The sequence below is a fragment of the Dysidea avara genome, chromosome 9 (assembly GCF_963678975.1).
Source record: "Dysidea avara chromosome 9, odDysAvar1.4, whole genome shotgun sequence".
Taxonomy (NCBI): domain Eukaryota; kingdom Metazoa; phylum Porifera; class Demospongiae; order Dictyoceratida; family Dysideidae; genus Dysidea; species Dysidea avara.
In genome coordinates this window covers 17,163,451-17,378,006 of record NC_089280.1, presented here as the reverse complement: position 1 = coordinate 17,378,006, position 214,556 = coordinate 17,163,451, and the positions used below count along the sequence as shown (strand labels likewise).

General features: G+C 37.5%; 10 protein-coding genes and 4 long non-coding RNA genes across 40 annotated transcripts; 6 read left to right on the top strand and 8 right to left on the bottom strand.

The window, feature by feature from the left end:
• Positions 1–1,887: 1,887 nt before the first annotated feature.
• Positions 1,888–13,095, bottom strand: LOC136266944 (uncharacterized). 2 transcript variants are annotated; one of them, XR_010706385.1, is made up of 3 exons: positions 12,862–13,095; positions 2,482–2,666; positions 1,888–2,358 (listed from the first exon to the last, which is right to left on the bottom strand). It is a non-coding gene; the product is annotated as an uncharacterized lncRNA (long non-coding RNA). The 2 variants fall into 2 exon arrangements; XR_010706384.1 differs by having other exon boundaries at positions 1,888–2,666.
• A 67-nt stretch (positions 13,096–13,162) lies between these two features.
• Positions 13,163–22,401, top strand: LOC136266983 (uncharacterized). Of its 4 annotated transcripts, none has more exons than XM_066062035.1 (6): positions 13,163–13,423; positions 15,848–16,084; positions 16,134–16,245; positions 18,587–18,678; positions 18,899–19,086; positions 21,803–22,401. In XM_066062035.1, the coding sequence occupies exons 2-6, from the start codon at positions 15,882–15,884 to the stop codon at positions 22,195–22,197; spliced, it is 990 nt and encodes a 329-aa protein (XP_065918107.1). In that variant the 5' UTR covers positions 13,163–13,423; positions 15,848–15,881; the 3' UTR covers positions 22,198–22,401. The 4 variants fall into 4 exon arrangements, with proteins under 4 accessions (XP_065918107.1, XP_065918110.1, XP_065918108.1 ...); XM_066062038.1 differs by having other exon boundaries at positions 21,232–22,401; XM_066062036.1 differs by lacking the exon at positions 13,163–13,423 and adding an exon at positions 15,445–15,668.
• Positions 22,402–26,258: 3,857 nt separating this feature from the next.
• LOC136266982 (uncharacterized) lies at positions 26,259–54,196 on the bottom strand. The gene is made up of 6 exons (XM_066062034.1): positions 53,897–54,196; positions 50,653–50,914; positions 49,749–49,860; positions 42,118–42,215; positions 32,057–32,277; positions 26,259–26,758 (listed from the first exon to the last, which is right to left on the bottom strand). Exons 1-6 carry the CDS (start codon positions 54,009–54,011, stop codon positions 26,343–26,345), a joined length of 1,224 nt encoding a protein of 407 aa, XP_065918106.1. The 5' UTR covers positions 54,012–54,196; the 3' UTR covers positions 26,259–26,342.
• A 3,203-nt stretch (positions 54,197–57,399) lies between these two features.
• On the bottom strand, positions 57,400–74,646 carry LOC136266981 (uncharacterized). Its single transcript, XR_010706429.1, has 3 exons — positions 74,453–74,646; positions 57,989–58,164; positions 57,400–57,927 (listed from the first exon to the last, which is right to left on the bottom strand). It is a non-coding gene; the product is annotated as an uncharacterized lncRNA (long non-coding RNA).
• Positions 64,328–130,002, top strand: LOC136266977 (uncharacterized). 14 transcript variants are annotated; one of them, XR_010706418.1, is made up of 9 exons: positions 64,339–66,148; positions 66,201–66,360; positions 66,474–66,898; positions 66,959–66,987; positions 128,947–129,011; positions 129,072–129,100; positions 129,151–129,282; positions 129,701–129,765; positions 129,825–130,002. XR_010706418.1 is itself a non-coding variant. In XM_066062031.1 (8 exons), the coding sequence occupies exons 3-8, from the start codon at positions 66,568–66,570 to the stop codon at positions 129,893–129,895; spliced, it is 306 nt and encodes a 101-aa protein (XP_065918103.1). In that variant the 5' UTR covers positions 64,329–66,148; positions 66,201–66,360; positions 66,438–66,567; the 3' UTR covers positions 129,896–130,002. The 14 variants fall into 14 exon arrangements, 2 of the variants coding, with proteins under 2 accessions (XP_065918104.1, XP_065918103.1); XM_066062031.1 differs by lacking the exons at positions 129,072–129,100; positions 129,151–129,282 and having other exon boundaries at positions 64,329–66,148; positions 66,438–66,578; positions 66,834–66,898; XR_010706425.1 differs by lacking the exons at positions 128,947–129,011; positions 129,072–129,100; positions 129,151–129,282; positions 129,701–129,765; positions 129,825–130,002 and adding exons at positions 67,078–67,169; positions 67,588–67,652; positions 67,712–67,889 and having other exon boundaries at positions 64,337–66,148; positions 66,474–66,578; positions 66,834–66,898.
• LOC136266976 (uncharacterized) lies at positions 74,777–84,243 on the top strand. 4 transcript variants are annotated; one of them, XM_066062030.1, is made up of 7 exons: positions 74,777–75,024; positions 77,617–77,853; positions 77,903–78,014; positions 80,349–80,440; positions 80,661–80,848; positions 82,995–83,139; positions 83,566–83,705. In XM_066062030.1, exons 2-6 carry the CDS (start codon positions 77,651–77,653, stop codon positions 83,093–83,095), a joined length of 696 nt encoding a protein of 231 aa, XP_065918102.1. In that variant the 5' UTR covers positions 74,777–75,024; positions 77,617–77,650; the 3' UTR covers positions 83,096–83,139; positions 83,566–83,705. The 4 variants fall into 4 exon arrangements, with proteins under 4 accessions (XP_065918102.1, XP_065918098.1, XP_065918101.1 ...); XM_066062026.1 differs by lacking the exon at positions 82,995–83,139 and having other exon boundaries at positions 83,566–84,243; XM_066062029.1 differs by lacking the exons at positions 74,777–75,024; positions 82,995–83,139 and adding an exon at positions 75,185–75,232 and having other exon boundaries at positions 83,566–84,243.
• On the bottom strand, positions 88,025–111,723 carry LOC136266979 (uncharacterized). Its single transcript, XM_066062033.1, has 4 exons — positions 111,605–111,723; positions 110,643–110,740; positions 93,814–94,034; positions 88,025–88,524 (listed from the first exon to the last, which is right to left on the bottom strand). The coding sequence occupies exons 3-4, from the start codon at positions 93,842–93,844 to the stop codon at positions 88,109–88,111; spliced, it is 447 nt and encodes a 148-aa protein (XP_065918105.1). The 5' UTR covers positions 93,845–94,034; positions 110,643–110,740; positions 111,605–111,723; the 3' UTR covers positions 88,025–88,108.
• On the bottom strand, positions 119,808–136,786 carry LOC136266980 (uncharacterized). The gene is made up of 3 exons (XR_010706428.1): positions 136,561–136,786; positions 120,101–120,276; positions 119,808–120,039 (listed from the first exon to the last, which is right to left on the bottom strand). It is a non-coding gene; the product is annotated as an uncharacterized lncRNA (long non-coding RNA).
• Positions 136,787–136,882: 96 nt separating this feature from the next.
• On the top strand, positions 136,883–146,635 carry LOC136266975 (uncharacterized). Of its 6 annotated transcripts, none has more exons than XR_010706413.1 (7): positions 136,883–137,130; positions 139,717–139,953; positions 140,003–140,114; positions 142,449–142,540; positions 142,761–142,948; positions 145,407–145,550; positions 145,977–146,114. XR_010706413.1 is itself a non-coding variant. In XM_066062023.1 (7 exons), the coding sequence occupies exons 3-7, from the start codon at positions 139,751–139,753 to the stop codon at positions 146,387–146,389; spliced, it is 1,008 nt and encodes a 335-aa protein (XP_065918095.1). In that variant the 5' UTR covers positions 137,184–137,220; positions 137,270–137,338; positions 139,717–139,750; the 3' UTR covers positions 146,390–146,635. The 6 variants fall into 6 exon arrangements, 5 of the variants coding, with proteins under 5 accessions (XP_065918093.1, XP_065918095.1, XP_065918094.1 ...); XM_066062023.1 differs by lacking the exons at positions 136,883–137,130; positions 145,407–145,550 and adding exons at positions 137,184–137,220; positions 137,270–137,338 and having other exon boundaries at positions 145,977–146,635; XM_066062021.1 differs by lacking the exon at positions 145,407–145,550 and having other exon boundaries at positions 145,977–146,635.
• A 2,445-nt stretch (positions 146,636–149,080) lies between these two features.
• LOC136266974 (uncharacterized) lies at positions 149,081–164,959 on the bottom strand. Its single transcript, XM_066062020.1, has 7 exons — positions 164,802–164,959; positions 164,622–164,752; positions 161,649–161,925; positions 161,483–161,594; positions 157,243–157,340; positions 152,651–152,871; positions 149,081–149,580 (listed from the first exon to the last, which is right to left on the bottom strand). Exons 2-7 carry the CDS (start codon positions 164,707–164,709, stop codon positions 149,165–149,167), a joined length of 1,212 nt encoding a protein of 403 aa, XP_065918092.1. The 5' UTR covers positions 164,710–164,752; positions 164,802–164,959; the 3' UTR covers positions 149,081–149,164.
• A 2,455-nt stretch (positions 164,960–167,414) lies between these two features.
• LOC136266971 (uncharacterized) lies at positions 167,415–180,326 on the bottom strand. The gene is made up of 7 exons (XM_066062019.1): positions 180,200–180,326; positions 180,036–180,145; positions 173,403–173,682; positions 173,234–173,345; positions 171,471–171,568; positions 169,995–170,188; positions 167,415–167,977 (listed from the first exon to the last, which is right to left on the bottom strand). The coding sequence occupies exons 1-7, from the start codon at positions 180,202–180,204 to the stop codon at positions 167,595–167,597; spliced, it is 1,182 nt and encodes a 393-aa protein (XP_065918091.1). The 5' UTR covers positions 180,205–180,326; the 3' UTR covers positions 167,415–167,594.
• Positions 180,269–184,106, top strand: LOC136266972 (uncharacterized). The gene is made up of 2 exons (XR_010706411.1): positions 180,269–180,569; positions 184,013–184,106. It is a non-coding gene; the product is annotated as an uncharacterized lncRNA (long non-coding RNA).
• Positions 184,107–185,000: 894 nt separating this feature from the next.
• Positions 185,001–212,465, bottom strand: LOC136266970 (uncharacterized). Of its 2 annotated transcripts, XM_066062017.1 has the most exons (10): positions 212,257–212,465; positions 208,496–208,588; positions 208,327–208,424; positions 208,196–208,255; positions 206,895–207,160; positions 206,729–206,840; positions 200,569–200,666; positions 196,465–196,489; positions 192,122–192,324; positions 185,001–185,541 (listed from the first exon to the last, which is right to left on the bottom strand). In XM_066062017.1, exons 5-9 carry the CDS (start codon positions 206,921–206,923, stop codon positions 192,184–192,186), a joined length of 405 nt encoding a protein of 134 aa, XP_065918089.1. In that variant the 5' UTR covers positions 206,924–207,160; positions 208,196–208,255; positions 208,327–208,424; positions 208,496–208,588; positions 212,257–212,465; the 3' UTR covers positions 185,001–185,541; positions 192,122–192,183. The 2 variants fall into 2 exon arrangements, with proteins under 2 accessions (XP_065918089.1, XP_065918090.1); XM_066062018.1 differs by lacking the exons at positions 192,122–192,324; positions 196,465–196,489.
• LOC136266464 (zinc finger MYM-type protein 1-like) lies at positions 192,699–195,494 on the top strand. The gene has a single exon (XM_066061479.1). It carries the CDS (start codon positions 192,699–192,701, stop codon positions 195,492–195,494), a length of 2,796 nt encoding a protein of 931 aa, XP_065917551.1.
• Positions 212,466–214,556: the final 2,091 nt, after the last annotated feature.

Below are 214,556 nucleotides of genomic sequence, written 5' to 3'. Positions count from 1 at the left end.
ACTACTACTACTACTACTACTAACAAATGGACAATGTTCACAAAACTAAAAAATTCTCTGTTCTTCAAGCTGTGTGCTTGTTAATTATTATTTTATATAAACAGTTTTTCCACTAGTAGTATGTCAATGGTGGGCTGTTGTCTATGTGTGTAGATCACATTAAGTATAACCAGATAACATCTGAGTCGCCATGGATGTGAACATGCCACCCTGGAATTTGTTAATTGAGTTGGTTACATCCCGTTAATAATGAACTGGTGGGTGACAAGTAATCACTAATACAAATACAAAGTGGGCGACTGAATATAACCCACTTACTATGCAGGATACAGAGCTGTGATTATTACACAATGTGAGAATATACTAGTGCCAAGAGGTGCCTAAGGGGGTGTTATGAAAAAGACCCAGCCAGCTTTTCAGAAGCAGAAGGACTCAGAGCATGTTTAGTATCATACTGTACTTTATAGTTAGTACAAAATAGTTATTAGCTTTTATAAGTTTATAAGAGAAATGTTAGAACAGCAATAACATGATAGAAATACAGGTATGTATATGTGCGTGTGTGTGTGTGTGTGTGTGTGTGTGTGTGTGTGTGTGTGTGTGTGTGTGTGTGTGTGTGTGTGTGTGTGTGTGTGTGTGTGTGTGTGTGTGTGTGTGTGTGTGTGTGTGTGTGTGTGTGTGTGTGTGTGTGTGTGTGTGTGTGTGTGTGTGTGTGTGTGTGTGTGTGTGTGTGTGTGTGTGACTACACTACTAAAACATGACACAAACAACATGTGACTTGTTTGGACATCTGTATTACCCCGAAACACTAGACTTCAAATCCATATTAATAATGATCACTGTTTACGAAAAAGTTGGAGGAAATAGTCACATAACATGTACAAATATGGTGGTGAGCACATCTAGTCTATAACTGACCACAATTCCTCATATCAATTACACCACTCTAATGAATATTGTAGCGACTCTGTTGGGGAAATGACCTGCTTCTTGTGGTACTCAACATTCTACTCCCATATCTACCAAGGCCAATGGAACTAGTAGATACATGGTAATTATAAGCTAATCTAGATCATGGAGTAAACATAATACAAACTGACAAGCACAACAGCCCACATGTATGCAACAGTTCTGACAACTATAAATAATTTGAAGAAAATGTGTTAACTACACTATACAGGCTTTTGGTAGCCTTCTTTGTAGGCCACCTATTGATGTGTTACCCCCTCGGACGTAAGTGGGGCTTTACAGGGAGAATTGATACGAAACTGTTTCCCCACTATGAGGCATTTGACGATTGTTCATTAAGTGCCCGAGTATTTTTGTTTGTTTGTTGTAACTTTCTATGCTATGCCAAATCTCAAATCCCTGTGTTTCAACTGGTGGGGATTTGACAAAATAGGTATGCCCTACTATGGGGCATTTGCCATTCGGCTGTGTCAAATCCCCACTATAGCCCCATATATGCCTGAGGGGTGGTGGTGGGGCAATGCATTGATAGGCCCCTAAGGAATCAATAAAACTATCACTAAGTTAATAATCTACCCGTTAGGGTATATAATCAAAATTGGCAAAGCAACTCAATGTCAGGAAGATGTGAAACAGATACTAACAAACTACGTCCAGGATATTGAGTTCAAAATAGTATTTATCCCTTAGCAACTTACTCTGAGACGATAGTATAATCTTAAGTAGCACTGTGTCTTTCATGTAGCTATATTTGACACAATTTCATGAAAGTTTACCTAGGCTGAAATTTTAATACATGCTTCCATTTCAGAAATCCTCATTTTAATGGGATACTTGATTTATTTTGCCATTGTGGGGTCCTTCATATCACTACTCATAGTCTTATTTCTTATGATGCTGTAGCCATTACCTGCTGCATAAAGTAATCAATAATATACTCATCTAGTAAAAAGCAATTGGTAATCAAAATAATATATATAAAGTGTTCTACATAAATATAAACCTTTACAAGATTATCAAAAAGTTGCCTTTGACTTGGGTAATACACAGGATTGTTTCCTCTTGTCAACATTTCCTGTAGTTTTCACAACACTACATTTAACAGCTGAACAGTAACTTTCTGACCCAACTTCTTTCCTTACATGTCCATTGACTCCATTCAATAACTGTAAGTGTTGTTTTTCATATAAACTATTAGTTCCATTCACTTGATTTCCAGTAACAGTGGAATATAAACTGTTTAGATTGGGCCAGACAAATGGTGGCAGCCATATAGGATGTATAAATGTTTGTAGCAGAGCCAGTTGAATGGACTGAGCTTGTAATGCAGCCAATTGTGTACAGCAGAGATGAGAAGTTAATAATGGATTTGCAGAAAGCGACGGCTGACTACCATCAGTGGTAACAAGGAGACATATTAACAATAACATAAGGTACTGAATGGTACAACTTGTATGACATTGCAAAAAGCATGTCAACTAACATTGAGAATACTAGTACATAAATTTTTACCTGTGTTACTTGTGCTGGTCATATTATTCTTATCCTCATATTATTCTTGTTCAACATATTGCTCACTAGAATCATCTTCTGTAACATCTATCACAGAGCCACACTCCATTGATTGTTGTAGAGAAGTTTCATCATCTTCATAGCTATTATCACTGTTGCCTTTTTCTTTGTCTTCAGGAAAATCCCTACATTGGCATGTCATAACCATTATTTTGTCAATGCCAAAGTATGTTGTAACTAGTGCAATAAAAATTATTAATTTAAAAATGAAGTAGGATTCCAGTGACAAAAAGTAGTGAAACAAGAGATGATGGTAGCTATGAGGAAAGATGCCTAGCTACTTGGCATTGTAGCAATGTGGGAAAATCCCTACTTGGCATTACTAGTTTGTTAACTTTTGTTTGAGCATCAAAATGAAATACACGTGTGGCTGTGACTGCTGTATTAGAGTATCTCAATCTCACCACTCAGTTATGCAGTAGATCAAGCTAATGGGCGTGGCACAATGCCTTGTTCCTATGGAGCTAAATCATTGTCTGGCACATTCTGATCGTTGATGGGGATGTGGCAATTATTTAAAAGTGCAGCTTAACTGCTACAGTCCATTAAGCGCCTCAAATAGTTTTGTGGCATCTAAATATGTTCATTTATGGAAAGTGTTGATAGGGAAAATTAACGCCTTGGCATGGTTTCCATGAAGAAGAAAACAACCATTTAATTGAAGATAAAATGAATAGCAAAGTGTAGAAGGCAGACATTCGACTATATTTTTATCAATCAAAACTTTTGCTCCCGGTCACAGATGGTTCTACTAGACTATATATTGGTAGTGACTACCCATTGATAGCTTGGAAAAACAGCTGATTGTAGACTGATGATACAATGCCTTGTGTAGTACTTAATCCTTATACTTTCACTCTTGCAATGCCCAAACTGGTTTCATCTTTTGAGCCAGTCTTTGTGTTTGCATGTGATCATGACCAAGGCTCTCACATATCAAGACACATAGTAGTGTGTCGTGCGGCCAAGAAAGCCGGTGCATCACACCGTGTTAAGACACACAATAGTATGTCGTGCAACCAAGAAAGCCGGCGCACCACACTGTGAGTATATTGATAGGAAGAAAGAAAACAGTTTTTTCATGCATGCATATATAGCTCCATGGCCCCATCTCCAAAGCACACTATGTTTGCAGTATAGCTGTTCCCCAGGTAGGGTAGGCCACACAGCAAGTTTGATTAAATTTGCAACAGCCATTTGTGAGTTATGGACATTCAAAGTTTCATTTTAATTTCTTCATTTTCTTCTTATGCCGTACGGGGGCTACGGGGGTTTCAATTTATTTTTGCAGTTTGCAAAAATTGCTATAAAACACAAACGTGTAACTTGGTTGCCTTGATCTTTGGCACAAACGAAGAGTGTGTAATGGTGGATTCACGTACCAAGTTTGCTGTGAATCTGAGCAATATCCAAGGAGTTATGAGCATTTATTCACGTAAAAAAATCAAACTTCTGTCATGGCTATGGGGTAACCCCAAGTATAGGAATAACTTTAAAATTGGTGTGTAGATAGGCTGATCATTGTAGCAGTGCCTTTTGATAGTTTGAATAGCAATAGAGTTACAGTGACAAAGTGATAAAGCAAAAACCAAACAAATGTAAAATCGCAGGGTTGAGATACTCTAATAGAGCAGTCACCACGGAGTAAAAAAAGGCATACAAAAATGTCGAAAAAACTTACCAGAGTTCAAACCAGGAATCTTTATACCTAACACTTGCATCCTTAACCACTGAACCACTGCTAGATCTACCAATAGAAGTACTAGATTGTTCTAGAACATTCTATGTATGTTCTATTAGAAGTCCTCAAAAAAAATGTGCACTCTATTAGAGTATTATAATAATATTATCAAATATTGAATTAAATCATGCAATGAAAAAAGTCTGTCTTCAATAATCATCATCGTGTCTGCATAGAAATGTGAGTAAAAACAAACCTCAAAGTCAGCCATAGGCTGGCCTTCGGGCCTTATAAAATACAAAAAGAAGTGAAATCCACACAAAAACAGCCAAGCTGTGAAAAAATGGTGCGGCCTTACAAAGCCTGGGCGAAAAAAGTTGTGAAATCAAAGGTGGTGGCTAAAAAATGGCTGCAATGATGTTAATGCTAAAAATTTTTAATAATGGCTGTGTGCATTGTTAAAATTTCAAAAGGGAATAGGGATTGCTGACATAAGCCATGAAACAAAACAAAAATATGCATTGCATGGTTGTAGCTACAATAAAGACCATTATAGAAAACGTACTACATTGTGCAGTTTTGATAGATTTATAAAGTCAGTCTCAACTCTCCTGGCCATCTCTTGAGACAAGTCATAAAATATCCAAACAACAAATTTTATCATTGAAACCATGATCAATAATGAGAAGACGTTACACTATAAGTATACCACACAAAATCAGCCAAGCTATGAAAAAATGGTGCGGCCTTGAAAAGCCTGGTGAAAAAGTTGCAAAATCAAAGGTGGTGGCCAAGAAATGGCTGCAATGATGTTAATGCTGATAAATTTTAAATTCCACCATTTAGTCAATGTGTATCATGTTGTCACCTCGTTAAATGTGTAATTATGGAGCATGTTATTTGATAGTTTCCTTGAAATTCTAATCAAGTGGGTGTAGTTACATACTAACCAAATGGCATGTCTTACTTGTTTGTGGTGTTTGTTAGAAAGTTTACTAATTGTACAGTTGCCCACTTTGTGATTGCATTACTGATTACTTGTCACCCACTAGTCCATTACTGTATATTTTGAGGGGCAAATTTTTTGAGGTTGAGCAATGTTGTCTAATTTAAATTTTTCGTGTATTTGCAAACAATCCCAAAATGTAAGGAGGTTTAAATATTTCAAGGGTAAGGTGGTAACCTCCAAAACTGTGAATTCAGCGAAAAATTTCCCCCTCGAAATATTTAGGCATACAGTATTAACGGGATGTGACCAACTTAATTAGTAAACTCCATTGTGGCATACAAAAGTCCCAGAGACCACTAGTGGCTTGATCTCACAGCACCATAAAGTTTAGGCATGTGCTGCCATATGAGCCTAAAAGGCACAAACCTGTACAAGTTACTTCCCGAAAGGTAAGGAAAAATATACCCTAGTCGAGGTCAAGGTCTAGCTCAACACCCCAGGTACTAGCCAAGCACCACACTCACTGGTGAAACCCACAAATGCTAGTCAGCTATACAGATGCAGAGACCTTGGAAGTAGATCCTAGAAGATACTGGTCTCATCATCAAGTAGATGAGACCTTGGAAGTACATTTTTATCTGTGACATAAGCCAGTACCCTGCTATGGCACCACCTTCTGTCAACATAAACTAGGTTATTCATTTTTATTATTGCCACAAATTATTTTACCAAGAATATGACTGGGATAGACAGTAGTGGGCTAAACAACTACCAGGAAGTACCATGACATCTAATGGACACAAATGACCTGATACCAAGAATTCTAAAAGATGAATACAACATCAACTTTTTAATGCATACCATGTCCTGACTTTCAACATGCTAACTTGTGGGAAACACATTATATTCATTGCAATCTGCCATGTTGTAGAATTATCTATATAGTAGGAGCCCAGTAGCCCATAAGGAGCCCAGTAGCCCATATGTTGTGCCTTGTAGCACTTGCTATATTGTAAAGGAAGTTATTATTAACCATTTTCACTTTAGAAGCCTTTTTGTTTTGTATTGTTATCATGGGATATGATGTACTGTATAATGGGCTTCACCTTAATCTCATACAGTGTTCAGTGTACATGTGTTCTAACTCCGGCATATATACAATCCTGGACATAACCCAAAGACAAGGGCTTTTACAAAGCAGTCTGTATGAACTACAATTTAGCATAACTTTGTATGGTGTTGCACCATCATCAAGTGTAAAAATTGAGCTGATCTATGTAGATATTGATGTGGTGTGACTGTCTCTGAGAAAGACCTTTGCCACACCAATACAATACCCATTGGTTATTACAGCTAACCTTCACTAATTTGCAATACCAAAGAGCTATATACACTGCAACACCTGATGCAATTCAGGTTTTATGAGATGAGGTCCACATTGCAAAGAATACAACAGTGAAGAACATGTAAAGTTTAATTGCATCATGATATTCTCAATGGTATTCATTTGTGTTACCACAAATTGCTACCAAGAATATAGACTAAATTAACCATAGCAAGAATTATGCTTAGTTGACACCAATAACTTAATACCAAGAATTTTAGGTTACAGGCTAGGTTATCAAATGAATACTATTATTATATTTCAGCTCATTGAGATTTTTTCAGTATAAAAATTGTCATGTCTATGGACTGGTGTCCAATGATAATACATCAAGACTTTTACTGCAAGTAACTTACTTATAAAGCATATTCTACTCTTTAATTCAATACACTGGACAATCTTAGCATCATGTACTGTTAGTTTATCAACTTGAGTAGTATAATGCAATGAGATACTGCAACTACTCTAATAAAGCGTACATTAAAATACAGCTCTGGTTTTCTGGTAGAAAATCAAATATGTTGATTGCCCAGAGTTGCAGATGTAGATGCTAATGTTGCTAAACTATAAGAACATTGAATTATTGATGAATGTATTGTGGGAAGTCCAATTTTCTACCAATACATGCTTCTACTTTCAAATCATCCTATTTTTGGTTTAAGAGTAAATGATTGCAAGTATGTTCCAAAAACTGACCAACTGCAGTCAGTTAAATTTCTATTATTTTCTTCATGTGAATATCACGTATTAGTTGAGATGGAAGCTTTTGTGTTATTATATTATTGGAATTGTATCCACACATTCCATCATTAGATATGTGGCTACACGTCATGTATGTGTGTAGGGAATATATGATAGACACTACTGACCATTTTTGCCTACCAGTTAGCTTTAGTCACTCCCAAGATATACACAGTCAAAATTTCGTTCATAGGTTCACTTTTCACACACTTTGCAAAAATTGCTATAATGAAAAAACCCTTTACTCAATTACCTTGAAATTTGGAACACTTGGCACCCAAACCTTTAGTTACTGAGCCAAAGCCATCAGTTGTTCACTTCCTTAATTTCAACCTTATATGTCAAAGTTTTAGTTTAAATCTACAGTATTACTCAAATGTAACATCATCTCGTGAGAGTGCAAACGATAAAACAACTCACCGATTAAAGGATATGATACTTGTTTTGCTTGCGAGTATTTCATTTGGGATGAATACTCATGAGTGAATCGGGTGCCATGCCCTTTAATTAGTGAGTTTTTACTTGCTCACACTCTCGCAAGATGACGTTACATTTGAGCATTACCATACCTACTACGTTACACAATTAAAAGTTATTAACCAAATAGTTATACCAAGAGTTAGGTTATACCAATGGAAATTTTGGAGCCCATGTGTACTGGAATTCCAAAAAAAATCCTATGCTCTATTAAAGGGTAAGAAAATCACTTTAAAATGGTGTAATGCAATATATCTAGTAACTTTTTATTAATATTATTGCTCAAAGGACAAGTCTCATAAAAACCAATCTTGTAATAATCACAGAGGTAGTTACATAAATTATCTAATTTGTTTCCATATCAGGTATACGTAATAATTGCTATTAAATAAAGAACAGTTAAAGTTACCCCCCCATGATGTTATATTGTGACTAAAATGTGAATAAATACAAGTCCTAAAGCCGATGTATGGCCAGCTTTGTAGTATAAAAGAAGTAAAAAAATATATCCAAGCTGTGAAAAAGGTGCGGCCTTCAAAACCAAACCTTTGGTGTGAAATCAAAGGTGAAGAAAACATGGGTTGATGCTAATTGCAGCCATGCACCTTTGATTTTGCAATATTTAATCCAGGGTTTTTGAAGGCTGGTTTTCACAGCTTGATGAGAAAATGTGAATCTAGTTCACACGCATTGTAATAATTTTAAATTATAGGGTACCATCATTGTTGATGTAAGCCTACATGGGTGAGTGATGCAATGAAGAATTTATGAACACTAATACCAATGTTTAGCTAGAACACCTCCATGATAGTTTCAGTAACAAGTCATGTGGCCACAGTGCTATATACGCAAACCACAGTGCTAAGAACCATGGAGCTAAATACCTCATGACCACCCATAAAACACAATGCAAAGTTAAGGGAGTTATAATGTGGGCTCACAATGTAACATTATTTTAAGCAAGAGTATATGATAAGAGAGAGTGTCTAACTTCACAAGTCTTTCTAGTAAATTCATGCTTTTGATTAAGTGCTGATTGAGTGAGTTAACACTTCAGGAGGTGGCGACTTTGAGTAGCCCTTTGAAAGTTAGTCTATGCAAGCCAAAGCATATTAACACCCTTCCTGTAAATTCAAGGGAAGCCTGTGGACCTGTGGCTCTCATTTTTGATGAACCATATATATATAGACACTCTCTTTTATTATTTACTCTTGCTTTAAGGTCATATACTTATATACTGTGCATGATCTAGCTTATATTGTTGCTTGCATATTGTTTAAATCTAAAATTTTACATGTACGTAGCTGCTTCTTTATACAATATGTATGTTCTTGTTCCTTTTTGTTATCCATAGAATCATGGAAATTGAATATACCACATTTTGATATAAATCTGTCAGCAGCTGCCCCCAAAGACCCAAGATTTACTGCTATAATTTGAAACTCCTTTTGAAAAATCCTTGCAATGCAATACATTGAATTAATGCTAAAGAAAGTCTGAAAAGCAGTTGTGAACATACAAGACACATAACTTTTGTACCATACTGTGGTGCATTGTGTGATTAGTTAAAGCGCAATAACCATGAACACCCTTAAACTAATTGTGATCTTTCATTTATAAATTAGATAGAAAAAGAAGTTCCTTTTTTGTTGGAAGGATGATAGCAAATTATTCAGTAACTACACACACACACGTGCGCATGCGCACACACACACACACGTCCTTATTTGATTATGTTTCCGTTCATGGTTACTCATTGTTCAATCAAAGTGGCATGTACAGGTCGTAATGCAGACCAGTGCAGCACTTTTTATTAATCGGCAGATGTTTTGAAGGATATGGAGCCCAGACAAGTGTATCATATGGAGCAAGGTTGGTGCATGTCAACAGTAGTATATTATTACACAATTCTTTTGGATGGTTGAAATAACATTAATAGTTGGAAATGATAGCCAGCTACTATAACATGAAAGTGTAACTCACAGGCTATGCATAGAGAATGTGGTGTTTTCAAATTGATGGTCAGCCCTCTTACAACAGTAAATACATAAACACATAATGCTTAATGTGCTAATAAGTTCAACAAATGATGATTTACAATGATCAACCACAACAAAGGATGTAGTGCATATGGAAAGGTCATTCAGAGTACAGTAAATCAATGAATTTATAATGATTCTCAGTATTAAGTTTGTCTAGATCTCATTAACCATATTTTTGGTTATAAATAACAACATATCTTAGAACTGTAATTACAGAATGGGGGATTTTTGCAAAACAAGACAACCCACACTGATAACAGACCTGCTTTGCTATTGACTAAGCTGCAGCCTAACACAACGGGACATTCATGGTTTTCAACTGTTTAGCACTTTCAAGCTGTCATATGGCTGCAGTGCTGCGCCTTGAGTTAGGTGCTATGTGTATTAATTGTATTTAATACACATCTGAGGTTTCAACACAAGTCAATGTGCAGTTTCACAATAAGACTATCATGGTGAAGTTGTGGACAGCACATCATGTCCTAAAGAAGAGTGCACACACACAGATGTTCTATCATATGTTTCATGGTTTGTGGCCATTTACTTAAAGCTGTGCCAACCAGAGAAAATGAAACACACAAAACCATTAGCCACAATTTAATTGCCACAAACAAACTTCTCAACTGAGACGGTTTTAAATTAGTCATTAAGTCATTAATGTGAAGATACTTTTGTTGATGTTGGATGAAAAGTACAGGCTTACTAAAACAGCTAACACTTGTTACTAATCACACTAGTCCACTACTGATGGAATATGACCAATAAATTCCAGTATGAAGCATGCAGTGGTGACCATCAGGCCACTATACTAGTAACATTAACTGTGACAAAGCATTGCACATATTGTATATGAGTTATGATCAGTTGATAAGTTCTGCAAATCAGGAGTAATCTGTTAAATAAATGTCACTGTGTGGACTCTCCCACCGCACCACATCAGTATAGTATAAGCATTTATATGGACAGTTTACTTAAAACAAATTGCTTCTGCTATGATTGAGAACTTGTGACTGGCTTGCAATTATTTGCATGAGGCAGCGTTTATTTGCCTCTCTGTTCCTTAAAAAATATTTCAATACCATGTCTTCTTTATGCATGTAGCTAGAGTAACTCACCTAATATTGGACGGGCTCCAAAGTTGGATGCGATTACTTGAACTACAACAGGAATTTTCGAACAACTTATATGTCTTTAGATAGTTCAAGGCTGTGGGACTTTGGACACCAATTTCTCTTGGCTTTTTTGTCTGGTGGTAGCAGCCCTACAAAATCATTTCCGATTAATACGTATAATCAGAGAAAAAAGTCGATTCATGGATACCCATCGTCTACAAATCACACTTACATCCAATCAGCAGTTTTATATCTCTTTAAGTTGTAGAGTAACTCATCTACTTTCTAAATATCCCTAGTTTATTTAATCAAATCCTTTTAATCATGAATTACAAATCAAATAAAATGAGATGTACACTGGAGTAATAATCGCACCATAAATTTAAGTATATGGAAACTTGATTAAGTATACGTAGTTTGAGATATGTTTATGGGAAATGTGTACTGTATACTTTTACAAACACCGTATACTAGATTACTATACTGGATTACTATACTGGATTACTATACTGGATTATGCAAGTGTTGTATGGAATTCCCATACTCAGAAAAACATTTCTTCACTGGAGAAAATACAAAATCGTGGTGCCCGCTGGGTTTGTGGAAGCAGATTTTGCTCACGTACTTACCAATGGTCTAAATCCTCTGAAGAATGTTGTGGAGAGCTGTCCTGGCCATTGCTATCTACCCAACGAAAATACTTGACACTGACGACAGTATATGATATGTTCCATCAACATATCTCCATACCTTTTAGTGATCACTTTACCTTCTCCACTGCTCCAACAAGATCACACTCTCTATCTCTCTTGTGTAAGCAATCTTCCATAAACTAATATAGGTATTCCTTTTTTTGTAAATTGTATCTTTATGTGGAACTCCAACATTTTGTCCATCTCCCACCGTGCCACTTTTAAATGGCTTTGTATAATTTTCTTTGTTCTACTAACTATTCTTTGTATGTAGAGTAGATTACTAACTTATGTATTCAATTTGTTTTTGTATTGTTTAGCTATTGTGTTTCCTTATTTTTGCATTGTTGTTTTTGTAGGTGGCACCCTTATAGGCTTTGTTGCCTCCTGCACCCACCTTACCTTGTGGTTAAACCAATAAAAATAAACAAATAAATAAAGTATACTTCATACACTTAAATTCATAGTGCAATTATTACTCCAGTGATGTCTCATTATTTGATTTGTAATTTATGATTAAAAGAATTTTATTAAATGGGAATATTTTGAGTTGTTCTACAATGTGAAGATATAAAACTGTTGATTGGATTTAAGTGTGATTTGTGATGGTGGGTGTCCGTGAATCGATTTTTTCCAATTATACATATTAATCAGAAATGACTGTGCAGGGTTGCTGCCACCAGACAAAGAAGCCGAGAAAGCTGATACTTGGTGTGCAAAGTACCCTATCTAAAGACATAATATAAGTTAATTTTTCAAAATTCCTGTTGTAGCTCGAGTAATCGTGTCTGATTTTGGAGCCCGTCCAATATACTCTATATTAGACCTGTGCTTAGCACACAGACAGGTACAACACATATTGTATGTCCACAGCTACATATAAGTGATGTATGCTAGACAAGACCTTTTACTTTTGGCCTCTATGGAAAATTCACAGGAAGTGTGTGCATACATTAACATCCGTGCTAGTTATCATAGCTATATGTATACTGATGCAGTTGACATCAGAAATTCATTTGCTATAAAATGCAATTACCCTCTGACAATCGGAAACTAGCTACCGTTCTACCTTGCCAGAGCAACATACAATACACACAAATACACATAGCTAGCTAACATACAAAACTTAACACATGGATACAAAATAAATACATTCCGCGGGACACAAATATATATACACATACTGTAGCTACATGTAGTTACGTAGCTCTATGCATTTAACATAAGTACATTCATACTCACTTGTTATGTACGTAGCAGAGCCAGTCACTGAATGCAACTGACAGTCCCACGTAGCTATACACCACTGACCGCAAAGAGAGTAGAGTCTAGCTAAACAATGGCGGAATTTAAGGATCAAGTCCAACAAAGCGTAGCTATCTCCTGATTCTCCGATCTGAACAAATCAATCGTTGCATCCCATAGGTAGCTAACTAGACTATATACACATACAAAAAAAAGAAAGGAAAAAAAAAAAAAGACGGATGCTATTATTAGTGGGTAACGTGACGTAGCTGGGACGTAGCTAATTAGCTGATAACTTTTTTTTTTAAATTGTGCTACCGACCGCACGGGAGTATATGCCTAAAGAAAGCAGTGATAGTTAGCCACGTGGGGTGCTTCCATAAATTATCTCTATCAGGTCAGACACACGTTTAGGAGCTGAAAAGGTGGACAGTAGAGCCTAGTTTTAGCTATACCTCTACTAATATTGTTGAAACTGCAAACCTTTGGAGCAAGTTGACCGTTAACTCTGAAAAGGATGGACCTGATAAGCTAGCTATATTACTTCATTAGCTATAAGGTAAACTGCATGTACAGTCTAGCTAGCATTATATATTATTCATATACATCCGTACATGTATGTGAAATCGTCGTGGAAATGAACTAGTATGTACGTAGCCATCCGTAGCTACTTCCCGCATTGCATGATCCTATATGCACTTATCACAGTCGTAGCTATATACACGTGATGGCTAGCGGTATACTGATGTATCTGCGTATTGAACCTATCACATGCAGGTATAGAATAATACACGAAATTCTACAATATGTTTAGTTGCTCTGTAAATTAATGCCAAATTGAACAAACTATAACAGCAATAATCTAGCATAATCCTACAGCCAAATTCTGTTCAATTCAGCAATAATTCTACAGAGCCAAAAAACCTATTGTAGAATTTTTATGTATAAAAATTTTCATTGTGCCTTTTCCTGTGTATTATATGTTATGTCTGGCCAAATTAGTTTCAGGAGATGACTGCTTTGTTATAACTGAGCCACTGTCCATGTAGTTCAGGCAAACACATGTTTGTTAATATACATGACAACTTTCACACCTAGTAGCTAGCTAAACACTGTAGCTATGTAGCTATCCTCTTTCACATTGTGGGTGAGGGAAGATAAGATTTGATGTGTGTTTGCGTGTGCGTGTGCGTGTGCGTGTGCGTGCCTGTGTACGTGTGCATTTGTGTGTGTTAGGGGTGAAATGAATATCAAATTTTAAGAATCCGAATATTCTTCAAATTAATGAACGAATTAACAAATTATTCTTTAAACATTTTCTGTATAACTAGGTGCTCTAAAGGAACAAAATCACTTTGATTACTACTATAACTTATTATGAAAAGTCCTTTACATGTATGTGTTTGTCTTTAAAAGATGATGAATTACACTTTAACAATTACAGTTTAAAAACAACAGCTTTCAGTTTTTAGAAACTTTCAAGATTAAACGAATAATGAATATTTCTTAACGAATACGAAAACAAACGGATAATGAATATTTGTCCTATTCTTTTTAACCTTAGTGTGCGCGTGTGTGCGTGTGTGTGTGTGTGTGTGTATTTGGTGTTAACCATGGAAGCAAATGCCATGTCTCACAAAATGGGTGAAGGTACAGGTGGGACTTCGAGTGCCCACACACTTGTGGCACATGGTACAGACTCCTGTGGGTTACTGTAGTCCTGCAGGCTGCCCCCAGGAGGATTTACCTGCACTGACTCATAACACCTGAGTAATGCACAGGTGCCCCAGTGCTGGTTCACTGGGTAGGTGTGACCATGCTAGTATGGTAGCTGAAGGCTTTGCTTTTGGTGGTGTATATGCAAGTCTGCAGTGGAGCCTGGGGGTAATCATTGGTCTCACAAAGACTATTGGTTGTGGAGGTATTTGTTTTCTTTGGAATAACTTGAAGTTTATCATGCATGACAAAAATCTGTGATCTTATAACTCTTGTTACTGTGTAGTAATCCTATAACTCTTGTAGTAAACGTGAGCTTTCACCTGAGTAAGCTGGCTTTTGTACATCAGTAGCAGTGTATGTGATATTGCTGTACATATCTTGGGTTGGAGAATGGTGACTGCAGTTCTCAGTGCCATTTTATTACAAATTGAACTGATAGACATCTAGATACATTGGCCTGTTAGTATACACTATTAGTGTAGTATTGTTGAGTTCCTGTGGAAATTATATACTGAAACTTAAAATTACCAAGTTTGGCCATCTACATAGCTGAATATATTATTTAATCTTTCCATTGCTGCTGCTGATCTGAAGATATGGGACACAGAAATGGTTTGTAGTTGATAAGTGTAATAATGCTGGACTGTGACAACTTCTTATATCCAAACTATGTAGGTACATGTGGGAGATTGAGTATATGCTTATACATCCATGAATGCATATTTACAGCATTTTAACCTTTCTTTATAAACACTATTAAAAATTTGACACATGTCATGCATAAAAATAGCATGGTCAGTTTGGCATAAAATTTTTTATGTTTTAGCTTAAATAAATAAATTATTGCGATTGTATTTAGTTATTGTGGTCAATAAATCTTGTCCAGTTTATTTTTATTTTGTCACTGCTGCCGAAACTGAAACTCCTCCATGCCATCTGGTTGAAACGTCACTGCTATTATAAATTACTTTAAACATGATAACTACTTACTAATCACTGGTCAATGGCAAGTTGCGTTGTGGTCTCAGATCGGTGATTGGTGAAATTAACTAGTTCACACTGGAGGCAATGTCAATGGTTTCCAGGTATTGTCTAGTACTGTGCACTTCTCCATGATGATCTTCTCCAGTTAGCTATATAGATAAACATCTAGATAACTGGGCTACCAAAGCATAATTGTTTAGTGTTGTACTGGCTTCAAACTGTATGTGTATTAGAGAGCATATATGGGGATACATACATGTAACTGTTGTATTTTTAACAGGCAATAATACTAATGAAACTGAAGTATTTATAATATGGAAAAGGCCACAGCTCCCACTACTGTAGAATCATTGGACTGTGATGCTTACGTTGTAGATATTCAGAGTGAAGAAAACCCATTCGCTAAAATTGATGAAAATCCCAATGATGATAATGGTGTCTGTTATCACCAGTCTAGATGTAAGTATCGAGGTACTAAATCTAGAAGGATGAGGCGTACTGCCAATGAAAAGATAAGGTAGATATAACTTGTGTCAAAACTGTATGCTAAATTGTTGTGCTGTTAGACGAAGCAGTTTAAAACAAGCACAGCTGACACTTCACCAGGAGCTCCAACCCTACACACACAAAAAGCCAGTTCTAAGAACTATCCTGTGTACTGCAACAGAGGAGATAAAGGTTAGACCACAACATAGAGTAGAAGTGGGTGACACAATGTTAGTGGCTGCATGTTATTGACCACACTAATTCTAATGTGGTAGCCCACAATCATTCCTCTGTAACTTTGTGGAACATTAAGTATAATTATGATGTGTCAATGAACACTGAATTGTGGTAGAAATTTTGTTGACTACACAGTTAACTATTGAGTAGCGGATAGAAATATTCAAGGCTTCCAGTGTATGTAGTGCTTAAACCATCTGGTACTATTTCACATCAATTGTATTGGTTTACGTAGCTATATGGTGACCAGAATGATGTACATTGTAACTTTTGACTGGAATGGTACAACTTTTTCTGTGTGTTAAGCCATACTAGTATCAAGAGTTCATAATATATATATATATATATATATATATATATCAAGAGTTCATAATATATATATATATATATATATATATATATATTATGAACTCTTGCTAGTATGCACTATACAAATGAGTTTCCAAGTAAAGACGTGACCTCCATATGTAGTGTAGCATTCTAGACATTATTCCAATATTATACAGGTAAATTATAAGGCCATATGACCTGATGAATAGGTGTAAGAAAATTAACTACATAAGAACAAATTGTTTACCTCACAATACTCTTAAAATCATCAAGTTGACCCGTTGCATTAATTAATTCTTTGGGTAAGTTGTTACATGGCTTAACAACTCTTCTATATGGTGATAATATGTGACCAAATTTGTGCATGGGAACCTTTTTGTGCGCAAAATAAATCACCTTCTACACTACTGATTTCCACTGACATAAATCTGCTGCCACACTGCTGTATCTGCATGCTATGTTTTTGAAAGATAACGATCACATGAGCCGATTGTCTAAGCATGCACATTGTTATGATTCTTCAATAGATATGAATGATGCAACAATCACACCTTGGCTTTGCCTTGTTGTATCACTCCTTAATACAATCACACTGCATGTCTTGCTATCATTTGCCCTATCAAGAAATGCTGGTTTTGAATATTCAGGATGCTTTTAAGAACCTACTAGTGATTAAGACTAATGTTACAACAATTTATTGCCTTCAAATGTAGTCAACAGCTAAGTTTCCTTCCTGTACAGATAGCTGCATTTTATGAGGTTAGAAATTCTATATATCAGAGATGCTCATGTGCATGTTGCGCGCGCGTGTGTGTGTGTGTGTGTGTGTGTGTGTGTGTGTGTGTGTGTGTGTGTGTGCGTGTGTGTGTGTGTGTGAGAGAGAGAGAGAGAGAGAGAGAGAGAGGCAGCATAGCCAAATGGCTAGAGCATTGGCCTAGAAATCAAAAGCGATGCCCAGTTATGCCATGTTGTTGTTGCTTCCTTGAGCAAGAAACTTTACTCATGCTGTTTAGCCTACCCAGCTGCATAATGCATAATGGGGAGCTGGTGGCTTGGTATCAACTGGAAAAGCAGCCCACCCAAATGGGTGCCTGATTTTAACTGGGGAAGCAAATGCCCAACTGCCCTCATCTCACTTAGTGGTGTTGGGATTGTTGTGGAACTTTAGGTTCCAAGGCCCCTCTCCATAAGAGCTAAACAGTTCTCCTAAGGGTTACTAGTCCTGACCCAGGAGTGGTGCATAGGCATCCAGTGTTGGTTTGCTGGGCAGCAATAGCTGTGCTTGCATGGCTGCCGGAGAGTTTGCTTTTAACTTTGTGTGTGTGTGTGTGTGTATGTGTGCGTGCATGTGTGTGTGCATGTGTACATGTGTGTGTGATGTATGTGCATGTGTTATGAGGCAGCACGGCAGAGTTATTAGGAGCCTGGAATTGCAAGGCTTGATGCTCGGTCACTGTTGTTTGCTTGAGCAAGAACTCCACTCAGTTGGAACTGGAAGAGTAAATGTCACATAATAGACAAGATTCAGGTGGGATTTATGGTACCCTCACCCCCGCCTGTGAGTTTGATTAATCATCCTGCAGGGTACTAGTATTGTATATTTTGCAATTGCCTGTACCAAATCAAATGTAGCAACTGACTAGTGCAAAGATGGCCCAGCAGTGTCATGGTGGCCAAATGCATTGCTTTGTGGGATTGTGGGATGGGATGTTCTTATGAAAAATAGCAGTATTTAACAATATTGAAGGAAACTAAAGGCTTTGAATGAAAAAAAATTATGGTACAGTGTTTTACTACGTATCAAAGCAGAACATACATTAGTCAAAGGCCACTTGTGTGATTTGCCACAAGGTCTGAAAAAGAACCTTTAAAAACAGAATTGAAAATTAATTTTCTGTTTGTGTGCATGGTCAGTATGTGCTTATGATGAAAGATATATAGTTGTTGTTGACTTTTAATACTTTAGAAATTGAAACATATTGCTGAAGAAAATGAAAATTGCTTATCTACATTGAAAAAAGAAAAAGATTGCCTTACAGAAAAGCTTCAAAACTTATTGTAAGCAACTTAATTGATTAGAGTTGTGTATTGAGGACATATGTAGCTTGGAAATTTGTTAGTATGATGTGTTAACGTACAGTGTTCTCGTGTTTTGTATAGACATGCTATATAAGTTTGAATAAGTTAACCATCAGCTTTTGATACATATATCAGCTTTGTGTTTTGTATACACTATTTTCAAGAGTCCATAATAGACTCTTGCTATTATTCACTGCAGAAAGTTTTCGGGAGGTGCAGAGAAATGCAGCAGTGATGGTGATTATGAAAATGAAGGTGGTGGACAGGGTACAACATGCGAATCTTCTTTAGATGATCCACAGAGTCATATTAGTGAACAGCATGTTGAACAAAACCAAATAGAAGATTGTGAACGAATGGTGGTTGAAGATAATCAAGACAATGAAAGTAAATTCTATATAGGATATAACATAAGCATTTATGTTATTGGATAGTTCAATATTACACAGGATATATTTCTAATACATCACAGTGAAATAACTCCCAAATCCAAAACCTCCAAATATGCCTTCTTCTTTTCATTCAACTTTCCTGCCACATCAAGGTCACATGAATGAGCATACATGATGGCTATGGCTATAGGCTATAACTCTAGAGACCCGCCGATTATGCTGGCACAATTGTGAACATAATAGGTGCCTGAAAGCATTGAGCATAATGCTAGTATAATAGGCAGAACACTTGTGCAATACTATAAATTCTTGCTTCTCAAAATACACATCACAGAAAAATATTGATATACTCTAATAGAACAGTCAGTAACTTTAGAAAAATCAGGTAGCTGACTGTTCTATTAGAGTATATCGATCTTTTCTGTGACATACATTTTGACAAACAAGGCTGTGCTTCAGTCACTTGTTATTATTTACCCATAAAGTGCAAATTTATTAGCAAAACATGAGAACCAAGGCATAAATATTGAGCATAATAGGTAAAAATTTGAGCAGATAAAAGGCAGTGGATATTGAACTGAAAGTTGGTTCAATAAGCTGTACTGGCTATTAAACTGACAGTAAAAAAACCTGACAAAACTCAGCTGGGGCTCGAACCCTGGACTAATGGAGCATTGGGCAAGTGGGGTAACCACTGTGCTACCACTGCTAGCTACCCACCTCCCCTACTTTTCTATCTTATAAATGTTACTCAAGTAGTAGTCTCAGTATATAGTAAGAAGAACGTAACCTAAAGGTGAAGAAGAAACCAAAGCTGAACCCGACCCTACCCTAACACTAATGCTACTTGTCATGTGCCCTGAAGTTGAATACTCGGGGCAACTATTAAATGCGTGCCCTAAAGTTGAATACTCAGGGCAACTATTAAACACATGCCCTAAAGTTGAATACTAGGGGTATATACCAACCCTAACATACAACTAGTTACTTGATACTCATGTAGATGGATGACTGTTGGTTATTTTGTGTCATCCGTGAAAATAGAAACCATTCGGTTCAGTAATCACTTCCAAAATAAAAAAAGACATAATTGACGGGTCCCTATATAACTTTGTCTGGTACATGTCACAACATTAGCTATGGTTAAACTTGCATACAAAGTGATCTCTTTTGCAAACTGAAAGTGACCAGATTAGATAAGTTTCACTTGTGGCTGCTAGTTTGTGGTCTGATATATTCCCTCAGCTTTTGGCTATAAAAGAAACGTACCTAGTGGCCAAAAATGTTGATGTTTGGAGTGGCCAAGAATGATAATACAACTGATCATACATTGTAAAGTATGATTTTAACAATTTGCTTAAAACAAAGTACGGTGAACCTATATACACCTGTTGACAAAATACTCTAATAGAACAGCCACTTAGGGTTTAGTTAATTGAGATTCAGGTATTATAATCAAGGACCTCCTGTACTTTTTGCAACTAAAAAGTAACACAAGGTTTTCATGCCATCAGAGTAAATTATGCAATAGTCAAAAGTTAAGTTGGCTGAAATAAATTGTGTAATTGTGTTGCAGAGTTATGGCAATTTGTCTGCTTTGTACAAATGTCCACAACATTTCAAATTTCTCAAAATGAAAATTTGTTATTTTAAATTAAATGGATAATGGCTATCAGGTGGTATGTAACTTTGAAGTCTTATATGTAAACTGTGGTCACTGAATGCAGGAACAACTTATACATGAGAATAAACCATGAGTACGGATGGTAAAGAACACATCCTGAGAGCTCCTTTTTGAATTTTGTAGTAAATGGAGATTTTCAGCTTATCACAGTTGAATTGAATCAAGTCAAGCCTCAATAAAGTAGTAGGGTTGGGTGATATTGAATTTGTGACATGCAATTATTGCATGAGTCATTTAATGCGATTATTGCAATATTGCATGTGAAAATTGAAACACAACAACACAGTTTGAAAAGTCCATATGACTGCTTGTTTTCACTGAGAATTAGGTTACAAACATAACTTCTTTGCTAACAAGTTAACTAAGTACTTACATCAAACTGTACACAATTCTCACACTAAAGAGCGTAATAATTTAAATGGTACATTTAAAATTTACATGTTTAATTTTGTTTAGTGCATAGAATAGATATATGGAAGTTACTGATGTTCTTATGTGTACACTTCCACATGAAATTGATCTGTGTGAGCATTAAGCAATGGAAAGTCATAGGCTGATAAGACTGTGTACATGATGAAAGGATTCAACAAAAAATATGAACATCAGTGCTTAACCTAAGATTCCTTGTGTTTCATCAATTCTACACTTCCATCTTAACATTTTTTGATGGATCAAGTTCACTATCATTTAAACTCATATATTTATGCATTATTCAGCAAAGTTTTGACCAATGGTCTGTATATATAGCTACCAACTTAAAGAACCTGCTTCCGGTCACTAGGTTTCTAATCTGACCATGTTTGGGAACAGTGATTAAATTCAACATCATTCCCAGTCTAGCTGGTAGGCTGGACCTTAAGTCAGTGGTGTACTGTAATATGATCAATGCTAACAATTTGAAAGTTTTCAAAGTTTTATCTACTTATCATTAATGTTCATGGGTTACAAGTTAAGGTCATTTTTGAAAACACTAAATTTGCACTCACAGTGTATTTACTATATAAGCATAATATCTCTTTTCCAACAGAACATCTTGCTACTAATTCTAACCAGTTACTGACTTCTACAAATCTATTAAACACTTCTCCACTCTGTTTCACAATGGTAGAACATTTGGCAGCATTGCAGGCTCAGTCCATTCAACTGGCTCAGCTACAAACATTTACAAACCCCATATGGCTGCCACCATTTGTCTGGCCCAATCTAAACAGTTTATATTCCACTGTTACTGGAAATCAAGTGAATGGAGCTAATAGTTTATATGAAAAACAACACTTACAGGTAGTCAATGGACATGAAGTAGGGTCAGGAAGTTACTCTACAGCAGTTAAATGTAGTGTTATTAAAACAATAGGAAATGTTGACAACAAGAAGAGAATCCAGTCTTGCACATCACCCAACAGCAACTATTACTATGAATAGGAATGCGTAGATTGTTGATATGGCAATATGGCTACAGTGTCTTTTGTTATACATATAGACCTATAGTTATAGTTTTATTTGAACATGTATGTATAAACAACCTATTTTATTGTCACATGTTTTCTTTTTATTTTCATAGTATGTTTGTATTTACTTGGTCATGTGATTCACTGACATAAAGTACAGTAACTACTCATGAAAGCATTTATTGAGCAATACGTGCATGTGGTTTGTATTGAATATTTACTCTGTGCAATGTAGTAGTGTACAGTATGTCCACTCCTTGAAATGTTACTGTGCCATGTGTTTACAAGCCCCAATGCTTGGTTAAAACATGATAATTGTTGGTATCAGACCGAAGCACTGACGAACATACCTTTTTGGAATTGATATATAGCTAGACTATGTTTTGACAGGCAGTAATTGCTCTTGCTTGAATCCAATAGTATGTAATACTTGTATAATTATATGCTTCTTCAATTCTCTTACTTGCTGTAGGACCGGGTCTTACAGACTTTCATCACTTGTGTGCTGTAAAATCTTAATAAATATAATAAAATTGGTAGTCTGTAAGCAAATAACTTGAGTCACAGTATATGTATGGATACAGACTATGATACTACTCTGGAATTTGCTAATTCTCATCCCATCAATAATGGACTGATTATGGGTGACAAATATATGGTGAATATTGTAAATTCACAACTTGGCTGTACAAGAGAGTGGAATAAACTGATCATAAATTACAATCATAAGTGATTAAGTTTTACGGAGTTAGCTGTGCACCTGAAGACAAGAAAAGACAACCTGGATGTTAAAAGTTACTCCAAGGCTGATGTGTTTCATAGATGATCCTGTGTTATATTTATTAGCAGCATGCATGTACACCCAATACATTATGCTGGTGAAGTTATTAGAGTTGGAGTAGTGTTCTTCACTAGAAGAGCAAGCCATCATGCTGAAAGACAAGCATATACCGAAGCATCTCAATATCCACCCACCCATACATTTGGTAACCCAGGACTATATTATGCAGTACTGTGAAAGCTGTTTGACCACTATGTTCACTACATAACAATTTATAGCAATAAGATACACGTAAATGTTAACACAGAATTCTGTGCACTAACTCAGAATTCCATGTACCAACCAGGGGTAGCTTAAGGGGGGTTTCTGGGGTTTCCAGAAGCCCCTTTGGGGCTGGGCTTGCTTCAGAACAGCTGTCCAGCCCTTAGGTAACTATAGTATTACACTGATTCTTCCTTAACTACAACTATAAACCCATAGGACATAACACACGAATCATACTCACAAATGCTCATCTGCTAAATGATACTTTCACTATTCTTGCAGTAAAACTCAAGGCTCACAAGTATTTTTGAGAGCACAAGATCGAGATACTCTAATAGAACAGTCATATACTCTAATAGAACATTCAGTTGAAACATTAAACAATATGCTAGTTCCACAATTAGTTTTTTTAGGATGCAATTTATCCAAACCTATCTGCTATTATAGATGTATCTATGTGTGTAGTTCAAAGGCCTTTCATCTACTTGTACAGTATTTATATGACAGTCATTGAGGAATACTGTATTCATGTACGCATGCACCACTGAAATTGTTCTCAAATTCAATCTGAACCTTCAAAATTTTCCAGTGAGGCATATATGCCCTAATATTGTGATTTGCGCACTAAAGTGCAGTTAATGATTCTTAGATACTTCCTGAATGTTAACCACCTTGTATGACTTTGCCCCCCCCCCCCCCCCCCCCCCAACTTAGCTAGAGTACTGTTCTCCATGGCCACTCCTGTTATTGACAGCAGTGAACCTTCCAAGACTACAGTGCAAACAAGAGGATATATACAGTAGAAGGTGATGGTAATATTGATAATGAAGCAGAAATGCCAAGTACCTATGAAGAAGCAAAGAGTTGATCATGACCAGTTATAAAGCTAGCTAAATACTTAAAGCTAATCACAAAGATTCAGTAGACCAATCTATCATAGCTAACTACATAACTAATGGTGAAAACATGACATATTAAATGCTAGTGAGCATCGGTAGATCAGAAACTCTCAGAAGTAGGTTTTAAACAGTAACTTACATTAAATTTCAAGCATTGTAAAATTAAAACCATGTCATCTGAGTCCTACTACGACTGGAAACCCACTTCTAAAATCCTGGATCCGCCTCTTAATTGTATATACTCAGTTATCAGTAAAGCATTCCATGGTCTGATCGTATAAAATAAGAATTAACAAACATCTTGTTAGTGGAAATCTTGTGACATAGTTTAGACAATCTAGCTACAGTGTAAAACTGTCTAGTTAGAAAAGGACCACAGTAACTTACTATAAAGGAATAATTAGAGATGAAATGAGGACCTTGACTCACATGACAGTAGAGTGCAACAAAATGAACTAAGTTGGTGGAAACAAAGCCAACTTATATATCACTTTACAATCTGTGTATAGAGATTGACCGAGTCAACAGAGTAGTTTAACTGCAGTAGCATCTGGTGTTACAGGATACTGTCCTTAGTCCTAGGTACAGAAGCTGCCAGGTGAAATATGTAAGCATTGCAATAAACTTTGTTCTAAGAAAGGTATAAACATCATTCCAATGTGAAGTTTGTTACAGTTGGGTACATGCATCATGTGAAGGGGTATCAAATGATACTTACAAACTGTTCAATAAATTGTCTGCCTCAATGCCAAACATAGTTTACTGCTACAATTCAAACCAATGTTATGACCGTCTAAGCCAGTTAACCTCAGTGGCAAATAATCCTCCAACTGAAAATGTTGACCACCACAACTTCCAAACCTTCATTGATAATCACAATGTCCTAGAGAACTCCGTCTCCAAACTTGGTACTCAAAATGAAGCTCTTTCCCAGGCCAACTTAGCCTTGGAGAACCATTTCAGTGATCTATTAAGCACTCAATCTGAAACTCAGAAAATTATAAAACCACCAGAAGTTTCAACAGCAGCAACTGCCTCATCTATTGCAGATGAGCTTTCTGAACGTGAATGCAAAAAAAAACAACATTATAGTTTATAATCTCCCAGAAGCACCCGAACAATCTTCAGAAGAACAGAATTTTGCTGACCTGTGCAAATGTATTGTTAAAGTTGACCTCAATATCCAGAAAATCTTCCGTATTGGCTGCAAAGACAGCACTAGAGTGAGACCTCTGCTGGTACGCTTCACTTCAGAAGATTCCAAATTGACAGTTCTATCTGATGCTCCCTGCCTTCGCTTCCATGACAATTACAAGAAAGTATTTATCGCCCCTGACATAACAAAGTTTGAAAGAGCCAAGCACAAAAAACTAGTAGATGAATTAAAGCAGCGTAGACAACAAGGTGAAACAAACTTGATCATAAAGAATGGCTCAATTGTACGAAGACAACTAAGAAGATCCAACACAAGTGATGTGAACACAAGTACACCAAATCTTGCCCAAACTTCCCCACTTGCTCAAACCTCCTCATGAGCTATGTCAATCGATGCGGGTAATCAGATTTCCTGATACCACTGAGTTTAACCAAAGTATCAATGAACCTAACTCACGTTTAGTAAAACCAGACCCAATTCCAGTGTACTTGTGGAATTCTAGAAGTCTTGTCAACAAGTTGAAGAACTTTAATAGTTTTACACTTACTTCAAATTACAAAATCTACGGAATAACGGAAACCTGGCTTTCTGACCATATCTATAATAATGAAATTTTCCCTCCTAATTGCACTATCTATCGTAAAGATCGCTCGTCTCGTGGTTGCCTCTCTGCTATTTTTTTGTTTTAAATGAAACCTCAAAACAAAACTTTATGCTGATGATGTGTAACTTGTATTATTGAATTGACGACAGTATTGAATTCTAAGTCTTTGCTCAATAGATCTGCCTAATAGCATACAAGACAATGTACAAAATAATTTACTATCTCTAGTTTACTCCACAGTCTATTAAGACTGATGGCACTGTTAACCCTACTAGTTGATAGGATGGTGTTTCAAATTTTCCCTTAATGAAGGTTAATTTGTCATCAAAGATTTATTTCACATGTATTGCTCTAGATGACATTTAACAAAGTAAAAATGTACATATACACTGCACGTATTAAAAAATTATATAGTCTATACAAGATTGTCTACAGTAAATGTTGCCACTTTTGACTTGGGTAATACACAGGATTGATCAACATTTCCTGTAGTTTTCACAACACTACATTTAACAGCTGAACAGTAACTTTCTGACCCAACTTCTTTCCTTACATGTCCATTGACTCCATTCAATAACTGCAAGTGTTGTTTTTCATATAAACTATTAGTTCCATTCACTTGATTTCCAGTAACAGTGGAATATAAACTGTTTAGATTGGGCCAGACAAATGGTGGCAGCCATATGGGGTTTGTAAATGTTTGTAGTTGAGCCAGTTGAATGGACTGAGCCTGCAATGCAGCCAATTGTGCCGCAGCTGTACGGTAGAGTGGAGAAGTGAATAATGAATTCTCAAAAATTGGTAACTGGTTACAATTGGTAGCAGGATGTTCTGCAGGATAAAGAAAAAGGTGTTAAAATTTATTTAATACAATATTGATATTCAGAAGTTTATTAGGCTTACACATATGTAGCTATAGAAATTGTATTACAGTACAGAGTCCCCATCAGTCAAGTTACATGTAAGTATAATTCCCTCTCTCTGGATTACCATTCCGTTAACTTTAAGGGAGAGAGGTACAACTGAGGGATGGTCCACCCTTCGACACCAATTTCAAAGACATTTCACTGACATTTAATTATTTTTTTGTACTCAGCCATCATAATTATGTTATGTGCATTGTATTTGTTACAGTAAAAAAAAAAGTATGTTTGAGAACCAAAATCTTTACCAATTTATGATTGTTCAATTAAGATGGTGATGTGTGTTCTATTAAAGGTAACAAGTATAAGACAATAATCAAGGGGGATTATCAACTAAAGTGTAAACCTTTAGCCATATGGTACAGATTTTGTATTTCAGGTGATGATCTCCCATTTATCAGCTGTAAAACAAGATGTAGCCTTCAAAAAAGTTGTGAAACCAAAGGTTGCAGCTAAGAAATGGCTGCAATGATGCCAATGTCAGTCAGTTTTAATTGTGATCAGGGGCATAGGCAGAGGGGGTTCAGATGGTTCGGGTAAACCCCCCTTTTCAGTGGTAAAAAAAATTCTAAATTAAGAATCGCATTAAACGTTCAGCCTTGGAACTCTCCAGTAGATATACGTATGCTGTCACGGCTTCCTGAGAATCAAATTGTACTAAAGGTGAATCATTAACGATGAAGCGAAGCGATTCTATACCGGTAGAGTGTATCACATGAGCAATTGTGCACATGATACTTGGTGGAAACGGCAGAGATCTGATTGTGAAAATGGTGGAGAAGAGTTGAAGGGCAGCAGCTGCAGTAATCGTGATATACATGTGTTAGGTTAGTACAAAGTATTGGATATGATATATTTACACTGTGAATGTCTGTTTAGTGCCATGAGGCAAGCATGTGATATTTCAAATGTATTGGAGTACAAGCCAATTTAGTGGTGAGTTGAGAGAAGAGCCAAAAATGATGTTAAAGTTTGTACTTGGAATAACGCTTTGTCAGCAAAAGCTCAGGAGTGGATCCCAGAGAAGGGTGGTGTGCTAAAAGATTAAAGTTGGGAATCAGTATGCTATCCATAAGCAAAGATTAGCTAGTTTTATTAATAATACAATAGGATTATAGTGTTCATAAGCTGCATAAACAGCAGTGTAGGTTTCAGCTAGATAGATGCACATACTCAGCTAATATAATATTACTGCCTAAGGACAGATTTTGTGTATGCATAATTTTCGTCTAGAAACTCGCTGTAGGGGGAATTTCCCAGATATTTCATATCCAAATTCGAACTCCCTTCCAAAATTTCCTGGCTACACCCCTGGTGATGTGGTGGATGTGCTGTCATTATTAAAACTTATTGACATTTATATCGTTGCAGCCATTTCTTGGCTGCCAACTTTGATTTCACAACTTCATCATCCTGGAATTTTTGGGGCCCCACCCTATTTTCACAGCTTGGCTGTTATGGTATAGATATCACCTTTTTTTGTAATTGCAATTTGCAAGCTTCAAAGCCAGCTTTATTTTATTAATAATTTGCTATTTTTACTTGTCTTTTCCTTTACTACAGCAATAAGAGATAAGCTAAATATTTTTCTATTTGAATTATTTTGTTGCTTATAATTAAATATATTAATTTTGCATTATCGTACAGTGCAGTATACATAAATGCTCAGTCTTATAGGGTGACTTGTTAGTTCTTTACAGGTTGAGCTACAGGCTACATGTGTACAGGGTGCTAGCTGAACATTCTTAGGCTTGAGCCAATAAAATTATGCTTGAGCAGTGCTCAAAAATCAAGCCTATTTAATCAAAATTATGCAGTATTTTATTTGAGCATTTCCTGACTGCTGTATTATAGTGACTGCTCTATTAGAGTATCTTGATCTTACTATTGCAAAGTGTGAACAATCAGCCAAGAAACAATAAAATTAATAACATTACATGTTTTCTTGATATGAAATGTAGCAATAATGTGTAGTGTGTTCATACTTTTGCTGTTGTTTTGGTACATGCGTAATCTTGAAAATTGTCGTATTACGCTGGCATGATGCTTTTGCTAACTTAATATGCTTGAAATTATGTTAGAATAATTGGCACAAGCCTAAACATTCTACAGGGTGACTTGTTTAGCAACTGAATGTTCTACAGAATGATTATTATGTAGTTAAATGTCCTACACAGTAACTTGTTACTGAATGCTTTAATAGGGTGAGTTATTACATTGATGAGTGCTCTAATAGGATGAATGCATTACTTGGAGTATCTGGGTCACACATTGTTGATTTTCACATTATAACTGATATGTGACCCAGTCTGGGAAAACCAGTCTTATCGCCTATTTAAAAGTATCGAGAAATGTCAGTTTTAAGTATTTAGTGTGTTGTAGCTCGCCAATGGTTGAAGTTACATGTACCAAATTTTCACACGTTTTACACCAATTCCTTACCTCCCAAAGTATCCACTGTGCAAGTAGCCAACAACTAAGTTTCCCATCATTTTAGATAGTTTTAAAATCAAGGTTGATTGTATCAGGCAAGCTGCAAAAGGGGTAGGAGGTGGGGGGGAGGGGGGGGGGGGGGGGGCGCCTGGAAGGCAGGCAAGATGGTGTTCAAAAATTGAAAAGGAAGGTGTAGGGATGAATTAGGCCAAGTTTTGGGCCATTCAGGTCTCAAAATTGGCTAAAATGGAAGAAAATGCATAGCAGAGGTACTTATTCAACACCATAGAGCTGTACAGCCACATATAGTCATCCCCAGGCTGACCAGAGCTCCATTAAGGTCCCACACCGCATGTACGGATCGCCACTGGGCTTGGGAAAAGCAGCCAGCAAAACCAGACCACTGAAGTCTAACTGATTTTGATTGTGGAATTAGATAGTTTATTCATGTAGCTTTGTGTCCTGGGTGAAAAATCGAATCTGCATACATAGGCGATAAGACTGGTTTTCTCATACCGGGTCACATACAGTTTTTAATCCAATTCTTCTGAACTACTGAAAAGCCTTTTTATGATGATAATTTATCTACATACCAAGTTTCAGCTCAATCTCTTAACTGATTTGCTTGGTAGGCATAATATTTTTATTTTACTGTTTTTACTAACAAAACTTGTTATTACATACATTTGGTTTCACGTTATATCTCCATGGCATTTACATTGAAGGTGAAGGGTGGGAAACAACATAAACAGAGGCAATGATTGAAGTCTAGACACAAAGTTACAAGGCTCCTTTGTGGCTGTTATGTTGCAGAATTATCATAGAAAATATTCGGCCAACTGAATCTTATCAAACTAGGTCCTTAGCAAGGCCAGGAATTGCCATTCAAGCTTGCCACACTGTCAAAAGATAGCTCTTAAACCCAGCTTCGAGTGTTTGTAGGCATGCATAAATTATGCCAGAATAATTTCAGGAATAATCAGTGGTAAAAAGAATTAGGAATAATAGGATGACTTTCAGTTAGAATTAACATACTTTTCTTGCAGTAACACAGAAAATTACAAAAAAGAACATGCTTAAACATTGCTAGCATAAAATCGGTACAAAAGATTGAGATACTCTAATAGAGCCAGTCATTCACCCTAATATTATGTGACTGCTCTATTAGAGTATCTTGATCTATTAAGGGCTGTTTTATGATTGCTAGTAATTATATTTTCAGCTCCATAAGAAAATGCATATAACTTACTCGGTTTCATGAATCACTCTAGGAGACATTTGGGAATAAAAAGAATTGCCAGAAAGAATAATGAGTCATTCAAAAAGCATAATGTACCCACTCAAGCCTATTTGAGTAATATTGAGGCTTAAAACCAATAGTCTGGTATCCACTGGTGGTGTTAGTTGATTTGCCTGATGTACAATTTGGATTGGTTTTGTAAAATTTGGCCACATCTGTTAATACTTTTGTAACACTCTAATAGAGTGCACATTTTTTTGAGAATTTCTAATCCAACACACATAAAATGTTATACAACAATGTTCTAGCCTTTCTATTAATCTTTTATTCTTTGAGTAGAACTTAGTTAAGCTGAACAGTTGACAATAGTGATTAACTTGTGAAGAGTTTGGGAATTAGACGCAGAGGTCCCTGGTTTGAACCTTAGGTAAATTTTCAATGTTTTTCGTGCACTTTTTAAACTTCTTGGTGACTGTCCTATAAGAGTTTTGATGCTGTGATTTTACATCAGGTTGTAACTCTATAGCAGTCACCGCGATTTCTTTTAACAACAAAAGGTTTGAGTTATATTGTTAACCTATATACAGACTGATTTTTCAAGTTATTTCCATAAGTAGTTTACCCTAAAAATTAAATAATTGTCCATAATTATGTGAATATTTATCAGATTTTCACCAGACCTAGTACATGAAGCTTAAATGTGACCCGCTGACCGAAAACCTGACTTGTTTGCATAATTCTGTTTTTGAGATAAATGCCATTGAAATACATTGGGTAAAAAACGTGTGTTACAAAAAAGTTTGGGATGTTTTAATCACTCCAGTAAACCGTGAAGGAAGACACAAATTGAGGTCTCTAATACACTACTGGATTCGCCTCTTCATGGAAAGTAAGAATATTGTTGTTTCATTTCTCTACCATGAAGCAAATGTGAGTTTTGTGTGTTTGTTTAACATGACTTTATCGCACTTCCTTCTTAATGGCATGGTTGTATTTAGGCCAAAAACTATACCTTCATGAATGCCCCAGTTCATGGAGAATGGAATGACACAAGTTCCAACTCTGTAGCCTGTTTCACTCAAGACTTATGATCAATTAAACAAGTGCCTGTAATTTTCTCTCGTATATGCACTGTACAAATTGATTGTTTTGTTTTTCTTGTTGTCTATTGCTATAACTCAAAGCACTTATCAGATAAAGCTGAAACTTTAACAGCCCATTGGTTTTTCCTTCTAGACAACAAAAATGTCATATTAATGCAGTTCAAGGAAAATGCTGGGTTTTCACTCAGCGGATCACATATTATATTCAAGGCCCCAAACAAAGAGAAAAAAACACAAAATTAAGCTGAACTTTGAAGGTGGAGGGCATTTGCAGGATAAAAATTATTCCATTTGGAAAACGGAACACAGAAAGCACTATGTATGCATGAAAATTGTGTTATTTCTTCCTATCAATATACCTACGGTGTGGCAAGCCAGCTTTTTGGCTGCATGACACACTACCATGTGTCTTGACATTATAAACATTTACTTTCACTTCCTTGATTATCTTCTACCACCATATCTTCATAGCCTTTAGCTTGGTTTTCTTCAACATGTTTCTCACTAGAACTGCTCTGGGTATCATCACTTTCTTCATCATCTAATAAACAGTCACACTTCACTGATTGTTGTCCAGTACTATCATCACATTTGTGACTATCATTGTTATCATCATTACTGTACTCTTCTTTGTCCTTTGGAAAGTTGTCTCTGTGGTGAAGTGTGTTATATATGATGCAAAATAGTGATTATTTTTAACCAGGTGTGTACCCATAGTTGGCCTTCTGCTGGCCAGAGGCGTAGCCAAGGGGGGGCAAGGGGAGGCATTTGCCCCCCCATCACCGTAGTGGTTTTTTCTCATTTTTTTTTAAAAAAACCTCCGTCACAAGCTTACCAGTAATAAACTGACACGCAAATGACTATAAATTATGTGCGCTACTCAGCGGTATCACCAGGGGGTTGCTAGTGAACGCGCACACACAACATTCAACTCGCTCGTGAATTCACCAAATGAAAATATTAGAGACACACTTCTATATTTAGCCTAGATTACTCACGTGATAGATGTTTCAGTATCAATCAATTAATTGCAATCCCATGCGCATGCGTACAAATGCATGATATTACAAGTGCATATTTGTAATACAGATATAATCAATCTCCTAACATCTCCCTTACAATATAAAAAACAAAAGGAAAAAAAAAACAAAAAAAAAACTCACTACCACTATTGTAATACATTGTGTGCTGCTTGTGTTACAGGTGACCATGATTACAAGCATTAAAAAAATTAACAGTAATTAGAATTTACCCCATGTGTATGCAGTGCATGGCCCCTCAGGCAATGAATTAAGACCATGCCTGTGTATGCAGTGTATGTGTGTATGCAATGCATGTACGATTAAGTTAGTGTCTCACATAATCCTTCAGCCTGTCAGGTGACTTAACTACTCTTCCCTTTGAGGTCACCGTTGGCACCTTAGGAGGTGTTTGTGAAACAGATGCACTGCCAGCTGGCTCTTGTGGCTCTGCCTTGCTTGACATAAGAGTGTCATCTTCCGGGACCTCGATTGTCACATTGCCTGGGGTACTGCGTGCCTCTTGAGGTGATGGTAAGCTTGGGGACTGGTGTGCTACTGGCCTAATGAATTTTCTGTTTCGTCTATATGTTTGTCCATCATCTGTTTGGACAACGTATGATCTATTTCCCAATATATCAACAGTGGTTGCCTTTCTCCATGAGCCATCTTGTGATAGTGGTTGCATCCTGACAGGCTGGCCAATTTGCAAATCTGGAAGGGTCTTAGCATTCCTATCATAGTAAAGCTTTGCTCTTTGCCGTCGCAATTCAATAGTTTCCTGCACATTTCTTGTGACTTCTGGTAAGAGCAGTGGCACTGCTGTGGGTAACAACGTTCATGTGCACTTAGAGTGTAACTTTTGAACTGGGCTTGCCGTGCTGCTTTCTGTAGGTGTGTTGTGCCAATCCAGAATTGCCAACTGGAAATCGCTATAGTCCTTCTTAGCTTTTGTGAGTAATCTCTTTGCAATTTTAACGGCTGACTCAGCTTTCCCATTGCTTTGAGCATGGTAGGGGGAACTTGTCGTATGCTCAAATTTCCATTTGGCAGCAAATGACTCATATTCTTGTGAGCGGAATTGAGGCCCATTGTCACTAATCACTCTGTTGGGTATTCCATATCGGGCAAAGTGTTTCTTTGTGCAGTTTATTACAGTGATACTGGTCATGTCCGGAAGCTCATCTAGCTCCCAGTAATCGCTGTAATAGTCCACTGTTATCAGGTAGTCTTTCTTATTCCATGTGAAGAGATCTTGTGCTACCATTTCCCATGGCCTTGAAGGAATTTTGTATGTCATCAGGGGCTCTTTCTGCTGCTGTGCTTGGCTCTCACTACAAACTGAGCATAGACTAACTTGTTCTTTAATTTCTGCTGTCATACCAGGCCAAAATATTACCTCTCGAGCCCTCCGGATACTTGCTTCAACACCTTGGTGGCTGGCGTGAGCTCTTACCAACATCTCTGCCTGCAGTGACTTTGGCACAATAACTCTTGGGCCTTTAAATAGGACATCATTTTGTGCTGTCACTTCATCCCGGTATCCCCAATATGTGCGAATGCACAATGGCACTTCCTCTTTTTTATCTGGCCATCCTCTTAACACTGTTCGTAGTAGTGTTAAAAGAGTCTCATCGGTTTGAGTGTGTTTCTGCACTTCTCGGTGTGTAGCATCACTGATTCGAACATATTCTATTTGGTTTATGGACTCGATGTCCCTAAAAGGCTGGTCTTCTGCTTGCAATTGAAATATGTGGTACTCAGCCGCCTTTTGTTTTCCAGTTTCACTAAGGTAGGCTCGGCTTAACATATCAGCAATGTGCATTTTGTTTCCTGGGCAGTACTTCACTAGTAGTCGATATTTTTGAAGCCTTAGTAACATACGCTGTAGGCGTTTTGGTGCTCCAAATATGGACTTACTAAATATAGGCATTAATGGCTTGTGGTCAGTTATGACTGACACCAGGTCGCGACCATGCACGTATTGATCAAATCTCTCACAGGCGAACAGAATTGACATACACTCTTTTTCGATTTGAGCATACGTTTGCTCTGTGTTGTTTAGTGCTCTAGATGCGAATGCAACATGTTGGCCATTTTGCATAAGGGTTGCTCCCAATCCCTTCTCTGATGCGTCACATTGAATGCTAACTTCTTCCAGCACATTGTAAAATTTTAGCACTGGTGTTGTGGTAACTAGGGTCTTGACCTCTTCAAATGCCTGCTCTTGTTGTGTCTGCCAGAAGAAAGGTGTTGCTTTCTCGGTCAATTGTCTAAGTGGTGCAACCACTTCTGCCAGTCTTGGAAGATAACGAGAGAGATAGTTCACAAACCCCAGTATTTGTTCAACAGCCTTCTTATTCGTGGGTTTTGGCATATCTCGTACTGCCTTCACTTTCATGGGGTCAGGGCGCAGGCCTTCGCGGGTGAGTAGGTGACCCATGTATGCCACCTCTCGTAGGTGCAACTTCAGCTTCTTTTTATTAAGTTTGAGATTCTGCTCCCTTGCCCTTTGCAGTAACTTGCGAAGATTCTCATCATGGTCTCTCATGTACTCATTTTCTGACTCTCCACACCCATAAACCAAGATATCATCGGCAATGACTTCCACACCAGGTAGGTCCTGTACTATCAGGTGCATCCGTCGTTGGAATTCTTCCGGTGCAGATGAGATTCCGCAGGGCATTCGTTTGTAACGATATCGTCCAAAGGGAGTCCAAAATGTGGTCAGATAAGAGCTTGCCTCATCCAGCCTGACTTGATGGAATCCATCTTTGGCATCTAGTACTGAGAAGACTCGTGCATTTGCTAGTTGAGGCAAAATTTCATCTAAGGTAGGGATTGGATATGTAGGCCTTTGGATGGCTTTATTGAGGTCCCTAGGGTCTATGCACACTCGTATCTTTCCAGGTTTGAGCACAGTGAATAAGCTACTAATCCATTCAGTGGGTTCATCAACTCTGGTTATAATCTGTCTGTTTTCAAGGTCACGCAATTTGTCTCGAAGCTTAGCTTTAAGGGCTACTGGTGCTCGTCGCGGGGCATGTTGTACTGGAGGTACGTTTGGGTCAATGGCAATATGGTAGTCATCAGGCAAACATCCCAGCCCATCAAATACATCCTTATACTCTTGTAAAAGAGCGTCCTCATTGCTTGCATGGGAGGAAACCTGATACACCTCATTGATTGTGATCAATCCCAAATTGCTACAGGCTTCCCCTGACAACAGTGGCTTCTGGGACCCTGAGATAACTTTGAAATTGAGTTCATGATGTGTGCCCTTAAATTCACAACGAAAATTGCATTCCCCCAGGACAGGCATTACCATGCCATCATACAATTTAAGTTTCGCTGTAGATGGCAATAAGCAGGGGTCCCCATGTTGCTTGATATATACCACACACATCATTGTAAGACATTACGTTACACGTTGCCCCTGTATCTAGCTGACACTGAATTAATGCAGTACCAGCTGCATCAACAATATGTAACGGTGCAAAAAATTTCTTACCCTTATTGTGGTGTAATGCATCTACCTGTTCTATGTAAAAGGCTGAGTCATCTTGAGAATCTGTAACTAGATGTAGTCTCTGTCCACTTTGTGGGTATTGTCTGCTTGATGCTTCCCACCACAGTATAAGCGCACGACAGTCTTTCTGTGTTGGTGTGAAGATTCTTTAGCTGGGACCTTTGGAGACTTGCTTAGTTGTTTCTTGTTAGTGTTCTGTACAGCATTGATAACCTCCTCTTCTGTTGTGTTGAGGCTTTTCAGTTGCTCTTGAGTTGACTCACTGATGCGTAGTGCTTCGATAGATCGCTGCAGGGTGCACTCCTTCTCCCGGAATAATCTGGCTCTAGCTGCCTTATCTCTGCACCCTAGGACTAAGCGGTCACGTAGCATTTCATGGTCACGTAGCATTTCATCATGGAATGCACCAAACTTGCAAGATTCAGCAAGGTGTCTTAAACATAAAACGTATTGATCAACAGTCTCACTCTGCTGCTGCTCCGTGCTGTGGAACAGATACCGCTCATACAGAACGTTTCGCTCTGGCGAAAAATGTTTTTGTAAACTGCTCAGTATGGTGTCTGTTTTCTTGAGTTGCCCAGCCGCGAGGTCTAAACGGTGTAGCACTTGCTTGCACTCTTTGCCCATCAGTGTTTTGAGCGTTGCAACTTGGATGGTGTCATCTTTGGCTGTGAGTTCCGTGGCTATGGCGTAGTCCATAAACGCTTCATGAAAAATTCTCCAGTTCTCCGTCATATTTCCGCTACATTCCATTGGTTCAGGGGGAGGAATCAGGTAGGATGCCATTGTATACTCGAAGTAGTTCTTAAGACAAGGATTCAATGCTCCTTAAAGGGATACGCGGGAGACCACTTCTGACACCATGTTTCAGTATCAATCAATTAATTGCAATCCCATGCGCATGCGTACAAATGCATGATATTACACAACTAGCTACGTAACTATTTCAGTACTGATTGCTTATCACTTATCAATGGAGGTATATTCGTCGAACATCGTCGCACGTGCCACAACTGTACTCCAACAAATTCATCCACAGTCCGGTAGAACTATATTGTTAATATTTTAGTGCTAATACAAGTTACTTTGTTAGCCACAGCTTGTACTGCAGTCCTAGCACACTGCCGACAGGATGACATGTTCACTCACTACACTCCGCGAAATTCAAATGCCACGTATTGCATGAAATCCCACCTGTCTCTCTTGCTAGCAGAACTTGTAAGTTTGTGACTGATCTGCCTGACTGACTGATAAAGTAAAAAAATAGACTGCACTGCCGTAAAAAGATCTAGTGTGATCGACTCGAGAAAATAAACTTGGTACATTTAACACTTTATCACCTCGTAGCGAGCAGTAGGTTCGTAGCATCACTCGGTCTCCTTCGTCACTTGTGAGTTACGACTCCTGCCGCGGCGAGGATCTTTAGAGCGGGTCACTCTTTAGATTCGAAAATGCTCTATTGTTAGGAGATTGATTATATCTGTATTACAAATATGCACTTGTAATAAGCTGTAATAATACAACACCGTATGTTGGCTAGCCCACCATTGGGTCATTAGCCCTTTTTGCAATCGTAAGTGATTTTGTGGGGGCATGCCTGCCCCTCCATCACCCTCTGGCTAGCTACGCCCCTGCTGCTGGCTGTGGGCATACACCTGGTTTATTGAAATTGTTTTCATAAAAAAGTAATGTGTACACCTACCTATCTATGTTTGTCCATACCCACCACGTAAGCAAACTTGTTAAATGGTAAAAGCAGCTAGCATGTAAGAATTGAAAGCTAAATAAAGTCTGTATCTTCTGCACAGGTAGACTTTGCTCTGAGGTGGTTTCTTCTTGGTAGTCTGAAATATGGATGTGGCAACTGTCTACACTTTGTGTTTGAATTCCAATTGGGTTTTACAGATGTACAACTGAAAAGCAATAGTGCATGCCTTGTAGGCTAGATAGTTTACCCCTTCGAGTTGAAGGGGGGGCATACCCCGTACTTATGTGAATGAAAATGAAGGACAGCTTCGAGGCTAAGAATTTACATGAGATTAACATGATAGACAAACCATAAAACAGTTGAGAAGACACTTCTGTATGCAATTTGAAAGGTTTGTTTGAGTTACAGTTCCTTAGCAGTGCATAGCAACATAATCAATTACAAAATAATTTGTGAATTATGAAATACATTCATTTACAATATTAAATAGCAAATCTGCAGATAACTAGCAGTGGTGGATCCAAGGGGGGCATGGGCAGGGGCATGTGCATTTTTGCCTCCCTCCCAAAAAACATACAAGATCGAGATACTCTAATAGAGCAGTCAGTCAAATACTCTAATAGAACAATCACCACACATAACACCATTGAGAATCCTCCATAGTTGCTGACAATAAAAAACTAAAATCTGCAGCACTATATCCACACTTTTCCTGCTAAGAATATTTTGTAAATGCATAAAATGTACATGGACTTGTATATGTAGTAGTTGTAACATGGGCACGAGTGATTTGCCTAAAATATATGCACGAACACGCAGCCTGAGTGCATATATTTCAGGCTAATCACAAGTTCCCATGTTACAACTAATATATTCCACTTGGGTGAATCACCTGCAAGTGTGGGAAAACTGCAGGAATGCTTTGCAAGTGTATTTTTATGGGACCATGTGAATTTCAATTGTGGACAACGTAGTAAGAGCAACAACAAGGTGCTGCTGAGAGGCCGAACGTTAGTGTATTGACATGAGCATGCAGATCACTTCGATTGTGGGTACGCAATTAAACACAGGAAGCCCAAATATGAGCTGAACAGCTCATAATGAAGCTTAAGTGCACTATAAAGTACTTACTTTACTAGCCATGAATAAACTAAAGTAGTGAATATATGTTGACACTAATGGCCAAATCAATTAAGTGCTACGCCCAGTGTCTGGACATCGCCACGTGACTAGAATGCAATCAAAACAGCAATATAAACCCTTCTTCATTCAGTAAAACAATGAACAATCTTCTTTCCCAAGTCCACGATCTATGCTTTGGCTCACTTTATAAAACTAAAACCCACTATCGATCCTGTGAAGTGTCACTATATTAAAGCAGAGAAGATCACACAGTTTCATCAAAGAAATTGGATGATTTCTGAGAATGCTTGGGATGCATTAATAAGAATAGGAGGTAGTATATACAAGTTATATTCCGCCTAGGAGGGATATAACTTGTATATACTACCTCCATTTCTCGTTAATGCATTCCTGAGCACTGATAGCAGTGCTGTTATACCACTTATACACCTTCTCTTCCCTTTGAAGTGAGGTGTGAAAGTGGTATATGCCTTCTTTATAGGCTGATAATGTAGCTAGCTGAATTACTCATGACTATCACTTATCCCTATACAACTCATGGTCAACTTACAGTAGAAAGTATACATTTGTACATAAAGCCACTCTACATCAACATTTTCAGTCTGAAATATATGAAATAGCTTTAGCTTCTGGGGGGCACACCCTACTCTATTTACCTACTGCCCTAGTGCATCCCCCCCACCGTTATAAACCCTGGATCTGCCCTTGGCTAGCTATTATTACATAATTAGTTAAGTACATGGTATCACGTTTAGTGGGAAAAGTTGTGAACTGTCATTCAAATAGAAAAGGACCAATTTATTCTATACACCTACAGACTTGAAGGAATGAGGTCTGCAAGTAGATTAACAATAGTTAGAGTGCATTTGGTGGCTGAAAAGAAATTGGAATAGAGTTATAAAGTTACAAAACCAAGCATGCATAACATACATGATTAAAACTAATCATGTTACCTTTGCCTAAATTTGAACTATGGACCTCTTAGTTTACTTTTTAAATAAAGGTATTTATAATAGATCTAGAAATGGAGGTTCTCAAATTTTAGAACATTATAATTATCTGTGTTGTGTTAGAAGTCTAAAAAGTGTTCTATTAAAGTGTTGATTATATCATTATGATAAACTGTAACTTCAGGTGTAATATTCTTTCCTTAATAAATGTTGTTGTGTCTATAGAGATATAAAACAAGCTCCATAGCCAAGTATACACATCAAAAGAGCTAATTTATGATAAAGTTCGGAAATCAATAGCAGCTGAGAAATGGCTGCAATTATGTTAACGTTAACATAATTGCAGCCATTACTTGATGACCACTACCACTTTTTTTAAATCATGAAGGATGCACTTTTATCACAGATTGGCTGTTTTGGCAAGGATTACATACCATAGAGTCTGGTTGTTAGGCACATATGTCTAATAAATTTCATGAAAAAATATTGTGATTACAATATAGTTGTTAAGTGCATGCGCCTAATAAATAAACCTCATTGTGATTATTATGGATTTACTCCCTTGGGGTTGTGTGAATTGTAGTTAATACATGTACTAATATTTTGAGTCTAGTTTTTGTGCACTGAATCCTTCATGTGGAGCATACTACAGAAGACCTTGCTTGGTAAGTATAGTATAGACACGTATTTTGGCTTTTTACTTCATGAAATTTCGTGCTAAACACTATTAGCAAACCTCTAGCATTTCTTCTCTTGTATAGCTTTGTCTCATGTTGGAGCTTCGTGTTTGTCCACATGCACTTGTCAACCATGATTAAGTACGAGAAACGGGTATGTGCTTAACAGGTAATATGGGCTTAATATATACGTGTGTTTAACAACCAGACTCTTCGGTATGTTGTATCAAACAAGCACAAGGAAAATTTGAGTTCGATTAGGGATCATAGAAATAAAATGTAGTGAAACAAGGGGGTCGGCTACACCTGCGGATATACCAGTGGACATTTAATTCCTACTTCAGTCTATAGCCATTAGGGATTAAGTGTCCACTAGTATATCTGCAGGTGTAGACAACCTCCTTTGTTTCATGACTTTTCATTTCTATGAACTTAACATTCTTAATTTTTTCTTGTTTCTTTTTGCAACATAACCATGACTGATGAGAATGCATGCTTACCGCATTTAAAAAAGAATGGCACTAGACATGTCATAAATTAATTATGTGTCTGAACATGTGTCCCAACCATCAATTACTGAGAAGCAAAGTGGCCAATACAGTGGAACCTCAGTTATCCAAACCCCTTGGGACCAGGGGTGGTCCATAAGTCTGAAAAGTCCACATCTCTAAAATAAATAACCTTAAATAGCATAAAGAACATTTTTAAAAATATCAGTATTATCAAATACCCTAATAGAACAGTCACTACTCTGTAGAGCAGTTAGTTTGGTTAACCGAGAATCTGGATAAGTGGGGTCCGGATAACTGAGGTTCCACTGTATGCTTTATATTCACCTATGTTCAGCCTATTACACAGCACAGTACGAAAAGTGTATCTGCAGTCAGTATGGAAAATACGGACGATAAACATGATGGCTAGTCAGCACAGCCACAGGGAAGTCATGAAGTGCTACTGTGAATTGACGCCTTGAGCTGTCAGCAAAAAGAAATGGGACACAAGGGAGGACAAAGCTAAGTCCATGATGTGTGCTTTGTATGTACTGTGGTATGCCAAAAGGCACCTGTTGGGTTGAAGCAATGTCTAACATTGAAAAACAAGCCAATAGCCCTTGCTGTTATTGAGTTATGCTTGTCAGAAGTTGATTATAGGTAGTCAGTCAGGCAGTAGAAAATTCCACTAAAACAACAAAAAAAAATTGTAGCAGCTTATTGGAAAATATTTTTGGTCACACTGAAGGAAATTTTGAGCTTGGTTATACCTCACCAATACTGTCAAGTCACCATTAAGGTATTATCAAGAGTAAATAACTCTTGGTATTATGAGGCTGGTTTATGGTCAATATTTTTTGTGAGAATGTGCAAACCTTTGTGATCCCTAATATACAATACTACCATACCATATGATTCTAACATTTTAATTACACGCTACATATGTAATTAATATTAACCATGCAATGACTCACAGTGATTTAAGGAATTTCAATTTCTCTGCTAGGAGATTTCTTTCGTCTTTCAATGCTGATAAACAATTTTCATTTTCTTCAGCAATACGTTTTAATTTCTGTAATTATTAAAAGCTTATATAGCAACAATAAAATTGTACTAGGAACTTTTAACTATTATATATGTTTTATAATGCTTAGATAATGGTATGCATAATATGCTTTGATCTTTGAAAGATAATGAGGTTTTTAAAATCCACTAAGAGACCTGTTAGCAGGTCCTTAAACCTGCTAGTAGGTGTTACAAGACCTGCCAGCAAAAAGACCTCAGCATCGCAAATTTCAGTTCAGTTTTGATCACTGACTTCCCATGCTCTTCCAAGCATTTTACAGGCTAATAGTCTGACAGCCAACACCAGTTCAACCACTCCATTATTTTATAAGCATGCTTAAAATAATCAATTATGGTAAGTAGAGTATAATGTTGTAGCTATATGTTTGTTATGATGAATGGACAAGTCCAGAGATATCATGGAAAATTCTGTTCAACGCCCATTTGTGTTTTTAAACTTTTTTGACTTCTATTAAACTATAGACAGACTTTACCAAATACCTAAATGGGCAAGCTTCATTTTGCATCATCTGAAATGTGGGTGTGGTCTGCATTCAAAACTGTTCCTGGTCTTAATGTTGCTGTGGCACCATAAGTCAGCAATAACTTGTGACAACTCATTGCCATCGTAATCCACTTCAGTCGACATTTTTTATCACTATCACTGATCTCCCATTGTGAGCAGTGACAAGATTCGAGCTTCGATTTCTTCAGATTTTCAACAAAGTGTTAGAGATTTTCTCACATAGCTATGTTGTAATAGCTACCCTTCACTACTTTTTTATCACTGGAATCTGGTTTGTTAACATTTTTGTTGTTTAAGGCGTAGTCAAAATGTAATTGTTTTATAAGTGCAGTTCCTCTTACAGTAGTGTGAGCACTTCAAATAGTTTTGTAGCATCTAAATACGTTCCTCTAAGGAAAGTGTTGATACAGAAAATGAACGTCTGGTATAGTTTCTTTGCATGAAGAAGAAGACAACTAGCACAACTGAAGATAAAAAAGGAAAGACAAGGTGTAGAGACCAGATATTCATTGGAATACCTCTAGCCTTGTGAATGTGGTTAGTGAGTGAGCAAGTAAGAAATTGAAACCAGGTCGGGCCATCCGGGTCACATTTTCTCTGGGTCATCTGGGTCTGACCCGGTTTACAGATTATCCGGGTCTGACCCGGATTGGATCACGTGAGAAACAAAATTGTTAGTTTGACGACATGGAAATTTATTAACGCTAGTCACGCAGCTATTTCGTGAGCCATGCCCACTTATCACGCTACAAACGTATGCTCAGCCATGCCCATTTATTAGTAAGTGCAGTCTGTAGCACAAAACCGTGTCCGTTGCTGTTTGCACGAGTGTCTGCAAGGAGCCATGCCCACTAATCGATTATCGTACAAGTTATACATAGTCTAGTCTTGCAGCAGGATAAGTACTTTTGTGAGCTACACCCACTTTAATATATCAGGAAATTGTAATACTAGGTATGTACGAAGCCACACCAAATTGCTGTCTGTAAACTCACAGTAGCTACGTTGAACCAAACCCACTGACTGATTAATTTACCGGCTTAGTTATCACACAACTACTTGTTTACTCAACACGAATCAAACACTTAAACGTTCGCTCGAGACTACCCAAAACATAGCTCTTATCACACGCCTCGGCTTTAATTAATCCTGGTCAATCCGGGTCACATCTGGGTCAAATCCGGGTCTGACCCGGATTGCTATCCAGGTCAGTGGGTCATCCGGGTCAGCAGTAGTGACTCGGTTTCAATGCTGATAAGATAACAAAAGAATGCTGGTGGAAACAGGAAGCCCTGTCCTTGAAGCCATGCAATAATCACACAACAATCTTTCTTGTGGCTGCATTGCAACATTGAAGTCATCCATTATAGTTAAACCCAAAAGTATATTTTTATTTCTGGCACATGATATCTATTGTTCAAATATTCTAACTGGAGTCCATGCTGTGAGAAGTTGAAACGGTACAAGAATGACACTACATGATGGAAAAAAAATGTTAGCTTCAAAGGTGGCATGGTGGTCTCATTGTAGTGTGTGAGTGTATGCAACTTGCTGACTACCAACGATTAGACCAATTGTATTAACCTGTTGGTCAAGTTAATTTATCCAGCCAATAGAGGTAGACACTATACATGTAGGGATTCTGAAAAAGTCCTGTTTTAATGCCCCTCAGCCAAGAAAGTTTTTCAAAGCTTAAGGTGCTGCTCTCGTGAGTGAACTTTTACCAGACACCATATTGAAACATCTCTCTAGCCACTATCAATCAAAAACAATCAGAAGGTTCAAGAGGAACTAACTCGAGAAGGAATCAGTGACCGAGTTCATAGCTGAACTGCAAATTTTAGTGAAGACATGTAATTTTGGCACCAACCTAGAGAGTGCCATTCATAACCAATTTGTGTGCCAGCAGAACTTGCTGTGTGAGGCTGAGCTGACAGCAGATTAGGAATCCCACCACTTGCAGCTGCATGAATACAATGTTGATTATTGGTGTTAAGTGCTTACCAGTACCAAATCCAGTACACCTCAGGCAAACAATCACTTAGCAGACTGCTATCTTACTAAAATCTTACTATACTAAAATTATGGACCTTTTTGCTAAAATTGTGGACCTGTTTTCCAAGAGGGCGGTTCTTCAGAACCCCCCGAACCCCCGGCCTGTAGGAGCCTGCTAAGGAACAGAGAATCAGAACATTTTTAGAAGAAGTCATGCAGACCATTCTTATATATTACCACATGAGGTCAAGAGCTTTTCAGTCTTAAAACTCCTGTAAAGCACATAGTCAAGCCTCTATTCAATGTTTTCAGTGATAGAGCATAAGCAATCATGACAAAAATTAGTTCATATAAGGAAACTAACTTACAGGTGCCTAAAACAGTTTGTATCATACAGTACGGTGCTAGTTTTTTTGGTTAAACATAACCAAGCCCAAAAATGACTTCAGAACAACCTCAAATCCTCCCAACAAGTTTCTATGGAATTTAATAATGTTCTATTAAACTGATTTTTCTACTAACTGACTAACTGATTCCTTCAGCCAAGCACAACTCAAATGTAATAAGGCTATGGGCTTTATTTTTTTCTGCTTAATCCTGAGACATGCCTTTTCATGTACATATAATACACACATCATAGACTTACCCTTTGTGTCTCAGTTCTTTTTGCTGACAATGCAAAGTGTCAATTTGCGGTAGCATGATATGGCTTCCCCGTGGCTGTGGTGGTAGCTATAAGCTTATCACCCACATTTTCTGTAGTAATTGCAGAAACACTTTTTGTACTGTTCTTCATTTTGTATCACTGTGTAATGGGTGGAACATAGCTGAAGACGAAGTGCAATAGCTACTGCACTTTTCAGTATTGGGGCACATAATTATTCAGATGCAAAATTGTTTTATGGCATGCCTGGCACCATTCTTTCTTTTAATACGGTAAGTGTGTGTTCATAAGTCATGACTATATTATAATAGTGCAGCAGAAAAAAAAAAGAAATATAAAGTTGGATTATGGATCAAAGAATCAAAAAGTAGTGAAACAAGGGAGTAGCAAAAATGTAGCAGATGAAGAGAGGTTGCCTATACCTGCAGATATACTAATAGACATTGACTGAAGCATCATACTGTATGATAGTACTGTATAGTAGGGACATTGAAGGTGTGGGCATGGCCAGTGATATAATATCACCCAAAAACCTGCCTCAATTTAAGGGAGTAGCAAAAATGTAGCAGATTAAGGGAGGTTGCCTATACCTGCAGATATACTAATAGACATTGGCTGAAGCATCATACACAGTGGTGTAGCCAAGGGGGGAGGGGCAAAACTGAGTGGTGTTTTTTTAAACTTCCGTCACAAGCTTACCAGTAACTGACACACAATCCAAATTATGGTTTGTGCGCTACTACGCGAGTGCACACAACATTCAACTTGTTTGTGAATCATACGATGATTTCTTGCACTTCACAAGCAATGAATAAAATGATGCACGAAAAATGGGGCAAGCCCGAATCCCTAGGGGTTTCCCCCATATAGACACTATTCCTTCACTGAATGAAATATTAGACACACAATTCTATATTTAGCCTACACTACTCATGTGATAGTGCATTTTTCGAACCTAAAAGTAAAAAGACAAGTGACCCGCTCAAAGTGAGTTTGCAAAAGTCACAACTCAGAAATGACAAGTGATATACGATGACGCTACAAACCTACTGCCTATGAGGTGATGAAGTGTTAAATGGACTAACTTTATTTTCCCAAGTTAATCATACTGGATCTTCGTAGTTACAGTGCAGTGGTATGCCAGTTTACTTTGTCAGTCAGTCAGACAATCCGTCACAAGCTTACAAATTCTGCTAACAGGAGAGGTGTAGAGCTGGGATTTCGTGCCAATACATGGCATTTGAATTTCTCCAGCTAACATGAGTGAGCTTGTCATACTGTGCCAGTGTGCTAGGACTGCAGCACGGACTGTGGTTGACGTAAGTAATTGTGACACATTGTATTTGTACTAAAATATTCACAATATAGTTTGACTGGAATGTGGGCAAATTTGCTGGAGTACAGTTGTGGCACGTGCAATGATGTTTGACAAAAATACTTCCATTGATAAGTGATAACTGGTAGTAATCAGTAATGAAGTAATTATGTAGCTAGTTACATAAGCTGTAATAATACAACACCATATGTTGGCTAGCCCATCATTGGGTCATTAGCCTTTTGTGCAATTATGAACAATGTTGAGTGCTTTGTGGGGGATACCTGCCCCCCACCACCTTCTGGCCTGATCATACAGTAAAATAGTACTACATAGTAGGGAGATCAAAGGTGTGGGCGTAGCCAGTGATATAATATAACCCAACAACCTGCCTCAATTTTTCCTCACAACAACATGACAGTGTTGATTGGGTAAAATCAAGCCCAAAAGTGTCTTCAGATCAACCCGAAACATTTCCGTCAAGTTGCTACAGAATTTGCAAAAGAATTTACTTATCAGAATTCCTACTGCCTACCTACCTGTCTGACACCTTCAGTCAAGCGTTGCGGAAAACTGGCTACAGCTACAGCTCTAATTCTTTTGCAGAAATGTTTCTAGTTCACTTAAGAAAAAATCTTTGGTATATTGATAAGCATACAATGCTTGCGCTAATGTCTTACCTTTTATCCTTCTTTACCATGGCCATCAGTTAAAGTTCTACCGCTGAGTGTTAATATAGACTAAAGTAGGGCTTCCATCTACTGGTGTATATTGCATCAAATTTTCGAATACACGTGGTCTGTTGCATCAAACTATTTGAACACACCTGGCTCGCTGGTTTTCAAAGTGGGTAGTTGATATCGATCAGTGAGAGTAACTCGTGGCAAACTAGCAATGTGTAAGTCAATAAATATAGTTTAGTAACAATGTTAAAACCGAGTTGGGTCATCCAGGTCCTGCTTTACAGGTTATCCGGGTCTGACCCCACATGCTAAATTAATTAGTGTAATGATGTGGACATGTAGTAACATGTCATAGCGTAGTCCTGATTCTTTCATGAGCCACGCCCACTTATGTAAATTACTGACTGTAGCCATATGGTAGCCATGCCCATTCATCAGTCAGTAGGTATCCATAAATCCATGTCCATTATTGTCTGCAGGTTTATGTACAGCCATGCCCACTGATCAGTTGTTATTGTATAAGTCATAATCTAGTATAATAGTGCTCTACATAATATTGTGACTGGTTTTGTGAAAAGCAGGCTATTTAGTGGTCATGAGCTTGCAAAAAACTTCACAAACAAGTATAAGAAAAATTAGGAATTTTAAATTAGAGTAGGGACAGTGTATAGTGCTGCAATAAAAAGTATTGAAACAAACTGGATCGGACCGGAGTAGTATGTAATGTCCAAATACTGTAAAACAATAAGAAGTGAATATCCCTACTGTGCTACACTCAATGCACAGTAGGGATATTCATTTCTTATTGTTTTACAGCATTTGGACATTATGTACTACTCTGATCCAGCTTGTTTCAGTACTTTTTATTGCAGCACTATACACTGTCCCTACTCTAATTTAAAATTCCTAATTTTTTCTTACATCTGTAGGGATTAAATGTCTATCTGCAGGTATAGGCAACCTACCTTGATCCGCTACATTTTTTTGCTACTCCCTTAATTATTTCACTACTTTTTCTAATCCAACTGACTTAAATTTCTAATTTTTCCTTCTGCCTGTATATAGAATGAAATATTCTCTCAGCTTGCTCACACAGTACATGGGGCATGTGTGCATTAGCGTCACATGGCACATTGTCACCAAAATTTGGATTTTAAATTATTGATTAGCTATACACATTAGCATAGCAAACAAAATTTAACACGACATTTAAAAAAATTTTATATTCCAGTGGAAGCTTTGGCAACTGCCTGGTTAATAAGAATCTAATTCTAAGGTACATGCAGTCTACATTACATTACATTGCATTGCATTGCATTGCATTGCATTGCATTGCATTGCATTGCATTGCATTCTACATTCTAACATTTTATTTACACATTTAGTGACTTACAATGATTTAAGGAATTTCAATTTCTCTTCTAGGAAATTTCTTTCACCTTTCAGTGCTGATAAACAATTTTCATTTTCTTCAGCAATATGTTTTAGTTTCTAAAAGTGTTAATAAACAACAGTAAATTGTACCAGGAGATCTTAACAATAATTTGTGTGCCATGTCAAGGTAGTTATAAACATGACTGTGACAATTGAAGGGGTCAGTGGGAAAAGGGTGTAACCCACTTTTGGAAACTAAAATGGGTGCATAGTGGGCATTAATTAGATTTTTGATATCCTTGAATTGCCGTAGACTAATGTAAATCTCAATTTGGTTGTGACTTGAACTTTTAAGTCCTGTTGTTAAATTTTGTGGAAACATTATCAACATGCCTAACCAAATAATTTTGTTTTTTACAAAATGGCAAATCTCAAAATGTGGGTTAGCTACCTCCTATTTCCACCGATCCCTTCGAAAACTTTCACAAAGTAAAAGACATGTACAACAAAGTTGGCTCTTCAGAGAATGGACTCCCATTTGGGTATATGATACAGTTGTATGTGAATTATGGTAAAGATAAGTAGGTGGGGAGGGAAGAATGAGAGAGAGGTGAAGCCCCTTTGGTTTGATGAGAGGTATGCTCTTGGTAAAGAAATCATATTTCTAGAAGTGGGGATGAATGTTCAAATACTCTAATAGAGCAGTCAAAGAGTTTACATTATGGTTAGATGATGAGTAGGTAACATAATTATGGTGATGGTGTGCTTCATTAGTAGCTGCGATGAAGCTGCCAACAGCAAAGAAGTGCACAGATATTATAGTAGTCAACATAGTATGTAGACTTGAGGTATGTACTTGGCAGTCAACAAATGGCTCAAAAGGTCATTAACATGTGCACAAACATTTGTTTTAAAGTATTATACCCTAAATTATTGCCATATAAAATATTATGGTCAATATACCACTAACAGTACAGTCTAACCTTTATCTCCTCTATTGCAGTACACAGGATAGTTCTTAGAATTGGCTTTTGGTGTGAGTAGGGTTGGAGCTCCTGGTGAAGTGCCAGCTGTGCTTGTTTTAAACTTCTTCGTCTAAATAATAGTTAGACGTCAAGAACCAGGGTTCTACGGAATTTAGAAAACTCGAAGGCCCTGTAGTCTCGCGCGGTCAGACCGCTTTTTTTCCGTGTATTGGGTAGAAACTTTTTTCCCCAGCCAATATACGGAAAAAAGCGGTCTTGCCACGCGAGACTAAAGGCCCTGGGCTGTAGCGCCCTCGCTTCGCTCGGGCGCTACTAAGGGCCTGAGGGTTTTCTAAATCCCGTAGAACCTGACGTCTAACTTATTTAGACTACAACTCGTTATTGTACCTTGAGTTGACAGCTGCTTGTAAATTGTAAATGGGAAATGTATGGCTAATTACTAGAAACAAGCCCTCTACACCTCCCTACATGGCGGGACCTCAGCAGGGCTGTTGCTACCCGTTTAAACGCCCATGCGTTGTCAATGTTACAGGCGCGTGCTATGTATCGAAGTACTGGACTCAGCGACTGGACTACAACTCATTGTTGCTGTTGTTGTGCCCCGACAGCTGCTTGTAAGCAAGTAATGTGGTGTTGATTAGTACAAACAAGCCCATTACACCTCCCTCTAATTCAGTACGGCTGTTACTAGCCATTTAAACGCCCATGTGTTGCCAATGTTACAGGCACGTAATTATCGTGTTTCGTATCGCCTCAGAGCGTGGTCTCTATTGGACATGACCGTGGCTCTACGAGATTTAGAGACCACGTTTTCAGCCAATCAAATTTCAGTATCAAACTTGTAGTCTAATAGTATTAAAAACTTAATCACAATTAGTGTATAACCAAAAATTACATCTACCTTTTCTTTTCTTTGGCATTATGTACCATCTTAGCATGGGAAATAGATTTGGTACTAAGTTCAGGAATATGACAAAAGACATCATCAATATCATCATCTGAATCTTCATCATCCTTAGCAAATGGATTTTCTACTCTCTTAATATTCACAGCATAAACATCCACTTCCAATGACTCTACAGTAGTGGGAGCTTGGGCTTTATGTAATTTTCTTTTCCTGTTTCTTGAGCCAACACAGATACAATCATTCGATGGGTTATTACCTACAAAGAAAGACCAAACCACATGTAATGCTATATGTATCACTACTTCCCCTTTTAACACGTTTTCTTCTAATAAAAATACTCAAGCCAATATATCAGAACTAACTACTAATCGGCAGGCCATATAGTTTAGTTCCAGCTTAAGGGAAAATTTCCTGGCAAATGAGAAACTTGTAGTAGTGTAATTATGCAACGGACAGTATAACCAAACACCTGGAAAACATAATCACAGGTAGCCAGTAAGCATCAGGGAATTCAGCAAGTCACAAACAGTTTGCTATACTACACAACACCCTCAATTTTCCTTGCCCTCCATCAGAGTGCTTTGATTTATGAAGCTGCCATATTATTGTCACCAAAACTGTGTTGTAGCAATCAATAATTTTTCAAAGCTGTTCAGTTGCCATCACAAAGTTTATGGCCTAGCTACCATTTAGCAATCAAAAGCGTCCAAGCACTTATGATATCTCAGTAGGTATCATGGTAAAATAATAAAGATGAGGTCTCAATAAATGGGGGAGTCAGTATTATACCTCATACAAGTGTTAACAATCAATTAACGTCACTATTTTATTTAAGAAAATAATCTCAGATACCATGAAAACAATACAAGTAGAGGGTTCTTGGGAGAAAAATAATGGTGATCCCACTCAGTTACCATTTCTGAAAATAATATATATTTGTACAACCACCTAATCGTCCCACCACCATAAAAGAACGAGTAACCCAACAGCATAAAACACTCACACGTGCAATGTTGTGCATGAGCCAAGGGTGCTGAGGTGGAAGGCAAACTCACCCACAGACGCTGATGACTTGTATGACTCAAAATCATTGGAAATTACATTCTTGTAAACAATTAATAATGCTGACAGTGATCACATACATAGTACAGTATTTGTAAATTATTACAATACCATTTACATTTGAAATCAAGCATGCTTTCTTTTTTTCTTTTTTTCTAGCATTTAATTCAGGTTTTCTAAAGTATTTCATTTTTTCTAGTGTTTTTCTAAAGTACTTCATTTTTCTAGTGTTTGCTTCAGTAATTACTTTAGTGATTTCCAAATCATCAGTTCTGTTCTGAAGCAGATACTTTTTCAGTTACAAAGTACTCCTTTAACTCAGTTTACATTTAAAAAAAGATCTCTGTACTGTTGCAGCAGTAACAGAAATCACATTAATATGCTACTAGTGGTACTGTAGTCACCTTCTCCTTCTTCATCGCAATAAACTGGAAAGGAAATCCAAACTCTAATCCAACTGCCTTCTGCGCAAGTCTTCTAATCTAACTACCCTCTGCACAAGTCTGGAAATATCCATACTTTTGCACAAAGAGGAGGAGTGGGAACTATCGGACTAACTTTGCATGTGGGGAGACATGTGGCATCACCTTGGATTCTATGAATTCCTATGAATCACTGACAATAATGGCATTACTTTTTCATTAGTGCTAGACATATTTGACAATCTAGCAGGATACAACAATGAGTTCACTGAGTTTAACATATCTTGATCTGTTCACATGATCTGGGTTAATGAATTACATGCATGCAGGTAAATTTTGTGGGGGTGCTCCGGTACCCTACTTATTTTACGCAAAATTTTTAATTCCCTGTAAAGAATTTCTACTACGTATCTCTCTATACTATACTATGACTTCTCTACTGATGATTCCATCCATTGGCATTAATGAAGTTTCATTTACATTGCATGGTTATTATTGTGAAATAGTGGCCACTCGCTTATAGTTACTACAGAATATGGTGATAGTAATTCCCTTTATACCGCATTTAGTTCCAAAATTATCCTTTATGACATGACCTCTCAGAGGTGTATGCATAGTGAATTGTGATTTCACAACAGCTGCAACCTCTTTTATTAAAAGATTCCTTTGTGTCTGTACAAGATACCAATCACAATCTCACTTTAATACAAACTTTAATTGATAGTGATGTTTACATGACACACCAGTTGATTGCCTGTGGCTGTTTCAGTTTCAACCACAACCATAACACTTTACTGCCCCACCCATCTAGTCTGCTAAATCTTTAATTTTAGGCCTGTGTTTATAAACAATTACTATACATGAGGTTATTCAGTTTAATTATATTTCCAACTGTCCTTGCATTAAGTACTAGCTTTAGTATCTGTAGCTATGTACATGTCATGGCATGTCTATAGCTAGTTTTACACTACAGACCTATACTGAAAACAGGGAAAATTTTCACTGGGAAATAAATCATGAAGATTTCCTTGAAATAATTTTACTATGTGCTATTTGCAATTTTCAGTATTACTGTGAAAGTTTTACAATGACTTTTGCTCAGCAAAACTAGTCCATAAATTTCAGTTGCAACATGTCCACAAATAGTTATATTAAACAATAGAGGTACATAAATAGCTAGCAGTACTAGTGTATTGTAGGCAACAATGTTTACTAATTGTAGGTACTGTAAAATGATGCATAGACAGTTCTTTGGCTACAATGACTGTATGGCAATAATAATCATAGCTATGGCTGTCCATACTGAATTGTTTTAGTGCTGGTATATGTGTATGTCAGCGCACTTGTTAAGAAATTGTAACACTTGCCATGATATTTAAAATCTCCTGCAATACAGCGGCAAAAGATATACTACAATTGCTACATGGGGTTTAATATAATCTGTCTGGCATCCAAGGAATTCACATTTCTGATTTCTTGGAACAGACTTGGAAGGCCACACCACTCAATTAGTAAACAGTGGCTAGTGTGAAACGCCTTCACCCATCTGATGGCAAGCATAAGTTCTGTAGTTCTAGGACATGAAAAAGCGAGTGAAAAGTACTGATATAGCTAAGTCACTTCACTGAGTAACGTTAATATTTGTGTTGCGGTTTACTGTGTTTCTATATAGCTATATAGCTACGTTGCGGTGTCAGATTACCAATTAAAGTGTCACAAGCTCTTCAGTATTAACAGCTTCAAAGTTATCTTACCAGATACATTGGAGCTTCTCCTTCCTTCCAAGATGTTTGCAGCTTCAACAATAAGTAACAAATTGCCTTCATCTCTAGATCTACTGCCTCGACCGAGGCCTCGACTATTGTTCATGTCTAGTTTATCAGTTCACTTCGGCTAATAGCTAATTATTAAAATTCCGTTGATAGTGCAACTTCTGATAGAATTATCGAAGTGATTGAGACGACGATCCTAATGTAGACTCACCACAGCCTCGAGCCACAGCCTACAGATACACAGCTGCTGCTGTAGCATTGGCATGTGGACGTGACCTCATAATTTCGGGCGTGGGCAACGAAACCATGCCACAGTTCAGGGGCGATTTTTTGAAAACCAGTCAGCTAATTTTGTAGTTCATAATATTTGGGAGCGAGTACCAAGTGGAGTTCTTCTTGTAGCCCGATTTGGCTGCCTGCAAAAATAAACTAGTTTTACTATTATTTTGGTGGTGCCTGCAAGAGTTCTTAAGTAGCTATTAATAAGTGTCTAACTGTATGATACATTCATGCTAGCTAACACCTGCTGTTCTGGAAAGGATAAAGGCTCATCAACACTGGTCAGCACTAATCAACAGCCCTCTATAACCAGTAGAGTTAATTTGATCAAAACTGAGGTAACGTGACATTCTGGACAAGGAAACAACAGTGGCAGTGAGTCCCATCCTGGGCAGTAGCTTCATGCACTTGTTCTTCAGATTTCCTGACCCAATTTCAAATGCAAATGAAAGGAAATTAGCTAGCTTTAATCCTGGGCCGGCATCGAACCTGGAAACTTTTGATTACCAGGAAGGTTAAGACTTCCCTACCACTTTGTCATCAAGCTAGCACCCACAGTGTCCCTAGTTTTAGTAAGTCATATATACTTCATCAATACAGTGAGAAACAAACTATGCCTGCTGGGTGGGGTTTCATGAGGCCAAACGCCTGATAATTTGTGACTGTGTGTGACCATATGCACATTAATGACTCTGTGTATGTGTGTGTGTGTGTGTGTGTGTGCGTGTGTATGTGTGTGTGTGTCCAAGAGGTGTAGTGTACCCTATAATGCAGCTGGTCGTGTGTATATATATATACCATAAATGGTGAAAGTTTGGCAAATCAGCATGCGAAGCAGGTTGGCGGACAAAAGTTTGGCGAATTCACGCACAGCTAATATGGAACTATGTACTGAATAGCTGATTGGCAAATAAAGTTTGACGAATTTCCTCGATTTGCCAAATTTGCCAAACTTTAGTCACTCCAAACTTTCGTCATTTACGGGTATAGAACTGGTGGGGTCACATCCAAATTGCTGTAGTGGCTGTATACCACAGTGTGTCACATTGCTAGAATCATGTATATAACTTTTTTTTCATTTGTATAGTAGTCACTGCCTGTACACAAAGCTACTCTTGATGGTATCATATGTATAGCTATGGGAGCCATGTATATGTATATGATATGTAACTTTGCTAGAATTGTAGCAAGAACATTAATGTACCCAAAGAGGAAAACTCAGTGTCAGAGTCACACACCATGGTCATGCGGGGGTACAATTTCAGCCCTTACATACAGTACCTCCAATATGTATAAGCCACTGGCAACTCACTGTAGTTAGTAGCTAGAGGTCTCCAAAACAACTAGTTGGCTTGTCACTACTACTACTACTACTACTACTACTAACAAATGGACAATGTTCACAAAACTAAAAAATTCTCTGTTATTCAAGCTGTGTGCTTGTTAATTATTATTTTATATAAACAGTTTTTCCACTAGTAGTATGTCAATGGTGGGCTGTTGTCTATGTGTCTATGTGTGTAGATCACATTAAGTATAACCAGATAACATCTGAGTCACCATGGATGTGAACATGCCACCCTGGAATTTGTTAATTGAGTTGGTTACATCCCGTTCATAATGAACTGGTGGGTGACAAGTAATCACTAATACAAATACAAAGAGGGCGACTAACCCACTTACTATGCAGGATACAGAGCTGTGATTATTACTCAATGTGAGAATATACTAGTGTCAAGAGGTGCCTAAGGGGGTGTTATGGAAAAGACCCAGCCAGCTTTTCAGAAGCGGAAGGACTCAGAGCATGTTTAGTTTAGTATCATACTGTACTTTATAGTTAGTACAAAATAGTTATTAGCTTTTATAAGTTTTAAGAGAAATGTTAGAACAGCAATAACATGATAGAAATACAGGTATGTGTGTGTGTGTGTGTGTGTGTGTGTGTGTGTGTGTGTGTGTGTGTGTGTGTGTGTGTGTGTGTGTGTGTGTGTGTGTGTGTGTGTGTGTGTGTGTGTGTGTGTGTGTGTGTGTGTGTGTGTGTGTGTGTGTGTGTGTGTGTGTGTGACTACACTACTAAAACATGACACAAACAACATGTGACTTGTTTGGACGTCTGTATTACCCCGAAACACTAGACTTCAAATCACTGTTTACGAAAAAGTTGGAGGAAATAGTCACATAACATGTACAAATATGGTGGTGAGCACATCTAGTCTATAACTGACCACAATTCCTCATATCAATTACACCACTCTAATGAATATTGTAGTGGCTCTGTTGGGGAAATGACCTGCTTCTTGTGGTACTCAACATTCTACTTCCATATCTACCAAGGCCAATGGAACTAGTAGATACATGGTAATTATAAGCTAATCTAGATCATGGAGTAAACATAATACAAACTGACAAGCACAACAGCCCACATGTATGCAACAGTTCTGACAACTATAAATAATTTGAAGAAAATGTGTTAACTACACTATACAGGCTTTTGGTAGCCTTCTTTGTAGGCCACCTATTGATGTGTTACCCCCTCAGACGTAAGGGCTTTACAGGGAGAATTGATACAAAACTGTTTCCCCACTATGAGGCATTTGACGATTGTTCATTAAGTGCCCGAGTATTTTTGTTTGTTTGTTGTAACTTTCTATGCTATGTCAAATCTCAAATCCCTGTGTTTCAACTGGTGGGGATTTGACAAAATAGGTATGCCCTACTATGGGGCATTTGCCATTCGGCTGTGTCAAATCCCCACTATAGCCCCATATATGCCTGAGGGGTGGTGGTGGGGCAATACATTGATAGGCCCCTAAGGAATCAATAAAACTATCACTAAGTTAATCATCTACCCGTTAGGGTATATAATCAAAATTGGCAAAGCAACTCAATGTCAGGAAGATGTGAAACAGATACTAACAAACTACGTCCAGGATATTGAGTTCAAAATAGTATTTATCCCTTAGCAACTTACTCTGAGACGATAGTATAATCTTAAGTAGCACTGTGTCTTTCATGTAGCTATATTTGACACAATTTCATGAAAGTTTACCTAGGCTGAAATTTTAATACACGCTTCCATTTCAGAAATCCTCATTTTAATGGGATACTTGATTTATTTTGCCATTGTGGGGTCCTTCAGATCACTACTCATAGTCTTATTTCTTATGATGCTGTAGCCATTACCTGCTGCATAAAGTAACCAATAATATACTCATCTAGTAAAAAGCAATTGGTAATCAAAATAATATATATAAAGTGTTCTACATAAATATAAACCTTTACAAGATTATCAAAAAGTTGCCTTTGACTTGGGTAATACACAGGATTGTTTCCTCTTGTCAACATTTCCTGTAGTTTTCACAACACTACATTTAACAGCTGAACAGTAACTTTCTGACCCAACTTCTTTCCTTACATGTCCATTGACTCCATTCAATACCTGCAAGTGTTGTTTTTCATATAAACTATTAGTTCCATTCACTTGATTTCCAGTATCAGTGGAATATAAACTGTTTAGATTGGGCCAGACAAATGGTGGCAGCCATATGGGGTTTGTAAGTGTTTGTAGTTGAGCCAGTTGAATGGACTGAGCTTGCAATGTGGCCAATTGTGTACAGCAGAGATGAGAAGTTAATAATGGATTTGCAGAAAGCGACGGCTGACTACCATCAGTGGTAACATATTTTAAACAAGGAGACATATTAACAATAACATAAGGTACTGAATGGTACAACCTGTATGACATTGCAAAAAACATGTCAACTAACATTGAGAATACTAGTACATAATTTTTACCTGTGCTGGTCATATTATTCTTATCCTCATATTCTTCTTGTTCAACATATTGCCCACTAGAATCATCTTCTGTAACATCTATCACAGAGTCACACTCCATTGATTGTTGTAGAGAAGTTTCATCATCTTCATAACTATTATCACTGTTGCCTTTTTCTTTGTCTTCAGGAAAATCCCTACATTGGCATGTCATAACCATTATTTTGTCAATGCCAAAGTATGTTGTAACTAGTGCAATAAAAATTATTAATTTAAAAATGAAGTAGGATTCCAGTGACAAAAAGTAGTGAAACAAGAGATGATGGTAGCTACGAGGGAAGATGCCTAGCTACTTGGCATTGTAGCAATGTGGGAAAATCCCTACTTGGCATTACTAGTTTGTTAACTTTTGTTTGAGCATCAAAATGAAATACAGGTATGGCTGTGACTGCTGTATTAGAGTATCTCAATCTCACCACTCAGTTATGCAGTAGATCAAGCTAATGGGCGTGGCACAATGCCTTGTTCCTATGGAGCTAAATCATTGTCTGGCACATTCTGATCGTTGATGGGGATGTGGCAATTGTTTTAAAAGTGCAGCTTAACTGCTACAGTCCATTAAGCACCTCAAATAGTTTTGTGGCATCTAAATATGTTCCTTTAAGGAAAGTGTTGATAGGGAAAATTAACGCCTTGGTATGGTTTCCATGAAGAAGAAAACAACCATTTAATTTAAGATAAAATGAATAGCAAAGTGTAGAAGGCAGACATTCAACTATATTTTTATCAATCAAAAATTTTGCTCCCGGTCACAGATGGTTCTACTAGACTATATAATGGTAGTGACTACCCATTGATAGCTTGGAAAAACAGCTGATTGTAGACTGATGATACAATGCCTTGTGTAGTACTTAATCCTTATACTTTCACTCTTGCAATGCCCAAACTGGTTTCATCTTTTGAGCCAGTCTTTGTGCTTGCATGTGATCATGACCAAGGCTCTCACATATCAAGACACATAGTAGTGTGTCGTGTGGCCAAGAAAGCCAGTGTATCACACCGTGTTAAGACACACAATAGTATGTCGTGCAACCAAGAAAGCCGGCGCACCACACCGTGAGTATATTGATAGGAAGAAAGAAAACAGTTTTTTCACGCATGCATATATAGCTCCATGGCCCCATCTCCAAAGCACACCATTTTTGCATTATAGCTGTCCCCCAGGTAGGGTAAGCCACACAGCAAGTTTGATTAAATTTGCAACAGCCATTTGTGAGTTATGGACATTCAAAGTTTCATTTTAATTTAAAACGGGGGGGGGGGGGCTACGGGGGCTTCAATTTATTTTTGCAGTTTGCAAAAATTGCTATAAACACAAACATGTACCTTGATTGCCTTGATCTTTGGCACAAACGAAGAGTGTGTAATGGTGGATTCACGTACCAAGTTTGCTGTCAATCTGAGCAATATCCAAGGAGTTATGAGCATTTATTCACGTAAAAAAATCAAACTTCTGTCATGGCTACAGGGTAACCCCAAGTATAGGGATAACTTTAAAATTGGTGTGTAGATAGGCTGATCATTGTAGCAGTGCCTTTTGATAGTTTGAATAGCAATAGTTACAGTGACAAAGTTATAAAGCAAAAACCAAACAAATGTAAAATCGCAGGGTTGAGATACTCTAATAGAGCAGTCACCACGGAGTAAAAAAAGGCATACAAAAATGTTGAAAAAACTTACCAGAGTTCAAACCAGGAATCTTTATACCTAAAACTTGCATCCTTAACCACTGAACCACTGCTAGATCTACCAATAGAAGTACTAGATTGTTCTAGAACATTCTATGTATGTTCTATTAGAAGTCCTCAAAAAAAATGTGCACTCTATTAGAGTATTACAATAATATTATCAAATATTGAATTAAATCATGCAATGAAAAAAGTCTGTCTTCAATAATCATCATTGTTTCTGAATAGAAATGTGAGTAAAAACAAACCTCAAAGTCAGCCATAGGCTGGTTTTGGGGCCTTATAAAGTACAGAAAGAAGTGAAATCCACACAAAAACAGCAAAGCTGTGAAAAAATGGTGCGGCCTTAAAAATCCTGGGTGAAAAAAGTTGTGAAATCAAAGGTGGTGGCCAAGAAATGGCTGCAATAATGTTAATGCTAAAATTTTTTAATAATGGCTGTGTGCATTGTTAAAACTTCAAAAGGGAATAGGGATTGCTGACATAAGCCATGAAATAAAACAAAAATATGCATTGCATGGTTGTAGCTACAATAAAGACCATCATAGAAAACGTACTACATTGTGCAGTTTTGATAGATTTATAAAGTCAGTCTCAACTCTCCTGGCCATCTCTTGAGACAAGTCATAAAATATCCAAACAACAAATTTTATCATTGAAACCATGATCAATAATGAGAAGACGTTACACTATAGGTATACCACAAAATCAGCCAAGCTATGAAAAAATGGTGCGGCCTTGATAAGCCTGGTGAAAAAGTTGCAAAATCAAAGGTGGCGGCCAAGAAATGGCTGCAATGATGTTAATGCTGATAAATTTTAAATTCCACCATTTAGTCAATGTGTATCATGTTGTCACCTCGTTAACTGTGTAATTATGGAGCATGTTATTTGATAGTTTCCTTGAAATTCTAATCAAGTGGGTGTAGTTACATACTAACCAAATGACATGTCTTACTTGTTTGTGGTGTTTGTTAGAAAGTTTACTAATTGTACAGTTGCCCACTTTGTGATTGCATTACTGATTACTTGTCACCCACTAGTCCATTACTGTATATTTTGAGGGGCAAATTTTTTGAGGTTGAGCAATGTTGTCTAATTTAAATTTTTCGTGTATTTGCAAACAATCCCAAAATGTATTAGACTATATGGAGGTTTAAATATTTCAAGGGTAAAATTATTGGTGGTAACCTCCAAAACTGTGAATTCAGCAAAAAATTTCCCCCTCGAAATATTTAGGCATACAGTATTAACGGGATGTGACCAACTTAATTAGTAAATTCCATTGTGGCATACAAAAGTCCCAGAGACCACTAGTGGCTTGATCTCACAGCACCATAAAGTTTAGGCATGTGCTGCCATATGAGCCTAAAAGGCACAAACCTGTACAAGTTACTTCCCGAAAGGTAAGGAAAAATATACCCTAGTCGAGGTCAAGGTCTAGCTCAACACCCCAGGTACTAGCCAAGCACCACACTCACTGGTGAAACCCACAAATGCTAGTCAGCTATACAGATGCAGAGACCTTGGAAGTAGATCCTAGAAGATACTGGTCTCATCATCAAGTAGATGAGACCTTGGAAGTACATTTTTATCTGTGACATAAGCCAGTACCCTGCTATGGCACCACCTTCTGTTAACATAAACTAGGTTATTCATTTTTATTATTGCCACAAATTATTTTACCAAGAATATGACTGGGATAGACAGTAGTGGGCTAAACAACTACCAGGAAGTACCATGACATCTAATGGACACAAATGACCTGATACCAAGAATTCTAAAAGATGAATACAACATCAACTTTTTAATGCATACCATGTCCTGACTTTCAACATGCTAACTTGTGGGAAACACATTATATTCATTGCAATCTTCCATGTTATAGAACTATCTATATAGTAGGAGCCCAGTAGCCCATAAGAAGCCCAGTAGCCCATAAGAAGCCCAGTAGCCCATATGTTGTGCCTTGTAGCACTTATGGGTTCCTGCTATATTGTAAAGGAAGTTATTATTAACCATTTTCACTTTAGAAGCCTTTGCTAGAGATTTTTTGTTTTGTATTGTTATCATGGGATATGTATAATGGGCTTCACCTTAATCTCGTACAGTGTTCAGTGTACATGTGTTCTAGCTCCTGCATGTATACAATCCTGGACATAACCCAAAGACAAGGGCTTTTACAAAGCAGTCTGTATGAACTACAATTTAGCATAACTTTGTATGGTGTTGCACCATCATCAAGTGTAAAAATTGAGCTGATCTATGTAGCAGACATGATATTGATGTGGTGTGACTGTCTCTGAGAAAGACCTTTACCACACCAATACAATACCCATTGGTTATTACAGCTAACCTTCACTAATTTGCAATACCAAAGAGCTATATACACTGCAACACCTGATGCAATTCAGGATTTATGAGATGAGGTCCACATTGCAAAGAATACAACAGTGAAGAACATGTAAAATACAGTAAAGTTTAATTGCATCATGATATTCTCAATGGTATTCATTTGTGTTACCACAAATTGCTACCAAGAATATAGACTAAATTAACCATAGCAAGAATTATACTTAGTTGACACCAATAACTTAATACCAAGAATTTTAGGTTACAGGCTAGGTTATCAAATGAATACTATAATTATATTTCAGCTCATTGAGATTTTTTCAGTATAAAAATTTGTCATGTCTATGGACTGGTGTCCAATGATAATACATCAAGACTTTTACTGCAAGTAACTTACTTATAAAGCATATTCTACTCTTTAATTCAATACACTGGACAATCTTAGCATCATGTACTGTTAGTTTATCAACTTGAGTAGTATAATGCAATGAGATACTGCAACTACTCTAATAAAGCGTACATTAAAATACAGCTCTGGTTTTCTGGTAGAAAATCAAATATGTTGATTGCCCAGAGTTGCAGATGTAGATGCTAATGTTGCTAAACTATAAGAACATTGAATTATTGATGAATGTATTGTGGGAAGTCCAATTTTCTACCAATACATGCTTCTGCTTTCAAATCATCCTATTTTTGGTTTAAGAGTAAATGATTGCAAGTATGTTCCAAAAACTGACCAACTGCAGTCAGTTAAATTTCTATTATTTTCTTCATGTGAATATCACGTATTAGTTGAGATGGAAGCTTTTGTGTTATTATATTATTGGAATTGTATCCACACATTCCATCATTAGATATGTGGCTACACGTCATGTATGTGTGTAGGGAATCCACCCCAAAAACACCTTCGCTGTAAAAAAGGCGCGCCCAAGAAACTACAAGTACCTGGAACCCAATGTAAAAAAACAAAAAGAAAAAACAGCTCAGCTGAAGTGAAAAGTAACTGGTAACTTAAAAAGCTGATATCTGAAGCGGCCAAGAATACAATTACTACAGTTTAATCCATGCAAGAACACCTTGGCTATAATATAGGTGTGTACATGAAAGTAACTGGCGACTGAAATGGCTGATATCTGAAGCGGCCAAGAATGAATGGTCATATACAACTAATTCAAAAATTTAACACTGAACCTTTATAATTTGGCTGTGTTCTATATTCACTCTTGCTGCATCGTAAAGTAATTTCTTTTAACTCTAAATGGCTGGTAATTTGGCTGCCTTTTTTTGCTCTATTATACTGACTATTAAAAAAGGCGGCCAAATTACCAGCCAATTAGAGTTAAAAGAAATTACTTTAAGATGCAGCAAGAGTGAATATAGAACACAGCTGAATTATAAAGGTTCAGTGTTAAATTTTTGAATTAGCTGTATATGACCATTCATTCTTGGCCGCTTCAGATATCAGCCATTTCAGTCGCCAGTTACTTTCATGTACACACCTGTATTATAGCCAAGGTGTTCTTGCATGGATTAAACTTTAGTAATTGTATTCTTGGCCGCTTCAGATATCAGCTTTTTAAGTTACCAGTTACTTTTCACTTCAGCTGAGCTGTTTTTTCTTTTTGTTTTTTTACATTGGGTTCCAGGTACTTGTAGTTTCTTGGGCACGCCTTTTTTACAGCGAAGGTGTTTTTGGGGTGGATATCACTCATTTTTGTCAGTGATAGAGTCTACATTTGGTTTAAAAAGTAATTTTTTTTGGAAATGAGCAATTAACATTAATGCAGAATATGTGACCGGATTTCATATAACAGGCTTCCACACACACAAAATCAAACTTACGATTTTACCAGAAATGGATTGCTGGTCTAATACACTATCATATTTCACACTGTACTTCCTTCAGCACTGGCAAGTCTGGTTTCTGTAGCAGCTTTCTTCCGACCCTGTCAAAGCCACGAGTGTGAGATTGGCACCATTAAATGGTCATGGTTTTGTGATAATGGTGTGTAGTGAGCTGGGACTTCACAGAGAGCTCGCCAATAGTGTTCTCAGTCAATTTGGAGTAATTTGAGGGCCATGGAGGGCCATGGAGAGCCCAAACTTGGCCTCTGGATTCCAATCGTCTTCTTACTTCATTTTATACCCGTATATTAAGACCACCGTCCACCCCCACCCTCCCACCCTCTTACTACCACCTGTGATATTATTACCCACTCGAAAAAAGCTGCTCAAAACAGGGCAAATTTTGGGTATCAGAAATGTATACACCCACTCAGTGATAGCTAGTGAACAGATGAATAATTGGTGCAAATTTTGTTCGCACAGCTGTAGGCACTGGGAAGTTATTACACAATGATTCCTTAAAATCGCCATATCTCCTAACAAAGCTTTGTGCGTCGAAGCCTTGTTTTATCAAATTCAGTCACATATTATCTTGGAGAGTCAGTAAAATCCAAACATAATAATGATTGTTTCATAACACCGTAAATTCGGAAGTATGAATTTACGGTGTAGTATGACTGTTCTATTAGAGTAAATCTATCTTTACTGCCTGCATGTGATGAATATATCTCATATCTGTGCATGTTAAATGCTTCAGACACCTAATTAAACTTGCAAGTGCCTAACTAGTTCACAGTTGCTACACAGCTTTGTAATTGTTATCATCATAATCATTTATCATGTTATAACCATTTTTTAATATTTTGGTCACAACTTCAGGATTAGAGCAGCAGAGAAAGGAATAGAGGACTCAACCATCAAGACTTGTATATGGGAGATGGAACAGTATTGCGATGGACAATGCCAGTACTAACCCCTCAAGGGTGTTGCAGTACAGTATAGATGCAAGACCAGAACCTCGATCGTCACCTTTGACTGTGGTCACAACTTCAGGATTGGAGCAGCAGAGAAAGGAATGGAGGACTCAATCATCAAGACTCGGGGAGATGGAATAGTATTGCCATGGACAATGCCAGCACTAACCCCTCAAGGATGTCACAGTGCAGTATCGATACAACCACTCCAACCAGTGCATAAGACCAGAGCCTTGATCATCACCTTTTGACTGAAATTTTTATACTTGAAGCAATTAAAACAAAAAAGTTGTAGTACTTATACTTTCCTGAGGGAGCATGCCCCCAGAGTCCCAGACTCCCTTGTCTGTTCAGCAGAATAATAGGATTGAGCCTTACTACCACTTTCACCTTTATTCTTGGCCCGGATGTACATATCAGCAACATAATACAGTAGTTGTAGATAATGCTAGTTAATGCCCCTAGCTATTGGTAGAGCTATAGGGGTGGAATTTTTCCCTACTATCACATTATCACAGTAGTTCTTCTCGCAGTTCTTTGCCTGGCCATCATCAACTGCTGTAAAAACATTAGTCTCATCCCCCAGACCCTTCCTCAAGCATGCTTATCACACAAAAATAACTTAGTTTAGCAGTGCACAAACAATTATTGACAGCTTATACTATAGTAAAGTACACTTACCGCATTGTTGAACCATGTATACCACCAGAATCCACCGGATTGACAACTAACACGTGATCTATTTAGGGGAAATCTCGTGGAAAGTCCCTAATTACCTTAAGCGGACACTCGTGATACGTGGTTTTAAATTGAATGGTTTAGGAATGTAACTGGATGGTGAGGCGTACTTTAATCGGCTCGACTTTAATGAGAAACTCGAGCCCCTCGTGAGAAACTACATCGCTAGAGCAACGCTTGAAGAAGTAAGAGTCAAGAATACTGAGGTACTCTGACATATGCCGGTCTTGAATGCTAACGAAACGAGGAGTGAAGTTTGTGCAACGTGTCATATCGCCACACACTGATTCACCGTGTTTGTGCGATAGGATTTTTGACCTGTCCACAAGATGTTGAAAGGAAATTCATTCCACCACATGTTGAAAGGAAATTCATTCCAACTTATGAAGTTATTGATATGCTCATCGAGACTAATTGTTGGGGTCCATGGGGACATCGATGATCATTTACCAGTCAGCTGTAAGTAATGTCACAACAGAAGGAAAGGAACCATTTCCATACCCCTATGGCATACTGATTTTCCAGGTCAGTTTAGCTATGTACACTCAACCACAGAAATGTAGAACTTTGGTTGCAGGTGGAAAATAAACACCTTTTTACTCAGTTACAAGAGATTCACCCAGTTGGGATAAAATGTTGAAGTGAATGTCATTAGTACCAACTTGTTCATCAGGTATTGAACAATTCCAAGTGTCCAGATTATGCAGTTGTCCTCATGTTCAAGTTTACATGTTTAGGCAAGTTCCACAACGTCCTATAATCTATTACTATATTAGTGTGGAATAATGCTTATATGATATTTTTCATATTCCAGGCTTTAGGTGTAACACCTGCTTGTTGGTTTTTGCAGGCCATCTGGTCATACTGGTTTATCCACTAGCAGTTGAATGTGATCATGGTACATATGTAAGTTGAGACCATGCAAGAACAAAGATACAGGTGTCATGAATTTCAGGTCAGTTACCGTTCAGAGGAATTGTATTATTGCAATTGTTCTTTTTGTAGTTATCAATTATCACTGACCAGTTTGTGATAGCGTACTTTTGTTTGACTAATGACCTAATGTTCTGGCTTACATGCTTACCCAACAGTTATGTTACTCACTTAACCTGCATATGGGATATATATATTTTTAGTTCATTTTGATTATCCATCCTTTATTGGTACAGCCTGGCATATTGATTTTTTGCACATTCTCTTTTTAATTCAGTGCCTGCTGGATTGTTTCGTCAGATATCGAAACAGGTGTCTTTGGTGTTGCGACCGATGTTCCAGGTCAGTTTGCATGTGTGTTTAATTTAAGGTTGACTTCAGTGCCTGCTTATTCTTTTACAGGTCTCGGTATCGAGTGTCATGAATTTCAGGTCAGTTGACGTACAGAAGAATTGTATTATTGCAATTGTTGTTTTTGTAGTTAACAATTATCACTGCATACTAGTGATGTGAATTTGCAGGTCAGTCTACTCAGATGTATTGGGCATAGTGTTGATGGGTTCAAACAAATATCCGTGTAGACTGTAGTGGCATCAAGTGTGTTAATTTCCAGGTCAGTTTACATGTTGTGATGTTAGTGATTTTTTCCTAGTACCCAGATATTAAGTGTATTATATTTAATGCCCACCTGTTATGTTTTTAAATTATGGTATATCAGTGTAGACAGTGCAACAGTAAGCCTTCTGTGTTGTAGTAACTATTTGTTTCATAATTATGCTGTTGTCCCGGAATGGCACAATTTTTGGGCAACCAGTGTGAAGTCCAGTGGTACAAACATTGTATTATGACCAAGTTGTGATAGCGTACTTTTGTTTGACTAATGTCCTAATGTTCAGGTTTGACATGCTTACCCAACAGTTATGTTATTCATTCACTTAGCCTGGGATATAATTTTTGTTCATTTTGATTATACAAGCTATTATTAATACAGCCCGGCATATTGATTTTTTGTACATTCTCTTTTAATTCAGTGCCTGCTGGATTGTGTCATCAGATATCGAAACAAGTGTTTTTGGTGTTGCGACCGATGTTCCAGGTCAGTTGCATGAGTGTTTAATTTAAGGTTAACTTCAGTACCTGCTTATTCTTTTACAGGTCTCAGTATCGTCATGCTGACATACAAGAAATCATCGCTATTGTTGGAACTATTTTTAGTCAAGTCTTGATGTGATGTTGATTAACGTTGTTACATGTTGTTGTATGTTTACCATATGGCAAGAAATTTTCATGACCATCATGAAATTTGAATATTGTGTAAGTTGTGTGGAACAACCCCAACTCATACATGGTTACTGGCAAACCACGTACCACATCTGAGCAATCCATTACAAAATTTTGTTGCACCATTTGTGTGTGCATAATACTTAATGAAAGCCACAACACAAGCTACATGGTACACACTACATAGAGGTGGTAACCTCTAAAGCCTTGTTACCTTTTGTATTCACCTTACCGGCCTTTGTGGTTAATCTATTAAAAATTACATGTAAATAGAGAATTGAAGAGTATGCTTAAAGCACCTTCGCTAGTGATTTTGTTCTTCACACCATAAGACAACTGGCGATTTATAAACGCTCGCATGGGGTGTGGCACTAAATCGAATTTAAAAGATTTCTGCTTAAAACGCCATCCCTAGGGAACTTACGGTTCAGCACGCTGTCACAACTTGTTTATCAGGCATTAGAGTTTGTGTCCACGTCGTGTCTTTAAAAGTTATTGTAGGGAATAGAGGTTTGATTGAAGAAAATACACGTATAGGCAAACCAGGATTGGATAATGTCAGTGCTAGATGGACTATACAAACACGGCTATGTTGACTGGTATAACGTGACAGTAGTTGTAACATAAAGTAGAGAAATAAAGTGAAATACGCCTATTTTTTATTTTGCGATGGTTACTTTTTTATTTTAGCGAGGTCGCAAGAAAACTATGATGATGACTCCTAAAGATTTTTTTATCACGTAACGCAATACAAATCTATTGAGAGATATTGCATAATCTAGGACTAATATTGTGAAACCGGCCTTACACGTAAATAACTCACAGTAGTAGCCGCGCGTCTTTTAATTGGACGTGTGCTTTGTAGTTTCTTGGCCGCGCGACTCACTACCGTGAGTCTTGATATATGATAGACACTACTGACCATTTTTGCCTGCCAGTTAGCTTTAGTCACTCCCAAGATATACACAGTCAAAATTTCGTTCATAGGTTCACTTTTCACACACTTTGCAAAAATTGCTATAATGAAAAAACCCTTTACTCAATTACCTTGAAATTTGGAACACTTAACGAGCATGTAAAGGTGAACTCACATACCCAATAAATAGTGTTATCAGGTAAAAAGTCAACAACCAGTATTGTCATGGCTACAGGATAAACTGCTTATGAGAATGGTCTACTATGCTAGTTTGGTTGGCTTTTGCTTGTTACTCCAATTCCTTTCAAACTACCAAAAGCCATTCCTATGATGGGTAATCTATGCAAAATTATGGGGTTACCTATGGATACACTAATACTGAATTCATCATATAAAGTATTGACACTCCTTACCATGTCCACATACAGGTGTTTCGGTTTATGGTCGCATGTGACTGATAATTATTACATCTATATTTTCTCGATGTTTCTATGAAGCAAAGCCATCAGACGACACAATAAAAAGAAATGGGAAAGTTGTCCAGGGTTCAAACCAGGCACCCAAACCTTTAGCTACTGAGCCAAAGCCATCAGTTGTTCACTTCCTTAATTTCAACCTTATATGTCAAAGTTTTAGTTTAAATCTACAGTATCGCTCAAATGTAATATCATCTCGTGAGAGTGCAAACGATAAAACAACTCACCGATTAAAGGATATGATACTTGTTTTGCTTGCGAGTATTTCATTTTGGATGAATACTCATGAGTGAATCGGGTGCCATGCCCTTTAATTAGTGAGTTTTTAATTGCTCACACTCTTGCAAGATGACGTTACATTTGAGCATTACCATACCTACTACGTTACACAATTAAAAGTTATTAACCAAATAGTTATACCAAGAGTTAGGTTATACCAATGGAAATTTTGGAGCCCATGTGTACTGGAATTCCAAAAAAAAAATCCTATGCTCTATTAAAGGGTAAGAAAATCACTTTAAAATGGTGTAATGCAATATATCTAGTAACTTTTTATTAATATTTATTACTCAAAGGAAAAGTCTTATAAAAACCAATCTTGTAATAATCACAGAGGTAGTTACATAAATTATCTAATTTGTTTCCATATCAGGTATACGTAATAATTGCTATTAAATAAAGAACAGTTAAAGTTACCCCATGATGTTATATTGTGACTAAAATGTGAATAAATACAAGTCCTAAAGCCGATGTATGGCCAGCTTTGTAGTATAAAAGAAGTAAAAAAATATATCCAAGCTGTGAAAAAGGTGTGGCCTTCAAAACCAAACCTTTGGTGTGAAATCAAAGGTGAAGAAAACATGGGTTGATGCTAATTGCAGCCATGCACCTTTGATTTTGCAATATTTAATCCAGGGTTTTTGAAGGCTGGTTTTCACAGCTTGATGAGAAAATGTGAATCTAGTTCACACGCATTGTAATAATTTTAAATTATAGGGTACCATCATTGTTGATGTAAGCCTACATGGGTGAGTGATGCAATGAAGAATTTATGAACACTAATACCAATGTTTAGCTAGAACACCTCCGCGATAGTTTCAGTAATAAGTCATGTGACCACAGTGCTATATACGCAAACCACAGTGCTATATTGGTGACCGCAGTGCTGAGAACCATGGAGCTAAATACCTCATGACCACCCATAAAACACAATGCAAGGTTAAGGGAGTTATAATGTGGGCTCACAATGTAACATTATTTTAAGCAAGAGTATATGATAAGAGAGAGTGTCTAACTTCACAAGTCTTTCTAGTAAATTCATGCTTATGATTAAGTGCTGATTGAGTGAGTTAATACTTCAGGAGGTGGTGACTTTGAGTAGCCCTTTGAAAGTTAGTCTATGCAAGCCAAAGCATATTAACACCCTTCCTGTAAATTCAAGGGAAGCCTGTTGACCTGTGGCTCTCATTTTTGATGAACCATATATACTGGAGTTAGACACTCTCTTTTATTATTTACTCTTGCTTTAAGGTCATATACTTATATACTGTGAATGATCTAGCTTATATTGTTGCTTGCATATTGTTTAAATCTAAAATTTTACATGTACGTAGCTGCTTCTTTATACAATATGTATGTTCTTGTTCCTTTTTGTTATCCATAGAATCATGGAAATTGAATATACCACATTTTGATATAAATCTGTCAGCAGCTACCCCCAAAGACCCAAGATTTACTGCTATAATTTGAAACTCCTTTTGAAAAATCCTTGCAATGCAATACATTGAATTAATGCTAAAGAAAGTCTGAAAAGCAGTTGTGAACATACAAGACACATAACTTTTGCACCATACTGTGGTACATTGTGTGATTAGTTAAAGCGCGATAACCATGAACACCCTGAAACCAATTGTGATTCTTCATTTATAAATTAGATAGAAAAAGAAGTTCCTTTTTTGTTGGAAGGATAATAGCAAATTATTCAGTAACTACACACACACATGCGTGCATGCGCACGCACACACACGCACACACGCGCATGCACACACATCCTTATTTGATTATGTTTCCGTTCATGGTTACTCATTGTTCAATCAAAGTGGCATGTACAGGTCGTAACGCAGACCAGTGCAGCATTTTTTATTAATCAGCAGATGTTTTGAAGGATATGCAGCCCAGACAAGTGTATCATACGGAGCAAGGTTGGTGCACGTCAACAGTGGTATATTATTACACAATTCTGTTGGATGGTTGAAATAACATTAATAGTTGGAAATGATAGCCAGCTACTATAACATGAAAGTGTAACTCACAGGCTATGCATAGAGAATGTGGTGTTTTCAAATTGATGGTCAGCCCTCTTACAACAGTAAATACATAAACACATAATGCTTAATGTGCTAATAAGTTCAACAAATGATGATTTACAATGATCAACCACAACAAAGGATGTAGTGCATATGGAAAGGTCAGTCAGAGTACAGTAAATCAATGAATTTATAATGATTCTCAGTATTAAGTTTGTCTAGATCTCATTAACCATATTTTTGGTTATAAATAACAACATATCTTAGAACTGTAATTACAGAATGGGGGATTTTTGCAAAACAAGACAACCCACACTGATAACAGACCTGCTTTGCTATTGACTAAGCTGCAGCCTAACACGACGGAACATTCATGGTTTTCAACTGTTTAGCACTTTCAAGCTGTCATATGGCTGCAGTGCTGCCTTGAGTTAGGTGCTATGTGTATTAATTGTATTTAATACACATCTGAGGTTTCAACACAAGTGAATGTGCAGTTTCACAATAAGACTATCATGGTGAAGTTGTGGACAGCACATCATGTCCTAAAGAAGAGTGCACACACACAGATGTTCTATCATATGTTTCATGGTTTGTGGCCATTTACTTAAAGCTGTGCCAACCAGAGAAAATGAAACACACAAAACCATTAGCCACAATTTAATTGCCACAAACAAACTTCTCAACTGAGACGGTTTTAAATTAGTCATTAAGTCATTAATGTGAAGATACTTTTGTTGATGTTGGATGAAAAGTACAGGCTTACTAAAACAGCTAACACTTGTTACTAATCACACTAGTCCACTACTGATGGAATATGACCAATAAATTCCAGTATGAAGCATGCAGTGGTGACCATCAGGCCACTATACTAGTAACATTAACTGTGACAAAGCATTGCACATATTGTATATGAGTTATGATCAGTTGATAAGTTCTGCAAATCAGGAGTAATCTGTTAAATAAATGTCACTGTGTGGACTCTCCCACCGCACCACATCAGTATAGTATAAGCATTTATATGGACAGTTTACTTAAAACAAATTGCTTCTGCTATGATTGAGAACTTGTGACTGGCTTGCAATTATTTGCATGAGGCAGCGTTTATTTGCCTCTCTGTTCCTTAAAAAATATTTCAATACCATGTCTTCTTTATGCATGTAGCTAGAGTAACTCACCTAATATTGGACGGGCTCCAAAGTTGGACGCGATTACTTGAACTACAACAGGAATTTTCGAACAACTTATATGTCTTTAGATAGTTCAAGGCTGTGGGACTTTGGACACCAATCTCTCTTGGCTTTTTTGTCTGGTGGTAGCAGCCCTACAAAATCATTTCCGATTAATACGTATAATCAGAGAAAAAAGTCGATTCATGGATACCCATCGTCTACAAATCACACTTACATCCAATCAGCAGTTTTATATCTCTTTAAGTTGTAGAGTAACTCATCTACTTTCTAAATATCCCTAGTTTATTTAATCAAATCCTTTTAATCATGAATTACAAATCAAATAAAATGAGATGTACACTGGAGTAATAATCGCACCATAATTTTAAGTATACAGAAACTTGATTAAGTATACGTAGTTTGAGATATGTTTACGGGAAATGTGTACTGTATACTTTTACAAACACCGCATACTGGATTACTATACTGGATTACTATACTGGATTACTATACTGGATTACTATACTGGATTACTATACTGGATTACTATACTGGATTACTATATTGGATTATGCAAGTGTTGTACGGAATTTCTTCACTGAAGAAAATACAAAATTGTGGTGCCCACTGGGTTTGTGGAAGCAGATTTGTTCACATACCTACCAATGGTCTAAATTCTCTGAAGAATGTTGTGGAGAGCTGTCCTGGCCATTGCTATCTACCCAACGAAAATACTTGACACTGATGACAGTATATGATATGTTCCATCAACATATCTCCATACCTTTTAGTGATCACTTTACCTTCTCCACTGCTCCAACAAGATCACACTCTCTATCTCTCTTGTGTAAGCAATCTTCCATAAACTAATATAGGTATTCCTTTTTTTGTAAATTGTATCTTTATGTGGAACTCCAACATTTTGTCCATCTCCCACCGTGCGGCCACTTTTAAATGGCTTTGTATAATTTTCTTTGTTCTACTAACTATTCCTTGTATGTAGAGTAGATTACTAACTTATGTATTCAATTTGTTTTTGTATTGTTTAGCTATTGTGTTTCCTTATTTTTGCATTGTTGTTTTTGTAGGTGGCACCCTTATAGGCTTTGTTGCCTCCTGCACCCACCTTACCTTGTGGTTAAACCAATAAAAATAAACAAATAAATAAAGTATACTTCATACACTTAAATTCATGGTGCAATTATTACTCCAGTGATGTCTCATAATTTGATTTGTAATTTATGATTAAAAGAATTTTATTAAATGGAGATATTTAGAAAGTAGATGAGTTGTTCTAGAGAGTTACTCTATAATAGACCTGTGCTTAGCACACAGACAGGTGCAACACATATTGTATGTCCACAGCTACATATAAGTGATGTATGCTAGACAAGACCTTTTACTTTTGGCCTCTATTGAAAATTCACAGGAAGTGTGTGCATACATTAACATCCGTGCTAGTTATCATAGCTATATGTATACTGATGCAGTTGACATCAGAAATTCATTTGCTATAAAATGCAATTACCCTCTGACAATCGGAAACTAGCTACCGTTCTACCTTGCCAGAGCAGCATACAATACACACAAATACACATAGCTAGCTAACATACAAAACTTAACACATGGATACAAAATAAATACATTCCGCGGGACACAAATATATATACACATACTGTAGCTACATGTAGTTACGTAGCTCTATGCATTTTAATAGTCAAATTTGTAAGTACATTCATACTCACTTGTTATGTACGTAGCAGAGCCAGTCACTGAATGCAACTGACAGTCCCACGTAGCTATACACCACTGACCGCAAAGAGAGTAGCTAAACAATGGAGGAATTTAAGGATCAAGTCCAACAAAGTGTAGCTATCTCCTGATTCTCCGATCTGAACAAATCAATCGTTGTATCCCTTAGGTAGCTAACTAGACTATATACACATGCAAAAAAAGAAAGAAAGGGGAAAATAAAAAAAAGACGGATGCTATTTATTAGTGGGTAACGTGACGTAGATGGGACGTAGCTGGGACGTAGCTAATTAGCTAATTAGCTGATAACTTTTTTTTTTTTAAATTGTGCTACCGACCGCACGGGAGTATATGCCTAAAGAAAGCAGTGATAGTTAGCCACGTGGGGTGCTTCCATAAATTATCTCTATCAGGTCAGACACACGTTTAGGAGCTGAAAAGGTGGACAGTAGGACCTAGTTTTAGCTATACCTCTACTAATATTGTTGAAACTGCAAACCTTTGGAGCAAGTTGACCGTTAACTCGGACCTGATAAGCTAGCTATATTACTTCATTAGCTATAAGGTAAACTGCATGTACAGTCTAGCTAGCATTATATATTATTCATATATATCCGTACATGTATGTGAAATCGTCGTGGAAATGAACTAGCACGTACGTAGCCATCCGTAGCTACTTCCTGCACTATATGCACTTATCACAGTCGTAGCTATATACACGTGATGGCTAGCGGTATACTGATGTATCTACGTATTGAACCTATCACATGCAGGTATAGAATAATACACGAAATTCTACAACATGTTTAGTTGCTCTGTAAAATTAATGCCAAATTGAACAAACTATAACAGCAATAATCTAGCATAATCCTACAGCCAAATTCTGTTCAATTCAGCAATAATTCTACAGAGCAAAAAACCTATTGTAGAATTTTTATGTATAATTTCATTGTGCCTTTTCCTGTGTATTACTAGACTACTTCTACTGATATGCATTTATTTATGTTATGTCTGACCAAATTAGTTTCAGGAGATGACTGCTTTGTTATAACTGAGCCACTGTCCATGCAGTTCAGGCAAACACATGTTTGTTAATATACATGACAACTTTCACACCTAGTAGCTAGCTAAACACTGTAGCTATGTAGCTATCCTCTTTCACCTTGTGGATGAGGGAAGATAAGATTTGATGTGTGTGTGTGTGTGTGTGTGTGTGTGTGTGTGTGTGTGTGTGTGTGTGTGTGTGTGTGTGTGTGTGTGTGTGTGCATGTGTGTGTGCGTGCCTGTGTACGTGTGCATTTGTGTGTGTTAGGGGTGAAACGAATATCAAATTTTAAGAATCCGAATATTCTTCAAATTAACGAACAAATTAACAAATTATTTTTTAAGAATTTTCTGTATAACTAGGTGCTCGAAAGGGACAAAATCACTTTGATTACTACTATCAAGAGTTCATAATATAATCTTGCTACTATAACTTACATGAAAAGTCCTTTACATGTATGCGTTTGCCTTTAAAAGATGATGAATTACAGTTTAACAATTACAGTTTAAAAACAACAGCTTTCAGTTTTTAGAAACTTTCAAGATTAAACGAATAATGACTATTTCTTAACAAATACGAAAACAAACGGATAATGAATATTTGTCCTATTCTTTTTAACCTTAGTGTGCATGTGTGTGCGTGCATGCGTGCGTGTGCATGTATGTGTGTGTGTGTGTGTGTGCGCACACATGTGTGTGTGTTAACCATGGAAGCAAATGCCATGTCTCACAAAATGGGTGAAGGTACAGGTGGGACTTCGAGTGCCCACACACTTGTGGCACATTGTACAGACTTCTGTGGGTTACTGTAGTCCTGCAGGCTGCCCCAGGAGGATTTACCTGCACTGACTCATAGCACCTGAGTAATGCGCAGGTGCCCCAGTGTTGGTTCACTGGGTAGGTGTGACCATGCTAGTATGGTAGCTGAAGGCTTTGCTTTTGGTGGTGTATATGCAGATCTGCAGTGGAGTCTGGGGGTAATCATTGGTCTCACAAAGACTATTGGTTGTGGAGGTATTTGTTTTCTTTGGAATGACTTGAAGTTTATCATGCATGACAAAAATCTGCGATCTTATAACTCTTGTTACTGTGTAGTAATCCTATAACTCTTGTAGTAAACGTGAGCTTTCACCTGAGTAAGCTGGCTTTTGTGCATCAGTAACAGTGTATGTGATATTGCTGTACATATCTTGGGTCGGAGATTTCCTTCCTCTGGTGAAATAATCAGGGTAGTAAGTGAATGTGCAAAGAATGGTGACTGCAGTTCTCAGTGCCATTTTATTACAAACTGAACTGATAGACATCTAGATACATTGGCCTGCTATTATACACTATTAGTGTAGTTCCTGTGGAAATTATATACTAAAACTTAAATTACCAAGTTTGGCCATCTACATAGCTGAATATATTATGTAATCTTTCCATTGCTGCTGCTGATCTGAAGATATGGGACACAGAAATGGTTTGTAGTTGATAAGTGTAATAATGCTGGACTGTGACAACTTCTTATATCCAAACTATGTAGGTACATGTGGGAGATTGAGTATATGCTTATATATCCATGAATGCATATTTACAGCATTAACCTTTCTGTATAAACACTATTAAAAATTTGACACATGTCATGCATAAAAATAGCATGATCAGTTTGGCATAAAAAATTTTATGTTTTAGCTTAAATAAATAAAAATTAATGCGATTGTATTTAGTTATTGTGGTCAATAAACCTTGTCCAGTTTATTATTATTTTATTACTGCTGCCGAAACTCCGTGCCATCTGGTTGAAATGTCACTGTTATTATTTTATCTTTCTTCAATTATAAAATTACTTTAACATGATAACTACGTACTGATCACTGGTCAATGGCAAGTTGCGTTGTGGTCTCAGATCAGTGATTGGTGAAATTAACTAGTTCACACTGGAGGCAATGTTGATGGTTTCAGGTATCGTCTACTGTGCATATCTCCATGATGATTTTCTCCAGTTAGCTACATAGATAAACATCTAGATAACTAGGCTACCAAAGCATAATTGTTTAGTGTTGTACTGGCTTCAAACTGTATGTGTATTAGAGAGATACATACATACATGTAACTGTTGTATTTTTAACAGGCAAGAATTCTAATGAAACTGAAGTATTTACAACATGGAAAAGGCCAAAGCTCCCACTACTGTAGAATCAATGGACTGCGATGCTTACGCTGTAGATATTCAGAGTGAAGAAAACCCATTTGCTAAAATTGATGAAAATTCTGATGATGACAGTAATGTCTGTTATCACCAGTCTAAACATAAGTATCGAGGTACTAAATCTAGAAGGATGAGGCGTACTGCCAATGAAAAGATAAGGTAAATATAACTTGTGTGAAAACTGTATGTTAAATTGTTTTGCTATTAGACGAAGTAGTTTAAAACGAGCACAGCTGGCACTTCACCAGGAGCTCCAACCCTACACACACAAAAAGCCAATTCTAAGAACTATCCTGTGTACTGCAACAGAGGAGATCAAGGTTAGACCACAACACAGACTAGAAGTGGGTGACACAATGTTAATGGCTACATGTTATTGACCACACTAATTCTAATGTGGTAGCCCACAATCATTCCTCTGTAACTTTGTGGAACATTAAGTATAATTATGATGTGTCAATGAACACTGAATTATGGTAAATTTTTTTTTTTAAATACAGAGTTAACTATTGAGTAGCGGGTAGAAATATTCAAGGCTTCCAGTATATGTAGTACTTAAACCATCTGGTACTATTTCACACCAATTGTATTGGTATACATAGCTATATGGTGACAGGAATGATGTACATGTAACTTTTGACTAGAATGGTGCAACTTTTTCTGTGTGTTAAGCCATACTAGTATCAAGAGTTCATAATATATATATATATATATATATATATATATATATATATATTATGAACTCTTGCTAGTATGCACTATACAAATGAGTTTCCAAGTAAAGACGTGACCTCCATATGTAGTGTAGCATTCTAGACGTTATTCCAATATTATACAGGTAAATTATAAGGCCATATGACCTGATGAACAGGTGTAAGAAAATTAACTACATAAGAACAAATTGTTTACCTCACAATACTCTTAAAATCATCAAGTTGACCCGTTGCATTAATTAATTCTTTGGGTAAGTTGTTACATGGCTTAACAACTCTTCTATATAGTGATAATATGTGACCAAATTGTGCATGGGAACCTTTTTGTGCGCAAAATAAATCACCTTCTACACTACTGATTTCCACTGATATAAATCTGCTGCCACACTGCTGTATCTGCATGCTATGTTTTTGAAAGATAACGATCACATGAGCCGTTTGTCTAAGCATGCTGATTCTTCAATAGATATGAATAATGCAACAATCACACCTTGGCTTTGCCTTGTTGTATCACTCCTTAATACAATCACACTGCATGTCTTGCTATCATTTGCCCTATCAAGAAATGCTGGTTTTGAATATTCAGGATGCTTTTAAGAACCTACTAGTGATTAAGACTAATGTTACAACAATTTATTGCCTTCAAATGTAGTCAACAGCTAAGTTTCCTGCCTGTACAGATAGCTGCATTTTATGAGGTTAGAAATTCTATATATCAGAGATGCTCATGTGCGTGTGTGTGTGTGTGTGTGTGTGTGTGTGTGTGTGTGTGTGTGTGTGTGTGTGTGTGTGTGTGTGTGTGTGTGTGTGTGTGTGTGTGTGTGTGTGTGTGTGTGTGTGTGTGTGTGAGAGAGAGAGAGAGAGAGAGAGAGAGGCAGCATAGCCAAATGGCTAGAGCATTGGCCTAGAAATCAAAAGCGATGCCCAGTTATGCCAAGTGGCTGTTGTTGTTGTTGCTTCCTTGAGCAAGAAACTTTACTCATGTTGTTTAGTCTACCCAGCTGCATAATGCATAATGGGGAGCTGGTGGCTTGGTATCAACTGGAAAAGCAGCCCACCCAAATGGGTACCTGATTTTAACTGGGGAAGCAAATGCCCAACTGCCCTCATCTCACTTAGTGGTGTTGGGATTGTTGTGGAACTTCAGGTTCCAAGGCCCCTCTCCATAAGAGCTAAACAGTTCTCCTAAGGGTTACTAGTCCTGACCCAGGAGTGGTGCATAGGCATCCAGTGTTGGTTTGCTGGGCAGCAATAGCTGTGCTTGCATGGCTGCCGGAGAGTTTGCTTTTAACTTTGTGTGTATGTGTGCGTGCGTGCGTGTGTGCGTGCGTGCATGTGTACATGTGTGTGTGATGTATGTGCATGTGTTATGAGGCAGCATGGCAGAGTTATTAGGAGCCTGGAATTGCAAGGCTTGATGCTCGGTCACTGTTGTTTGCTTGAGCAAGAACTCCACTCAGTTGGAACTGGAAGAGTAAATGTCACATAATAGACAAGATTCAGGTGGGATTTATGGTACCCTCACCCCCGCCTGTGAGTTTGATTAATCATCCTGCAGGGTACTAGTATTGTATATTTTGCAATTGCCTGTACCAAATCAAATGTAGCAACTGACTAGTGCAAAGATGGCCCAGCAGTGTCATGGTGGCCAAGTGCATTGCTTTGTGGGATTGTGGGATGGGATGTTCTTATGAAAAATAGCAGTATTTAACAATATTGAAGGAAACTAAAGGCTTTGAATGAAAAAAAATTATGGTACAGTGTTTTACTACGTATCAAAGCAGAACATACATTAGTCAAAGGCCACTTGTGTGATTTGCCACAAGGTCTGAAAAAGAACTTTTAAAAACAGAATTGAAAATTAATTTTCTGTTTGTGTGCATGGTCAGTATGTGCTTATGATGAAAGATATATAGCTGTTGTTGACTTTTAATACTTTAGAAATTGAAACATATTGCTGAAGAAAATGAAAATTGCTTATCTACATTGAAAAAAGAAAAAGATTGCCTTACAGAAAAGCTTCAAAAGTTATTGTAAGCAAATTAATTGATTAGAGTCGTGTATTGAGGACATACGTAGCTTGGAAATTTGTTAGTATGATGTGTTAACGTACAGTGTTCTCGTGTTTTGTATAGACATGCTATATAAGTTTGAATAAGTTAACCATCAGCTTTTGATACATATATCAGCTTTGTGTTTTGTATACACTATTTTCAAGAGTCCATAATAGACTCTTGTTATTATTCACTGTAGAAAGTTTTCGGGAGGCGCAGAGAAATGCAGCAGTGATGGTGATTATGAAAATGAAGGTGGTGGACAGGGTACAACATGCGAATCTTCTTTAGATGATCCACAGAGTCATATTAGTGAACAGCATGTTGAACAAAACCAAATAGAAGATTGTGAACGAATGGTGGTTGAAGATAATCAAGACAATGAAAGTAAATTCTATATAGGATATAACATAAGCATTTATGTTATTCGATAGTTCAATATTACACAGGATATATTTCTAATACATCACAGTGAAATAACTCCCAAATCCAAAACCTCCAAATATGCCTTCTTCTTTTCATTCAACTTTCCTGCCACATCAAGGTCATATGAATGAGCATACATGATGGCTATGGCTATAGGCTATAACTCTAGAGACCCGCCGATTATGCTGGCACAATTGTGAACATAATAGGTGCCTGAAAGCATTGAGCATAATGCTAGTATAATAGGCAGAACACTTGTGCAATACTATAAATTCTTGCTTCTCAAAATACACATCACAGAAAAATATTGATATACTCTAATAGAACAGTCAGTAACTTTAGAAAAATCAGGTAGCTGACTGTTCTATTAGAGTATATCGATCTTTTCTGTGACATACATTTTGACAAACAAGGCTGTGCTTCAGTCACTTGTTATTATTTACCCATAAAGTGCAAATTTATTAGCAAAACATGAGAACCAAGGCATAAATATTGAGCATAATAGGTAAAAATTTGAGCAGATAAAAGGCAGTGGATATTGAACTGAAAGTTGGTTCAATAAGCTGTACTGGCTATTAGACTGACAGTAAAAAACCTGACAAAACTCAGCTGGGGCTCGAACCCTGGACTAATGGAGCATTGGGCAAGTGGGGTAACCACTGTGCTACCACTGCTAGCTACCCACCTCCCCTACTTTTCTATCTTATAAATGTTACTCAAGTAGTAGTCTCAGTATATAGTAAGAAGAACGTAACCTAAAGGTGAAGAAGAAACCAAAGCTGAACCCGACCCTACCCTAACACTAATGCTACTTGTCATGTGCCCTGAAGTTGAATACTCGGGGCAACTATTAAATACGTGCCCTAAAGTTGAATACTCAGGGCAACTATTAAACACATGCCCTAAAGTTGAATACTAGGGGTATATACCAACCCTAACATACAACTAGTTACTTGATACTCATGTAGATGGATGACTGTTGGTTATTTTGTGTCATCCGTGAAAATAGAAACCATTCGGATCAGTAATCACTTCCAAAATAAAAAAAGACATAATTGACGGGTCCCTATATAACTTTGTCTGGTACATGTCACAACATTAGCTATGGTTAAACTTGCATACAAAGTGATCTCTTTTGCAAACTGAAAGTGACCAGATTAGATAAGTTTCACTTGTGGCTGCTAGTTTGTGGTCTGATATATTCCCTCAGCTTTTGGCTATAAAAGAAACGTACCTAGTGGCCAAAAATGTTGATGTTTGGAGTGGCCAAGAATGATAATACAGCTGATCATACATTGTAAAGTATGATTTTAACAATTTGCTTAAAACAAAGTACGGTGAACCTATATACACACCTGTTGACAAAATACTCTAATAGAACAGCCACTTAGGGTTTAGTTAATTGAGATTCAGGTATTATAATCAAGGACCTCCTGTACTTTTTGCAACTAAAAAGTAACACAAGGTTTTCATGCCATCAGAGTAAATTATGCAATAGTCAAAAGTTAAGTTGGCTGAAATAAATTGTGTAATTGTGTTGCAGAGTTATGGCAATTTGTCTGCTTTGTACAAATGTCCACAACATTTCAAATTTCTCAAAATGAAAATTTGTTATTTTAAATTAAATGGATAATGGCTATCAGGTGGTATGTAACTTTGAAGTCTTATATGTAAACTGTGGTCACTGAATGCAGGAACAACTTATACATGAGAATAAACCATGAGTACGGATGGTAAAGAACACATCCTGAGAGCTCCTTTTTGAATTTTGTAGTAAATGGAGATTTTCAGCTTATCACAGTTGAATTGAATCAAGTCAAGCCTCAATAAAGTAGTAGGGTTGGGTGATATTGAATTTGTGACATGCAATTATTGCATGAGTCATTTAATGCGATCATTGCAATATTGCATGTGAAAATTGAAACGCAACAACACAGTTTGAAAAGTCCATATGACTGCTTGTTTTCACTGAGAATTAGGTTACAAACATAACTTCTTTGCTAACAAGTTAACTAAGTACTTACATCAAACTGTACACAATTCTCACACTAAAGAGCGTAATAATTTAAATGGTACATTTAAAATTTACATGTTTAATTTTGTTTAGTGCATAGAATAGATGTATGGAAGTTACTGATGTTCTTATGTGTACACTTCCACATGAAATTGATCTGTGTGAGCATTAAGCAATGGAAAGTCATAGGCTGATAAGACTGTGTACATGATGAAAGGATTCAACAAAAAATATGAACGTCAGTGCTTAACCTAAGATTCCTTGTGTTTCATCAATTCTACACTTCCATCTTAACATTTTTTGATGGATCAAGTTCACTATCATTTAAACTCATATATTTATGCATTATTCAGCAAAGTTTTGACCAATGGTCTGTATATATAGCTACCAACTTAAAGAACCTGCTTCCGGTCACTAGGTTTCTAATCTGACCATGTTTGGGAACAGTGATTAAATTCAACATCATTCCCAGTCTAGCTGGTAGGCTGGACCTTAAGTCAGTGGTGTACTGTAATATGATCAATGCTAACAATTTGAAAGTTTTCAAAGTTTTATCTACTTATCATTAATGTTCATGGGTTACAAGTTAAGGTCATTTTTGAAAACACTAAATTTGCACTCACAGTGTATTTACTATATAAGCATAATATCTCTTTTCCAACAGAACATCTTGCTACTAATTCTAACCAGTTACTGACTTCTACAAATCTATTAAACACTTCTCCACTCTGTTTCACAATGGTAGAACATTTGGCAGCATTGCAGGCTCAGTCCATTCAACTGGCTCAGCTACAAACATTTACAAACCCCATATGGCTGCCACCATTTGTCTGGCCCAATCTAAACAGTTTATATTCCACTGTTACTGGAAATCAAGTGAATGGAGCTAATAGTTTATATGAAAAACAACACTTACAGGTAGTCAATGGACATGAAGTAGGGTCAGGAAGTTACTCTACAGCAGTTAAATGTAGTGTTATTAAAACAATAGGAAATGTTGACAACAAGAAGAGAATCCAGTCTTGCACATCACCCAACAGCAACTATTACTATGAATAGGAATGCGTAGATTGTTGATATGGCAATATGGCTACAGTGTCTTTTGTTATACATATAGACCTATAGTTATAGTTTTATTAGAACATTTATGTATAAACAACCTATTTTATTGTCACATGTTTTCTTTTTATTTTCATAGTATGTTTGTATTTACTTGGTCATGTGATTCACTGACATAAAGTACAGTAACTACTCATGAAAGCATTTATTGAGCAATACGTGCATGTGGTTTGTATTGAATATTTACTCTGTGCAATGTAGTAGTGTACAGTATGTCCACTCCTTGAAATGTTACTGTGCCATGTGTTTACAAGCCCCAATGCTTGGTTAAAACATGATAATTGTTGGTATCAGACCGAAGCACTGACGAACATACCTTTTTGGAATTGATATATAGCTAGACTATGTTTTGACAGGCAGTAATTGCTCTTGCTTGAATCCAATAGTATGTAATACTTGTATAATTATATGCTTCTTCAATTCTCTTACTTGCTGTAGGACCGGGTCGTACAGACTTTCATCACTTGTGTGCTGTAAAATCTTAATAAATATAATAAAATTGGTAGTCTGTAAGCAAATAACTTGAGTCACAGTATATGTATGGATACAGACTATGATACTACTCTGGAATTTGCTAATTCTCATCCCATCAATAATGGACTGATTATGGGTGACAAATATATGGTGAATATTGTAAATTCACAGCTTGGCTGTACAAGAGAGTGGAATAAACTGATCATAAATTACAATCATAAGTGATTAAGTTTTACGGAGTTAGCTGTGCACCTGAAGACAAGAAAAGACAACCTGGATGTTAAAAGTTACTCCAAGGCTGATGTGTTTCATAGATGATCCTGTGTTATATTTATTAGCAGCATGCATGTACACCCAATACATTATGCTGGTGAAGTTATTAGAGTTGGAGTAGTGTTCTTCACTAGAAGAGCAAGCCATCATGCTGAAAGACAAGCATATACCGAAGCATCTCAATATCCACCCACCCATACATTTGGTAACCCAGGACTATATTATGCAGTACTGTGAAAGCTGTTTGACCACTATGTTCACTACATAACAATTTATAGCAATAAGATACACGTAAATGTTAACACAGAATTCTGTGCACTAACTCAGAATTCCATGTACCAACCAGGGGTAGCTTAAGGGGGGTTTCTGGGGTTTCCAGAAGCCCCTTTGGGGCTGGGCTTGCTTCAGAACAGCTGTCCAGCCCTTAGGTAACTATAGTATTACACTGATTCTTCCTTAACTACAACTATAAACCCATAGGACATAACACACGAATCATACTCACAAATGCTCATCTGCTAAATGATACTTTCACTATTCTTGCAGTAAAACTCAAGGCTCACAAGTATTTTTGAGAGCACAAGATCGAGATACTCTAATAGAACAGTCATATACTCTAATAGAACATTCAGTTGAAACATTAAACAATATGCTAGTTCCACAATTAGTTTTTTTAGGATGCAATTTATCCAAACCTATCTGCTATTATAGATGTATCTATGTGTGTAGTTCAAAGGCCTTTCATCTACTTGTACAGTATTTATATGACAGTCATTGAGGAATACTGTATTCATGTACGCATGCACCACTGAAATTGTTCTCAAATTCAATCTGAACCTTCAAAATTTTCCAGTGAGGCATATATGCCCTAATATTGTGATTTGCGCACTAAAGTGCAGTTAATGATTCTTAGATACTTCCTGAATGTTAACCACCTTGTATGACTTTGCCCCCCCCCCCCCCCCCCCCCCAACTTAGCTAGAGTACTGTTCTCCATGGCCACTCCTGTTATTGACAGCAGTGAACCTTCCAAGACTACAGTGCAAACAAGAGGATATATACAGTAGAAGGTGATGGTAATATTGATAATGAAGCAGAAATGCCAAGTACCTATGAAGAAGCAAAGAGTTGATCATGACCAGTTATAAAGCTAGCTAAATACTTAAAGCTAATCACAAAGATTCAGTAGACCAATCTATCATAGCTAACTACATAACTAATGGTGAAAACATGACATATTAAATGCTAGTGAGCATCGGTAGATCAGAAACTCTCAGAAGTAGGTTTTAAACAGTAACTTACATTAAATTTCAAGCATTGTAAAATTAAAACCATGTCATCTGAGTCCTACTACGACTGGAAACCCACTTCTAAAATCCTGGATCCGCCTCTTAATTGTATATACTCAGTTATCAGTAAAGCATTCCATGGTCTGATTGTATAAAATAAGAATTAACAAACATCTTGTTAGTGGAAATCTTGTGACATAGTTTAGACAATCTAGCTACAGTGTAAAACTGTCTAGTTAGAAAAGGACCACAGTAACTTACTATAAAGGAATAATTAGAGATGAAATGAGGACCTTGACTCACATGACAGTAGAGTGCAACAAAATGAACTAAGTTGGTGGAAACAAAGCCAACTTATATATCACTTTACAATCTGTGTATAGAGATTGACCGAGTCAACAGAGTAGTTTAACTGCAGTAGCATCTGGTGTTACAGGATACTGTCCTTAGTCCTAGGTACAGAAGCTGCCAGGTGAAATATGTAAGCATTGCAATAAACTTTGTTCTAAGAAAGGTATAAACATCATTCCAATGTGAAGTTTGTTACAGTTGGGTACATGCATCATGTGAAGGGGTATCAAATGATACTTACAAACTGTTCAATAAATTGTCTGCCTCAATGCCAAACATAGTTTACTGCTACAATTCAAACCAATGTTATGCCCGTCTAAGCCAGTTAACCTCAGTGGCAAATAATCCTCCAACTGAAAATGTTGACCACCACAACTTCCAAACCTTCATTGATAATCACAATGTCCTAGAGAACTCCGTCTCCAAACTTGGTACTCAAAATGAAGCTCTTTCCCAGGCCAACTTAGCCTTGGAGAACCATTTCAGTGATCTATTAAGCACTCAATCTGAAACTCAGAAAATTATAAAACCACCAGAAGTTTCAACAGCAGCAACTGCCTCATCTATTGCAGATGAGCTTTCTGAACGTGAATGCAAAAAAAACAAAACATTATAGTTTATAATCTCCCAGAAGCACCCGAACAATCTTCAGAAGAACAGAATTTTGCTGACCTGTGCAAATGTATTGTTAAAGTTGACCTCAATATCCAGAAAATCTTCCGTATTGGCTGCAAAGACAGCACTAGAGTGAGACCTCTGCTGGTACGCTTCACTTCAGAAGATTCCAAATTGACAGTTCTATCTGATGCTCCCTGCCTTCGCTTCCATGACAATTACAAGAAAGTATTTATCGCCCCTGACATAACAAAGTTTGAAAGAGCCAAGCACAAGAAACTAGTAGATGAATTAAAGCAGTGTAGACAACAAGGTGAAACAAACTTGATCATAAAGAATGGCTCAATTGTATGAAGACAACTAAGAAGATCCAACACAAGTGATGTGAACACAAGTACACCAAATCTTGCCCAAACTTCCCCACTTACTCAAACCTCCTCATGAGCTATGTCAATCGATGCGGGTAATCAGACTTCCTGATACCACTGAGTTTAACCAAAGTATCAATGAACCTAACTCACGTTTAGTAAAACCAGACCCAATTCCAGTGTACTTGTGGAATTCTAGAAGTCTTGTCAACAAGTTGAAGAACTTTAATAGTTTTACACTTACTTCAAATTACAAAATCTACGGAATAACGGAAACCTGGCTTTCTGACCATATCTATAATAATGAATTTTTTCCTCCTAATTGCACTATCTATCGTAAAGATCGCTCGTCTCGTGGTTGCCTCTCTGCTATTTTTTTTTGTTTTAAATGAAACCTCAAAACAAAACTTTATGCTGATGATGTGTAACTTGTATTATTGAATTGACGACAGTATTGAATTCTAAGTCTTTACTCAATAGATCTGCCTAATAGCATACAAGACAATGTACAAAATAATTTACTATCTCTAGTTTACTCCACAGTCTATTAAGACTGATGGCACTGTTAACCCTACTAGTCGATAGGATGGTGTTTCAAATTTTCCCTTAATGAAGGTTAATTTGTCATCAAAGATTTATTTCACATGTATTGCTCTAGATGACATTTAACAAAGTAAAAATGTACATATACACTGCACGTATTAAAAAATTATATAGTCTATACAAGATTGTCTACAGTAAATGTTGCCACTTTTGACTTGGGTAATACACAGGATTGATCAACATTTCCTGTAGTTTTCACAACACTACATTTAACAGCTGAACAGTAACTTTCTGACCCAACTTCTTTCCTTACATGTCCATTGACTCCATTCAATAACTGCAAGTGTTGTTTTTCATATAAACTATTAGTTCCATTCACTTGATTTCCAGTAACAGTGGAATATAAACTGTTTAGATTGGGCCAGACAAATGGTGGCAGCCATATAGGGTTTGTAAATGTTTGTAGTTGAGCCAGTTGAATGGACTGAGCCTGCAATGCAGCCAATTGTGCCGCAGCTGTACGGTAGAGTGGAGAAGTGAATAATGAATTCTCAAAAATTGGTAACTTGTTACAACTGGTAGCAGGATGTTCTGCAGGATAAAGAAAAAGGTGTTAAAATTTATTTAATACAATATTGATATTCAGAAGTTTATTAGGCTTACACATATGTAGCTATAGAAATTGTATTACAGTACAGAGTCCCCATCAGTCAAGTTACATGTAAGTATAATTCCCTCTCTCTGGATTACCATTCCGTTAACTTTAAGGGAGAGAGGTACAACTGAGGGATGGTCCGCCGTTCGACACCAATTTCAAAGACATTTCACTGACATTTAATTATTTTTTTGTACTCAGCCATCATAATTATGTTATGTGCATTGTATTTGTTACAGTAAAAAAAAAAGTATGTTTGAGAACCAAAATCTTTACCAATTTATGCTTGTTCAATTAAGATGGTGATGTGTGTTCTATTAAAGGTGACAAGTATAAGACAATAATCAAGGAGGATTATCAACTAAAGTGTAAATCTTTAGCCATATGGTACAGATTTTGTATTTCAGGTGATGATCTCCCATTTATCAGCTGTAAAACAAGATGTAGCCTTCAAAAAAGTTGTGAAACCAAAGGTTGCAGCTAAGAAATGGCTGCAATGATGCTAACGTCAGTCAGTTTTAATTGTGATCAGGGGCATAGGCAGAGGGGGTTCAGATGGTTCGGGTAAACCCCCCTTTTCAGTGGTAAAAAAAATTCTAAATTAAGAATCGCATTAAACGTTCAGCCTTGGAACTCTCCAGTAGATATACGTATGCTGTCACGGCTTCCTGAGAATCAAATTGTACTAAAGGTGAATCATTAACGATGAAGCGAAGCGATTCTATACCGGTAGAGTGTATCACATGAGCAATTGTGCACATGATACTTGGTGGAAACGGCAGAGATCTGATTGTGAAAATGGTGGAGAAGAGTTGAAGGGCAGCAGCTGCAGTAATCGTGATATACATGTGTTAGGTTAGTACAAAGTATTGGATATGATATATTTACACTGTGAATGTCTGTTTAGTGCCATGAGGCGAGCATGTGATATTTCAAATGTATTGGAGTACAAGCCAATTTAGTGGTGAGTTGAGAGAAGAGCCAAAAATGATGTTAAAGTTTGTACTTGGAATAACGCTTTGTCAGCAAAAGCTCAGGAGTGGATCCCAGAGAAGGGTGGTGTGCTAAAAGATTAAAGTTGGGAATCAGTATGCTATCCAGAAGCAAAGATTAGCTAGTTTTATTAATAATACAATAGGATTATAGTGTTCATAAGCTGCATAAACAGCAGTGTAGGTTTCAGCTAGATAGATGCACATACTCAGCTAATATAATATTACTGCCTAAGGACAGATTTTGTGTATGCATAATTTTCGTCTAGAAACTCGCTGTAGGGGGAATTTCCCAGATATTCCATATCCAAATTCAAACTCCCTTCCAAAATTTCCTGGCTACACCCCTGGTGATGTGGTGGATGTGCTGTCATTATTAAAACTTATTGACATTTATATCGTTGCAGCCATTTCTTGGCTGCCAACTTTGATTTCACAACTTCATCATCCTGGAATTTTTGGGGCCCCACCCTATTTTCACAGCTTGGCTGTTATGGTATAGATATCACCTTTTTTTGTAATTGCAATTTGCAAGCTTCAAAGCCAGCTTTATTTTATTAATAATTTGCTATTTTTACTTGTCTTTTCCTTTACTACAGCAATAAGAGATAAGCTAAATATTTTTCTAATTGAATTATTTTGTTGCTTATAATTAAATATATTAATTTTGCATTATCATACAGTGCAGTATACATAAATGCTCAGTCTTATAGGGTGACTTGTTAGTTCTTTACTGGTTGAGCTACAGGCTACATGTGTACAGGGTGCTAGCTGAACATTCTTAGGCTTGAGCCAATAAAATTATGCTTGAGCAGTGCTCAAAAATCAAGCCTATTTAATCAAAATTATGCAGTATTTTATTTGAGCATTTCCTGACTGCTGTATTATAGTGACTGCTCTATTAGAGTATCTTGATCTTACTATTGCAAAGTGTGAACAATCAGCCAAGAAACAATAAAATTAATAACATTACATGTTTTCTTGATATGAAATGTAGCAATAATGTGTAGTGTGTTCATACTTTTGCTGTTGTTTTGGTACATGCGTAATCTTGAAAATTGTCGTATTACGCTGGCATGATGCTTTTGCTAACTTAATATGCTTGAAATTATGTTGGAATAATTGGCACAAGCCTAAACATTCTACAGGGTGACTTGTTTAGCAACTGAATGTTCTACAGAATGATTATTATGTAGTTAAATGTCCTACACAGTAACTTGTTACTGAATGCTTTAATAGGGTGAGTTATTACATTGATGAGTGCTCTAATAGGATGAATGCATTACTTGGAGTATCTGGGTCACACATTGTTGATTTTCACATTATAACTGATATGTGACCCAGTCTGGGAAAACCAGTCTTATCGCCTATTTAAAAGTATCGAGAAATGTCAGTTTTAAGTATTTAGTGTGTTGTAGCTCGCCAATGGTTGAAGTTACATGTACCAAATTTTCACACGTTTTACACCAATTCCTTACCTCCCAAAGTATCCACTGTGCAAGTAGCCAACAACTAAGTTTCCCATCATTTTAGATAGTTTTAAAATCAAGGTTGATTGTATCAGGCAAGCTGCAAAAGGGGTAGGAGGTGGGGGGGGGGGGGGGGGGCCTGGAAGGCAGGCAAGATGGTGTTCAAAAATTGAAAAGGAAGGTGTAGGGATGAATTAGGCCAAGTTTTGGGCCATTCAGGTCTCAAAATTGGCTAAAATGGAAGAAAATGCATAGCAGAGGTACTTATTCAACACCATAGAGCTGTACAGCCACATATAGTCATCCCCAGGCTGACCAGAGCTCCATTAAGGTCCCACACCGCATGTACGGATCGCCACTGGGCTTGGGAAAAGCAGCCAGCAAAACCAGACCACTGAAGTCTAGCTGATTTTGATTGTGGAATTAGATAGTTTATTCATGTAGCTTTGTGTCCTGGGTGAAAAATTGAATCTGCATACATAGGCGATAAGACTGGTTTTCTCATACCGGGTCACATACAGTTTTTAATCCAATTCTTCTGAACTACTGAAAAGCCTTTTTATGATGATAATTTATCTACACACCAAGTTTCAGCTAAATCTCTTAACTGATTTGCTTGGTAGGCATAATATTTTTATTTTACTGTTTTTACTAACAAAACTTGTTATTACATACATTTGGTTTCACGTTATATCTCCATGGCATTTACATTGAAGGTGAAGGGTGGGAAACAACATAAACAGAGGTAATGATTGAAGTCTAGACACAAAGTTACAAGGCTCCTTTGTGGCTGTTATGTTGCAGAATTATCATAGAAAATATTCGGCCAACTGAATCTTATCAAACTAGGTCCTTAGCAAGGCCAGGAATTGCCATTCAAGCTTGCCACACTGTCAAAAGATAGCTCTTAAACCCAGCTTCGAGTGTTTGTAGGCATGCATAAATTATGCCAGAATAATTTCAGGAATAATCAGTGGTAAAAAGAATTAGGAATAATAGGATGACTTTCAGTTAGAATTAACATACTTTTCTTGCAGTAACACAGAAAATTACAAAAAAGAACATGCTTAAACATTGCTAGCATAAAATCGGTACAAAAGATTGAGATACTCTAATAGAGCCAGTCATTCACCCTAATATTATGTGACTGCTCTATTAGAGTATCTTGATCTATTAAGGGCTGTTTTATGATTGCTAGTAATTATATTTTCAGCTCCATAAGAAAATGCATATAACTTACTTGGTTTCATGAATCACTCTAGGAGACATTTGGGAATAAAAAGAATTGCCAGAAAGAATAATGAGTCATTCAAAAAGCATAATGTACCCACTCAAGCCTATTTGAGTAATATTGAGGCTTAAAACCAATAGTCTGGTATCCACTGGTGGTGTTAGTTGATTTGCCTGATGTACAATTTGGATTGGTTTTATAAAATTTGGCCACATCTGTTAATACTTTTGTAACACTCTAATAGAGTGCACATTTTTTTGAGAATTTCTAATCCAACACACATAAAATGTTATACAACAATGTTCTAGCCTTTCTATTAATCTTTTATTCTTTGAGTAGAACTTAGTTAAGCTGAACAGTTGACAATAGTGATTAACTTGTGAAGAGTTTGGGAATTAGACGCAGAGGTCCCTGGTTTGAACCTTAGGTAAATTTTCAATGTTTTTCGTGCACTTTTTAAACTTCTTGGTGACTGTCCTATAAGAGTTTTGATGCTGTGATTTTACATCAGGTTGTAACTCTATAGCAGTCACCGCGATTTCTTTTAACAACAAAAGGTTTGAGTTATATTGTTAACCTATATACAGACTAATTTTTCAAGTTATTTCCATAAGCAGTTTACCCTAAAAATTAAATAATTGTCCATAATTATGTGAATATTTATCAGATTTTCACCAGACCTAGTACATGAAGCTTAAATGTGACCCGCTGACCGAAAACCTGACTTGTTTGCATAATTCTGTTTTTGAGATAAATGCCATTGAAATACATTGAGTAAAAAACGTGTGTTACAAAAAAGTTTGGCATGTTTTAATCACTCCAGTAAACCGTGAAGGAAGACACAAATTGAGGTCTCTAATACACTACTGGATTCGCCTCTTCATGGAAAGTAAGAATATTGTTGTTTCATTTCTCTACCATGAAGCAAATGTGAGTTTTGTGTGTTTGTTTAACATGACTTTATCGCACTTCCTTCTTAATGGCATGGTTGTATTTAGGCCAAAAACTATACCTTCATGAATGCCCCAGTTCATGGAGAATGGAATGACACAAGTTCCAACTCTGTAGCCTGTTTCACTCGAGACTTATGATCAATTAAACAAGTGCCTGTAATTTTCTCTCATATATGCACTGTACAAATTGATTGTTTTGTTTTTCTTGTTGTCTATTGCTATAACTCAAAGCACTTATCAGATAAAGCTGAAACTTTAACAGCCCATTGGTTTTTCCTTCTAGACAACAAAAATGTCATATTAATGAAGTTCAAGGAAAATGCTGGGTTTTCACTCAGCGGATCACATATATATTCAAGGCCCCAAACAAAGAGAAAAAAAACACAAAATTAAGCTGAACTTTGAAGGTGGAGGGCATTTGCAGGATAAAAATTATTCCATTTGGAAAACGGAACACAGAAAGCACTATGTATGCATGAAAATTGTGTTATTTCTTCCTATCAATATACCTACGGTGTGGCAAGCCAGCTTTTTGGCTGCATGACACACTACCATGTGTCTTGACATTATAAACATTTACTTTCACTTCCTTGATTATCTTCTACCACCATATCTTCATAGCCTTTAGCTTGGTTTTCTTCAACATGTTTCTCACTAGAACTGCTCTGGGTATCATCACTTTCTTCATCATCTAATAAACAGTCACACTTCACTGATTGTTGTCCAGTACTATCATCACATTTGTGACTATCATTGTTATCATCATTACTGTACTCTTCTTTGTCCTTTGGAAAGTTGTCTCTGTGGTGAAGTGTGTTATATATGATGCAAAATAGTGATTATTTTTAACCAGGTATGTACCCATAGTTGGCCTTCTGCTGGCCAGAGGCGTAGCCAAGGGGGGGCAAGGGGAGGCATTTGCCCCCCCATCACCGTAGTGGTTTTTTCTCATTTTTTTTTAAAAACCTCCGTCACAAGCTTACCAGTAATAAACTGACACGCAAATGACTATAAATTATGTGCGCTACTCAGCGGTATCACCAGGGCATTGCTAGTGAACGCACACACACAACATTCAACTCGCTCGTGAATTCACCGAATGAAAATATTAGAGACACACTTCTATATTTAGCCTAGATTACTCACGTGATAGATGTTTCAGTATCAATCAATTAATTGCAATCCCATGCGCATGCGTACAAATGCATGATATTACAAGTGCATATTTGTAATACAGATATAATCAATCTCCTAACATCTCCCTTACAATATAAAAAACAAAAGGAAAAAAAAAACAAAAAAAAAACTCACTACCACTATTGTAATACATTGCGTGCTGCTTGTGTTACAGGTGACCATGATTACAAGCATTAAAAAAATTAACAGTAATTAGAATTTACCCCATGTGTATGCAGTGCATGGCCCCTCAGGCAATGAATTAAGACCATGCCTGTGTATGCAGTGTATGTGTGTATGCAATGCATGTACGATTAAGTTAGTGTCTCACATAATCCTTCAGCCTGTCAGGTGACTTAACTACTCTTCCCTTTGAGGTCACCGTTGGCACCTTAGGAGGTGTTTGTGAAACAGATGCACTGCCAGCTGGCTCTTGTGGCTCTGCCTTGCTTGACATAAGAGTGTCATCTTCCGGGACCTCGATTGTCACATTGCCTGGGGTACTGCGTGCCTCTTGAGGTGATGGTAAGCTTGGGGACTGGTGTGCTACTGGCCTAATGAATTTTCTGTTTCGTCTATATGTTTGTCCATCATCTGTTTGGACAACGTATGATCTATTTCCCAATATATCAACAGTGGTTGCCTTTCTCCATGAGCCATCTTGTGATAGTGGTTGCATCCTGACAGGCTGGCCAATTTGCAAATCTGGAAGGGTCTTAGCATTCCTATCATAGTAAAGCTTTGCTCTTTGCCGTCGCAATTCAATAGTTTCCTGCACATTTCTTGTGACTTCTGGTAAGAGCAGTGGCACTGCTGTGGGTAACAACGTTCATGTGCACCTAGAGTGTAACTTTTGAACTGGGCTTGCCGTGCTGCTTTCTGTAGGTGTGTTGTGCCAATCCAGAATTGCCAACTGGAAATCGCTATAGTCCTTCTTAGCTTTTGTGAGTAATCTCTTTGCAATTTTAACGGCTGACTCAGCTTTCCCATTGCTTTGAGCATGGTAGGGGGAACTTGTCGTATGCTCAAATTTCCATTTGGCAGCAAATGACTCATATTCTTGTGAGCGGAATTGAGGCCCATTGTCACTAATCACTCTGTTGGGTATTCCATATCGGGCAAAGTGTTTCTTTGTGCAGTTTATTACAGTGATACTGGTCATGTCCGGAAGCTCATCTAGCTCCCAGTAATCGCTGTAATAGTCCACTGTTATCAGGTAGTCTTTCTTATTCCATGTGAAGAGATCTTGTGCTACCATTTCCCATGGCCTTGAAGGAATTTTGTATGTCATCAGGGGCTCTTTCTGCTGCTTTGCTTGGCTCTCACTACAAACTGAGCATAGACTAACTTGTTCTTTAATTTCTGCTGTCATACCAGGCCAAAATATTACCTCTCGAGCCCTCCGGATACTTGCTTCAACACCTTGGTGGCTGGCGTGAGCTCTTACCAACATCTCTGCCTGCAGTGACTTTGGCACAATAACTCTTGGGCCTTTAAATAGGACATCATTTTGTGCTGTCACTTCATCCCGGTATCCCCAATATGTGCGAATGCACAATGGCACTTCCTCTTTTTTATCTGGCCATCCTCTTAACACTGTTCGTAGTAGTGTTAAAAGAGTCTCATCGGTTTGAGTGTGTTTCTGCACTTCTCGGTGTGTAGCATCACTGATTCGAACATATTCTATTTGGTTTATGGACTCGATGTCCCTAAAAGGCTGGTCTTCTGCTTGCAATTGAAATATGTGGTACTCAGCCGCCTTTTGTTTTCCAGTTTCACTAAGGTAGGCTCGGCTTAACATATCAGCAATGTGCATTTTGTTTCCTGGGCAGTACTTCACTAGTAGTCGATATTTTTGAAGCCTTAGTAACATACGCTGTAGGCGTTTTGGTGCTCCAAATATGGACTTACTAAATATAGGCATTAATGGCTTGTGGTCAGTTATGACTGACACCAGGTCGCGACCATGCACGTATTGATCAAATCTCTCACAGGCGAACAGAATTGACATACACTTTTTTTCGATTTGAGCATACGTTTGCTCCGTGTTGTTTAGTGCTCTAGATGCGAATGCAACATGTTGGCCATTTTGCATAAGGGTTGCTTCCAATCCCTTCTCTGATGCGTCACATTGAATGCTAACTTCTTCCAGCACATTGTAAAATTTTAGCACTGGTGTTGTGGTAACTAGGGTCTTGACCTCTTCAAATGCCTGCTCTTGTTGTGTCTGCCAGAAGAAAGGTGTTGCTTTCTCGGTCAATTGTCTAAGTGGTGCAACCACTTCTGCCAGTCTTGGAAGATAACGAGAGAGATAGTTCACAAACCCCAGTATTTGTTCAACAGCCTTCTTATTCGTGGGTTTTGGCATATCTCGTACTGCCTTCACTTTCATGGGGTCAGGGCGCAGGCCTTCGCGGGTGAGTAGGTGACCCATGTATGCCACCTCTCGTGGGTGCAACTTCAGCTTCTTTTTATTAAGTTTGAGATTCTGCTCCCTTGCCCTTTGCAGTAACTTGCGAAGATTCTCATCATGGTCTCTCATGTTCTCATTTTCTGACTCTCCACACCCATAAACCAAGATATCATCAGCAATGACTTCCACACCAGGTAGGTCCTGTACTATCAGGTGCATCCGTCGTTGGAATTCTTCCGGTGCAGATGAGATTCCGCAGGGCATTCGTTTGTAACGATATCGTCCAAAGGGAGTCCAAAATGTGGTCAGATAAGAGCTTGCCTCATCCAGCCTGACTTGATGGAATCCATCTTTGGCATCTAGTACTGAGAAGACTCGTGCATTTGCTAGTTGAGGCAAAATTTCATCTAAGGTAGGGATTGGATATGTAGGCCTTTGGATGGCTTTATTGAGGTCCCTAGGGTCTATGCACACTCGTATCTTTCCAGGTTTGAGCACAGTGAATAAGCTACTAATCCATTCAGTGGGTTCATCAACTCTGGTTATAATCTGTCTGTTTTCAAGGTCACGCAATTTGTCTCGAAGCTTAGCTTTAAGGGCTACTGGTGCTCGTCGCGGGGCATGTTGTACTGGAGGTACGTTTGGGTCAATGGCAATATGGTAGTCATCAGGCAAACATCCCAGTCCATCAAATACATCCTTATACTCTTGTAAAAGAGCGTCCTCATTGCTTGCATGGGAGGAAACCTGATACACCTCATTGATTGTGATCAATCCCAAATTGCTACAGGCTTCCCCTGACAACAGTGGCTTCTGGGACCCTGAGATAACTTTGAAATTGAGTTCATGATGTGTGCCCTTAAATTCACAACGAAAATTGCATTCCCCCAGGACAGGCATTACCATGCCATCATACAATTTAAGTTTCGCTGTAGATGGCAATAAGCAGGGGTCCCCATGTTGCTTGATATATACCACACACATCATTGTAAGACATTACGTTACACGTTGCCCCTGTATCTAGCTGACACTGAATTAATGCAGTACCAGCTGCATCAACAATATGTAACGGTGCAAAAAATTTCTTACCCTTATTGTGGTGTAATGCATCTACCTGTTCTATGTAAAAGGCTGAGTCATCTTGAGAATCTGTAACTAGATGTAGTCTCTGTCCACTTTGTGGGTATTGTCTGCTTGATGCTTCCCACCACAGTATAAGCGCACGACAGTCTTTCTGTGTTGGTGTGAAGATTCTTTAGCTGGGACCTTTGGAGACTTGCTTAGTTGTTTCTTGTTAGTGTTCTGTACAGCATTGATAACCTCCTCTTCTGTTGTGTTGAGGCTTTTTATTTATTTTATTATTTATTAATGCTTTACAGCACAAGTGCTGAAGGTCTGTATTCAGTTGCTCTTGAGTTGCCTCACTGATGCGTAGTGCTTCGATAGATCGCTGCAGGGTGCACTCCTTCTCCCGGAATAATCTGGCTCTAGCTGCCTTATCTCTGCACCCTAGGACTAAGCGGTCACGTAGCATTTCATGGTCACGTAGCATTTCATCATGGAGTGCACCAAACTTGCAAGATTCAGCAAGGTGTCTTAAACATAAAACGTATTGATCAACAGTCTCACTCTGCTGCTGCTCCGCGCTGTGGAACAGATACCGCTCATACAGAACGTTTCGCTCTGGCGAAAAATGTTTTTGTAAACTGCTCAGTATGGTGTCTGTTTTCTTGAGTTGCCCAGCCGCGAGGTCTAAACGGTGTAGCACTTGCTTGCACTCTTTGCCCATCAGTGTTTTGAGCGTTGCAACTTGGATGGTGTCATCTTTGGCTGTGAGTTCCGTGGCTATGGCGTAGTCCATAAACGCTTCATGAAAAATTCTCCAGTTCTCCGTCATATTTCCGCTACATTCCATTGGTTCAGGGGGAGGAATCAGGTAGGATGCCATTGTATACTCGAAGTAGTTCTTAAGACAAGGATTCAATGCTCCTTAAAGGGATACGTGGGAGACCACTTCTGACACCATGTTTCAGTATCAATCAATTAATTGCAATCCCATGCGCATGCGTACAAATGCATGATATTACACAACTAGCTACGTAACTATTTCAGTACTGATTGCTTATCACTTATCAATGGAGGTATATTCGTCGAACATCGTCGCACGTGCCACAACTGTACTCCAACAAATTCATCCACAGTCCGGTAGAACTATATTGTTAATATTTTAGTGCTAATACAAGTTACTTTGTTAGCCACAGCTTGTACTGCAGTCCTAGCACACTGCTGACAGGATGACATGTTCACTCACTACACTCCGCGAAATTCAAATGCCACGTATTGCATGAAATCCCACCTGTCTCTCTTGCTAGCAGAACTTGTAAGTTTGTGACTGATCTGCCTGACTGACTGATAAAGTAAAAAAATAGACTGCACTGCCGTAAAAAGATCTAGTGTGATCGACTCGAGAAAATAAACTTGGTACATTTAACACTTTATCACCTCGTAGCGAGCAGTAGGTTCATAGCATCACTCGGTCTCCTTCGTCACTTGTGAGTTGCGACTCCTGCCGCGGCGAGGATCTTTAGAGCGGGTCACTCTTTAGATTCGAAAATGCTCTATTGTTAGGAGATTGATTATATCTGTATTACAAATATGCACTTGTAATAAGCTGTAATAATACAACACCGTATGTTGGCTAGCCCACCATTGGGTCATTAGCCCTTTTTGCAATCGTAAGTGATTTCGTGGGGGCATGCCTGCCCCTTCATCACCCTCTGGCTAGCTACGCCCCTACTGCTGGCTGTGGGCATACACCTGGTTTATTGAAATTGTTTTCATAAAAAAGTAATGTGTGCACCTACCTACCTACCTATCTATGTTTGTCCATACCCACCACGTGAGCAAACTTGTTAAATGGTAAAAGCAGCTAGCATGTAAGAATTGAAAGCTAAATAAAGTCTGTATTAAACTTCTGCACAGGTAAACTTTGCTTTCAAGTGGTTTCTTCTTGGCAGTCTGAAATATGGATATGGCAACTGTCTACACTTTGCGTTTGAATTCCAATTGGGTTTTACAGATGTACAACTGAAAAGCAATATTGCATGCCTTGTAGGCTAGATAGCCTACCCCTTCAAGTTGAAGGAGGGCATACCCCGTACTTATGCGAATGAAAATGAAGGACAGCTTCAAGGCTAAGAATTTACATGAGATTAACATGATAGACAAACCATAAAACAGTTGAGAAGACACTTCTGTATGTAATTTGAAAGGTTTGTTCAAGTTACACTTCCTTAGCAGTGCATAGCAACATATAATTAATTACAAAATAATTTGTGATTTATAAAATACATTCAATTACAATAACTAAATATTAAATAGCAAATCTGAAGGTAACTAGCAGTGGTGGATCCAAGGGGGGCATGTGCATTTCCCCCCCCCCCAAAAAAAACAACATACAAGATCGAGATACTCTAATAGAGCAGTCAGTCAAATAATCTAATAGAACAGTCACCACACATAACACTATTGAGAATCCTCCATAGTTGCTGACAATAAAAAACTAAAATCTGCAGCACTATATCCACACTTTTCCTGCTAAGATTATTTTGTAAATGCATAAAATGTACATGGACTTGTATATGTAGTAGTTGTAACATGGGCACGAGTGATTTGCCTAAAATATATGCACGAACACGCAGCCTGAGTGCATATATTTCAGGCAAATCACAAGTGCCCATGTTACAACTAATATATTCCACTTGGGTGAATCACCTGCAAATGTGGGAAAACTGCAGGAATGCTTCGCGGTGTATTTATATAGGACCATTTGAATTTCGATTGTGGATAACGTCATAAGAGTAACGACAAGGTGTTGCTGAGAGGACAAACGTAAGTGTATCAACATGAGCGTGCAGATCGCTTCGATTGTGGGTACGCAATTAAACACAGGAAGCCCAAATGCAAGCTGAACAGCTCATAATGAAGCTTAAGTGTACTATAAAGTACTTACTATACTAGCCATGAATAAACTAAAGCAGTGAATATGTTTACAACGCTATAATGGCCTAGCCAATTAAGCGCCACGCCCAGTCACTACGCGTGTGTGACATCATGCCAGGCAATATAAAGACGATTCAAGTGCACTAAAGTATTTACTTTACTAGCCATGAATAAACTAAAGTAGTGAATATATGTTAACACTAATGGCCAAATCAATTAAGTGCTACGCCCAGTGTCTGGACATCGCCACGTGACTAGAATGCAATCAAAACAGCAATATAAACCCTTCTTCATTCAGTAAAACAATGAACAATCTTCTTTCCCAAGTCCACGATCTATGCTTTGGCTCACTTTACAAACCTAAAACCCACTATCGATCCTGTGAAGTGTCACTATATTAAAGCAGAGAAGATCACACAGTTTCATCAAAGAAATTGGATGATTTCTGAGAATGCTTGGGATGCATTAATAAGAATAGGAGGTAGTATATACAAGTTATATTCCGCCTAGGAGGGATATAACTTGTATATACTACCTCCATTTCTCGTTAATGCATTCCTGAGCACTGATAGCAGTGCTGTTATACCACTTATACACCTTCTCTTCCCTTTGAAGTGAGGTGTGAAAGTGGTATATGCCTTCTTTATAGGCTGATAATGTAGCTAGCTGAATTACTCATGACTATCACTTATCCCTATACAACTCATGGTCAACTTACAGTAGAAAGTATACATTTGTACATAAAGCCATTCTACATCAACATTTTCAGTCTGAAATATATGAAATAGCTTTAGCTTCTGGGGGGCACACCCTACTCTATTTACCTACTGCCCTAGTGCATCCCCCCCCCCCCCCCCCCCCACCATTATAAACCCTGGATCCGCCCTTGGCTAGTTATTATTACATAATTAGTTAAGTACATCGTATCACGTTTAGTGGGAAAAGTTGTGAACTGTCATTCAAATAGAAAAGGACCAATTTATTCTACACACCTACAGACTTGAAGGAATGAGGTCTGCAAGTAGATTAACAATAGTTAGAGTGCATTTGGTGGCTGAAAAGAAATTGGAATAGAGTTATAAAGTTACAAAACCAAGCATGCATAACATACATGATTAAAACTAATCATGTTACCTTTGCCTAAATTTGAACTATGGACCTCTTAGTTTACTTTTTAAATAAAGGTATTTATAATAGATCTAGAAATGGAGGTTCTCAGATTTTAGAACACTATAATTATCTGTGTTGTGTTAGAAGTCTAAAAAGTGTTCTATTAAAGTGTTGATTATATCATTATGATAAACTGTAACTTCAGGTGTAATATTCTTTCCTTAATAAATGTTGTTGTGTCTATAGAGATATAAAACAAGCTCCATAGCCAAGTATACACATCAAAAGAGCTAATTTATGATAAAGTTCGGAAATCAATAGCAGCTGAGAAATGGCTGCAATTATGTTAACGTTAACATAATTGCAGCCATTACTTGATGACCACTACCACTTTTTTTAAATCATGAAGGATGCACTTTTATCACAGATTGGCTGTTTTGGCAAGGATTACATACCATAGAGTCTGGTTGTTAGGCACATATGTCTAATAAATTTCATGAAAAAATATTGTGATTACAATATAGTTGTTAAGTGCATGCGCCTAATAAATAAACCTCATTGTGATTATTATGGATTTACTCCCTTGGGGTTGTGTGAATTGTAGTTAATACATGTACTAATATTTTGAGTCTAGTTTTTGTGTACTGAATCCTTCATGTGGAGCATACTACAGAAGACCTTGCTTGGTAAGTATAGTATAGACACATATTTTGGCTTTTTACTTCATGAAATTTCGTGCTAAACACTATTAGCAAACCTCTAGCATTTCTTCTCTTGTATAGCTTTGTCTCATGTTGGAGCTTCGTGTTTGTCCACATGCACTTGTCAACCATGATTAAGTACGAGAAACGGGTATGTGCTTAACAGGTAATATGGGCTTAATATATACGTGTGTTTAACAACCAGACTCTTCGGTATGTTGTATCAAACAAGCACAAGGAAAATTTGAGTTTGATTAGGGATCATAGAAATAAAATGTAGTGAAACAAGGGGGTCGGCTACACCTGCGGATATACCAGTGGACATTTAATTCCTACTTCAGTCTATAGCCATTAGGGATTAAGTGTCCACTAGTATATCTGCAGGTGTAGACAACCTCCTTTGTTTCATGACTTTTCATTTCTATGAACTTAACATTCTTAATTTTTTCTTGTTTCTTTTTGCAACATAACCATGACTGATGAGAATGCATGCTTACCGCATTTAAAAAAGAATGGCACTAGACATGTCATAAATTAATTATGTGTCTGAACATGTGTCCCAACCATCAATTACTGAGAAGCAAAGTGGCCAATACAGTGGAACCTCAGTTATCCAAACCCCTTGGGACCAGGGGTGGTCCATAAGTCTGAAAAGTCCATATCTCTAAAATAAATAACCTTAAATAGCATAAAGAACATTTTTAAAAATATCAGTATTATCAAATACCCTAATAGAACAGTCACTACTCTGTAGAGCAGTTAGTTTGGTTAACCGAGAATCTGGATAAGTGGGGTCCGGATAACTGAGGTTCCACTGTATGCTTTATATTCACCTATGTTCAGCCTATTACACAGCACAGTACGAAAAGTGTATCTGCAGTCAGTATGGAAAATACGGACGATAAACATGATGGCTAGTCAGCACAGCCACAGGGAAGTCATGACGTGCTACTGTGAATTGACGCCTTGAGCTGTCAGCAAAAAGAAATAGGACACAAGGGAGGACAAAGCTAAGTCCATGATGTGTGCTTTGTATGTACTGTGGTATGCCAAAAGGCACCTGTTGGGTTGAAGCAATGTCTAACAGTGAAAAACAAGCCAATAGCCCTTGCTGTTATTGAGTTATGCTTGTCAGAAGTTGATTATAGGTAGTCAGTCAGGCAGTAGAAAATTCCACTAAAACAACAAAAAAAATTGTAGCAGCTTATTGGAAAATATTTTTGGTCACACTGAAGGAAATTTTGAGCTTGGTTATACCTCACCAATACTGTCAAGTCACCATTAAGGTATTATCAAGAGTAAATAACTCTTGGTATTATGAGGCTGGTTTCTGGTCAATATTTTTTGTGAGAATGTGCAAACCTTTGTGATCCCTAATATACAATACTACCATACCATATGATTCTAACATTTTAATTACACGCTACATATGTAATTAATATTAACCATGCAATGACTCACAGTGATTTAAGGAATTTCAATTTCTCTGCTAGGAGATTTCTTTCGTCTTTCAATGCTGATAAACAATTTTCATTTTCTTCAGCAATACGTTTTAATTTCTGTAATTATTAAAAGCTTATATAACAACAATAAAATTGTACTAGGAACTTTTAACTATTATATATGTTTTATAATGCTTAGATAATGGTATGCATAATATGCTTTGATCTTTGAAAGATAATGAGGTTTTTAAAATCCACTAAGAGACCTGTTAGCAGGTCCTTAAACCTGCTAGTAGGTGTTACAAGACCTGCCAGCAAAAAGACCTCAGCATTGCAAATTTCAGTTCAGTTTTGATCACTGACTTCCCATGCTCTTCCAAGCATTTTACAGGCTAATAGTCTGACAGCCAACACCAGTTCAACCACTCCATTATTTTATAAGCATGCTTAAAATAATCAATTATGGTAAGTAGAGTATAATGTTGTAGCTATATGTTTGTTATGATGAATGGACAAGTCCAGAGATATCATGGAAAATTCTGTTCAACGCCCATTTGTGTTTTTAAACTTTTTTGACTTCTATTAAACTATAGACAGACTTTACCAAATACCTAAATGGGCAAGCTTCATTTTGCATCATCTGAAATGTGGGTGTGGTCTGCATTCAAAACTGTTCCTGGTCTTAATGCTGCTGTGGCACCATAAGTCAGCAATAACTTGTGACAACTCATTACCATCGTAATCCACTTGAGTCGACATTTTTTATCACTATCACTGATCTCCCATTGTGAGCAGTGACAAGATTCGAGCTTCGATTTCTTCAGATTTTCAACAAAGTGTTAGAGATTTTCTCACATAGCTATGTTGTAATAGCTACCCTTCACTACTTTTTATCACTGGAATCTGGTTTGTTAACATTTTTGTTGTTTAAGGCGTAGTCAAAATGTAATTGTTTTATAAGTGCAGTTCCTCTTACAGTAGTGTGAGCACTTCAAATAGTTTTGTAGCATCTAAATACGTTCCTCTAAGGAAAGTGTTGATACAGAAAATGAACGTCTGGTATAGTTTCTTTGCATGAAGAAGAAGACAACTAGCACAACTGAAGATAAAAAAGGAAAGACAAGGTGTAGAGACCAGATATTCATTGGAATACCTCTAGCCTTGTGAATGTGGTTAGTGAGTGAGCAAGTAAGAAATTGAAACCAGGTCGGGCCATCCGGGTCACATTTTCTCTGGGTCATCTGGGTCTGACCCGGTTTACAGATTATCCGGGTCTGACCTGGATTGGATCACGTGAGAAACAAAATTGTTAGTTTGACGACATGGAAATTTATTAACGCTAGTCATGCAGCTATTTCGTGAGCCATGCCCACTTATCACGCTACAAACGTATGCTCAGCCATGCCCATTTATTAGTAAGTGCAGTCTGTAGCACAAAACCGTGTCCATTGCTGTTTGCACGAGTGCCTGCAAGGAGCCATGCCCACTAATCGATTATCGTACAAGTTATACATAGTCTAGTCTTGCAGCAGGATAAGTACTTTTGTGAGCTACACCCACTTTAATATATCAGGAAATTGTAATACTAGGTATGTACGAAGCCACACCAAATTGCTGTCTGTAAACTCACAGTAGCTACGTTGAACCAAACCCACTGACTGATTAATTTACCGGCTTAGTTATCACACAACTACTTGTTTACTCAACACGAATCAAACACTTAAACGTTCGCTCGAGACTACCCAAAACATAGCTCTTATCACACGCCTCGGCTTTAATTAATCCTGGTCAATCCGGGTCACATCTGGGTCAAATCCGGGTCTGACCCAGATTGCTATCCAGGTCAGTGGGTCATCCGGGTCAGCAGTAGTGACTCGGTTTCAACGCTGATAAGATAACAAAAGAATGCTGGTGGAAACAGGAAGCCCTGTCCTTGAAGCCATGCAATAATCACACAACAATCTTTCTTGTGGCTGCATTGCAACATTGAAGTCATCCATTATAGTTAAACCCAAAAGTATATTTTTATTTCTGGCACATGATATCTATTGTTCAAATATTCTAACTGGAGTCCATGCTGTGAGAAGTTGAAACGGTACAAGAATGACACTACATGATGGAAAAAAAATGTTAGCTTCAAAGGTGGCATGGTGGTCTCATTGTAGTGTGTGAGTGTATGCAACTTGCTGACTACCAACGATTAGACCAATTGTATTAACCCGTTGGTCAAGTTAATTTATCCAGCCAATAGAGGTAGACACTATACATGTAGGGATTCTGAAAAAGTCCTGTTTTAATGCCCCTCAGCCAAGAAAGTTTTAAGATGCTGCTCTCGTGAGTGAACTTTTACCAGACACCATATTGAAACATCTCTCTAGCCACTATCAATCAAAAACAATCAGAAGGTTCAAGAGGAACTAACTCGAGAAGGAATCAGTGACCGAGTTCATAGCTGAACTGCAAATTTTAGTGAAGACATGTAATTTTGGCACCAACCTAGAGAGTGCCATTCATAACCAATTTGTGTGTGGCCTTTGAGATTCTAAATGCCAGCAGAACTTGCTGTGTGAGGCTGAGCTGACAGCAGATTAGGAATCCCACCACTTGCAGCTGCATGAATACAATGTTGATTATTGGTGTTGAGTGCTTACCAGTACCAAATCCAGTACACCTCAGGCAAACAATCACTTAGCAGACTGCTATCTTACTAAAATCTTACTATACTAAAATTGTGGACCTTTTTGCTAAAATTGTGGACCTGTTTTCCAAGAGGGCGGTTCTTCAGAACCCCCCGAACCCCCGGCCTGTAGGAGCCTGCTAAGGAACAGAGAATCAGAACATTTTTAGAAGAAGTCATGCAGACCATTCTTATATATTACCACATGAGGTCAAGAGCTTTTCAGTCTTAAAACTCCTGTAAAGCACATAGTCAAGCCTCTATTCAATGTTTTCAGTGATAGAGCATAAGCAATCATGACAAAAATTAGTTTATATAAGGAAACTAACTTACAGGTGCCTAAAACAGTTTGTATCATACAGTACGGTGCTAGTTTTTTTGGTTAAACATAACCAAGCCCAAAAATGACTTCAGAACAACCCCAAATCCTCCCAACAAGTTTCTATGGAATTTAATAATGTTCTATTAAACTGATTTTTCTACTAACTGACTAACTGATTCCTTCAGCCAAGCACAACACAAATGTAATAAGGCTATGGGCTTTATTTTTTTCTGCTTAATCCTGAGACATGCCTTTTCATGTACATATAATACACACATCATAGACTTACCCTTTGTGTCTCAGTTCTTTTTGCTGACAATGCAAAGTGTCAATTTGCAGTAGCATGATATGGCTTCCCTGTGGCTGTGGTGGTAGCTATAAAGCTTATCACCCACATTTTCTGTAGTAATTGCAGAAACACTTCTCATATATACTGTTCTTCATTTGCATCACTGTGTAATGGGTGAAACATAGCTGAAGACGAAGTGTAATAGCTACCGTACTTTTCAGTAATTGAATGTTGGGGCACATAATTATTCAGATGCAAAATTGTTTTATGACATGCCTGGCACCATTCTTTCTTTTAATACGGTAAGTGTGTGTTCATAAGTCATGACTATATTATAATAGTGCAGCAGAAAAAATATATATATAAAGTTGGATTATGGATCAAAGAAGCAAAAAATAGTGAAACAAGGGAGTAGCAAAAATGTAGCAGATTAAGAGAGGTTGCCTATACCTGCAGATATACTAATAGACATTGACTGAAGCATCATACTGTATGATAGTACTGTATAGTAGGGACATTGAAGGTGTGGGCGTGGCCAGTGATATAATATCACCCAAAAAAACCTGCCTCAATTTAAGGGAGTAGCAAAAAATGTAGCAGATTAAGGGAGGTTGCCTATACCTGCAGATATACTAATAGACATTGGCTGAAGCATCATACACAGTGGTGTAGCCAAGGGGGGGAGGGGCAAAACTGAGTGGTGTTTTTTTAAACTTCCGTCACAAGCTTACCAGTAACTGACACACAATCCAAATTATGGTTTGTGCGCTACTACGCGAGTGCACACAACATTCAACTTGTTTGTGAATTATACGATGATTTCTTGCACTTTACAAGCAATGAATAAAATGATGCACGAAAAATAGGGCAAGCCCGAATCCCTAGGGGTTTTCCCCATATAGACACTATTCCTTCACTGAATGAAATATTAGACACACAATTCTATATTTAGCCTACACTACTCATGTGATAGTGCATTTTTCGAACCTAAAAGTAAAAAGACAAGTGACCCGCTCAAAGTGAGTTTGCAAGAGTCACAACTCAGAAATGACAAGTGATATACGATGACGCTACAAACCTACTGCCTATGAGGTGATGAAGTGTTAAATGGACTAACTTTATTTTCCCAAGTTAATCATACTGGATCTTCGTAATTACAGTGCAGTGGTATGCCAGTTTACTTTGTCAGTCAGTCAGACAATCCGTCACAAGCTTACAAATTCTGCTAACAGGAGAGGTGTAGAGCTGGGATTTCGTGCCAATACATGGCATTTGAATTTCTCCAGCTAACATGAGTGAGCTCGTCATACTGTGCCAGTGTACTAGGACTGCAGCACGGACTGTGGTTGACGTAAGTAATTGTGACACATTGTATTTGTACTAAAATATTCACAATATAGTTTGACTGGATTGTGGGCAAATTTGTTGGAGTACAGTTGTGGCACGTGCAATGATGTTTGACAAAAATACTTCCATTGATAAGTGATAACTGGTAGTAATCAGTAATGAAGTAATTATGTAGCTAGTTACATAAGCTGTAATAATACAACACCATATGTTGGCTAGCCCATCATTGGGTCATTAGCCTTTTGTGCAATTATGAACAATGTTGAGTGCTTTGTGGGGGATACCTGCCCCCCACCACCTTCTGGCCTGATCATACAGTAAAATAGTACTATATAGTAGGGAGATCAAAGGTGTGGGCGTAGCCAGTGATATAATATAACCCAACAACCTGCCTCAATTTTTCCTCACAACAACATGACAGTGTTGATTGGGTAAAATCAAGCCCAAAAGTGTCTTCAGATCAACCCGAAACATTTCCGTCAAGTTGCTACAGAATTTGCAAAAGAATTTACTCATCAGAATTCCTACTGCCTACCTACCTGTCTGACACCTTCAGTCAAGCGTAGCGGAAAACTGGCTACAGCTACAGCTCTAATTCTTTTGCAGAAATGTTTCTAGTTCACTTAAGAAAAAATCTTTGGTATATTGATAAGCATACAATGCTTGCGCTAATGTCTTACCTTTTATCCTTCTTTACCATGGCCATCAGTTAAAGTTCTACCGCTGAGTGTTAATATAGACTAAAGTAGGGCTTCCATCTACTGGTATATATTGCATCAAACTATTCGAATACACGTGGTCTGTTGCATCAAACTATTTGAACACACCTGGCTCGCTGGTTTTCAAAGTGGGTAGTTGATATCGATCAATGAGAGCAACTCGCGGCAAACTAGCAATGTGTAAGTCAATAAATATAGTTTAGTAACAAGTCATAGCGTAGTCCTGATTCTTTCATGAGCCACGCCCACTTATGTAAATTACTGATTGTAGCCATATGGTAGCCATGCCCATTCATCAGTCTGTAGGTATCCACAAATCCATGTCCATTATTGTCTGCAGGCTTATGTAGAGCCATGCCCACTGATCAGTTGTCATTGTATAAGTCATAATCTAGTATAATAGTGCTCTACATAATATTGTGACTGGTTTTGTGAAAAGCAGGCTATTTAGTGGTCATGAGCTTGCAAAAAACTTCACAAACAAGTATAAGAAAAATTAGGAATTTTAAATTAGAGTAGGGACAGTGTGTAGTGCTGCAATAAAAAGTATTGAAACAAACTGGATCGGACCGGAGTAGTATGTAATGTCCAAATACTGTAAAACAATAAGAAGTGAATATCCCTACTGTGCTACACTCAATGCACAGTAGGGATATTCATTTCTTATTGTTTTACAGCATTTGGACATTATGTACTACTCTGATCCAGCTTGTTTCAGTACTTTTTATTGCAGCACTATACACTGTCCCTACTCTAATTTAAAATTCCTAATTTTTTCTTACATCTGTAGGGATTAAATGTCTATCTGCAGGTATAGGCAACCTACCTTGATCCGCTACATTTTTTTGCTACTCCCTTAATTATTTCACTACTTTTTCTAATCCAACTGACTTAAATTTCTAATTTTTCCTTCTGCCTGTATATAGAATGAAATATTCTCTCAGCTTGCTCACACAGTACATGGGGCATGTGTGCATTAGCGTCACATGGCACATTGTCACCAAAATTTGGATTTTAAATTATTGATTAGCTATACACATTAGCATAGCAAACAAAAAATTTAACACGACATTTAAAAATTTTTTATATTCCAGTGGAAGCTTTGGCAACTGCCTGGTTAATAAGAATCTAATTCTAAGGTACACGCAGTCTACATTACATTGCATTGCATTCTACATTCTAACATTTTATTTACACATTTAGTGACTTACAATGATTTAAGGAATTTCAATTTCTCTTCTAGGAAATTTCTTTCACCTTTCAGTGCTGATAAACAATTTTCATTTTCTTCAGCAATATGCTTTAGTTTCTAAAAGTGTTAATAAACAACAGTAAATTGTACCAGGAGATCTTAACAATAATTTGTGTGCCATGTCAAGGTAGTTATAAACATGACTGTGACAATTGAAGGGGTCAGTGGAAAAAGGGTGTAACCCACTTTTGGAAACTAAAATGGGTGCATAGTGGGCATTAATTAGATTTTTGATATCCTTGAATTGCCGTAGACTAATGTAAATCTCAATTTGGTTGTGACTTGAACTTTTAAGTCCTGTTGTTAAATTTTGTGGAAACATTATCAACATGCCTAACCAAATAATTTTGTTTTTTACAAAATGGCAAATCTCAAAATGTGGGTTAGCTACCTCCTATTTCCACCGATCCCTTCAAAAACTTTCACAAAGTAAAAGACATGTACAACAAAGTTGGCTCTTCAGAGAATGGACTCCCATTTGGGTATATGATACAGTTGTATGTGAATTATGGTAAAGATAAGTAGGTGGGGAGGGAAGAATGAGAGAGAGGTGAAGCCCCTTTGGTTTGATGAGAGGTATGCTCTTGGTAAAGAAATCATATTTCTAGAAGTGGGATGAATGTTCAAATACTCTAATAGAGCAGTCAAAGAGTTTACATTATGGTTAGATGATGAGTAGGTAACATAATTATGGTGATGGTGTGCTTCATTAGTAGCTGCGATGAAGCTGCCAACAGCAAAGAAGTGCACAGATATTATAGTAGTCAACATAGTATGTAGACTTGAGGTATGTACTTGGCAGTCAACAAATGGCTCAAAAGGTCATTAACATGTGCACAAACATTTGTTTTAAAGTATTATACCCTAAATTATTGCCATATAAATATTATGGTCAATATACCACTAACAGTACAGTCTAACCTTTATCTCCTCTATTGCAGTACACAGGATAGTTCTTAGAATTGGCTTTTGGTGTGAGTAGGGTTGGAGCTCCTGGTGAAGTGCCAGCTGTGCTTGTTTTAAACTTCTTCGTCTAAATAATAGTTAGACGTCAAGAACCAGGGTTCTACGGGATTTAGAAAACTCGAAGGCCCTGTAGTCTCGCGTGGCCAGACCGCTTTTTTCCGTGTATTGGGTGGGGAAAAAAGGGTCTGGTGCAACTCCAATAGCTGTTTACTTCTGAGCAGTCCCCAGACACTGGGGACGCTAATTGAATAACATTGGCCGCAAAGGAGGCGCCGATGACGTCAGTAAGTAAACTCGAGATCTGTTTATCCTTTAAACAAATGTTAATTTGCTCCGATGTCTCTTTATAGCGTCTTGAAAGTTCATCTTCATCGTGTAACAAGACTCACAACCGGAGCTGGGGTGTAGGAATACTTCATAGTTTTACTGACGTCATGGCACCTCCTTTGTGACCAATGTTATTCAATTAGCGTCCCCGGAATCTGGGGACGGCTCAGAAGTAAACAGCTATTGGAGTTACACCAGACCTTTTTTTCCCCAGCCAATATACGGAAAAAAGCGGTCTGGCCACGCGAGACTAAAGGCCTTGGGCTGTAGCGCCCGAGCGAAGCGAGGGCGCTACTAAGGGCCTGAGGGTTTTCTAAATCCCGTAGACCTGACGTCTAACTTATTTAGACTACAACTCGTTATTGTACCTTGAGTTGACAGCTGCTTGTAAATGGGAAATGTATGGCTAATTACTAGAAACAAGCCCTCTACACCTCCCTACATGGCGGGACCTCAGCAGGGCTGTTGCTACCCGTTTAAACGCCCATGCGTTGTCAATGTTACAGGCGCGTGCTATGTATCGAAGTACTGGTTGTAAGCAAGTAATGTGGTGTTGATTAGTACAAACAAGCCCATTACACCTCCCTCTAATTCAGTACGGCTGTTACTAGCCATTTAAACGCCCATGCGTTGCCAATGTTACAGGCACGTAATTATCGTGTTTCGTATCGCCTCAGAGCGTGGTCTCTATTGGACATGAGCGTGGCTGTACGAGATTTAGAGACCACGTTTTCAGCCAATCAAATTTCAGTATCAAACTTGTTGTAGTCTAATAGTATAAAAACTTAATCACAATTAGTGTATAACCACAAATTACATCTACCTTTTCTTTTCTTTGGCATTATGTACCATCTTAGCATGGGAAATAGATTTGGTACTAAGTTCAGGAATATGACACAAGACATCATCAATATCATCATCTGAATCTTCATCATCCTTAGCAAATGGATTTTCTACTCTCTTAATATTCACAGCATAAACATCCACTTCCAATGACTCTACAGTAGTGGGAGCTTGGGCTTTATGTAATTTTCTTTTCCTGTTTCTTGAGCCAACACAGATACAATCATTCGATGGGTTATTACCTACAAAGAAAGACCAAACCACATGTAATGCTATATGTATCACTACTTCCCCTTTTAACACGTTTTCTTCTAATAAAAATACTCAAGCCAATATATCAGAACTAACTACTATTCGGCAGGCCATATAGTTTAGTTCCAGCTTAAGGGAAAATTTCCTGGCAAATGAGAAACTTGTAGTAGTGTAATTATGCAACGGACAGTATAACCAAACACCTGGAAACTGATAACATAATCACAGGTAGCCAGTAAACATCAGGGAATTCAGCAAGTCACAAACAGTTTGCTATACTACACAGCACCCTCAATTTTCCTTGCCCTCCATCAGAGTGCTTTGATTTATGAAGCTGCCATATTATTGTCACCAAAACTGTGTTGTAGCAATCAATAATTTTTCAAAGCTGTTCAGTTGCCATCACAAAGTTTATGACCTAGCTACCATTTAGCAATCAAAAGCGTCACAGCACTTATGATATCTCAGTAGGTATCATGGTAAAATAATAAAGATGAGGTCTCAATAAATGGGGGAGTCAGTATTATACCTCATACAAGTGTTAACAATCAATTAACGTCACTATTTTATTTAAGAAAATAATCTCAGATACCATGAAAACAATACAAGTAGAGGGTTCTTGGGAGAAAAATAATGGTGATCCCACTCAGTTACCATTTCTGAAAATAATATATATTTGTACAACCACCTAATTGTCCCACCACCATAAAAGAACGAGTAACCCAACAGCATAAAACACTCACACGTGCAATGTTGTGCATGAGCCAAGGGTGCTGAGGTGGAAGGCAAACTCACCCACAGACGCTGATAACTTGTATGACTCAAAATCATTGGAAATTACATTCTTGTAAACAATTAATAATACTGACAGTGATCACATACATAGTACAGTATTTGTAAATTATTACAATACCATTTACATTTGAAATCAAGCATGTTTTCTTTTTTTTCTTTTTTTCTAGCATTTAATTCAGGTTTTCTAAAGTATTTCATTTTTTCTAGTGTTTTTCTAAAGTACTTCATTTTTCTAGTGTTTGCTTCAGTAATTACTTTAGTGATTTCCAAATCATCAGTTCTGTTCTGAAGCAGATACTTTTTCAGTTACAAAGTACTCCTTTAACTCAGTTTACATTTTAAAAAAGATCTCTGTACTGTTGCAGCAGTAACAGAAATCACATTAATATGCTACTAGTGGTACTGTAGTTACCTTCTCCTTCTTCATCGCAATAAACTGGAAAGGAAATCCAAACTCTAATCCAACTGCCTTCTGCGCAAGTCTTCTAATCTAACTACCCTCTGCACAAGTCTGGAAATATCCATACTTTTGCACAAAGAGGAGGAGTGGGAACTATCGGACTAACTTTGCATGTGGGGAGACATGTGGCATCACCTTGGATTCTATGAATTCCTATGAATCACTGACAATAATGGCATTACTTTTTCATTAGTGCTAGACACATTTGACAATCTAGCAGGATACAACAATGAGTTCACTGAGTTTAACACATCTTGATCTGTTCACATGATCTGGGTTAATGAATTACATGCATGCAGGTAAATTTTGTGGGGGTGCTCCGGTACTTATTTTACGCAAAATTTTAATTCCCTGTAAAGAATTTCTACTACGTATCTCTCTTATACTATACTATGACTTCTCTACTGATGATTCCATCCATTGGCATTAATGAAGTTTCATTTACATTGCATGGTTATTATTGTGAAATAGTGGCCACTTGCTTATAGTTACTACAGAATATGGTGATAGTAATTCCCTTTATACCGCATTTAGTTCCAAAATTATCCTTTATGACATGCCCTCTCAGAGGTGTATGCATAGTGAATTGTGATTTCACAACAGCTGCAACCTCTTTAATTAAAAGATTCCTTTGTGTCTGTACAAGACACCGATCACAATTTTAATACAAACTTTAATTGATAGTGATGTTTACATGACACACCAGTTGATTGCCTGTGGCTGCTTCAGTTTCAACCACAACCATAACACTTTACTACCCCACCCATCTAGTCTGCTAAATCTTTAATTTTAGGCCTGTGTTTATAAACAATTACTATACATGAGGTTATTCAGTTTAATTATATTTCCAACTGTCCTTGCATTAAGTACTAGCTTTAGTATCTGTAGCTATGTACATGTCATGGCATGTCTATAGCTAGTTTTACACTACAGACCTATACTGAAAACAGGGAAAATTTTCACTGGGAAATAAATCATGAAGATTTCCTTGAAATAATTTTACTATGTGCTATTTGCAATTTTCAGTATTACTGTGAAAGTTTTACAATGACTTTTGCTCAGCAAAACTAGTCCACAAATTTCAGTTGCAACATGTCCACAAATAGTTATATTAAACAATAGAGGTACATAAATAGCTAGCAGTACTAGTGCATTGTAGGCAACGATGTTTACTAATTGTAGGTACTGTAAAATGATGCATAGACAGTTCTTTGGCTACAATGACTGTATGGCAATAATAATCATAGCTATGGCTGTCCATACTGAATTGTTTTAGTGCTGGTATATGTGTATGTCAGCGTACTTGTTAAGAAATTGTAACACTTGCCATGATATTTAAAATCTCCTGCAATACAGTGGCAAAAGATAAACTACAATTGATACATGGCGTTTAATATAATCTGGCATCCAAGGAATTCACATTTCTGATTTCTTGGAACAGACTTGGAAGGCCACACCACTCAATTAGTAAACAGTGGCTAGTGTGAAACGCCTTCACCCATCTGATGGCAAGCATAAGTTCTGTAGTTCTAGGACATGAAAAAGCGAGTGAAAAGTACTGATATAACTAAGTCACTTCACTGAGTAACGTTAATATTTGTGCTGCGATTTACTGTGTTTCTATATAGCTATATAGCTACGTTGCTATGTCAGATTACCAATTAAAGTGTCACAAGCTCTTCAGTATTAACAGCTTCAAAGTTATCTTACCAGATACATTGGAGCTTCTCCTTCCTTCCAAGATGTTTGCAGCTTCAACAATAAGTAACAAATTGCCTTCATCTCTAGATCTACTGCCTCGACCGAGGCCTCGACTATTGTTCATGTCTAGTTTATCAGTTCACTTCGGCTAATAGCTAATTATTAAAATTCCGTTGATAGTGCAACTTCTGATAGAATTATCGAAGTGATTGAGACGACGATCCTAATGTAGACTCACCACAGCCTCGAGCCACAGCCTACAGATACACAGCTGCTGCTGTAGCATTGGCATGTGGACGTGACCTCATAATTTCGGGCGTGGGCAACGAAACCATGCCACAGTTCAGTGGCGATTCTTTGAAAAACCAGTCAGCTAATTTTGTAGTTCATAATATTTGGGAGCGAGTACCAAGTGGAGTTCTTCTTGTAGCCCGATTTGGCTGCCTGCAAAAATAAACTAGTTTTACTATTATTTGGGTGGTGCCTGCAAGAGTTCTTAAGTAGCTATTAATAAGTATCTAACTGTATGATACATTCATGCTAGCTAACACCTGCTGTTCTGGAAAGGATAAAGGCTCATCAACACTGGTCAGCACTAATCAACAGCCCTCTATAACCAGTAGAGTTAATTTGATCAAAACTGAGATAACTTGACACTCTGGACAAGGAAACAACAGTGGCAGTGAGTCCCATCCTGCGCAGTAGCTTCATGCACTTGTTCTTCAGATTTCCCGACCCAATTTCAAATGCAAATGAAAGGAAATTAACTAGCTTTAATCCTGGGCCGGCATCGAACCTGGAAACTTTTGATTACCAGGAAGGTTAAGACTTCCCTACCACTTTGTCATCAAGCTAGCACCCACAGTGTCCCTAGTTTTAGTAAGTCATATATACTTCATCAATACAGTGAGAAACAAACTATGCCTGCTGGGTGGGGTTTCATGAGGCCAAACGCCTGATAATTTGTGACTGTGTGTGACCATATGCACATTAATGACTCTGTGTATGTGTGTGTGTGTGTGTGTGTGTGTGTGTGTGTGTGTGTGTGTGTGTGTGTGTGTGTGTGTGTATGTGTGTGTGTGTCCAAGAGGTGTAGTGTACCCTATAATTCAGCTGGTTGTGTGTATATATATATATATATATATACCATAAATGGTGAAAGTTTGGCAAATCAGCATGCGAAGCAGGTTGGCGGACAAAAGTTTGGCAAATTCACGCACAGCTAATATGGAACTATGTACTGAATAGCTGATTGGCAAATAAAGTTTGACGAATTTCCTCGATTTGCCAAATTTGCCAAACTTTAGTCACTCCAAACTTTCGTCGTTTACGGGTATAGAACTGGTGGGGTCACATCCAAATTGCTGTAGTGGCTGTATACCACAGTGTGTCACATTGCTAGAATCATGTATATAACTTTTTTTCATTTGTATAGTAGTCACTGCCTGTACACAAAGCTACTCTTGATGGTATCATATGTATAGCTATGGGAGCCATGTATATGTATATGATATGTAACTTTGCTAGAATTGTAGCAAGAACATTAATGTACCCAAAGAGGAAAACTCAGTGTCAGAGTCACACACCATGGTCATGCGGGGGTACAATTTCAGCCCTTACATACAGTACCTCCAATATGTATAAGCCACTGGAAACTCACTGTAGTTAGTAGCTAGAGGTCTCCAAAACAACCAGTTGGCTTGTCACTACTACTACTACTACTACTACTACTACTAATAATAATAATAATAATAATAATAAATGGACAATGTTCACAAAACTAAAAAATTCTCTGTTCTTCAAGCTGTGTGCTTGTTAATTATTATTTTATATAAACAGTTTTTCCACTAGTAGTATGTCAATGGTGGGCTGTTGTCTATGTGTCTATGTGTGTAGATCACATTAAGTATAACATCTGAGTCACCATGGATGTGAACATGCCACCCTGGAATTTGTTAATTGAGTTGGTTACATCCCGTTAATAATGAACTGGTGGGTGACAAGTAATCAGTAATACAAATACAAAGAGGGCGACTAACCCACTTACTATGCAGGATACAGAGCTGTGATTATTACTCAATGTGAGAATATACTAGTGCCAAGAGGTGCCTAAGGGGGTGTTATGGAAAAGACCCAGCCAGCTTTTCAGAAGTAGAAGGACTCAGAGCATGTTTAGTTTAGTATCATACTGTACTTTATAGTTAGTACAAATAGTTATTAGCTTTTATAAGTTTATAAGAGAAATGTTAGAACAGCAATAACATGATAGAAATACAGGTATGTATATATATGTGTGTGTGTGTGTGTGTGTGCGTGCGTGCGTGCGTGGGTGTGTGTGTGTGACTACACTACTAAAACATGACACAAACAACATGTGACTTGTTTGGACGTCTGTATTACCCCGAAACACTAGACTTCAAATCACTATTTACGAAAAAGTTGGAGGAAATAGTCACATAACATGTACAAATATGGTGGTGAGCACATCTAGTCTATAACTGACCACAATTCCTCATATCAATTACACCACTCTAATGAATATTGTAGTGGCTCTGTTGGGGAAATGACCTGCTTCTTGTGGTACTCAACATTCTACTTCCATATCTACCAAGGCCAATGGAACTAGTAGATACATGGTAATTATAAGCTAATCTAGATCATGGAGTAAACATAATACAAACTGACAAGCACAACAGCCCACATGTATGCAACAGTTCTGACAACTATAAATAATTTGAAGAAAATGTGTTAACTACACTATACAGGCTTTTGGTAGCCTTCTTTGTAGGCCACCTATTGATGTGTTACCCCCTCAGACGTAAGGGCTTTACAGGGAGAATTGATACGAAACTGTTTCCCCACTATGAGGCATTTGACGATTGTTCATTAAGTGCCCGAGTATTTTTGTTTGTTTGTTGTAACTTTCTATGCTATGTCAAATCTCAAATCCCTGTGTTTCAACTGGTGGGGATTTGACAAAATAGGTATGCCCTACTATGGGGCATTTGCCATTCAGCTGTGTCAAATCCCCACTATAGCCCCATATATGCCTGAGGGGTGGTGGTGGGGCAATGCATTGATAGGCCCCTAAGGAATCAATAAAACTATCACTAAGTTAATCATCTACCTGTTAGGGTATATAATCAAAATTGGCAAAGCAACTCAATGTCAGGAAGATGTGAAACAGATACTAACAAACTACGTCCAGGATATTGAGTTCAAAATAGTATTTATCCCTTAGCAACTTACTCTGAGACGATAGTATAATCTTAAGTAGCACTGTGTCTTTCATGTAGCTATATTTGACACAATTTCATGAAAGTTTACCTAGGCTGAAATTTTAATACATGCTTCCATTTCAGAAATCCTCATTTTAATGGGATACTTGATTTATTTTGCCATTGTGGGGTCCTTCAGATCACTACTCATAGTCTTATTTCTTATGATGCTGTAGCCATTACCTGCTGCATAAAGTAACCAATAATATACTCATCTAGTAAAAAGCAATTGGTAATCAAAATAATATATATAAAGTGTTCTACATAAATATAAACCTTTACAAGATTATCAAAAAGTTGCCTTTGACTTGGGTAATACACAGGATTGTTTCCTCTTGTCAACATTTCCTGTAGTTTTCACAACACTACATTTAACAGCTGAACAGTAACTTTCTGACCCAACTTCTTTCCTTACATGTCCATTGACTCCATTCAATAACTGTAAGTGTTGTTTTTCATATAAACTATTAGTTCCATTCACTTGATTTCCAGTAACAGTGGAATATAAACTGTTTAGATTGGGCCAGACAAATGGTGGCAGCCATATGGAGTTTGTAAATGTTTGTAGTTGAGCCAGTTGAATGGACTGAGCTTGCAATGTGGCCAATTGTGTACAGCAGAGATGAGAAGTTAATAATGGATTTGCAGAAAGCGACGGCTGACTACCATCAGTGGTAACATATTTTAAACAAGGAGACATATTAACAATAACATAAGGTACTGAATGGTACAACCTGTATGACATTGCAAAAAGCATGTCAACTAACATTGAGAATACTAGTACATAATTTTTACCTGTGCTGGTCATATTATTCTTATCCTCATATTCTTCTTGTTCAACATATTGCCCACTAGAATCATCTTCTGTAACATCTATCACAGAGTCACACTCCATTGATTGTTGTAGAGAAGTTTCATCATCTTCATAACTATTATCACTGTTGCCTTTTTCTTTGTCTTCAGGAAAATCCCTACATTGGCATGTCATAACCATTATTTTGTCAATGCCAAAGTATGTTGTAACTAGTGCAATAAAAATTATTAATTTAAAAATGAAGTAGGATTCCAGTGACAAAAAGTAGTGAAACAAGAGATGATGGTAGCTACGAGGGAAGATGCCTAGCTACTTGGCATTGTAGCAATGTGGGAAAATCCCTACTTGGCATTACTAGTTTGTTAACTTTTGTTTGAGCATCAAAATGAAATACAGGTATGGCTGTGACTGCTGTATTAGAGTATCTCAATCTCACCACTCAGTTATGCAGTAGATCAAGCTAATGGGCGTGGCACAATGCCTTGTTCCTATGAAGCTAAATCATTGTCTGGCACATTCTGATCGTTGATGGGGATGTGGCAATTGTTTTAAAAGTGCAGCTTAACTGCTACAGTCCATTAAGCACCTCAAATAGTTTTGTGGCATCTAAATATGTTCCTTTAAGGAAAGTGTTGATAGGGAAAATTAACGCCTTGGTATGGTTTCCATGAAGAAGAAAACAACCATTTAATTGAAGATAAAATGAATAGCAAAGTGTAGAAGGCAGACATTCGACTATATTTTTATCAATCAAAAATTTTGCTCCCGGTCACAGATGGTTCTACTAGACTATATATTGGTAGTGACTACCCATTGATAGCTTGGAAAAACAGCTGATTGTAGACTGATGATACAATGCCTTGTGTAGTACTTAATCCTTATACTTTCACTCTTGCAATGCCCAAACTGGTTTCATCTTTTGAGCCAGTCTTTGTGCTTGCATGTGATCATGACCAAGGCTCTCACATATCAAGACACATAGTAGTGTGTCGTGTGGCCAAGAAAGCCGGTGTATCACACCGTGTTAAGACACACAATAGTATGTCGTGCAACCAAGAAAGCCGGCGCACCACACCGTGAGTATATTGATAGGAAGAAAGAAAACAGTTTTTTCACGCATGCATATATAGCTCCATGGCCCCATCTCCAAAGCACACCATTTTTGCATTATAGCTGTCCCCCAGGTAGGGTAAGCCACACAGCAAGTTCGATAAAATTTGCAACAGCCATTTGTGAGTTATGGACATTCAAAGTTTCATTTTAATTTCTTCATTTTCTTCTTATGCCGTACGGGGGCTACGGGGGCTTCAATTTATTTTTGCAGTTTGCAAAAATTGCTATAAAACACAAACATGTACCTTGATTGCCTTGATCTTTGGCACAAACGAAGAGTGTGTAATGGTGGATTCATGTACCAAGTTTGCTGTCAATCTGAGCAATATCCAAGGAGTTATGAGCATTTATTCACGTAAAAAAATCAAACTTCTGTCATGGCTACAGGGTAACCCCAAGTATAGGAATAACTTTAAAATTGGTGTGTAGATAGGCTGATCATTGTAGCAGTGCCTTTTGATAGTTTGAATAGCAATAGTTACAGTGACAAAGTTATAAAGCAAAAACCAAACAAATGTAAAATCGCAGGGTTGAGATACTCTAATAGAGCAGTCACCACGGAGTAAAAAAAGGCGTACAAAAATGTTGAAAAACTTACCAGAGTTCAAACCAGGAATCTTTATACCTAAAACTTGCATCCTTAACCACTGAACCACTGCTAGATCTACCAATAGAAGTACTAGATTGTTCTAGAACATTCTATGTATGTTCTATTAGAAGTCCTCAAAAAAAATGTGCACTCTATTAGAGTATTACAATAATATTATCAAATATTGAATTAAATCATGCAATGAAAAAAGTCTGTCTTCAATAATCATCATTGTTTCTGAATAGAAATGTGAGTAAAAACAAACCTCAAAGTCAGCCATAGGCTGGTTTTGGGGCCTTATAAAGTACAGAAAGAAGTGAAATCCACACAAAAACAGCAAAGCTGTGAAAAAATGGTGCGGCCTTAAAAAGCCTGGGTGAAAAAAGTTGTGAAATCAAAGATGGTGGCCAAGAAATGGCTGCATGATGTTAATGCTAAAAATTTTTAATAATGGCTGTGTGCATTGTTAAAACTTCAAAAGGGAATAGGGATTGCTGACATAAGCCATGAAATAAAACAAAAATATGCATTGCATGGTTGTAGCTACAATAAAGACCATCATAGAAAACGTACTACATTGTGCAGTTTTGATAGATTTATAAAGTCAGTCTCAACTCTCCTGGCCATCTCTTGAGACAAGTCATAAAATATCCAAACAACAAATTTTATCATTGAAACCATGATCAATAATGAGAAGACGTTACACTATAGGTATACCACAAAATCAGCCAAGCTATGAAAAAATGGTGCGGCCTTGAAAAGCCTGGTGAAAAAGTTGCAAAATCAAAGGTGGCGGCCAAGAAATGGCTGCAATGATGTTAATGCTGATAAATTTTAAATTCCACCATTTAGTCAATGTGTATCATGTTGTCACCTCGTTAACTGTGTAATTATGGAGCATGTTATTTGATAGTTTCCTTGAAATTCTAATCAAGTGGGTGTAGTTACATACTAACCAAATGACATGTCTTACTTGTTTGTGGTGTTTGTTAGAAAGTTTACTAATTGTACAGTTGCCCACTTTGTGATTGCATTACTGATTACTTGTCACCCACTAGTCCATTACTGTATATTTTGAGGGGCAAATTTTTTGAGGTTGAGCGATGTTGTCTAATTTAAATTTTTCGTGTATTTGCAAACAATCCCAAAATGTATTAGACTATATGGAGGTTTAAATATTTCAAGGGTAAAATTATTGGTGGTAACCTCCAAAACTGTGAATTCAGCAAACAATTTCCCCCTCGAAATATTTAGGCATACAGTATTAACGGGATGTGACCAACTTAATTAGTAAATTCCATTGTGGCATACAAAAGTCCCAGAGACCACTAGTGGCTTGATCTCACAGCACCATAAAGTTTAGGCATGTGCTGCCATATGAGCCTAAAAGGCACAAACCTGTACAAGTTACTTCCCTAAAGGTAAGGAAAAATATACCCTAGTCGAGGTCAAGGTCTAGCTCAACACCCCAGATACTAGCCAAGCACCACACTCACTGGTGAAACCCACAAATGCTAGTCAGCTATACAGATGCAGAGACCTTGGAAGTAGATCCTAGAAGATACTGGTCTCATCATCAAGTAGATGAGACCTTGGAAGTACATTTTTATCTGTGACATAAGCCAGTACCCTGCTATGGCACCACCTTCTGTTAACATAAACTAGGTTATTCATTTTTATTATTGCCACAAATTATTTTACCAAGAATATGACTGGGATAGACAGTAGTGGGCTAAACAACTACCAGGAAGTACCATGACATCTAATGGACACAAATGACCTGATACCAAGAATTCTAAAAGATGAATACAACATCAACTTTTTAATGCATACCATGTCCTGACTTTCAACATGCTAACTTGTGGGAAACACATTATATTCATTGCAATCTTCCATGTTATAGAACTATCTATATAGTAGGAGCCCAGTAGCCCATAAGAAGCCCAGTAGCCCATAAGAAGCCCAGTAGCCCATATGTTGTGCCTTGTAGCACTTGTGGGTTCCTGCTATATTGTAAAGGAAGTTATTATTAACCATTTTCACTTTAGAAGCCTTTGCTAGAGATTTTTTGTTTTGTATTGTTATAATGGGATATGTATAATGGGCTTCACCTTAATCTCATACAGTGTTCAGTGTACATGTGTTCTAGCTCCTGCATGTATACAATCCTGGACATAACCCAAAGACAAGGGCTTTTACAAAGCAGTCTGTATGAACTACAATTTAGCATAACTTTGTATGGTGTTGCACCATCATCAAGTGTAAAAATTGAGCTGATCTATGTAGCAGACATGATATTGATGTGGTGTGACTGTCTCTGAGAAAGACCTTTACCACACCAATACAATACCCATTGGTTATTACAGCTAACCTTCACTAATTTGCAATACCAAAGAGCTATATACACTGCAACACCTGATGCAATTCAGGTTTTATGAGATGAGGTCCACATTGCAAAGAATACAACAGTGAAGAACATGTAAAATACAGTAAAGTTTAATTGCATCATGATATTCTCAATGGTATTCATTTGTGTTACTACAAATTGCTACCAAGAATATAGACTAAATTAACCATAGCAAGAATTATACTTAGTTGACACCAATAACTTAATACCAAGAATTTTAGGTTACAGGCTAGGTTATCAAATGAATACTATTATTATATTTCAGCTCATTGAGATTTTTTCAGTATAAAAATTTGTCATGTCTATGGACTGGTGTCCAATGATAATACATCAAGACTTTTACTGCAAGTAACTTACTTATAAAGCATATTCTACTCTTTAATTCAATACACTGGACAATCTTAGCATCATGTACTGTTAGTTTATCAACTTGAGTAGTATAATGCAATGAGATACTGCAACTACTCTAATAAAGCGTACATTAAAATACAGCTCTGGTTTTCTGGTAGAAAATCAAATATGTTGATTGCCCAGAGTTGCAGATGTAGATGCTAATGTTGCTAAACTATAAGAACATTGAATTATTGATGAATGTATTGTGGGAAGTCCAATTTTCTACCAATACATGCTTCTGCTTTCAAATCATCCTATTTTTGGTTTAAGAGTAAATGATTGCAAGTATGTTCCAAAAACTGACCAACTGCAGTCAGTTAAATTTCTATTATTTTCTTCATGTGAATATCACGTATTAGTTGAGATGGAAGCTTTTGTGTTATTATATTATTGGAATTGTATCCACACATTCCATCATTAGATATGTGGCTACACGTCATGTATGTGTGTAGGGAATCCACCCCAAAAACACCTTCGCTGTAAAAAAGGTGCGCCCAAGAAACTACAAGTACCTGGAACCCAATGTAAAAAAACAAAAAGAAAAAACAGCTCAGCTGAAGTGAAAAGTAACTGGTAACTTAAAAAGCTGATATCTGAAGCGGCCAAGAATACAATTACTAAAGTTTAATCCATGCAAGAACACCTTGGCTATAATACAGGTGTGTACATGAAAGTAACTGGCGACTGAAATGGCTGATATCTGAAGCGGCCAAGAATGAATGGTCATATACAACTAATTCAAAAATTTAACACTGAACCTTTATAATTTGGCTGTGTTCTATATTCACTCTTGCTGCATCGTAAAGTAATTTCTTTTAACTCTAATTGGCTGGTAATTTGGCTGCCTTTTTTTGCTCTATTATACTGACTATTAAAAAAGGCGGCCAAATTACCAGCCAATTAGAGTTAAAAGAAATTACTTTAAGATGCAGCAAGAGTGAATATAGAACACAGCTGAATTATAAAGGTTCAGTGTTAAATTTTTGAATTAGTTGTATATGACCATTCATTCTTGGCCGCTTCAGATATCAGCCATTTCAGTCGCCAGTTACTTTCATGTACACACCTGTATTATAGCCAAGGTGTTCTTGCATGGATTAAACTTTAGTAATTGTATTCTTGGCCGCTTCAGATATCAGCTTTTTAAGTTACCAGTTACTTTTCACTTCAGCTGAGCTGTTTTTTCTTTTTACATTGGGTTCCAGGTACTTGTAGTTTCTTGGGCGCGCCTTTTTTACAGCGAAGGTGTTTTTGGGGTGGATATCACTCATTTTTGTCAGTGATAGAGTCTACATTTGGTTTAAAAAGTAATTTTTTTTGGAAATGAGCAATTAACATTAATGCAGAATATGTGACCGGATTTCATATAACAGGCTTCCACACACAAAATCAAACTTACGATTTTACCAGAAATGGATTGCTGGTCTAATACACTATCATATTTCACACTGTACTTCCTTCAGCACTGGCAAGTCTGGTTTCTGTAGCAGCTTTCTTCCGACCCTGTCAAAGCCACGAGTGTGAGATTGGCACCATTAAATGGTCATGGTTTTGTGATAATGGTGTGTAGTGAGCTGGGACTTCACAGAGAGCTCGCCAATAGTGTTCTCAGTCAATTTGGAGTAATTTGAGGGCCATGGAGGGCCATGGAGAGCCCAAACTTGGCCTCTGGATTCCAATCGTCTTCTTACTTCATTTTATACCCGTATATTAAGACCACCGTCCACCCCCACCCTCCCACCCTCTTACTACCACCTGTGATATTATTACCCACTCGAAAAAAGCTGCTCAAAACAGGGCAAATTTTGGGCATCAGAAATGTATACACCCACTCAGTGATAGCTAGTGAACAGATGAATAATTGGTGCAAATTTTGTTCGCACAGCTGTAGGCACTGGGAAGTTATTACACAATGATTCCTTAAAATCGCCATATCTCCTAACAAAGCTTTGTGCGTCGAAGCCTTGTTTTATCAAATTCAGTCACATATTATCTTGGAGAGTCAGTAAAATCCAAACATAATAATGATTGTTTCATAACACCGTAAATTCGGAAGTATGAATTTACGGTGTAGTATGACTGTTCTATTAGAGTAAATCTATCTTTACTGCCTGCATGTGACGAATATATCTCATATCTGTGCATGTTAAATGCTTCAGACACCTAATTAAACTTGCAAGTGCCTAACTAGTTCACAGTTGCTACACAGCTTTGTAATTGTTATCATCATAATCATTTATCATGTTATAACCATTTTTTAATATTTTGGTCACAACTTCAGGATTAGAGCAGCAGAGAAAGGAATAGAGGACTCAACCATCAAGACTTGTATATGGGAGATGGAACAGTATTGCGATGGACAATGCCAGTACTAACCCCTCAAGGGTGTTGCAGTACAGTATAGATGCAAGACCAGAACCTCGATCGTCACCTTTGACTGTGGTCACAACTTCAGGATTGGAGCAGCAGAGAAAGGAATGGAGGACTCAATCATCAAGACTCGGGGAGATGGAATAGTATTGCCATGGACAATGCCAGCACTAACCCCTCAAGGATGTCACAGTGCAGTATCGATACAACCACTCCAACCAGTGCATAAGACCAGAGCCTTGATCATCACCTTTTGACTGAAATTTTTATACTTGAAGCAATTAAAACAAAAAAAGTTGTAGTACTTATACTTTCCTGAGGGAGCATGCCCCCAGAGTCCCAGACTCCCTTGTCTGTTCAGCAGAATAATAGGATTGAGCCTTATTACCACTTTCACCTTTATTCTTGGCCCGGATGTACATATCAGCAACATAATACAGTAGTTGTAGATAATGCTAGTTAATGCCCCTAGCTATTGGTAGAGCTATAGGGGTGGAATTTTTCCCTACTATCACATTATCACAGTAGTTCTTCTCGCAGTTCTTTGCCTGGCCATCATCAACTGCTGTAAAAACATTAGTCTCATCCCCCAGACCCTTCCTCAAGCATGCTTATCACACAAAAATAACTTAGTTTAGCAGTGCACAAACAATTATTGACAGCTTATACTATAGTAAAGTACACTTACCGCATTGTTGAACCATGTATACCACCAGAATCCACCGGATTGACAACTAACACGTGATCTATTTAGGGGAAATCTCGTGGAAAGTCCCTAATTACCTTAAGCGGACACTCGTGATACGTGGTTTTAAATTGAATGGTTTAAGAATGTAACTGGATGGTGAGGCGTACTTTAATCGGCTCGACTTTAATGAGAAACTCGAGCCCCTCGTGAGAAACTACATCGCTAGAGCAACGCTTGAAGAAGTAAGAGTCAAGAATACTGAGGTACTCTGACATATGCCGGTCTTGAATGCTAACGAAACGAGGAGTGAAGTTTGTGCAACGTGTCATATCGCCACACACTGATTCACCGTGTTTGTGCGATAGGATTTTTGACCTGTCCACAAGATGTTGAAAGGAAATTCATTCCACCACATGTTGAAAGGAAATTCATTCCAACTTATGAAGTTATTGATATGCTCATCGAGACTAATTGTTGGGGTCCATGGGGACATCGATGATCATTTACCAGTCAGCTGTAAGTAATGTCACAACAGAAGGAAAGGAACCATTTCCATACCCCTATGGCATACTGATTTTCCAGGTCAGTTTAGCTATGTACACTCAACCACAGAAATGTAGAACTTTGGTTGCAGGTGGAAAATAAACACCTTTTTACTCAGTTACAAGAGATTCACCCAGTTGGGATAAAATGTTGAAGTGAATGTCATTAGTACTAACTTGTTCATCAGGTATTGAACAATTCCAAGTGTCCAGATTATGCAGTTGTCCTCATGTTCAAGTTTACATGTTTAGGCAAGTTCCACAACGTCCTATAATCTATTACTATATCAGTGTGGAATAATGCTTATATGATATTTTTCATATTCCAGGCTTTAGGTGTAACACCTGCTTGTTGGTTTTTGCAGGCCATCTGGTCATACTGGTTTATCCACTAGCAGTTGAATGTGATCATGGTACATATGTAAGTTGAGACCATGCAAGAACAAAGATACAGGTGTCATGAATTTCAGGTCAGTTACCGTTCAGAGGAATTGTATTATTGCAATTGTTCTTTTTGTAGTTATCAATTATCACTGACCAGTTTGTGATAGCGTACTTTTGTTTGACTAATGACCTAATGTTCTAGTTTACATGCTTACCCAACAGTTATGTTACTCACTTAACCTGCATATGGGATATATATATTTTTAGTTCATTTTGATTATCCATCCTTTATTGGTACAGCCTGGCATATTGATTTTTTGCACATTCTCTTTTTAATTCAGTGCCTGCTGGATTGTTTCGTCAGATATCGAAACAGGTGTCTTTGGTGTTGCGACCGATGTTCCAGGTCAGTTTGCATGTGTGTTTAATTTAAGGTTGACTTCAGTGCCTGCTTATTCTTTTACAGGTCTCGGTATCGAGTGTCATGAATTTCAGGTCAGTTGACGTACAGAAGAATTGTATTATTGCAATTGTTGTTTTTGTAGTTATCAATTATCACTGCGTACTAGTGATGTGAATTTGCAGGTCAGTCTACTCAGATGTATTGGGCATAGTGTTGATGGGTTCAAACAAATATCCGTGTAGACTGTAGTGGCATCAAGTGTGTTAATTTCCAGGTCAGTTTACATGTTGTGATGTTAGTGATTTTTTCCTAGTACCCAGATATTAAGTGTATTATATTTAATGCCCACCTGTTATGTTTTTAAATTATGGTATATCAGTGTAGACAGTGCAACAGTAAGCCTTCTGTGTTGTAGTAACTATTTGTTTCATAATTATGCTGTTGTCCCGGAATGGCACAATTTTTGGGCAACCAGTGTGAAGTCCAGTGGTACAAACATTGTATTATGACCAAGTTGTGATAGCGTACTTTTGTTTGACTAATGTCCTAATGTTCAGGTTTGACATGCTTACCCAACAGTTATGTTATTCATTCACTTAGCCTGGGATATAATTTTTGTTCATTTTGATTATACAAGCTATTATTAATACAGCCCGGCATATTGATTTTTTGTACATTCTCTTTTAATTCAGTGCCTGCTGGATTGTGTCATCAGATATCGAAACAAGTGTTTTTGGTGTTGCGACCGATGTTCCAGGTCAGTTGCATGAGTGTTTAATTTAAGGTTAACTTCAGTACCTGCTTATTCTTTTACAGGTCTCAGTATCGTCATGCTGACATACAAGAAATCATCGCTATTGTTGGAACTATTTTTAGTCAAGTCTTGATGTGATGTTGATTAACGTTGTTACATGTTGTTGTATGTTTACCATATGGCAAGAAATTTTCATGACCATCATGAAATTTGAATATTGTGTAAGTTGTGTGGAACAACCCCAACTCATACATGGTCACTGGCAAACCACGAACCACATTCGAGCCACAACACCACGTACCACATCCGAGCAATCCATTACAAAATTTTGTTGCACCATTTGTGTGTGCATAATACTTAATGAAAGCCACAACACAAGCTACATGGTACACACTACATAGAGGTGGTAACCTCTAAAGCCTTGTTACCTTTTGTATTCACCTTACCGGCCTTTGTGGTTAATCTATTAAAATTACATGTAAATAGAGAATTGAAGAGTATGCTTAAAGCACCTTCGCTAGTGATTTTGTTCTTCACACCATAAGACAACTGGCGATTTATAAACGCTCGCATGGGGTGTGGCACTAAATCGAATTTAAAAGATTTCTGCTTAAAACGCCATCCCTAGGGAACTTACGGTTCAGCACGCTGTCACAACTTGTTTATCAGGCATTAGAGTTTGTGTCCACGTCGTGTCTTTAAAAGTTATTGTAGGGAATAGAGGTTTGATTGAAGAAAATACACGTATAGGCAAACCAGGATTGGATAATGTCAGTGCTAGATGGACTATACAAACACGGCTATGTTGACTGGTATAACGTGACAGTAGTTGTAACATAAAGTAGAGAAATAAAGTGAAATACGCCTATTTTTTATTTTGCGATGGTTACTTTTTTATTTTAGCGAGGTCGCAAGAAAACTATGATGATGACTCCTAAAGATTTTTTTATCACGTAACGCAATACAAATCTATTGAGAGATATTGCGTAATCTAGGACTAATATTGCAAAACCGGCCTTACACGTAAATAACTCACAGTAGTAGCCGCGCGTCTTTTAATTGGGCGTGCGCTTTGTAGTTTCTTGGCCGCGCGACTCACTACCGTGAGTCTTGATATATGATAGACACTACTGACCATTTTTGCCTGCCAGTTAGCTTTAGTCACTCCCAAGATATACACAGTCAAAATTTCGTTCATAGGTTCACTTTTCACACACTTTGCAAAAATTGCTATAATGAAAAAACCCTTTACTCAATTACCTTGAAATTTGGAACACTTAAAGAGCATGTAAAGGTGAACTCACATACCCAATAAATAGTGTTATCAGGTAAAAAGTCAACAACCAGTATTGTCATGGCTACAGGATAAACTGCTTATGAGAATGGTCTACTATGCTAGTTTGGTTGGCTTTTGCTTGTTACTCCAATTCCTTTCAAACCACCAAAAGCCATTCCTATGATGGGTAATCTATGCAAAATTATGGGGTTACCTATGGATACACTAATACTGAATTCATCATATAAAGTATTGACACTCCTTACCATGTCCACATACATGTGTTTCGGTTTATGGTCGCATGTGACTGATAATTATTACATCTATATTTTCTCGATGTTTCTATGAAGCAAAGCCATCAGACGACACAATAAAAAGAAATGGGAAAGTTGTCCAGGGTTCAAACCAGGCACCCAAACCTTTAGCTACTGAGCCAAAGCCATCAGTTGTTCACTTCCTTAATTTCAACCTTATATGTCAAAGTTTTAGTTTAAATCTACAGTATCGCTCAAATGTAATATCATCTCGTGAGAGTGCAAACGATAAAACAACTCACCGATTAAAGGATATGATACTTGTTTTGCTTGCGAGTATTTCATTTTGGATGAATACTCATGAGTGAATCGGGTGCCATGCCCTTTAATTAGTGAGTTTTTAATTGCTCACACTCTTGCAAGATGACGTTACATTTGAGCATTACCATACCTACTACGTTACACAATTAAAAGTTATTAACCAAATAGTTATACCAAGAGTTAGGTTATACCAATGGAAATTTTGGAGCCCATGTGTACTGGAATTCCAAAAAAAAAATCCTATGCTCTATTAAAGGGTAAGAAAATCACTTTAAAATGGTGTAATGCAATATATCTAGTAACTTTTTATTAATATTTATTACTCAAAGGAAAAGTCTTATAAAAACCAATCTTGTAATAATCACAGAGGTAGTTACATAAATTATCTAATTTGTTTCCATATCAGGTATACGTAATAATTGCTATTAAATAAAGAACAGTTAAAGTTACCCCATGATGTTATATTGTGACTAAAATGTGAATAAATACAAGTCCTAAAGCCGATGTATGGCCAGCTTTGTAGTATAAAAGAAGTAAAAAAATATATCCAAGCTGTGAAAAAGGTGTGGCCTTCAAAACCAAACCTTTGGTGTGAAATCAAAGGTGAAGAAAACATGGGTTGATGCTAATTGCAGCCATGCACCTTTGATTTTGCAATATTTAATCCAGGGTTTTTGAAGGCTGGTTTTCACAGCTTGATGAGAAAATGTGAATCTAGTTCACACGCATTGTAATAATTTTAAATTATAGGGTACCATCATTGTTGATGTAAGCCTACATGGGTGAGTGATGCAATGAAGAATTTATGAACACTAATACCAATGTTTAGCTAGAACACCTCCGCGATAGTTTCAGTAATAAGTCATGTGACCACAGTGCTATATACGCAAACCACAGTGCTATATTGGTGACCGCAGTGCTGAGAACCATGGAGCTAAATACCTCATGACCACCCATAAAACACAATGCAAGGTTAAGGGAGTTATAATGTGGGCTCACAATGTAACATTATTTTAAGCAAGAGTATATGATAAGAGAGAGTGTCTAACTTCACAAGTCTTTCTAGTAAATTCATGCTTATGATTAAGTGCTGATTGAGTGAGTTAATACTTCAGGAGGTGGCGACTTTGAGTAGCCCTTTGAAAGTTAGTCTATGCAAGCCAAAGCATATTAACACCCTTCCTGTAAATTCAAGGGAAGCCTGTGGACCTGTGGCTCTCATTTTTGATGAACCATATATACTGGAGTTAGACACTCTCTTTTATTATTTACTCTTGCTTTAAGGTCATATACTTATATACTGTGAATGATCTAGCTTATATTGTTGCTTGCATATTGTTTAAATCTAAAATTTTACATGTACGTAGCTGCTTCTTTATACAATATGTATGTTCTTGTTCCTTTTTGTTATCCATAGAATCATGGAAATTGAATATACCACATTTTGATATAAATCTGTCAGCAGCTGCCCCCAAAGACCCAAGATTTACTGCTATAATTTGAAACTCCTTTTGAAAAATCCTCGCAATGCAATACATTGAATTAATGCTAAAGAAAGTCTGAAAAGCAGTTGTGAACATACAAGACACATAACTTTTGCACCATACTGTGGTACATTGTGTGATTAGTTAAAGCGCGATAACCATGAACACCCTGAAACCAATTGTGATTCTTCATTTATAAATTAGATAGAAAAAGAAGTTCCTTTTTTGTTGGAAGGATAATAGCAAATTATTCAGTAACTACACACACACATGCGTGCATGCGCACGCACACACACGCACACACGCGCATGCACACACATCCTTATTTGATTATGTTTCCGTTCATGGTTACTCATTGTTCAATCAAAGTGGCATGTACAGGTCGTAACGCAGACCAGTGCAGCATTTTTTATTAATCAGCAGATGTTTTGAAGGATATGCAGCCCAGACAAGTGTATCATATGGAGCAAGGTTGGTGCACGTCAACAGTGGTATATTATTACACAATTCTGTTGGATGGTTGAAATAACATTAATAGTTGGAAATGATAGCCAGCTACTATAACATGATTGTGTAACTCACAGGCTATGCATAGAGAATGTAGTGTTTTCAAATTGATGGTCAGCCCTCTTACAACAGTAAATACATAAACACATAATGCTTAATGTGCTAATAAGTTCAACAAATGATGATTTACAATGATCAACCACAACAAAGGATGTAGTGCATATGGAAAGGTCAGTCAGAGTACAGTAAATCAATGAATTTATAATGATTCTCAGTATTAAGTTTGTCTAGATCTCATTAACCATATTTTTGGTTATAAATAACAACATATCTTAGAACTGTAATTACAGAATGGGGGATTTTTGCAAAACAAGACAACCCACACTGATAACAGACCTGCTTTGCTATTGACTAAGCTGCAGCCTAACACAACGGGACATTCATGATTTTCAACTGTTTAGCACTTTCAAGCTGTCATATGGCTGCAGTGCTGCCTTGAGTTAGGTGCTATGTGTATTAATTGTATTTAATACACATCTGAGGTTTCAACACAAGTGAATGTGCAGTTTCACAATAAGACTATCATGGTGAAGTTGTGGACAGCACATCATGTCCTAAAGAAGAGTGCACACACACAGATGTTCTATCATATGTTTCATGGTTTGTGGCCATTTACTTAAAGCTGTGCCAACCAGAGAAAATGAAACACACAAAACCATTAGCCACAATTTAATTGCCACAAACAAACTTCTCAACTGAGACGGTTTTAAATTAGTCATTAAGTCATTAATGTGAAGATACTTTTGTTGATGTTGGATGAAAAGTACAGGCTTACTAAAACAGCTAACACTTGTTACTAATCACACTAGTCCACTACTGATGGAATATGACCAATAAATTCCAGTATGAAGCATGCAGTGGTGACCATCAGGCCACTATACTAGTAACATTAACTGTGACAAAGCATTGCACATATTGTATATGAGTTATGATCAGTTGATAAGTTCTGCAAATCAGGAGTAATCTGTTAAATAAATGTCACTGTGTGGACTCTCCCACCGCACCACATCAGTATAGTATAAGCATTTATATGGACAGTTTACTTAAAACAAATTGCTTCTGCTATGATTGAGAACTTGTGACTGGCTTGCAATTATTTGCATGAGGCAGCGTTTATTTGCCTCTCTGTTCCTTAAAAAATATTTCAATACCATGTCTTCTTTATGCATGTAGCTAGAGTAACTCACCTAATATTGGACGGGCTCCAAAGTTGGACGCGATTACTTGAACTACAACAGGAATTTTCGAACAACTTATATGTCTTTAGATAGTTCAAGGCTGTGGGACTTTGGACACCAATTTCTCTTGGCTTTTTTGTCTGGTGGTAGCAGCCCTACAAAATCATTTCCGATTATAGAGTAACTCTCTAGAACAACTCATCTACTTTCTAAATATCTCCATTTAATAAAATTCTTTTAATCATAAATTACAAATCAAATTATGAGACATCACTGGAGTAATAATTGCACCATGAATTTAAGTGTATGAAGTATACTTTATTTATTTGTTTATTTTTATTGGTTTAACCACAAGGTAAGGTGGGTGCAGGAGGCAACAAAGCCTATAAGGGTGCCACCTACAAAAACAACAATGCAAAAATAAGGAAACACAATAGCTAAACAATACAAAAACAAATTGAATACATAAGTTAGTAATCTACTCTACATACAAGGAATAGTTAGTAGAACAAAGAAAATTATACAAAGCCATTTAAAAGTGGCACGGTGGGAGATGGACAAAATGTTGGAGTTCCACATAAAGATACAATTTACAAAAAAGGAATACCTATATTAGTTTATGGAGGATTGCTTACACAAGAGAGATAGAGAGTGTGATCTTGTTGGAGCAGTGGAGAAGGTAAAGTGATCACTAAAAGGTATGGAGATATGTTGATGGAACATATCATATACTGTCATCAGTGTCAAGTATTTTCGTTGGGTAGATAGCAATGGCCAGGACAGCTCTCCACAACATTCTTCAGAGAATTTAGACCATTGGTAGGTATGTGAACAAATCTGCTTCCACAAACCCAGTGGGCACCACAATTTTGTATTTTCTTCAGTGAAGAAATTCCGTACAACACTTGCATAATCCAATATAGTAATCCAGTATAGTAATCCAGTATAGTAATCCAGTATAGTAATCCAGTATAGTAATCCAGTATACGGTGTTTGTAAAAGTATACAGTACACATTTCCCGTAAACATATCTCAAACTACGTATACTTAATCAAGTTTCTGTATACTTAAAATTATGGTGCGATTATTACTCCAGTGTACATCTCATTTTATTTGATTTGTAATTCATGATTAAAAGGATTTGATTAAATAAACTAGGGATATTTAGAAAGTAGATGAGTTACTCTACAACTTAAAGAGATATAAAACTGCTGATTGGATGTAAGTGTGATTTGTAGACGATGGGTATCCATGAATCGACTTTTTTCTCTGATTATACGTATTAATAGACCTGTGCTTAGCACACAGACAGGTGCAACACATATTGTATGTCCACAGCTACATATAAGTGATGTATGCTAGACAAGACCTTTTACTTTTGGCCTCTATTGAAAATTCACAGGAAGTGTGTGCATACATTAACATCCGTGCTAGTTATCATAGCTATATGTATACTGATGCAGTTGACATCAGAAATTCATTTGCTATAAAATGCAATTACCCTCTGACAATCGGAAACTAGCTACCGTTCTACCTTGCCAGAGCAGCATACAATACACACAAATACACATAGCTAGCTAACATACAAAACTTAACACATGGATACAAAATAAATACATTCCGCGGGACACAAATATATATACACATACTGTAGCTACATGTAGTTACGTAGCTCTATGCATTTTAATAGTCAAATTTGTAAGTACATTCATACTCACTTGTTATGTACGTAGCAGAGCCAGTCACTGAATGCAACTGACAGTCCCACGTAGCTATACACCACTGACCGCAAAGAGAGTAGCTAAACAATGGAGGAATTTAAGGATCAAGTCCAACAAAGTGTAGCTATCTCCTGATTCTCCGATCTGAACAAATCAATCGTTGTATCCCATAGGTAGCTAACTAGACTATAAACACATACAAAAAAAGAAAGAAAGGGGAAAAAAAAAAAAGACGGATGCTATTTATTAGTGGGTAACGTGACGTAGATGGGACGTAGCTGGGACGTAGCTAATTAGCTAATTAGCTGATAACTTTTTTTTTTTAAATTGTGCTACCGACCGCACGGGAGTATATGCCTAAAGAAAGCAGTGATAGTTAGCCACGTGGGGTGCTTCCATAAATTATCTCTATCAGGTCAGACACACGTTTAGGAGCTGAAAAGGTGGACAGTAGGACCTAGTTTTAGCTATACCTCTACTAATATTGTTGAAACTGCAAACCTTTGGAGCAAGTTGACCGTTAACTCGGACCTGATAAGCTAGCTATATTACTTCATTAGCTATAAGGTAAACTGCATGTACAGTCTAGCTAGCATTATATATTATTCATATATATCCGTACATGTATGTGAAATCGTCGTGGAAATGAACTAGCACGTACGTAGCCATCCGTAGCTACTTCCTGCACTATATGCACTTATCACAGTCGTAGCTATATACACGTGATGGCTAGCGGTATACTGATGTATCTACGTATTGAACCTATCACATGCAGGTATAGAATAATACACGAAATTCTACAACATGTTTAGTTGCTCTGTAAAATTAATGCCAAATTGAACAAACTATAACAGCAATAATCTAGCATAATCCTACAGCCAAATTCTGTTCAATTCAGCAATAATTCTACAGAGCAAAAAACCTATTGTAGAATTTTTATGTATAATTTCATTGTGCCTTTTCCTGTGTATTACTAGACTACTTCTACTGATATGCATTTATTTATGTTATGTCTGACCAAATTAGTTTCAGGAGATGACTGCTTTGTTATAACTGAGCCACTGTCCATGCAGTTCAGGCAAACACATGTTTGTTAATATACATGACAACTTTCACACCTAGTAGCTAGCTAAACACTGTAGCTATGTAGCTATCCTCTTTCACCTTGTGGATGAGGGAAGATAAGATTTGATGTGTGTGTGTGTGTGTGTGTGTGTGTGTGTGTGTGTGTGTGTGTGTGTGTGTGTGTGTGTGTGTGTGTGCATGTGTGTGTGCGTGCCTGTGTACGTGTGCATTTGTGTGTGTTAGGGGTGAAACGAATATCAAATTTTAAGAATCCGAATATTCTTCAAATTAACGAACAAATTAACAAATTATTTTTTAAGAATTTTCTGTATAACTAGGTGCTCGAAAGGGACAAAATCACTTTGATTACTACTATCAAGAGTTCATAATATAATCTTGCTACTATAACTTACATGAAAAGTCCTTTACATGTATGCGTTTGCCTTTAAAAGATGATGAATTACAGTTTAACAATTACAGTTTAAAAACAACAGCTTTCAGTTTTTAGAAACTTTCAAGATTAAACGAATAATGACTATTTCTTAACAAATACGAAAACAAACGGATAATGAATATTTGTCCTATTCTTTTTAACCTTAGTGTGCATGTGTGTGCGTGCATGCGTGCGTGTGCATGTATGTGTGTGTGTGTGTGTGTGCGCACACATGTGTGTGTGTTAACCATGGAAGCAAATGCCATGTCTCACAAAATGGGTGAAGGTACAGGTGGGACTTCGAGTGCCCACACACTTGTGGCACATTGTACAGACTTCTGTGGGTTACTGTAGTCCTGCAGGCTGCCCCAGGAGGATTTACCTGCACTGACTCATAGCACCTGAGTAATGCGCAGGTGCCCCAGTGTTGGTTCACTGGGTAGGTGTGACCATGCTAGTATGGTAGCTGAAGGCTTTGCTTTTGGTGGTGTATATGCAGATCTGCAGTGGAGTCTGGGGGTAATCATTGGTCTCACAAAGACTATTGGTTGTGGAGGTATTTGTTTTCTTTGGAATGACTTGAAGTTTATCATGCATGACAAAAATCTGCGATCTTATAACTCTTGTTACTGTGTAGTAATCCTATAACTCTTGTAGTAAACGTGAGCTTTCACCTGAGTAAGCTGGCTTTTGTGCATCAGTAACAGTGTATGTGATATTGCTGTACATATCTTGGGTCGGAGATTTCCTTCCTCTGGTGAAATAATCAGGGTAGTAAGTGAATGTGCAAAGAATGGTGACTGCAGTTCTCAGTGCCATTTTATTACAAACTGAACTGATAGACATCTAGATACATTGGCCTGCTATTATACACTATTAGTGTAGTTCCTGTGGAAATTATATACTAAAACTTAAATTACCAAGTTTGGCCATCTACATAGCTGAATATATTATGTAATCTTTCCATTGCTGCTGCTGATCTGAAGATATGGGACACAGAAATGGTTTGTAGTTGATAAGTGTAATAATGCTGGACTGTGACAACTTCTTATATCCAAACTATGTAGGTACATGTGGGAGATTGAGTATATGCTTATATATCCATGAATGCATATTTACAGCATTAACCTTTCTGTATAAACACTATTAAAAATTTGACACATGTCATGCATAAAAATAGCATGATCAGTTTGGCATAAAAAATTTTATGTTTTAGCTTAAATAAATAAAAATTAATGCGATTGTATTTAGTTATTGTGGTCAATAAACCTTGTCCAGTTTATTATTATTTTATTACTGCTGCCGAAACTCCGTGCCATCTGGTTGAAATGTCACTGTTATTATTTTATCTTTCTTCAATTATAAAATTACTTTAACATGATAACTACGTACTGATCACTGGTCAATGGCAAGTTGCGTTGTGGTCTCAGATCAGTGATTGGTGAAATTAACTAGTTCACACTGGAGGCAATGTTGATGGTTTCAGGTATCGTCTACTGTGCATATCTCCATGATGATTTTCTCCAGTTAGCTACATAGATAAACATCTAGATAACTAGGCTACCAAAGCATAATTGTTTAGTGTTGTACTGGCTTCAAACTGTATGTGTATTAGAGAGATACATACATACATGTAACTGTTGTATTTTTAACAGGCAAGAATTCTAATGAAACTGAAGTATTTACAACATGGAAAAGGCCAAAGCTCCCACCACTGTAGAATCAATGGACTGCGATGCTTACGCTGTAGATATTCAGAGTGAAGAAAACCCATTTGCTAAAATTGATGAAAATTCTGATGATGACAGTAATGTCTGTTATCACCAGTCTAAACATAAGTATCGAGGTACTAAATCTAGAAGGATGAGGCGTACTGCCAATGAAAAGATAAGGTAAATATAACTTGTGTGAAAACTGTATGTTAAATTGTTTTGCTATTAGACGAAGTAGTTTAAAACGAGCACAGCTGGCACTTCACCAGGAGCTCCAACCCTACACACACAAAAAGCCAATTCTAAGAACTATCCTGTGTACTGCAACAGAGGAGATCAAGGTTAGACCACAACACAGACTAGAAGTGGGTGACACAATGTTAATGGCTACATGTTATTGACCACACTAATTCTAATGTGGTAGCCCACAATCATTCCTCTGTAACTTTGTGGAACATTAAGTATAATTATGATGTGTCAATGAACACTGAATTATGGTAAATTTTTTTTTTTAAATACAGAGTTAACTATTGAGTAGCGGGTAGAAATATTCAAGGCTTCCAGTATATGTAGTACTTAAACCATCTGGTACTATTTCACACCAATTGTATTGGTATACATAGCTATATGGTGACAGGAATGATGTACATGTAACTTTTGACTAGAATGGTGCAACTTTTTCTGTGTGTTAAGCCATACTAGTATCAAGAGTTCATAATATATATATATATATATATATATATTATGAACTCTTGCTAGTATGCACTATACAAATGAGTTTCCAAGTAAAGACGTGACCTCCATATGTAGTGTAGCATTCTAGACGTTATTCCAATATTATACAGGTAAATTATAAGGCCATATGACCTGATGAACAGGTGTAAGAAAATTATCTACATAAGAACAAATTGTTTACCTCACAATACTCTTAAAATCATCAAGTTGACCCGTTGCATTAATTAATTCTTTGGGTAAGTTGTTACATGGCTTAACAACTCTTCTATATAGTGATAATATGTGACCAAATTGTGCATGGGAACCTTTTTGTGCGCAAAATAAATCACCTTCTACACTACTGATTTCCACTGATATAAATCTGCTGCCACACTGCTGTATCTGCATGCTATGTTTTTGAAAGATAACGATCACATGAGCCGTTTGTCTAAGCATGCTGATTCTTCAATAGATATGAATAATGCAACAATCACACCTTGGCTTTGCCTTGTTGTATCACTCCTTAATACAATCACACTGCATGTCTTGCTATCATTTGCCCTATCAAGAAATGCTGGTTTTGAATATTCAGGATGCTTTTAAGAACCTACTAGTGATTAAGACTAATGTTACAACAATTTATTGCCTTCAAATGTAGTCAACAGCTAAGTTTCCTGCCTGTACAGATAGCTGCATTTTATGAGGTTAGAAATTCTATATATCAGAGATGCTCATGTGCGTGTGTGTGTGTGTGTGTGTGTGTGTGTGTGTGTGTGTGTGTGTGTGTGTGTGTGTGTGTGTGTGTGTGTGTGTGTGTGTGTGTGTGTGTGTGTGTGTGTGTGTGTGTGTGTGTGTGTGTGTGTGAGAGAGAGAGAGAGAGAGAGAGAGAGAGAGGCAGCATAGCCAAATGGCTAGAGCATTGGCCTAGAAATCAAAAGCGATGCCCAGTTATGCCAAGTGGCTGTTGTTGTTGTTGCTTCCTTGAGCAAGAAACTTTACTCATGTTGTTTAGTCTACCCAGCTGCATAATGCATAATGGGGAGCTGGTGGCTTGGTATCAACTGGAAAAGCAGCCCACCCAAATGGGTACCTGATTTTAACTGGGGAAGCAAATGCCCAACTGCCCTCATCTCACTTAGTGGTGTTGGGATTGTTGTGGAACTTCAGGTTCCAAGGCCCCTCTCCATAAGAGCTAAACAGTTCTCCTAAGGGTTACTAGTCCTGACCCAGGAGTGGTGCATAGGCATCCAGTGTTGGTTTGCTGGGCAGCAATAGCTGTGCTTGCATGGCTGCCGGAGAGTTTGCTTTTAACTTTGTGTGTATGTGTGCGTGCGTGCGTGTGTGCGTGCGTGCATGTGTACATGTGTGTGTGATGTATGTGCATGTGTTATGAGGCAGCATGGCAGAGTTATTAGGAGCCTGGAATTGCAAGGCTTGATGCTCGGTCACTGTTGTTTGCTTGAGCAAGAACTCCACTCAGTTGGAACTGGAAGAGTAAATGTCACATAATAGACAAGATTCAGGTGGGATTTATGGTACCCTCACCCCCGCCTGTGAGTTTGATTAATCATCCTGCAGGGTACTAGTATTGTATATTTTGCAATTGCCTGTACCAAATCAAATGTAGCAACTGACTAGTGCAAAGATGGCCCAGCAGTGTCATGGTGGCCAAGTGCATTGCTTTGTGGGATTGTGGGATGGGATGTTCTTATGAAAAATAGCAGTATTTAACAATATTGAAGGAAACTAAAGGCTTTGAATGAAAAAAAATTATGGTACAGTGTTTTACTACGTATCAAAGCAGAACATACATTAGTCAAAGGCCACTTGTGTGATTTGCCACAAGGTCTGAAAAAGAACTTTTAAAAACAGAATTGAAAATTAATTTTCTGTTTGTGTGCATGGTCAGTATGTGCTTATGATGAAAGATATATAGCTGTTGTTGACTTTTAATACTTTAGAAATTGAAACATATTGCTGAAGAAAATGAAAATTGCTTATCTACATTGAAAAAAGAAAAAGATTGCCTTACAGAAAAGCTTCAAAAGTTATTGTAAGTAAATTAATTGATTAGAGTCGTGTATTGAGGACATACGTAGCTTGGAAATTTGTTAGTATGATGTGTTAACGTACAGTGTTCTCGTGTTTTGTATAGACATGCTATATAAGTTTGAATAAGTTAACCATCAGCTTTTGATACATATATCAGCTTTGTGTTTTGTATACACTATTTTCAAGAGTCCATAATAGACTCTTGTTATTATTCACTGTAGAAAGTTTTCGGGAGGCGCAGAGAAATGCAGCAGTGATGGTGATTATGAAAATGAAGGTGGTGGACAGGGTACAACATGCGAATCTTCTTTAGATGATCCACAGAGTCATATTAGTGAACAGCATGTTGAACAAAACCAAATAGAAGATTGTGAACGAATGGTGGTTGAAGATAATCAAGACAATGAAAGTAAATTCTATATAGGATATAACATAAGCATTTATGTTATTCGATAGTTCAATATTACACAGGATATATTTCTAATACATCACAGTGAAATAACTCCCAAATCCAAAACCTCCAAATATGCCTTCTTCTTTTCATTCAACTTTCCTGCCACATCAAGGTCACATGAATGACCATACATGATGGCTATGGCTATAGGCTATAACTCTAGAGACCCGCCGATTATGCTGGCACAATTATGAACATAATAGGTGCCTGAAAGCATTGAGCATAATGCTAGTATAATAGGCAGAACACTTGTGCAATACTATAAATTCTTGCTTCTCAAAATACACATCACAGAAAAATATTGATATACTCTAATAGAACAGTCAGTAACTTTAGAAAAATCAGGTAGCTGACTGTTCTATTAGAGTATATCGATCTTTTCTGTGACATACATTTTGACAAACAAGGCTGTGCTTCAGTCACTTGTTATTATTTACCCATAAAGTGCAAATTTATTAGCAAAACATGAGAACCAAGGCATAAATATTGAGCATAATAGGTAAAAATTTGAGCAGATAAAAGGCAGTGGATATTGAACTGAAAGTTGGTTCAATAAGCTGTACTAGCTATTAAACTGACAGTAAAAAAACCTGACAAAACTCAGCTGGGGCTCGAACCCTGGACTAATGGAGCATTGGGCAAGTGTAGTAACCACTGTGCTACCACTGCTAGCTACCCACCTCCCCTACTTTTCTATCTTATAAATGTTACTCAAGTAGTAGTCTCAGTATATAGTAAGAAGAACGTAACCTAAAGGTGAAGAAGAAACCAAAGCTGAACCCGACCCTACCCTAACACTAATGCTACTTGTCATGTGCCCTGAAGTTGAACACTTGGGGCAACTATTAAACGCGTGCCCTAAAGTTGAATACTAGGGGTATATACCAACCCTAACATACAACTAGTTACTTGATACTCATGTAGATGGATGACTGTTGGTTATTTTGTGTCATCCGTGAAAATAGAAACCATTCGGTTCAGTAACCACTTCCAAAATAAAAAAAGACATAATTGATGGGTCCCTATATAACTTTGTCTGGTACATGTCACAACATTAGCTATGGTTAAACTTGCATACAAAGTGATCTCTTTTGCAAACTGAAAGTGACCAGATTAGATAAGTTTCACTTGTGGCTGCTAGTTTGTGGTCTGATATATTCCCTCAGCTTTTGGCTATAAAAGAAACGTACCTAGTGGCCAAAAATGTTGATGTTTGGAGTGGCCAAGAATGATAATACAACTGATCATACATTGTAAAGTATATGATTTTAACAATTTGCTTAAAACAAAGTACGGTGAACCTATATACACCTGTTGACAAAATACTCTAATAGAACAGCCACTTAGGGTTTAGTTAATTGAGATTCAGGTATTATAATCAAGGACCTCCTGTACTTTTTGCAACTAAAAAGTAACACAAGGTTTTCATGCCATCAGAGTAAATTATGCAATAGTCAAAAGTTAAGTTGGCTGAAATAAATTGTGTAATTGTGTTGCAGAGTTATGGCAATTTGTCTGCTTTGTACAAATGTCCACAACATTTCAAATTTCTCAAAATGAAAATTTGTTATTTTAAATTAAATGGATAATGGCTATCAGGTGGTATGTAACTTTGAAGTCTTATATGTAAACTGTGGTCACTGAATGCAGGAACAACTTATACATGAGAATTAACCATGAGTACGGACGGTAAAGAACACATCCTGAGAGCTCCTTTTTGAATTTTGTAGTAAATGGAGATTTTCAGCTTATCACAGTTGAATTGAATCAAGTCAAGCCTCAATAAAGTAGTAGGGTTGGGTGATATTGAATTTGTGACATGCAATTATTGCATGAGTCATTTAATGCGATTATTGCAATATTGCATGTGAAAATTGAAACACAACAACACAGTTTGAAAAGTCCATATGACTACTTGTTTTCACTGAGAATTAGTTTACAAACATAACGTCTTTGCTAACAAATTAACTAATTGACATAGTTAGTAATAATATGCATGAACTGTATCAAATATGAGGCCTAGAAGAGACACAAAATGGATGATCAATGTGATAATTATTACAAAATGCGATAAATATTGCCTATGTGTACATACGATATAATGGTATTGCTAGCACTTGCTTAGGCAATATTGACAATTTATTGAAATATTGCCCAACCCTATAAAGTAGTCATGGGCAACATTAAGTACTCTAATAGTACACTCACTGCATAATACTTAAAGTAAATATCTACAACATCTCTATATTATCCAGAAGGCACTTTAAATAGATATGTATTTGGTAGTGCAATCATCAATGTTGTGTAGCTAGTTTTATGAAGTACTTACATCAATCTGTACACAATTCTCACACTAAAGAGCGTAATAATTTAAATGGTACATTTAAAATTTACATGTTTAATTTTTGTTTAGTGCATAGAATAGATATATGGAAGTTACTGATGTTCTTATGTGTACACTTCCACATGAATTGATCTGTGTGAGCATTAAGCAATGGAAAGTCATAGGCTGATAAGACTGTATACATGATGAAAGGATTCAACAAAAAATATGAACGTCAGTGCTTAAACTAAGATTCCTTGTGTTTCATCAATTCTACACTTCCATCTTAAAATTTTCTGATGGATCAAGTTCACTATCATTTAAACTCATATATTTATGCATTATTCAGCAAAGTTTTGACCAATGGTCTGTATATATAGCTACCAACTTAAAGAACCTGCTTCCGGTCAATAGGTCTCTAATCTGACCATGTTTGGGAACAGTGATTAAATTCAACATCATTCCCAGTCTAGCTGGTAGGCTGGACCTTAAGTCAGTGGTGTACTGTAATATGATCAATGCTAACAATTTGAAAGTTTTCAAAGTTTTATCTACTTATCATTAATGTTCATGGGTTACAAGTTAAGGTCATTTTTGAAAACACTAAATTTGTACTCACAGTGTATTTACTGTATAAGCATACTATCTCTTTTCCAACAGAACATCTTGCTACTAATTCTAACCAGTTACTGACTTCTACAAATCTATTAAACACTTCTCCACTCTGTTTCACAATGGTAGAACATTTGGCGGCATTGCAGGCTCAGTCCATTCAACTGGCTCAGCTACAAACATTTACAAACCCCATATGGCTGCCACCATTTGTGTGGCCCAATCTAAACAGTTTATATTCCACTGTTACTGGAAATCAAGTGAATGGAACTAATAGTTTATATGAAAAACAACACTTACAGGTATTGAATGGAGTCAATGGACATGTAAGGAAAGAAGTTGGGTCAGAAAGTTACTCTACAGCAGTTAAATGTAGTGTTATTAAAACAATAGGAAATGTTGACAACAAGAAGAGAATCCAGTTTTGCACATCACCCAACAGCAACTATTACTATGAATAGGAATGCGTAGATTGTTGATATGGCAATATAGCTACAGTGTCTTTTGTTATACATATAGACCTATAGTTATAGTTTTATTAGAACATTTATGTATAAACAACCTATTGTATTGTCACATGTTTTCTTTTTATTTTCATAGTATGTTTGTATTTACTTGGTCATGTGATTCACTGACATAAAGTACAGTAACTACTCATGAAAGCATTTATTGAGCAATACGTGCATGCGGTTTGTATTGAATATTTACTCTGTACAATGTAGTAGTGTACAGTATGTCCACTCCTTGAAATGTTACTGTGCCATGTGTTTACAAGCCCCAATGCTTGGTTAATAAATGATAATTGTTGGTATCAGACCAAAGCACTGACGAACATACCTTTTTGGAATTGATATATAGCTAGACTATGTTTTGACAGGCAGTAATTGCTCTTGCTTGAATCCAATAGTATGTAATACTTGTATAATTATATGCTTCTTCAATTCTCTTACTTGCTGTAGGACCGGGTCTTACAGACTTTCATCACTTGTGTGCTGTAAAATCTTAATAAATATAATAAAATTGGTAGTCTGTAAGCAAATAACTTGAGTCACAGTATATGTATGGATACAGACTATGATCCTACTCTGGAATTTGCTAATTCTCATCCCATCAATAATGGACTGATTATGGCTGACAAATATATGGTGAATATTGTAAATTCACAGCTTGGCTGTACAAGAGAGTGGAATAAACTGATCATAAATTACAATCATAAGTGATTAAGTTTTACAGAGTTAGCTGTGTACCTGAAGACAAGAAAAGACAACCTGGATGTTAAAAGTTACTCCAAGGCTGATGTGTTTCATAGATGATCCTGTGTTATATTTATTAGCAGCATGCATGTACACCCAATACATTATGCTGGTGAAGTTATTAGAGTTGGAGTAGTGTTCTTCACTAGAAGAGCAAGCCATCATGCTGAAAGACAAGCATATGCTGAAGCATCTCAATATCCACCCACCCATACATTTGGTAACCCAGGACTATATTATGCAGTACTGTGAAAGCTGTTTGACCACTATGTTCACTACATAACAATTTATAGCAATAAGATACACGTAAATGTTAACACAGAATTCTGTGCACTAACTCAGAATTCCATGTACCAACCAGGGGTAGCTTAAGGGGGGTTTCTTGGGTTTCCAGAAGCCCCTTTGGGGCTGGGCTTGCTTCAGAACAGCTGTCCAGCCCTTAGGTAACTATAGTATTACACTGATTCTTCCTTAACTACAACTATAAACCCATAGCCATAGGACATAACACACGAATCATACTCACCAATTCTCATCTGCTAAATGATACTTTCACTATTCTTGCAGTAAAACTCAAGGCTCACAAGTATTTTTGAGAGCACAAGATCGAGATACTCTAATAGAACAGTCATATACTCTAATAGAACATTCAGTTGAAACATAAAACAATATACAGTACTTATATGACAGTCATTGAGGAATACTGTATTCATGTACGCATGCATCACTGAAATTGTTCTCAAGTTCAATCTGAACCTTCAAAATTTTCCAGTGAGGCATATATGCCCTAATATTGTGATTTACACATTAAGGTGTAGTTAATGATTCTTAGATACTTCCTGAATGTTAACCACGTCGTATGACGTTGCCTCCCCCCCCCCCCCAACTTAGCTAGAGTACTGTTCTCCATGGCCACTCCTGTTATTGACAGCAGTGAACCTTCCAAGACTACAGTGCAAACAAGAGGATATATACAGTAGAAGGTGATGGTAATATTGATAATGAAGCAGAAATGCCAAGTACCTATGAAGAAGCAAAGAGTTGATCATGACCAGCTATAAAGCTAGCTAAATACTTGAAGCTAATCACAAAGATTCAGTAGATCAATCTATCATAGCTAACTACATAACTAATGGTGAAAACATGACATATTAAACTCTCAGAAGTAGGTTTTAAACAGTAACTTACATTAAATTTCAAGCATTGCAAAATTAAAACCATGTCATCTCAGTCCTACTACGACTGGAAACCCTCTTCTAAAAATCCTGGATCCGCCTCTTAATTGTATATACTCAGTTATCAGTAAAGCATTCCATGGTCTGATCGTATAAAATAAGAATTAACAAACATCTTGTTAGTGGAAATCTTGTGACATAGTTTAGACAATCTAGCTACAGTGTAAAACTGTCTAGTTAGAAAAGGACCACAGTAACTTACTATAAAGGAATAATTAGAGATGAAATGAGAACCTTGACTCACATGACAGTAGAGTGCAACAAAATGAACTAAGTTGGTGGAAACAAAGTCAACTTATATATCACTTTACAATCTGTGTATAGAGAGTGACTGAGTCAACAGAGTGGTTTAACTGCAGTAGCATCTGGTGTTGCAGGAAGCTGTCCTTAGTCCTTGCTTCCCTGCTATTTTTTTTGTTTTATTAAATGAAACCTCAAAACAAAACTTTACGCTGATGATGTGTAACTTGTATTATTGACAGTATTGGATTCTAAGTCTTTACTCAATAGATCTGCCTAATAGCATACAAGACAACGTACAAAATAATTTACTATCTCTAGTTTACTCCACAGTCTATTAAGACTGATGGCACTGTTAACCCTTTTAGTCGATAGGATGGTGTTTTAAATTTTCCCTCAATGAAGGTTAATTTATCATCAAAGATTTATTTCACATGTATTGCTCTAGATGACATTTAACAAAGTAAAAATGTACATATACACTGCACGTATTAAAAAATTATATAGTCTATACAAGATTGTCTACAGTAAATGTTGCCACTTTTGACTTGGGTAATACACAGGATTGATCAACATTTCCTGTAGTTTTCACAACACTACATTTAACAGCTGAACAGTAACTTTCCGACCCAACTTCTTTCCTTACATGTCCATTGACTTCATTCAATAACTGTAAGTGTTGTTTTTCATATAAATTATTAGTTCCATTCACTTGATTTCCAGTAACAGTGGAATATAAACTGTTTAGATTGGGCCAGACAAATGGTGGCAGCCATATGGGGTTTGTGAATGTTTGTAGTTGAGCCAGTTGAATGGACTGAGCCTGCAATGCAGCCAATTGTGCCGCAGCTGTACGGTAGAGTGGAGAAGTGAATAATGGATTTGCAAAAATTGGTAACTGGTTACAACTGGTAGCAGGATGTTCTGCAGGATAAAGAAAAAGGTGTTAAAATTTATTTAATACAATATTGATATTCAGAAGTTTATTAGGCTTACACATATGTAGCTATAGAAATTGTATTACAGTACGGAGTACCCATCAGTCAAGTTACATGCAAGTATGTTTGAGAACCAAAATCTTTACCAATTTATGATTGTTCAATTAAGATGGTGATGTGTGTTCTATTAAAGGTAACAAGTATAAGACAATAATCAAGGAGGATTATCAACTAAAGTGTAAATCTTTAGCCATATAGTACAGATTTTGTATTTCAGGTGATGATCTCCCACTTATCAGCTGTAAAACAAGATGTAGCCTTCAAAAAAGTTGTGAAACCAAAGGTTGCAGCTAAGAAATGGCTGCAATGATGCTAACGTCAGTCAGTTTTAATTGTGATCAGGGGCATAGACAGAGGGGGTTCAGATGGTTTGGGTAAACCCCTTTTTCAGTGGTGAAAAAAAATTCTAAATTAAGAATCACATTAAGCTTTCAGCCTTGGAACTCTCCAGTAGATATACATATGCTGTCACGGCCTCCTGAGAATCAAATTGTACTAAAGGTGAATCATTAACGATGAAGCGAAGCGATTCTATACCGGTAGAGTGTATCACATGAGCAATTGTGCACATGATACCTGGTGGAAACGGCAGAGATCTGATTGTGAAAATGGTGGAGAAGAGTTGAAGAGCAGCAGCTGCAGTAATCGTGATATACATGTGTTAGGTTAGTACAAAGTATTGGATATGATATATTTACACTGTGAATGTCTGTTTAGTGCCATGAGGTGAGCACGTGATATTTCGAATGTATTGGAGTACAAGCCAATTTAGTGGCGAGTTGAGAGAAGAGCCAAGAATGATGTTAAAGTTTGTACTTGGAATAACGCTTTGTCAGCAAAAGCTCAGGATTGGATCCCAGAGAAGGGCGGTGTGCTAAAAGATTAAAGTTGGGAATCAGTATGCTATCCGTAAGCAAAGATTAGCTAGTTTTATTAATAATACAATAGGATTATAGTGTTCATAAGCTGCATAAACAGCAGCGTAGGTTTCAGCTAGATACAAGGCTCCTTTGTGGCTGTTATGTTGCAGAATTATCATAGAAAATATTCGGTCAACTGAATCTTATCAAACCAGGTCCTTAGCAAGGCCAGGAATTGCCATTCAAGCTTGCCACACTGTCAAAAGATAGCTCTTAAACCCAGCTTCGAGTGTTTGTAGGCATGCATAAATTATGCTAGAATAATTTCAGGAATAACCAGTGGTAAAAAGAATTAGGAATAATAGGATGACTTTCAGTTAGAATCAACATACTTTTCTTGTAGTAACACAGAAAATTACAAAAAAGAACATGCTTAAACATTGCTAGCATAAAATCGGTACAAAAGATTGAGATACTCTAATAGAGCCAGTCATTCACCCTAATGTTATGTGACTGGTCTATTAGAGTATCTTGATCTATTAAGGGCTGTTTTATGATTGCTAGTAATAATATTTTCAGCTCCATAAGAAAATGCATATAACTTACTTGGTTTCATGAATCACTCTAGGAGACATTTGGGAATAAAAAGAATTGCCAGAAAGAATAATGAGTCATTCAAAAAGCATAATGTACCCACTCAAGCCTATTTGAGTAATACTGAGGCTTAAAACCAATAGTCTGGTATCCACTGGTGGTGTTAGTTGATTTGCCTGATGTACAATTTGGATTGGTTTTGTAAAATCTGGCCACATCTGTTAATACTTTTGTAACACTCTAATAGAGTGCACATTTTTTTTTTGAGAATTTCTAATCCAACACACATAGAATGTTATACAACAATGTTTTAGCCTTTCTATTAATCTTTTATTCTTTGAGTAGAACTTAGTTAAGCTGAACAGTTGACAATAGTGATTCACTTGTGAAGAGTTTGGGAATTAGATGCAGAGGTCCCTGGTTTGAACCTTAGGTAAATTTTCAATGTTTTTCGTGCACTTTTTAAACTTCTTGGTGACTGTCCTATAAGAGTTTTGATGCTGTGATTTTACATCAGGTTGTAACTCTATAGCAGTCACTGCGATTTCTTTTAACAACAAAATTTATATTGTTAACCTATATACAGACTGATTTTTCAAGTTATTTCCATAAGCAGTTTACCCTAAAAATTAAATAATTGTCCATAATTATGTGAATATTTATCAGATTTTCACCAGACCTAGTACATGAAGCTTAAATGTGACCAGCTGACCGAAAACCTGACTTGTTTGCATAATTCTGTTTTTGAGATAAATGCCATTGAAATACATTGAGTAAAAAATGTGTGTTACAAAAAAGTTTGGCACGTTTTAATCACTCCAGTAAACCGTGAAGGAAGACACAAATTGAGGTCTCTAATACACTACTGGATTCGCCTCTTCATGGAAAGTAAGAATATTGTTGTTTCATTTCTCTACCATGAAGCAAATGTGAGTTTTGTGTGTTTGTTTACATTGTGGTAAACATGACTTTATCGCACTTCCTTCTTAATGGCATGGTTGTATTTAGGCCAAAAACTATACCTTCATGAATGCCCCAGTTCATGGAGAATGGAATGACACAAGTTCCAACTCTGTAGCCTGTTTCACTCGAGACTTATGATCAATTAAACAAGTGCCTGTAATTTTCTCTCGTATAGGCACTGTACAAATTGATTGTTTTGTTTTTCTTGTTGTCTATTGCTATAACTCAAAGCACTTATCAGATAAAGCTGAAACTTTAACAGCTCATTGGTTTTTCCTTCTAGACAACAAAAATGTCATATTAATGAAGTTCAAGGAAAATGCTGGGTTTTCACTCAGCGGATCACATATATATTCGAGGCCCCAAACAAAGAGAAAAAACCACAAAATTAAGCTGAACTTTGAAGGTGGAGGGCATTTGCAGGATAAAAATTATTCCATTTGGAAAACGGAACACAGAAAGCACTATGTATGCATGAAAATTGTGTTATTTCTTCCTATCAATATACCTACGGTGTGGCATGCCAGCTTTTTGGCTGCATGACACACTACCATGTGTCTTGACATTATAAACATTTACTTTCACTTCCTTGATTATCTTCTACCACCATATCTTCATAGCCTTTAGCTTGGTTTTCTTCAACATGTTTCTCACTAGAACTGCTCTGGGTATCATCACTTTCTTCATCATCTAATAAACAGTCACACTTCACTGATTGTTGTCCAGTACTATCATCACATTTGTGACTATCATTGTTATCATCATTACTGTACTCTTCTTTGTCCTTTGGAAAGTTGTCTCTGTGGTGAAGTGTGTTATATATGATGCAAAATAGTGATTATTTTTAACCAGGTGTGTACCCATAGTTGGCCTTCTGCCGGCTGTGGGCATACACTGTGGTTTATTGAAATTGTTTTCATAAAAAAGTAATGTGTGCACCTACCTATCTATGTTTGTCCATACCCACCACGTGAGCAAACTTGTTAAATGGTAAAAGCAGCTAGCATGTAAGAATTGAAAGCTAAATAAAGACTGTATTAAAATTCTGCACAGGTAAACTTTGCTTTCAGGTGGTTTCTTCTTGGCAGTCTGAAATATGGATATGGCAACTGTCTACACTTTGTGTTTGAATTCCAATTGGGTTTTACAGATGTACAACTGAAAAGCAATAGTGCATGCCTTGTAGGCTAGATAGTTTACTCCTTCGAGTTGAAGGGGGGGCATACCCCGTACTTATGCGAATGAAAATGAAGGACAGCTTCGAGGCTAAAATAATTTGTGATTTATAAATACATTCAATTACAATAACTAAATATTAAATAGCAAATCTGCAGGTAACTAGCAGTGGTGGATCCAAGGGGGGCATGTGCATTCCCCCCCCCCCCCCCCCAAAAAAAAAAACATACGAGATCGAGATACTCTAATAGAGCAGTCAGTCAAATAATCTAATAGAACAGTCACCACACATAACACTATTGAGAATCCTCCATAGTTGCTGACAATAAAAAACTAAAATCTGCAGCACTATATCCACACTTTTAAAATGCACATGGGCTTGTATATGTAGTAGTTGTAACACAGGCACGAGTGATTTGCCTAAAATATATGCACAAACACGCAGCCTGAGTGCATATATTTCAGGCAAATCACAAGTGCCCATGTTACAACTAATATATTCCACTTGGGTGAATCACCTGCAAATGTGGGAAAACTGCAGGAATGCTTCGCGAGTGTATTTATATGGGACCATTTGAATTTCGATTGTGGATAACGTCGTAAGAGCAACGACAAGGTACTGCTGAGAGGACAAACGTAAGTGTATCAACATGAGTGTGCAGATCGCTTCGATTGTGGGTACGCAATTAAACACAGGAAGCCCAAATGCAAGCTGAACAGCTCATAATGAAGCTTAAGTACACTATAAAGTACTTACTATACTAGCCATGAATAAACTAAAGCAGTGAATATGTTTACAGCGCTATAATGGCCTAGCCAATTAAGTGCCACGCCCAGTCACTACGTGTGTGTGACATCATGCCAGGTGTCAAAACAGCAATATAAAGACGATTCAAGTGCACCAAAGTATTTACTTTACTAGCCATGAATAAACTAAAGTAGTGAATACTATTAACACTAATGGCTAAATCAATTAAGTGCTACGCCCAGTGTCTGGACATTGCCACATGACCAGAACAGCAATATAAACTAACCTGTGGCCTTCTTCATTCACTGAGTAAAACAATGAACAATCTTCTTTCCCAAGTCCATGATCTATGCTTTGGCTCACTTTATAAAACTAAAACCCACTATCGATCCTGTGAAGTATCACTATATTAAAGCAGAGAAGATCACACAGTTTCATCAAAGAAATTGGATGATTTCTGAGAATGCTTGGGATGCATTAATAAGAATAGGAGGTAGTATATACAAGTTATAGTATATACTACCTCCATTTCTCGTTAATGCATTCCTGAGCACTGATAGCAGTGCTGTTATACTACTTATACACCTTCTCTTCCATTTGAAGTGAGGTGTGAAAGTGGTATATACCTTCTTTATAGGCTGATAATATAGCTAGCTGAATTACTCATGACTATCACTCATCCCTATACAACTCATGGTCAACTTACAGTAGAAAGTATACATTTGTACATAAAGCCACTCTACATCAACATTTTCAGTCTGAAATATATGAAATAGCTTTAGCTTCTGGGGGGCACACCCTACTCTATTTACCTACTGCCCTAGTGCATCCCCCCCCCCCACCGTTATAAACCCTGGATCCGCCCTTGGCTAGTTATTATTACATAATTAGTTAAGTACATGGTATCACGTTTAGTGGGAAAAGTTGTGAGCTGTCATTCAAATAGAAAAGGACCAATTTATTCTACACACCTACAGACTTGAAGGAATGAGGTCTGCAAGTAGATTAACAATAGTTAGAGTGCATTTGGTGGCTGAAAAGAAATTGGAATAGAGTTATAAAGTTACAAAACCAAGCATGCATAACATACATGATTAAAACTAATCATGTTACCTTTGCCTAAATTTGAACCATGGACCTCTTAGTTTACTTTGTAACTAAAAGTATTTATAATAGATCTAGAAATGGAGGTCCTCAGATTTTACAACACAATTATGTGTGTTGTATTAGTAGTCTAAAAAGTGTTCTATTAAAGTGTTGATTATATCATTATGATAAACTGTAACTTCAGGTGTAATATTCTTTCCTTAATAAATGTTGTTGTGTCTATAGAGATATAAAACAAGCTCCATAGCCAAGTATACACATCAAAAGAGCTAATTTATGATAAAGTTCGGAAATCAATAGTAGCTGAGAAATGGCTGCAATTATGTTAACGTTAACATAATTGCAGCCATTACTTGATGACCACTACCATTTTTTTTAAATCATGAAGGACGCACTTTTATCACAGCTTGGCTGTTTTGGCAAGGATTACATACCGTAGAGTCTGGTTGTTAGGCACATATGTCTAATAAAAGTTCATGAAAAAATATTGTGATTACAATATAGTTGTTAAGTGCATGCGCCTAATAAATACGTAAACCTCATTGTGATTATTATGGATTCACTCCCTTGGGGTTGTGTGAATTGTAGTCAATACATGTACCAATATTTTGAGTCCAGTTTTTGTGCACTGAATCCTTCATGTGGAGCATACTACAGAAGACCTTGCTTGGTAAGTATAGTATAGACACATATTTTGGCTTTTTACTTCATGAAATTTCGTGCTAAACTCTATTAGCAAACCTCTAGCATTTCTAGCTTTGTCTCATGTTGGAGGTTCGTGTTTGTCCACATGCACTTGTCAACCATGATTAAGTACGAGAAACGGGTATGTGCTTAACAGGTAATATGGGCTTAATATATACGTGCGCTTAACAACCAGACTCTTCGGTATGTTGTATCAAACAAGCACAAGGAAAATTTGAGTTTGATTAGGGATTATAGAAATAAAATGTAGTGAAACAAGGGGGTCGGCTACACCTGCGGATATACCAGTGGACATTAAATTCCTACTTCAGTCTATAGCCATTAGGGATTAAGTGTCCACTAGTATATCTGCAGGTGTAGACAACCTCCCTTGTTTCATGACTTTTTAATTCTATGAACTTAACATTCTTAATTGTTCCTTGTTTCTTTTTGCAACATAACCATGACTGATGAGAATGCATGCTTACCGCATTTAAAGAAAGAATGGCACTAGACATGTGATAAAATTAATTATGTGTCTGAACATGTACCCCAACCATCAATTACTGAGAAGCAAAGTGGCCAATACAGTGGAACCTCAGTTATCCAAACCCCTTGGGACCAGGGATGGTCCATAAGTCTGAAAAGTCCATATCTCTGAAATAAATAACCTTAAATAGCATAAAGAACTTTTTTTAAAATATCAGTATTATCAAATACCTAATAGAACAGTCACTACTCTGTGTAGAGCAGTTAGTTTGGTTAACCGAGAATCTGGATAAGTGGGGTCCGGATGACTGAGGTTCCACTGTATACTTTATATTCACCTATGTTCAGCCTATTACACAGCACAGTACGAAAAGTGTATCTGCAGTCAGTATGGAAATTACAGACGATAAACATGATGGCTAGTCAGCACAGCCATAGGGAAGTCATGATGTGCTACTGTGAATCGACGCCTTGAGCTGTCAGCAAAAAAGAATGGGACACAAAGGAGGACAAAGCTAAGTCCATGATGTGTGCTTTGTATGTACTGTGGTATGCCAAAAGGCACCTGTTGGGTTGAAGCAATGTCTAACAGTGAAAAATCAAGCCAATAGCCCTTGCTGTTATCGAGTTATGCTTGTCAGAAGTTGATTATAGGTAGTCAGTCAGGCAGTAGAAAATTCCACTAAAACAACAAAAAAAATTGTAGCAGCTTATTGGAAACAATTTTTGGTCACACTGAAGGAAATTTTGGGCTTGGTTATACCTCACCAATACTGACAAGGCACCATTAAGGTATTATCAAGAGTAAATAACTCTTGGTATTATGAGGCTGGTTTCTGGTCAATATTTTTTGTGAGAATGTGCAAACCTTCGTGATCCCTAATATACAATACTACCATACCATATGATTCTAACATTTTAATTACACGCTACATATGTAATTAATATTAACCATGCAATGACTCACAGTGATTTAAGGAATTTCAATTTCTCTGCTAGGAGATTTCTTTCGTCTTTCAATGCTGATAAACAATTTTCATTTTCTTCAGCAATACGTTTTAATTTCTATAATTATTAAAAGCTTATATAACAACAATAAAATTGTACTAGGAACTTTTAACTATTATATATGTTTTATAATGCTTAGATAATGGTATGCATAATATGCTTTGATCTTTGAAAGATAATGAGGTTTTTAAAATCCACTAAGAGACCTGTTAGCAGGTCCTTAAACCTGCTAGTAGGTGTTACAAGACCTGCTAGAAGACCTCAGCATCGCAAATTTCAGTTCAGTTTTGATCACTGACTTCCCATGCTCTTCCAAGCATTTTACAGGCTAATAGTCTGACAGCCAACACCAGTTCAACCACTCCATTATTTTATAAGCATGCTTAAAATAATCAATTATGGTAAGTAGAGTATAATGTTGTAGCTATATGTTTGTTATGATGAATGGACAAGTCCAGAGATATCATGGAAAATTCTGTTCAACGCCCATTTGTGTTTTAAAACTTTTTTGACTTCTATTAAACTATAGACAAACTTTACCAAATACCTAAATGGGCAAGCTTCATTTTGCATTATCTGAAATGTGGGTGTGGTCTGCATTCAAAACTGTGCCTGGTCTTAATGTTGCTGTGGCACCATAAGTCAGCAATAACTTGTGACAACTCATTGCCATCGTAATCCACTTCAGTCGACATTTTTTATCACTATCACTGATCTCCCATTGTGAGCAGTGACAAGATTCGAGCTTCGATTTCTTCAGATTTTCAACAAAGTGTTAGAGATTTTCTCACATAGCTATGTTGTAATAGCTACCCTTCACTACTTTTTATCACTGGAATCTGGTTTGTTAACATTTTTGTTGCTTAAGGCGTAGTCAAAATGTAATTGTTTTATAAGTGCAGTTCCTCTTACAGTAGTGTGAGCACTTCAAATAGTTTTGTAGCATCTAAATACGTTCCTCTAAGGAAAGTGTTGATACAGAAAATGAACGTCTGGTATAGTTTCTTTGCATGAAGAAGAAGACAACTAGCACAACTGAAGGAAAGACAAGGTGTAGAGACCAGATATTCATTGGAATACCTCTAGCCTTGTGAATGTGGTTAGTGAGTGAGCAAGTAAGAAATTGAAACCGGGTCGGGCCATCCGGGTCACATTTTCTCTGGGTCATACCCGGTTTACAGATTATCCGGGTCTGACCCGGATTGGATCACGTGAGAAACGAAATTGTTAGTTTGACGACATGGAAATTTATTAACGCTAGTCGCGCAGCTATTTCGTGAGTCGTGCCCACCTATCACGTTACAAACATATGCTCAGCCATGCCCATTTATTAGCAAGTGCAGTCTGTAGCACAAAACCGTGTCCGTTGCTGTCTGCACAAGTGTCTGCAAGGAGCCATGCCCACTAATCGATTATCGTACAAGTTATACATAGTCTAGTCTTGCAGCAGGATAAGTACTTTTGTGAGCTACACCCACTTTAATATATCAGGAAATTGTAATACTAGGTATGTACGAAGCCACACCAAATTGCTGCCTGTAAACTCACAGTAGCTACGTTGAACCAAACCCACTGACTGATTAATTTACCGGCTTAGTTATCACACAACTACTTGTTTACTCAACACGAATCAAACACTTAAACATTCGCTCGAGACTACCCAAAACATAGCTCTTATCACACGCCTCGGCTTTAATTAATCTTGGTCAATCCGGGTCACATCTGGGTCAAATCCGGGTCTGACCCGGATTGCTATCCAGGTCAGTGGGTCATCCGGGTCAGCAGTAGTGACTCGGTTTCAACGCTGATAAGATAGCAAAAGAATGCTGGTGGAAACAGGAAGCCCTGTCCTTGAAGCCATGCAATAATCACACAACAATCTTTCTTGTGGCTGCATTGCAACATTGAAGTCATCCATTATAGTTAAACCCAAAAGTATATTTTTATTTCTGGCACATGATATCTATTGTTCAAATATTCTAACTGGAGTCCATGCTGTGAGAAGTTGAAACGGTACAAGAATGACACTACATGATGGAAAAAAAATGTTAGCTTCAAAGGTGGCATGGTGGTCTCATTGTAGTGTGTGAGTGTATGCAACTTGCTGACTACCAACGATTAGACCAATTGTATTAACCCGTTGGTCAAGTTAATTTATCCAGCCAATAGAGGTAGACACTATACATGTAGGGATTCTGAAAAAGTCCTGTTTTAATGCCCCTCAGCCAAGAAAGTTTTCAAAGCTTAAGGTGCTGCTCTCGTGAGTGAACTTTTACCAGACACCATATTGAAACATCTCTCTAGCCACTATCAATCAAAAACAATCAGAAGGTTCAAGAGGAACTAACTTGAGAAGGAATCAGTGACCGAGTTCATAGCTGAACTGCAAATTTTAGTGAAGACATGTAATTTTGGCACCAACCTAGAGAGTGCCATTCATAACCAATTTGTGTGCCAGCAGAACTTGCTGTGTGAGGCTGAGCTGACAGCAGATTAGGAATCCCACCACTTGCAGCTGCATGAATACAATGTTGATTATTGGTGTTGAGTGCTTACCAGTACCAAATCCAGTACACCTCAGGCAAACAATCACTTAGCAGACTGCTATCTTACTACCTAGCCCTCTGAAAACTGACCATGATAGAGTTGAGAAAGTATATGCTATTGTGACAAAGCAACTTCCAGTGGTGACTTCCCAAATTGCAAAATCCACAGAACGTGACAGTGTTTTGTAAAAGGATAAACAGAAGACCTTCACGTAATTATGTAATATAACAATACATGTGCTTAGCACATGCAGTAGGTGTAGAGGTGTGTAGCAAAGTAGGCAGTACTGTTGCTATAGGGTTAAAAGCACAAAGAAAATTTTAGAATTCAGGGACCATGGAAATAAAAAGTAGTAAAACAAAGGAGATCACCTATACCTGAAGACCGATATACTAGTGGACATTTAGACTGACTTAGGAAATGTATCTTCAAGTGTATAGGCAACTACTTTTGTTTGACTACTTTTTATTCCTATGATCCCTAATCAAACTTACATAAAACTCTTAAATTTTCCTTGTACTTGTTTGTAACATTATTATGACTGGTGAATCCGTGCATACCATATCACACAGAAAGAATGGTGCTTTTTCCTCTGAACGCACGCCACAACTATCAATTACATGAAGTGGCCATTATGTTTCATTTTCGGCTATGTTCAGCCTGATACACAATGTCTGTGTTACAAATGAAGAGCAGTATGAGAAATGCCTCTGCAATTAATCCAGTTACTACAGAAAATACAGACATTTTCTGTTACGCTTGTCTGAAGACATCGGTGGTCAGTCAGTCAGTCAGTCAATCAGCAGAAAATTCCAGTGAATAAAAAAAATAATTTCGTAGCAACCATTGGAAGTGTTTAGGGTCATACTGAAAGCACTTTTGGGTTGAAGGTATATTGTGAGGCTGGTTTCTGGTCAAAAGTTTCATGAGAAAGTGCAAACCATGATCCCTAATATACAGTACTACTGTACTATATGATTAGCTAGTGATAATACACTTCACAACACCTTTACATAAACGCATGTATGAACTGAACTACAGGAACCCTATCAATGTGACCCTGCAAATTGTGAGGGGTATAAGGAGTGCGGGGGGCCAAAGCTAGCCATTACCAATCAGCCACAACTAATTTTGAATGTCAATATGCATGCAGACACACAGGTTACTGACTAGTTACCCACCACATGCTTTTATTCTAGATAGTAATTTCATTAAGCCTCCAAACATCAAAGGAAATTATAATCATAAAATTTTTATAAGTTGATTGATGATGTCCGAGATGCATTTGGCAGAAGGTGAGGTTTTGAGCTTATCATTCACTCATTATTTAAGCTTCAAATACTTGGATTATGCGACATATATCAGGGTGAGCAAGTGCCACCAGTTGACAAGCCGCTATCTGTCTCGGGAGGCAGCAAGCTGCCAACCTTTGCTGCCACTTAATGGCTAGTGGACTTGTGATTACCACATTAGCAATAACAAGGTCCTCTGGTGACTATCCTGCACAAGGACGTCACTAATACACACAAACTAAAAAATTATTGCAACAATGACTGTACGTAGGGCTGCAACCACCTTAAATTATTGTGGTCAATACAACACATAACCACTAATATCATTTCTCCCACTACTATTCTGTGTTGTAGTCTAACCTTTATCTCATCTATTGCAGTACACAGGATAGTTCTTAGAATTGGCTTTTGGTGTGAGTAGGGTTGGAGCTCCTGGTGAAGTGCCAGCTGTGCTTGTTTTAAACTTCTTCGTCTATTAGTTTAACAACTTAATTACATTTAGCATATAACCACAAATTACATCTACCTTTTCTTTTCTTTGGAGTTATGTACCATCTTAGCATGGGAAACAGATTTGGTACTGTGAAACTTAAGTTTAGGAAGGTGACCAGAAACATCATCATCTGAATCTTCATCATCTGAATCTCCATCATCTTTAACAAATGGGTTTTCTACTCTCTTAATATCCACAGCATAAGCATCCACTTCCAATGAGTCAACAGTAGTGGGAGCTTGGGCTTTATGTAATTTTCTTTTCTTGTTTCTTAAGCCAACTCGGATACAATCATTCAACGAGTTATTACCTATACAGAGAGCATAACCACATGTGATACTATTACAGGTATCAGCACTTCCCCATGTAGTATGTCTTCTAATACTCATACTCAAGTTGGTAAAACAGAACTAATTACTATTTCGCACTAAATTTGCAGACCATATAGTTTAGTTCTAATTTGGGAAAGTTCTCCAGTGAATGAAAATGAGAAACTTGTAGTAGTGTAATTACACAACAGACAATGCAATAAACACCACTGGAAACTGATACATATCACAGGTATGAAGTAAACAATAGGGAATTTAGCAAGACACAAATGGTTTTGCTATTTGCTGTACAATGCCCTCCACTTTCTTACCCTCCATCAACTTATTTTTGATTTATCATGAAGCTGCCAAATTATTGTCACCAAAATGGTATTGTAGCTATGTATCAATAAATTTCAAAGCTGTTCTGCCACCATCACAAAGTTTACGATTTGCCATTCAACAAACAAAAGCATTCAAGCCCTTATGGTACCTCAGTAGATGTCATGGTAAAATAATAATAAAGATAACGTCTCAACAGTTGGGGGAGTACGTGCATACCACACAAGTGTTAACAACCAATTACTCCATAATGTGGCTATTTTATTTTAAGAAAAGAATCTCATTTACCATGAAACAATATAAGTAGAGGTTATTTCTTATTTCATACAAAATTCATTAATGTATTGTGTGGATGGTCTTTGGAGAAAGAAAGGTAAACCCACACTACCATCCCTGTAAATAATGTATATACATGGTCGAGGGATTCTAAGACAGCCACCACCACACAAGCACTGCCAAACTACCAGCATAAAACACACACGTGCATACAATTACAGCACTCATTTCGTATGAAATTGTACTAACACGTAAAGGCTGTAAATGGACCTTATCTGCAATGACGTTAAAACACAAAATGGCGGCCGATAGTGTGGACACTTTGTACAGAGGCTATTGGGAGAGATGGCGGTTTGCTATGTTAACGTTTACATACAGCAGCAAAGGGCAAAGTGAGGCACACATACTTACAAGACAAATGAGCGTAGTTTTGTGTCGATACCAAAACTTAAGTCTGGTTTTGTCTGGTGGGACTATTTCGCATCACCACATTAGCCTCTTAGCTTTATTATTCAATAGTTCCATGTTGTGAAATCTGCAAACACAGCTCATTTTAGTGACAACATATGAAGTTCCCACACTAGAAACAGCTATTTTGTCAATCATGACATCATTGCAGATAAGGTCCATTTGTTGATAATACAACTATACAGCAGTATAATTGAACTTCATATCAATTACTATTGATGAAAGAGAGGTCATACAACTGTACTACTTGAGTGTCATTACTGACAGGCCCCTCTGTGGGTTGGGATACATTAATAGACAAAAAATATGACACACAATTCACAGTGTATCTCTGGCCACTCTCTTGCATTACTCCTTTAGTTACTACATGGCTATTTAAAGAATGTGGTCATGGTAATCCCTTTGACACTGGAACCATATATAGGGTTTAAACTGGTCAAGGCCGGACACAGACACAAATATGGACACGGAAAAAAATTTACATTTGTATAATAGTATACCACATTGTTTTGTACTATAGTCTCAAATTCCAGACCCAGAAGAAAACAACATGGGTATGAAAGTTAACTGTTATGCACATGTAAAACATATTTGAAAATGTGCATGTCTGCATCCATCAACCATGTCAGCTCTTTCTAACTACATTTGATGTGACCTCTCTAGTCTATGTGTATGCATAATGTAATTAAGTTGTGATGTCATAACAGCTGATAACACATAATAAATTATTTCCTATGAATGTATCTCTGTGCATCTGACTACCATACCATATGCCTAACACTGCTGTGTATACTAAATATAAATTTAATGCTGTTTTTGAGAGATATTACTTTTAAGTGTCTTTACTTATAGTGCATTCTATTAAGTGCATTCTTCGAATATTACACAAGAAATACTAAATACAGTTTGACATTGCTATTCAATATAAATTATGACAAATGCTATACCTAATACAGATCTGTATACCATATACGTCTGATTGTATAAAATTTTGAGTCAAAATATGTACACAGACATATACGCAACCAACAAAATATCTGTGTACAAGTAGTAGCTACACTAAGCCTATGATACCAGGACGCTTGAAAGAAATCCAGTTGTTTATTATTATTAACACTTTACAGTGACCAGCACTGAAGGTCTGACAGCAACATGTGCTGCAGCCTTAGGATTACCTAACCTAATTTCAAGGACTTAGACCTAATGACTTGAATGCAACTATATACTACTACTACTACTACTACTACTACTACTACTACTACTACTACTACTACTACTACTACTACTGTGTAACAAGTCCTGCAGGGACAAATAGTGCTATCTCATGATTACATTTGATCATGGCCAGGGTTTGCAAAGCTGCAATTTTGGCATGCAAACAATCTAATTTCTTGGAACTGACTTGGCCACGCCATCAAGTTATAGGAACACCTACTTACTTAGTTTACTAAACTCGGTCAGCATGACAAGTAGCAGCTATATAGTTCTGGGTGGTAAAACTAATTCTGCAATCACTTCAGCTACTTCATTTGTGCTGCTTATTAGCTATGACAGTTGATTCATGTGTCTACCTTACGTGTTTCAGTAGTAAGCTAATCTGATTCATTCTTACCAGGTTCACTGGGCTTTGTTCTCCTTCCTTCCAAGATATTTGCAGCTTCAACAAAGAGCAACAAATTTCCTTCTTCTCTAATGCTCATTCCAGTTGCGCGTCTCTAATGCTCATTCCAGTTGCGCGCTATACTGCAGGTAACAACAATATATAAACGTCTTACTAAATTACACTTACAACCTGTGATAGAAGGTCACGACGTTAGGCTCACTACACACCATATGCTACACACTCGATACGTGCGAGCTAATTTGCCTCGTAATTTGCCTCGTAATTTGCACACAGTGAATTTGTATGGCTTGAAAGTGCATGCACAAAATATACCCAAATACGTGGGCAAAACGTACTAGTAATTCCTGAAGCCAATTCGTTGAAATCCCATTAGTTAGTTCCATGCCTCAGAGTAGAACCGAATTCCTCGCTGAATTAATTTCACAAGCTCTTCTTGTACTGTAGCTACGTATTGACCGGTCTTCTATCAATCGACTAGTCCGCTTTCGAGCACCGACTTGTCCGGCATACCTATTGAAGCCTGTAGGTACCTAGCTATACACCAAGCTGGACTACTTTTGATCTGATATCCTGGCCGGGCTCTAGTTGCGTAGTTAAGTGAAAATGAATTTTCAGTCGTAGCTATCAGTGATGAATTAAGTAGCTAGCTACTTATTGTGGTAAATTTTTTGTACATGAAATTGTTCTTGCCATGTGACTCTTTTTATATGTGTGCATAAGAGGTTTATGGTTGGTTCACAACTCAGTGGGTGAGCAATGTGCCATGGGGGCTATCATCCAGATTGCTACTGTATGGTTGTGGCATGGTGCATGTAAAGAAACTGCTATAGTTGTAACCATGTACAGTATAGCATAAGTAAACCCGGGCATACCCGGGTGTCAGCAGTCAGTCACTCCTATGAAAGATTTAGCCAAGATAGTGATGAAGCAAGTAGTCAGGGATGCACCATGGAATTGACAAGTGAAGTACAGTGAAGAAAAGTGGGCACTGGTCAGGTCTTGTTACGCTGCTGACTATGTACCAGAAGTCACTTTTATTAAGCTTTTCATTAGCAGAGACTCGACAAATAGGTACAATAACTAACAAGTCAAATGCCTTGCTTACTATTGATTCAGGCATCTCTGAGTAACCGCTCAGTTGCTGGTTCATAATATCAATATGAAGAAAGGCCTTTGAAATACCCAAATAACTTGTAAGGTATTAAATCTGACCACTTAAATATGTTTATACCTGCATGCAGTGTATGTCACTTGTGACTTTACATGCTACACATATAGAGGTCACGAAGACTTGCTAACCAATGAATGATGTTTACTAAACTAAAATCTTTTTTATGTATGCCTCAAGCTTGTTGTGGTTGAAAGTAAAATTCAATTGTGTAGCCCAAATCATATTGGTAAACATACTCCTACTTAATACATTGTTATGGTTCACAAAACTGTGAATGGCAGCCAACAGTAAAGATGTTGTGAATTGTGCATCTGTGGTCATCAAAGTCTATGGTGTCATGTAAAAATGAGCCAGATTTGAATGGGATTGCTCACATATTTAATTGGTTATTTAGTCGAATCCAAAAAACCTTTGGTACAGATGCATAATCCACAATACTAGGTGTACAAGAGAAGCATCAGAGCAGCAACTGAACCAGACAATTAGTAGAATTACACTAACATCTGTGGGAGTTGAATTTGTGGTTACTGTATATGGGATGTCTCTTTGTTCTGAACGTAATTACAAAATGCTATATATGGTTTTATTAAAGCCAACGATCATTGCTTTTGACAACCTTTGTTACATAACATGTACATATTTGGTGGTGAGTACATCTAGTCTATAACAATCACACCACTCTGATGACATGTTGCAGTGACTCTGTTGGGGAAATGAGCTGCTTCTTGTAACAGCACTAATATACATTCTCTCCCACAGCAGTGTCTACCTTGGCCAATAACTCAACTATGTACAATTTGTATAGTTAAATGAGTATGACACAATCTGATAGTGTATCTATAATCCTGATAATTTTGGTCAGCATAAACATTCAGAACCAAAGATGATCCTATTATCTTTACTAGAACTGCTAATGGCATTCTGTTATTACAATTTAAAGTGTCATTTGCTAATGACAAGGCCAGTCAAAATGAGCTAAGCAACTCAATGCCAAGAAGTTATACAATGGACACTGATAAACTACTTCCAAGAACCATCAGTTTAAAATATAATCAAATATAATATTTTATATACCTTGGGCTATGAGTGTACTGACATTTTTTTATCTGTGTTTGAATTGTATGACATCGTGCGGGGAAAGTTTCATTGGGCAAAAGTTTCGTGTTTTTTTGCAGTTTCAAAGCAAACCACAAAAGTTTTCCCACTAAATTGAAATAATTTTACAACATGTTATTTACAATTTTAAGCTTTACCGCGAAAGCTATACTGTGGGTAAGCCTTAACCATGAAACTTTTCCTATTTATGGTACTAGTATTGTGGATAAAAGTGTTAGAGTGACTTAGCCTCCAGTGGTAAAAGATCAAAGTCTTCGTTCACTCCCCACACAGACATTATGTGATTTGAGCACTACTGCCAACGTCGGTATATATCAGCAAATCCCTTGCAGCTGTGTGGGTATAACTGTTATGTATACCTTACTATGACACAGTGGTGCTTAATCTGATGCACTAATTATATAATCATAAACACCCTCTGCTTTCAGAACTACCTCATGATCTCCAATCAAAGCATTGAAGGAAATATTGGTGATGGCGAGAGGAAATAATACTAAAGCAGTGTTATGTCTTTCATCTTTTTTAAAATAGCCACACATATTCGACTTTCATTATGTAATTATGCTATATACACATCTAGTAAAACTATGATGAAAATAAAATGGTCTACATAATATAACTATAGCTACCTCTAATATCTAAGTGGCGACAAAATTATCCACATGAAAAGTTTCCTATGAGTTAAGTGATATTGAGGATTGGTTTCTCCTGTCAACATTTCCTGTAGTTTTCACAACACTACATTTAACAGCTGAACAGTAACTTTCTGACCCAACTTCTTTCCTTACATGTCCATTGACTCCATTCAATAACTGTAAGTGTTGTTTTTCATATAAACTATTAGTTCCATTCACTTGATTTCCAGTAACAGTGGAATATAAATTGTTTAGATTGGGCCAGACAAATGGTGGCAGCCATATGGGGTTTGTAAATGTTTGTAGTTGAGCCAGTTGAATGGACTGAGCCTGCAATGCAGCCAATTGTGCCGCAGCTGTACGGTAGTGTGAAGAAGTGAATAATGGATTTGCAAAATGTGACGAGTGATTACCATCAGATTCTAAACAAGGAGATATATTATCATAACATTAAAGTACAGAACGGTACAACCTGACATTACTAACATTGAGAACCCATTTAAATAAATACATTCTCCCAATAGAACCCAGGCCATGACACAAAATAACAACATGCATCTAACTTGTGATTACTCTGTCATCTGAGCTCCTATAAAGATGACATTTGGAAACCTTAGTTTTATCATGCATGTTACATCTAAGTAAGTTTTGTGATGTTTTGTAATCTTGTAGTGTATGCAGAATACTTGGAAACTTTGAAAAATGTACAGTCAGATGGAAGGTATTCACTAGCTATAGTCCCACAATACCATTACCAGATGCCATTTTTATAGTTTTTGTTTTTGTCAGTATTAACCACTTCAAAGTCAGTAACATAATTGAAACCACAACTCCACCTTAGGTACCATTGCATCATCATGACACCTCCAATTCAGTCGTGTACCTTTACTTACTTGAGATCACTGCCTGCCTATGGGTATGCACCATTGTATTGACAAGTGTATTAGGTGAAACAAACGGTGGCACTAAAGGTCCTACCATGTGCTAATGTCTAAGTGACAATATCTATGCAACGATCGACAATATCCATGTGACAGTAAACGACGACTATGTGATGATAGACCGTAACTATGCGATGGTAGACAATTAGCTATGCGACAATACTGATGTGACGGTTGACAAAAATCATGTAGTTCTCAATTGGAGTTTATTACTGCAGCTTGCTGGTTCTACTGCTGCTACTGCTGCTGCTGCTGCTGCTGCTGCAGCTGCTACCTAACTGGTCAAGTGTTGCAACTTGCAGCACCACCAGCAAGCTACAAACAGCAACAGCAAGCTACAAGGAGAAGAACCAACAGCCGCAGCAATAACAAACTTCAGCTTCAGACCAAGTAACAACATGCAGCCTGCAAGCACCAGTGATCATTGTAGCTAAACTATCAATGATCATGCGACTGTTTCAACATTAGCGTCATGTGATTATTGTCAACTATCGCATCACTATGTCACATAGGTAATCACCTCCTATCATTGAGTAGTTATCGTCTACCGTTGCATGAATATTGTTGATCGTAGCATAGATGTTGTCGCTTAGATATTAGTGCATGGTGTGACCTTCAGGGCCTGGCCCACTGTAGAAACACACTTGCTCACCACAAAGCATACAAAGATTACTGAGATTCTAAAGTTACTCTCAGTACATGTACAAACTTGTAACTTGAAGTAAGTAACAGCAATATCAAGACAGCCCAGGTTACTAGATGGCTTCCTAATTCAATTGTACCTTTTAAAATGTATAGGCAGCTCCGGAAAAGAAAGCACAGCTTCAAAGCACTGTGCATGCCAAAGTGGCCAATTCCAACCTACATATTTCTCAGATCAGCAATCAGCACTCTATTGAGCATATAAAAAATCCATTTTTCAAAATTTAAAAATCAGGCTGGAATGCCTACCGTATAACAGGTTATTTTAGAAGCAGAATATTTTGCAGGGCTGAATTTGGAAGGTTTAAATTTCTAAGAGTGCATATTTTGAAGTCCAGGTGGATTTCAAATAAAAGGAAATTTGTGTCACAAATTATGAAAGATACACATGTTGTTGCCAACAACTGACTTACTGATGGAATTCCTTTGCACTGGAGATGACTGGGGGAGAGTCTTGAGTGGAGAAAATTCTAATCAGCTACCTCCTATACTAGCAAATCCCAACAATGGCAGTTCTGGATAAGCTGTTTACTGGCTATTGATGCAGTAATGATACTGTTTAACCATTACAATGACTAATACTGAGCTAAAACACAAGCAATTATGTATCCATGCCACAATGTTTTATATGTGAAGGCAAGTTACTTTTAAATGTGGGAATTTATTTTCAAAGAACAACAGGTCTTGGGACTTTATTTTTGAAGAGAAAAGCCTCTTCGAAATATCTGAAAATAAAAACCCTTCGAAAATGATCTGCTATATGGTATATATTAGAAATATTAATGTGTACACGTACCTGTGTTACTTGTGATGCTTATATTCTTATCCTCATGTTCTTCTGACTGGTCTTGTTCATCATATTGCTCACTAGAATCATCTTCTGTAACATCTATCACAGAGTCACACTCCATTGATTGTTGTAGTGAAGTTTCATCACTTTCATAACTACTATCACTGCTGCCTCTTTCTTTGTCTCCCGGAAACTTCACTCTGTAATATACCAAAAGATCTGTTGGCAAATTTAACTTATGGTACAAAGTGATGGATATAAGATGAAGTTACTGAACAATTGTCCCTAAAATTTTAGCTGTTAGTATCATACAGTACTGTATAGTAGGGATAATGAAGGTTTGGTGTTTCCTGTCCAAAAATATTACCCAAAAACCAACCTTGAGCTCACTTTTCCTTCACATCAGCCTGGCAGTACTGTTAAGCACAATCAAACCCAAACAATTCCTTCAGAGCAATCCTAAACACTTCCAACAAAATAAATTATTAAAAAATAATAGAATTTTTGCTGATTAACGGACTAATTGATGCCTTCAGCCAAGCATATTTCAACTTGTTAATGGTATGGACTTAATTTCTTCATTTGTTTCGACCCGAGACATACTTTTTTGTAAACTGCAGCAGCTACATTGCATGCTTCATGGATTTACTTTTGTGTATCATTTCATTCTTCACTACCGCATAAATGTTGACACATCATGGCTTCAGTGCTATTAAACTATCACGAGAATTGTCCATAATTTCCGTAGTGACTAGATTGATTGCAGAGGCATTTCTCATACTTTTCTATACTTGTAACACATACTGTATAACAGGTGGAACACACCTGACAATGTAGTGGAATGACTGATCCACTTTTCAGTAATTGATAATATTATGGGTTTGTAATTTCTGTAGTTATTGGATTGTGCTTCTTGTACTGTTCTCATTTACACTGCTGTATAAAAAGTGGAACACACCTGACAATGAAGTAGAATGGGAACGTGTTCAGTCACGCGATTAGTTTTTATGATGTGCCTAGTGCCATTATTTCCTTTGATGTAGTATGTGCTGGTTCACCAGTCATAATACCATAAACGTGAACTAAAAGTGTAAGGGAATATTTGAAATTTTACATTTGAGCAGGGATGATAAGCGATGAAACAATGGAAGTCATCCACACCTGTGACTATACTAGTGGACATCTTCAGTCATGGCTATACTATTGACAGGCTATACTATTGACAGGCTATACTATTGACAGGCTATACTATTGACAGGCTATACTATTGACAGGCTGTATATGACTGAAGTAGAAATGTACACTAGTATAGTCACAGGTGTAGATGACCTCCTTTATTTCATTGCTCTGTCATCTCTAACACTTGTAGTATTAGAAGTGTATCAAGGGTCAGTGTGCTCAGAAAATTACACAATGGAACAAGTTTAACAGTTTAAAAAAATACATAAATTAGTCATGTATTGAATAAGTTAATATACTTACGATGACTTTAAGAAGTCTAATCTTTTTGTAAGCAAGTTTTTCTCTTCTCTTAATGTGGATAAGCAGCTTTCATTTTCTTCAGCAACACTTTTCAGTTTCTACAGTATTATATGCAACTACATCACATTCACATACACAGCACATAGAGAAATATAAACAAGTATAGGAAATATTTACTGTTGTTAATCCAAGGCAGAAGCAAAATCTTTGCTATCAACAACTCGGCTTTGAGTTGATGACAATGATATCCTACCTGCGGTGGAGTTTAACTGTAACAAATACAGAACACTGTGATGGCATCACAGTGTATACAAATCGTTTGGGTCACTTGCACCACTGTTTACCCTAGCAACTGTGACCTGGTTTTGACCCTAGTCAGAAAATAAGTTATATTTTAAATAACAGAAATCTAGGATAATGCTTTATGTAAAGACATAAAGTTGAGGGGTATATTTGATAGTCTGGTGCCACCCACCCCTTTCACAAAAATTAAGGGTCTGGTGAAATACAGGTCGCATATCATTTCAAAGGAATTAAATTAGACAGCATGCATACCTGCTCGTTACGTCAGATGATTGCCCACCAATTCGATCATTGTCAAGGCGATTTGTTTGTGAATGTCATTGGCACATCTGCAATCAATCCAGTCATACTATGGAAAATAAAGCACTGAAGCCATGTCGTGATTTACCACCCATCAACACCTACTGTACGTGGCAATGGAGAAAGATATGGGACACAAAAGAGGACAAATGATGCGTGCATTGTAGCTGCTGTAGTTGGCAAAAGAGCACGTCTCAGATTGAAGCGAAAACAGTGAACATAGCTTTATCCATATGCTTGGCTAGAGGCATCAGTCAGGCAGGCAGGCAGTCAGTTAGCAGAAAATTCAGTTTAATTTTTTTTTAATTTATGAAAATTCGTTGGAAAGGTTTGGGGTTGCTCTAAATTCATTTATGGGCTTGGATATCCATAACCAATCCTGCCAAGCTGTTATGAAGAAAAAGTGAGGCTGGTTTTGGGTGATAGTCTTGGACAAAAAATAACCCCAAACCTTCATGATCCCTACTATACCCCAGCTATCAATTACTGACTCGAAAGTGAAGTAGCCATTACGTGTTGCTTTCAGCTACGTTCATCCCGTTTCACAGTGTTACAAAGGAAGAACAGTAGAAGAAGCACCTTTGCAATCAATCCAGTCACCACGAAAAATATGGATGATTCCCATTTACAAATGTAGGGTAGGGAAGACATTGAGCTACCACGAATCGACACCTTGGGCTGTCAGCAAAAAGAAATGGGACACAAAGAAGGACAAAGGTAAGTCCATGATGCATGCATTGTAATACTGCAGTATGCCAAAAGGCACCTGTCAGGCTGAAGCGATGTCGAGCAATGAAAAAATCAAGCCTGTAGCCTTAGCTGTTATTGAGTTACACTTGTCTGTGAAGGCAGACACACAGGTGGGCAAGTGGGCGGGCAGGCAGACAGTCAGAAAATTTCATTGAATAATAAAATTGTAAAATTTGTAGCAATCAATTAGGGTTGTACTGAAGGCACTTTTGGGCTTGGTTATGCCTAATCAATACTGCCAAGGCGTCAAGATGGTATTGTAAGCTGGCTTTTGGGTGATTTTTTTGGCCAGAAAAACCCAAATCTCCATAGTCCCCTAATATACAGTACTACTGTACTGTATGATATGTACTGTCAATATGTATAAATTAAAAACAACCTCACCTACTTATTCTGTGTTGTGGTCTAACCTTTATCTCCTCTATTGCAGTACACAGGATAGTTCTTAGGACTGGCTTTTGGTGTGAGTAGGGCTGGAGCTCCTGGTAAAGTGCCAGCTGTGCTTGTTTTAAACTTCTTCGTCTAATAATATAACAGCCTAACCACAGTTAGCATGCAATCATAAATTACTTATAGTACCTTTTCTTTTCTTTAGCATTATGTACTATCTTAGCATGGGAAACAGAGTTAGTACTTAGTTTAGGAAGGTGACCAGGAGCATCATTATCATCATCTGAATCTTCATCATCTGAATCTTCATTATCTTTAACAAATGGGTTTTCTACTCTCTTAATATCCACAGCATAAGCATCCACTTCCAATGAGTCAACAGTAGTGGGAACTCGGGCTTTGTGTAATTTTCTTTTCTTATTGCCTTTTAACAGATTCAAGCCACTACAACCATTCAACGAATTAGTACCTACAAAGACCAAACTACATGTAATGCTATAGATATCTGTACTTCCCCATGTGGTGTAGTATTTCTTAATCATATTGAAGCCAATATAACAGAACTAATTATAATTTGACAGGACATATAATTTAATTCTGACTTTGGGGAAAGTTTTCTCTTGAAGTAGTTAATCGTAACTGCCATACAGTGGAATCATTTGTTAACCTCCATAACATCACATTGTAACTGCTCTGTAACTTCTGTCATATGTTATAACATAGATACTATACTAATAACATGGGATTGGAAGCTCTGTTCACGGACTCAATATAAGTACATTCCAGGTACACACTCCTTATAGTTTTGCGGATTTCCCTTCAGTTGATGAAGGGCTACAAAAAGCTTTAGAGTCTGGCTATTATAAATGCTATACTTTGCTAATGGTTTTGCAGAACTATGGTACGTAAGTGCCAGGATGAAATATGAGCGGGTATTTTTAGGCTATTTAACCCCAGTTGTCTAATAGTACAACGTTACTCAAGGAAACCATAGTGTACACCTTGCAATGTCTTTGAAGACATAACAGTAACACTGATGATCAAATTTGAGACAATTTCAATTGGTTTGTGCCATGTGTTGGCACAGTTCAACATTTTTTCCAGTGATATCCAGGTGCGTAGTCACATAGTCTGTGTACCTGTTTCGGGTATTTCTAAGCATCCTCCTGACATCTGTTGTAATTATGTTAACGCTAAGTGATTCTAGGGTGGCTCAGTGTAGTAATTACACATCTTGGCATCATGCAGCTCCTGGAATATGTGCCAATGAACGTCTTGTGATAACAGAGAGTAGCAAATGAGATAGCAATGTAATTAATGTATGTGACACAGCAGCCAAATTAATTACTTCCAGAACAACAAGGTATGTCAGCATGCAATCCCATGTTATTAGTATAGTATCTATGCCACTCTGCTTATCCTACTGAGGTCACACCCTTAAGTAAACAGGAAGAGGGATAAACAGGTTTTGATAGTTGATAATAAGTGTTCTAGACAATTGTTTAAAGAAACATTGCAAGGAAAGGGATTGTTTAGGTTGTAGTGGCATGCTGCCACTTTCACACGTCTCGGATCATTGGCCTCGTGCATATAAGCACATGTGCGCTTGCTCAAACATCTGAAAACCTGACCTGGAGGATAACAATTGCTTCAACTATCAATAGGTTAGAGATTTTTATAACTAACTGTTAAAGTTGTGAAACTTTGTGTGTTGTGATTTGAGCTGATTATTGCACTTTGAGGTTGTATAATAGCTTTGCAGTTACCATTTACAAACCTCCTATGAAACTGTATGTCATTTTACTTGCAATAGAATAAGGAATTTGAATATCAGGTTGTTGTCTACACAATGTTACAACAGTTTAGAAGCAGTAGATTAGAGCTTCTAGAAATTCGGCAGTGAGGAGGATTAATTACACAACAGATGTTGACTGTAATAAAACAACTGGAAACTGATACAAATACCAGATCAGTATGATAGCCTCCTGGCAGGCATGTTTGTCGCACTGGCTCTCTTGGCCACACACACACGCACACACACACAAATATACATACACATATAGTTTAAGAATTTGGCAATAGTTTTGTTTTGTTATCACAAAGGTTTGCGCATATCAAAACATTTCCAGTAGCTAACTGCTCAATTAATAATTTTCCCATTGATGGCTGAATTCCTGGCAACCATTGGCCGAATTGCTGAAATGTGTCATATTAACCTTACAATACACAGAACTACTTAGTAACCATATATCTAGTATAAATTACGGAATTAAACTATGTTGATAATATATACTTATTAGACAACAAATCCTAACCAGCCTGAACAAATGGTGGAATCCTAACTAACTCAGTGTTGCACAAGTGTTTGTGTACTCGTGTCCACCATCTCACATCTGGGATAAGTAGCTGATTGTCATCTCCATCAATGTATAGCAATGTCTTAACAAGTTTTAACTTGAAGAACAGTTCAACTTGCCAATTCTAACAGGAAACACTTTGCATGACTATATAATGAACACACACTAGTCCAGGAAGGATCCATTTTTGAGTCAACATGTTTATGTGAATACTAGCGCATCTTACTGTGAAATATAAAACAACTTAAAGAGACAAAAAATTTTATTCCATGCGTAAGTTAAATTAATTAACAACTAATTGTTTAAGCACTGATGATGTCTAGTATATGGTAAAATAATCATAACAGTAATGACGTTGTGTGGTATAATAATAATAAGGAAAGTCATCTCAACAGATGGGAGAACAAAAACAATAATATTCCATACCATTACTATAAAAGAGTCTCCTTCACCATGTCAAAGCAATGGGCAGAACAATATAACTGAAACTACACAATAGTTTAATACTTGTGAATGGATTCTTGGAGGTTACATTTGCTGTCATTGCTGACAGGCCCTCTGTGGGTTGTCATAATATAGTGTGGTGCTTGGGTGGCTGAGTTCCTAGTTGGAATTCATTGCAATCCATCTGATGGAATCAAGCACTAGTTAAAGGATTGTGATCGGCATTGTGATCTCTCTAATTTCAATGGTACAATGGTCTCTATTCAGCTTTAAAAATATCTCATTGAATAATTATTACTCCCTGACCTGAAATTAATTATTAGGCTTAAATAAATTTATATTAATACTACACATTAGATAGATTGAAAACTATCACACACCACAGAATATCTTCTGGCCACTCTCTTGGACCACATCTGACATACCAGTTGAAGAATGTAATCATGTCCATTAACATGCACTATAGAGCCATCTGTTACAGTGACCTCTCAGAGGTGTATGCATAATATTAATTAAGTTGTGATGTCATAATTGCTAGAACCTCATAACACATGATAATTAAAGTGATAATTAAAAATTTGTGTAATGATGTAATTACTAATACCAGTATAATATTTACATGATAGATTATCTGTGGTTGTTTCAGTTTCAACTACAACTACAAAACCTCATACTACTCCACCCATTTTGTCTGCTACAAAACATTTTAACCACAGCTAAGGTAATATAGGGGATTTATTACTTCTTGTAACATTAGAGAGAATAAATACATAAAGCATGATACTGCTTCTGACATGGTAATTATTCAATGACAAAATGTTCACTTCTGGAAGTCACAGTTGTTTACTGTTCACAAATGTACTATACAATAACATTCAGTGTTTAGCACAGAAAGCCATGCACATCATGTACTATAATTGTCTTTTGTGTCACAAGACACAATAAATCCTCCGTAGGTCTAATACTGCTGAGTACACAGACATACCATACAGTACTGTATAGTAAGGATCATAAAAAAAACAAGTTGATGTTGTGCTACTTCTAAAAACCAGGCGCCATGCAGCTAGCTAACTCATCTGGAATAACTATAGACAGTATATACTACTATGAATTAACCAACTATGTATTACTACTTTACAATAGGGTAGTTTTGGATTGTGCAATAATATTATTAGCCAATTCTCATATTTCATAATTCATAAAATATTCGTAATTCGTTCAATTACGTTGCTATGCACTGCTAAGGAAGCGTTTGTTAAACAAACCGCTTTTACCAACATATTACGCACAAAACTATCTTCTAAACTGTTTTATAGTGTGACTAACGTGTTTTTCCCACAAATTCTCTCAACAAAGCCTCAAAGCTGCTCTTCATTTTCGTTCGCATACGTAAGGGATACGCCCCTTTTCAACTCGAAGCGATAGGCTATTCCTGGTAGTGTACGAGGCCTGCACCGTTGTTTTTCAGTTGCTAAATGCCTGAAAACCTCAAGGGGGAGGTAGTCTGAGGAAAGTCACCATACCCATATTTCAGTCCGCCGAAAAGAAACCACCTCAGAGCAAAGTTCACCTGTGCAGAAGTTTAATACAGACTTCATTTCACTTTTATTTCTTACGTAAAAGCTGCTTTTACCGTTATTAAACGATTTTGCTCACGTGGGTGCGTACGGACAAACATAGATGGGTAGATAGGTAGATAGGTACACATACACACTTTTACGAAAACAATTTCAGTAAACCAGGCGAAGGCCGGCTGTGGGCGTGCGCCTGGTTTAAAAAATATATATATATATATATATATTACCAGAAACCAGCCTCACAATGCTGCCTTGGCAGTACTGGTCAGATATAACCAAGCCCAAAAGTGTCTTCAGTATGACCCACAATGCTTCACACCAATAAACTGCTTCAAAAATTTTGTAAAAAATTTGTTTAGTGACTAACTAACAAACTAACTGATTGCTTTCAGATCAATGTAATGGCTAATTAGGCTATGGGCAGACATCGCTTCAACGAGACATGTGCCTTTTTGGCATACAATGGTGAACGCACCATCATTGATTTGTCTTTGTGTTCCATTTCTTTTTGCTGACAGTGCAGGGTGTTGATTTGTGGCAGCTCATCCATGGCTTCATGTTGAAAATCATCTGCATGCACTATGCCTTCAACAATCAAAGTAAGTAGAGTGCCTTATAACCAGACTCTATGGTATGTTACAAAAAAGTTAACAAACAAATGTAGGAATTTTAAAAGCTAGTCAGTATGATCATCACAACAGAAAGCACAGAAAATCACCTAGAGAGCAACCTTCACCATACTGGTGTATTGCTAATTAGCTATATGGGCTAAAGTAGGGACTAAATGTGCACTTAAGGTGATGATCTCCTTTGTATATGTTGTAATGATCCCCAATAGCTTGTAAATCCCTAATTTTCCCTTATACTTTAAAATTATATTTGCAGGTTATACAAGTGACTGATTATCAACCGGTATCTACATCGACCTAACAATTTCTGTAAAATTAATGAATTCCTCTGTAAACGCATACTTAATGGTTTCTGTCTTCTTTTATAGGTTTTTTAACCATCAAAGAAATATACTAGACCAACCCCTCACCTGTTGCAAGTTTGTGATATTCATGACATGAAGGCAAGTCGTAACACATTTCAGTGGAGAAGAAGATGACAATCACAGTTATAAGGGTCTATAAACCTTGAGGCTGTATGTTTTAATTGTTTACAGCACTGGCATATTGTTGGTCTTGACCTTTTTGGATGACTTAATGAAGCCTGAAACACGTCTGACTGGATCAGTTGCTACTCGATGTTCAGAATGCACCCTTGTTTGTGGCAAAAGCAGTCAGGTTACCAATCTACTGTTGTTGTATTGATAAAGATGGTATTTATGTGTTATCAAATGGTTGCAGTTACCACTGGTACTTGTTAAGACCAAACGTATATATAAAATATCGACCAGTTGCTAATATAACTGCATCTGAAAACTCTGCTCTATCCTGCCATGTATGATAGAATTCAGCGTGCAATAATGTACACGCCCACCAAGTTTCAGATTAATTGCATGTTTGGAATGTGAGATATCAATAGTCCAACTTTACATGGTTTCAGTCTACCACACAGAGCATTGAAATGAATGGGTCTACAAAAATGGGACCACAACAACTTTATAGCTGAAAGACAGCTAAAGCAGAAGGTGAAAACTGGGAGATCGTAGGAACTTCCATCACTGAGTTAGAAGTAACATATATACACATTTAAAATATATATATATAATGAAACATTACCCATTCCTAAGTACTTTCTGAATGCAGCCATTCTGATTACTCATACATGTCAAACACTACACAACTATGTATACTTATGATTATAAACAAAAATTGTTATAAGGTAGTGAATAGCTGTTGCATGGCATGACCAATCAACTGTGTACGCGAGCATGGTGATATAATGCCACATAATCGCCATTCATAAACTCAGTAGCAGTTGTAAGAGGAAATGTTTACTAGTCGGTTAAACTGGTTGTATACGGTGTATTGATACATAGACGGCACTCAGACTAGACTACAATGGCTGTGTATGGGTGCGTGTATTCTTTGGATGCTCAAATCATGCAGCTAGACGTGTAACGTGCGTAATGTGTGTATGACTGTTTGTGTTGTTATATTATCTGTGTACAAGAACCTGTACTACAGGAGAATTTCACCGCACCAATTAATGGGGTCGGTATAGCCACATTCTGGCATGCAAACAATGCACAGTACTAATTTCTTGGAAGTCAGAACTTGGCCGTGCCTCAAGTAAACAACACTTAGTCTGAAACTTGTTCAGCACTCCCATGGAAAGACTACATACTTTCTATTGACAAGTAGATCTGTAGTTCTGGATATGTAACAAAACCTACTCCACTGAACTACTCTTATGTTGTTTAGTGTAACTACTATCCCCAGTTCATGTATTTCTGCCTCACAATTACATTATGTCAGTATTATCTGATTCATTCTTACCAGGTTCATTGGGTCTTGTTCTCCTTCCTTCCAAGATGTTTGCAGCTTCAACAATGAGCAACAAATTTCCTTCATCTCTACTGCCTCGACCGCTATGGCTCATACCGATGCTGCAGGTAAACGATAAGTGCTAATATACAAACGTTTTACTAAGTTGTACTTACAACATGTGATATAAGCTCTCGATATAGTGTCGACGTTCACAATGCAGACTCTCTCAGTATATGGTTCGTATCGTCACGAGTAAATTTGTATGGCTTGAAAACGCATGGCTATTAATTAGCATTGGCATGTGGACGCGACAACATAATTGCGGCCCAGATACGTGGGCAAACTGCCAAAACCGTGGTTTTTCTCTGAAATCGGGTCCAGCAAATTCTTTGAAAATCCATTAGTTAATTTCATGCCACCGAACTGAATACATCGTAAGGTCGTCTCGTTCTAGCCACGTAGCTATAGCTGTAGCCTGACTGTGAGCTGCCTTCAATCAACCCAACTATCAACTTCTGCTTCAGAGTGCCATCCGGCGTTACAGTAAGTCATACATGTCAAACTTGGTGTAGTAGCAATCAGGTGTACATTTGATCTCGCTATGACATCCTAGCCTCAGCCTCTGGCTATAGCTAGCTGGTGGCATGCAGACACCTCGGTCAGTAGACACCCTGAACCAAGCCCTGCAACCGTGCAGTTCCCATGTGTACATACATTTTGACTCCTAAAAGGCCAGGACACTTAACGTAAAGGACATGGTCCCAAGGTGTCCAGAATAGAGGGGTTTGATCTACTGTAAAGTGAAATTTTCGGAAAGTCTGTGTGAGTGACTTGGTGTGATAAAATTTAACACTGGCGTTTAACTCAGTAACCTTTCTTCTTGCCATGTGACTGTTATGTGTGTCTATAGGAGGTTATGGGTGGTGCACACATGATTCACAACTGGGTGAGCAACTATGTTGTGCCCAGATAGCTATTTCAAACAAGTCAATTAATACTGGGTATATGAGTGTACAGAAACGACCATGTGGTTATAACCTAGCTAGTCTTGCATTGCCAGACCGTTTTTCTCTTTGTCATTGGGTAGGGAGAAAAAAGGGGTCTGGTCTGGTTCAAGTACTCGTACTTTTTCTGGACACACCTCTAACTGCATCTATTTAAACAAGTTTTTTCCTTGTCTGTATACCTTACACTGTACCTAACTGAAGTTACTGTGCTACATACGGGAACTTGGCTCTAAAATGTATTGTAATGGTTACTCAGTGACCCTCAATCTCAGGATTGTCATCCAAGGTACTTATACATAGCTATAGCTAGCTGCATGGCTCCAACACTTTCCACATATACATCAAGTAGGCAACAACTGCACTAGGAACTTTCATATGAAAAGGTTTTAACTAGCTAGTCTTACATGGTCAGACAGCCTTTTTCTCTGTCATTGGGTAGGGAGAAAGAAACGGACTGGTCTGATTCAAAATACCCACACTTTCTGATCCCAGTTGTGGCCAGGATAGAAATGTGATCCATGGCATGAGCAGAAGCGATAATGTCACAATAAATGTGTTTACTAAAGTCCTTCTGGTGTGGTCAAAAATTTAATTTAATTGTCTGACCCAAATTATTTTGTAAACAACCCACTAATTTCTATGGTTCTTTTCATATTTGTCAAGGATGGGTTGCTGTCTAAATGTCTAGCTAATATCTTGAATGGCTGTCTTTCTTAGAAATGAAATGTGAATCACCACAGATGTGTGTAAGCCACTATGGAATTTACTAATTGAGTTGGTAAATGTTCCTATTAATAGACTAGGGGGTGACAGGTTGTTCTGACATTTCTTTTGTATTTTAATGTTAATTGTGAAATGTGTAGTAATAGCTTTAGCACAATTGATGAATTGCCTACTATGTAATGATTACATTATAGGATCAAAACAAAAAATAATGTATATGTGTGTGACTACTAACACTACCAGAACATACATCTTGAGTCTATAGTGTTGCTGACCATATATGGGATGTCTCTTTGTTTCGAACATAATTACAAAATGCTATGGTTTCATTAAATCCACCAATCATTGTTTTTGATAACCTTTGAGGAAATGGTCACATAACATGTACATATTTGGTGGTGAGGACATCTAGTCTATAACTGACCACAATTGCTCACACATACAACTCTGGTGAAATGTTGTAGTGACTCTGTTGGGGAAATGACCTGCTTCTTGTAATAATATATACTGTCTGCCAAGGAAGCTCTACTACAATCATAGAACAAAATTACACAGCATGGTAGTAGGTACATATAGAAAAGTACGCGTTGAGCTGAACCCTCAAAAACATTGAATAATTCTTGGATGCAATTACATATGTTCCTGATCTGTATAGTACTGCTTGACCTGCTAAAAATATTTTTGCTCGAATGCCTGATACAATATTTACAGCCAATCAAAATTATCACCATACATTTCCTATGGGGAAGCCATAAAATGCACTGTTCATTATGGCCTTCTCCCGAACTTGTAATGGAGCCAAACTGTACATGTCCGTTGTTGACAACTCTATAATCATCAAATTCACTTTTCTGTTTTTTTAGGATTAGCTCAACTTGTACATATTATAAGCTAAGCTGGGTAGTAATTTCTGACAATCTGACAGTGCAACAAATAGGTCTGACCACCATGCAAAAATATTGTGAAGTAGGCAGTTGTCTTACCTGCTAATGGTAATTCTGTTATTACAGTTAAAGTGTCATTATGTTATTCATCTACCACAAATTGCTTTATTGAGGAAAAGACCAGGCCAGTAAAAATGAGCAAAGCAACTCAATACCAAGAAGAAGTACGACTGACACCAACAAATTAGTTCCAAGAATTTTGAGTTCAAAATTTTATCACTCACCACACTCTGATATAGAGCTGTGATTTGCAGAGTCCATAACTGATTTTGACTCTCTTTAACCAGTTGATTAACTGATTTTGACTCTCTTTAACCAGTTGATTAACCGACTTTGACTTCATGCTATTTGCCATACAATTTTGTATTCTTATCAAATTAATCACCAGACATAATTATTATACTGTTTGCAAGACTTTATAAACGTATATTGACTATACTAGCAAACCAACACCAATCAACCTTCTCTTATATGTGTATTCATTATCTAAGCAATCTTGTGGTCTTGTGATCCAACCGATCAGTTGGTTATTGCCTGCATAGCCGATTATTACTCAGAAATAACCGATTAATCATCTGATTAATCATATACAAGTGTGATATGAAGTACTCTCAACTTGATGCACTCCTTGATCTAGGTTTTCAGAACAACATAAAGCTAAATTAGAGGGAGATATCTATGGTGGTGTGAAGAAATAATGGTAAAGTGCTACGTCTTTCCATACTTTTTAAAGTAGCTAGCAACACTTGACCAAACCTTGTCAAAGTTTACTTACCTAGCATTGTACCCAAGTTGAAGGTAGAACTTCTATTGGTAGAGCTTAGCTTCAATATTTGGTATTATTTATAGTACTCTAATAGTGTGCATTTCTAATGGAACATACATAGAATGTTCTAGAATAATCTAGACTTTCCAATGGTAGATCTATTGCATGGTTTACTTTAATATTATTCTAATACTCTAAGAGTGTACATTTTTGGTGTACAGTGAGGGACATGAGTAAAGGCTTGCAACACACCCTAATATAACACACACCTTTGCCTAGTGATTGCCTGTGTAACCTCCTTATGATCATTATAATGATTTTGCTGGTATTATTGTCATGTCGGATGCCTTCAGTACTGATGGCAAATACAATTAGTCAGATTGAATTTACTTATTAAGGGCACTGACAGGATGTATGTTTGTACGCTAACTTTGCTGTGTTGTTTGTACGATACATTCAGTTCTGTGTTTTACTGTTTGTGTGTGTATGTAAATGCATGCATTAGTGTAATAACGTTTCTAATTAACATATTTAATCTTTTTATAGGGAAAGATCTTGGAGAAAGCTACCGATGGCTTCAAAACTATTAATACAGTGTGTATAAATGTTAATTTAATTATGTATGATGTTCTTAAAATCACACTAGTGCTTTGTGGGTTGGCGGAGGGGCTGATGAGGGGTGGGTAGCACAATGTCTGGTACTGGCTGCCCAACCAGCTAATGGTGTAGTTACATCTAGGATATTCTGCTGATGAATGTCTGTATGTTCAACAGCACTGCTAAAAATCCTTCTTTTTTAAAGTAAAAAGGTGTGGGTTTCACCTAACTAACCTACCTAATCTTTTTTTTGTCCAACAAGTGCTAAATAGCTGTGCTTTGTTGGATTGAGCTCTAGGAGGTACTGTAATTTGATTATTTCCTGCCTTTATCCTTTATAACAATTGCGGAAAGTGCAGGGATCCAATTACCAATTGAACCCGGCTGAGAAGCCTTCTACGTATGTGTCAGAAAAAGAAAAAAGAGAAGTTGAATCCGTGCCAGTATTCCAGATGGTAAGTTGAATATTTTATTACGTGTGTGAGAGCGAGTGATTGAAGGACGGGGAGGGAGGGATTGAGCGACAAGGGAGTGAGCAAGAAAGCTGGCCAGTGTGTGTGAATTTGTGGTTAAATGTAGGGGATTCCTCTGATTTTGTTGTGTATTTGCTGATTACAACCTTGTCCTAATTTGGAAAGTGTAAAATGGCTCCTGCTATATTCCTTCGAGGCTTTATTCAGGGTTTATTATGCTGTTCATTGAAACAAAATTGTGGCTTTAAAAATACAGGTAATTAAAATTTGTCAGCCTTTGTCAATATCAAATCAGCCAAATTGCAATATTATTCTGAAGTTTAAGTGACCACAGTATGGGTTAAAGGTTATTTGGAGCTTGAAATGTCTTTGCCTGTATGCAATGCAGTATCATTGCTTCAACCCATACAAACTGTATTGGAAATATAATATTTTGAAATTTGTTTTCTAATGCTAAACCAGATAATATCAGGTGGCTGATAACTTTCAAGGTTATTAAACAGCAGCAGTCTATTCACTGCCGTACTATATTGCCTTACGTTTACATTCCCATAATATGTACACTGCACGTTTTAAAATTTTATATAGTCTTTACAAGATTGTTTATAGTAAATGTTGTCACTTTTGACTTGGGTAATATACAGGATTGATTTCTCTTGTCAAGATTTCCTGTAGTTTTCACAACACTACATTTAACAGCTGAACAGTAACTTTCTGACCCAACTTCTTTCCTTACATGTCCATTGACTCCATTCAATAACTGTAAGTGTTGTTTTTCATATAAACTATTAGTTCCATTCACTTGATTTCCAGTAACAGTGGAATATAAACTGTTTAGATTGGGCCAGACAAATGGTGGCAGCCATATGGAGTTTGTAAATGTTTGTAGTTGAGCCAGTTGAATGGACTGAGCCTGCAATGCAGCCAATTGTGTATAATAGAGTGGAGAAGTAAATAATGGATTCGTGAAAATTGGCAACCGGTTACAACTGGTAGAAGGATGGTCTGCAAGATAAAGAAAAAGGATAACAATTATGTGAAAATTTAATACAATACTGAAGTTTATTTTTAGCTATCATACAGTACAGTAGTACTGTATATTAGGAATCATGCAGAACTGGGCTTTTCCAGCCAAAAATATTACCCTAAAACCAGCCTCAATTTCCCTTCATGACAACTTGGTAGTATTGGTTAGAGCCAAGCTCAAAAATGTCTTCAGATCAACCCCAAACCATTCCGAAAAGTTGCAATGGAATTTAAAAAAAACAGAATTTTATTCTGACTAACTAACTGATGCCTTCAGCCAAGCATAATTTGACAATGGATATAGCTACGGGCTTGATTTCTTCATTGTTCGACATCACTTCATCCCAAGATGTGCCTTTTCACCAACTGCAGTATGTACATACACACATCATGGATTTGCCTTTGTCCTCCTTTGTGTTCCAGTTCTTTTAACTGACAACGCAAGGTGTCGATTCATATAGCGCGATGCAGCTTCCCTGTGGCTGTGTTGGTATCTCACCCATATTTTTTGTAGCAACTGGCACAGAGATGCTTCTTGTACTGTTCTTTGTTTGTAACGCTGTGTAACGAACTGAAATAGGTGAAAGAGAAGCGTAAAGGCTACTGTTCAATTCTGATGGCTCATGAATCATCTGTATTTTTTTGTGGTGACTGAATTGATTGCAGAGGTGCTTTTCCTACTGTTAGTTTATAGCGCTGTATAACGGTGATAGCAAAGCATAATGGCTACTTCACTTTTGAGTCAGTAATTGATACTTGGAGTGTGTGTTCAGACAAAAACATTAACTCAGCCTTTCTTTGATGCAGTATGCTTGGGTTCAACAGTCATAATAACAAGTATAAGAAAAATTATAAATTATAAGTTTGACTATGGATCATAGAAATAAAAAGTAGGGAAACAAGGGAGGTCGCCTACACTTGCAGATATACTAGTGGATATTTAATCCCTAATACAGTCATGGGTATAGGCTGAAGTAGGGATTAACAATGTCGTTTCCTTTGATGTGTGGAGCTCTCTTATTTTACGAAGAAACCTGGTATCAGGTGTCTTATAAACACCTGACTCAATAGGACAATTGTTCACAACCACAATGTGGCCCACAGTAATGCAATTAGCTTCTTGTGGACAATTAGTATTTAGCACATCAGTAAACACCAAAGGAAATGATGCGATTGTGAACAGATTGTAAGAAACAAATTACACTCAGGTATGCTCGTTATCTGTGGCTAGCTCAATGGGGATTAGACCATCGTGGTAGTTGGTTAATTTAAAAAGCCATTAATTCAGTTTGTGGCTTTCGCCGTAGTAAAAGTGCACTTGACAGCCATACTGGCACTGGCTATTCACATTCACTGCCACCCACATGCATCTATGATGTCTCAAATACACTTTTTATCAACTTTACATACAAACTTTCATTCACATGGCTTGTACGACCACGTATTTTGCTTGCCTTGGTGTTTACAATGGGAACTCTATACATTAACTCACTACTTCTACGCCATCGTCTAAAACACTTAGACACTCGTAATAGGTATCTTCAAGGATTTAAAAACCATCAGTGACGTCAATAATTACCTCAGGCTTTTAAATCCTTGAAGACACCTATTACGAGTGTCTAACTATTGCTTAAAATTCCTAATTGTTTCTTATACTTGTAGATATTGTATTTGCATTCGCCATCAGTCAAGTTACATGCAATAAATTTGATAACCAAAATCTTTACCAATTCATGGTTGTGCAATTGAGACGGTTATGTGTAAGTATAAGGAAAAATTATTATAGGAATTTTACAATTTGGGGATTATTCCCTGAAGTGAAAATTTAATTCTTACTTTAGCCATGTAGTACAGATTTTTGCACTTCATTACTTTATTGTAATGGTCCCTACTACGTAGCTTGTAAAATCTATATCAAAACAGCCAAGCTGTAAAAGGTGTGGCCCCCTAAAAAAGCCAGTTGTGATACCAAAGGCTGCGGCAAAGAAATGGCTATGATGATGATAATGTAAGTCAGTTTTAATTGTGACATAGTGGATGTGCTGTCATTATTGACATTGTCCCATTTCTTGGCTGTCGCCCTTGATTTCACATATTTTATCATTCTGGCAGTTTTTGGGTCCAACCCTTTTTTCACAGCTTGGCTGTTATGGTATAGATATCACTTTGTTTTGTAATTGTAATTTGCAAGCTTCAAAGCCACCTTGATGATTTACTTTTTAACTTGTCTTCCTTTACTACAGCAATAAGAGATGAACTAAATATTTTCTTCGTATGTGCCTATTTGAATTGTTTTGTTGCTTAACATACAAGGTTTGGGCTTTTCTGGCCAAAAATATCACTCTAAAACCAGCCTCACAATACCTTTATAATGCTTTGGCAGTATTGGTGAGGTATAAGCAAGCCCAAAAGTGCCTTCAGTATGACCTGAAGCACTTCTAACAAGTTGCTACAAATAAATAAAAAATATTTAGTGGAATTTTCTACTGACCAATCGATGCTTTCAGACACAAGTGTAACTTGATAACAGCTAAGGCTACAGGCTTGATGTTTTCACTGGTCAACATTGCTTCAGCCCAACAAGTGCCTTTTGGCATACTGCAGTATGTACAATGTATGTTTCATGGACTTATCTAGTCTTCCTTTGTGTCCCATTTATCTTTGCTGACAGTACAAGGTGTCAATTCACAATAGCTAGTGCCATGTACATGGTTTCCCTAGCTATGTTTGTAATGGGAATTGTCCAGTTTTCCATTGTGTCTGGATTGATTGCAGAGGTCCTTCTCATAGTATTCTTCATTTGTAATGGTGGGTAACAGGCTGAACATGGCTGAAAACTAAGTGTAATGGCCACTTCACTATGTCAGTAACTGATAGTTGGGGCATGCGCTCAGATGAAAACAATAAGCCTGGCACCAATCTTTATTTTCCAATGCACAGATTCACCAGTCACAATAATGTTGCAAAAAAAGTAAACAAACAAGTATAAGGAAAAACGAGGAATTTTATGTTCGATTAGAGATCATTGAAATAAAAGTAGCAAAACAAGGGAGGTCACCTACACCTGAAGATAGACATTTGATTCCTAATTCAGTCATGGGTATAGACTGAAGTAGGGATTTAATGTCCACTAGTATATCTTCAGGTATAGGCAACCTCCCTTGTTTCCCTACTTTTTATTTCTATGATCCCTAAAATCAAACTTAAAATTCCTAATTTTTGTAATTAAACATATTTATCAAGATTATGCTTGAGAGCTGACTGTTTTACTACAGCATTTCCCGACTGCTGCATTATAGGTAAGTGCACGACTGCACTATTAGAGTATCTTGATCTTATTACTGCAAAGTGAGAATAATCAGCCAAGAAACAGTAAAATTAATAACAATACATGTTTTCTTGATATGAAATGTAGCAATAATGTGTAGTGTGCTCATATTTTTGCTGTTGTTTTGGTACACGCATTGTACATTTTGATTAAAAACTTAAAACTTATCCTTTTATGCTGGCATAATACTTTTGTTAACCTATTATACTCAAAATTATGCTGGAATAATTGGCACAAGCCTAAAACATTCTACAGGGTGATTATTATGTGGTTGAATGTTCTACACTTTAATAGGGTGAATTATTATGTGCGCTAATAGGATGAATGCACTAACTGGAGTATCTGGGTCACACATTTGCATTACTATAACTCAATGGTTTTTAATCTTCTGAAAAACCTTTTATGATGATTAATTTATCTACATACCAATTTTCAGCTCAACCCTTCAAATGGTTTGCTTGGTAGGCATAACAATTTATTGTTTTTATTAACAAAATTTGATCATGTGATTACTACATACATTTGGTTTTACGTTATATTTCCATGGCCTTTACATTGAGAGTGAAGGGTGGTAGGGTGGGCAACAAAGTACACAGAGGCAATGATTGAAGTCTAGACAAAGTTACAAGGCTCCTTTGTGGTTGATATGTAGCAGAATCATCATAGAAAATATTTGGCCAACTGATTCTTATCAAGCCAGGTCCTTAGCAAGGCCAGAAATTGCCATTCAAGCTTGCCACACTGCCCAGAAGACAGCTCAAACCCAGTTTTTAGTGGTTTGTAGGCATGCATACATTGTGCTGGCAGGAATGATCAGTAGTGAAAAAAATTAGGGTGATCATCAGGAATGATTAATTAGAGTTCACGCATTTTTCTTGCAGTACCACAGAAAATTTCATACTTGAACATTGCTAGCATAAAGTCAGTACAAAGATTGAAATACTCTAATGGAACACTCCTTTATCCCAATAAAACAGTCATCCATCCATGTATTATGTGACTGTTCTATTAGAGTATCCTGATAAGGGCTGTTTTATGCTTGCTAGTAATAATATTTCAGCTCCAGTGTTAATCGAGGTGATAATCGTGGCCCTATAGGAAATGGGACAAACCAGCGAAGCTGACCCCATCCACGTGTTGTTACCTACATGGCGCTATGTATCTGGAGATAGTACACCCATATCATACAGTATGATAGTACTGTATAGTAGGGACCACAAAGATTTGGGCGTGGCCCATGAAAAAACATTAACCAAAAACCAGCCTCCTTTTCCCCTGACTACAATGAGGCAGTATTGGTTAGGTAAAACTAAGCCCAAACAAGTCTTCAGATCAACCCGAAATGCTTTCAACAAGTTGCTACAGAATTAAAAAAAAATTATTAAACAGAATTTTCTAGTGACTGACTGACTGAGTAACTGACTGACTGATGCCTTCAGACAAGCGTAAGGTTATGGACTTGATTTTTCCACTGTTCGACATTGCTTCAGCCGTACATGTGCCTTTTGGCATACCGCAGTACGTACAATGCATTCTTCATGGACTTACCAGTGTCCTCCTTTGTGTCCCATTCATCTTTGCTGACAGTGAAAGGTGTTGATTTGGCAGTAGCGTGTGATGGCTTCCCTTTGTAATGGAAATTGTCCATATTTTTCACAGTGGCTACGTGGATTGCAGAGGTACTTTTCGAACAGTTCTTGATTCATAAAGGCAACTTCAAGTACTAGGTCTGGTGTACATTTGACAAACATCCACCTATTTATTTGCATTCTAAATTGATTTTTTGTTGTGCCTACAGAGTAAACAGCTTATGGGAATAACTTTAAAATCAGTCTGTGTATAGGTTAATCAAACCTTTTGTTGCTAAAGAAATTGCAGTGACTGTTACTAGTTACAAAAAGAAAACCAACATGATGTAAAATCACCGTGTAAAAACTCTAATATGCATGAAAACCATTGAAAATGAAGCCAGCACTATCATGCAAAACAATTAATAAATCCAAGTACACAAAAAATTAGGAATTTTCAACTATAGTATGTTCACGTTGAGCTGAATCTTGAAAAACAGCTAAAAATTAAAAGTGGATTTTTTCTCAACCGAGTTAACATTTCAGCCAACCAGATGATTATTGGTAACAGCAAAGGTGTCAACAACAGACATGTACAGTTTGACTCCATTACAAGTTCGGGAAAGGGCTGTAATGGACACTGTACTTATATGGCTTCCCCATAGGAAATGTATTGTGAAAATTTTGATTGGCCGTAAATATTATGTCAAACATCTGAACAAAAAGATTTCAAAATATTTTTAGCGGATCAAGCAGTACTACAAATGAGCCAAATTTCAAGATCATGTGTAATTGCATCCATGAGTTGTTAAATGTTTTTGAGGATTCAGCTCAACGTGAACGTACTATAGAGTAGGGACCATTGATAAAAAGTACTGAAACAAGCTGGAGTAGTGCACGATATTAAATCACAGTAAAACAATAAGAAGTGTTATATCCCTACTGTGCATTTCCATTATGGTATCTTGAGCATAGTAGGATATAACACTTCTTACTGTTTTACTGTGATTTAATATCGTGCACTACTCCTGCTTGTTTCAGTACTTTTTATCAATGGTCCCTACTCTAGTTGAAAATGCCAAATTTTTTTGTGTACTTGTTTGTTAACTTTTTTTGTAAAATAAAATTATTATCACTGGTGAAACCACACATACCGCATCAAAAGAAAGAAATGGTGCTGCGTGCTCCAGCTACCAGTTATCGTCTGAAAGGTTAAGCATCCATTATACTTTGTTGTCAGCTACACACACACACACACACACACACACACACACACACACACACACACACACACACACACACACACACACACACGCACGCACACACACACACACACACACACACACACACACACACACACACACACACACACACAAACACACACAAACACACACCTTCAAGGCAATTGAGTTATTCACTTGTGTTCTATAAATATTGTTAAGCAAGCTAAGAAAATTTAGGCCCCTAAAGTGAAGAGAAAAAAATCAAAGAAATTAAGCTGAACTTCAGAGGTGGAGGGCATTTGCAGTGTGAAATCATTCCATTAGGAAATGGAACACAGAAAGAGATATGTATGCATGAAAATTGTGCTCTTTCTTTGGTATGCAAGTTTTCTTGGCTACATGGCACACTACTACGTATATTGACATTATAAAATATTTACTTCCACTTCCTTGATTATCTTCTATCATCATATTTTCTTCATAGCTTTTTGTTTTGTTTTCTTCAACATGTTTCTCGACCACTAGAACTGTTCTGGGTATAATCACTTTCTTCATCATCTAATGAACAGTCACACTTCAGTGATTGCTGTCCAGTACTATCATCACATTTGTGACTATCATTGTTATCATCATTACTGTACTCAGTGGCGTAGCCAGACCCGGGCAAGCCCGGGCATCAAGATATTCTGCCCTACCATCAGCTTTTCCAGTTATTAAGCACGTGAGCTTAAGAACACCGGACTCGCCGTACACCAAAAGACTGTTCTAGAATACACACACGAAGTACACTAACTTTTAAATAGATCTTTGAGATTTCACACGTATTGCAAGTTGTGTCCGAGGTTGTGTCCAGCGCTCGTCCCGAGGGTTATTTTAGGGGTTTTCCTTCTGTATTTGCAGGCAGGTAATTTCGCTGTTACACGTGATATAATTAAACACGTGTTGACATCGATCGTGGAGCATAGGCCTCGTTGTGACAGTATTTTCAGAATTCCAGCTGTTCGTCTAGCGATTAATATGAGTGCTGTGAAGCAGCTATCATTGTTTAATTTTGTCAAGCAAAAGTGCACTGCGAAGCAGGCAAAAGCCACAGAAGATCCTGGGCCTTCCTCCAAAGAAGAGTCTCAACTAATAATCGATATCAGTGAGGATACAAGCAAAGTTACTAATCAAGAGTCAGAACAGTATCAGCTAATCAACTTGAGGGAGGATCCCAAAGTTGAAGGTGAGTTTTATAATGATGATGGGATTGATGATGAGATTTATGCTGCTTTGGTGAAAACGTCTAAAAGCCCTAGCCCTTGTTGTACACCTGTTATGGTGTATAGTTCAGATGATGATGAAGAAACCAGCTTTGCAACTAGGTTCTCACCTCAATTCTCACCAGGTCCTGACGAGGTTGATGGCATGAGTATGAAAGTGCCACAATCACATCATGCAATTACATGTAGTAGCGCAGCATTGGACAAATCTTTCTCCATAGGCACAGCCACTAGTAGCACGTCTCAGTTGTTTGGGGATTACCGTGGGCCCAATAATGATACCTCCAGCACAGCTGCAACTGGCTCCACAACTGAAGTATGTAGTGCTTCATCCTTGGCCTGTACAACTACACTTGAGTTTTCTTCATGCTTGCCAAAAGATATTGCTGAAACAATAGCCTTTCCTCCAGTTCAGCCTGTTAAAGCAAAGTATCCCTCAACTATGATTTCAAAAGTACCAAGGTGCTTTACTGCAGCCTGGTATAAACAGTATGAATGGCTAGAGTATTCAGTAGAGACAGATGCTTGCTATTGCTACCCTTGTCGGTTGCTTGGTGCACAGAGTGTTATGGGTAAGAGTAGACCTGAACAAGTATTTACTTTATCTGGGTTTAAAGACTGGAAGCATGCTACTGGTAAAAAGGGAGCTCTTGTTGGTCACTCAAATAGCCTTAGCCACAAAGAAGCTATGGTGGCATGGGAACAGTACAAAATTAATTCCAAGCGTGGCACTTTGCTTCCCAACCAGGTAGACAATTCCTGGGATGTTGTTATTCAAGAAAACAAACATTACATAAAAACCATAGCAGAAGTACTGTTGCTCTGTAGCAGGCAAAACATCTCAATTCGTGGTCATAGGGAAGGGATAGAATCTTCAAATAGGGGAAACTTTCTAGAAATGTTTGAATTGATAGCAAAACATGATCCAGTAGTACGGAAAAGAATGGCTATAACAAAATCTGCAAAATATACATCACCCATGATTCAGAATGAGATATTAGGCTGTATGGGTGACATAGTCCAAGCCAAAATTTGTGCAGATGTCAAGAAGGCTGGTATGTATTCGATATTAGCAGATGAAGCGAGAGACTGCAGCAAAGTTGAACAATTGGCCATTATTTTAAGGTATGTTGATCTAGGGTCTGCAACAGTACATGAACGGTTCCTAACATACGTTGAAGCAAGGTGTCAGAATGCAGAAAGTCTAGCTGCTCACATAATAAGCACCTTAAATGAACATAAATTAGATACAAGTGCCATAGTTTCTCAAGGTTATGATGGGGCATCTGTCATGAGTGGGTGTTGCACAGGTGTACAACAGCGTATCAAGCAAGTGGCTCCCCAGGCTGTTTATGTGCACTGTTATGCACATTGTTTGAACTTGGTTTTAGTGGACACCACTAAAATAGTATCAGAGGCCTCAGAATTTTTTGCCTTAATGGAAACATTGTATGTTTTCATGTCCACAAATAAGGTACATACATTGTACATAGAGCAGCAACATCATTTATATCCCAACAAACCACCTCGTCAATTACAAAAGTTGTCAGATACTCGTTGTGCCTGTAGGTTTCTTGCTGTTGATGCAGTCTGTAGTACATTTCGGGCTATCCTTGCAACACTGCAGAAAGTAGTTGATAGTGACGACAAAGTAAAAGTAGTTGAAGCCAAAGGAATTTTGCTCCAAGTACATTGCTTTAAATTCCTGACAACTCTTGTCACATTCAGTCGATTGCTGTTTCTCACAAAACAACTATCTGATCAGCTCCAGAGTTCACAAACTGACATGGCCAAAGCAGCTGAATTGGTAGAGGGAACCATGAAAACTCTTCAACAGTTTAGAAGTGATGGAGAGTGGAGAAAGTTGTATAAATATGTCAGTGATGTGGCTTCCTCACTTAACATTGAAGTTTCCCCACTAAATAGTCGGCCCCAACGTAGCCAGCGATTGCCAAAACGGCTTGAACATGGTGTTATCCTGCAATCTGTAGGATCAAGACAGCCAGTAGAGAGTCATGAAGAGTATAAGATTTCCTTATATTATCCAGTTATTGATGCCATGATGTCTGAGCTTTACAAAAGGTTTGAGGGTAACAATCTGGCACTGATGAAAGCAATCCAGTGTTGCAGTCCAGAGTCAGTACATTTTCTTGATATAGACCACCTGGCACCTTTAATTGAAGGATATAATCTTAGTAAAGATTTGCTCACAGCAGAATGTTTAGTAGCTAAACATACATTAGATGAAAAAGACCTCACCTCCATTAGTGATGTGCTCAAAGAAATCTATCCGTTAAAGGTTGCATTCCCTACCCTGGTTAAACTTCTTCAAATTTCTCTCACTATAGTGGTAAGCACTGCAGAGTGTGAAAGGTCATTTTCATGCCTTAAGCGTACTAAGAGCTTCTTGCGATCCACAATGTCTGAGGAGCGGTTGAATAACTTGGCTACCTTGTCCATCGAACGGGACCTGTCAGCAATTATTTCAATGGATGAAGTTATCCAGAAGTTTGCTGGGAAAGATAAAAACAGAAAAATAAAATTATCGTAAAACTTGTACTGATGACACTATTACTGTCTACCCACTTCATACATGCACAACTTTTCTTTGTAATTAATACAACATCATTGATTTTTCACTTTCAGTATAACAGCTGTGCTGTTTGCATTTAATATAACTTTTGTAGCCAATCATGTAATTTTATATGTACTCAGTCGTTTGATACTATTTGCAATAATTAACTTTACTTACACTGACTATGCATTGATGGTTTGACGTCTCTGTTGTCCTGTACAGATTCCAGAACCACGAGGTGCACCACGTAAGGCAATAAATAGAATGATGAAGATCGCGTGATCGTAAACCGCACGCCGGGGGCTGAGACATCACGAAGAGTTTTAAATTTCTGGTGTTGGATGTATGTGTGATCAATATAGAAGATATGATCGTGCCCTCATCGTAGTGCAGCAAGGGAACGCGCGGAATGGAGGCTGGCTGGTAATCTGACAGCTGTAGTTTGTGAAACGATTAAATGTTAGCGAGAACACCCAAGTCACCCATTGGAAATTTTGAGTTCAATGCTTAGACATTTTAATGACGGTATGGAATAACGTCTTATTTGAACAGGTTATTTGTTCTGATCTGTTGCAGGTGCCAGGTGGTTTTACGGCACTGCCACGTGATAGTAAGCGCCCTGTGCTATACAACCAGGTCTGACAAGGTGTGGTCAGTACAAGGTAGCGAAGGCAACTAATGTTTTAGCGTTTATGATTAGTAAGGCTGTAGCTTCCTACACACAGATATAGGATAGCTGGATCGTACAGATAGTCATCGTAGTTTCCTGCACGCAAGGATAGTTAGATCATGCAGATAGTCATCGTAGCTAGGTGTGTTTTTTTTGTTGATAATATATTGATGTCCATATGAAAATGGGCATGTGTATGTGTGTTGCATGCTTTGGGGTCTGCCCACCCAATGCCCGGGCATGGCTAAATCTCTAGCTACGCCACTGACTGTACTCTTCTTTGTCCTTTGGAAAGTTGTCTCTGTGGTGAAGTGTATTATATAAAGGAAAAATAGTGATTATATTTAACCAGGTGTGTACCCACAGTTGGCCGAAGACCGGCTGTGGGCGTGTCCCTGGTTTACTGAATATTTACCCATCTACCTATATATGTATCCACTCATGTGAGCAAACCCATTTAATGGCAAAAGGAGCCAGCATGTAAGAATTGAAAGCTAAATGAAGTCTGTATTAAACTTCTGCATAGGTAAACTTTGCTCTGAGGTGGTTTCTTCTTGGTGGCATGAAATATGGATGTGGCAACTCTCTACACTTTGTGAACAACCTTCTGTTCGAGTTCTATAGATGTTTAACAACTGAAAAGCAATGTTGCGTGTCTCATAGGTTACCAGAGATAGCGTATCCCTTCGAGTTGAAAGATGGGAGGGAGGGGCATGTTTCATACTTACGTGAACAAAAATTAAGGACAGCCTCGTGAAAAATTTGAAGAATTTGTACGAGATAAAATGATAGACAGATTATAAAATAGTTGAGAAGACACTTCTGTGCATAATTTTGAAGTTTAAAGTGGTTTGTTTGAGTTACGCTTCCTTAGCAGTGCATAGCAACATAATTAGTTAATTACAAAACAGAAGTAGCATAACAGCAACTTGTTAATAAAAACAAAAGCCAACAACAAATTATATACCCATGTAGCTACCATAGGTACACATTTATAACAGTGTATAAGCTATTGCCATCTCATGGTCTTGTTACATAATAATATTACGTGGCTAACTCGACATTGTTACTGACGTAATATTAATATTACCTTTCCATTACAGTAGCAAGTTATAAATTAGAGAAAGTAACTAAAGTTAAATTAGAAAGTAGCGCATTATGGTTTAGTTGAGATCACCGTACCAGGAAACTAACACACACGTTACAAATACCTACACATGAATAGCAAATTTTTTTATGACGGTAAGATATGTTTTAATACTTATACCATAGACTGAATCAAGGATTAAATGTCCACTAGTATATCTGCAGGTGTAGGCGACCTCCCTTGTTTCCCTACTTTTTTTTCTACGATCCCTAATCAAACTTAAAACTCCTAATATTTTGTAAGGATTTAATGTCCACTAGTAATCAATAGCAGCTAAGAAATGGCTGAAATGATGTTAATCCTGAAGGATGTACTTTTGTACTTGGCTGTTTTGGCATGGATTATATTACACAAGCACAAGGAAAAATAAGCTTGATTAGGGACCATAGAAATAAAAAGTAGTGAAACAAGGGAGGTCACCTACACCTGTGGATATTCCCTCTTTTTATGTGTATACTTGACTTAGGGGCTTGCTTTATATTTCTCTACAGGATTAACAATGATTATTTAAGAAAGAATGTTACAGTTGAAGGCTTGAAGCTATAGTTTACCATTGTTTGATGATATAATTTAAAATTTATAACAGAACACTTTTTAGGCTTCTAATACAACACACATAATTATTATGTTTGAACTTAAAACTCCTAATTTTTTCTTATACTTGTTTGTTTATGACTGGTGAATCCGCGCATACCGCTTCAAAAGAAAGGATGGTTCCAGAGTTAATGTTTTTGTCTGAACGCGTGCCCCAACTATGACTTGAAAGTGAAGTGGCCATTACGCTTCACTTTCAGCTATGTTTACCCCATTTACATAGTGCTACAAACAAAAAAAAAGTAGGAGAAGCGCCTCTGCAATCAATCTAGTCACCACAAAAAATATGGACGATTCGCATGCCATAACTATTAATTACTGACTCGAAAGTGAAGTGGCCTTTACGCTTCGCTTTCAGTTATATCCAGCTTGTTTCACAGCGTTACAAATGAAGAACAGTAGGAGATATGCCTCTGCAATCAATCCAGTCACCATGGAAAATACGGACAATTTCCGATTACAAACTTAGGGAAGCTATCGTGCTATCGCGAATCAACACCTTGGGCTGTCAGCAAAAAGAAATGGGACACAAAGGAGGACAAAGGTAAGTCCAAAATGTGTGCATTGTATGTACTGTGGTATGCCAAAAGGCACATCTTGGGATGAAGCAACATCGAACAGTGAAACAATCAAGCCCATAGCTTTAGCTGTAATTGAGTTATGCTTACCCGAAGGCAGACAGACAGGCAGGCAGGCAGGCAGGCAGGCAGGCAGGCAGGCAGGCAGGCAGGCAGGCAGGCAGGCAGGCAGGCAGGCAGGCAGGCAGGCAGGCAGGCAGGCAGGCAGGCAGGCAGGCAGGCAGGCAGGCAGGCAGGCAGGCAGGCAGGCAGGCAGGCAGGCAGGCAGACAGGCAGGCAGGCAGTTAGAAAATTCCGTATTGTGAAGCTGGCTTTTGGGTGATATTTTTGGCCAGAAAACCCAAACCTCCATGATCTCTAATACAGTACTACCATATTTTGGTCTATAGCCATGATTGACTTAGGGATTAAGGGTGCTCTGTACAGTCCGCTTATATGGCTTCCCATGAAATTTAATTTGTTCTATAACTCACAAATGGTTTTAGTAAATGTTCCGTACTTTTTTACTGGATATAAGCTAACACTAGTACACAGTTTAGTCCAAACCCAACTGCTAAATTTGTTTTAGAACATGAGTTACAGTTTTTCCCTTTATACTAGAACTAGTCCTACAGTTTATGCACAAGGGCCTTGATACTTTTATGATACACTATGCTAAACAGCACAAACCATTGTGCGTTTTTATTTTTGTCTTTTAGCTTCTCATTCATCACATATTTATCTTTCGGGTTGACACTCCCAGAAATCCTTTTCTTTACTTCCATGTTATTCATCATCTGGACTTGCTATTTAAAAATGGCAAGCGCTCTTCTTTGGCAAAATTACTAAAGTAGCTTGCGTGAAAAGTTCATGTCCATTGGATTAGAAATGATGGAGTAGTTCTAATTTAAGTGAGAGGGTGTAGAATAGCAAGATGCGTGCTCTTGTTGCTATGGGATACCTAATTTATGGGTACTAAAATGTGTCAAACATGTCACAGACTAATTAAGTGACCATAATATTTCTTTTAGTGCAAAACAGACTATGTCTTGGGAAGCCTTGTACGAACTGTGCAGAGCACCCTTAAATGTCCATCAATGTGTGCCCAACCATCAATTACTGAGAAATAAAGTGGCCAATATGCTTTGTATTCAGCCTGTTACACAGCATTACAAATGAAGAGCAGTACAAAAAGTGTATCTGCAATCAGTCCAGTCAATACAGAAAATTAATACTGACAATAAAAAATGATAGCTAGTCAGACATGGGGAAACCATGTTCATGTTACTGCGAATCGACACCTTGAGCTGTCAGCGAAAAGAAATGGGACACAAAGGAGGACAAAGTTGATGCATGCTTTGTATGTACTGCAATATGCTAAACAGCACCTGTTGGGCTAAAGTGACGTCTAGCAGTGAAAAAAATCAAGCCAAATAGCCTTAGCCCAGCAAAAAAAGTCAAGACCCGTATTGTTGGTCTGCCTGTCCCACTGCTTGCCTCACAGATCAGTTACAAGGCTATATAGAGGCCAAATGAAGCAACGTACAGCCACCATTTTACTCTACAACAAACTCAGGCTCAAAATAACAGCCTGTTATCTGTCATTTTCCGACCCAAAAGACAGACCAAGGTCTGACATTATGACCTATCAAAATAAGCTTTTAAAAAGCAATGTGTATTTAAACTGCTTACTATTATATAATGATGACCGACCATGTTGTATGGTGGTCTGTCATTTTGACAGATCATGTAAGAGACATTATATTGAGCACTGTTAGCCATTATCGAGTTATGCTTGTCTGAAGGCATCAGTAGTCAGTCAGGTAGTAGAAAATCGACTCCACTAAATAAAAAATTCAAAATTTCATAACAACTTGTTGGAGACATTTTTAGTCGCACTGAAGGCACTTTGGGGCTTGGCACCTCACCAATACTGTCAAGTCACCATGTGAGGCTAGTTTTTGGTCAATATTTTTTTGTGAGAAAGTGCAAAGTCCATAATCCCAAATATGTAGTACTACCATACCGTGTGTCATTTTAATTACACATTACATATATAATTAGTATTAACCAATGACTTACAGTGATTTAAGGAATTTCAATTTCTCTGCAAGGAGATTTCTTTCATCTTTCAATGCTGATAAACAATTTTCATTTTCTTCAACAATACATTTTAGTTTCTGTAAATAGTAACAGTTTATTGACACTAAATTGTAATAGGAACTTATAACTATTATTTATGTCTTGTAATGCTTGGATAATATAATATTATTATGCATAATATATTTTGGTATTTGGAAGATAATGAGGTCTTTAAAATCCATGAAGAGACCTGCTATCTGGTTCTTAAAATGGTTAGAGATCTGCTAGCAGAAAGGCCTCAAGCATTACAAATTTCACTTTTCATCATTGATTTGCTATGCTCTTTTCCAAGCATATTGTACACTAATAGCCCACAGTGGGCAACCAGTTACCAAGCCAATACGAGTTCAACCACTCCAATCATTTTATAAGCATGCCTAGATTATGAGAAGTAGAGTATAATGTTGTAACTAAGCTCGTTATGATGAAGTCCAGAGATAGCATAGAAAATTCTGTTTAATGCTCATCTGTGTTTTCTAAGCCTATTTTAAACTATAGGTGGACTTTACCAAATAACTAAATGAGTATGCTCTCTTGTAGAATGGGTGTTATTTGTAATGTGGGTGTGGTCCACATTCAAAATCATGCCTGTCTTCGTGGCACCATAAGTCAGCAACAACTTGTGGCAATACTTGCCATTCATTTTTATCACTATCACTGATCTCCTGCTGTGAGCAGTGACAAGGTGCAAGGTTTGATTTTTTCAGATTTTCAACAAAGTGTTAGGGATTCCCACATAGCTATGCTAATTGTATTAGCTACCATCATTCATATATCTTGCTTCACTACTTTTTATTGCTAGAATCCTACTTCATTTGTGAATGAATTTGACAAAACCCGGCTTCGATGCACAAAGCTTCGTTAGGAGATATGGCAATTTTAAGTAATCATTGTGTAATAACTTCCCAGTGCCTACAGCTATGCAAACAAAACTTGCACCAAGTATGCATCTATTTACTAGCTATCACCGAGTGGGTGTATACATTTCTGATACCCAAAATTAGCCCTGTTTTGGGCAGCTTTTCTCGAGCGGGTAATAATATCACAGGTGGTAGTAATAGGGTGGGGGGCGGTGGGTGGGCTCAATATAGGGGTATAAAATGAAGCAAGAAGACGATTGGAATCCAGAGGCCAAGTTTGGGCTCTCCATGGCCCTCCATGGCCCTCCATGGCCCTCAAATCACTCCAAATTGACTGAGAACACTGTTGGCGAGCTCTCTGTGAAGTCCCAGCACACTACACACCATTATCACAAAGCCATGGCCATTCAATGGCACCAATTTCCCACTCGTGGCTTTAACAGGGTCGGAAGAAAGCTGCCACAGAAACCAGACTTGCCAGTCCTGAAGGAAGTACAGTGTGGAATATGATAGTGTATTAGGCCAGCAATCCATTTTTGGTAAAAATGTAAGTTTGATTTTGTGTGTGTGGAAGCCTTGTTATGTGAAATCCGGTCACATTTTAACATTTTTATGCCTAAGGATGTGGTCCAAATGAGATTGTTTTATAAGTGCAGTTAGGCAGATATCCATCAGAACCCTAAAAGGCACTGTCAGGTAAGTACTGTGGTATAAGATGGTGACTTTACAATGCTTCTAGCCTTGTGGATGTGGTGAGTGAGTGAATTGACTTTTTTTAAATTCTATATTTGGCCTCTGTAAGTGTTTTCTTGATTTTAACGCTGGATTTGATGCTAGATGCACTAGACTTTTCCTTAAAGATGCTTTTGGTCATGTGTGATTGATGGTTTTTAATTGTGGCAGGTGCCAGTCATTTTAGGGGGGAGGCCCTATTAAACACTATACTGTTTGATACTAAACTGCATTATACTAGTTGTCAGGAAGAGCAATATTGCTTGGTTACATTACGCCAATAAGTATACAGGAAAGTACATGTGGTCGACAGTAGGTACCAGAGTCCAGTGATAAATAACAGGAAGCTAGCTCTGTCCTAGAAGCCATACAATAATCACATAATAATCTTTCTAGTGGCTGCATTGCAACATTGAAGTCATGTTAATCCCTAAAAGCATAATTTTATTTCTGCTCAGTTCTGGCACGTGATATCTATTGTTCAAATATTCAAACTGGAGTCCATGCTGTGAGAAGTTGAAACAGTACAAGAATGACATTACATGATGGGAAAGCAAAGGCGGCAACAGATATAGATAGTGGTCTCATTGTAGTGTATGAGTGAATGGGAGCTGCTGACTACCGATGATTACACCAATTGATAGATGGTATTAGCACTTTGGTCAAGTTAATCTATCCAGACACTAGACATACAGGGATTCTGAAAATGAAAGTTGAAAGAGATTAATGCAGTGTAAATGTACACTTTTTTGGGGGGGGGGGGGGGGGAGGGGGGAATATCTGAAAGTGCAGACATATCGGTGCTCCTTCAAGGTATGATGTCAGTTTATGGATAACAACTTTTAATGTGATAATCCTTGTAGTGCCCACTGTTGTATGTGTATGTTAGATACCCACTGGAGGTTTTTTAGTAGGGTTGACAACCCGAGGGTGTGGTTTGGTCACTGAGGCGTGGCATTAATTAGTAACCGAGGCACAGCCGAGGTCACTAATTAATGCCCGCCGAGGTGCCAAACCAAGCACGAGGGTTTCAACCCTACTAAAAAATGACAGTGGGTATCTAACCTATTTAAAAAGCAGCTCGTTACCAGCACTGACAAAAGAAGCACAGAGTCACGCTAGGTAAGGTCCTTTACAGCGTGTTTGCTTGTGCCGCCGGCTTAGTGTTGTTTTAGTAGCTGTTATTTAGGTCCAAGGCTTGTTTACTAGCTAATACAAGCTGGCCACGAAGCGACAAGCTTTATAACAACTGGCCACAAAGCACCAAGCTTTATTACAATGCGATAAGCTGTATTACAACTAGCCACAAAGTGACAAGCTTTATTAGCTACAATGCAGCAAGCTGTATTACAACTGGCCATGAAGCGACAAGCTTTATTACAATGCGACAAGCTGTATTACAACAGGCCATGAAGCAACAAGCTTTATAACAACTGGCCACGAATTGAAGCGACAAGCTTTATAACAGCTGGCCACGAAGCTACAGGCTTTATAATTGGCCACAGAGTGACAAATGTTACAAACAGGTGCAATAGCATAGCTGAAGTGTGTTGATGGCATAATGGCGACAGTGCTGACAAGCAGACGAACGCAAATGGCTTGCTGTAAACTCGCAACACCAGTAGTTTCACTGATGGATAGCTAGTTGTGAATGTGAACATTGTTGGGGGCTCTGTGATATGCATCGAGCAGCTGGCTCTTTCGGTTGATGGCTAGATTGGTCAAGTGCTGGTATGGCTGATGAAGGTAAAAACCCAACTCTCACTAACCATACAACCACTAATTAAATCAGTGACATAGAAAACTCTTTGAAGTGTTGCTGAATTTACAATAAGTCTCACGTGACAAGAGGTCTCTAAATGAAACTTAGAGCCCTCACCTCAGGTCTCTAATGGTATTAATAACCTCATTAACTGTGTCAACATCAAAGAGAATTATTCATGCTGCTTTCTAAATATAGGCAGTGATTCTGTACACATGCACAGTGTGTATAAGGTGTTGATCAATTATAGTCATCAATTATAGTCTGCCACATTGTACTGAGTATATATACAATGGTGACAAGGATGGCCCATGGTATGATTCAAGTTCAATAGGAGCCAGTAGAGGATTTTTATGGGTGGTTTGAGTTTTGTTGAGAGGCCAATAACCTCCAAAAGTTCACTCATGGGAGTAGGATGCACCGATACCTTTAGCTTGTTTCTTGGCCAAGGAGCATTAAAAACAGGGCTTCCTTATTGTTGTCTCCTTCACTGGATGCCATATTGAAACATCTCACCAGCCATTATCAATCAAAAATGATTGAAATTACTGAGAGGTTTAAGAGGAACCAACAGTGGCCAAGTTTGTAGCTGAACTGCAATTTTTAGCAAAGACATATGCTTTTGGCACCTACTTAGAGAACATAATTTTTGACCGATTTATGTGAGATTCTAAATGCCAGCAGGACTTGCTGTGTGAGGCTGAGATTAGGAATCCCACTGATTGCAGCTGCACGAATGCAACATTGAGCATTGGTGTTAAGTGCTTATCTAGTACCAAATCCAGTACACCTCAGGCAAACATAATTACTTAGCAAACTATCTATTGTGCTTACCCAGACATCATGAAAACTGTGATAGAGCTAAGACACTACATGTTGTTGTGACAAAGCAACTTCCACTGGTGGCCTCCCAAATTGCAAAAGCCACAGAACATGACAGTGTTTTGTAACAAGATAAACAGAAGACCTTCACGTAATTATGTGATATAACAATACATGCAGCAAGCACATGCAGTAGGTGTAGAGGTGTGTAGACAGTACTGTAGCTATAGGGTTACAATTTCAAGGAAAAAGAAAGTAGTGAAACAAGAGAGATCACCTATAATACCTGAAGATTAAATGTCCACTAGTATGTCTTCAGGTATAAGCGACCTCCTTTGTTTCATTACTTTTTATTTCTGTGATCCCTATTCAGACTTAAGATTCTTCTTGTTTACTTTTTGTAACATTATTATGAATCTGTGCATACTGCTTTAAAAGAAAGAATGGTGCCAGAGTTAATGTTTTCGTCTGAACATGCACCCCAAGTATATCAGTTATGTGAAGTGGCCATTATGCTTTGTTTTCAGCTATGCTAACCATGAATTGACACCTTGTACTGTCAGCAAGAGAAATGGGACACAAAGGTAATAAGTCCATGATATGTGCATTGTACATACTGCGGTACATCAAAAGGCACCTGTTGGGCTGAAGTGGTGTCTAACAGTGAAAAAATCAAGCCTTAGCCATTATCGTGTCTGAAGGCATCAGTCAGTCAATCAGTCAGCAGAAAATTCCACTGAATAAAATAATTAATTTCGTAGCAACCTATTGGAAGCATTTAGGGTTGTACTGAAAGCACTTTTGGGCTTGGTTATATACACCCAACCAATACTGCCAAGGCACCATGAAGGTATTGTCAGGCTGGTTACTGATCAACATTTTTTGTGAGAAAGTGCAAACCTCCATGATCCCTAATATACAGTGCTACTGTACCATATGATTAGCTATATGATAATACACTTCACAACACCTTTATATAAATGCATGTTTGAACTGAGCTACAGGAATCCTATCAATGTGTAGTCTTGTGTCCAGCTGGGCTTGCACTAAGCACAAACACTGTCTGGTGGTGACAACACTTCAGTTTCTTCACTTTCTTGGGCCTGGAAGTGTGATCCAGCCAAAATATTGGCTAGCCGATCAGAATCGATGGGTTGCACAATTGCATGAATGCATTGGAAGTAGACAAAAAAGCAAAGAAGAAATTCACCTAGGTTGTTCAAGACATTTGTTTTTAAGTTATGCTTTCCGATCTCACCTCATAAGACCGAAGAATCATAGCTCGATGGTTCACCAGAAATGAAATGCTATCCTATACTAATACGATAAATGAAAGAGATCGTATCTAGTAAACGCCCTATTCTGAGTTTTACTTATTTTTGAATGGTTTTTCACTGTTTTTAAATGATTATGTAACTCCTGGCCAGCCAATATTTTGGCTGGATCTCATTTCTGGGCCCAAGAAATTGGAGCATTGTCACCAGATGGTGTTTGTGCATTAACGCGAGCCCGGCTGGGCATGAGGCTAATCAATGTGACCCTGCAAATTGGGGCATGAGGAGTGTGTGGGGTCAAAGCTAGCCATCACCGATCAGCAGCAACTAATTTTGAAAATGAATACCCATGCAGACACATAAGTGATCTGCCACAGGCTTCTATTCTAGATAGTAACCTCATTAAGCCTCCGAACATATCAAAGGAGATTATTCTAAGTTGAATGATGATGTCTGAGATACATTTGGCAGGTAACAATAACAAGGTTCTCTGGTGACTATCCTGCACAAGGACGTCACTAACACACACAAACAAAAATTATATTGCAACAATGACTGTATGTAGGCTGCAACCCTAAATTACTGTGGTCAATATAACAAATAACCACTAATATCATTTCTCCCACTTCTATTCTGTGTTGTGGTCTAACCTTTATCTCATCTATTGCAGTACACAGGATAGTTCTTAGAATTGGCTTTTGGTGTGAGTAGGGCTGGAGCTCCTGGTGAAGTGTCAGCTGTGCTTGTTTTAAAATTCTTCGTCTAATAGTATAACAACTTAATCACATTTAGCATATAACCACAAATTACATCTACCTTTTCTTTTCTTTGGCATTATGTACCATCTTAGCATGGGAAACAGATTTGGTACTGTGAAACTCAAGTTCAGGAATGTGACCAGAACACCATTATCATCATTTGAGTCTGAATCATCTTTAACAAATGGGTTTTCTACTCTCTTAATATCCACAGCATAAGCATCCACTTCCAATGAGTCAACAGCAGTGGGAGCTTGGGCTTTATGTAATTTTCTTTTTTGTTTCTTAAGCCAACTCGGATACAACCATTCAATGAGTTATTACCTATAGAGAGCATAACTATATGTAATCAGTACTTCCCCTTGTGTACTATGTATTCTAATAATCATACTCAAGTTGGTAAAACAGAACTAATCACTATTTCACAGACTCTATATAGTACTTGGGAAGGTTCTCCAGTGAATGAAAATGAGAAACTTGTAGTAGCCTAATTACACAACAGACAATGTATTTATACCTGCAAACTGATAGGTAGGAAGTATAAACAATAGAGAATTCAGCAGGTCACAAATGGTTTTGGTATATATTACACAATTCCCACACCCTCCATCAACTTATATTTGATTTATCATGAAGCTACTAAATTATTGTCACCAAAATGATGTTGTAGCTATCAGTAAAGCTGTTCTGTCACCATCACAAAGTCTACGATTTGCCATTCAACAAACAAAAGCATTCAAGCCCTTATGGCACCTCAGTTCTATCTTGGTAAAATAACAATAAAGATATCTCAACAGATGGGGGAGTATACCCAAGTGTTAACAACCAATATTACTCCATAATGTTACTATTTGATTTTAAGAAAAGAATCTCATTTACCAAAACAATACAATTAGAGGTTTATTATTTCAAATTATGTTTAGCGTGGTTTGTATGATGGCTATTAGAGAAAGAAACTACACTACTACCCCTATAAATAACATTCCCTTATATGTATATACATGCAGACACATAAATGAGGGATTCTAAGACAGCCACCATCATTTGAGTAAACCACCAGCATAAAACACAAAGGTATGGTACAGCTGAAATGTAACGTCATCTCGCAAGAGTGTGAGTGATTAAAAAATGAGCTAATTAAAGAGCGTGGCATCCATTTTGCTCGCGAGTATTCATTTCGTTTAAGATAAATACTTGCAAGCCACGCCCTTTAACTTTTTAAAATCGTTCGCACTCTTGCGAGATGACGTTACGTACCATACATGCTCATTCTGTATGAAATCGTACAAGAGAAATATTCCATGTAATGACTTTAAATTTTGTTGACAATACAGCTATGCAAGAGCATAAATCAATTACTATTGGTGGTTGGAATCCTCAGTGGAGAAGTCATACAACTGTACTACTTGAGCAGGCCCTCTGTGGGTTGGGGTATATCAAGACAAAAATATAACACACTATGAACAGTGTATCTTTGGCCATTCACTTACATTACTTCTGATCCAGTACTCTTGCATAGCTACTATATAGCTGTTTTAAAGAACGTTGTTATGGTAATTTCTTCGACATGGGTTTAAACTGGTCAGGGCTGGATGCAGACAGACAGATGCAGACATGGACAAGGTAAAAAGACAACATTACATTTGTATAATAACATACCACATTGCTTTGTACTAGTCTCAAATTCCAGACCCAGACGTCATCATTGCAGTGCTTGTCTATTCGTAAGTACAGCTGAGCGATAGTTGTGATCTATCAATTATCATGATAGTGAGTAACAATCGTGATTATGACAGTATGATATCATACTATTGTGATAAATTATGCATATCTGTGCTTAGTCAAAAAAGAAGCAAACATGATATTGTTAAAGTTATAGTAACTGTGAAAGTCTGTAGTGCATGCACAACAAAGATTACAACTGTAATACATAACTATTTTTACCAATATAGTGTTAGAAAAGCAGATACATGGTGTGTAATTGGATTATTCATGGTGAGGTTGAGCGTCTTTGATCACTAGTAGTAACATCATGATACTATCACTATTGTGATACTATCACTATCGTGATACTATCACTATCGTTATATAAAGTTACTATCAATCGTAAATAGTGATAGTTGGACTATCGCTCAGCTCTACTTTTAAGCACATGTGTACTTTAGCACACTACAAAAGACTATACCATACTGTTGTACACATGCTGTAGAACCTAATGCAGACTCTCATAAATTGTAGGGATTCAGCTGATATGCTTTAACTTAGCATTGTAGACCATACTCTCACCCACTCATCATTTTGGCACAAGCGCCCTGCTTATAAGCCATAAGCTCATTGGGGAGGCTCTGTTATACACAAAAATTTTGAAAAGTCCATGTCTGCATCCAACCATGCCAGCTCTTTCTATGTGACCTCTAGTCTATAATGTAATTAAGTTGTGATGTCATAACAGCTGCAACCTCATAACACATAATAATATTTTCCTATGAATGTATCCCTGTGCATCTGACTACCCATCCCATAGGCGTAACACTGCTGTGTATATTAAATACCAGACAGATGTCGAAAACATCGTGAGGCGACCCTGAGCAAGTTGAGTTGCACAACATTGTATTTATGCTTGGTTGAGGTATGTTGTGTTTTTGTTTTGTGGGTGAAGCAGAAAGCAGACTTGAGCAAGATTGAAATTTTGCTAGCTAGTATTAAAATTTACACACTGCTAGCTGTTTTTGGTACACTTCACATTTAATTCACTAGAATCTACACATATGCATCTCTTTTGAAACCATCAATATTGATGGAGTTATAAAACAAAACAATTACAACATCTCAGCCAGATGCGACTGCATAAGTAGAGCAGCATGGCAAGGGAAATACTAAAAGGAATAGAATAAAATAATTAATGCATGAAATTCAATGCCACTTGGTTGATTAAAACATAGAAACTGTGCAGCATTGGTGCTACTGGTGCGATGATCTATATGCAAGAGCTGGTGTTGATCGTCTAATCTTATCTCCTTGTCTTCTGCAGTTTCATTGGCCAACTGCATGCCCTCTTCTGCAAGTGTGCATATTGTCTACCAGGTGTCTACTTGCTTCTGCTTCATCTGGAATTTCTGCTACCGTCCTCGCCCTGTCTTGTTCTCTCCCGGCCTTCTTTTAAGATGATCTTCTTTGTCCATGTCTATGAATGTAGATTAAAGTTTTTTCATCCAGGCTTGATGGACTGCCCTTGCCTACCACCCCCAGCACAAAGAAAGGCACATGCTGGACAACTGTAAAAGACTAGAAAAGCAGAGTAACACAAGCCAGCATGTTACTCTGACAAGCGGGACTCCACTTGCACCAAATCTATTGGTGGTGGAGCCCTAGCGTAAGCACCAATGGATGAATGCGCACCTCGAATACATTGAATAGCTGAACGGAGCAGAGAAAAACCAAGACAACACTGAAGCCAACCCAGGACTACAGAGTATTCATTGTCCCACACAGCTGATAGGAGGGAAGCCTGACGCTTGTAGAAAACTGTGTCCTCATGAGCCAACTCCCCCCCCCCCCCCTGTTGCCGACATGACGATAGGTGTAAAAGAAGCATGCTCAACCTCACAAATTCTCTGACCATAAGCTCGACACTTAATATTCTCATGCTTCTTAAAGGTAGAAGAAAGCGATGAAGAACTGTTAGATGGGGCAAACGGATTAAAAACACGAACATCAATAAAACATCTCTCAGAACAACTACCCCAAAAACCATTCATGGCAATGTCCAATTGAGCCCCTTCTTGAGTATTTGAAGTGGAAAGATGGAACTCATCAGGATTGTGGACGGGCTGCAGTTCTAGTTCAGTACACACCTCTGTCAAAAGGGTAGTAGTGAGGTCCCTTATCTCATTGTGGCGAAGGGAAGGTAGTCCCCCCTTTGGACAAGAGAGCACATTATCCACAGAGAATGAAGCTCCACAAGCACAGAGAGTTGGAGTACGGAGGGGAGGCCAACTGTAACGCAAAGCCAGGGCATCCTGAAAGGTAGACTTGTGTACAGCAAAACCATGCTCATTCACGGGGAGAGTTGTAAGCCAATTCGAAGCCCTTTCACAGATGCTAGCTCCACTGCACACTGCAGTGTGGGTTCCAACTGCTGACGCAATTCAGAAGAAGTCTTAGAATAGGTTTCTAACTTTGCTTTGCGCACAGAATATTTTCTAGACTGTTGGAAAGAAATAGCCTCAATAAAGCTCTTAGAATGGTCATGAATGCACAAAGAGGCTCAGCAATATGACGGGAAGCAGCCAACTCATTGTCACTTGTGATAGTTGGAATAAAAATACCCACGCCTCCCCATGTCCATGTAGATAAGAAGTTGTAACCCACGTGACAAATTCTAAGCCATGTGGTGCAATGCAAATATGGCCTTTTTCGTACAGGAAATGTTCGTGAACGTGACGCATGTACCATTTACCAACGAGTGTTCCCTCCTCGCCCTGTCTCATTCTCTCTCGTCGTTCTTCCAAGACGGTCTTCTTTGTCCATGTCAATGTAGATAAGTTGTAAGCCAAGTGACAGATTCTAAGCCATGTGGTGCTTTTTTCCGTGTTCGTTATGTGAACTGTCGGGAATGGTTGTACATACAGTTGAGCACTACCAGTGTGGGGCTTTCTGTGTTTGTTACATAAACTCTTGGGAATGGTCAGACATACGAAGTGACTACTGCCATTTCTGGGGCTCGCTCAGGCTCGCCCCAATAAATGGAGTTTTTGAGAGTGTATGTGTATTCTTCCATATTACACAAGAAATACTAAACAAAGCTTGACTAATCACAGCTACATATACCATATAGGTCTGATTGTGTAAACATGTACATAGGCATATATGCTAAGCCAATTATGGACAGTCATACACTTTTATGTGACTTTTCAAAGAATAGAATTTCCACACCCTCATTTAGTCTAGCCAGAGTACTGTCTATGTATCAATGCAACCACCAACATATTAGCTAAATACAACTGTGTACAAATAGTCTATGATACCAGCACAATTGAAAGAAATCCGGTTGTTTGGATGTAATTATATACTACTGCTACTGTATAAAAGTCCTGAGGCTGGACAAATAGCACTACCTCATCAGTGACAATATTACAGTTGATCATGGGCGGGTTTGCATAGCTGCAATTCTGGCATGCAAACAATCCATGGCTGATTTCTTGGAACTGACTTGACCACACCATTAAGTTAGTAACACTTACTTAGTTTACTAAGACAGTACTCAACTAAATGGCAAGAATACACTCTATTGACAAGTATATGGATCTGGGTAATAAAACCACTCACTTCAGGTACTTCATTAATTTTGTGTTGTTTACTATGGCCGCAGTTGATTCATGTATCTACCTTACTAATAGACTTATCTGATTTATTCTTACCATGTTCATTGGGTCTTGTTCTCTTTCCCTCCAAGCTTCAACAATGAGCAACAAATTTCCTTCTTCTCTATTGTTCATACCAGTTGCGGCTATATACTGCAAGTAACAATATAAACGTCTTACTAAGTTACATTTACAACCTGTAATAGAAGGTTACTACGTTTAATGAGTCACTATACACTGCGCAAGTAGATAAACTGTACAATGAATTTGTATGGCTTGAAAGCGCATGCAAATTAGCATTGGCACGTGCGTAATATGCCTAAATACGCGGGCAAACAAAACTGTGGTTTTTCTCTGAAACGGGGTTGAGCTAATTCGTTGAAATCCCATTAGCTAATTTCATGCCACTGAGTAGAACCGAATTCTTCGCTGAATTAGTTTCACAAACTCATCTTCTACTCTGGCTACGTAGCTAGACTATATAGCTACCGGTCTTCTATCAACCCATCTATCAACTTCCGCTTTCAGCACCAATCCGTCTGGCATACCTGTTGAAGCCCGTAGTTAGCTATACACCAAGCTGTGCCACTTTTGATCTGATACCTTGTGCTCTAGCTGCGTAGCTAAGTGAGAATGAATTTTCAGTTGTATGCTGATGAACTGAGTAATTCTAAGTCATTTGGTTTATACTGTTCATGTGATCTTTGTTCTTACCACTGCCACATGTGACTGTTTAATGTGTGTATAGGAGGTTATAGTTGGTCCACAACTCAACACTGGTAGCTATATGTAAAGAAACTGTTGTTGTAACCTGTAACCATATAGAGTGGCATAAGTAAACCATGCAGGCCTAGCTGCAGGTGTCAGTGAATGTGAAAGATTTAGCTACCATTATGCCAAGATAGTGATGTAGCGAAGAAAACTGGGCCGTGGTATATATCAGTGCAGGTTTAGTTACGCCGCTGACCATATACCAGAAATTGCTATTTATTGTGCAATTGCCTGCATCTTTTCAGTAAAAGAGAGCTAGTTGTATAGATACGTATGTATATATAAGAGCTCTGGATGACAATTAAGCTTTTTTGAAGAAAGGTCACTGTATAGCTAAGTCACACAGATAATGTTCATGTAGAAAATAGTTATTTATACAAGTATTTCTTGTACATACCACATTCATTATACTCAACTTCTAATTATGTACTGAAGGGCATAGAATTAGGTGCAACAGTAAGGGCAATCTTGATACTGGCATCTCTGAATAACTGTTCAGTTGCTGGTTCAAAATATCAATCTGAAGAAATGGCTTTTGAAATACCCAAATATCTTGTAAGGTATTAAATCCAATTTCAATCCTGGAACACACCAGCAATATGTATGTCACTTGTTTGTGTGCTACACATGTGGAGGTGTCGAGGTCTCCAAATCAATGATCAGCTAACCATTGAATGGGGTTAACCTTCTATGTTGTTGTGGTTGAAAATAAAATTTAATTGTCTAGCCCAAATTATTATTGTTGTAAACATACTCATATTTAATACACTAAATGTACACCTTATGGTTCACAGAGTTTTGTAAATGCTATTCGGTACTACACCTATGCACATACCTTGCAGTCAGCACTAAAAGTACTGTGAATTGCGCATCCATGGTCATCAAAGTCTATGGTGTCATGTGAAAATGAGAACAAGATTTGAATGGGATTGCTCACATTTGATTGGTTAATTTAGTCAAATTTAAAAAACTTTGACTACGGATACACAATCTGCAAAGAGAAGTGTCAGAACAGCAATAGAACCTAAGGAAATTAGTAAAATTACATAGAAATATGTTTGATAGTGTGACTACTAACATATATACACCTTCTGTGGGAGTTGAATGTGTGGTTACTGTATATGGGATGTCTCTTTGTTCTGAACGTAATTACAAAATGCTATGGTTTTATTAATCCACCTATCATTGTTTTTGATAACCTTTGAGGAAATGGTCACATAACATGTACATATTTGGTGGTGAGGACATCTAGTCTATCACTGGTACAACTGTCCATATCAATCATACAACTCTGATGAAATGTTGTAGTGACTCTGTTGGGGAAATGACCTGCTTCACTAATTCCTACAGCAATGTCTACCACAGCCAATAGAAGCTCAACTATGTACAATTATAAAATACGTCAGATTATGATCGTATAGTTAAATACGTACAACAATCTGATAACCCATAAACCTGAACACTACTTAGGACATGATAAAGAAGTTTCAGTAGACTGTCACCAGTAAAAAAGACAGCAATAAGGAACAGAGTGATAGCAAAGGAATTCTAGTGATAATTTTGACTAGCATAAATATTCAGAAGAA

Bases quoted from the DNA above. Each gene is read 5' to 3' on its own strand.
- LOC136266983 (XM_066062035.1), top strand. From the start codon at position 15,882: ATGGAAAAGGCCACAGCTCCCACTACTGTAGAATCATTGGACTGTGAT. The intron at 16,246-18,586 runs GTTAGACCACAA...TTAATACTTTAG, and splicing joins CTGCAACAGAGGAGATAAAG to AAATTGAAACATATTGCTGA. The intron at 18,679-18,898 runs GTAAGCAACTTA...TATTCACTGCAG, and splicing joins GAAAAGCTTCAAAACTTATT to AAAGTTTTCGGGAGGTGCAG.
- LOC136266982 (XM_066062034.1), bottom strand. From the start codon at position 54,011: ATGAACAATAGTCGAGGCCTCGGTCGAGGCAGTAGATCTAGAGATGAA. The intron at 50,915-53,896 runs GTAAGATAACTT...CTTTCTTTGTAG, and splicing joins GAGAAGCTCCAATGTATCTG to GTAATAACCCATCGAATGAT. The intron at 49,861-50,652 runs GTAGATGTAATT...ACTATTATTTAG, and splicing joins AATGCCAAAGAAAAGAAAAG to ACGAAGAAGTTTAAAACAAG.
- LOC136266977 (XM_066062031.1), top strand. The intron at 66,988-128,946 runs GTCAGTTGACGT...TTTTTAATTCAG, and splicing joins TCGAGTGTCATGAATTTCAG to TGCCTGCTGGATTGTTTCGT. The intron at 129,766-129,824 runs GTCAGTTGCATG...ATTCTTTTACAG, and splicing joins TGTTGCGACCGATGTTCCAG to GTCTCAGTATCGTCATGCTG.
- LOC136266976 (XM_066062026.1), top strand. From the start codon at position 77,651: ATGGAAAAGGCCAAAGCTCCCACTACTGTAGAATCAATGGACTGCGAT. The intron at 77,854-77,902 runs GTAAATATAACT...TTTTGCTATTAG, and splicing joins ACTGCCAATGAAAAGATAAG to ACGAAGTAGTTTAAAACGAG. The intron at 80,849-83,565 runs GTAAATTCTATA...CTTTTCCAACAG, and splicing joins AGATAATCAAGACAATGAAA to AACATCTTGCTACTAATTCT.
- LOC136266979 (XM_066062033.1), bottom strand. From the start codon at position 93,844: ATGGTGGTAGAAGATAATCAAGGAAGTGAAA. The intron at 88,525-93,813 runs GTAAATGTTTAT...TTTATCCTGCAG, and splicing joins AGATAATCAAGGAAGTGAAA to AACATCCTGCTACCAGTTGT.
- LOC136266975 (XM_066062021.1), top strand. From the start codon at position 139,751: ATGGAAAAGGCCAAAGCTCCCACCACTGTAGAATCAATGGACTGCGAT. The intron at 139,954-140,002 runs GTAAATATAACT...TTTTGCTATTAG, and splicing joins ACTGCCAATGAAAAGATAAG to ACGAAGTAGTTTAAAACGAG. The intron at 140,115-142,448 runs GTTAGACCACAA...TTAATACTTTAG, and splicing joins CTGCAACAGAGGAGATCAAG to AAATTGAAACATATTGCTGA.
- LOC136266974 (XM_066062020.1), bottom strand. From the start codon at position 164,709: ATGAGCATTAGAGAAGAAGGAAATTTGTTGCTCTTTGTTGAAGCTGCA. The intron at 161,595-161,648 runs GTAGATGTAATT...TTAAACTAATAG, and splicing joins AACTCCAAAGAAAAGAAAAG to ACGAAGAAGTTTAAAACAAG. The intron at 157,341-161,482 runs GTTAGACTACAA...TAATAATTATAG, and splicing joins CTGCAATAGATGAGATAAAG to AAATTAAAACGTATTGCTGA.
- LOC136266971 (XM_066062019.1), bottom strand. The intron at 171,569-173,233 runs GTTAGACCACAA...ATAATACTGTAG, and splicing joins CTGCAATAGAGGAGATAAAG to AAACTGAAAAGTGTTGCTGA. The intron at 170,189-171,470 runs GTAAGTATATTA...GGTATATTACAG, and splicing joins TTAGACTTCTTAAAGTCATC to AGTGAAGTTTCCGGGAGACA.
- LOC136266464 (XM_066061479.1), top strand. From the start codon at position 192,699: ATGAGTGCTGTGAAGCAGCTATCATTGTTTAATTTTGTCAAGCAAAAG.
- LOC136266970 (XM_066062017.1), bottom strand. From the start codon at position 206,923: ATGGTACATAATGCCAAAGAAAAGAAAAG. The intron at 200,667-206,728 runs GTTAGACCACAA...TACTATTTACAG, and splicing joins CTGCAATAGATGAGATAAAG to AAACTAAAATGTATTGTTGA. The intron at 192,325-196,464 runs GAGTACAGTCAG...GGCTACGCCACT, and splicing joins ACTTTCCAAAGGACAAAGAA to GAGTACAGTAATGATGATAA.